At 41.1% G+C, this 280,980-nt stretch overlaps 4 protein-coding genes across 13 annotated transcripts; 3 read left to right on the top strand and 1 right to left on the bottom strand.

Moving 5' to 3' along the window:
• The first annotated feature begins 5,315 nt into the window (after nucleotides 1–5,315).
• Nucleotides 5,316–41,544, top strand: LCA5 (lebercilin LCA5). Of its 5 annotated transcripts, none has more exons than XM_060236377.1 (9): nucleotides 5,316–5,475; nucleotides 12,859–13,029; nucleotides 14,852–15,209; nucleotides 17,629–18,158; nucleotides 21,920–22,057; nucleotides 27,723–27,816; nucleotides 29,260–29,417; nucleotides 35,285–35,420; nucleotides 37,938–41,544. In XM_060236377.1, the coding sequence occupies exons 3-9, from the start codon at nucleotides 15,011–15,013 to the stop codon at nucleotides 38,735–38,737; spliced, it is 2,055 nt and encodes a 684-aa protein (XP_060092360.1). In that variant the 5' UTR covers nucleotides 5,316–5,475; nucleotides 12,859–13,029; nucleotides 14,852–15,010; the 3' UTR covers nucleotides 38,738–41,544. The 5 variants fall into 5 exon arrangements, with proteins under 5 accessions (XP_060092360.1, XP_060092343.1, XP_060092376.1 ...); XM_060236360.1 differs by having other exon boundaries at nucleotides 29,260–29,426; XM_060236393.1 differs by having other exon boundaries at nucleotides 5,325–5,475; nucleotides 12,859–13,054.
• A 24,948-nt stretch (nucleotides 41,545–66,492) lies between these two features.
• Nucleotides 66,493–115,425, top strand: HMGN3 (high mobility group nucleosomal binding domain 3). 5 transcript variants are annotated; one of them, XR_009555294.1, is made up of 7 exons: nucleotides 66,498–66,770; nucleotides 101,691–101,741; nucleotides 107,476–107,505; nucleotides 108,658–108,705; nucleotides 113,141–113,254; nucleotides 113,373–113,556; nucleotides 113,792–115,425. XR_009555294.1 is itself a non-coding variant. In XM_060236342.1 (7 exons), exons 1-7 carry the CDS (start codon nucleotides 66,756–66,758, stop codon nucleotides 113,803–113,805), a joined length of 372 nt encoding a protein of 123 aa, XP_060092325.1. In that variant the 5' UTR covers nucleotides 66,498–66,755; the 3' UTR covers nucleotides 113,806–115,425. The 5 variants fall into 5 exon arrangements, 4 of the variants coding, with proteins under 4 accessions (XP_060092317.1, XP_060092325.1, XP_060092306.1 ...); XM_060236342.1 differs by having other exon boundaries at nucleotides 113,373–113,472; XM_060236334.1 differs by lacking the exon at nucleotides 113,792–115,425 and having other exon boundaries at nucleotides 66,493–66,770; nucleotides 101,691–101,727; nucleotides 107,477–107,505; nucleotides 113,373–113,785.
• Nucleotides 115,426–129,005: 13,580 nt separating this feature from the next.
• On the top strand, nucleotides 129,006–238,976 carry PHIP (pleckstrin homology domain interacting protein). 2 transcript variants are annotated; one of them, XM_060236313.1, is made up of 40 exons: nucleotides 129,006–129,357; nucleotides 129,449–129,507; nucleotides 129,629–129,658; nucleotides 129,841–129,900; nucleotides 159,311–159,461; nucleotides 159,543–159,641; nucleotides 162,176–162,336; nucleotides 172,869–173,090; nucleotides 174,212–174,312; nucleotides 175,005–175,075; nucleotides 177,163–177,263; nucleotides 177,350–177,390; nucleotides 178,838–178,936; nucleotides 186,710–186,863; nucleotides 187,232–187,366; nucleotides 192,426–192,554; nucleotides 194,871–195,096; nucleotides 195,908–196,033; nucleotides 197,620–197,803; nucleotides 198,413–198,536; nucleotides 200,493–200,633; nucleotides 201,537–201,613; nucleotides 205,249–205,480; nucleotides 209,086–209,205; nucleotides 210,577–210,684; nucleotides 211,821–211,945; nucleotides 214,025–214,107; nucleotides 222,151–222,262; nucleotides 223,871–223,932; nucleotides 225,976–226,131; nucleotides 226,534–226,654; nucleotides 227,772–227,897; nucleotides 229,947–230,019; nucleotides 230,666–230,716; nucleotides 230,928–231,077; nucleotides 232,209–232,361; nucleotides 233,232–233,395; nucleotides 234,197–234,462; nucleotides 235,142–235,303; nucleotides 236,906–238,976. In XM_060236313.1, the coding sequence occupies exons 1-40, from the start codon at nucleotides 129,303–129,305 to the stop codon at nucleotides 237,550–237,552; spliced, it is 5,457 nt and encodes a 1,818-aa protein (XP_060092296.1). In that variant the 5' UTR covers nucleotides 129,006–129,302; the 3' UTR covers nucleotides 237,553–238,976. The 2 variants fall into 2 exon arrangements, with proteins under 2 accessions (XP_060092296.1, XP_060092289.1); XM_060236306.1 differs by having other exon boundaries at nucleotides 129,007–129,357; nucleotides 223,871–223,983.
• Nucleotides 238,977–256,041: 17,065 nt separating this feature from the next.
• Nucleotides 256,042–268,508, bottom strand: IRAK1BP1 (interleukin 1 receptor associated kinase 1 binding protein 1). Its single transcript, XM_060236296.1, has 4 exons — nucleotides 268,124–268,508; nucleotides 262,638–262,703; nucleotides 261,386–261,516; nucleotides 256,042–256,869 (listed from the first exon to the last, which is right to left on the bottom strand). The coding sequence occupies exons 1-4, from the start codon at nucleotides 268,418–268,420 to the stop codon at nucleotides 256,587–256,589; spliced, it is 777 nt and encodes a 258-aa protein (XP_060092279.1). The 5' UTR covers nucleotides 268,421–268,508; the 3' UTR covers nucleotides 256,042–256,586.
• Between the last annotated feature and the right edge of the window lie 12,472 nt (nucleotides 268,509–280,980).

Below are 280,980 nucleotides of genomic sequence, written 5' to 3'. Positions count from 1 at the left end.
TCGCCATACAGAGCAATCTTGGGAAGGCGGTGGTTTTCCATCCTAGAAATATGCCCTGCCCAGCGCAGCTGCGTCTTCAACAGCAGTGCCTCGATGCTTGTAACCTCCGCCCTCTTGAGGACTTAAGTGTTGGTCACAAAGTCACTCCAGTGGATGTTGAGGATGGTGCGAAGGCAGCGCTGATGAAAGCGCTCAAGGAGTCGCAGGTGATGATGGTATAAAACCCACGATTCGGAGCCGTCGATGAGGGTTGTCATCACAACCGCTTTGTAAACATTGATCTTTGTGCCTTTTTTCAGATGCTTGTTGCTCCACACTCTTTTGTGCAGTCGGCCAAATGCACGGTTTGCCTTTGCCAGCCTGTTGTCAATCTTCTTGTCGATCTTGGCATCTGAGGAGATGATGCACCCCAGGTAGCTGAACTGCTGGACTGTCTTCAGAACTGATTCACCCACAGTGATGCAGGGAGGGTGATAATCTTCCTGGGGTGCAGGCTGGTGGAGAACTTCTGTCTTCTTCAGACTAACTTCTAGGCCAAATAGCTTGGCAGCCCCTGCAAAGCAGGACGTCATATGCTGCAGAGCTGATACCGAGTGGGAGACGAGTGCAGCATCATCAGCAAACAGTAGCTCGCGGATAAGTTTTTCCATTGTCTTGGAGTGAGCCTTTAGTCGCCTCAGGTTGAACAGGCTGCCATCGGTGCGATAGCGGATGTAGACACCATCGTCATCATCTAGATCTACTGCGGCTCTTTGAAGCATCATGCTAAAGAAGATCGTAAAGAGAGTTGGCGCGAGAACGCAGCCTTGCTTTACACCTGTGCCTATTGGGAAGGGCTCCGAGAGGTCGTTGCAGTGTCTGATTTGGCCTCGCTGGTCTTCATGTAGCTGGATGATCATGCTGAGGAACCTTGGGGGACATCCTAAATGTTCCAAGATTTGCCACAGGCCTTTCCTGCTAACGGTATCGAAAGCTTTGGTAAGGTCAACAAAAGTCACATATAGACCCTTGTTCTGTTCCCTGCATTTCTCTTGGAGCTGCCTGAGAACAAATACCATGTCGGTGGTGCTCCTGTTAGCTCTGAAGCCGCACTGGCTCTCTGGGAGGAGTTCTTCTGCAATGGTGGGCACCAGTCTGTTCAGGAGTATTCTGGCAAGGATTTTGCCTGCGATGGAGAGCAGGGTTATCCCCCGGTAGTTGGAGCAGTCTGACTTTTCCCCTTTGTTCTTGTGTAGAGTGATGATGATTGCATCGCGAAAGTCCTGTGGTAGTTTGCCTTGTTCCCAGCAGGTGACAAGTACTTTGTGAAGTGTGCTATGTAGTACTGTGCCCCCATGCTTCCAGATCTCTGGTGGGATTCCATCAACTCCCGCTGCCTTGCCACTTTTCAGTTGCTTGATGGCTTTAACAGTCTCTTCTAGGGTGGGGATCTCATCCAACTCTGTTTTCACTGGTTGAAGTGGGGTGAGGTGGATTGCTGAATCTTGAACTACGCGGTTGGCACTGAAGAGAACCTGAAAATACTCCGACCACCGGTTTAGTATGGATGCCTTGTCTGTGAGGAGCACTTGGCTGTCTGCACTACGCAAGGGACTCTGAGCCTGATATGATGGGCCATATACTGCCTTCAGGGCTTCATAGAACCCTCTTAAATCACCAGTGTCTGCACACAGCTGGGTTCTCTCTGCAAGCTTGGTCCACCACTCGTTCTGAATGTCTCGAAGCTTGCGCTGGAGGTTGCTACATGCAGCGCGAAAGGTTGCTTTTTTACCGGGACAGGAGGGCTGAGCAAGATGTGCTTGGTAGGCAGATCTCTTTTTCGCTAGTAATTCTTGGATCTCTTGATTGTTCTCGTCAAACCAGTCCTTGTTCTTCCTTGTGGAGAACCCGAGGACTTCTTCAGAGATCAACAGGATGGTAGTTTTTAGGTGTTCCCAGAGTGCTTCTGGAGAAGGGTCTGTGGGGAACTGGGGTCCTCAATTCTTGACTGGAGTTTTGCCTGGAAGGCAGCTTTAACTTCGGCTGACTGAAGGCTGCCAACCTGAAGCTTCCTCCGAGGGATACCTTCTCTCCTGGGTGTGGGTTTAAATTGAAGACGGAGATTGCAGCATACAAGACGATGATCCGTATGACATTCCACACTGGGCATTACTTGGGTGTGTAAGACATCTCGAAGGTCTCTCTGGCGCACCAGAATGTAGTCGATAAGGTGCCAGTGCTTGGACCGTGGGTGCATCCAGGTTGTCTTCAGGCTGTTCTTCTGCTGAAAGATAGTGTTGGTGATGATGAGCTGGTGCTCCGTGCAGAATTCTAGCAGGAGGCGCCCGTTATCATTGCAGTTGCCAATGCCGTGTTTGCCAAGTACTCCTTTCCAGGCTTCCGAGTCTTTACCTACTCTGGCATTGAAGTCGCCAAGGATGATCACCTTGTCCTCTGTAGGGGTCTTCCGTACGAGGTTGCGTAGATCAGCATAGAACTTGTTCTTTTCTGCAGGATCTGCTTGAAGGGTTGGGGCATACACACTGAAGAGTGTTGCATGCTGCTTGTTTTGAAGTGGGAGGCGCATGGACATGATGCGATCTGAGTGACCTGTTGGCAGGTTTTCGAGTTTGGAGGCAATGGAGTTCCTGACCATGAAGCCAACGCCAGAAAGGCGGCTCTCAGCCTTTGACTTACCCGACCAGTAGAGGGTATAGCCAGCACCATGTTCTTGAAGACTACCTTCCTCAGGGAAACGGACCTCACTGAGAGCTGCTATGTCAATATTCAACCTGAGAAGTTCGTGGGCAACTAGAGCAGAGCATCGTTCAGGGCGACCACTGTCTACTGTGTCAAGCATGGTTCTGATGTTCCAACACGCAAGCTTTAGTCTTTGCACACTTTGTGAGGCAGGTGCATGCCTTTTCTTTGTTGTTATTTTTTGACCGCAAGTAAGGATGCCCATTGACCGCGGCTAGCCAACTGGGGTGGGGGAGACGAGCTTTGTTTAGGCCACCTTTTCTAGGCCCCTCTCCGTGTGGAGCAAGCAGTGCTGTCCCTAGATAAGGCTGCTTGGTCGTTCAGGGTGCTGCCGAAAAATGCTTTTGTCTCCGGGTCAGCATCAGGCGACCAATACCCTGAACCGCCTACATGCAGGATCGGGACTATGGCTTCCAGTGGCATCTTCCACCTGCCGTTTCGCCCCTTGCCCATCACTGCAGGACTTGGTGTGTTGTTGGTTGTGGATGTGGATATGCCCTTCAGGCCTGCGCAGAGGACTTTTTAGGTGAAGCACAGTGTGCGCGGTACTGGCTCCACCCTTTCACCTTGGGGTCATCTGCCATGGCCCAGTAAGCTTGGACGCCGGCAGCGAGTCCTCCAGGTGGTAGGTGTTACATTAACGAGCTCTATCTGCCCGGGTTTGATGTTAGAGTTTTCCTTCTCTTGGCTGGCGAGGTTGGTGAGCCCAGCCTGCCCATCCGGTTATACCGCCGGACATTCGGTCGCACCATGACGTGGCAAACTCTGTGAGAAATGGGGGGACCAGTGGGAAGGTGTTGCCACGGATGCAGTAATGCAGGAGAGGCCATTGCAGTGACTATCTGCCAGGCATAGCCGGACAGTGACCACGCGGCGTTCACTACACCGGGAAAGGAGAGGCTATGTATTGCGCATACACTTTCCCTGGGGGGGGGCAGGATACCCAAGAGGGAGCCCACCCCTCCCCCCCTCTATTGTACACTTTGGGAATTAATCTTCATTGAAATATGGTAAATTTTGTATATGAAGAAACACAGATCTGATTATTTAACCTTATCAGTCACCTTGGTTAAAATATTGTTAATAAATAAATGGTATTTGGAGATGTACTGTTGTCTGTACACGAAGCTTCACTAATATGACTATATATTTATCTAACCTTTAAAAATTCATCAGCACTGGAAGCCAAAATCACATCTCATTTAGAACAAAAGCCCTAGTGGATCAGACCAAAGGTCTATCTATCTAATCTGATATCCTGTTTCCCACAGTAACCAACGTCTTCAAGAAGCACTCAAGTAGGGAATGGACTCAGGAATGTTCCTGTTGTTGTACCCCAGCATCCAGAATCCATAGATATACTACCTCTGAACATGGAAGTTTCATTTTGATGAATGTATGTGATACCTTTTAAAGCCAGCTAAGTTAGTGGCCATTACTACAGTCTAGCAACACCTTAAAGACCAACAAAATCTGTGGCAGGATATGAGCTTCCATGAGTCACTGCTCACTTCTGATATCCAAAGATATCTGGTATCTGAAGAAGTGAGCAGTGACTTACAAAAGCTCATACCCTACCACAGTGTTAGTCATTAAGGTGCTTACTCTTACTCTTTTCTACTGCTACAGATAGACTAAGGGAGGAGGGAGAGGACAGTGGAGGGAGGAAGGGACGGTGGCTGAGTGGTAGAGCATTTGCTTGGGAAGCAGAAGGTCCCAGGTTCAAATCCCGGCATCTCCAAAAAAGGGTCCAGGCAAATAGGTGTGAAAAACCTCCCCTTGAGACCCTGGAGAGCCGCTGCCACTCTGAGAAGGCAATACTGACTTTGATGGACCAAGGGTCTGATTCAGTATAAGGCAGCTTCATATGTTCAACACAGCTACCCATCTTGATCTTACTACGTTCTGTTGGCAGAACAGAACGTTATACAAAGTTATACATTGCATGAAGATATATTTCGTGTCTCTGAATATTTGCTCTAATGCTTTGAAGGGAGAAGCAGACAGGCGTTTCTTCACAACATGTATAATTGCCCCCCCTCCCCCCTAGTCATCTTTCCCCTTACTTCCAGAAGCTCAAAATTCTAACCTCTCCATGCAATGAATATCCTTTTGAAATTGGGCGGCTTTGAGTGCAACAACCAACAAGACGTGGTAATCTTTAAAGTGCCGCCAGGTTCCTGTTTATACTATATAAAGATCTGGCGTTCGGGAAATCTTAACAGCATGCAGAGCTCCCAGGTGGGCACTTTGGACGGTGAATGCAAGAGAAAAAAAGCTAGCTGCCCTAAAACACCTTTGTTGACCCGACAACAACAACCCAACTTCTCCAACAAACACCAATACAAATGGAACCTCCACTCATTCTCTCAGCACTTCAACACTCAGCAGCCAATGGCCATCCCTCCCTAAGCATCTCCTGTCCAATGAGAAGAGTCTCTCAGCCCCGTAGCTTCCCTCCCCCCCTTACCCGCCTTTTCCGGCCAAATCGAGGCGACGATTGGGCCCTTGGGCGAGGATTTTGGCAAGGCAGGCAGCCAATAGGAGAGATAGCTAGATTCTCCCTTACCCTCCCTCCTTTCTTTTCTCCTCCCTCTTCCCAAGCTCCGCCCCGTCCTTCTCTTCCCGTTACCGTGGAACCTGCCGTAAATATCCCGGGACGCCGTGGCGGCTCCTTTAAGCGAAGTCCCGGCAACCGTTCGGTTGGGGAGGAAACCGGAGAGCCTGAGGAGGCAGGTAGGGGGAGATCAACATGGAGGGGGCGCCTGCGAGATGGAAGAGAGGTCGGTCGTGCTGCCCTTTCCTCTGTCCTGTTTTCTTTTCCCCCTGGTCAGAAGCAAGCGGTGCAAATGGCCTTTGTTTTGTTTTTCGAGCCTCCCCCCCTTCCCTTCACGTTGTTCATGTTTACTTTCCCCCCTTCCTCCTACCTCACAGGGTTATTGTGAAAACGAACGGGAGGGGAAAGAGCAGGATAACCTGTAGCTATCTTGCTCTTCCTCTAAGGATCCCAGAGAGCTAGAAAAGCTTCCCTGTGCCTTCCCGTAAGATAAACTACGCTGCGAGGTAGGGTGTTCCGAATGAGAGACTGTTACTCGATTAGCATTGTGGCAGTTGAACTTTGATTACCCATGCCTAGAGGTTATCCGTCTGCCATCCCTTCACTCATTTGTGCGGTGCACACAAAGCTTGTGCCACCACCAGTCAGTCTTTCGAGATTTTGCTGTTTTTCACTTAGGCTGCTATGGAGTGTGGATGAGCCCTCTGGGGAGTTACTATGACAACAGAACATCTTATGGAGACACCAGTTCCTCTAGCCTTGTTTGATACTCTTAATTTCCGCCTTGTTCTGCAAAGCTGGGCGGGGGGGGGATTTTATTCTTTGGGGGAAGTTGGATTAAAGGGTTAAATGTTTATTTTGCTATTTTTATTTTACTACCGCTTTGTTATGTGTACATCGTGGTCAGGTTGTATGAATTAGACAACAGAGTCAACTTGGCAGTTGTAGGTTTTTGCTGGCACAGTTACTGCAATATTATATGTGTACTGCATTCTGATATTAGCACAGTTTAAGGCCATTGAAAGCACAAGTTGCTTAGGTTTTAACCCTGAGAATAAGCCTTGTTGAATAGACCTGCATAGTAGGATTCTGAGCAGAACTGTTTAGGATTGCTCTTAATATTGTAGGAGTGTATATTGATGTTGCAGTTTCAGAGTTTCTTGGGTGGTGTATGGAACCTGACTAATGAAAATGGTTTGTCTCCTTTACTGGCACAGATATGTTTTCTCCAGATAATTTTCTTTTATGTAGTGGTGGTGATACAATCTTTACATGAAAGCAGAAAGGACAGATGGCTTTGATATGAGAGAAGTGCCTGCACATATACTTTAAAAAGGAGAATGATCTGGGTTCATTCAGAACCTGTTAGCATAACAGCTTCCCTATTTTGGGGAAAGTATTCTGTTTGCATTTTTCCTGAACATGTCATTAGGTAAACTTCCCTGCTTAAAATCTAGTTATTCCTAGAATCTGAAATTAAAAAGAAACTTTTCATACAATGAAAATCTTTTTTCCCCGAAGAAGTTCTTTGAGTTTAAAACTTTATTTATATTTACCCATAATTCAAAGTAGAAACCCAATGTCACTTTTTAATTTATACACAGCAAGTAGCTCAGATGTCACAAAATAGTGTCTTACAAACTTTCTGTATCATCAGATCCAAGTAGGCAGCCGTGTTGGTCTGAAGTAGTAGAATAAAATAGGAGTTGATTGCACCTTTAAGACCAACTTAGTTTTATTCAGAACGTAAGCTTTTGTGTGCATGCACACTTCATGATGAAGTTTGCTTAGCACACTAAAGCTTACGTTATGAATAAAACTAAGTTGGTCTTAAAAGTGCAATCGATTTCTGTGTAGTTGTCAAGCTGCTGAACCAGTTGAAGTTCACAGAAGTGAACACAGTTTTTACTGGAGCTGCAGCTTGAAAATCACAATTATATCTGTTCCCCAGTTCTCGACATAATTATCAGGTAGGGGTGTAGACTTTCTATTGCGGGGGGGAGCCTGGGGCTGGCCAGAAATTTAGCAGGAACCCCCCTAACAATGCCCCTGGGCTGGACCAAACTTAGGAAAAGGTGGGAGATAGCCAGTGGTTATAGTGGTATCTCAGCAGTCTCCTTTTGTGTTCTGTTTTTGAAATTCATTTTTAGAATGGATAGTCACTTTAACATCTGCAAACATGCATATCATGTGCATAGGATAAACAAATGGTCACAAATTTGACAGTAAAATGCAACACAGAAAAGCCTTTAGGGGAACTTTTAAAAAAGTTTCCCTGGATGTTCATTTACAGGTGTCTTGTTTCTGCCTTATTCAGAAGGGTGACAGTGTACTGAAATTTACAAAATTATGGCATCACAGATCCCTTCCTTTGGTAAATGCATGGCTGGAGTCTCTGAGCTAGGGTAGAACAGAAAACAGTTGCTGTGCATTCAAAGCAACTGTGCAATAAAGCAGCTACTCTGAGTTCCCCATTCAGTGTCCTGGAAGGTTCAAGTGTTTTTCTACAGGCTTCTCAGTCTTGTGGTTCTTGATATCAGATTTGTGTCCATTGTTTCTCGGGATCTGAAAGACTTTTTCTGCCATCTATGTCTGAAAGAGTACTTCCACATATGCAAGAACAGAAGAACACTTGAACCTTCCAGGACACTCAATGGGGGACCTCATAGTAGCTGCTTTATTGCAAAGGAACAGAAACAGATGGGAATAGGAGATTGCTGAATTGCAAGTTATTACAACACTCAGAACAATGGAACCCCCAGGATTTAACAGAGATATTGCCTTATTCTCTCACTACACATGCTAAGTCACTCAGTTCTCACTTATACCCAGAAATCAAACTATGTTGTTCTAAATGGTGCCACTGGACTCAAACTTAGTTCTCACATCCATTGTTAATTGCTTTATTATTTGTATACCAATATACTGTAATTTTCACGTCTTCCCTAATGTGTGATTCCAGTCTTAGCTGTATATATTGCTCAGTTACTTAGACATTTTAACTCCAATTAGCTCCTTCTGACTAACCCCCCTTACCTATATGTAATATTTGAAGAAATCTGTTTCAATTAATCTTAGGGAGTGAACATACTAAGTCTCTTAGTTCTTGCTTATACCCATAATGGAACTTTACTTGACTTGTGGGTACCACTGAACTCAAACCTTGTTTCACACCTGCTTGTTAACACTTGTATTTTCTTGCTAATTTACTGCCATTCACAGATCTCTCACATATGCTGTCTCAGCTATAATCACATAGTACTTATGCATCTTGACTCTAAATTTTGTTTCAACAGAATAAAACTTTGTTGGTCTTAAGGGTGCCACTGGACTCAAACTTTATTGTTTCAGAACAACACAGCTACCCACCTGGATCAAAATAAAACAGTGTCATGCACACAAAAGCTTATACCTAGAATTAAACTTGGTTGGTCTTAAGGGTGCCACTGGATTCCAACTTTGTTCTGCTGCTTCGGACCAACATGGTTACCCCACCTGAATCCATTAGCTCAGGGGTGGCCAACAGTAGCTCTCCAGATGTTTTTTGTCTACAACTCCCATCAGCCCCAGCCAGCATGGCCAGCTGATGGGAGTTGTAGGCAAAGAACATTTGGAGAGCTACCGTTGGCCACCCCTGCATTAGCTAGTTGGTTTGAACCTGTACCACACCATTTTAGGTAACAGCAAACTGAAAAGCATGAACATGTACAGAGTGCACATTTCTTGGCAATGTGGAATGCACACAGGACAAAAGGAAATTTTAAAAGGCCTCTGATCTTCATGTCCCCTCCACCCAGTCTTACTTTCCTCAAATGTAAATTGGAGCCAAGCAAGTCTGTTGAGCCCAACAAAGGCCTTGCAGTCTTACTGTTGCCACACTGGAAATGGATGCTGCCAGCCAGGGTTAAGGACTATACTTTATTTTTCCAACAGACACCAAAAATATTTAAGTAATGATCCCAAAACCTTAGTAATTAATCTAGAGAGTCCAAAGATACAACCAAAAACCTTTGCAGATCGCAGTTACCTTTTAAAATATCAAACATCCTTCAGCCCTCTAGGCAGGCAGGATGGATGGACAAAGCCACCTTTCCTAGATTTCACGTGAGAGATCTGTCCTCCCTGATGGACCCAGTAGTAAGAGAGCTTCTCTTCCTATTGCCCAGAAACATTATCAAAGCTCTTTCCCCACCCCCTTGAGCTAGGTGACTGCTCAGGTCAAAACAACTTTTCCTGTCTCCAGAGATAGTTTTCCTATTTGATATCTTCACATATATGTTTCCTACTTGGAGAAGGGAGGAGAGAGAAGGGGGCTGTTTATCTATCTATTGTCTGCTCTACTAGCTCAATAAGCATTTGCAAGAAGGTAAGCTTGGAAGATCATTACACCACTGACTCCCTTCTGTCTAGTCCAGAGGAAAAACACACACACAGGCCTGGGGCTAGGGGTGTGCATGCCCCTAGGCAGCCCCCCAACCTCCACCCCCCCTTGGGGTTTTTTGCACGCATAGCAAGCACGCCCCCAATGACATCATAATGATGTCCCTCTCCTCCCCTCCCTGCAGCCGCCTGCCTGCCCATTGGTTGGTCGCCCGCCCACCGGTCACCGCCATTTACTTCCCCTCGCCCTCTGCCATCCCCTGCCTGCTGCCACCGTCGTCCCCGCCCACCCCCTGTGTCGGCTGCTGGCTCAGCAAAGTCCAGGGGAGGTGTGTGGCAGTGACATCATTATTAAATCACTGCCACGTGCCTCCCCGGACTTTGCCAAGTTGACAGCCGGCGTGGAGGGTGGGCAGGGACGGTGGTGAAGTGAGGGGAAGTAAATGGTGGCGGGCAGGTGGGTGGCTGCAGGGAGGGGAGGGGAGGGCAGCGACCAGGGAGGCAAACAGAAGTGGCCGGGGCAGGAAATGGCGGCGGCTGTGGAGGCAAATGGTGGCAGTGGCAAATGGCGGTGGCCGGGGCAGGAAATGGGCGGGGAGGCAAATGGCAGCGGCTGGCTGCAGGGAGAGGGGGTGCCTCATGCACCCCTAGGCCAAGTGGCGCCTGAGGTGGTGACCTACTTGGCCTATTCCCACGTGCCGGCCCTCCAACACACAGGGAGGTTTTCCTGCCTCACAATGTCCCAGGAGAAAAATGCATTTATTCACAGGATCCACTACCCCATTCATGCCTTTGAAGATCATTATCTCTCCTTCTTGAAAATCTAAAATGGATTGGAAAACATTTTTATACACTCAAAGGAGTTTGTCACTATGCCTGGCACTGGTTGCCTGGGGGAGGGCTGAGCCCCCAAGTCATGTTTTGGTTGCCCGCAGGGGGCTCAGCCCCCCCAAAAAACCCAGAGTGGGCTTGAGCCCCTGAGCTCCCCCCATAGTTTATGCCTATGTTATCAGGAAGTGATTTATCCCACCTCCCTTTTTCTCCTTTTAATTTTTTATATATGCTAAAGATAAATGCAGCTACAATGACAAGTAAAAAAATACAAATATTAATGTGCCATTCAATGCTGGAGAACCTCACTGTGCCTACTACACAAAACGCAAACTGATGAAGATGTCTCTTTTAATCGGAACCTAATTTCAAATCAAGTCCCTTATATAATCCAAGAAGGTTTCTTGGTAACTTTGATAGTTACTTCTTGTTGTTTGCAATCTCTTATATAATAATTTCAGTTAATTTTGAAATTCTGAAGATATTGGATTTATATCCCACCCTCCACTTCGAAGAGTCTCAGAGCGACTCACAGTCTCCTTTACCTTCCTCCCCCACAACAGACACCCTGTGAGGTGGGTGGGGCTGGAGAGGGCTCTCACAGCAGCTGCCCTTTCAAGGACAACCTCTGCCAGAGCTATGGCTGACCCAAGGTCATCCTAGCAGGTGCAAGTGGAGGAGTGGGGAATCAAACCCAGTTCTCCCAGATAAGAGTCCGCACACTTAACCACTACACCAAACTGGCTCTCCAGTTTTGGTAGATTGCCAAATCACAGTAACCTCTATTTTAAAAGGTGGACTTTCAGCTTTCCACCAGTTTTGGCAACAATAATTCTTTTGCATTTGACACTGTGTTATAGTGTCTGGGGATAACATAATAATTAGCAGGCCCCAATACAATGACTTTAGGATCTATGGTAATGTAGCACCTACCATTAGTTTCTTTATGCTGTGATTTCCCCCCAGAAATTTTGAACCACAGATCCCTTCTACCATGTGTGTAAGAAGTTTGCTGATCACTTAAAAGCATTACTCTCATCAATTTTATCTACTGGTTTTTTAAACATCATCAATATAAAAAAAATATTGTGATCACAGATTTATACAAATTGCATTAGCTGATCTTGAATTTTAAATTTTTTCCCCCTCAGAATCATTATCCAGCACTTTTCTTCATCTAAATTAAAAATTAGCTTGAGTGGTATAATGTATTTCCAACAGAGATTGTATCATTTTGATAAGACCTCTTCCATCTTTTGATTTAAAAGTTAACTCTTCAGATTTTCTCTGTGTGATTCTCAGACTTTGTTCCCTTATGTTTGAATTCCTGTATTCCCATGTCTTAAAATAGTGAAACTATACTGGAGTGCTATTCTGCATTTTGTTTTGTATTTGTTCTATAGAGGTGGATCTTGCTTCCAAGCTGATATGGTCAATATTAGACTAAAAGTGGAATCTCATCCAAAGTTACACCAGTTTAAGTTAATTTATTTCAGAGGATTTATACTGCAGCAACCCTATATAGAATTGCTCAATTAAGGCTAAGACCCTAAACATACTTTCTAGGAAGTAAGCCCTATGAAAAATTGTGGAAATTGTTTATAATAATTGTTTATAAGACTACAGTGCGTTACTGAGATCCTGAGGTGCAACTCCCAGAGAGCATGACTTTGCTTACTTCATGTTCTCTAAAAGCTGTGAACATGCATTGGAAAATGAAACCCATGAGGAAAGTGGATATACTGCTTCCAAAAAATCTGAAAAGAACTTCAATATTGAACAGTGTTATCAAAATTGCAAAGGAAATGTAGATAACCTTGAGGATTTAACTTACGTGTGTTGAAATTAAAGTGACTTCAAGATTAAATGGAAGTGTTCCATGATAGTTAAAGGCAATGAACCAAGGAGTTCCTTAATTATAAAAGCCCTCATACTTGCTGAAGTAACTCAAATTTCAAAGCAATTCATTAGCCTCTAAAATGAATGCCACTTCTTTAGTCTGATGAAATTACTTTACAAATTGGCAGGGTACCAAGAGGATGAAACTTGGAAGAGAAGTACTTGATGTTATGTGTGGAAATAAGGTTCCTAATTTATAAAATCTATTTTTAAAAAGTGCTGGCATTAAAAGGAAAATATTAAAAGGCATTAAAAGGAAAATGTTCCAGGAAATATTTGAACATTTGCACAAGCAGATCCTTTGCAATGCTATAGTAATGTAACAACTGTTTTTGTGATACAATAGTGTTCAACAACTCATTTCCAGGACTCTTTTTGATCCCATATTGTACTGTGCTTTTCTTGTGCTTAAAAAGTATATTGCTCTAATTGGAGTTTCTTTTTCTCTTTAGAATAAACATACTCACAAGGACACTTTAGTTTGTACAGAATCCAGTCAAGACACCAAGACTAATAATCAAGCTACATATTCTGGAGTAGTTGTGGATAATTCAGTGGAATTTTGGCAAAACTGTTTGAGATTAAATGTGTTCTGTTTTGTAGCCAGAACAGAGATTACAAAGGTAACTTCTGCTACAGTTGCATATGGTAAGGCCAGGTTGACAGCTGACATAAGAATTAATTAATTTGTAAAAGTTAATATGGTTGAGAAATTATACTCTGAAAATCAGACTGGTTTTGAAAGTTGTTCTTTTGTGATACTTGGTAGAGGCAGTTAGGCAGATGATTGACATCCAAGAGAGACATTCTGTGTTTTTTAAAATATAGCCAAAACAATTAACTTTCTTTAAGACAGCATTATAAATTCTGATTTCAGCACTGGTCTGTGGTGTATAAAAAGTTGACTTAGTGAAAAATAGATACTGTACATGCTCTGACAAACAAAAAATGTAAGCATTTTTTGGGACAGATTGTCAATATGTGATAATCACGTCAGGTTCAGAGAGTTCTTCATGCAATGGATTTGTCAGGGGAGTGTCCACTAATTTAGATGACTTTTTAGGAATATTAGACAGATTTAGGGAGGATAGGTTCAGCAACAGATATGCAGGCCTGGACAAATTTAGGAAGCAGACATTTTTCAGCCTTCAGGGTTTCATAATGACCATATTGTTCTAATTATTGCTACCATAAAGCCCAATCCTGACCTCTTCACACTTTCTTTGACAACAGTGCTGTAATAAATAACATAAACCCCAGTTTCACATAATTCCATTATTGCTTTAAAAAGCTCAATTTAACGGAGTAATCTTTCAGCCAGCAGAAAAAGCAACTGCTTAGGAAACAGATTCAGCCACCACTGTTGAAGGCTGTGAAAACAGCTTACAAACAAGCAATGACAAGAACCTCCTGCATATGCAGTTTTTATGTCATGCAAGAAACATATTATGATGGGAAATGATTGATAAGCTTTGTACTTCTGCTTAGGATTACCCAGAGACTCTCAAATAAAATGTTGCTGAAAATACTAGGTACAACAGTGAAATTTCTAGGCACTATGGTAACTTGCATCTGGGATATGTTATGCCATTAGTCATAACAACTGAATGTAACTCAGTATCGAGAGCAGGTGGGAGATTCCCTTGCCTCCATGTATTGCTTGTGAGCTTTCCACATTTCATCCATTGGTAGAAAGAGCATGCTGGATAATTGCTATAATGTTTGGATGTTTAAAAATCAAAATTTATGTGATTGTAAATTAGGATTTGGGTATACTAGTTTATATTTTCTTCAGATATAATTTATCTGATTTATTAATGCTTTAAATACTGTATGTTTAGAGTATTTATTTTGGTTCAAATTGTTTTATATACTTTCCTAACTACTTATTATTGTTGCCATTGAGTGGGACCTATTACTGTGTTATGAAATGTCCCTAAAGCACAAAAATTTCACAGTAAATTTTAATTAACAAAACATAATCTAAGAACTGAATCTCTGCTTACTCGTCTAATGATAAGTCTCATAGGGTAGCTATGATGGTCTGTAGCAGAAGAAGTTAGATTTATGTTTAGTAGTTCTTTAGAGACCAACAAGATTTGGGGGTGGGGTATTACCGGTATTTATAATTTAAATTTATAGACAACCCTCCCCGAGTACACAAGACTCAGGGCAGTGACAACAGCAATAAAAACATAAAACTTTTGAGAGTCAAAGCTCCTTCATATGACAAAGGGAGCTTTGACTCTCTAAAGCTGATGCTCCCAAAATCTTGTTGGTCTCTAAGGTGCTCCTGGTCTGGAATCCAAATCATAAGTCTGACACTCAGAGTCTTAGTTTACATTACACAGAGAAATTCTGAGTTACCTTATGCTTTTAGAATACTTTTATTGACTATGAAATCCGGAGCTGTCCTATGATCATGTCTTTCCCTTCTGAATCCAGAGAATTATGGATTCTGAATGACAGCTACTGATTGCCAAAGAAAAAGCAATCATTACATGTGGATAATGAAGAACTGGCAAGAAGCCAGCCGTGCCTCTGAATTCTCCTCTTGCAAAATGAAAATCCTTGAAGCAAAGTCTTCAATTCAGTGATTTAAAAATGGAGGAAAGAGGAAGGAGTCCGGATTCTGAAAAAAACCAAAAATCAGACAGTGATAAAAGCTATTCCTACTATTCTGATGATGATGATAATTCTTCTTGTGCCTCTGACTGCTCTGCAACAGTAAGCACTCAGTCTACAAACACTGAAGAAAAAAGTCATAAAGCACAGAATCTGAAGACTCTTGGACATTATCAAGGTAAGCAGCTGATACTTTCTAATTTATATTTAAACTTTCACAGAGTAGAAATGTAGCAGTTGCCTTTGAAACAAGATTTAAACATAATTTATTTAGGGACAAAAGTACATTTTCCTATGGCTTTTGTTTTCCTTATATGTACTCTTGCACCCTAAACAGTTGTGTGTATTTAATATGTAGAGTGTAATCTGTCAGTGTGTAGAGTGTAGAGAGTGTAATGTGCAGAGTGTAAAGCAGTTGTTCTATCTCAGTAATTCTGTCCCTATTATTTATGCATTGCAAATTTTAAAACCCTGAAATTTCTTCAGGCTTAGATTGCAATTACTTTTGATAGGGATAGCGCTGTTAGTAGTTCAAGCAACAAAGATTCCAAAGCATCTTCAGGAACTCTTGTTCTTTGCTTCCTATCTATATCAGTTCTATTCATGCTTTTGCTTTTTAATCTGTTCTCTCACTCTCTCATGCAGTCTCTATCTCTGTGGCTACTAAGGTTGTAACATTTTATGCTTTCCTAGCCCATATCCAAATAATTTAGGAGAGACTGGAAGAAATGTAAAGCTAATAAGTTTGATGCATGATGATTGCCTTCAGAACACTGAAATGCTACAGTGAAATTCAAAATCTTCTGAATGCCATTATTTAGAACCAAGATGGAGGATCAGTCTGTCAATGGTTACTAGCTCAGGGGAATCTCCACATTTAGAAGCATAACCTCTGAATCCCAGAGCCAGGAGGCAACATCAGGGGAAGTCCTTGATCTCTGTTCCGTTATTGGCATTCCAGAGTAGTTGGTTGGCTATTGTGTGAAACAGGATGCTGGACTAGATGGACCATTGTTCTGATCCAGCAGGACTCTTCTTATGTTCTTAAAAATGTAATTATTTATTAATGTTAAGATGATGATGGTTTATTAAAAGTAGTATAGAATATAGCAAACTTATTTCTGCACCTGATAATGTCTGTGGCATACAATCAATTTTGAGTTTTTCTTTGTATGCTGAATTACCTCTATATATAGAGATGGCTTCTGTGATAATGAAAGAGAAAGAACTGTGAATAATTTTGATAAAAGATTCTTACTGAGAACAGTGAACTGTGAAACACAGCACATATGAGAATGTAGGAATCTTGTTATCATCCTTTTCAGTTTCTCCTCCTCTCTTTGCATATTGATGCTACAGGGCAGTCTACCAAAAAAAACCCTTTTAATCATACTTGTCACCTCTTTCCTGGCTAGTACAACATTGTGTTAGGCTTCTTGCAAATATTTAATACTTACCAATGTACTATATTGTTGCAGAAATTTGTTAACTAATTTTGTAACTAAATAAAACAGTAATTTTACAAAATGTAAAATGAACAAGTGTGGTCTAATTTCAAGTTTTCTTGTTCAGAGGTCTTACTGTAGGACAAGAAATAAGGCCCAGCCCAACTGACTGGCTAGTACAGAAGAGCAGCAGCAGCATCAGTGTTTCCCTTCCTGTGTAGTTCACAGTTGTCTGCTTGACTCTGCTTAATAGAAGCTGCTTTGATGGCTGATAATAAAGTGATCTGGGGTCAAACAGCTTTCAAATAGACCTTTTGAATTAGGAAACTACCATATTACTCAAAGGAAACTGACCTTTAAAACTTGTTTGGCTCTGCAGAAAAGGGAGGGCATCTTACATTGGGGTCATTCTTTTCTTTCATCTTGGAGCCTTCTTGCACCAGTCAGAAGGTGCTAAGGAAGAGAAAGGAGACCCCCCACACACACACACACACATCACACCTGTTGTCTTCCCAAGCTGCTTGCGGGCTGAGTCCGGCCTCTGCCTTTATGCTTTCTGGCTGGCTGCAAAAAGCATGGAAGCAGAGAGAGGAGCCCTCCCCCAATTGGTTTGCAGGGCTTCTTGCAGTCCAGCAAGCCAGAGGGCAGCAGCACACTCCTCTTGCTGCTGCTGCACCTTATGACTCATGTCAAAAGAAGTTGGAGAGTAGTTACCTTAAATTCAAGGTTATTTGTTTTTATTAGGTCTTCTGTTGTTTAGTAGGATTTCATCTTACATTTTGGCATCATCCTTTTGGGTAAATAAGGCTTTCCTCTGTCTGAAAAAAGAACTGTGTACTTAATGCATGATACTTTTAAAAAGATGTTAGAAGGAGTAGAAACCTTCTCTTCCACAAAGAGTCCTATGCAGGGGTGAAATTCTAGCAGGAGCTCCATTGCATATTGCACCCTGATGTAGCCAATCCTCCAAGAGCTCACAAAGCTCTTTTTTGTAAGCTCTTGGAGGATTGGCTATATCAGGGGTGTGTGGCCTAATATGCAAAGGAGCTCCTGCTAGAATTCCATCCCTGGGCCTGTGCAAATGAGATATTTAATACCCATGTTCTGATTTTCGTAATAACACTTTGTTTACTATGCTTTACTTTGCTCTAGCCTCTAAACATGCTGCCTCTAAATACGCACCAAGCAAAAAAGGAATGCGCTGGGGCTTTCGCTCCCAGAGCCTTAATAGAGAATCTCCCATCAAAGATATTGGTCTTGTTACAAAAAGAGTGCTTTCTGCCAGACTCCTGAAAATCAATGAGCTTCGTAATGAACTGACTGAACTACATGTAAAACTCGATGAATTGCAAAAAGAGAACAGGGCACTAAAGCAGCTCCAGTACAGACATGAGAAAGCCCTCCACAAGTTTGAAGACACAGAAAATGAAATTTCGCAGCTTTTGGCAAGGCATAATGATGAGATCCGAGTACTAAGGGAGCGCTTAAGAAAATCACAAGAAAAGGAACAGACAGCTGAGAGGAAGTTGAAGGCTTCAGAAGAGGATCTATACAAAGCCAAAAGTGCCTTGCAGAAACTGAGAAGACTTGCAGAACACAGGCACCTCCCTGAGCGTGATGAGTTGGCAAAGAAGTTAGCTTCAGTAGAGAGCAAGCTGGATGATAGTGAGAAAAGAATTAAGGTGTGGTATTAAAATCATTTGTAATGCAAAATGTATTGAGTCTCTCATTGTGTAGTACCACCTGTATTCATAGAGTTACTGACAAATCTTACAGGAAAGAAGAAAACCAAATATAGATAGAATAATGAATTCTTCAAATTATAAGCCTTTAAAGGAAAGCAATAAGTTTACAGGTTAGATGCCTTTAAATTCTTTACCATCATGGTACATTTTTATGCTTTTTAGGTAGGGTTACTAGCTCTGGGTTGGAAAATACGAAGACATTTTGGGGGTAGAACCTGAGGAGGGTGGGGTTTGGGGGGAGGAGGGATTTCACTGTGCTATAATGTCAGAGCGTCAACCTTCCAAAATGGCCATTTGCTCCAGGGAAACTGACTTCTCTTACTGGAGATCAGTAATGATTCACAGAGATAGTCAGCCACCACCTGGATGTTGGCAACCCTACTTTTAGATGTTACGTATACTTTTTACCCTGCCCCATGCCATTTTTTTCAAGCAATTTCAATCTTGATTAATGAATTAAATAAATTACTATTTTCTCATACTGTATTTTTAACACAGTAAATGTTTTCATGGTTCCATAGAAGTTACATATATAATTATTCTCCACAGCCAGGATCCAACAAAATTCTTTAGTTATTCTTGAGACTTTTATTTTCCATACAACAGCCATATCACAACCTGTTTTTGAAACCTCTTAATCATTGAAGGGTGTGGCTGTATAGTGTCAGAGCTGTTCAGGAATTAAGTCCAACCCCCCTGTGGGCACACAGAAATAACAACAGCAGTTTTTTGGATCATGGCAATATGATTTTAATACTGCATTCAGAATCCCTAATGTGCGTGTGGAACTGGGTGGCTTTCTGTTGAAGGCAGTGCCCCAAGTACTTTGCTGTTTACATGGTATTATGTGCTCCCATTAGAAGGGAAATGGATCAGGCATTAATGGTGCCCATAGTTAAATTCCTGTTAATTTTAGCATCAGTTTATATAAATATTTACTTTAATGTATGTTTGTTTTTTCTTTCTATTCTTGAAAATATGCAAGGCCATAAGCAATTGTTGGAAAATAACACTATAGAACGTTAAATCTGCAACATATAATTCACAGGTCAAAGCATGCCATATGCATTGGCAAAGATAGCAAAAGAGTAATAGACACCAACCAGCATTAAACAGATTTCAGCAACAAAGCAATTTGTCAGTACCCAGAGACCTCCACAAAAACATATCTTAAATTTAGGGTCCCCAACTAACAGACCTTTTGAGCACATATGGAATTTTGAGAAAGGGTTATGAGCAACACAACAAATTGTTACCATTGGAGGATGTTTGCTGAGGTGGGAAAGATGCTGTTTGATGAGTTGAGTTTTTGGAATTTTGAAAAGAGGCAGTGAGCAACACACCAAATAGTTGCTGCGGAGGGGGGGATTTGTTGTTTGCTTTGGGGAAAGATGCTGTTTGAGTTGAGTTTCAAAAAATGGGGAAGGGTTTGCTCCTTGCATGGCCCCAGGGAATGGTTGCCAAAACTGGAAACATAAGCAAGTCTGTGTGCATGACCAAACCAAGAGAGCACAGCTATGATAGGCCTGCCTAGGATGAGCTCAGTGCTTTGCTAGTAAGAACAGGTGGCATGAAGTGACTCAAGGCTCCTTTTTTCCTGTTCCATTTGAGATCCTGTGAATTTTATCTCTAACTTGAGAAGCAAGCAGATACCAGGAAACATATCAGCCACCCTGTTGGAAATTGCTGTTTTTAAATTGCCATTTATGGCAGAAGGCTGAAAGAGACAGGTCTTAATACAGTTCCAGGAACAGGGAGTTCCCATAAACTGTGAAGCAGTTGAAAAAGCTCTGTTGTGATTGCACACCAGCCAAGTAGAAATAGTCATTACTAGGAAATGGTGGTGGCAAGTGCTGTCAAGTTGCTGCTGATTTATGGCAACCCATAGGGTTTTCAAGGCAACAGAGGTGGTTTGCCATTGCCTACATCTGCACAGCAACCCTAGCCTTCCTTGATAGCCTCCTATTCAAGTACTAACCAGGGCCAATCCTGCTTGGCTTTCAAAATCTGAGAAGAGTCCTTATAATAATAGATAAGAATCTCAAAATCTCGGACCATTGACCATAAGCAGCACTTGAGGGCCAGTTCCAGGAGTCCTTCTCTGCCCTGTTGCTCTGCTATTGAGTTCCTTGTAACTAAAAGAACAGTTATCTGTCTTCAATATTTCCCTACTTATGTCACCAGCTAGACAGCTATGTATTTTAAAAGTTTAGAAAAGAAATAGTGTACAAAACAAGGAAGCTATTCCAGACACCAGTGTAAAGATCCAAGCTCCTCTCTATAGTGTTTTGAGGACAACTGATCTCAAGAACCAGGAACCTCAGACCACACACAACTAAGGTACTTACATTTCCCCCCATCTCTTTCTTGTCTGTCATTTTAAGGAAAAAGGTAAGAAAATAAAGGGGTTGGGCAAGTAGGAAATGGAAGCCTACATATCAAATACATAATTACTTTTAGCTACCTTTCTTTCATAGTAGTATTCTTTGGGGATGCATTATCCCGCTTATGTAGAGAAAAAGTGTTAACAGGAAAAAAGTTTAAAGAAGGACCCATGCAAAAGCTTTCTGTTGTCTCCAAATAAATACCAGTGCTTGTGTTAATTTGTGTTAGTTTGGCTACTTCTGTGCACTGTATTAAAAAGTGTTTTCAAGCTCTCTGGGCTGCCCAGTGAATCTGTGCATGATCTGAAAATGTAATGTTTGTGAAATACTATAGTGCAGCAAGTTTAAATGGATTCTTGTGAAAATCAGTTCCATTTATTGGGTTGTATACCCATTCTTTTCTGCCAGTAGAAGAACATTCTACTGCATAGGGAAGCCTTTTCACTGATTTTTTCGCTTCCCATTGCAGACCTATACACTGCTGTCCTAGGAATTTGCTAAACCCTGGGGGAGGGACAGTGGGTTGCAATAAGGGGAAGGCTGTAGAAAAATTATATTTTGTCAGAGCAGTGGAGCTTGTTATTCACTGGATTTAACAGGTTGCATCTATACAGTATTATGTGTTCTCTAGTCCGGCAGCAGTGGGTTTTTTTAAAGACAGATGGCATGCAGGTGTGGTTAGAGTGGGATAAAACATGCTATAAACATTGGGGTAGACTTTTATACACAAGCATCTTAAACCATGAATACTTCTTAAGAGATTTATGTAGAAATATTTTTTTTCATTTAAGCAACATTTTACAATGATACCTGACAGTCTCCTGTATGTGAAGGAGTGTTAAGTTGCTGTATTTAAATATTACTCAAATGATTGGTCAGTTACTTGATTAGACAGACTTGACCATATATCAATAATCTAGGCAAACAGTGAAAGAGTTTACTGTTAGACTTCCTCATTACTTATGCAGACATAATAGCTTGAAAGGAAATAGTGTGATCAAAAGTATATATTCCTATAGAATTGTTCTGTTTCTGTTCATGGATCTCCAGCTGTGCATTTTCCATATTAACCAAGGAAAATCTAAATTGACTTGTATTCTAATGCCTTAAGGAGGCAGAGGATATCATTGCTGAAATATTATTCATAGTAGATACTTTTATATTTTAAGATTGTAAGACTGAAAGGCATTTTAAAATAGAACAAATATTTCACATTTTAAAAAACCTTTTATACGTAAGGATTCTGTAATTTGGTCCAGTTCATAAATATGTAGTGTTTTTTAAAACTGATGCTTCCAATATATTGCATTTTAGGACTTGGAAAAAAACCTTGACCTTAGTAGTAGTAGTTTCCAGAGGCAGCTGCATTCTGAGAAAAAGAAACTATATGAGGCACAAGAAGAAAACAAAGTTTTGCAAGAGGAAATTCAACAACTAAAGCAAAAACTAAAGGTAAAAACTGCAATTTTAAAAAATACAGAGCAGCTTTGTAACATTTCTTTCAAAGGCAATAAATTTAACATTTTAAGTTAGCAATTAGAAGAGCCCAGCTGGATCAACCAATACTCCATCCTGTCCAGCATCTTGTCTCACACAGTGGCCACCAGTTACTGTGAACGGCCAGCAACAGAGCATAGAGGTTTCACCTGATGTGCCTTCTGGCACTGGTAATCAGAGATTTTACTGCCTCTGAATTTGGAGGTTATGTTAGCCACCATGGCCAGAAGCCACTGATAGATCTATCCTCCATAAATCTATTTTATACACTTTTAAACTTGTTTATGTCTGTGGCCATCACTGCATCCTCTGGCAGTGAATTCCACATTTTAACTGTTTTTTTTAATTTGGGGTTTTTTTTAATTCTTTTTTGTGTGTATGTTTATTTGCATCTGGAAGTCATCTCAACTTCTGGTGACTGACCCCTACTTAGGGCCTGGAGGATATTCAGTGAATAAGCCTGCCCCCACCTCCTAGCTGTGTATTTCGAGGACAGTCTCCCATCCAAGTACTAACCACATTTGACCCCAGAGCTTCTGAGATCTGACGAGATTGTGCTTAACTGGGCGATCAAGATCAGGGCAACGTTTTAATTGCTTGTTGAGTAAAGAGGTATTTCCTTTTGTCCATCATGAATTTTCTGGTCGTCAAGTTCATTGAATGCCTTTGAGTTCTATTATTTTGGGAGAGGTTGGAAAAGTTCTCTGTGTACTCTATATATCCTGTGCATAATTTTATAAGCCTCTATCATGTCTCCCCCCACCCCTTAGTTCTAAACTTAGTCATACCAGACTCTGTCAGCCTTTCCTAAGGAAAAAAAATCTGCAATCCCTTAATCATCTTGGTTGCCTTTTTTTTGTACTTTTTGCAGCTCTACAATGTCTCTTTTGAGGGATGGTGACCAGAACCGCACACAGTATTCTAGATGGGACCACACCATAGATCTATACAGGAGCATGATAGTATTGGTTATTTTATATTCAGCCTTTTCCTAATAATCTTCACCATAGTTTGCCTTTTTCAGTGCTGTGGCATATTGGATTGATGTTTTCATTGAGCTATCTACCATGACCCCAAGGTCTCCCCCCGCCCCTAGTCTCAGAAAATTCAGAACCTATTAGTATATAGTTGAAGCTGGGTTTTTTTGTTTTGTGTGCATCACCTTGCACTTAACTACATTGAGTTTGATTTGCAACATTGTTGCCCAGCTCACCACAGCCATCCTTGGTATTTACAATCCTAAATAATTTGCTATCTTTCACATACTTGGCCACAGCACAGCTCACCCCGTTCCAGAACATTTATGAACAAATTAAATAGCACTGGTTCCAGAACTGATCCTTGTGGTACCTCCTTTGTGAGAACTTACAATTTATTTTTACTCTCTGCTTCCTGTTGTTTAATTCATTTTTAATCCTTAAGAGAGCCTGTCCTCTTATCCCATGACTTCTAAGTTTACTCAAAAGTTTTTTGCGAGTTATCTCATGAAAAGCCTCTGAAAGTCCAAATGTATAATAGACTAGGTCACTGTTCTCTACACATTCGTACAGTTCCTCAGAGAACTCCAAAAGGATGATGAAGCAGTGCTGGTTTTACCTCAGGGGACTTTGCCTCTGTGTGCCCAATAATTCTATATTTGATTAGTTTCTACTGGCCTGCCTGAGACAGACAGTAGGTTAACCGGCCTATAGACTCCTTTTTAAAAATCAATGTAACATTTTCTACTCTCCAGTCTTCTAGTACAATGGTTGATTTCAGTGACAAATTACATATACAGATTAGTATATCAATAATCTCACATCCGAGTTCCCTAAGAATTTTTTGGTTTGTGCCATCAGTATCTGGAGTCTTACTGGTTTTTAATTTCCCCAGTTTCTCTTGTCACCTCAATTTGACTCAGTTTTAAAGACTTCCTGAAAACAGAGGCTGAGGCCTGAGCACACGCCACACACTTTCGATAGTGAACACAGATACAAAAAATTCATTTAACTTCTCTGCTGTCTTCCCATATTCCTTTAGCAGTCATTTTATTATTATAAGTAATTGCTCATCAGCAACAATATTCCTTTTAAATATTTTATATAGTAGTAATGCAAGATCTAATGGCTGGTATGTTAACATTTCCTTCAAGGTTGCAGCATATTTTTTCCCTGGCTGCTGCAATCCGTTAGCAATGATCTGTCCAGAACAGAGTGCTGGAGCAAGATGTTTGGGAAGGAGACAATGCAAGGGCTGTCTTGGGCCATACCAACATGATATATCTTATCATGAGACTACTTCCTGAGGACTGGAAGGTAGCTAATGCCATCCCCATCTTTAAAAAGGGTTCCAGAGGAGATCTGGGAAATTACAGGCCAGTCAGTCTGACTTCAATACCAGGAAAGTTGGTGGGAACCATTATTAAAGAGAGAATTAATAGGCACATTGATGAACAAAAATTATTGAGGAAGACTCAGCATGGGTTCTGTAAGGGAACTTCTTGTCTCACTAACCTGTTAAGAGTTTTTTGAGGAGGTGAACAAACATGTGGAAAGGGGGACCCAATAGATGTTGTTTGCCTTGACTTCCAGAAAGTTCCTCATCAAAGGCTGCTAATTAAGCTCAGGAGTCATGGGGTAAAAGGACAAGTCCTCTTGCGGATCAAAAACTGACTAATGAATAGGAAACAGAGTGAGTATAAATGGGCAGTTTTCTCAGTGGAGGATGGTAAGCAGTGGGGTGCTGCAGGGCTCAGTACTGGGTGCGATGCTTTTTAACTTATTCATTAGTGATTTGGAGTTGGGAGTAAGCAGTGAAGTGGCTAAGTTGACTCTGAATTGTTCAGGGTGGTGAGAAACAGAGGATTTTGAGGCACCCCAAAGGGATCTGTTGAGACTGGGTGAGTAGGCATCAACATGGCAAATGAGGTTCAGCGTGGCAAAGTGCAAGGTAATGCACATTGGGGCCAAAAATCCTAACTATAAATACAAGTTGATGGGGTGTGAACTGGCAGAGATTGACCAAGAGAGAGATCTTGGGGTTGTGGTAGATATCTCAATGAAAATGTCGGGACAGTGTGCAACTGCAATAAAAAAAGGCCAACACTATGCTGGAAATTATTAGGAAGAGAATTGAAAACAAATCAGCCGGTATCATAATGCCCCTGTATAAATCGATGGTATGACCTCATTTGGAGTACTGTGTACAATCCTGGTCACTGTACCTCAAAAAAGACAGCATTGGAAAAAGTGCTGAAAAGGGCAACTAGAATGATTAAAGTGGTGGTGTCAAACATACAGGCCCCGGGCTGGATCAGGCTACAGAGGGCTCCAATCAGGCCCTCCAGCAACTGGCTGTCATCTGTTTTATTTTCCCTTGCCTGCTTTTCTCGGTCGCCATTTTGTGTTTCTCCCTGGATAAGCTAGAGCAGCAAAGCAGCCTTTCTCTCTCCCCCTTCGCTTTTCCCAGAGGGAGGAGGAGGGAGGAGCAGCCTCAGCCAATGAGGGAGCTTGGCTCTATAGCTCTGCTGGTTGATTAAGTTTGCCAGGCTCAATTAATCATTCTGCAGAGTTACTGAGATAAGCCTCTCTTCCTGCCCTGGGGAATGGCTGAGACTCCTCCCCCTCCTCCTGCCCTGGGGAAGGAAAGAAAGAGTCGGAATTTCCTTTGCCCAGTCCCCACCATCAGGAGAGCTACAAAGAATGCTTTTAAGACTAGCAACGTTTTAGTGAAGGTATGAACTTTTTGCCTTGCTACAGAGAGAGAGAGAGTTTTGTTGGACTTGTAACTGGGTTCCCCTCCTCTTTTTCACTGTACTCATGCCCTCCAGTCTTTCTGTGATCTATTTAGAATAGAAATATCAGCATTAGACTGAGAGTGTGTTCCACCCCAGGTTTACCCAGCAAATTTTCCTAATTTTTTTTCTTTCACATTTTCCTTTGATTGAGGATCTTGAATTTAGACTTCCCAGATAGTAGGCTGGCACTGACCACTGTACATTGCTGTCTCTTTGTTCTTGTAGTTGTTTTTTGGGGGGAAGTTGTATTTTTTTTTTTAGTTGTAGTCATTTTTCTGGGGAAAATTATAATTTTGTAGACAAGCACATAGCCCTCAGTCTGTGCCATGGTGCCTTCACATGTTCTTGACTAGTATGTGAAACAACTTCTGTACAAACGCTCATAATGCCCAGCTACTTCATGTTACTCTGGGTCTTAGGCTTAAAGCATTGACCATGAGATGTCTGTAATGTATGTCAGTGAATCAAAAGTAGGTTTGCAACTTACAGATATGCACACCTGAACAGCACATATTCAAGACTGGTGCAGCACAGACATTGTCTGCAGTTTTTGATGCAATAATTCATAGCAAGAGGTGACATTTATCAGAGACTGTAAAACAAAATATTGCAAGTGGGCTAATATTTTAAGCATGTTTTATTTTAAGCAAAAAAAATATTTAATTGTGTGTCTGTGCCCTTTATAAAGTTTATATGTCTGCTACCTAGCATTACATTTTATGATACACATGACTCAGCCCGACAAGGTCTCATTTATGTCAAATCTGGCCCTCATAACAAATGAGTTCGACACCCCGGATTAAACGGTTGGAACACTTTCCCTATGAAGAAAGGTTAAAATGCTTGGGGCTCTTTAGCCTGGAGAAATGTCAACTGAGGGGTGACAAGAGGTTTACAAGATTATGCATGGGATAGAGAAGGTAGAGAAAGAAGTACTTTTCTTCCTTTCTCACAATACAAGAACTCATGGACTCTCAATGAAATTCCTGAGCAGTCGGGTTAGAACTGATAAAAGGAAATACTTCTTCACCCAAAGGGTGATTAACACATGGAATTCACTGCCACAGGAGATGGAGGCGGCTACAAGCATAGCCAGCTTCAAGAGGGGATTGGATAAACATATGGACCAGAGGTCCATCCGTGGCTATTAGCCACGAGGTATTGTTGGAACAGAGAGTTCCACTGCCCCACTGATAGGCCAGTGCTGCTCTGTATTCTTAGTGCTTGGAAGGGACAACAGTGGGAGGGCTTCTAGTGTCCTGGCCCCACTGATAGACCTCCTGATGGCACCTGAGTTTTTGGGCCACTTTGTGACAGAGTGTTGGACTGGATGGGCCATTGACCTGACCCAACATGGTTTGTCTTACGTTCTTATGTTCTTACAAAGTCCTGCCAGGCCTGGTGATGAGATTGCAACTTCTTTCTCTCAGAAAATGGAGGAAAGCCACAAGCTGTTTCCACCATCACATCTTCCTCACCTGTATTGTAACTGACAAAGATATTTGAGGATGATTCAGCCTCCATAGGGTGTAGAAAGCTGGCCTCATGGATAAGCAAAGATTAATAATCAGTACACCCAGTTCTTTCCAAGTACTGTTTTCTGAATATAAGTGGTATTTAAAACTAAAAATTGTTCATTTTATATACAAGAACAATCATTTTGCACACCCAGTTGCTTCTATTTTTTAATCAAGGAGGCAGTTCTGAAAAGCAGGTAACATGCATACTTCCTTAAACTCTGTCCCTTAGAATTTCATGGAATAAATTAATAGCACTGGATTTTCAGTAAAAGAATCAAGTAGTCTTTTGAGAACTTCCTTCTCACTACCTCTGTTTTATTTTTAGGAGAAGGAAAGAGAACTAGATGCAAAAAACATATACGCTAGAATGCTAAAACCTTCACCCAGAAAAGGCATCAGTATTACACCAAGGAAAAACGGTAATTATTTTCTGAAAATTCCTTGTGTTTACTTGTATTTTGATCAGACCTTTTCATCATTTAGTTGTGGGTTTTTTTAAAATTACACTGATAAGTGTTCTATTTTGAATATCTGGCTATCCTAAAATATCATCTAACGTTACAATTAATAAATATGGAACAGCTTTCAATGAATAGTCAGTTTGCTATCCCAACATGAGCAATGGAAGTTCATTTGGTGAAAGCACAATTCATCTACATAAATTTGATAGGAGCAGCATCATTTGGTAAATTTAGATATGAGGGGGGACCATTCACCAAAGTGCCAAAACATTGTTTTGAATTGAACATAATGTTCTTTATATAGTGCCAAATGCTATTTTAAATAAAATTAAATCTAAAGGCCACAAAATGTTTCAGGCATGGTGGCAAGAAGAGGAATTAGATCTCCCATCACTAGCAGTATCATAAGCCATGATCTTCAGGGCTTCAATATTCATGCAAACAATATTCTACAAGTAGTTGTAATAAAAATGCTTGTGCTGTCTGCTGGAGGAAATGCAGTTCTTCCTCAAAATTATCTACTTGTGGAATATTCAACAGATGACATGCCATGTCTGTGTTAATAGATGAAAAGCATGTACATGTTTATTGCTGGGGGGGGGGTGAAACAGATCTAATATACTTCCTACTTATGTAGAACTGACTACAGGATAAGCACTAATAGGTAATGGTAGCCACATTGTAATTATTGATGTTAAAATTATGCCTCTTTGTATTCTATTTGTATGCAATACTATCCAGCTGTCATTCACTTACCCAAAGTGCTTTGGATCGTTGGAAAGATTGAATCATAAGCTTGATTTTTATGTTTCAAGTAAGAGATTATATAGCAAATGAATACTTCACAGTTCTTATTTGCTTCAGCTCCACGTAGTGAAATATAGGCAGGCAGGTACCAGCTGGGGGGCAGGAAGGTACTGGCTGGATATTAGGAAATTAGGATATTAAGGAAAACTTTTTTATACTAAGAGTTGTACAATAGTGGAATCAGCTACCTAGGGATGTGGTGAGCTCCCCCTCACTGGCAGTCTTTAAACAGCAGCTGGATGGACACTTATCAGGGATGCTCTAGGCTGATCCTGCATTAAGCTTGGGGTGGAACTAGATGGCCTGAATGGCCCTTTCCAACTCTGTGATTCTATATCAGTCAGTGCAATGTTAAGCTTTTTTAATGTTTAATACTTGCTGTTCTCAATGGACAATGGTAAAAAAAACTTTCCTGAAGTTCTGTAACTTTTGTAGGTCAGAATTTTATTTTATAGTTCCTAACACATGGATCCTGTGTTTAGTGTATGTTTAATTTAGTTAGATGAATAATGGAATAACTGGGTTCTTTTTATAAGGATGTTTTAAACATCTGTTTAAGAATATGACTGCTCACATTGAGTGCTTTTATTACAGCTGTGAGTAGGGACACTAAAAAAGAAGAACAGACAACAAAAGGAGTACAGACTTCTGGATATTTCTCCCCTGTAGAATTTCCTCCTCCACCAGATTTTATTTCTGATCCTGTTTCAGAGGAAAAGACAGAAGATGTACATGAAGTACATATAAAAACAGTGAGTTTGGTATGCATTTTAGAAATCAGTTGTTCTCAAAATAATGAGTAAGTTTGTGATACAGAGTTGGATGCAGTGACCCAGCAACAGAAGGTTCACAGTTATGGATCTTTCCCACATTCCTCTTTGTCAGCAGTTCTTTCCATCCCTGGGAAATTTTAATCCCAGGGTTGCAGGACCTGCATAGATGTGAATCACAACATAGCCACATGAACTGAGAAGCTGCAATGGGGAGGGGGTAGATTTGCTGGTTCCTGACTGGAGATTTGGAGGTGGAGCCTGAGGACGGTGGGGTTTGGGAAGGGGAAGGACTTCAATGGGCTATAATGCCATAGAGTCCACCTTCCAAAATGGCCATTTTATTCAGGTGAACTGATCTCTGTTGCCTGAAAACTGGAAACCCTAGAAGAGGGGGACAGGACAAAATTGCTCTTGTTACCTCATCTGATAGCACAGCTCGGCTTACAGAAGAGGGACCAGAAAATTATTCCATCCTCTTCCCGCTCCCCACTGCAGTCTCCTAATAATTCAGTTACTCTGAGAATAAACTGGAGTCAAAAATATCTGTTACATAATTAAATAAATACCATTTATTTAACTAAATATGTGCAGGAAAGATCCACAGTTTTTGTGTCCACAGACTGTTGGATCTGTCTCATAGGCAATGTGTGCAGAATGCATAGTGACAGCTTAGAAGTATGCCTTTTGATGGTTTTTCCTTTCGCTAATAATAAGCCTTGGATTTTTATTACATGTGAGGGCCTGCAACAAAGTTCTGAAGTATATTCCCCAGTATATTCCTGAAGTATATTCTGTTCCAAGATGGTTGGACTTGAACAAGAAACCTTATGCCACTGCTCTCCTCAGATATCATAGAAAGAGAGAGACATTACAAAAGGTTGGAGAGCAGGGAAAAAATACTTTTTTCTTTCTCATCCTTTCAAATCCTTCTGCTATGTACTACAGAGTGTTGAAGGGCTTAGCAGCCTGGGTTGGGGGGGGGCATAAGCCCCCAACATGATAATTTTATTTATTGTTACACTGTGGGATAAAGGAAAGTTAACATTCTAATTTTGTCTTCCTGAAACTTCCTCCACTTCTTTTTAGTGTTTCTTTAACCCTGAATTTGAGTAATACCATGCAAATGAAATTGCCGTTGGTATATTGCTTTTTTGGCCCCGGCCTGTTTGGTGTAGTGGTTAAGTGTGCAGACTCTTATCAGGGAGAACCGGGTTTGATTCCGCACTCCTCCACTTGCACCTGCTGGAATGGCCTTGGGTTAGCCATAGCTCTTGCAGAGGTTGTCCTTGAAAGGGCAGCTGCTGTGAGAGCCCTCCTAGCCCCACCCACCTCATAGGGTATTGTGGGGGGAGAAGATATAGGAGATTGCAAGCCGCTCTGAGTCTCTGATTCAGGGAGAAGGGCGGGGTATAAATCTGTAGTTCTTCTTCTTCTGAGCTTCTATTAGGAAACAGGGCCCTGTGGGACCTGCTGCAGTTCCACAGGGCCTGTAAAATGGAGCTTTTCCGCCAGGCCTTTAGTTGAGGCAGCAGGTGTCTCTCCTCCCCCTCTATCCCTGCAACCTTGAAAAGGCAGTTTCCGTGAGAGCCCTCTCAGCCCCACCTACCTCACAGGGTGTCTGTTGTGGGGGGAGACGATATAGGAGATTGCAAGCCGCTCTGAGTCTCTGATTCAGCGAGAAGGGCGGGGTATAAATCTGCAGTCTTCTTCTTAGGAATCTGACTGACCAAGTTGACCAAATTTGTTCATAACTGTTGAGGCACTGACTTGTTATCTGAGTATTTCAGATTTGCTGGGCTTTTGTGGCCCTTTTGACATGGCAGATTAGTTTGGCTGAGTGGAAGAGCTTTTCCATTGATCCAAACTATATTTGCAAAGGACCACTTAATTTACAAGGTAAACAGATTCCATCATAACTTAAAATATTGTGGAATAAAAGACCATTACACACACACACACAAAACACATTCCTTCTCTTCCTAAGCTGTTGTGCAAATGGCAGCTTGTTTGCTCCCATTGGTCTTATGGCAACTGGGCAAACTGGAGGCTTATGCCAGCACTCCACTGTCATGATTCTTGGGTTCGTTAACAACATAAAAGGCAAAATATGTGCCATATTTCTGAGTATTTGAAGGATGAGTTAAGGAGAGAGGTCAAGGAGACATGTTACACAAAGACAGACTAGATGTAAGGAAGAAACCTTTTATCTGCCTTGCTCCTATGCTAAAAGAGCTGCTGGTTTTTTATCCTGCTTAAGAAACAGCTCCAGTTTGACTCACACAAATGGCAAAAGGATTTGCTAGCAAAGTGATTAAGCTCTTCTCCAGCTCTGGATAGAGTGAATTCAGAAACCAAGGTTATGAAGCAGAATAATACATGTAGCTGGTCTGACTAATTAACTGATTGAGTTGGTGAAAATGATGTCAAACACTCATAGCGATGTGAAGGCCTGTGGAGGATATGAAAAAAAAATTGGGGAGGGGGACATTCCCCACCCCCATTTTTTCCAAGGTCTTTTTTTAAAAAGTTTTTTTCTGACAGAAAAAAAGGAAGTTTTGGGAAGTACTGAAAAATGATGAAATATTTGAAAAAATGAAATAGCCATGAAATAGTTTGTCATTTAGAATGAGTGAACTGCTTTTAAAGACAAGGTGAAGTAGAAACACAGCCCAAAGGCATCCACGAACAACCAACCAACTATGGAAAACTTTATGGCAATGACATATTTGAATACAAAAATTACTTATAATAAATACAAAAATACAAATAAACACACGTTTTTCCCAAAGACTCAGTCTTATCTTTCAAATGAAAAGTTCCTTATTCAAGTAGATGTCCGGGGAAAAATTCTTGAAAAGCCGTGAGTAGGAAGTCCAAGAAGATAGTGATTCTTTCAGTCAAGAAGGCATATATGGAACAATATACATTGTTATTCCGCTAAGGCGACACAGCGCAACTTCGTAATTCTTGAAGACGAAAAGACATACAAGCGAAAAGCGTCCTTCCGCTATTTCGCAAAAGCAGCAGAGCACAATTGAGCGACAGGAAAGCACATATAGCCCTGTTTCACCAGAGGCTTTGACAAGCTTCGCTAATCCTGAAACATTCATACAAAACAAAAGCTGAACTTGTTTTCTGCAGATTGAAGAGTCTTTGGGGGAAACGTGTGTTTATTTGTATTTTTGTATTTATTATAAGTAATTTTTGTATTCAAATATGTTATTGCTATCAATTTTTCCATAGTTGGTTGGTTGTTCGTGGATGCCTTTGGGCTGTGTTTCTACTTCACTTTTCCACGTTGCTCCTTGGGTTACTTTAAAGACAAGCTGGGCATGCACATATACAGCTCTTAAATGCAAGATGCATTTCTGTACCTAGAAAGACAGCTGATCATGAGGCCGCATGCAGGGCTTTTGTGGCCCTTTTGATCTGCTTTTTGTCTTTTCATCTCTCCTTCAAATCATTATGATTCATACACCTATGACTGTATGTCCACTAGCTTATTGTTTTTCTTTGCTGGAAGAGCAGGATCAGAAGGAAGGTGGAACAGAAACTGCACCAAATGCTCAGAGGAAAACTCTAAAAGTTTCACTGAGAACTGAGCTCTCGCTAACCAGTAAGCTACAGAAGGATGAAGACAACATCTAGCTAGAAATACATCCAGCTGTGCAGATATTATTATTGATCCTTTGTATGACCTTTTTCTGACTAAACAATATATTTTATGTTATTAACACAAATCTTGTATTATTTAATGCCTTTTTTTCCTACTTTTCAGATACAAAAATTAAGGTATATGGGCAAAGGTAGCATAGGATTCATCAACTTGCAGTTTTCTCTTAGGCACTTGCAGAGCTTTTTTGTAGCAAAAGATCAGCATGAACTCATTTGCATATTAGGCCACACCCCCTAGGGTTGTCAAGTCTTCCACGGCCTCTATGGTACCATACAGTTTCCCTCCCAAATTGTTAGAGCGTCCAGGAAAACCATAGAGTTTCCCCTGAAGTAGCTGCAAGATGTTGCTACCATGATGACATCACTTGCGAGTGACATCATCACACTGGTGACATTGGGAGGGGATCCCTCCCTGGCCCAATGCAAGTTGGCAAGTTGGGGACCTCCCGAGCGGGAGAACCCCTGCCCAGCCTGGGAGCTTGGCAGCCATAACACCCCCCTGATGCCAAGCCAGCTGGAACTGCGTTCCTGTGTGTTCTTGCTCAAAAAAAAGCCCTGGACATTGGCTATATTTGCAGTTTTGCTTGTAGAAAACTAAATTCCATAAATATTTCAAATATTTTGATATTCAAATATTGCAATTTTATATGCTGTTAGAAATGATGCATTTTCTGTTGTTAAAGATGTAAAATTAATTTAGATTCAGACAGCAAATATTTCCTATATTTCAGTTTTACCCCCAAATTTTTTTTCCCTGGAAATAATGGGGTTTTTTCCTGTCATGGCTTCAAAATTTCTGGAAATTTTACATCTCTAAGCTTGCATTAATAATTCCCAACACTAGACTACCCACATTAAAATAAAAATATTCCAAGCACCCACAGGCACTGTGCAACTGTAGAGTCAAGAATGGAAGACAAGAATCCAGAGATCAGCCAGCAAGATAAGGGACAGACTATAGCTTATCTGTCCAAGCAGATCAGGCAAGGGGAGTTTACCAAGGCAAAGGTCTGAGCATCCAGGCAGTAATCATCCAGAAAGGAAGATAAGCAGAATGACTGCCTCACAGCTACACAAACAAAAGTGGTTAGGAGCCTATCAAAGCATGTTTGGAGCTAGGATCTGGCCTCAGTTATCTAGTGGTTTTTAAGTAAAGGACAAAAGATTATTTTCCTTCCAGAGTGAAGTAGTGTGGAAAGCACAGGTGAACTAACAGGTATGTCCCCAGATTAGCCAGAGGATAAAGAGAGGTCTTGAATCATAGAAATATTTCCAGTTAAGGAATAGATTCAGGTGTGTGTCTGTTCAGAAGCAAGTCGCATCTGTTTTTAGAACTGTAGACTTAGATACCTCACTGAACTGGGATTTTGAGTGGGAAATTCAACAGTCCAAATTAGATCAATCTGAACAAAGAAACTTTTAGTAGAAAAGGCCAATGTGAGCTTAATTCTTTCTAAGCCAGAGTGCTAATATAACAGGATTCTTTTGTGGATGATTGATTGCTGAGTGATCTTGAGTAATGATCTGATTGCCAGGTACTGAATAAACACAGTTTTTCTCTGGAAATTTGATGGTCCTTGGTAGGTGGTCCTCAGTATATTAAATAGATTAAGATGTAGTTCCATCCTTTCTGCTAGCTCTTTAGAGTGCTGATAACTAGAAACTTTGGTGCTTGACTTCATGTGCCTTGGTTTTTTGTGTGGCATTCTAGGATGGTACTAAACAAACTTAAACTTAAATCTTTTCAGTATGGGACTGCTTGGGGAAGCAGCCAGGCTTGCAACTTGGAAAGGTCCTGGTCCCCCATGGGAACCTCTGACTGTATTGGAATATTGTTCAAGCTAGAATCTCTCAATTCTGTCTCCAAAAATGACCTCAGGAGCAGTAAGCTGACTTGGTGCTGGATGAAAACCCACAAATTAGTGGATTCGTTCTCAGGAAATGTAGTATTATAAATATTTAGAAGGAGCAGATTTCCCTTAATTGTCACGTTAGTAAGTTCTGTGTTATATTGTTGAAGATTTGACTGTGTAGACCTATACCAAATAATCAGGTGCTGCAAATTAATGTATTTTCATTGATACTGCATAATGTGTAGAAAATTTAGTTTTATCCAAAATGATTTTTTTAAAAAAAACAAACAACCCAATTCTATATTATACCTCTTTAAGGAAGAGACTATTAAAAATGACTGGAAGGAACAAGCAGAACAGATCAGGCAGGAACAGATCAAAGAAAAAGAAGAGAGGCTGAAGAGAGATCAAGAATTGCAGGCATTAGAAGAAACAGCCAAGAAGTTCAGAGATGGTAAGAAAAGGCACTTCATTGTGCAATGAAATCATATTGCTTTACAGTTCACAAGCAACCAGAATGTCACATATGAAATATTTCACAATATTAAAATCGGATTTTTTCCTTCAAGAATATCAAAATGTAAAAATTATTCTCAGAATCATTATCAGCTGTCCTACTAGTGGGACGCTTGTTTCTTCTTGGGTTCTACTGTGCAGCTCTGATTTTGTTAAAGTAATATAAAAGTTAAGAAACTTGAGTAACAATTCTCTTTTGTGATAATCTAAACCTATTTAGCCTTTATTGTTCTTATAAAGTAATATAGTTATATACATTTTTAACTAAACAAAAGATAGTCTGGGGTGTAAGAAACACTGTTTTTGCGCATTCTGCATATCGTCAGGAGCTAATATGAATTTGCACTAATACTGCATTCCCTGGGTTTCTAGATTGCTTTTTTCTCTGCAGTGCTGTGTTTAGTTAAGCAGGTTTAAAACTTTTTGAAGTCACAGAACTATGTGTGCCACCAGATCTTTGTATTTGGCTATGGTGGTTGCAGACTGGTTTTTTTGTATTTCTTGCTATCATTTGGTGTATTGTGACAAGTGTGAATTTACCAGCCTTAGGATTGCGACCTTCATATAGACTGCAAGTCTAGTAGTTTAACAACATGGCTAGCAAGATATAAATCTATAAGATAAAAACCTTTTTACTCAATCTGTATATTTTGTTCTATCAGACACACCACAGGGTTTCTACAGTTGGCAGGATTTTTGCATACAGAATGTGGCTTTCTTACCTTTTCTCTGCAGCCCAAACTGCTATTCCCTGTCTCCCAGTAGCAGCATTTCAGGGACATTTTGGACAGCAGGAGGAGAGTAAAGACAAATCACTCCATTCGTGACATCACTTCAGTGAATTCAGTCCAACAAATTTGTTTATGTAAAACTCAATTTCACTTTTAATATATGCAATAAGCAGTGCTTTCACCTAGTTGAATTGTGGAATTGAATTATACTTTTTTGCATGTGTGTAATGATTTAAAGTTTTAAGTGTGTGTTTCTTTAAATGTTTAGTAACTTGCAGAAGAACAAGGGGGGTGAAAGAGGGTGATGAGTGAATGAGGTGATTGCTTGGTGACTTGAGAGTGCATGAGCAGAGCTAAGAATTGTGGGTGTGGAGAAAGAGAGAAGGCAAAAGTCAGTCAGCTAGCAGTTAACAGTCAGTTGTAGTCAGTCAGCAGTCATAAGAACATAAGAGAAGCCATGTTGGATCAGGCCAACGGCCCATCCAGTCCAACACTCTGTGTCACACAGTGGCAAAATTTTTTTTATATATACACACACACTGTGGCTAATAGCCACTGATGGACCTGTGCTCCATATTTTTATCTAAACCCCTCTTGAAGGTGGCTATACTTGTGGCCGCCACCACCTCCTGTGGCAGTGAATTCCACATGTTAATCACCCTTTGGGGGTGATTAAAGTACTTCCTTTTATCCATTTTAACCTGTCTGCTCAGCAATTTCATCGAATGCCCACGAGTTCTTGTATAGGGAGAAAGGGAGAAAAGTACTTCTTTCTCTACTTTCTCCATCCCATGCATTAACTTGTAAACCTCTATCATGTCACCCCGCAGTCGACGTTTCTCCAGTCTACAGAGTCTGAGAAGCAGTCCTCTGATATGTGTTGTGAAAGGCATTAAGAATCTAGGAAAGAAAATAGTAATACTTAATAGAGGATATAGTAGGGAGTCACTAGAGAGAGTAAAATCCTAATATCGTCAAGAGTGCGTGAGAGAGAAGCTGACAGAATCCTGAGTTAAGAAGAGAAAGATTAAAGACTGATCAAAGTACATTCTGAAGAGAAAGATGGATTTGAGAGTAAGGATTGTTTGTGAAATGAAAGAGTGTGATACCTCAGTCAGAAGTTATTAACATAAATTGTTGCAGTCACTGAAGAGTTAAGGACGAAACATCTTGAAACCAATACACTTCTTGCACAAATAAAGTTTTATTTTGTTTATTATTAACCTGGAGTCTTATGCTATTAAAATATATGAGTCCCATCCTCAGGACCACGTAGTCCAATGAAGGAACCTTAGAGCTTGGGCACAATACTGTGGAAAAGGTTAATGAGATTTGAATTAAATTCCTGATGACGGTGTTATGTACCCAGAGAGAGAAATAAAAAGACAGTTAATGACACATCATTATCTAGCCATACAAATTAAAACAGAAGTTGTGACAATGAGCTTGTTCATTTGCCTGTACCTAATTATTATATACACCCAGCCACGTTAATACATTGATGATTTTTATATTTTAACTTGTGCAAATTTTGTACAGGAATATGCGCATAAGTAGATAATTTTCAAAATTATGTATATGTGTATGCATGCTGATGACAGCTACCAAAATTGACTTAAAGGCACACAAAATTTTGTAACAAAATTTATTGAGTAGTTTAGAAAAAAAATGCAAAGTAGTAAACTTGTACTACTAAGTGTATTTATTTTTTATTGGTCACTTAGAATGGAAAAGAGAAGAATCTGAGAGAAAGAAGACAGAAAATAATCTTTTGTTGGAGAGAGAAAACAAAGCAGAGATGGAAAGAGAAATACATATTCTGGAAAATGAGATGCAAAATATTGAAAGTGTAGAAGAAAGGAGGCAGAAGGAAATGCTGTTGATGAAAATGTATAAAATTGACAGAGAGACCCAAATCAATACGAAGTTCGCTTCCCAAACATCCACCTCAGATACTACAATTACTACTTATTCCTTGGAGAAAAGCAACAGACCATTCCAGTTCTCAGAGACAGCAGAGAAAATAGCCAATGGTTTTCCAGAATATGATCAGCATAATGGGGTTACAAAAGGAGAAACCTACAAGCAGCAAAATGCAGAGGCTACATGTTCAAGTGATGAACTGACATTTGGAAGTTATGTACCTTCGTTTGCAAAAGGGTCAAGAAGGCCAAGCTGGCTTAATCAAAAAGGTGATGTCTTAGAGGAAACCACTAAGGGAAATGTACTTCTAAATATTAAGAGAGACAGAAAGACCAATTTAATGGAGCAGCTGTTTGGAAGCAATGCCAATACTTCATCCAAGACAAATGACCTGGATATTATTGATCAAGACAGTAATACAGACAGTTTTCCTCAGGATAAAAGTATCACAGACAAAGTAAAAGATGACGGTGATATATTCTTTAGTGAAGGAAAAAGCTTTAATCCCAAAAGGCACCGATTGCAGCAAACGGCAAGTAGGCCGGCAGTTAAGGCTCTTAATTACTTAGAAGATGAAATTGAGGAAGTGCTACTGCAGTGATTAATACTACCTATATTTATTATGCTATTTATAGTTTTTAACTTTTTCAAATATTGTAAACCTGAAGTGGCTGACAAATATGTGTGCTGGGGAATTAGAGTATAACTTTTGATGACCAATCAGGAATACAGCTTTTTGTACAGTGTTCTAGATTATTTGAGAGAGGTGACAGCTGTGTAACACATATGGCAATAATATTTTCATAGGAGTTTCTTAGAATAGTCTCATCCACCTAGTAATATGGTCATTTCCTCAGGTTTTCATTCTGCAAACAAAAGTAATCTGTTCCTCTAAATGACTTCTTTCTATCTTTTGCCAGTCATTTTTAAAAATGTTCACAGCTCTCTGGTATAATGCCAGCAGAGGACTTAAGGTGCTCCAGTATAGGCATCAAAATACAGCTTTCTGCATTTGGCCAGAAGAGGAAGTAACCAAGAGCCATTTGTTGTTTAATATAGAGTATCCTTCCTCCACCACTTGTCTTTCTATCGTTTTCCTGAGGAAATGGTAAAAGATATACAACAACCTTTAAAAACATTCAGGGTGATCCAGTTCCTCCCCTGTGCCAACCCAAAAGGAGGGCTTCATTGCAGAGAATCCCCTTTTAAATGTGCACAGCTGTATGTGCAAACTATGAATCCATGTTCCAGGTTTTATGTTGCCAACTGGCCAATATACCAGAGATTGAATACAAACATTTGCTTTCAAGTAATTGTTCTTCTGTCAGTTCATTATCTAATGCAAAGGGTTTTTTTTTAAACTTCAACAATGAGAACAGTACAACTGAAGAGGTTACATGTTTTATGGGAATCTGTGGGCCACCTATCAACATTATGTGAATCCGTTTGTGCACAGTAAGCCCTAAATATTTGAAAAAAACTTATTACTGAAGCTGCTTTTACTAGAAATGGGTCTGAATTTCTTATGTAAAATAGAATGTAGGAATTGAAGTCTAAATAATGAATTATTAAGATCACACAGTGTATTTTAATATGCACATAAGAAAACTTGTTTAATCGTATGATAAAAAGAACCCTATTCATTTGAAAGTTAATCTAGCATTTGTTTAATTTTCCTCTAGCTACAACTGATTTATACCAAACAATTTCCAAAGTTGCATTTTGCGATTCTATTCTATAATAAATTATTTGTTGATTTCAGCCAATGGGCACAATCCACCCAGCAAAATAAAGGCTTTGTGCAACATAACCTTGGTACTTGTACAGATGTTTCTTTTAGGTTGTACCAAATATCTGTTGCTTAAAGCTATCGGTAAAACTATTTCAGATATCCATTATGGCAAATATTAGAGTAATTAATTTTAATACTAAAATTCTGACAATTGTATTCACTTTTAAAATGTAATTATTTAAGGTAAGAGATTACAGCAATATAAGATTTCTAAACTTCCAGTAATACCTGGTAAAAAGTGTGCATTTGATTTTATCAAATTAACATCCATTCATGCATACTCTTTATTGGCATGCATCTTGAAATATGAACAAAAAAATCCCTTGCCTAACAGCATTCTAGATGTCTGCTTAAAGAAGTCACTGCCCTTCTATTTTCTTTACCAACTTCACAACACTCCCTCACTTTGTCCAGTTTATTGAAGCCAGTTCTCATGAATCATTGCTATGCCAAACACAGAAAGCTGCAGGATAAAAAGTGATACATGCACCCAGGGTGCACATGTGGAACTCATCACCCTCATGCTTTTAACTGATATGCTATCATCAAATGCTTCAGAATGCAGGAGCACTGCTGCTGGCACCAGCTTTGGATACATCAGCTGTTGGTAGCACCTATTAGTGCTGAAATAGAGGATGGTGAAGAAAAATAAAATTAGGTGCATCTACTCCTTTCTGTCTTGTTATCCACCCTAACAGATGGTGGTGTTGTAACAGTGCTGATCATTTGTTAGGCTAGCCATGAAGTCCTGAAATAATTTCTCATAAACTGTTGAATATCTCTTTCTCAAAGGAGGTCAAAAGTTAGGGGAAGGAAAAAGTTCTAAGTTACTGCAGAGTCAAGCCAAGCATGGCTCCCTATTAGGGAAACAGGTAATCTTTCCGTATGAATCTAGGTTACCACGCTGCACAAATAATTGCTATTTTTCATTTTTGCCCATCACATGCATGTTTAGGTTTCATCTATACTAGCATGTTTTGGTCTGGAGAGCTCCAAAGGCCCTTCACTTTTGCCAATTCTTCCAGTTGCTTGTTTGGGCTAGAGAATACTTGAAACTTCTTTGGGAGGTTCTTGATAAATAGCAGAATGTAATATAGGGTTGATTCCAGATGCCATAATTGCTAGGAAAACAAACATAGATGTACACACACTCCCTGTCACTCTCATATATGGAATTTGATTTACAATTATTTTTCTAGCTTCCAGAAAAAAATAGGGATAGCATCAATTTGGTGTGAGTATATTTTGACCATTATTTGCAAAAGATCTATGATTTCTCTGTTAAATACCTTACGTGAAGGGTCTAAAGGTTGGCAAGTGATCTGTAGTCATGGCTTGAAGCATGTGAGCATTGAAAGCCAGTGTGTTTCTAGCATAAAAGCAAAGAGTTAACATTTTTTACAATAATAAAACAATGAATCTTTATGATTGAGTAAACAATGTGTGTTAAAATGATAGTTTTAGGGCTGTTGCTATAGAAGTATTATCATCTAGTGATCCAAAATATATTTATTATGTAATGTTAATTTTTTTTATAAATTTATATTTTGTGTAAAATATAAAACATTTGATTTTTAACAATGATTTTTATTAAAAGATTTGTGATGGGTTTGTGCTTTCTTGACTCAAACTTGTGTTTTGTATTACATACACTTCTTTCTCACCTTTGTCTAAAGGCTGTGAACAGCTCAGAAACAATTAGTGTTACTGAACATATCCAAATGTCTGAGTGAGTTAAATCTACTTCGGCCCAAAATTTCACTAAGGCAGCCTGAAGTAAAAGAACACGTGCCCATCTCTCACTTCTAGCAGATGCAACCTTACATGTGGTTGGGTTCCTGATCTGGGCCGAGCAGCAAGCAATTTGATAGAGTGCCAAGGATCCTAATACATATTCGGAAGAAGTGCTGAGACCCTGAATATGGTGAAAGCAGAGTTCATTGAAAAGTATCGTTAACTGGGATGTCTGAGCATCCTGTTCAGCTTGTGGTCTGCTTACTGGTTATGAAGAGAGAGCCAGTTTTTCAGTGAAACCTTCAGCTGTTCATTAAGAAGCTCAAGCCCAATTGTAAAGTTAGTTTTCATGTATTAAGGCAGCACAGTGCCCACAATTGGCAGTGTTTTACAAAATGAACATTCTGATACAGAACAATGGAAGTTCTGGTGTTTTTACATCTATTTTATTGATGTTATTTTGTACATTCACATTTTTGTACAGCCTACAGGCTTATTAGAGTCATACTTATGTCATTTTACAGGGTTGGGAGTAGCATTTGCTCAGTTGTTGCACAAATGCAGAAATCCTGTTGTAAAGAAGTAAAATGATTACCACAACAAGGAAATGAAATGTCATTGCTGCAAAGCAGTTCAACAGCCATTTGAGTGGATGATGGACAGGCAAACATCAGATGTTCAGCTCATAGGTGATCGCAGCAGTGAAACTTGGGGGCATTCACCTATTGAATGTGTTAGCTATAAAGTTCGCAATGCCCCTAATGATTAGCACACTTGAGTTGAAATATGAAGTATACGGTAAAGCTAAATATCAGATACAAATATAAGATGGCAAATAAGAGGCCAAAATGAGCTAGAGATCAAGCAGCTGTCTATCCAAGCAGGTTCTGGCACTAATCTGAATTCTAGTAGGGGGTCCCCCAAGTGCTTATCAGCCAATAAACCCAAAGGAATGGTAAGATCCATGTAACATCACTAAAAATGGGAGGTTTGAAGCAATTCAGAATAGTATAATATCTGAGTCTGGTGGTGAACCTATGGCACAGGTGCCAGAGGCGGCACTCAGCACTCTCTTTGGGCATGCGCGCTCCCTCCCCCCCCCCACCCATGCACGAGGCTCGGCTCCCCCCGTGGCCCATCTTTTACAACTGATCTCCAAGTGACGGAGGTCAGTTCGCCTGGAGAAAATATCTGCTTTGGAAGGTGGAGCCTGTGGCAATATACCATTCTGAGCATGGGTGCAAAACAGGGTTGCCAACCCCCAGGTGGTGGCTGGAAACCACCTGGGATTATAATGAATCTCCAGGCGATAAGAGATCAGTTTTCCTGAAGAAGATGGCTGCTTTGGAAGATGGGCTCTATGGAGTCATATTTCATTGAAGCTCCTCCTCTCCCCAAACTCAGGCTCCTTCCCCCAAATCTCCAGGTATTTCCCAACCCAAACCTGGAAACCCTAACTGGGCCTCCTTCAGAGAGACAACAGGGCACTCCAACCTTTTTGAGCTTTTGGGCACCTTTGGAATTCTGACGTGGGGGGTGTGCAACCACAATGCAGCCTCCAAGCACAACACACAGAGGAAAATTCCTTGCAGGTGTTCCTGCAGTTTTAGGGAGGGGGTTAGATGGGACCCACTAGGGCACGGGTGGTCAAACTTGCTTAACATAAGAGCCGCATAGAATACATGTCAGATGTATGAGAGCCACCAGACACGAACATCAGATATCTGAGAGAAGGAAGGAAGGAAAATAGCTGGTGGGAGGGATCAGGAAGAGAGAGATGGAAAGAAAGCAACTTGAACTTTAAATGCAGGTTTATTACAGGAAATGTTGGATCCCACTAATCTGGCAGAAACAGCGGCCGGGATCACCTCTGATTTAGGAGTGGAAAGGGAGGAACTGCAGGCTTTCTTGCTTTCAAATACAGTGCTTCTGATAGTATCTGAGCAGAGCTCTTTCAAGCTACAGGGACCATAATATAATGTACCACACGGAGAAACGGGCGCAGGGCAACATGCTTTATTCAGGGTACATTACAAGATGGAGAGTGCGAACACGCGGGCCGGGCCCCGCATATATACAGCGCCGGAACTATTCCTCCTACTGGCCAGTCCAATGCTGGCCAGCCATTTTCCCGCCATAGATGGTGATTGGCGGATGCTCAGCACCCTGCGTGGAGTCGCCGGGGTGTCCCCCGTCGCCTCTGCGGCTCGCGCGGACTAACGCTTCTACGTTGTTGCGTTAATTATTGATAAGCTGTTTTTGAACTGTTGCACTGCTGCTCTGGTTTTCCAGAGCATCCCTGAGAAATGTTTGTGCAGCTGCTGCTTAAAGACTGCCAGTGAGGGGGTCGATTGCACTGTTGAACAATTCTTACTGTTAAAAAGTTTTTTCTATGCCAGTCCTCTCCTCTGCTGCCAGCAGGAACAGCTCTCTGCCCTCCTCTAAGTGGCAGCCTTCTAATACTTCAAAAGAGCAATCATGTCTCCCCCCTTAACCTCCTCTTCTCCAGGCTGAATATCCCCAAGTCTCTTAGCCTTTCCTCATTGGGCTTGCTCTCCATGGAAGTAATCTACAGTGAGCACTGTGGCACCTACTCTCTACACATGCACAGGATTGCAGTTTTAGTTTAAAGAAAGATGATGATATTGGATCTATATCCCACCCTTCGCTCTAAATCTCAGGGTCTCAGAGCAGCTCACAATCTCCTTTATCTTCCTCCCCCACAACAGACATGCTGTGAGGTAGGTGGGGCTGAGAGAAGCTCTCCTAGAAGCTGCCCTTTCAAGGCCAACTCTCCAAGAGCTATGGCTGACCAAAGGCCATTCAAGCAGCTGAAAGTGGAGGAGTGGGGAATCAAACCTGGTTCTCCTAGATAAGAGTCCACGCAGTTTGCATCTCTCAAGAAGTGGATATATTTGAAGTTTTGCTTGTAGAAAACTAGTGTCTTAAAATTCCATAATAAGTCAAATAATATAATTGTGCATGGTAACCTAATTATAAACGATGCTGTGGAGAAACACCATTTTAGGCTGGTCTTTTTCTGAGTCTATTAAACTCTGGAAGCAGGCTTTGGGGCCTAGTCTCTCCTCCTCCTCCCCCCTCCCCTCCTGTCTGGAAACAGCAATTCTGAGGAGGCCTCCTAGAGAGACAGGAAGTCTTTCAGGCTGGTCTCCCAGAAGGCTGCAGGAGGGTAAACCAGTTCCTGGGCGGGAACTGCAATTTATATTGAAGATTTTAGGTGAAAAGTCTTCAGTTTGGTTTTGAGTTCAGTCAGTTAAGTTGAGTTGGTGAGTCTGTCCGTTCAGAAAAGTATGGTCTGGACAAGTATTAGAATAGGGAAAGAAGGAGTGTTTTTTCCCTACTATGATTTGTTGCATCTGTTCACTTTTTTAAAAAATACCTAAAAATAGTTATATAATGTAAATAAATATTTGTTATAATCTTGAGTCCCTCTGTGCCACATAGCTTCCCCAACAGCCTTAGACCACACAACTGTAAGAGGGGAATCCAGCGAAGGGGGAAGGCATGCAGTTGGCAAGGGTGCCAATCCTCCAGGGATCTCCCAAAGAATGACTTGGGTCTCTGTGATAACTAGGTGCTGGGCTGGCAGAGGACCTTGAGGCCAGGCTTCAGAACTGGAAAGGGGGATTGGAAGTCCTGTTCCTCTCAGTCAGGAACCCCTAAATTGAGCAAGTGGTGGCAGCGCGCATAAGTGGCAGGAAAAAGTTTAGCTCCCTCCAGGAGTTGGCAATCCAAAAGGGAATTGACGGGACTGGGTCTGAAGGCCAAATTGGGCAGGTTCCGTAACAGATGCATTAAATGTTAAAGTAGTACAGTAAGTTCAAGTTTTATAGAAATATGAGCATTGCATATATTTCAATTTTCTTCAAAATGTCTATTTAGAAAAACCACCAAAAAACATCTGTGGTTTCCCCCAATAATTTCAAATTTTCTTGTAATGTATCTTTATTCCTTGATTACTTTGATTCTACTAACAGGATCCTGTTCCACCAAAGCAGCATGTGTCCTGTATTCCTTTGCTCCATTCGGGAAAGTAAAATAAATGCTGTCATAATATGTGAATTCCTGATATATGGCATGGTGCTCCAATACCTATCGAATGTCCCTTGCTTTTTAAGTAGATTTATATCATATTTCTTAAAGAACACCTATTACTAGAAAAAAATGACTTTGTTACAGCAGTGTGCATCATTCCTGAGACAAAGCTCCCAAGAGGTGCGTAAAGCATACATTTCATGTTGGCTAAACCAAATGTAATAATTGTTCAATTCAAGTTATTACTTAATTCACACACTAGGGATATTTTAATGTTTTATGTAGCTTATTTTTGTATATTATTCAAGTTCTTTGCAAATAGTCTAAAGGCACCTGTTGACAGCTATGTATGATACAGCTAAGTCACACTGGTTCTGACCAGTGAGAAGATAAATGGGACAATCTCCTTCCTTAAACTGCCCTAACTACTTTTAGCGGTAGACAGGTACTGTCTAAGCTGATGAAACTTTAACAAGCCCTCTGCCTTCAGTGAGTATGCAGTGCACATTTCAGATTCTGCAATTACTAAGCAGTGGTGAAAAATTACCGGGTATCTAACAATGATGACTCCTAACACCACTGGCTATGAACTATTAGTCATTTGACTTCAAGATCAAATGTTCATCATTAAAAATCTCTGATGAAGGCTGTCTGTTATACATTTCTCCTGTATTTTTCCTATGGGATCTCTCAGAGTTTCATTTTGCATCCATTCTTTATTAATAGGTAACTGAGGCTTGTGTCTGAGAAGCTGCAAAGATACTGGATGAAGAACTTTTTTGTGCACATGAAGCATCCAGGTCAAGCATCCAGTCTTGATGCTTCTTTAGCTAGGGCTCAGAAAACAGAATGAGCAAGCTAAGATGGAATTATCCCAATTTGTCTTGTACAATAGAAATTAAAGTTTACAGATGCACATGAAAGTAGTTGCAGCCTTGTTTTTTGCAACATAAGAGCCCAGGAGATATAAATAAACCAGTCTGCCAAATACTGTTCCCACAGAATCCTCTGCGCCTTGCCAGAGGCTGAGCACATTTCAGAGAGCTCTGAGAGAGAGCAGAGAAGCTCTGAGAGAGAGAAGAAAATAAGTGCTATGAGGGTGAGGTTTGGCTTCCTAAGCAGCTGGGGAAGTCGCTGAGAATTTCTGAGTTTGTGTGACTGCTGAAAATTTTGAGTTTGTGGTTACTGGGGAACTGCTGTTTGTTTGGTTTGAGTGGGCTAAAGGTGATTGAAGGTGATTGTTGCTGATTGATTAGGAGTGGCTGTGGTCCCCACCCTCTTTGCATTATTAAGCTGCGCCTTGCCAGAGGCGTGAGCCTTTGGCGCGAGCCGGAGAGCGAGAGCTAAAGGGCTCTTGGCCTGGGAGCTGTGTAAGGACCAGGAATCCAGATCCCCATTTTCCTTGTGTTCCCAGTAAGGTAAGTTGACCCTCCAGAAGGGGAGCCACATAAACAAACAGGATTTAAAAGGGGACTGTATATTTTTTAAAAAGCTATCATGAAGGTAGATTTTTAAAAAAGCTATCATGCCAGCAGGGGGGTGGGGGCTTTCCAGTGTTTTGCACTGAGTGTCACATGTATGACTATCTGCCCACAGGACAGAAGTCTTGGGTGTGTTCTCGATGCAAGGAGATCCTGGTCCTCAGGGAACAAGTTCGTACCCTTGAGGCCGAGGTGACTGACCTGGAGAAACAGAGACAGTCAGGCACTCGGAGAAGACTCTCGGGGATGTATTAGATGAGCCCCACTCTGAACATGGCAGCCCCATTGCTGCCAGGGAGCATGAGGGTCGAAAGGGAACAGGGCACCGTGCTGAGGATAAGAGGAATTCACCCTCAGAAGGGACCTCTTCTTCAGTTGGTGAGCGGGTATCCTTTCGCACCAAGGAACCATCCCTGGGCAGGGAGAGGGGGGGGGGTCTTGGTGGTGATTTGATCCTTGGCAAGTAGACAGCTGGGCGGCAAAACCGCGTACTGACTGTATGGTGACTTGCCAGCCTGGTGTGAAGGTAGCGGACATTAAGCGTGTAGTAGATAGGCTGATAGACAGTGCTGGGGAGGAGGCAGTGGTCGTGGTGCATGTTGGCACCAACGATGTGGGGAAATGCAGTCGTGAGGTCCTGGAGGAAAAATTTAGGCTGCTAGGTGGGAGACTTAAGGCCAGGACCTCCAAGGTAGCCTTCTCAGAAGTGCTACCTGTTCCACCAGGGCTGGAGAGAGAGGCACAAATCAGAAGTCTCAATGTGTGGATGAGACGATGGTGTAGGGAGGAAGGGTTTAAGTTTGTTAGGCACTGGGATGCTTTCTGGAACATGCAGGAGCTGTACAAAAGCGACGGTCTCTACATATCCCCAGATGGAACCAGGCTGCTGGTGCTTAAAATTAAAAAGGTGGCAGAGCAGTTTTTAAACTAAATCTTGGGGGAAAGCCGACAGGAGATGAAATGTCTGGTTCGGGAGGACTCATCTCAAAGAGATGAAGGGTTAGCTGTTACTTTTCTACCGGGTAATGGATCACAGTTGTCCACTGAGATGGTGACAAACAGTATGGACTGTCTGCCAAAGTCTCAAGGCAGCAGGAGGAAGGTTGTGGGCCTAGCTTGCCTGGGAAATTATAGATGTTTGTATACAAATGCTAGAAGTGTTCAAAGTAAAATTGATAAGTTGGAATGTTTAGTGTTGGGAGAAAACATAGACATTGTGGGAATTTCAGAAACTTGGTGGAATGAGAAGAATCAGTGGGACATGGTGATTCCTGGATATGTTATATCGGAAGGATAGGGAGGGAAGGGTTGGAGGTGGGGTGGCTCTGTATGTCACAGAGGGTATACAGTCCAGTAAGACTGAGGTCTGAGAAAGATTCCCTTCTAGAAATGCTTTGGGTCAAAATAGAGGGCCCAAAAGGAAATTTATGGGAGTTTGTTATCGCCCACCAAATCAAAAGATAGAGGACGATTATAATATGATGGATTAAAGATAGCGGCTAAATGTAAAAACTATGTCAAAATAGGTGATATTAACTACCCACAGATTGATTGGGTCAATATGTGTTCAGGTCGAGAGAAAGAGATTGAGTTTCTAGATGCTCTCAATTACTGTGCTATGGAGCAGATGATCTCAGAACCTACCAGGGGTGGGGCGATCCTGGATTTGGCCCTAAGAAATGCCCAAATCTTAGTGAGAGATGTAAAAGTGATTGCACCGCTTGGGAGCAGTGACCATAACGTTATTGATTTCACCATTTGTATAAATAGAGAACTGACCCAAAAGACTAGCACAACTACGTTTAACTTTAAAAGGGGTAAATTTTCTGAGATGAGGAGGCATGTGAAGAGGAAACTGAAAGGAAAGGTAAATACAGTCAAAACCCTTGGGGAAGCTTGGAGGCTATTTAAAACTACAATCATAGAAGCTCAGATAAAATATATACCACAAGTTAGGAAAGGCACAAACAGGTATAAGAAGAGGCCTGCATGGTTAACAAACAAACTAATGGAAGCTGTAAAAGGTAAGAAGGACTCCTTTAAGCGGTGGAAAGCTAGTCCAAGTGAGATTAATAAAACGGAACACAGGCTGTGGCAAATCAAGACTGTGATCAGGCAGGCAAAAAGGGACTATGAGGAGCATATTGCAAAAGACATAAAGACGAACAATAAACATTTCTTCAAGTATATTAGAAGCAGGAAACCAGCCAGAGAGGCAGTGGGGCCCTTGGATGACCAAGGGGTAAAAGGCTTACTGAAGGAGGATAGGAAAATGGCTGAGAAGCTGAATGTATTTTTTTGCCTCCATCTTCACTGTGGAAGATGAGAAGTGTTTGCCTGTTCCAGAACCACTTATTTTGGAAGGGTTGTTGAAAGACCTGAGTCAGATTGAGGTTACTAGAGAGGAGGTCCTACAACTGATAGACGAATTAAAATCTAATAAGTCACCAGGTCCGGATGGCATACATCCAAGAGTTCTGAAAGAATTCAAAGTTGAACTTGTGGATCTCCTGACAAAAATCTGTAATCTTTCATTGAAATCTGCCTCCGTTCCTGAGGACTGGAAGGTAGCAAATGTCACCCCCATCTTTAAAAAGTGTTCCAGAGGAGATCCGGGAAATTACAGGCCAGTCAGTCTGACTTCAATACCGGGAAAGTGGGTAGAAACCATTATCAAGGACAGAATGAGTATGCATATTGATGAACACGAGTTATTGAGGAAGACTCAGCATGGGTTCTGTAAGGGAGGATCTTGCCTCACTAACCTGTTACATTTCTTTGAGGGGGTGAACAAACATGTGGACAAAGGAGACCCGATAGATATTGTTTACTTTGACTTCCAGAAAGCTTTTGATAAAAGTTCCTTATCAAAGGCTGCTTAGTAAGCTCGAGTGTCATGGAGTAAAAGGACAGGTCCTCTTGTGGATCAAAAACTGGCTAATTAATAGGAAGCAGAGAGTGAGTATAAATCAGCAGTCTTCGCAGTGGAGGACGGTAAGCAGTGGAGTGCCGCAGGGCTCATTAGTGGGTCTCATGCTCTTTAACTTGTTCATAAATGATTTGGAGTTGGGAGTAAGCAGTGAAATGGCCAAGTTTGCAGAACTAAATTGTTCAGGGTGGTAAGAACCAGAGAGGATTGTGAGGAACTCCAAAGGGATCTGTTGAGGCTGGGTGAGTGGGCGTAAACATGGCAGTTAAGGTTCAATGTGGCCAAGTGCAAAGTAATGCACATTGGGGCCAAGAATCCCAGCTGCAAATACAAGTTGAAGGGGTGTAAACTGGCAGAGACTGACCAAGGGAGAGATCTTGGGGTTGTGGTAGATAACTCACTGAAAATGTCAAGACAGTGTGCGATTGCAATAAAAAAGGCCAACGCCATGCTGGGAATTATTAGGAAGGGAACTGAAGACAAATTAGCCAGTATCATAATGCCCCTGAATAAATCGATGGTGCGGTCTCATTTGGAATACTGTGTGCAATTCTGGTCACCGCGCCTCAAAAAGGATATTATAGCATTGGAAAAGGTGCAGAAAAGGGAAACTAGAATGATTAAAGGTTTGGAACACTTTCCCTATGAAGAAAGGTTAAAACGCTTGGGGCTCTTTAGCTTGGAGAAACATCAACTGCAGTGTGACATAGAAGTTTACAAGATTACGCATGGGATGGAGAAAGTAGAGAAAGAAGTACTTTTCTCCCTTTCTCACAATACAAGAACTCGTGGGCATTCAATTAAATTGCTGAGCAGTCAGGTTAAAACGGATAGAAGGAAGTACTTCTTCACCCAAAGGGTGATTAACATGTGGAATTCACTGCTGCAGGAGGTGGTGGTGGCTACATGCATAGCCAGCTTCAAGAGGGGGTTAGATAAAAATATGGAGCAGAGGTCCATCAGTGGCTATTAGCTACAGTGTTTATATATATATATATATATATTTGGCCACTGTGTGACACAGAGTGTTGGACTGGATGGGCCATTGGCCTGATCCAACATGGCTTCTCTTATGTTCTTATGCATGTTGATGAAAATGGTCATGGAGTTGTTTTGCATTTTTTTTCATCATGTAAATACATGGTTTCATTAGAGGACTATTTTATATATTTATTCAACTTTTTTGTAGAACTCAGAGTCACCATTTTATGCAATCCTTTCTTGTGTCCAATGATACTGTAGTTTCCATTTCTCCTCCTGATAATTATCTTATTTTTGGTGAGAAAAAATAGGTTGTTGAAGGATTAATATATCCCCTTAAAAGGAACAAATTGCCAATGGCTGTATGAACTCCTATTTTTTTCTCCCACAAAAACAGCACATCTTAGTAACTATCTAATTAGCTAAACGTTGGCAAGAATATTTCATTATTCCAACTGTATTTGATGTGGAATAATGGCCATTATTGTGTCTCTTTCAGTACTAGTTTATGAGCATTTTAATCCTAGACAAATAATAGGAACACTGGTTTAATGCCCTGTAGATCAAAGAAAATTCCTTTAGAGGGCACCATTTGCTTCCATGACATCCTGATCCACCTGTATGTCTAGATGCTTACAGTTAATTTAATTTTTAAAACATAACCTTTCTTTAAACTAGGTATGCATTTCAGAATATCATGTTTAATGAACATACAGAATACGAAGTGGCTGGTCAACCAAATGGCTATAGCGCTAGTACAGTGCTCTACCAGACTACCCTCCTTAAGGCAGCTCTCTCTGAAGTAGGTAAATTGCACGTATTTTATGTGTCCCACAATATAAAAAGCTGTATGTCCCAACAGCTCTAAAAGGCCCATTGATATTTTTTTCCTTGTGTGCTTTGTTTGCCAACAAACCCTTTAAATGTGGTAATAGAACCTAAATTTGGGCCCCATCTGCACATATTTTAAAGGGAACTAAAGTCTATAATACATTTGTGTGTACAAGCATCACCCTGAATGAAACAAGGGGAGGGGGGGAGTTCTTCAGTAAACCATGTCAAACAAGAATTCAGCTAAGTGCAAGCGAGCTGCAGTGAGCTAGTAGAGGAATGGTGAACAGAACTGGCAGGAAGAAGATAAGCCAAAGTATTGTGCAAAAATACAGCATCTAGTGACTAGTTAACACATCTTTTTGAATGATGGTAAGTTTTGACAAAGAGCCCCATGGTGCAGAGTGGTAAAGCTGCAGTACTGTAGTCTGAACTCTCTGCTCACGACCTGAGTTCGATTCCGGCGGAAGCTGGGTTCAGGTAGCCATCTCAGGTTGACTCAGCCTTCCATCCTTCTGAGGTCGGTAAAATGAGTACCCAGCTTGCTGGGGAGAAAGTGTAGATGACTGGGGAAGGCAATGGCAAACCACCCCATAAAAAAGTCTGCCGTGAAAACGTTGTGAAAGCAAGGTCACCCCAGAGTCGGAAACGACTGGTGCTTGCACAGGGGACTACCTTTACCTTTTTAACTTTTGACAGGCGCTTAATGAGCCATACCATAAAATGGAGTAACATCCTGCTTGCCTTAGAGTTTCTAAGTAGTTGATCTTGATTTTGTACAGTAGGTAGGAATGGCCCATTGTTGCTGTCCTTTGCTTTGTTTTTACATTCTGTCAGACTGATGCACACTAAAAGCACAAAATGTTGTATTTCAAAACGTACGCTGGTATGGGTTGTACCTGATTAGTTATACCTCCCTCAGCAGATAGCCATATCACAAAACTTTGGAGTTTTTAAAATTTCTCATGAAATTGGTCTATGTGGCCAAAGGTTGGATTATTACTGAGTTTTCTCATTTGTCTTAACAGTCAGCTTATGGATCAGTTCACAGCAAACAGTTATTGTGGTTCATGAGGTTCAGCACCTCAGATGGTGCTGCCAGTTTGTGATAGCAGATTGTGACATGCAACTTCTTTGTCTTTAAAAGACACTTAAAATCTGCCTAGACATGGAGTGATTAATACAACCTAATCAAAATACACAGTTTTCAAACATCAAAAATTAATTTGCAGTCAAGTAGGGCAAAAAATCTAATCAATGATGGAGACTGTGCTATGGCCTCCATATGTTCTCTCTAGCTAGCACTTTGATGCTTAGTGTTTACTTGCTAATGAATGTTCTTAAAAACCTGTTATTTTTCTTGTGTTTAAGAATAAACATATAGTATATATTTAATTGCACCACACACACATCCTTTCTCATGCAAAATTAGTTCAATTTTATTTATTTTTAGTTTTTAAAATACATTTTTATACAGGTATAAACAGCTCTAAAGTTCCACAAAAATTGTGATTTGAGGACTGACCTGCAGTACAGTAAAGCAATGGACGGGGATTTCCTCTGGAGTTCCAGCAGACCCAAGTGCCGGTCTGAAAGAGGGAGGGTAGCCATACCAAAAGGAGGCACATAGAAGAGCTAAGAGCTGCATGGACCAGGTTTGGCATAAGACTGCTCCTGTTTGTTTTCACAGGCGTGGCACAGTGACCTGGTCCAAGCAGAAGAATGGAATAATGGGTACATGAAGGGGGAAGTAGAGAGATATGAGGGAGCTCATATATAAAGTTTTATCACCAACAAGTTTGGAGGTGATTTTTTTTATAGGTTCAGGAGAATATGATAATTTCAGCTCCTTCTTTGTGTGAGTTTATATATGAAGCAATTGACAAAAGCATTAATATTGGCACTAAAGTTCTTAGATTGTACAGAATTACAAAAAAATCATTCTTTTACATAGAGGATCTGTGGCCCTTATAAGTTACCCCAGATCTGCCACCTGAAGCAGCCACTGCTTAGGTCATCAGTTAAAATCTTCCTCCAGGCCTTTATGCAACTTAGTAGATCCTTAGTGGTGCAACCTAAAAGCAGTATGCATTGCATTAATTGACTGTTTCCAACAATCTCTTCATTTTGAGAAATATACCAGTCACTTCCAAGAGGAAAACATTGTCTCTTTCCAAAAAGACATTGGCAGAAGAATACTTACAGAGAATGGGTCGAATGGGGAAGGATTTGGCGCAAGAATTTTAACTAGGCAAAAATGTCAAGCCTCACTGGAGAAACTGAGAAGTTGTCTTCATCGCCCATTCAGTAGTCCTGCTTGCATGCCAAGAGTTTCATCACGTTTCTGCAATCATCAGCTCTTTGCCATGTTGAAGAAAAGGGGGGAACTAAATTGGAGTGTTTCTGTGGCATGTAGGCACGTTGCCAAGTTGCTAATGGAGGCTCATTCCAAGGAGAATGGTCAGTCTTTCATTGTACGGTTTTCCAGTCTTCTACCTACACAAAGGATGCAGCTCATCTAGTTCCATTCCATTGTTGGGTGCTGTAAGAATGGAAAGTGGTTAGCTGCTTTTGTTGCATGACAAGACCCTTTTGAAGTCTTTTTTTTTGGTTACTCACCTGAAATTTGAGCTTAATGCTGCTTTCTGCTTTTGAATATTTATCAGTTTATTGCTCCAAACACTCATCTAGCATAGGCCTCTTAAATTCTAACTGAAACAAGACAAAACACATTATGAATAACGGTAAGCATGTTTCTTATATTGGAAATTACAGGGGGGACACAAATGTGATTGGAGTGTGATCTAGCTTTTGTCCTCAGCAAAAAAAAAAAAATTGTGGGACATACCAAATTCCTATAAAGCAGGGGAGATTAGGGACAGCCAAAAGAGGCAGGCAGGCAGTTCCCATTCACACATCCCCATTTGAAATCACTTTCTCCTCAACCGTTTTTCTCCCCACAGGGCCTGGTTCTGACCTTGGAGCCTGACCAGAAACAAGAACAGCTGGACAGAAATGGATGGGAAAGGAAATGTCACGGGCTGGTTCTACAACTTCTTCCTTCCTTCCCTAACATACCTTATATTTCCATCTCAGTTTAATAGAATGGAATGAAACTTTCTATCTGCACTCCCAAGTAGTCCAGCCCAGTCTATCATCTCTGTCTTGCAGCTTGTGCAGGCCAGGCCCCAAACTGTCAAACAGATTTGTATGCCCAACAAAGAAAGTGATCCAAGCTACAGACTAAAGGTCAGGGAACTCCAAGGCAGCATGTTGTTCAAGAATGGAGCATGTAGAAGGCAGTCTACAGAACATTTATCTTCATTTCCATTTGGTACTACAGTTGCTGCTAGAAGCTATATCTAGAAACACAACTATATTAACAAGCACATCTGGGGAAAATGTAAGGATTTCAAACACAAATGGGTCTCCTTTGCAAATCCCTTTTGTTTGTGACATCTTGAACTGATGCTTTTTTTTTTTTTTTTTAGAATAAAATCCTACCTTTGAAACCAAAGAGCTATTATCAGGGAAAATATGCAGAAATTTTGACATTTTGTTTAATGACTTATGACAGCCATATCTGAAAGAGCTAGTACTGCAAGCAATGTGATAGAATAAGATTAACAAAGCATTTAATGGAGCTTTTACCAGCTGGAAATGCAAGTCAATAGAGTTTTGAGAGCATAATGATGATTCATCCTATATTCGATGCAGCTTTTAAAAACCATTGTTTCTTCTTTTGCATGCTGTCTAAACATTCTTTCTGCTTTTCAATTCAAACTCCATGTCCTAATATACCTGCATTTCCCATTGCACCTCCTAATAGTTTAAAACAATGCCATAATGACTTCTGTGTGACATTATATTGCCTTCAATATGCTTGTGGGTGTGACAAAGAATGAGGTACTATTTTGCAGGTATTGTTGTTTCAGTCTGAAGAATCACACCAAGCACCAGTAGAGACAAAACTTCACTGTTAATGAAACTATGTTAATCTTCCTACAAACAGACTTGATGAATGATAATTTTTATGGAAAATATACAAGCTACTTTAATAGTGTGAAGAGCAAAATAAAGCTCTTTAATAGCTGTAAAGAGTAAAAGAGAGTGAGAGAATAGAAACTATGGTTTTAAGGAAATCCTGTGAACAGCTTATCAAGTTTTTGGATACATGAATTTGCCTTCCCCAGTACTTTCTATAACTAATGCATAGCATACAAAATGGTGTTGGCACAGTTGTCATGGCTAGCTGGCACAATAACAAAGAGCAAGACTTCATAGTAATATACCCAGTAAGGACTTCTTTCACATTGCACATCTAGGAGCATCCTGCTTATCTTTTTTACAGGAATGAATGCTTATGAGGATAGAAACTAATCAAGCCATGTTACTCTTTTATTGGTTTCCCATGCAAATGCTATCCAGACCAAATGTTCTTTCAATTTGTTAATTTCACTATTTTGCCATTGGATTCTAACTTTGTACCACTTTGCATTCTTATAGCCCACGAGCTATACGTAGCTCTGCTCACTATATCCCATTCCATTGTCTGATAAAGTATGCATGCATACAAAAGCTTACAGTCTGAATAAAACTTTGTTGGTCTTAAAGGTGCTACTGGACTCCTACTTTGTTCCAAATAGACACTGTTTACTAATACAGTTCAATTGCAAAATTAATAGTATTTGGATATAATGAGGAAAGGATGTTAATTCTCTTTATTCTGGCACAGCATGTATCCATCCTTCAATAAGAAAATACAGTTACAGGATGGGAAATAGGCTTACCAGGTACTAGGCTTTTCAAGTGGAGTCAACTGCAGTCAAAATTCTTCGGCTGAGCTGTATCCAACTTACATCCCACTAACATGGAAATGCCTTATACCATCAGGCCTTTTTTCCCTATCCTGATCATTGTTGTCTATTCTGACTAGAAGAGAAGGCTTACTACTGGTCCTTTTAACTGGAGAAGTCAGGATCTGAACCTGGGACCTTCTGCATACAAAGCAAGTGCTCTGCTGCTGAACAACATCTCCTCCCCTGCTGTGTAATCACCCTCACCTCACCATTCATTCCAAAAACCACCTTCAAATTCCTACAGCTGCTTGTTTGGAAATCTGTTCCTTGGGTTTTTTTACAGGCAGTACTGTCAAAAGGCTTCCCTTAGTCATCAACACGTGGCTTTTAATCTCTTGAACAACCAACCAAAACCCTACTTCCATCTATGTTGGAATCATTCATCAACTAATGATGAGAACTAGAATGGACTGGTCAATGGGAAATTTCCATAAGAGTTTTCAAGAATGAGAATACCCACATAAATTAAATATATATGAGTCATGGCTACTGTGCTCAACAAAACAAAGTTGCATGATTTTCTTCAGCCTAGCAAACTTAACTTTCCCTATTTTCTATGGCAGAGGTGGTGGAGGATCAACAATAAATAACAAATGCAGCTGAAGCTGATAGTTAATCCCAGTGCATTTTTTTAAAAATCAGGCCTTCTGCAATTGCTGGAAAATACCTGGTGATTCTGGGGGTGGGGCCTGAGGTTTGGGGAGGGGAAAGACTTCAGTGGGGTATGATGCCATAAATCCACCTTCCAAAGGGTCTATTTCCTCCAGGTGAACTGATCTCTGTTGCCTGGAGATAAGTTGTAATAAGTTGATGAGATCTCCAGCCACCACCTGGATGCTGGGAATCCTAATTTCTGATAAAATGTAAATGTTTTAGAAGCTAATTTGCCTTGCAACAGTTACTTTTCTATATTCTAAATTTCTATATTGACTGAAAATAAGATACTAAATTTGGTCTTTCCAGAAAATAGTTTTGATTCAAAGTTCACTTTCTGTCAAGGGTACTTAAGCTTCATGGGTGGAAGTGATATTTGCAAATTTCCATATTGCCGGACAGTGTTCATGGGTTGATGAGGTGAAAGCAGTGGGCACCCTGTGTATTAGTGACCATATAATTTTGGGATTGACAGTCTCAGGGACTTATAGGGTTGCCAGGCCCAACTCAGAAAATATCTAGGTGTTTTTTGGGTGGAGCCTGGAGACTTTAGGATGGAGCCAGAAGACTTTCCCTAAAATAAATAATACAGCAGTGCAGTTCATCGGAATGTCTTAATTTCCTCATTCCCCAGCAGGAGCTGCTCCTTTAAATGAAAAGAACACAAAATGAAAAACCCCACTAAATGAAAGTGAACACACACTCAAAGCAAATTTTGACAGACATAAAGTTATGCTTGGTAGAATCCCATGGCCAGAAATACTTAAGGAGAAGGGAGTTCAGGAGGGGTGGGAGTTTCTTAAAAGTGAAATATTGAAGGCACAATCACAAATGATTTCTATGAGATGGAAAAATGGGAGGAGCCTAAAAAAGCCAAGGTAGCTCTATAAACAGCTTTCTAAGAACTTGAGAAATAAAAAAGACTCATTTAGGAAATGGAAGGAGGTTCTTATAAGCAAGAGTGAATATAAAAAAATAACCAATGTCTGTAGAGAGAGAGAGTTATGAGAGTAGTATGATCTTAGCCTAAGAGATGCTACAAACAACATGTTAAAAGTAAGAAAAAGAGCAAGGAAATGGTAGGCTCATTGTGAGTACAGGAAAGTGAAATTGTAACAGGTAATGAAGAGAGGGCAGAACTGCTCAATTCCTACTTTTCCCCAGTTTTCTCTTGAAAGGGAAATGGTGCTCATCATGGCAAAAACAGAACACATGCCAAGGGAAGGGAGTAGCAGCCTAGGACCAGCATGGGATAGTACATAATCACTTAGCTTCTTTGAATGAAACTAAGTCCTCAGGCCCAGATGAACTGCATCCAAGGGTACTAAAAGAACCCACTGAATTTCTGAGCCATTATCTTTGAGAACAGAGGTGCCAAAAGACTGGAGGTGGGCAAATGTTGTCCCCATCTTCAAGCGGGAAATGGAAGATCCAGATAACTTCTGACCCATCAGCTAGATGTCTATAGCTGGCAGTTTTAGAACAAACCAGAGCCAGCATGGGTTTCTCAAGAACAAGTCATGTCAGACTAACCTTGTTGCTTTTTTTTCCAGAAAGTTACTACCTTGCTGGATCAGGGGAATGCTGTAGACATAGTTTATCTTGATTTCAGTAAGGCTTTTGATAAGGTTCCACATAATATTCTTGTTGACAAATTGGTAAAATGTGATTTGGATCCTATTCCTATTGTTAATGATTCCTCGTCCTCTTAAAGAGGAGTGACAAGTGGAATGCCTCAAGGATCTGTCCTGGGGTCTGTTTTGTTTGACATCTTTATAAATGATTTGGATGAAGGAATAGTAAAAAAAAAAAGGTATAGTCCCCTGTGCAAGCACCTATCATTTCCGACTCTGGGGTGACATCGCATCACAACGTTTTCACAGCAGACTTTTTTACGGGGTGGTTTGCCTTCCCCAGTCATCTACACCTTACCCCCAGCAAGCTGGGTCCTCATTTTACCAACCTCAGAAGGATGGATGGCTGAGTCAACCTACCTGAACCCAGCTTCTGCCAGGATCGAACTCTGGTCTTACTGCAGTACTGCAGCTTACCACTCTGTGCCACGGGGCTCCTTTGAAGGAATAGACGGAATGCTCATTAAGTTTGCAGATGATACTAAATCGGGAGGGGTATCAAATACAGTAAAAGATAGAGTCAGGATACTAGACAATGTTGACAGGCTTGAAAACTGGGCTAAAACAAATAAAATGAATTTTAATAGGGATAAATGTAATGTTCTGCATTTAAGTAGGAAAAATCAAATGCATAATTACATAATGGGGGAGACTTGTCTTGGCAGTAGTATGTGCAAAAAGGATCAAGGGATCTTAGTGGACTATACACTGAACTTGAGTCAACAGTGTGATGCGGTAGCTAAAAAGGCCAATGCAATTTTGGGCTGTATCAAGAGAAGTATAGTGTCCAGGTCACGCAAAGTGATGGTATTGCTTTACTCCACTCTGGTTAGACCTTACCTAGAGTATTGTGTTCAGTTTGGGGCACTACAATTTAAGAAGGATATAGACAAGCTGGGATGCATCCAGAGGAGGGCAATGAAGATGGTGAGGGGTCTGGAGACCAAGTCCTATGAGGAAAGGTTAAAGGAGCTGGGTGTGTTTAGTCTGGAGAGGAGATGACTGAGATATGATCACCATCTTCAAGTACTTGAAGAACTGTTATGTAGAGGATGGTGCAGAATTGTTTTCTGTTGCCCCAGAAAGTCAGACCAGAACCAACAGGTTGAAATTAAATCAAGAGTTTCCAGCTAAACATTAGGAAGAATTTCCTGACAGCTAGTGCGGTTCCTCAGTTGAACAGGCTTCCTTGGGAGGTGGGCTGGGCTCTCCTTCTTTGGAAGTTTTTAAACAGAGTCTAGATGGCCATTTGACAGCAATGTTGGTTCTTTGAACTTAGGTAGATCATGGGAAGGAGGGCAGGAAAGGTTGCATCAGTGCTTAGTTCTCCTGGCCCATTCTTACAAGCCCAGGGAAATTATGATCATCACTTTGGGATCAGGAAGCAATGTTTCTCCAGGCCAGTTTGGCCATGAATCCTGGAGGTTTTCGATGTCTTCTGGGCATGGAACAGGGGTCATTGGGGTGTGTGGGGAGAGGTACATGTGAATTTCCTGCATTGTGCAGGGGGTTGGACTAGATGACCCTGGAGATCCCTTCCAACTCTATGGGTAGAGCTACAGTGAGTGGGAAAGGTGGGGAAGCTATCTTCCACCCATGGATTGCTGGATCTAACTCGATATATAGTAGCTTTTTAGCATAGTTTTTCCTTAAGAAAAAAAAAAGACCCCATTCTTTCTATACATTTAAAATGAATTTGTTTAAATTGTACATACTGGTTATATTGAAAAGGCATATTCCAGGCAATATGATTTTCAGAATCTGACAGCAAGTTTATCAGAAGTAAACATCAGGTTTTTTCAAATTAAACCCATATTGTGTCTATGATAACAGAAGTGATGGATATGAATATCTGCTAGTTTATTTTCAGGTTGTTGCAGAAGAATTTAAATATATGTACACTTCCCAGTTTTGTTCCTAAACTTCAGAATACTGTGAGGAAAATGAGTCACAAAAATCAGTAATACAGGGGGGAAAGTGCTGGCAACAAAGCACTGTGTTCTTGGAAGCTCTATATACAGTATGACTATTAGGAATTAACAGTAATTTTATCCTGGTCAGATATAGAAAAATTCTGCCTTATAGGAAAGAGGGCCTCAACATGTGTGCAGGGCCAGCACCAGAATTTTGGCATCCCCCCTGTCCCCCTTCCTCCCCGCCATGGGCCCCAGTCCACTTGCTGCTGCTGCCCTCTGGGCTCATCCTCTGGCAGGGTCAGCCTGCCCATCTCCGCCATGGTACTTTGGCCCAGCTGGGCAGGCAGGCAAGCTCTCTCTCCCCCAATGCACCTCTCTCTCTCCCAGTGGAGGGTGGCGGCCAGCCCCATGGGAGTGAGAAGGAGGGAAGCTGTCTGGGGCTTGGAGGTGTGCGTCCCTCAGGCCATACACCCACACTTCTGGAGGAGCAGCTGATGCCTCCTCTCCCCTTGCTTGCTTGCTCACTCTCTCTCTCTCCAGGCCATGATCCAGGAGTGTGGAGCTTCCTTTCGCCCACTTGGCCACCCGCTGGAAGCAGCACCACCTGAGCTGGCAGCAGCAGCTACAGCCAAAAGCATGTGCAGTTCCAGTTCTTTATGTATCCACAGTCCTTTCCTGTGGCAGGTCGGAGGAGGCAGATCCTGAGAGCAGCAGCGGCAGAGACTTGACAGCACACCCTTCCCTCTTCTGCACTGCTGCGGTCTGGCTGAGAAGTGGCGGTGGCTGGGAGACAGGAGGCACGGAGGAAGAGGTGGCGGCGAGGGAAGCTGGGCTGGGCACAATGCAGTGTGTGGGCTGCCTCTGGAAAGAACAGATAGAGAGGAGTGAGAGAGGCAGGCAGACAAGGTGGAGGAGGGTGGTGGCAGGGGCCCTGAGATGGAACACTAGGTGGCTGCCTACCTGGCCTACTAGGTCATGCTGGCCTTGCACATGTGCTTTCTTTAAATTCATATGGCACAATTGTTCTTTCTCTTCCAGTGTGGGAAAGCACATTTGGAGCATTCCTCACTAGCAGTTTTTGTAAGATGTGCTTTGGGTTTCACACAATGCGCATTATATGTGCATGATTATATGTTGATGTTGTTCAAAAAAGGATCATGGGTAAAAGATGCAGAGATCAACTATAATCATCACTAGGGTAATTTTATTACTGGATTCTAAAGACGGTTGTGAGAAGCTGATTCACTGAAAAAAGGAAGTGCTCTAGAAGATGCTAGGAATCATCTTATGGTGTCCATTTTGTTGTGCTGATCAGTACCTGTTCTCAAAATCCCAAAAGAGGCTACAGGTTCACAATGATTAAAACCTCTCCATTACACACTTGTGTAGGTATGTAGTAGCTTGAAACTTGTTCTCCTGCTTCCTGACATGGTATGTCTAAGTATCAGATTGTGAGGTACAGTCTTATGGTGTCTTTTTGAAAATCTATTTACACATAAACAAGTTGAGAAGGGATATATAGGAAACAGTAGTCTACATAAGTTATACAAGGTCCTTCCATATTATCCTTTTTTCTATCACTTATTTCTGAGAATCCAGATTAGTTATTCTAAACCACTGCATTCCTACTGGGGAGAGGGAAATATGATATCCATGTGTATGCATGTGTTTAAAAAACTGTTGATATTCAGTAATTTTTGGAACTTCCATTGCAAACATAGTGGCCTGAACTGGCAAAGTGCCCTGGCTAGGTATTGCTTGTGGTCTACCTCACAATGCCTATCCCTTCCACTATAATCCAGATAGTTTTTAGGCTGGCTGACTAATGATTGTGCTTGTTCCTCTTTTACTTTATTACATCCTTTCACTGTTTTAAATATTTAATTTGTTTTTAAAACATTGTGACCCATCTTGGGGAGCACTGAATTTATCAATGATAAAATATTATGATTTGATTACTGAACAAATGTGGTAAAAGAAGTGTTACATTGATACAGGATATTTGGTCAAGTATTAGAAATTGCCTATTTACTGCAATATAAAGTGATTGTTAGAAAGCACTCGAAGTAATTCTTAATGGTAATAAAATTTGCTATTTAGAAGTATAGATCTAAAATGGGGGTCCCATGTATGGTATTTTATTTCCCCCTCCCCCATTATTCTTTCCCTTACCTGAAGGTCTCCTAAAACAACCTCGCCGACTTCCCTCCCTAAGAGTCAAGATTTTCCCTCCATTTTTCTCTCCCTTTTTGACTGAGTAGTGGGGATTTTTGTTTTGCAGAAAAATCTGTATGGTTTTTATTGAGAATCAGATATATTAATGATGATGATGATGTTTCTGACTGCAACTAGAAAAGACTTGGGTTTGGGATGCAAATAGCCTTGGTTGCCCTGACATATTTTCACCGGGCAACTGATGGGGAAGTGGTAGTTAGGTAATAGTTTTATTGTATGTGGCCATTATAAAATTACAGTATAAAAAGAGCATGTTATGGGTGGGTACGGAATATGTGTGCTTGTTGATTTTCCTGGATTTCTCTCATTGTCTATGGAATTGGCATTCAATATCATTGACCATGGCATCCATTTGGAGAGACTGGTTGAGCTGGGACTATGGAGGACTGTGTTTCCCCTCTTGCTAAACTAGCTATTCCCAGAAGGCTTGAGAATTGCTGCTTGGCCCCATGACATTTATGCTATGAGGTCCTACAGGGTTTTATCTTGTCCCCAGTATACACAACACTGCTGGGAGAGATCATCAGGAGATCTGGAGTAAGTTGATATCAATATGCGGATGATACCCAGCTTTACTTCTTAACAACTGAATCAGATGAGCCAACTGAAATACCTGGACATACCTGGAGATGGTAATGGGATGGATAAGAGCCAATAAATTGAAGCTCACTCCAAACAAGACTGAGGTACTGCTGGTCAATGACAAAGCTTCTCATGGACTGAGGACTCAGCATGTCCTGGAAGGGATTGCACTTTCCCTGAAAGAACAGGTTTGGAACTTGGAGTACTGCTGGATTCTGATCTACAGTTGGAGGGCCATATCTCCTCTATGATATGTAGTTCCTTTTATTAGCTGATATGCTAGCTATGGCCATACCTCTGAAACTGTGATCTGGCCACAATGATCCATGCTCTGATTATATCCAGGTTAGATTATGTAAACATATGAAGCTGCCTTGTACAGAATCAGACCCTTGGTCTATCATGGTCAGTATTGTCTATTCAGACTAACAGTGGCTCTTCGAGATCTCAAGCTGAGGTCTTTCACATCACCTTCTACCTGATCCTTTTAACTGGAGAAGCCAGGGATTGAACCTGGGACCTTCTGTATGCCAAGCAGATGCTCTACCACTGAGTCACAACCCCTCCACACTGTAATGTGTCCAGAGTTTTGAACGGTTCAGACACTTTAGCTTGTTCAAAGTAGTCTTACAATAAACATAACACACGATACAATACTTTAAATAGAAAACAGAAACCAATAAAACTCCACATCTCCCAAAAAAACTGTCACTAATAGACAGTGAGTGATACAAAGAGATAGCTAGACAGATCTTACTAGGTGGGTCCCATGGTGAAGAAAGCCCTGCTCCACTAGCCCTGTGCAGATGTCCTGTTTGCATGTTGGCTCACTGTGCGTGGGGACAGAGAGTAGGCATGAGTGCTCTGGCCCCACCTCTGCCTCCACACAATTGTTGAGTACATGAGGCAAACATGTGGAGGGAAAGCTGATGTGTGCACCCCCTTCTCATGATCAGTGATTCTGGTTTTGGAATGTTCTGGCAATCACATGAGGGGCAGTGCACTCATATCCACTCTCTCTTCCCACATAGTACATTGAGTGAACATGAGGATGGGACATTCACACAGGGCTACACCCTATCATGTTTATCATAAGCCTTGTTTACTAGTGAATCCACATATAACCCACATATACTTGGTTTTTCTTCATACCTGCATTGAGTAATTCTCATGTTACATTCAGTGCATGCATAGCTGAATGTGTAATTTAAACCCAATGGTCCTTGATTTCATATATAAAGGCAATGCTCCTTGGTTCATTCTTACAAACAGGTATGCATGTACATGCAGGTTGCATGTGTGTTCATTGTAACATGCTGTCTGGCTATTGTATATATAGGGAGAAACATAAGGGAAGAGATGTTGCCTTGGGTATGGATGGCACTGCAAATTACTTATTAAGCAATGGAAGTCCAAAATATACATTCAGCCCAATGGATTACACAGTTCTACTAGTTCAATTGTCACAATGTGAAGACAGAAGGCTGGGATATTAGTTAAACAATTATTTTGCTTTTCTTTAGTGCATCAATCCATTAACTTTTGCAATATCTCAGTGAAGATATTTAATGAAGATAGCTGTTTCTTCTGGAACAGAGAACACAGGATAATCTCGGTAATTAGAAACTCCTCTTAAATGTGTTGTCTGAAGTTTACAATACTGGCATTGTGGTACACACATGCAGTATAGGCAAACAACCACTACCACCCAAAACAGTATGGCGTTAACAAAATATAATCCATGATGAATAAACCAAAGCTACAGATTCATCATGCAACACAGTCTAGAGGTCACACCTTATGGTACAGCATACAAAAGACTACATAACTTAATAATACTTCCATGTAACATATTATCTATGATATATAAATGGGATACACATGTCTTATTAAATCATGCTGTCTTTCATATGCTGCACTATACAAAAGTACTATATGGCATATATACACACCTAATAACAATTTTAATTTCTATCCCACTCCGTTTCCCACAAGTAGGACTCAGGGTGGCATACAATATGTATATGCAGAACATTAAAATACATACAATGAATATACAACAATACACAATAAAATACAGTACAATTAAACTCCAGTACTGTCCAATTCGATCACTATTAGATGGCGTTATACATCAATCCCCCAGATAGCTGAGCGGTTGGCATATAATCCATGTTCCACTCATGGTAAGGATCTTAACCAGAAGAGAATGGAAAATAAAGGAGGGGGGAAGAAACCTGGGATATACATATAATGCCTATAACAGCCGTCGAGGCGGGCTACAGTCTACCAAGGTTTAAGCATTAAAATGCGTCAGTAATAAACGGCTCCAATTGTTGCGGCAATTAGTAGTCTTTCCTTGGGGGGGGGGGGGAAACCTGTCGTGCAAAGGGGCGGAGGGGGGAATCCTTTCCTCATTCACCCTCGGTCGCTTGGAGGCGCGAATGCCAGCAAAGCCTCCACACTTTCCCGGACGGTTCGGTTCTCCCGCCTTCCCCCGTTCCCGATGGGCAGCATCCGAGAGCCGCAGGCCGGCCCCCGGCGGGAGCCCAAGCCTGCCCTGCATCTGAACCGCAAGGACTTCCCCTCGTTAGTCTGCTCCCCGGCGAGGGAGGGAGGGAGGGAGGGAGGCGGGGACTACCGAATTGGGGAGCCAATCGCAAGGCAGAGCCGCCGCCCCCCTCCCTTCGCCTTCGCTCCGTAGCCGAGGTGGGCGATCGCGAGTGGCAGCAGCGGGTCGGGGGCCGCCGCTTTCTCGGGTGTCGCCTGCTGGGGGTCAAGCAAGCGCCAGGCGGCTCGTCGCGAGCAACGCGGAGATCTCGCCGCCGTCGGAGAGCTCTGCGCTTGTGCGGCGGCGGCGGCGACGACGGCAGCAGCGGCGGCGACAGCTCAGTGTCCTTTTCGCTCTGCTTCGGCTGCCTACGAAAGGGACGTCATGCCGAAGAGAAAGGTAAGAAGAGAGCATATCGCAAGCATTGTTACTTCCCGCGCCGGCTAAGCAGATTGCAGGGCCGGAAGGGAAGGATGGAGGGGAATTTGCGACCCTCCGATTGCTTGGAGGCGAGGGGAGGCCGCGGATCCTTCACGACTTCAAGGATTTATTTTTTTCCCCGCTGCCTGTTGCAAAGGTGACAGTGACTTGCTCGATACATTCGTGCTGACGTCCGTCTGTATGTCAACATCATGTCGGTACAAGCACATAGACTAGGCATGTCAGAAACAGAGCGACATCGGCTCGTCGGGGTCCTCCACCGCAGGCCAGGCTGAGCTGTCCCCTTGAATATGAGCGGAATGCCACAACTCTGCGTGGGTCTCCCTCCCCGCAGGCTGCGGCTGCAGCTTTGCTCTCCTCCTTCTGCTCCCGGGGAAGAGTTCTCTGCTTGCAAACTCCCAGCCCTTCGCTCGGCAAACTGTGTGTGTCCGCCTGGAAAATGCTCCCCTCCAGCCCGTTCCCCCTTGAGGGGCTGTGTCTCTGGTTTGCCTGCCTCTTGTCTCTCCAGCAGCCTTGAGAATAATGGTGGCTCCAAGGTAACATGGGCAGGCGGGGGGCGGGGGAAGAGAGAAGAGAAAGCAAGAAGCGAAAAGCCATGTTTAAACCAAACTACACCCTTCTCCTTGGCTCCGGTGACGGACCCGTATGTACTAACTCCAGTGTCAATCAGGACAGGGGGCCGAATAGACGGGGCCTTGGGCTACGCAGGGGCGAGGGATCTGCTTACATCTTCTGTGGCAACAACAACAGAGTTTCTAAAGAGCACCAAGGGAGACAACAGGGAGTAGCGTTTCTCACCCTTGAGATGGAGGGAGGGGAGCGAGAGTGTCGCCGCTGCACGCTCTCTAAGCATGGCTTGCCTCTGAGACTTTTCTTAACGTGCCTGAATTTTCCGCCTTTGTACTTTCCAGTTGCCTTAGTGCTTCCATCGTCTACTTGTCCTTATTCTCAGATTTCAGCTCTTTTTTGCATGCTGGTGTTTGTTTGCTTTTTTTATCATCCAGTGACATGTGCCTCCCTCCCCCTTCAAGGTGTTTTGTGTGGAGACCGCTTAACTAGAACTTGCACCTGAAATTTTCCACATACTCAGTTGGAAATAATCCTTGAGGTTTGCATCTGAGTAAATGTATGAAAGGCTGGAGACCAAAATGGTGCCTTCAGTAATATAAGAAGCAGGGGATAGATAGTGAAAAGTATGCAAGTCCATTTCAAGAATTGGATCAATGAGTTTTTGCAAATCTGAAAGAACACTTTTAAATAAAACTATATAATAATTGAGTCTGGTTCCCATACCATTTTTTGTTGCTTCTGGAGACACAGTAAAGACCAGATTAATTTCTGGCCTTTTACATGTGCTTTACTCTTCCAACTGTACCTAAACAGAATAATACCCTTCTAAGTACATTGGGGTTGATGGGTTTAGAAGGGGATAATTTATAAATTTCCAACATAATAATTATTTCACTTCTGTGGTATTTTGGCCCTAATGTCTAATCAGTTATGATACTGGTAGCATTAGTAACTTCTACATGATTTTAGTTTTACCTTTTGGTTCAATGTTGTAACAGATATTTCACAGTTGTTGAAATAATAGAAAGGTGTCTATATCATTTTTTTTTAAACCCGACACATAGAACTACCTCATGTTTTAGTTTTAAAACAGTGTTCTTATTTCCATGTTACATGCTAAGTTAGAGAAGTTCCTAACCTTCAGTGCTTCTGGAGACACAGTAGGAAGGTTAGGAAGGTTCAGTGATCTAGTACTTCTAATCTTCTTGCATTCTATGAATATTGTATGTTAATTTCAACATGCCCACCAATTTCATGGAGTAGCAAGAGGAACTATCTTCTACTTATCTACAGAACTTGTGTAAAATTGTTCTACAATCTTATTCCATTTTTCCTCATAACAGCCTTGTAAAGTTGGCCACTGAATAATAATATTATTTTATAGCTAGTGATGTAGGGGTTAGTAGTTTGCCCTCTGAAATCTGCCTGTACTATACATTAGAAAAAGGAAGTGGTAAATGGAGGTCTTTAAAGGTTGCAGTAAACAGTTATACTGTAGGACTGTGGGTTCATCCCACAGTGCTGTCATAACAACAGAATAGCCATTTGGTTAGACCAAATATCATGGGTCTTGCTTATGGAATCTAAATCCTATGGGTGTTCCATGTGAACACCCATTTGAATCATGATAGCTGTGCCTTAAGATGAATGCATGGAAAAGCAGCCCTCACAGTACCTGTGTAAAGGAAATCAGAGATGTTATAATTTGGGCTGGGTTTATTTATTTATTTAGGTATCACTGTCTGAAACTACACAGTGCAAGGTGGGGAATATGTTCTATTTCTGAAAGCTCTTCAAAACAGAAAGTCCCCTGAATTTAGAAAATTAATATATTATAGATTTATGCTAAATCTTCCTCTCTGATGATGCACTAATCTACTGCATCATTCTCTGTAATGTATAGAATCACTCTGAAAGCTGAGTTGAGATTTTGGGTTTCTTTACTCCAGCACCGCAAGCTCACAGGCTGCAGAAAGCTAGCAGCAGCCCATCACTGGAATAACTGAAAGCCACGTAAAACTTAAGAATAATTTATTTAACAATTTAAGGCAAATATTCTGAAGAAAAATAATTACTTGTTATAGTCACAAACTTGATAGACCTGTACTATTGGTAGGGAAGTGAAATAGGGTCACCCACAGGCAAGGTAAGGGGTTCTGAATCCTTGAGGAGTTTCCCAAGTACCTTTTGCAAGTGGCATGATGAGGACTGGGCATGACCATTGGCTCTCACGAGCCACAAAATATTGAGGTCAGTTAAGCATCAGTTGAGGGGCAGGGGTAGTAGCAGCTGGGTGAGGGGTGGGGAATTGACTGCTGGCACCCCTGCAGTACTAGACTGCTTATAACTTGAGTTGTTATTTAATATTAGGTAGGTCAGTCATGGTTTGCTGCACCAGGGTTTTGCACTGTGCCTAGATATGTGGAGTTGAAGTCATTTTTAGCTAAAACACTATGGGTATAACTGAGCAAATCTTTAAATTCCAAATGTATAACTCTGTTTAGGTTTGCACTGCCTACTTTGACTGTCATGGTATTCCTGGGAAGCCACTGATCCATGGATGCACAATTTTGGGGATCATAGCAAACTGAAGTGGGAGATAGGAATTTGTTATGCATACTGCACAGTTCCATTTGCCCTGCACAGAATCCAAGCCCTCCTGAACTACCATTGCTGTTGAAATGAATGGGCATAAGTGTTTGATTTTACCTGAATTATCCAATATTTGTTGTTTTAAATTACTTTTGCACCTCCCCCCCCCCCTTCCTGGCTTTCTCAGATTCTTGACTTGAATACTTGAAAGTGTATTGGTTTACTATATGAGGTAGCCAAAGTGCAGTGTATTTCAGATTTTAAATTTTTTTACCTTGAATTAGTGAATTGGTCATGGAATTAAGAAGGGGAATGATTGGAATGTATTTAGATATAATTTACATGCCAATCCTACAGCCATTTATTTATGTGTTTTATTATATTATTTCTTGTGGCTCAAGGCATATTACATGAGTTAGTAAACACAACACAAACCTTTATAAACTTACAACAAAGCCTCCTCTTCATGAAAATGCCCTCCAGTTCAGTTTTACACATTCTCCAAAATAACTGTAGGGTGGGACCTTCCTGACCTCATCAGTGTAATTATGTCTCTGATTCCTATTTTCTTCCCATTTCCCTTCCTATATTGATTTCTCTTATCATGTGGTAAAGTTGATTTTTTTCTGATTTAATATGGCAGTTAAACTGTTGTATAGCTGTTGTATAAGTTAGGTTTCAAAGCCCCCCCCTCTCCCCCTCCCCCCCATATTTAGCCTTGGGCCTAACCTATTTCACAGGTTGCTGTTAGGAGGAAATGGGGAGGGGAGAACCATGTACTCTCTCTTGGGGTCCTTGAAATAAGGGTATAAGGAAAAGATGATAAAGATATTCTATTAAATATGTTGCTGACTGATAGCAGAGCTTCCATGCACCCAAATTTGACTTTAGGGTTTCAGGCCCAAACACCTTCCTCTGCAGTGATAGCATTCTGTATCCTTGTAGGTGCATAATTTCATACGTATATTCTGGTTTGAATCTGGAATACATTATGAAATGCTTTATGGTCTTCCTCATGTACTTAGGTCTTTGAGGTGAGCTCAGCTTCAAGCTATTCATCTTTTATGAGGTTAAACAAGGAGGGTACAGTAATGAGTTGAGTTGGGTATTTTTAGTTAGAGCACTAATCTGATTGACAACTTCTCCTTATCTAGACTCAGCTGATCTCATGGCTGGATTAATGCAATGTGCTGTATATGGGGCTGCCCTTGAAGACAACTTAGAAACTACAACCGATCCAGAATATGCAGCCTGACTGCTGTTGGAACTAGCTGTTAGGAATATGTGGTACCCATTTTGAAACAGCTTCATTGGCTGCCAGTCTGTTTCAGAATTCAATTCAAAGTGCTGTTTATGACTTTTGAATCTCTTCACACCCTAGGACACACTAACTTGAAGGACCTTCTCCTTCCATGTGTCTTTGTGTACTAACTATAGTAATCAGGAAGCCATCTGTTGGCTGGCCCACTGCTTAGGGGAGGCTGTTTGGCCCAGGTCTTTTCCATCATGGCTCTAGCTCTGGGATATGCTCCTTGGAGATTTTCAGGAGGCAATGGAAAGCCTGGCTGTTTGCCAGGGCTTTTGAGAGAGTATCAAAATAACCCCTGGAGAAAATGATTGCTTTGGAACATGGACTCTATGACATTGTACTTCACTGAGAACCCTGTCCTCCCCAGACTCCACCCTGAAATCTCCAGGAGTTGCCTAACCTGGAGCTCGCAACCCTACCCCCAACCCTTTACTAAGGATGCCAGATCCTTTGTAGTTCGCAGTGGGGGACTTTCGGGGGGTATTACAGGTGGGGGCGGGGACAGGGACAGCACCAATTTGATGACATCGTGCAGAAGTGACATCATCATGTTGGGGACAGGCACCTGTGCTCCAAGCTGCGAATTTGCTGCAAGCACATGCTGCCCCCCCTCGCTTCTTTCCCAATCAAGGGATCCTCCAAGCCTGCGAATTCATGGCTTGGAGTGCGCACACACACACACACGCACCCTGTTCTTCTCAAAAAAATTTAAAGCAGGGGTGTTATGTGGGATGGATCTGACAGGGATGTTATGAGAGATGGATCTGACATAAATGAGGCTTTGTCAGGCTGGGCCATGTGTGTCATAAAATTTAATGCCAGGTAGTGGAGATATAAATTTTATAAAGGACACAGATAAGCACACAGAGGCGGTGCATGGGAGTAGGTGGGGTAGGTGACCACCTGGGGTGCCATACCACTTTGGGATTGCTGCCAGGGGCACCCCCTCTCTTCCTGATCACTTCTGGGACATCGCAGAGCCCCCAAACCCCACTCAGGCTTCCCGTGATCTGGGAGGCCTGAGTGGGGCCAGGGCCAGCACTTGCGTAGAGCACTCCTTGCAAGGAGCGCACTACACAAGCGTCATAGGACTCCCTTGGCCCTGCTCAGGCTTCCCAGATCCCAGGAAGCCTGAGTGGGGCCATGGCCGGTGCTTACATAGTGTGCTCCTTATGAGAAGTGCTACAGAAGCTTTGTAGCACTAACCCCACTCAGGCTTCCTCAGGCCTGGGAAGCCTAAGCAGGGTTGGTGGGGCACTGCGGTGGCGGGCATGCTTGGAGCCAGGCTCCAAGCGTTCCCATTGCTGTGCTGCCCCCCCCGCCCCCAACTGGAAGTCTGGGGGTGGCAAAAGCCGCAGCACCAGCCTTGCAAACACAAAGATTTTTTTTTAAACTTAAAATAAAATATGCTTAACAGATTAGCACTTTTGCAATATTTTGTTTATTTAACGGTTTCTGATAACTCACCTCTTGCTCTGAATTATTACATCAAAATCTGGAGACAATGTCTGTGCTGTAGTCATCTTGAGAGTGTGCTATTCAGGTGCTGTTCAGGTAAGTTGCAAACCTACTTTTGATTTATTGACATTCATTACAGAAATCCCATGGTCAATGCTTTTAGCCTAAGAATCAGGGAAAAGCATGAAATGACTGGACATTGTGAGCTTTTGTACATAAGATGCTGCATGTGCTGGTCAGCCCATGGAAAAAATAGAGGCTTTGCTCTGTAGCTCCTGTGCAACTGAGCAAGCCTGGCAAGCAAGCTGTGATGCAGAAGGAAGCGAGAGAGAGAGAGAGAGAGAAGTTGACAGTGAGTTGCTTGTGGGCCTGATAGGAGCCCTCCAGGAGCTTGATCTGGCCCTTGGGCCACACATGGGATCCTTTAAATGCTTTTGCGAAGAAGCTGGTGGCATCTGCCCCCTCCCGCTCTCATACAAGCCTTAAAGGGCTCTCCAGTTGATTGGTGGGCCATGTGCTCCCTGTTGATCAGCCGAAGGACGCTTTAAATCCTTCAAGAGGGGAGGGAGAGGAGTGGCTGCCAGTGGATTGGAGCCCCCAAAACCAAGGGAACCTCTGCTAAGACCTGAGGGAGGGCTGGCTGGTGGATTGGAGCCCCCAAAACCTTGGGGATGGCAACCCTACCCTCTTCCAGTGGCCTGGAGAGACCTGGTAATCCAAAATTGCAGGCATCTTTTAAAGGGGGGGGGGTTAGCTGGGGTTTGTTTAAATGTTTTTGTAAGCAGCTTTGAATTAAGATGAGACAGGGTATATCAGGGTGGATTTGATTTAAATCAAATTGACTTGTATTTAAATCAAATTGACTAGTTAGTAAGACTTGATTTAAATCATAGTTTTCGGCATAAAGACTGATTTTTGCTGGTATAACCTTAATATTCACAATTAGATGAAGATTTCATTTTTAGATTAACAACGGTTCATATTAGTTTTACAGTTATATAAAGTATTGATTTTTAATACTATTAGAAAAACATTATAGATAGGTAATTATGAAATTATTATGGGGTGAATTATCTCCAGTTTAATAGATTAATCATTCATATTTGGACAATTTTTCTGCTGTACTTTATTGGAAGGAGAAAAATAATCATTAGCTTAATAATAATTTAAATCATTTTATTCAACTAAAACAATAACTTTATAGCATATGTTTGCTTAAACATCCATGTTTGTTAACTGATGTGGTTAAACAATATATTGTTTAACCACATCAATTGTGGCTCCTATCAGGCCCACAAGCAACTCACTGTCATCTTCTCTCTCTCGCTTCCTTCTGCATCACAGCTTGCTTGCCAGGCTTGCTCAGTTGCACAGGAGCTACAGAGCAAAGCCTCTATTTTTTCCATTGGCTGACCAATGTTTAAGTTTATATATATATATAATATATATATATATTAAAAAACCGAAACTGTTAGCCCAGCCTGCACATGAAAAACTTAAATACTGTCCTCTTCATCTTCTTCTCTGTTCATAATCTGGAAAAGAAAAACAAGCTTTCCTACTTTGTCGGGTCCCAAATGATTTCTCAATTTAGAATGAATGAGTCCAAAGGAAAAGAATATTCTTTCTATGCCTGCAGAAGAAGCTACTGCTGCTAAAAGTGAAATCATTATTTGAATAGTCTCTAAATCCAAGTGCTTAAGTGACTTCCACCAGTTCATTGGTGAGTTTCTTTTGAACAACTGCAGCAAACATATATGTTGTGAATGGTTCCCCTTTAGCTCTGAATTTTATTAAAGTTGGCATTACAGATGGATGATTGCTGGATATTCATGTCATAGCTAACTCCTTTTCCTCAGCACTTAAGTTTTGACCCTGGTACCGGATATTGACAATATTTGCCAGAAAATGAGCTGGAGACAGTGCTTGTCCCATTCTTTTTTTTTTAAGGCTTGTAATTTAATTCTGCCAATGTGTAGTTCTGTTTTTAAGTGCTCAGTTCCTTCCAAATTTTAACAGCATTAGCAATAAAACAGCTATTTTTCTGTGTTTTGTTTAAAGCTTCAGAAATGGGTTTCAGGATGCTCAGCATATGTTCAACATTTCTTTTAAGCCCAATGTTGAGGATTTGGGCCATGACAGTGCCATCTATTTTATCTCGATTTTGTTCACAAATTGTCATCAGAATAGGCCAGTTCTTGATATACTGCTCAAAACAGTCCACCACAGAGTTCCATCTAACATCTTGTGGGAGCGTTAGCTTGGTTCCACCCATTCTTTTCAGAGCTGCTGCAGCAAAATGATTGTTATGGAAGTATTCAGCAATATCAGCAACATTAGGCTTTTTTTCTGGAACACTGAAGTCTTTGGCTAGGAGGTGCAGCAAATGAGCACTGCAGCCATATGTTATTAGCTTTGTATTCCCCTCCTGCTCTTCTAAATTTCTTCTCATCTTGGATACATTTGCAGCATCTGTGACCAAACTGCGTACTAGATGTTTGAATTTTTGTTCACATGTTATTGTAGCTTTTGCTGCCACTTCTTGTAAGTATTTTGCTGTGTGTGCATTTCCTGATGTATCAATTGTTTGTGCAAGGAAGACTTTCCCTTCTTCTGTTGTTATGCAAGCACATACAACTGGATCATTGTGGACATTACTCCACCCATCAAGACGTAAGTTAACAATTTTACCCTCCAGAGCTGCTGCACATTGCTCCATTTCTCTATCATACACTTTATCCAGAAGTTTCCCTGCAACATCCACTCTGCTAGATGGACTGTATCCTGGTCTCAGTGACTGAACCATATTAATGAAGTGTGAGTTCTCAGTCAGACGGAAAGAAGAGTTTGTTGCATAAACAAACTGGGCAATTTTTTCATCAATTAACTCTTTTTCAAAACTGCTGGTTTTTATCAAAAACTTATCTATGGTGGTTCCAGGAGGGAAGGGTTTTTTCTTTTTTGTAGGTGATATACTGTGGGTGTCTGATGATGACATATATGGTGCAACTGAAACACTATCCTGGATAGATAACTCTGAAACTGTAGAACAGGAGGATGGTGATCTTGAAGGTGGATAGTTTCCAGAATCCTTAGTGTTGATGATGAATTCCCTTAAACAAAAAAAAATCATTGCTGTTATTTTATTATTTATACAATTTCTGCTTATTGTATTCATTGCCATGCAGCACTTCCCAAAAAGGAATATTTGCTTTTCTTCATAACTGTATCAAAATGACAGTAACATGCAGTAATAAGACATATAATTTTGGTCAAACATGACAATTCAAGGCACTTTTTAAGAAATATGATTAAATAAAAATATTTACCAACCTGAAGATCCTGCCTGTTCAAACATGTTTCTGTTGTCGTCATCATAGCACTTTTCAAGATGTTGCCTCATTCGGGCCACCAGGCGTTGCATTTCTTTGTTGCAGTGTTTGCATTTTGCACGCATGGCTGCCTTACCAATAGGTAGAGGAACTTTATTAAAATATTCCCAAACTGGGTCTCTTTTACGGCCTGCTGCCATTATTGGTTTTCTCCTCCAGGGAAGGAATAATGTGATATACCTCGGGTTATACACACAAAAGATCCAAAGTCTTGTGGAGTATTCTGCTCAAAAAGTTTCACTTTCATTTTTACTGCTTGCCCCTCCCTCCTCACACTTAAATTTCTTCTTGTGCAGATCTATTCCACTCCAAGCAATCTTTTTCTATTCATTGAACTTTTTGAAATTTAGCATTTAAGGGGTTGATTCTGTGTACATAGGTATGTAGAACAATGAGATTAAGGTCTTTTTCATTTTATAACATTTTTGCTGTGTAGAAGAGGCATGTGATCTCTGCAGACACAAATTACAGTTTTGAGAACTGCAAAACCAAGCATCTGTGTTCTGTGATATAGGGCTTTTTCACACAGTCTATGTATTCCGGTATGGAAGCTGGTCAGTTACTGAACAGTAACGGGTTTCTGCTGGCATTTCAGACAGACCTGATTCAGTAACTGGCTGCTACCGGAATACTCTCACCTTTTCACACACTCCCGCGGCTGTCCCGGTAGTGAGGCGTGCCTGAGTCGTTACAAACAAAGAGCAGCTTCTTCCACTTTTCAACCCCTCCTTCCGGGTTGAAATCGCTATGGGGTGCTGTGTGAAATGTCCAGTATCTAACCCGGGAGCAGTTTTCGCGCCCTTTTTCGCCTGCCGGCGCGCGCGATCTCTGGCTTTTTTTTTTTTTGGAACGTCGGGCTAAGATCGCTATAGCGCTATAGCGACGTATCACAACAGCATCACCATAGGGATGCCTGGGCTCCATTAAGATGCCAGATATCGCCACCGCTGAAACCTGGTAACTTATCACAATAGAGCCTAGCCATCTCTATGGTGTTGCTGTTATGATACGTCGCTATAGCGCTATAGCGATCTTAGCCCGACGTTCCAAAAAAAACCAAATAAGCTGGAGATCGCGCGCGCCGGCAGGCAAAAACGACTGGCGCTGGTGGAAGCGAGATAAGAGCGGAACAGTGTGAAATGGCTCGCTTCAATCACGGAACCCTACCGGGAAAAAAAACATGTGTCTGAAAACTCCTGTCCCTGTCTCGGATTACTGCAAGCGGCACAATACCGACTCCCTTCCGGTTTCCACTGGTAAGTGTGAAAAGGGCCAATATCTTGTAGACAGAGAAACTGCCCAGTAATCTTACAGAAACCTCTGGAAGAACATGACATTGTGAATGGATTAATAGAATTTATTACCAAAAAATTTAAACATTGCATGACTATACAGCCTTATGCTTCAGAATTAAAAACTAATCCTTATTTCATGATGGAATAACCTTTGGATGATAATATATCTTCCTCAAAAAGCATTTTATTTAAAAAAGCCAATTTAAATTTTAAAAATCTGATTTAAGTTAAAAAAATATGATTTAAATTTTAAAAAATCTTTGATTTTTATCCACCCTGGGGTATGTTAATGAATAGCAAAATGAGCTATAAACAAACAAACAAATAGCAAAATAGCATAATAAGCAGCACTTTAAATTGAACTCTGAAACAGATTGGCATCCAATGAAGCTGTTTCAAAATGGGCACCATGGCTGAGAACAGATGGGCATTCTGGGGCAGCTTGGAAGCATCCCAAATTGGAATGGCTCAAAAAGAGCTGTCCCAGAGCCTCTACCCCCTCATCTGCATGCCGCCCGCATCCCATCCGAGAGGTGGCTGGGCACCTCTGCACGGGAAGGCGACCCAGAAGCCAGATTCCATTTTTTTCCCCTTGGGGGGCAAGTGCTGATGCGCACGAGTGCTCCAGCGCTTTGAATGGTTTCTTTTTAAAAAACAACCCAGGAACAGCTTGGGGCGGCTTGTCAGTTCCACACCGCCAAATCACCTCACTTGTGCCCTTCCCTGTCCAGATGGCAGGGAGATGACTGATGGCCGGCTCAAAAATTTGTTACCACATTGGAAGTGGTAGCTTTTTGAGTCGGTCTCGGGCACCTGGAGGATAGGGTGAGGATGGGAGAAGGACAGCCGGCAGATGTTGCCATCTGAACAGATTTTTGGGGCCGACTTCAGAGGCGTCCCTGAGTCAGCCCAAAGTGCCGGTCTGTAATCAGCAGACAGCAGGGCAGCTGCAGGTTCTGGATCAGTTATAGTTTCCAGGTTGTCTTCAAGGGCAGTCCTTTCTCCTGTCATGGTTAATTTGTTTAATTAATAATATTTTAAAGAGCCTTATTGTTGCTGTTGCTTGTTCAGAAATTTGTGAAAAATGTTACTCAGTGTTTATGAGATAGTTTTATCTTTCTAAATAATAGTACAATGTTAAGCAATTGAGCTGGGGTAAACCAGTGGCTGAGAGAATGGGCTGTGATCTGGAAGGTTCCACTTCAGATCTCATCTATGCCATGAACTTGCCAGGTGTCCTCAGGCAAGCCACACACTCTTTGCTGCTGTCTCCTTACATTGTGGGAATAATATTCATTATTTTACAAAATTTTTACCCCACCTTTCTGCTCTCATTGGGGCCAGCAGAGTGGCTAACATATTAAAAACACATAGAATAAAATGGCATCTTAAATACAAGCAAAAAAATAAAATTAGAGTTAAAATGCATACAAAACCATAAAAACAACAATTAAATGTTTGGGCAGGAAGGAGGAATCACAGAGGGAATGCCAAATGAAAAAGTCTTCACAATGTGGCTGAAGCTGGCAAACGAAGGGGACAGATGAGTCTCCTTGGGGAGAGAGTTTCAGAGATGGTGCCATCTCCTGCAAAGTGTGTAATCTCGGAAGGTGGGGACACCTGAAACACAGCCTTGTAAGATGAGTTCTCTATTAGGTAGATTCATAACAAAGTAGGCAGTTCTTCAAGTATGTTAGTCCAAACTATACAAGGCTTTAAAAGTCAACACCAGCACCTTGAATTGTATCTGGAAACAGATTGGGACCCAGCGTAGATCGGCCAAGATTGAAGTGATATGGTGCCTATAACCCATTGCAGTCAACTTTCTGGTTGCAGCATTCTACAGCAACTGAAGTTTCTGAGCATGTTTTAAGGGCAGCTCCACAAAGAGCACATTGCAGTAATTTAATTGAAATGTAACCAGGGCATGCATCACAATGACCAGACATTTTCTGTCCCAAAAACACTGAAATTGGTTAACTGGTTGAACCTGATGAAAGGCAGTCCTAGCCACATCTTCCACTTGGTTATCCAGCAGCATGCTGGGCCCAGAAGAGTAGGACCTCTTTCTTCAAGGGGAGTACAACCCTGTTCAGAATGGGTGATGCTTTAAATCACAGGTCAGACCTTCTGTTCACCAGTTGCTTTTCCATCTTCTGGGGATTTAGCTTCAGTTTATTTGCCTGCATTGCTCCGAAACTGCCTCCAGGCACCAGTTCATGGTTTCTTGGTGTCGCTGGCACCAGTTCATGGTTTCTTGGTGTCGCTGGGATCAGCTGGAGCTGCAAGATAGAGCTGAATGTCAGCTACATGTTGGGGACAACCCAGCTCAGATCTTACACATCTGTAGATGTTAAAATGCAGAGGGAGCAAATGTAGCCTAGCAGGATCCCAAAGGCCAAGGGGCTGAGCGCCAGTCCCCAGCACCACCTTCTGAAACCTGCCCTCCAGATAGGACCCAACCAGCTGCAAAACAGTGCCTCCCCATTCCAACCTAGATAGGCAGTCTAGAAAGATACCATGAGTATGGTAAGACAAGTTGTTGAGTGGCCCAGGAGAATCAACAAAATCACACTCCCTCTGCCCATCTCCAGTGCCTACCAGGGCAACCAGGGGAGTTTCAGTCCTATAACCAGGCCTAAAATCAGATTGGAAAGAATATAAACAATAATACTAAAGTAATAATACTGTCTTACCTTACAGGATTGTTGTCAGAATTATAATATAATAATAATAATAAATTTTATTTGTACCCCGCCCTCCCCCGCCGAAGCAGGCTCAGGGCGGCTAACAATACGGTGACCAATGGTGCACCAACAATAAAACAGTTACACTAGAAACATTAAATTAACATTAAACTAACCTTAAAAGCCTGAATTAAAACAATTAACTAAAACATTTTATGACGCTATCCTTAACACTCTTCTAGTTGATGCTGATGGCGGATTTTCAGTTATTCATAAGCTAATTTAAAAAGGGTGGTCTTGCAGGCCCTGCGGAACTGATCAAGGTTCCGCAGGGCCCGCACCTCCTCTGGGAGTTGGTTCCAGAGATGTGGGGCTGCGGCCGAAAAGGCCCGAGAGTGAGTATTCTGTAGTTTAATTTGTCTTGGCCCAGGGGTAGTCAGTCTGTTCTTTCCTACTGACCTCAGTGCTCTCTGGGGTTCATACGGGGAGAGACGGTCCCTCAGGTAGGTTGGTCCTCGGCCATATAGGGCTTTAAAGGTGATAACCAGCACTTTGTACTGGACCCAGTATACAATCGGTAACCAGTGCAGTTCGCGTAGCCCCGGCCGTACATGTTCCCATCTTGGGAGACCAAGTAACAGCCTGGCCGCCGCGTTCTGCACTAGCTGTAACTTCCGGGTCCGGCACAGAGGCAGCCCCATGTAGAGGGCGTTACAGTAGTCCAATCGTGAGGTGACCGTCGCATGGATCCTGACGTTCTAGCATCCGCAGAGGCATCCTCAGAGAGGCATTACTGCAAGATAGTTTTGAGAAATGTTCTACATTCTTGTAAGCCAGTTCTTCAACTAGGAAATGGGCTTACAAAAATGAAATATTTATCAGAAAACTTTAAAATCCACCAATTATGGATGTCACGGGCTGGGGCCAGGTCAGGCAAAGTCCAGGGGCAGTCCAAGGTCTGTAGCTGGTGAGCAAAGAGGGTCCAAGGCACCAAAACCGAATCACAGTCCAGGTATCGCAGGTCAGAGGTTCAGAAGCCAAAGTCAGGGGGTCCAGAAGTCAAAGCCAAAGTCAGGGGGTCCAGAAGCCAAAGTCAATTGCCGAAGCGGATGCTAGAACGTCAGGTAAGTGACTAGTTGCTTCCACAAAGCCGCCTCCCAAAGCCCACAGCTATATAGCCCTCTGCTGTCTGTTGCCCATTTGGGCTAATTGCTGGCTCAGAGAGGCAGCCAGGATCCTGCTGAGACTCAAGCATCCTCACGCCTAGAAGGGCCAGAATCCTTTCAAAACTCAAGGCTCAGGGAGCGTCTTGCTCGTGAGCGTGCCGCCCTCCTCCGATCCCTGAGGTCCTGACGAAGGCGGTCACGCACACGAGCCACCCGAGAGGGCGAGGCAGGGGGGCTTGGATCTTCTCCAGCAGGAGGCAGGGGCACTGGTGCAGGTGACAGGGGCACAGTTTCTTCTGCAGGCTCAGCTTCTTCTGCAGGGTCCCCAGCACCCATGACACTATCCCCCCCCTCAGGGCCCCCCTCCGTCGAGGGGCCTGGGAGGTCGGGATGGTCGTTGTGGAACCGTTGCACCAAGTCCGGGGCATGAAGATTGTCCACGGGCTTCCAAGACCGGTCTTCCGGGCCGTATCCCTCCCAGTCCACAAGGTACTGGAGGCCTCCACGATGGTACTGGGAGTCCAGGATCTGGCGCACCTCATATTCTTCTTCATCATCCACCAGCACCGGTGGTGGGGAAGGAGGCCGAGCTGGGTCAGGGGGTGCAGCCGGAACAAGGAGGGAGCGATGAAACACAGGGTGAATGTGGAGGTGGGGTGGCAACTGGAGCCTGAAGGCGACAGGGTTTATTGGTTCCATGACGGGGTAGGGTCCAATAAACCATACATCCAGCTTGTGAGACCGACCAGGCCGGCGCAGGTAGCGAGTCGAGAGCCACACATGATCCCCCGGCTGCACTGGAGGGCCTTCTTGCCTCTTCCGGTCCGCAGCCAGTTTATATGCCTCCTTGGCCCGCTGTAGCTGCTCTCGGAGCAAGTCTTGGCTGGCGCGGAGTTCTTGCAGGTAGGCATCGACGGCGGGGACATTCGTGGGTGGCAGGATCGCCGGGAAGAACCGAGGGTGGTACCCGTAGGTTGCAGCAAACGGGGTCATTTGGGTGGATGAACGGACAGCGTTGTTGTATGCAAACTCCGCTAGGGGCAACAGAGCGGTCCAGTCATCCTGCTGGTAACAGGTGTAACAGCGGAGATACTGCTCTAGCGTGGCATTGGTGCGCTCTGTCTGACCATCTGTCTGTGGGTGGTAGGCTGAGGACAGGTGCACTCGAGTACCCAGGCTGGAATAGAGGGCTTGCCAGAATCAAGAGGAGAACTGGGGGCCCCGATTTGAGATCAGGTGGGCTGGGAGTCTGTCTGACGAAAGATGTGTTGCAGGTAGAGCTGGGCCGTCTCCTGAGCTGTGGGAAGTTTCGGGCACGGAATGAAGTGGGCCATCTTGGTAAATAGGTCGACGACCACCAAGATACAAGTCTGACCCTTGGATCGTGGAAGTTCCGTGATGAAGTCCATCGAGATGGTATCCCAGGGTCCTGAGGGTGTGGGCAAGGGCTGTAACAACCCTGAGGGTTTGGCTGGGATGTCTTTGGCCCGTCGGCAGACGTCACAGGAGCTGACGTAACGGGCAACATCGGAGCAAACTCGTGGCCACCAGAATTCCCGTGTCAGCAAGTGGGTGGTCTTATGCTGTCCAAAATGCCCGGCAACTGGATCGGGGCGGCTCGGCGGTACTGATGCTGCTCGACCTGTCGGCGGCGTTCGACATGGTCGACCATCAGCTGCTGACCCGCCGCCTTGCCGACGCAGGAATCCGGGGGCTAGCCTTACAGTGGCTCTCCTCCTTCCTTGAAAATCGGGGACAAAGGGTGGCAATTGGGGGGAAGCTGTCTCAGAGACACTCACTCCATTGTGGGGTGCCTCGGGGCAGTTCTCTCCCCGATATTGTTTAATATCTTTATGCGCCCCCTTGCCCAGATTGCACGGAGGTATGGGCTTGGTTGTCATCAGTATGCTGATGATACCCAGCTCTATCTATTGATGGAAGGCCGGACTGGCGATGTCCCGATAAATTTGGACCAGGTGTTGCAAGCCGTGGCTGGCTGGCTCAGGCTGAGTGGGCTGAAGTTGAACCCAACGAAGACTGAGGTCCTTTGCGTGGGCCGGGATGGACCAGGAGGGGAGATCATCCTGCCGGCTTTTGATGGTGCGCCACTGATACGAGTGCGCAGGGTCAAAAGCTTGGGAGTGCTACTGGAATCCTCGCTATCAATGGAGGCCCAGATAGCTGCCACTGCGAGATCCGCCTTCTTCCATCTCAAGAGGGCGAGGCAGTTGGCTTCCTTCTTTGAACGCGACGACCTAGCAACTGTGATCCACGCAACGGTCACCTCGAGACTGGACTACTGCAATGCCCTCTACATGGGGCTGCCCTTATGTCGAACACGGAGACTTCAGGTCATGCAGAATGCGGCGGCCAGGCTGTTAGTGGGACTACCTAGATGGGAACACGTGCGGCCTGTGCTGCAGGATCTGCATTGGCTGCCGGTCGTCTACCGTGTTCGCTATAAGGTGCTGGTTATTACCTTTAAAGCCCTATATGGTCGAGGACCTGCCTACCTCAGGGACCGCCTCTCCCTATATATTCCCCAGAGAACACTAAGATCTAGCTCCCAAAACCTCTTACAAATCCCTGGGCCAAGAGAGGCTAGAATGAAGACAACTTGGGAGCAAGCCTTTTCAGCAATGGCCCCTCGTTGGTGGAACCAACTCCCAGAGATGGTGCGAGCCCTGCGGGACTTGAATCAGTTCCGCAGGGCTTGCAAAACCCTTCTCTTCCAGCTCGCATTTAAATCAGGACCGGACCAAATTGATTAAACTGTTGTAACCTTAACCATCTTATGCACAACTGAAACTGACTGTTTGACAGTATGTATAACTGTGATTGACAGTAGATATAGCACCTGTTTTATTTTTTTAAACTAATTTATGTAATTGAAACGTTCTTAAATAATTGTTTATTTGTTTTAACTAAATCATGGCACACCATGTCTGTGAGCCGCCCTGAGCCCACCTTTGGCGGGGGAGGGCGGGATATAAGAATAAAAACTAACTAACTAACTCAGGCGTAGCACTTCTGCCCGCAAGGGCCCGGGCGGCACATAGAGGCGTTCACGGTGTAGCAAGAGGCCGCCTCAAGTCGTGAACTCGCCTGTTGAGTCATCTTGGAGTGCCTGGAGGTGTTGCTGGACCCAGGGATCATTGGCCTGGCTAGCCCGAATGTCCTCCACGAGTGCTGGTGAAGTTGAGGTGGCTGCAAACACTGAGGGCGGCAGGATGGGAGCAGCGGGCGCGGTCTCAGTTGAAGCAGGGGCATATTCCGGTTTCCGGGAGAGCGCGTCTGCTTTCCGTTTCTGGGTATGGGGGATGTAGGAGACCCGGAAGTCGAAGCGGGAGAAGAATAGGGACCACCGGATCTGGCGCTGGTTGAGACGGCGGGTGGTCTGGAGGTGCTCCAAGTTCCGGTGGTCGGTGAACACTTGAACAGGGTGGCGAGCCTCTTCGAGGTAATGTCTCCAAACCTCAAAAGCCGCCTTGATCGCGAGCAACTCCCTCTCCCAGATGGTATAGTTCCTCTCTGCAGCAGTGAGCTGGCGTGAGTAATAGCCACAGGGCTGGAGTGGCTGGGACGGCTCCTCGCGCTGGGACAGCACTGCTCCCAGGGCCACGTTGGAGGCATCAGCTTCCACCGTAAAGGGAAGCTGGGGGTCGGGGTATCTCAGGAATGGCCCGGTGGCAAAGCGGGTCTTCAGGGTGGAGAAGGCGTTATTGGCCTCTGGGGACCAGCGGAAGGGTTCTTTGAGGCGGAGTAGTTGAGTCAGGGGTGTGGTCAGGGATGCATAGGCCGGGATGAATTGCTGATAGTAGTTGGCAAAACCAAGGAACCGCTGCAGGTCTTTGCGATTCTGAGGAGCCTGCCAGGTCAGGACTGCTTCCACTTTTTTCGGGTCCATGAGGATTCCCACAATGTGACCAAGGAACTCGACGAAGCGCAGGTCAAAGTCGCACTTCTCCAACTTAGCGTAGAGGCCATGGGCTTGTAGGCGCTGCAGGACCTGGCGGACGTGCTCGGTGTGCTGGGCAGGATTGCGGGAATAAATTAGGATATCATCCAGGTATATGATCGCGAAGCGGTCGAGCAGGTCCCGGAATATGTCATTCATGAACCTCTGGAAGACAGCGGGGGCGTTGGTCAATCCGAAGGGCATCACCAGGTGCTCGTACTGCCCGTATTGGGTGCCAAACGCAGTCTTCCATTCGTCTCCGTGCCGTATGCGCACCAAATTCTGCGCTCCACGGAGGTCCAGCTTGGTGTAGATTTGGGCCCACTTTAAGCGATCCAAGAGTTCAGGGATCAGTGGTAGAGGGTACCGGTCGCAGATGGTGATCTTGTTCAGGGCCCGGTAGTCATTGCACAGCAGGAGCTCCCCACTTTTCCTCTTCATGAAGAGGACTGGAGCAGACAGGGGAGAGGTTGAGGGTCGGATGAATCCGCGTTTCAGGTTCTTGTCCAGGAAGTCTCGCAGAGCTGCCAACTCAGGCTCCGACATTGGGTACAGACGCCCCACTGGGAGTGGTGCCCCAGGTACCAAATCAATGGCACAGTCATAGGGCCAGTGAGGGGGAAGCTGATCCGCTCCTGTCTCTTCAAAGACATCGGCGAAATCCGCATACTTCTGAGGGTGCTGAGGACCACCACTCGGGATGCCGGCTGCTAGAGTGGTGGAGGAGTCAGATGGGGGCATGGGTCTCGGAAGCGTAGTTCCTGCTGGGCCCAGTCCACGATGGGGTTGTGCAGCTTCAGCCAGGAAAGGCCTAGAATTAGCGAAAAGCGAGGCATGCGGGCGACATCAAACTGCAGCTGTTCTTGGTGCTGCTGGACGTGGAAGGTGATGGGACAGGTCTCCTGGGTGACGGGGCCAGAACGGAGGAGGCGCCCGTCGATAGCCTCCACCAGCGTCGGAATCTCTTTTGTCTGCACTGGGATCTGGTGCTGCTTTACAAAGGCGGCATTTACAAAACAGTGGGCCGCTCCCGAGTCCAGCATGGCATACACGAACAGCCAGCGTCCATCGGGCAGACGGAGTTTGACTGGTAGCAGGAACGGGCCCGGGGTATCAGCCTGCTGTTCGGAGGACCCAGCTAGTCGCCCCAGGCTGGAGGGTCCACTTACGCCTGGGGCTGCCCTTTTGGCGGCGGTGGCAATGAAGGTCTGGGTATCTGATGCTTAGCAGGGCAGCCAGAGGCATAGTGGCCTGCCGTGCCGCAGTAGAGGCACAGATTCTGCGTGCGGCGTCTGGCCTTATCTTCCGGAGTCAGGTGGGGTCGAGCAGCTCCAAGCTGCATAGGCTGACCCTCGTCTCTGGTACTAGCTGGGGATGGGAGAGAAGCCAAGTGGCAAGGCGCAGGGAGCTAGCGCCTTCTGGTCTTGGCTTGGCGGCGACTTTCCAGGCGGCCATCGATGCGGAGGCAGAGGGTGATAAGTTCTTGGAGCGTGGGTGGCTGCTCCACCCTGGCCAGTTCATCCAGGACTTCCTCTGCCAACCCCTCGGTAAACTGGTCCATCTGGGCAGCCTCATTCCACGCCAAGTCTTGGGCCAGGAGCTTGAATTCGGTGGCATACTGAGCCACCGAGGATTTGCCTTGTTTCAGGGCCCTGATTTTCCGGTTGGCTGTGGCTGCTTAGACTGGGTTTGAGAAGGCAGCAGACAGGTGGGCCTCAAACCCCTGGTAATCAATCAGTAGGGGAGAGGACGCAACCAGCAAGGGTGTGGACCATTTGGCCACCTGCCCCTTTAACAGACTGATGATGAAACATACCTTTGTTTTGTCATTGGGGAAGTCCCGTGCTCTTAGTTCGAAGTACAGCCGACACTGCGCTAGGAAAGCAGGAAATTCTTCCACAGCACCCCCAAATCTGTCAGGTGGAGGAACTGGGCACTTGGCTGGAGCACTGGCCGCAGGTTGTTGCTGCAAGTGCACTACTGCCTGTGTCAGCTGCTGTACCTGGGCTTGGAGCGCAGCCAGTAGTCCTGTGGTTCCACTTGCTTCAGCCTCCATCCGGTGGAATTGGTGTTTGTGTGGGTGGAAGCAATCTGTCACGGGCTGGGGCCAGGTCAGGCAAACTCCAGGGGCAGTCCAAGGTCTGTAGCTGGTGAGCAAAGAGGGTCCAAGGCGCCAAAACCGAATCACAATCCAGGTATCGCCGGTCAGAGGTTCAGAAGCCGAAGTCAGGGGGTCCAGAAATCAAAGCCAAAGTCAGGGGGCCCAGAAGCCAAAGTCAAAAGCCGAAGTGGATGCTAGAACGTCAGGTAAGTGACTAGTTGCTTCCGCAAAGCCTCCTCCCAAAGCCCACAGCTATATAGCCCTCTGCTGTCTGTTGCCCATTTGGGCTAATTGCTGGCTCAGAGAGGCAGCCAGGATCCTGCTGAGACTCAAGCATCCTCACTCCTAGAAGGGCCAGAATCCTTTCAGGGCTCAGGGAGCGTCTTGCTCGTGAGCGTGCCGCCCTCCTCCGATCCCTGAGGTCCTGACGAAGGCAGTCACGCATATGAGCCACCTGAGAGGGCGAGGCAGGGGGGCTTGGATCTTCTCCAGCAGGAGGCAGGGGCACTGGTGCAGGTGACAGGAGCACAGTTTCTTCTGCAGGCTCAGCTTCTTCTGCAGGGTCCCCACCACCCATGACAATGGAAGAGCATCAGCTGTATCATTAAACTGGAACAAGGTGAAAGAACTGCTCTAGATCACGGGAATCTGATTATATAACTGGAGATTTTAGTCCGTGGGGCCAGTGTCTATAGCAAAGCCTACACAAAGATATCTCTGTTTATGAGAGGAAACATCCAGTGGGCATTTCCAAATGTCTATTTTGCTGCTAGTTTTTTATAGTGAAAAAAGAGTGCCTCTGATGTGTATTCTAATAATAATAATAATAAAATTTTATTTATACCCCGCCCTCCCCACCGAGGCAGGCTCAGGGCAGCTTACAGAGTGTGGCAAAAGCCATGTTAAACAATAAAACAATTATACATTTCAGTACCATTTAAAATTACCATTAAATTTACATAATATAAAAATCTAAAATCTATCTAAAATAATCTTATCTTATTGCTAACTCGATTGTTGATGTTAGTGATGGCATGGTGTTCATTTCAGGTTTCATCTTGGAAGGCTAGCCGGAAGAGGGCGGTTTTGCGTAATATTTACAAGCAAGGGTTGCCAGATCTGTGTTGGAAAATACCTGGAGACTTTAGGGATGGAGCCAGGATATGGTGGGGTTTGGGGAGGGGAGGGTCCTCAGCATGGTACAGTGCCATAGACTCCACTCTTCAAAGCAGCCATTTTCTCTAGGGGAGCTGATCTCTGTCAGCTGGAGATCAGTTGTAAAAGTGGGAGATCTCCAGGCCCCACCTGGAGACTGACAACCCTATCAGCAGGATAACCAGTTCAGAAGTTCAGGTGGGCACTGAACCATTTCTAGAGTACATGTGGGAAACTGGTGCTGGAGTCCAAACAAGCACTTTATAGGATACACTATGATGTGGAGATAGCAGCATCCTATGCACTACTGAATCACATGCTTTAATGATTGAATCGGCTCAGATACAGTATATCTATATATTGCTGCAGTGATAGGTCAAGCAGGTTCTTTGAATTCCCAGCTTTCATTTTTTTTAATAATAATAATAATAAATTTATTTTTATATCCCGCCCTCCCCCGCCAAAGGCAGGCTCAGGGCGGCTAACACGACATGGTATGCACCATGATTACAGTAAAATACAATCATTACAACAAAACAATTAAACAATTAAATAGATAAAATTACATTCATAAATTAAGTTAAAATTAGAAAGATAGTTAAACCGTTATAAATTATAGATTTCGGTGCTACAGTTCAAACTACATATAGGATGGCTAGGTGTCGTTTCCCGGGTTTCATCTTAATGCGAGCTGAAAGAGGACAGTTCTGCAAGCCCTGCGAAACTGATTTAGGTCTCGCAGGGCTCGCACCTCTTCTGGTAGTTGATTCCACCGTTGGGGAGCCATTGTTGAGAAGGCTTGCTCCCTCGACAATGGCTCCCCAATGGTGGAATCAACTACCAGAAGAGGTGCGAGCCCTTGCTTTTAAAAAGCAAGTCTCTACTCCATGCCCTCTGCAATGGATGCAAGTAGAAACTTATTTTTTTTTATGAAAGCCAAGAATGCAGAGAACCTGCTTGACCTATCATTACGGCAGTATATCAATAATGTTGACATTTTTGTGCCATTTTAAAAAATGCAGCCATGATACAAAATGCATGATACAAATATATCAATATCAGCATGCACAAAAAAGAGGGGTGCTGTGACGCCACTGATGATGACAGCACCCTCCCTTGAAAATCCTGATTATTTAAGGCAGTGAAGAAGAAAATAAACTGACCTTGCAACTGTGAAAATGCAGAGGGGAGGGTAGATGTGCAGAAGAATCAAGGCCAAACCAAGGAGATCAGGCGTGACTTGAGTGTGTAGAAATAGAAAAGCTCTGTGTATGAGCCAAACAGCATGTTATGGGTGGGTATGGAACTATCCGTGGCTACCAACTCCATTTAAGACAAAAAATTTAGCGGTTTAAAAATTGCCATGAGGGCCATACAATCTTGATCCCCCTCTCATGTCTTCTCAATTGCCAAAATAGTCAAAATAGTGCTGAGCTAGGTGGCTTGGTATGAGGAAGATTTATATGCATGTTCATCATCCTAGGCCTTGAAATATTTTCAAGCGATTCTAAAGCACAAAATACATGCTAAAGCACAACATTCTTTATTTCGCTTGTGAATGTTCTCTATGTGCATAAATTGCTGACCTCCTGTTCAGAAAGCATGGAAGCAGGTGCATAATGCCTTTTGATTTCTACTTCCATGTCTTGTGCCAAATAAGTTGCTTTTTAAGTGCACAGGTGTCATTCACATTTTGGCATTATGTATTGTTTTGCATTTAGGTTCAGTACAGTTAATTGTGCACTGTGCTCCACGTTGTCTTTATTTAGACGTATGATTTACCTGAATACAATTATCAGTAAGTGTAGGATTGCAGCCTGCATATACAGTTAAAATGCCTGGAGATCACAAAAAGGTAACAGGACAGGAATTCACAGGTTCGTGTTAGCTAGGAGAGGGAAAGGTAGAACTGCTGAAGGGAAGGGAAGGGCCAAAATCAAACCAGCAGTGGGTCAGGTGGATAATCTGTCACATAAATCCTTTAGGTTACAGCTGGAGAACCATGTGGACATTGTTATAGGCAGGCACTGCATACTGTTGAATCCTGCTGCTGCATGATATCATATTCTGGACATGTTTTTGTCTTGCCCTTTATCCAGAGAGCTTGGGATAATACATATGGATCTACCTTGCACTACTTTATCCTCACAGCAGCCCTATCCTATCCATGAAGCAGGACATAATGAGGAGTGACCAGTCTAAAGTAATCCAGAGAAGTTTATGGTAGACTAGAAAACTGAACTAAGACCCCCCCAGTTCCTGCTACACCTCATTGGCTGTATACCATGACAGTAAAGGTTAGACTTCTGCTGGAAGTCCTTCCTGCGGGTGTTGTGGTGCAAGAAGTAAGGAATTGGTTATTTGTTTGCTTTTTAAAAGTTCTGCCTACCTTCCCAGGAGCTCAGGGTGGCTTCCAAACAAAAGAATGGCTTAACAGTCATAGAAGTGTTTTCCAACCCCTAGCTAAGGAGCTTTACCTGCTGGGTTGCGAGTTCCTGTTGAATAAAAAAAAATTTGCTGCTTTTTTTTGGACAGCCCCGCTGCTAGTATGTGTGCATAGAAGGCACAAAATGCCAAGGTGAAGTCCTCAGTGGAAAGGATTTCTTTTTAGCACCATTGGGTTTCTCTTTTTCCTGTCATATGACCAGTGTCATGTGGGTTCCCGTTTCATGTTTGCAGTTCAGCAGGTTCCAGTTAAATAGGTTAGGATATTCAGAGGATTATATGAGGGAGTTGCCACCATGCTTCCTGATTCTAAAGTATACGGTTTCCAAGGCAATGTTATACACTGTTGCAGGGAGTTACTGCCTGAGTTGCTGCTTGTAACCAAATTCTTCAGCATTATTCTTATTAGCCAGCTATTCTTAACCAAAGACTTCAGGAGTATTCTCTATCAGCTAGCCCTCAGGGTGTACCTTCAGCTGGCTCCAAACGTGACAGGATTTTTTAACCTCATTGCCATGTTTAACAAAGGTCAATCATGCCCAGCTTCAAATTCTCCAATTGTTTGGCCTAGTCAAAAGGGACTACAATAGAACGTAATCTGGAATGCTCTTCCAGATGAGATCTGGGCCCTGTGGAACCTGATGTAGTTCCTCAGGGCCTATAAAACAGAAATGTTCTACCAGGCATATGGTTGAGGCAGCGGCTTCCATCTAATCTGGCCTCCTCCCATCACTTCATCCCACCATTCATCACGTTATGTTCCAGTCTTTTACACACACAGCTTGTGCAACCTCACCTGGATAAATTGTATCAGTGCCTACATCGCCATCTGTTTTTATGCGAAATTGTTTTAATAGTAATTATGATACTGTTTTTAACTTGTTGTTACCCACCATGAGTCTTCAGGTGCAGAGGAGGTTGGATTAGACATCTAATGAAATAAATAAATAAATACATACATACATACATCTCCAACATCATCTTTCATAAACTTAGTCTTCCCAGCTGTCTGCATTCACTCTATGCCAGCGGTCATATTAATAGGCTGTTATACCTGAAAGCCTAGATCCTGTGTTTCTGGCTTAGAACTGGAGGCTCTTCCCTGTAATATTCTGTTCTGTCTCCTTTACTCAGAGCCCAGTTTTAAGTTCTTCGCAGCCAATTTAATCAGTCTCAATTTGTGTCTAGTGGTGGAGAAAATTATTTATTTTCTGCACATCACTTGCTGGGTATCATTTTATGCTGTGGTCACCATGAAAATTTGGGCTAGAGCTCTATTTAAGGCCTAAGCTATTGTAGTACATCTCACAGTGTTATGTCTTTGGCTAGAGTTTTCGATAATGTTTTAATCTCCTTTTAATTGTTTTAAAATGTAATCACTGTTAATTCCTGTATTCTTTGTTTCTCCAATGCATATGTTTCCCTCTGGATTGTAATGACCTTTTTTAAAAAAGGTAAAGGTAGTCCTCGGTGCAATCACCAGTCATTTCTGACTCTGGGGTGACGTCGCATCATGACGTTTTCACAGCAGACTTTTTACGGGGTGGTTTGCCATTGTCTTCCCCAGTCATCTACACTTTCCCCCCCAGCAAGCTGGGTACTCATTTTACTGACCTTGGAAGGATGGAAGGCTGAGTCAACCTTCAGCTGGCTACCTGAACCCAGCTTCTGCTGGGATCAAACTCAGGTCATTGGACTGCAGTACTGCTGCTTTACCACTCTGTGCCACGGGGCTGCTAATGGCCTTTAGCCATACGCAATAAACCTCCCTCAAATGAAAGTGATAGAAGTTAGCAATCGTAGGGATGGTTCCACACTTGTCAAATGTGAATCAGTTACTATTGTTGGGTCCAGATGTGGTCATCAACAATTCATTTTTCTTTTGTTCTTTCCTTATTATACTTCCAGTTTTTCCAGGAGCAGATTTGTTTGGGCTTTTTAAAGCTATTTCTTCAGAATAGAAGCACAGTCTTGGTGGTTCATGTATGATCTTTGCACTGCTATTATGTTATCCGCACATATTTTCATCTTACCTGTAAGCTTTGAGGTACAGTGTGCTGTAATTGGAGTGCATCATTGGGGGGGGGGGGGCGGAGGGTTGCACAACAAAACACAGACTGTTTGCTCCATAACTGGATTCAGGGTTAGTGGATTTGCTGCTTAATAATAGTGCAGTGAGTGAGTAATAGTGATATGGTGCCATAGTGTCAATTGGCTTATTTAAAAAAATTGAATGAAACCTCCGCTGTGTTATTGAACAATGGAGGGGGCAGAGTCATGACCAGAATATTACTACCTCTCTGCAGTACTGCAATCCTAAGCTCTGCTCACGACCTGAATTCGATCCCTGGCGGAAGCTGGGTTTTCAGGTATCCAGCTCGAGGTTGACTCAGCCTTCCATCCTTCCGAGGTCGGTAAAATGTGGACCCAGCTTGCTGGGGGGAAAGTGTAGATGATTGGGGAAGGCAATGGCAAAGCACCCTGTAAAAAGTCTGCCGTGAAAATGTTGTGAAAGCAATGTCACCTCAGAGTCGGAAACGACTGGTGCTTCCACAGCAGACCTTTCCGTTTCCTTTCCTGGGTGGATGGGACAGTCCAGGAAGTGACTGGTTTTGTGCAGTATCCATCATCATGGGATCCTTCACCATAATTCTGCATGCATTTAAATACAGGAAATGAGCGACTGAGCAACCGCTACAAGGTTGTTAGCAGAGAAAGTGACAGCCATAGTTTTGTTGGTTTAGAAATAATTGCAATTTATGGTTTGTTATGAAAGCAAACATTCATTCTTCACATGCTGCATCTGACAGGAGGAGGGAGAGAAGGAACACACATGCATGAAACTCATTCACTTAGCAGAAAGCCATGTTTTGCTATAACATCTGAATTAAGCTGTTATCTGTATCATACTGTATGGACAGGGAGAGCAGATTTTATGTTTCTGGAAGCTACTTAATTTTTTAGAGTCTTGGGGATCTACCAGTTACAAAATGGCAGCTTGGTAGGTGAAGCCATTCACAAAATAGCAGATAGTACAAAAATTGCAGTGTTTCAGAACAGGTCTGCACTGCTTGGGTGGGGAAACTTTGCCGTTTTCCAAAGTGGCCCCCTCCCTAAATTGCAAGTTGCCCTGTGGGGATAAAATACAGAGTTACCTCTGTTTTCCCTGAAAGAAGCAAACAGCAGCTTTGCTGTCCAGCACAAGGGTGTACAAGTGCACGTGCATGGAGGAGGAGAAGTGAGCAGAAGAAGTTACTGGTACTGTCATTTCCCCATGCAGAGCAAAGGTGTATGTGTCTATGTGCTTCCTTCTTTGCACAAAAGAGGGAGGAGAGAAGCCTCTGTAGTAGTTTAAAGGGAAGAGGAAGAAAGTGATCACAGAAGCACTGGGGTTTGTTGTTGTTCAGTCACACAGTCAAGTCCGACTCTTTGTGACCCCATGGACCAAGTCACACCAGGCCCTCCTGTCTTCCACCATCCTCCGAAGACCATTCAAATTCATGTTAGTTACATCGGTAACGCTGTCTAGCCATCTCATCTTTTGCTGTACCCTTCTTCTTTTGCCTTCTGTCTTTCCCAGTGAGTGCTCCCTTCTCATTTGGTGGCCAAAGTATTTGAGCTTCAGCATCTGACCTTCCAGGGAACAGTCAGGGTTGATTTCCCTTAGGACTGGCTGATTTGATCTTCTTGCAGTCCAAAGGATTTTTGAAAACTGGGGTAGTAGGTACTTTTAACTGCTCGGAGAGTAACTTGGTTACGCCTGAGTGACACTCACCCCTTCCCCTACTGTAGGAGAACCCCAAGCAAAGAGGTTCTTCTCCCACTTTCTTCTGTAAAGGTGTAGCTCATAAAAGAGCTCCATTAGCAACCATGTCTAGTTCCTGCTAGACATTTTGGCTCTCCATGCATGGTCAATTATACTCCTCTCCTTTGTCTCTTCTGGTAATACATGTGGAACCTGAAATATAAGATTATGATGGTAGTATTATGACTGGCTTAGCATGTCCAGCAAAATGTTTCCTATCATAATTAAAATGGCCAGAAGAGAGGCAATATGGTTTTGCAGGTGATTGTGAATGGCATAGTACAATTGTATGTAACAGTCCAGGTTTAGTTCCTGATTTTTTTAAAAAATTTAGTCTTGGAAATAAATTTAGAAATTTAACATCCTGAACTGCTTTCAAAATTAACTACTTGTCAAGGTTACAGTGTTTGGCTAGATGGCCCATTAGCCAGCTCTAGTATAAGGTAATTTCTCATTGGCCTGTCTTGTGATATGCAAGTGATATATGGCTTGGGATGCATATCAGTGACATTTAGATTTGCCTAGCTTGAAAATATCCAGCACCTATATAAGACACACATTTCTTAAAATAGCCAGAAAAGCAATTAAATATTGGGCAAATGATTTGGTTAACTATTTCTCTGAAAAAAGACAAGATTTCCACCATGACTCAGTCACAGTCTTACTCTTATTTCCCTTTTCAAATGGTGTAATCAGGCAGCTTCAACATATATCTACAAGTGCTAATCCACATTCAGAGGGAATTCTTTCTGTGATGTGTTGTTCCTTATACCTACAGATCTTTTAAAAAACAAACAAAAAATGACAGTACTTCTTATATGTCCCTATCACCCTATCATTGGAAGCCTTTACCAGAATTTCATCTTTCCCTTAATCTAAGATAAAATAAATGTTTAGTGCAGTGATACCGCCACTTAACTTTTAAAGATGTGAATCATTAGAACAATAAAAGTTAATTAGACAAAAAAAATTAACATCATCTTATTTAAAGAAAAATTTACAAAGACTGAATACATCTAATACTTAATGCCTAACAGCTTTTTTGTTGTTCAGTCACACAGTCGAGTCCGACTCTTTGCGACCCCATGGACCAAGTCATGCCAGGCCCTCTTGGCGTCCACCATCCTCCGAAGTCTATTCAAATGCATATTAGTTAGATCAGTAACACTGTCCAGCCATCTCATCTTAGCATGTATATATCAAGGATCCACTAGTGCTTGTTGGAGACATTCCTTCAGTGGCAGGTTTAATATATACAGTTTTAATTAGTTCCATTATCCAACCTTTCTGACAACAAATTCTGGATATTATTTATGAGTGTATGGGATATAGTTTACTGCAGGAACCCAATAGGTACATTGCTCATTTATTTAAAATGATGATGTGTCTTAGGCATTGATAGAGTAGTAATAGTTTATTAATAGCACCACAACAATGTATTACTTCCCATTGGAAATAAGAAGCACCACCCATAAACGACTGGATTTTATGAATCTGGAAAATAGTATTAATATCTAAATTAATGTACCAATATAGAAGTTGTGAGAATGTTAGTGTAAAATCAGATAAATTCATTGACAAATGGTCAATGTTTGTAATAACACGGAATGATACAATTAGAGGTGAGATTGAACCATATATATTCTTCAGTGTTCTGTGGTAACGTGAAATATTTACTTTTGTAAATTTTTTAAAAAAAATAAAACTAAAAACATAGAAGCTCATTAGACAAAATTGATTTGGAAAGGTGATAAGCTAGGAGCAATTTTATCTTTCATTCTACATCTTTAAAAACAAAAGAAGAAAAGGAAACCTACACATATGTACCACATACATAGTGGAAGCAAAAGTCTAAAATGTTGCATGTTTCTAGGTATAAAGAGAGCCAGCATGGGAACGGTCAAACTAAGTATGCATCTTTAAAAATCATTTTTCACATCTATAGCTTCTGAGTTGTAGCTGAGCCATTGGCCTGGTTGGGGAATATTTTCCCCCTTCAGTCAGCAGTAATGGTAATTGAAGCAGTTAATAAGGCAGAGCTTATCAATACATTTTGTCTCGTCACCAGCTCATAGCAACACTGCATTTAAATTCAGGAGATTCTGCAAAAGAATAATTTACAATTAGATAAGAATGTCTTAGAGAATCCAATTTCACCCTTCACCTCCTTCCACACAAGCACCCCTCCTCTCCACCCCCCCCAAAAAAATCCAAAACAAAACCTTTTGGCATTTCTGCCAAATGTTTCCCACAGTACAAGACTTAATGCCATTAAAGTCTTCTTTGCTGTTGTTAAGGGCTTTCTTTGAACAACCTAAAAAGAGAGAATACAACGCATTTTGTATCTTAACAGCTCTAAAAACTTCAGCAGATTTTAAAAAGTTAACCTTTAACATTTTGAGTATGAAATACACATTGAGAGATTAATTTCTCTGGTGTTTCTCTAAAGATGAATCAATGTATTGATGCAGTAATGTTTAAACAAATGCTTTAAAATAATCCAGATTCTATATGGCAGACTCATTTCTAAACAAAACAAAACCTTATCTCCTATTTTTGAAAGGAGCATTCTTATCCCCAGTCATTCTTATGTAATTCCCATTTTGTTTAACCTGTGAGACACCACACTAGTAAATATATTTACTTAGAAGCCAGCTTTATAGTGCAATCCTAAACATATTCCTCAATACCATGGCTTTTTTTGAGCAGGAACGCAGTTCTGGCTGGTTTGGCATCAGGGGGTGTGGCTTAACATGCAAATGAGTTCCTGCTGGGCCTTTTCTACAAAAAGTCCTGTGTGGAACAATGATGATGTCAGGGTATGTGGCCTAATATGCAAATGAGTTCCTTCTGGGCTTTTTCTACAAAGAAAGTCCTTCTCAGTACATATGCCTCAATAGCAAGTGAGTATGATTTAATGGAACCATGACCTGAATAACCCAGGCTGGCCTGATCTTGTTAGATCTCGGATGCTAAGCAGGGTCAGCCCTGGCTAGTATTTGGATGGAAGATCACCAAGGAATACCAGAGCCATGACAGGGAGGCAGGCAATAGCAAACCACCAACATGTCTTGCCTTGAAATCACACCAGAAGTCAGCTGTGGGTTCAAATTCGACTGACCTATGAAGTTTACTGGGTGATCTTGGGCCAGTTTGCCTCTCGGAGTAATATTCTTGTAAAGATAAAACAGGAATAACTCCACAAGTGCTGCCCTAAGCTCCACGAAGGAAGTGTAATATGCTGGCTAATGGTTAACTTTGTCATGGGTGCTGGGGGCCCTGCAGAAGAAGCCGAGCCTGCAGAAGAAACTGTGCCCCTGCCACCTGCACCAGTGCCCCTGCCTCCTGCTGGAGAAGATCCAAGCCCCCCTGCCTCGCCCTCTCGGGTGGCTCGTGTGCGTGACCGCCTTCGTCAGGACCTCAGGGATCGGAGGAGGGCGGCACGCTCACGAGCAAGACGCTCCCTGAGCCCTGAGTTTTGAAAGGATTCTGGCCCTTCTAGGAGTGAGGGTGCTTGAGTCTCAGCAGGATCCTGGCTGCCCTCTGAGTCAGCAATTAGCCCAAATGGGCAACAGACAGCAGAGGGCTATATAGCTGTGGGCTTTGAGAGAAGGCTTTGTGGAAGCAACTAGTCACTTACCTGACGTTCTAGCATCCACTTCGGCTTTTGACTTCGGCTTCTGAACCTCTGACCTACGATACCTGGACTGTGATTCGGGTTTTGGTGCTTTGGACCCTCCTTGCTACCCAGCTACAGACCTTGGACTACCCCTGGACTTTGCCTGGCCTGGCCCCAGCCCGTGACAAACTTGGATCTCAAGGAATTTGGCTACTTGCAAAATGTTAAAAACAAACAGTATGACTGTATGGTACCATATGAATAGCTCAGTGACCCCCTAGAAAAATCAGTAGCGAACGTTGCTTTGTTGACGAGCTGATCACATGGGTGGGTGGGATCAAATGCTGCTGCTTCTTTGTTGCAGCCTAAAGCACTTCTGTTCACTTGGAAGAGGAACCCCACAATTTCTACAGATTTTCCACTGCAACACCGTGTTCTTGCTACCTTCTATCCAGGGGAGGTTAGGGAACAACTTTTTGCAACTCCAGGTCATCTTAAGGACCTGTGAAGCCAAGCAAGTAAATAGTTTCCAAGTAATATTTGGGTAGTGTGAGAAGCCTTGGTGGTGTTTTCATCTGCAGACCAGTGTGGCTCTGTGGTCCCACCCAGTTCCTGAAGCTTTTTGATGCATTGCAGGGGGCTCCACTTGTTAGTCTTAAGATGGCATCCAAACAGGATCACTTTTTGTGTGAGAGGCATATACCCATATCAACACCATTTTCCTTCAGCCAACCCTTCATGGTGACCATTTTCCATGCACCACAATTACCAATTTAAAAAAAGAATTTATAAAACCCTCTGGTTATGTAGCAAGGAAAAAATGCAGGGAAGATGGTAGCTGAGGAAAGTACACCAAAGACCCCTGTGGGGAAGGTTTGTTGCCAATGTGAATGCTCCTCCGTTCGCACTGGTGATGAAAGCAATACAGAGAATCATTGCTATGTGGAAGCAACCAAAGTTTCTGTCACAGGACAAAGAAGCAAAATGTGTCTTGCTAGCTTCATTTTACAATTTGACTGCTTTTTAGCATTTGTATTGCTGTAGCACACCTCTGTTTTTATAAGGAAAAAAAGAGTTTAGGGCTTGGGATGCAGGTATATGAAGGATGTGATACAATTATCAAAGTGAGCAACATAGAAGACAGTTATCTCCATTGTCTTGGCTATATAAATCTAGGAAGATTTTTTTATGGATTGAAGCTGTAGTGCTATGCATATTTACTGGAACAGTCCCCACTGAATTCGAGGAGACTTGCTTCCATGTAATCAGTGCACATAGGATCAGAATATCAATCATTTTAGTTCATGACATCACTTGTAAAATATATCATCTTCATTCATGATTGTAGACTTGCTTGTGCTGTGTAATTAAGCAGTAAGAAATCAGGTATAGTTTGTGAACAGGACTTCAGTCATCTGAAAATGGGGCACAGACAAACTGTTCAATCTCCTTTGCCACTGGACAAGTGTATCCTCAAGCAGACCTGCAAAACAGAAATATGGGAGGAAGCCACTGACATCCCTGAACCAGAATGGGCATTCCTAATACACACAATTGTCAGGAAAGGAAAAACACTTTCCCCAAACCTATCTCAGCATGCATTTTGCATACATGTTGGTTGGGCAGAAAGTGGAAGCTGCATTGAAATCTCCCTCCACTAGTGGCAAGGGTGCACTTCCTTTTGCTTTCTGTTTATGTGTCTACCGCTGTTGAAATTCTCTCTCTCTCTCTCTCACACACACACACACAAAGTGGGAGAATTATGGTAGCATCACTAGTGTGCTGATGGAGGGCACTGTCTCCTTGTGGGTTCTCTGACCTGTCAGCTGAAGCTTGCTTTAGTTCCACTTGGGTCTGTTTCTTATCTTTTGCATGAATCTTTCTGTCCTCAAACCTGAGATGAGACTGGGCATTGCTAATGGTACTCCCCCTACTGCTCTTTCTTTCCATCAGTTTTGAGAAGACTCTTTACAAGATCTATCCTTCCTAAACCAAGAAAGGTCTTTTCTGTAAGGGCAGCTCTAGAGAATGGAGCAATAACCTTCCTTTGCTTAACCTATAGCTATCTATATAGCTATAGGTTAAGCATTTGGATTTTCTCTCATCTCACCAAAAATATTATTTGCTTCATTGTTAATTTCTTCAATGCTATTTTGTCCTTGCAAAATAAAGTGGAATGCTGTACACATGCAAATCAGTAGTTTGGGTTACTTGTGCTGATTTATGGCACTTTTTCTTCTGATGCCATTTTAAAAGTGTATTTGTATTATATTTTCTGTTGTGACTAAAGCATTCTGAAGTCTTCAGCATATTGGTTTCAACTAGTATCAGATTCAAAAATCACTTTCTAGGATTGCAGTTTGTAACACAAACATGATTGGATGTACGACAAAATTTGAGTAAAGTGGCATCTTAAGACCAACAATATTTAATTCTAGGCACAAGCTTTCATGTGCATGCATACTTCTTTAGGTACATTGAAACAGACTTCCTCAAGCCTTAAGTATAGGTTGGGGAGGTTAGTTGCAAGGAAAGGAACATAAGTAACTGAGTGATAAGTATCACTAAGATTGGATTAAAGCAGTTGGGAAGACCTGTGAATAGCGGCAAATTAGCATACAAATAAAAGAGTTAACAAACAGATGTGAGAACTGTTTTGAGTCCAGTGGCACCTTTAAAGCCAACAAAGTTTAATTCTGAGTGACTTGTTAACTCTTTTGTTTGTACATTCATTTACCGGGAACTATATATTTAATCAGTTCCTTTCTGTCTATTTTCTCATCTGTTGGGAGACATTTAAGTATTAGTTTGCTTCTGTTACTCCACCCCAGCCTAGCCAACATCACTGTATTACTGGGCTATCAGTAAAGGCTCTCAAAGGCATTTCATCATTTACATTTGTTGTTAAAATAAAATAGAGGGTTTTTTTCTTGGGGGGGAGGGGAGGTTAGATTAATGAAAATTAAAAATGTAAGTTAATTTTTTTAAAAACTGGTAGGGTCAAATCAGTCTTGTAAACTACAGTTTAATTCTGGTCAACAGAGAGTAATGTGCTATTATAATGTTTTGCAAAATAATCAAGGTTACATTTAGATTTTCTCACCAGAAGTGATCCACAAAGGTTCATTTACTGCTTGAAAAGTCAATATGCATCATAAAAATGACATCAGAGAATACTTTTGAAAGCATTAGTGGTACAAGGAATTATAGAGGGATACCATAATATGTGAGGTTTAGTTTTTGTTTTCCAATTTTAGTTTTCCAGTACCTGCTGTAACTAAATACAATATAATGTGACTAATTTGCTTGTATCATTTCCTTTCTAGTCTCCAGAGGGTGCTGAAGGCAAGGATGCTGCCAAGCTAACAAAACAAGAGGCAAGTGTGACTCCTTCCTCCCCACTAATTCTTTCTTTTATTGATCACTTCATAATAGTAATAATATAGAACTGCATAAACTGGGTTAGTTGGACGGCAGCCAAAGCCCAGATCAGCCATGTATAGCAGCAGCAAACTGGCGTGTGTGTGGGGTCATTGACCTAGTAGTTTTTGCATAGTCTGTCAAAGATGAAATCCAGATTGTGCAATACCATAGCTTGTATTCTGGATAAAAAGTTCAGCTGTCCAGTTCTTTATTTGTAATGTGTGGCATTTATATCACGTCTTCCATCTTGGAGTTCAAGGTGGCATACATGGGGTTTGGCAGGAGGTCTTCCATCCAGGCACTGATCAGATCCAGACTTGCTCAGCTTTACCAGGATCTTCAGATCAGGCCTATGTTTTTTCCTTTCTGCAGTGAAGATGAAAGCAGGTAGGTGGAACTCATGGATACGCATGACAATTATATGTCAATTCATGCAGATTATTCTTGTTATGTTTTTGTCCGGCCATTATGGAACTCATAGTCACTTAGATGGTGTTCCCTGGATGTTCACAGACCTGTATAATTTCAGCAAGACCTTAAGCTTCCCATGTGCTTTCAAACTATACGTCTACAGTATATAAATTTATATATTGCATTATATACATTCAACAGATTTCCTCTGAGGGGTCACTATTTCAGTCAGCACAATTTCAGTTTATCTTTGCAACAGTAAAAGGTAGAAACTGAGTTGTAAGAAGAGACGTGCTAAGATTCTTCAATTTGGCAACAGAGGGGAGCTGATGTTGTATAAGAGAGTGTGAACTGGAAGGTTTCCCCAGTTCAAATGTTACCTGAGCCAGCAATATGTTAGTAAGTACTTGATAAAGTTTAAACAATTACTCTCTTAGCAACAGGCCTGTAGCCACACGGAGGCCTGTGGGGGCACTGCCCCCTGACTTCCAGCCAGTGCCCCCCGACTCCCAAGGGGCTCTCCAAGGTGCAGCCTGCTTTTTTTCTTTTTCTTTTTGCCATGGCTGAGCCAGCAAAGCGTCATCAGTGGCAGCCAGTACAGGGAGCAGGGCACAGGGCACTACAGCAGCAAAAGCAGCAGGCAGAGAAGAAGAAGGTGAAGGAGTGGGAGGTGGAGGAAACCATGTGGAATGGGCCAGGGTGGGAGGGGGACAGATGGAGCTGCTGGCTGATGAAGCTGCTTATGGGGGATAGGGAGTTGGAAGGAAAAATCCCTGCTTGTGTACAAGGTGCAGTCCCTTCTTGAGCCCAAGGTTTTAGGGTTTTCTGCCTTGACTTGGCCACTTTCAGAACCTCCAGCTTTTATCCCTGCCCCAAAAAGCTTCTGAGAAGTGGCTAGCCCCACAGTGGATGGGAAAGTGTGCCCCCTGACTTTTTAAAAAGTCCCCCGACTACAGCCCTGCTTAGCAACATCCACTGGCCACACAAAAATAATAATGTTTTGCATTAGTATAGTGATTTAAAATGTCCAGAAAGCCTTATATATTCTATTTCAGCAAATCTTACATAAAGAATCTAAAATTAACCTTATACTGAAGGATCAGGAGAGAAAGCTAAGAGACAGTGGTTTACTTTAAGGCTGTCTAGTACATTTATGGAAGAGGGAAGATATAACAGGGATTTCCACGTTCATAGCTCAAGTCTTTTAGCAGCTTCACAGTAATACTGGCCCACCTTACACATTTCTGTAACAAGTGCAATGTTCGGCATGTTGAACACTAAACCAAATCCCTCTGTAAATACTAAGGGCTTGACCAAACTGCTGTCTTGTTTCTCCCCCACCTCCAATGAAGGCACAGGCATTTGGTGTACTGTGTTGTACTGATAGGTTTCCCATTCCTTGTGACCAGTGTTCCCTCTGAGTTGAGTTAGTGTGAGCTAGCTCACAGTTTTTAGTCTCCAGCTTGCACATTTTTGTCTTATCTCAGGAAAATGGTCCCAGAGCAAACTAATTTATATGGTAGCTCACAATTTTAATGCCAGTAGTTCATGAAGTAGAATTTTTGCTTACGAGACACCACAGCTTAGAGGGAGCAGTGCTTGTGACCAACCTGGTATGCTGCTTCCACACATTCCCATATGACCATAATAGGAGATGAGGGAGAAGAAGCAGAGCTTGAGGGTGTTGTACTCATAGCAGTCTGGATAAAGCCATGATGATGATAGTTTTTATAATATTGACTTTTGCATTCTTGCGGCTTTAGCTAAACACAATGGTAGTCAATGTAAGATGTTGTGATTTCTTTCTCAAATCTGATGCCCTCTTGCAAATCCAAAGTTATATGCAAATACATTCTGAGAGTTGCACTATTCTTATCTCTGAAGGCATGTTGACTGTGCAAGTGAACTCATTTCTTTCTGGCACAATGTCAGTTCATTTCAAGGGACTGCTACTGAATGCTGGCATCTTTCCTTAGAATTGTCACACTGGGTGGGATTCTCAAGGGCTGCCTGTGCTTTCCCCAGGAATGCCTTGAGGGCTGCCTGTTCTACCCCTTCGGTTAGCAAATACTGTTAGATTTCACATTCTTTTGGTTTATTGTTTTTTTAAAAATATTTTTGCTCTTGTGGGATGGCTGATGCATTTCTACAAATCAAAGTGGAAAACAGCTGCATCATCAAATTTAACTTTTACCTTGCTACTGGATTTTAAAAATGTTTAATTAATAAATGGCCATTGAGGATAATTTTGAGCAAATTATTATTTGAGCAAATTAATTATTATTATTCTATAATATATTTTAAAGCTGTTTCATCTTGGCAAAATGGAGTAACCTGATTGGTTGGGACTGTGGTGCATCAACCTTTGGCCCGTCAAACCATCAAATGCTCTTGCGCTGCACTGGTTGATTCTTCTGTCCCCCAACCACTGCTGGCCCCAGGAAAGATGAGTATTGGCCCTTTGGGGAAACTGCTAGGCAGTGGCTGCTACAAGGCAACTAACTTTGTTTCTCTCAGTAAAGGGCAACCAAGCTTAGTAGAAGGCGGAGGGGGAGGCCCTGTTTTGGCCTTTGAGGGATAACTCATTGGCTGACTCTGTTCCTCTCTCCCGCCTGAGTGGCTGTTGCTAGCCAGTCAAGCTGCTTCTGTCAGTCAGAGGCAACTAACTTTGTTTCTGGCAGTTTATGGCTTTCCCAGCTCTCCTATTAGCTAAGTCACCTGTCGCTCCGCTTTGCAGAGAAAGCCTTCCCTCATTTGGCTGACAGAGGAGTAGGGAAAGAGCCATAGAGAAAGCCTTCTCATGATTGGCTGAGGGAGGAGGAGGGAAGGCTTTCTCTCAATGGCTGAGGGCACCCTTGGTTGGCTGAGAATTCCTCCCTATCCTCTGGAAGGGAAACAGAAAGGGGGGGGGGGTAAATGGTGTCCTGTAGCACCAGGCCAGATACACAGAGAGAGATAGGCAGGGAAAGTGAGAGACACAGAGAGATTGAAGTTCTGTGGTTAAGACCAACAGTGTTATCAGAGAGGGAATGTTGGTCTGAAAGGTATCACTAAAAGCCTTTGAGGGAGAACTCATTGGGGCCAGTCCTAACTAGGAATGACAATTCCAGGTAAGTGGGAAATTCCTGCACATTTTGTGGTGGAGTTGGAGGAGGGCATAGGGCTTCAGAGCAGGGTCTGCCAGACCCAGTTTCTCGCTGTAGAAGCTGACTGGGTGATTTTGGACCAGTCACAGACTTTCAGCCTAATCTTTCTCACAGGGTTGTTGTTCAGATTAAAAGGGAGAGAGGAGAATGAAGTGAGCTGCTTTGGTCCCCACCACTGTGGAGGAAGACTGTCCTTTTCCTAAGTAGAGGTTGTAGGAAGCAGGGGTGGGGGCACTTGCTCAGAGCCCGTTGTATTTTTCTCTTCAATGGGCCTTATTCCTAGTTATTTAATAATGACAGAAATAGCAGTAGTCCTCAGTGTACATTGTATTTTGTTACTGCAGACTTTTTCAAGGCAGAAACAATATATTAGGACAGTGAAGGCAGGGTGTGTATAAGGCCTAATATAGTTCTGTGCTTTTAAAGAAAATCTCTCTCCCTTTACTTGTATTAAGAGCATTTTATAGAGTTGCTTTCAGTATTAAATTAGATCTTAGTACATGCAACATTTTCATTAGAATTTACTTATGATTTTCTCTATTTGTAAAGAGTTCTCTATTTGAAAGATCAATTTTATTTATAAAACCAAATACCTAGGATAATTAACTAAGAATCAGACAATGTTCTCCCGAGGGCATATTTGTACTTAAGGATTTTAATTGTGGGGAAACTAGAAAGGTAAAAAATTATGAGGCACATGAAGATTGTTTGAAGCTTAGAGGGTTCTTTTAAAAAAAGACCCACTCAATATGGATATTGGTCCCAACAGTCTGGGGACAGATCACCCATGTGACTAACTCTTATAGCCCAGGAAATTACTTGCCCCTCCTCCAACTCATCACCTGGCCTGGCCACCCATGGAAATAGGATTACCCTCCAGATGGAAGAAACAATCTCCCAGATGTCCAATCTGGCAGGTGACCCTTCATTTTTGACTTATGGTAACCCAATGAATTAATGTCCCCTCATTAACAGCCCTGCTCAGTTCTTGCAAACTGAGGGCCATGCTTGCTTCATGTTGGGTCTTCCTCTTTTGCTGCCTTCAACTTTTTCTTCAGTGTCATGTCCATAATATCTTCACATAATGTGACCAAAGTACAATGGCCTCACTTTAGCTTCTAGGGAGAGTTCAGGCTTCTAGGGCTCAGGTTGCCAGCTGTGTTGGGAAATACCTGGAGATTTTTGGGATGAAGCGTGAGGAGGGAGGGGCCATTTTTTTCCAGGTGAACTGATCTCTATTGCCTGGGGATTCTAGTTCTGGTCCCAGGAGATTGCCAGCCCACCATATGGAGGTTGGCAACCGAATTTTAGGGAGAGTTCAAGCAAAATGTTAGTGGATATAAAAAGGCTAAGGTATGTTGTGGGGGGTATGCACACACAAACACATGCATATATACTCTGTCATCCTTCCTCATTTTTCCAGCATTGAGGTTGCAGATTTCTGTTAAGTTTTACGACAGTTCTCCAAATTTTCTACTGTTCAGCAGCAGTGACCACTTTTCAGGCTCTCATGGCCTGTGTCCCCACAATATTTCTGTTTCTAATGGTACAATAAATTAAACATTATGAACTTTGATGTTTTCTGGCATGAGTGTTGGATAGTGATCAAGATTCTTTATATTCTGTTTCAAGGAAATCCAGTTTCTGCCCCAACCAACTGTAAATGTTTATGCATTAGCAGTTTGATTGAATGATACAAGAACAGTCCAGATGTACTTAAGATAATGTGCAGTATTTCGATTTTCACAAAGTATATATTTTTTTCTTGTTTGCAAACCTCAAATAACATGCAGGGAATGTTAGCAGGCTTGTAAAATATTCATTTGGGATTTTTTTTGTTTGGTGTTAACTTTTATTAATATAGAATTTAGGGTGTGTGAAATCATATCTACTGTGCTTGACAGAACTGAAAAGTGTTACAGGAATCCAAAATGTAATGAATGAATGAACTTTCTCCTTGGACAAGTGCATTCTGTCCTAAAAGATGCAAAGACCTTTGTGTTTCATAACACAATACTTCTGTTGTCTTACAGGTACATTTTATTTTGTTGGGAAATGAGTGACAGATTTTTACCTTGTTTGGATGTGAACTGCTGCAAATCTACAAAGATATTTTCTTTCCCTTTTTTAGCCAACAAGGCGATCTGCAAGATTGTCAGCTGTAAGTATTTATAAGAGTTTGTATAAACATGAAGGCAAAGTCTATTTCATTCAAAATAATACAAATTGGCACTAGTCATGCCATATGGTGATCGGTAAGGCTGTATTATCTTGATTCATTTTTTTAATTCTTTAAAAGTACTCTGTAATGTGTAACAGCTCCCTGTTAAAAAGTCTAGGGACAGCACTGAAAGATATACATTGCCCCCCTAAGCAGAGTATGATCTTCTAAATCCATTAAGGCTTACAAGGGTGTAAGTCTGCTTAAAATTGCAACTATGAGTTTCTCTTTGGTGACAAAAAGAATGCTGGAATGAGCATTATTTTTTTACATATAAATATAGAAGCACATCATAGTGAAAGCAAGTAATGCTCCTGTAACAGAGAATAAAACCACTGATTCTGCCTCAGAGTCCCGGAAAAGAACTCTTTATCAACTCCAAGGCAGCATCCCAGTTTTAGCCAACTCCAGCTAAACTCAGCTCTCTGTGTGCTTTCTCCCCTCTGTTCAAATTGGACAACTGGCTTTGAATAATGTGCCTACCTACCCTCTAGCTGGTATCATCTTCAAAAGGTGATACCAGGATATCAGAAAAACATTTCTGGTCCCTAAAGAATGGTCAGGTTGTTTTTTTGCCAGAGATCCTGCCCACACACTGTTGTCCATTTCACTGTGACCAAGATATCCAAATGCACAAGAAAATAATTATTCACACTTTTGAATGTCATCAACATTGGTAGCAGAAGGGCATGTACTACTTTCTGTTACAAAGTCAGTGTAGTGTTTGGGTTGATAAGTTTTCCAAAAGGTTTTTGGTAATACCTATTTTGGTCAGCAGTTTCTTCATTTCCTTTTCAGGGAACGTACTCACTGTATGGTATCTATGAATGTATATTTGCATCAGATCAATGCTACAATTTCAAGAGGTGATTAGGAAGGGTTTCTTGTAGTACAAGAGATACCATGAATGACAGACAGACAAATGACTTTTCAGCATTTCTGGCATAGATTAAGAGGGACTTAAATTAAGAGGTGGAAGGATATCTACAGAAGATATTTCTGGGTGCTTTGATATCACATGCTGAGAAATCTGAAAAGGAGGAAGATGACTCGTAACTGCTAACTATGGAACTGTCTGAAACTATTTCCTAGAAACCAGCTCCGCCAAAACCAGAGCCTAAGCCAAGGAAAGCCACTAAGGTAAGAAGATGTTTCTTTCTAATGCAAGTTTTTTTAAACCATTCACATAAGCCCTGTTAGCCTGCTGACTGTATCTTATATTAATTTAATAAATATTCATAATACTTATTTTTAAGATTGTTCATATGAAATAGAAGCGGTTACTTGCTAAAATAAAATAAAGTTCTAGTTAACAGAAGAAAAAGAAACAACTGAATGTCAGTAAATGCCATTATGTTACTGTGGAAATTTTTAAACAGTAACTGTAATACTGGGTTGCATTTTGAGATTATTACAACCTAATTATGTTATTAACACAAACCAGGGATAACCTCCACACCCAGAAATGAAAAGACATTGAGTTGAATCTAGCACAGCTTTTCCACAGATTGCAAAGACTTTTGCAATTGAATGTGATTTTTGCAGGTTTCTTCTCCCAATGCCCCCTGAAATCCTGTTCCTGGGTGTCTCCTCTCTATAGGAACAGAATTTCAAGGGTCATTTTGGGCTGCTGCGGGAGCAGGAACTTGTGTTCTGGGGTGTGGGTAAGGCCATACACAGCTATGGTCTTTTCTTATTAGCCTCAGGAGGCCCCCAAAACACTAATGTTGAGACTGCAGGACTTGTGTATACAAAATCCATGTTGGAATGAAGGAAGGAGGGAAATTAGACTGAGGCTGCTCCTGTATTTCTTGCAGCAGCTTAAGCATCACTGAATGAAGGAATGAGCTATTTTGCTTGGTTCCTTTCTTCACTGTAGCTGTTTCTTGAGTCAGCACTTTGAGGGCTCAGGAATGCTGGAGAAAGTTGTGAACTTTTCAGTGTGAACCTCCTTATGTACATACACCACAGAATCCTATCTGCGGTAGCTAATTATAGGAATAAGAGAGAGAAGACAAGTTCTTTTGCTTTACAAAGTCTTCCGTGGATTATTTTTTGGTCACATCTCCAATTCTTATGTGTGTGAACACGTCCATATAGCAAATTAACCATTGTGGTTATTTCATATAATCAGTATATTAACCATCTCTTTGTTATCAGTGTAATGGTAACAAATTTTGAATTTCATTAGGATGCAGAAATAAAGCAGAATCTCTAAAGAGCGGTGGCTGAGATTCAGAAGGGCTTGGACACACTCAGTGGGATTTTTGAGGTTTTTTAAAAACAAAAATAAAAACCCAGTAACCCGCATCGTACAACTGCTTTTCTGAGTCCTCATAATTTCACAATAGGTTTTATCTGAAGCATGGTGGCTGCTATCAAGGAACACAAGCTCATATGCTTCTTGAATGCCTAGAACTAATTGAACTATTCTTTGAATCCTGAGCAGTGATTTTTCTGACATATCCTCTATCACAGGGGTCCCCAACCCCCGAGCCAGTACCGGTCCGTGGCCTGTTAGCAACCAGGTCGCAGAGTGAGGCAGAGACCTTTGCCTACTCCTCATTTAAGACCCCATTAGGGAGGGGACAGGCACAGGGTATGGGTGTGGGGGCAGCCTGGGGCACCAAAAACCCCAGCACCCCCACCAGTCCATGGAAAAATTGTCTTCCACAAAACCGGTCCCTGATGCCAAAAAGGTTGGGGGGGGGGCACTGCTCTATCAGAGTTAGTCCTGATAAGCGGAAGCTCTATACTACTACAGTAATGTTCTACAGATATTATCTGGAACTGTAGCACTAGTAGGCCAGTATGGAAGATGAAAGACACATCTGAGGCCTGGTTGAAAAATGCTTCACAGAACTGGAAGCAGCACATACAGCATCTACTGTTATTATAAGCTGTGACAAATAGCTTATTCTGAGAGTATAGTGATGAAAGCATCAAAAGGGAGAGATATAAAAAGAAATAAAAGCATATTTTACAAAGTTTTATTTTTAAGGGTTGTGCTTTAAAATTACTATAATTTGTATAGTTCTCAATATCTTTTCAGTCTTTTGAAACTCAGCCCCACACCATGTTCCCCTCCCTCCCAAACCAGCAACAAATACCTTTCCATAGGAGATTTGTTCATGCATGTCCATCAATAACTCAACAGTAGGATTAGAGTGCAGCTGAACAGGGCATCTGCAGTGTCTGACTGTACCATCCACAGGGAATTTCAAATCCAGTTCTAAGCCAATAAGGAGGATGGCTCTTCTTGCATTTGGAGTCTTCCCCTTCTTGGAACTTCACGTTCTTCAGTATGAGAACATAAATTTGTTGGTTTACACAATCAATAGGATTGGTCCAAGTTAGATGCAGGTACATGCAAGATAGCATTTCACTGGATAATTAGGAATTTCTGGATTGCCTGTTTCTTCCTGGGATGTGTGACTACGTGTATAATACCATGTAATTATCAGAAGAAAATTTGAGAGTGACAGATTATAACTGGTATGGAATAAAACTATTGGGATTCCCAAACTTTGTAAATGGCTGTTAAAAGTGAAGATTAAAGATTCAAATGAATCGGCACTATTCTTATGTACACATATCACACAAAAAAGGTGGAATTTTGAAGACAGAGAAAAAATCCCCTGAATTTTCCATTTTTGTTTTTGGGTACAGCCTTCCACTTAAGAGAAGGAGTGATTTCTTAAAAGCTCATTCCTTGGCTCATGGGGGCCTGATTTGGATGTGCCATCTGCTTTATCTGAATAGACAGCTTGGTCATGCCTCATGAGTGGCAGACAATATGACCATCAAATACTTCTTGAAAATCATGTACTAGCTCCCTATTGATGGCCTGTCAATCACCCCTCTTGTTTCGTTTACTGTTGGAAAAATGTATTTAATTGTTGAAAATTACTCTTAATATTTACTGGATCCCTCTCAGAGCAAGATGTGCCCCCTCACTGCCCCAGAAAAACTTTCCCAGCAGCCCTTAACTCTTGCATCTTTCCCACTCTATTGAAAGAGGCACCCTGATTTTTACCATTGGACTCTGGGCATTTCCCTAGCAAAACGACCTCCAAAACAAGACTGACTTTTCTGTAATAAAGTAACATTAAATTTATTCAGTAACTCAGCTGTCTAGTAAAAATGATGATCAGATTTCTATAGTAAAATTTAAATATACATAGCACTTCATAGACACCATTTTAGTAATTCTTATAATAGCCTTCTAAAGTAAGTTGGAAATTTAATCCCTATGTTGTAGAACCACAGCATCTGATGATGTCATAGGGTGGGGCCTCATGGGGCCCACAGAGCTTCAATGAAAGAGCAATTTAGCCCATGTCATTATTTGAGTTCTTCAAAAATCTCATCATTGAGTAAAACATCTTAAAAAGCATTTTACTCATTCCAAAAGGCAACATTTCATGGGAGTTTTTAAAAATATTATCTACATTTTCAAATTTCCACTTGAAAAATGAAGTCTTTTTTTTGGGGGGGGGGGCAGAAACAATCCTGATTTTGTCTTGGGATTTCACAGACCTTCACATCTATAATCACACACCATTCTTAATTGCATAAAAGAGTCATAATTTGGCTGCTCTCCCTTTCTCATTATAAACATACATAGATGGTCCCTCTTTACAGTTTTATTATCATTTATTACGGAGGTCAGAGTTTGAATGTATGTTCTATAATGTAGAGTGTTGAAACATTTTATTTAAATTCCTAGAGATAATAGATACTAGCCATCTCTCTCACTGGACCTTCCAATCAAAAGGTTTAAAGAGATAGCATGTTTCCCTCTTGGGAAAGTCCAAGGTTGTTACATGGAGGCAGGCAATGGCAAACCATCTACTGAAGTCTCTTTCCTTGAAAATCCTGCAGGGTCACCATAACTCAGCTGTGACTTGATGGCATTTTCTAGCACTAGTCATCTCCTCCATCTGTATTATACCATGATTTTCAAAGTGGTTCACAAAGTGGATGGTGAACCACAAGCATCGAATTCCTTATGCTGCTCTTTTTAATTTTTCATAGCAGCTTACTCAAAAATGAGGCATGATATTTCCATCCTGTGCAGAAAATACATATACAAATGATGAGGAAACACCCTGACTGAACATCACATGGATTGAGTAAGACTTCCACATGAGTGACAAGAAAGAAGGCAAGAGTGAGCCTGGCTCCTTTCCCCCCACCCATTCTAGATCTTGTGTAAAGTGGGGAGAATCATGGTCTCCTGATGCAAGAACAGCATACATATCCCTCCCCTTTGTACAAAAGATGGAATGGAAACAATGAAGGAGAAAGCATAGGTCTATACGGAATAGGCCAGTGACCTCTAATATTGTAGTTTTACTGGTAGAAACAATATTTTTTACAAATTGGCAAGAGGTGTCAACATTTGTAGAAGATTCTGTTTGACACATCTAGTGGCCTACATTTTTCCTGACTGAATTTAGATTGTTCATTTTTACTAGTCTGTTGCATATAACATAGGCGTTTGGAGAGGCATCATTACTAGCATTCTCTGTATTATAATACATATGTGTCTCTGTCTTTCATCTGTTATCAGAAGGAACCTGGAACAAAGACTAGCAAAGGTGCTAAGGGGAAGAAGGAAGAAAAGCAGGAAGCTGCAAAGGAAGGTACTACACCATCTGAAAATGGTGAAAATAAAGCTGAAGAGGTACTTTACACGCAAAGCTCCTGCTGATTCAGTCAGTGTGTTTTTGTAATTCAATTTTTACAGCCATTGAAAGCATGTTCATAATATTTCTTTTTATTGCCCCGTGATGTTATTACAGATTCGCATCCCTCGCTCCACTGTTAGTGTTTCAACATCCAGAGGTGCCCCACCCAGCACACTGTCAGTAAAAGGGCAGATTGAAACAGTGAAAGTTAAGGGTACGATAGAGCATTCTGCATGTGTGCAGTGAATAGAAAGATAGTAGTGTGGTGCTTTTCATTATGAACAATGGAAGCTGGCAGGTAAGGCTTCTATGGCTTTTGCAAATTAGGAAACAAAACATTTGAGAGTGTTTATAGCTGTATAAATATAGCATTTAAGTAGCCTGAAATTGGGGACATGCAAACATTGCAGCAAAAAAAGAAAGACTGCTTGTGACAGGATATTTTCTCTTCATTCTGAGCTTTGTTAAGGAAAAGAAAGATAGGCATGCTGTGTTAGGCCACCATAACACTTTGTCCCTTTACCTTTTCTCAGGCACAGAGAACTGAACCTGTAGAAGACAAGTGCGTGTGAACAGACATGAACATTTGAGGATGATTTTATGCACCTCTTGGACAACTTTTAAAAGATATTTTTATTAAGTATTTTATAAATGCTAATTTCTTAGGACTTATGATAAGTTGACAAACTGTATATGAACATTTTCCCTCCCATATGCGTGCTTTTAGAAATCCCCAATGTTGCCAAGATTTTTAAAAGTATCAACTTAACATTGGAAAAAAGTGTTTATAAGATTGGACAGCCATTCTATATACTTGCTTTTCGGAAACGTATGTCTTGTGCATATGGTGACGTTTTTACCGTGGGTGTTTGGATTTTTCTTGCTGTTTTTCTAGAGCAATAATCTGTGGTGCTTTTGTACTTAAGGTTGATGCAATTTTAATGAAACATGTATAGATATGGCCACCTGATGATCATGTTGAGTTATTTGTCATTGGTTTATAACAAAAAGTCTCCTTGCCAGCAAATATTGTTTCCCAATATTTTCTCTAAATCTGAGAAATGCCTTATAAATACTTCGCTCTTGTTAGGAAGATACTAAGCACACTTATTTAATAGCTATTTCAATGATTTCAGGATCAATGTTAAAGGTTGTGGAAGGTCAGACTTATATTGCAAACTAAATAAACTTACTTGGTAATAAGATCGGTTTTGTAGGATTGATGTACAGAGGACATAAATGCAGATATTCCAACTAAGTGGGATGTAGGTAAATGCATACATAAGTGCTCATTGTGCAGCACTTATGATGCATTCACACCAGTTTTCTACATGTGCACTTGTGATGCATCAAACCAGACACAATCAACCAACATATACTGTGGCTTGTCAGGTACTGCAAAAGTCCTAAAGCCTCAGAACCAATCAGACTGAGGCAGTCAAGCAAAAATAGGAAGTTTCATGAGGCCCTGCTAGACTACGTATTACCGATGGGCTGCACTGACTCTCTGTGAAGGTCTGGAATAGAAGAACAAAAGGCCCATGCTATACCAAGTGACTTTTTCTGCATTCTTTTTCACGATATCAACTTATATTGACTTTATAGTACTGTAAAAGCACAATGCAAATTGATTTATATCTTGATTGAGAGATACAGAGGAACAGCTTTGATTTCATTCCTCTGTATTTTACCCCCCCCCCCCTTTTGTTTCACCAGAGGTGATTTGTGTGTAAACATTTAAGACTACAGAATCAGTCCTCTTGTCAGCTCAATTCTTAATCTAAATTGGTGATTTCTGTTTTATTGAATGATTGGTGATTAATGTATCAAAGCTACAGCTGAAACAACACTGTGTGTGGTACCTGGTAGAGATAATGTAGATGAAATATATTTTGAAAAGTCTGTGGTTGTGCTGATGGTGTTCAATTAGATGGATAATTTTAATACCTATGTTAACACTGCTTCAGCCCATTATAAGCACCTAGTGATTTCCAATCTGTTTTCTCATTTTTGCCTGGGACTTACATATTTCTGTTGGGGGGAGGAAGCAAAGATAAAGGAACATATTTCTTGTCCTTTGGTAACATTTTTATTGCTATGCTGGTGGCCCTTATGTTTGGGGATATATGCATGTTTCAGTCAATAAATGGAAGTAATTATCACCTAACCTAGTGTCCTTATTTGGTATCTGGCAAGAATTATACCACCCACAGTAGCCTCTTTCCATTTCCATAACTTATCTAGGCAACTCTGTTTTCAAATGTATATTACAAAGGTGAATGAAAATGATAAAAATGCAAGAAGAGTGTATATACTATTGATATGTAAGATAAGATACCATGAACATTTCAGACAAGTTTTTATGCAAATATATTACAGCTTTGTTCACCTCATCTGATCACAAAATGCTGGTGCACATAATTGTTATAGGGTGTGGAGTTTTTTTGTATTTTTTTTTAAAAAGTACACACAGTTGCTCTGTGATTTGCTTCCTACAGTAAAGCTCTATTAGTTATTTAGCTTCTATTGCCAGAGTCAGAATCTCCAACACACATACACGCTAATGAATTTCTTTGCAACATCTCTTTGATGTGAGGTGTTATTATCCTCTTACCTTTTTTGTTGTTCAGTCGCATAGGAGTCCGACTCTTTGCGACCCAATGGACAAAGTCATGCCAGGCCCTCCTGTCTTCCACCATCCTCCGAAGTCTGCTCAAATTTGTGTTTGTTACATCAGTAACACTGTTCAGCCATCTCATCTTTTGCCATCCCCTTCTTCTTTTGCCTTCTGTCTTTCCTAGCATCAGGGTCTTCTCCAGGGATTGCTCTCTTCTCATTTGGTGGCCAGAGTATTTGAGCTTCAGCAACTGAATGTCCAGTGAACAGTCTGGGTTGATTTCCTTTAAGACAGAGTGATTTGATCTTCTTGCAGTCCAAGAGACTCTCAAGAGTCTTCTCCAGCACCACATCTCAAAAGCATCTATTCTTCTGCACTTGGCCTTCCTTATGGTCCAGCTCTCATAGCCATACATTACTATCCTCTATTTTACAGATAGGTAATTAAGACACGAGAGATTTATTGTCCAATCCCTAAAGCTGTTCTACTAACAGAAAATAGAGTGAGCAGAGCTTATATTGACCAGCAGCTTGGGAGAGAAGACTGTTCAAGCTGGGCAAGTTAGGAATTGAACAGAGGGCTCCTGAAACCTAACAGTTTAATCTTGACATGTCTCTTCATTTGTAGAATTCTCAAAGAACCTAATTTCCTTATAATTTTACAATCATGAAGATTCCATTGTTTACCAAACTCTCATTTATGTAAGTTGTAGAGCACACAGGATATTTTTAAAAGCTAAACTATTGTATGACAGAAATGTTAAACATATTGCATAGCATCATACTTTTAAAACATCCGAATGCTGGCGACTTTTCCATTATATGTTTTAGCTCTTAGTCTTTAAGCAAAACCTGGAATTCTGTTGTATTTCTCAAGCTTGTCTATTCCAGGGGTAGAATGCTTCCATTATGAAACATTAACCTGCCACCTGAAGAATCCTTTGCAAATGAATTTTTAAAAGTAAGGTGTAAAGCTTATTTAATGTAATATACAAAGTACTTGGGGTTATGAAGAACAGGGGAAGATAGATCACAAAGTGTGTGTGAGAGAAACAGGCCAATCTATAAAAGAACTCCATTAAATTAACTCAGAGGAAGGTATTTGGAGAGGAAATTCAGAGAAAACTGTTAGCTGTAAAGGAAAAAAACTGAAGTGTATAAACAAAAACAAGCTCAATTCAAAAGAGATTTAATACCACAGGCAAAAAATAGACAAAGACTACAATGAACAGAAATAATACAGATTATTTCTCATTTTTATTAAGGACTTTTACCGTAAGAGAGACATTTATGCTGAAACATGGAGGAATATACAAGACAAGTGCATGGAAAAAAAGCAAAAAGAATAAAAAGTACAGGTAATTTTGAAGGAAGGAACAGAGAGGGCTATAAAGGGCCAAGGAGTGAAAGGAGGGGTATTCTAGCAAGCTACATGAATATGAAACCACACAGTAGTTTGTATTCTTCAAGTATAGACATGTTTCTTGCAGTAACTGGAAATTTCTTTTTCCATGAGTCAAGTGTGGTGTTGCATTTGGAGCAGGGGTGCACAATGCAAACTCATAGGCGGACCTGAAGGGGTTCTTGAGTGGCTCCTGGCTCTATTATGGCCCACTTTTGAATAGAATACAGCTTTTCACCTGTTCTCTGAGGAAATTTCTGAATTGCATTTTAGAGAAGTACAAAGGGATACAACTGAGAAATTTCCCATGTGTGTGATGTGTCAGAATACCCTGCCTCCAGTACTTGTTATGAATATGGGATATTTGGGAGGGGGGGGCATCACTTCTTGATATTTTGTGATGTCTTCCCTGGAAACTAATCAGCACCTCTCAGTAAGATCATTATAATGAATTTCCTGGGAGTGAAACAGCTCCCAGCTGGCATTCTCATCCCGCCCCCCCCATTCAACCACAACTCTGTTATGGGAAATTTGGGGTGAAGAGCAGAATGCTGATTCCCACTTTTCATCTGGAAATTGCCACTCTGAGGAGTTATGGGGGGTAGGGCAGGAATCAGAGTGTTGATCGGCTTCTGTGTAGAAATAGAGTTCTATTAGGAGATAATGTTTACGGTCCTAATTTTGATTGTAACATTCGCTTGGTTCCATTTTCAGACTTTCTGATATTCAGAGTGCCATGTGCTAAATACCTGTGTACATTTCATTTGAGTAGCTGGAAGTATCTGAAAACATTTAGGAACAAACTTCTGGTCTTCTTTTTCCTAGGAAGAGTTATACTTACTTATTTGATTTTTCTAGCAAGCAGTGTTATAGATAATGTATGTCCTAAATTTTAGCACTGAGTGACCCTGAGGCCCCCTAACTCCTGGGGTTACAGAAGTCCCCCATTGTGACATATAGGTATTTACATGTTCTGTTTTGATTTCCCTCTGTAATTTGGCTGCCTTGATATATCTGAAACAAACTTGGAACCCTAGCTCATTGAGAATTACCTCAGCAATTCTGATACCATATGAGTCAATCAGTCATTGAGGCCGTATCTATATTGAAATGTTATTTATCTATTGATCTTTTCTTATGTAGCATAAAGCCCTTTGCTGCAAAGGGGGTTGACTTAATTATAGAGAATATATATATAGGTATATATAAAGAATTATATATATAAAGAATTATTGCATGTTTGTATATTTTTTCATTGTGTAACAAGTAACTTTTGTTCACAATCAATCTTCATACACTGTTAAGCATTGCTTATTAGTAAACATTGAGTTTTGTCAATATATTAACTTTTGATTTGACAAGCGAGGAAGAAAAATTACATAGAAAATGGACAACCCCCACCCCCAGTGTTGTTTCAGGAGCAACAAAGAAAGCAGCTCCTGCTTGTTCCTTCTCTGTTCCCCAGATCCCAAGCTGCCAGTGTTAAGGGAACAGGAATGCACCAGACCTGCACCCCATCAGCTGCTTGTCTAATAAGGCAGCAGGTGCTGTTTATCTCTACTTTGCTGCTTGAAATAAGTCTCTAGCCAGACACATTAACGTTTTTCACTCTGGGAACCACAAGGGAACGGAAATTTTGAGTGCTACTGCTGCCTCATCGATGGTATAGCTTACTTTTAATTAATCAAAAATACAGACAGGCACATGAAACAAAAATTATTTCTGTTCCCTCCTCCTCAGTAGCAACTACCTTGCCTATCTTTCCCACTAGGGAATTGCTTAGGTGTACCTAAATGCTGCTTCTTCGGTTACATCCAACCAAGCAGTTTTTTGGAGCAGTCTTCTACAAACATCATTGAAGGAACTCATGCTTTTTATACAATGATCAGCCAATGATCACGCTCCATTTCCTGTTTATCCCACACAATCCCATGTTTTAGAAGAGTAGGTTTTTATACCCCACTTTTCTCTACCCTAAATAATTTCAAAGTAGCTTACAACTGTCTTCCCTTCCTCTCCCAATAGCTGGCACCTTGTGAGGTAACTGGGGCTAAGATTACTGAGAGAACTGTGAGTGGCCCAAGGCTGCCCAGCAGACTTTATGTGGAAGAATGAGGAATCAAACCCAGTTTTCCAGATTAGAGTCCACAGCTCCTAGCCACTACACCATGCTGACTCCTCTTAAGAGCTACAATAATAGATCGACTGAACAACAGTGTAACATTCTTTCTTCTCGTTTATTATTGTAGCGTTTTCATTCTATTTTTAGATCCTTTTGAAGAATTAACACAGGCCATTATGGTTGATCATCTACCAATACACTATATTACTGTTGGTGATTTTTACGTGATTCTAAAGCCCATCTGTTTCATGAACCCACTGAAAGAAGAAAGTGGAAACAAATGAATTCAGGCCTTACAAGTGTATGTACACTTACTCCGCTAATCATGCTTGCTACAGGTCACAAGTATTTCACTGGCATTTTCTGCAGTAAACAAAGTGTGAATAATAGATACATGCTCTTTCAAAATCAGGCACACAGTGGGCAGTGAGTATTCCATCATGGGTGTTTTAAGAATGCACATTTGTCATTCACACTTTATCTGTTTGCAGCAGAAACTAAATGTGGAGCTGTTCTACCTTTGAACAAGGCCATATAATAATGTTAGTATATAATTTAGTCATTCTGCAGTTAACACAAGCCTGTTTGCCACTGCTATTTTTGTATAGCTATCAAGAATTAAATCCTGAATCATCCATTGCACTTAAATATATTTCTGCAGTGGTATTTCTTGTTCAAACATTAAGCTTGAAACATTAAGAAACATCATGCACAGTGTGACTGATCTGGGACACAGAAGTCTTCTAAGATGCTATTAGTTACATCCTCTGTTGTATTGTGTAGCATATTTTACAAGTGACTGAAATACATTCCATTATGAACTGGGGTTAATATATTTTAATACTTCCTGAAACTAAGAGTTTAATTTCTAGTTCTTACATTAAACATTTTAGTATTACCTACATTTTTTTAAATAACATTTTATTTTATTATTACCTACATTTTTAATTTTTAAAAAATAACTTCTGATTGCAGTAATTACTGTGACTTCAGAAAACGTTGCTTAAAATGTTATTGGATTGCCTAAGCATGTTTCCGCCTCACACATGGAAATACATATTTAATGAAAAACTGCTACCCATAACGGCACACTGTTGGGTGGAAAAATTTCTGCCCATGGAATGCAATTTTTAACCACTATCATCCCCAAGCATGAGAAACTCCCTAAATTTGAGGGGCATTTGTGCTTGCAGTGAAAGAGGCAGAAAAGAGAGTAATACTCCATGGCAGAAGTCAATCTACCCACAGAAATACCCAGCTAGATTTAAACCTTTAGGTTACTTACTGGTATGTTTTATTTTTGACCTACTCAAAAAAGTCTGTAAAGACTGACTTGTCATCATTTGTAGATGGCCAGTGTTTGTATGTACTGGAACTTCACCCTCCTTTTCTGATGTGAGATTCTGAATTCTAATATTGAAAAAGAGCTCTACCCAGCAGGGTATGGGGCTCTTAGATTCTTTACAGATACTTGAAAAGGGCAGAGATCTGGAATGTCTAGTAGAACTGCCGCTCATCCCTTTTATTAGGAATCATACAATCATCACCCTTTGCTTCCTTGCTATAAGTTGAAAAGGGAAAAGTTAAATTCTGTTTTCCTACTTCAATTACGTGCTACAAGAGTTGTTCAAGTATCTTAAAGATCAGCTGATCCATATTACATAATCCTGAATATAACTCCCAGAACTGTTCAACAGGATGACTTTATTTGAGCTGAAAAGAGAGCTCTTTGAACATAGCTTCATTAAATACATAGATATGTAGATCTGATGTGTTAAAAACAAATTACTGCATTAGCTTATATTCAGCTTTTCTGGGCCACTGAGCTAGGGAGAACTTCAGTCACTGTGGTGTAGGACAGCAGTGACAGTACAGTAGAGATTCTAAAAAGTAGCACAGTACGTGGGGGCACGGAGGAATTTAAAGATTGGGATACCACGATCAGAATCAGAACAGTGCTATGCAGGGTTATAAAAGGCACCAAAATGGATGCAAATAGGGGAGCTACAGCAATTTATAGTAAGAAGTATCTGATAAATGAAGATGACCATGCTGCTGGTCATCTCATCTATCTTGCATAGTTTTACAGAACTATAGACAATACTAACCAGGGATTAAAAACAAAAATTCTCAACATTTTAACTATTTTATTCCTCCCTTCATTTTTTATTCTTGCAGCTATTCTTTAAGCATGTATCACCATTTTATGTTATTTTTGCTCTTTTACTCTCTGCTATTAAGGCAGTGAATCTGCTATTTAAGTTGCTTTGAACTATGTTTTTTTTGGGGAGTGTACATGCCTTTCTTTTAACGCTGTATTGTATAATTTCAGGGAGGAAAGTCTTCAGTAAGTTCTTTTACAGACTTGCTATAAATGAAAGTTTCTAAAAAATAATAATTGAGCAAAGTTCTTGGTTCTCTATGTTTTCCAGCTTTGTCCAAGTTGAAATTTGTACTCAAGAGTTTGGCAGTGCCCTTCTATTTTGCTCCCCCCACCAAAAAAAGCTGATAGTTTGTATAACTTGGGACACAGTGTTGGAGGACAGAGAAGCCCTTGGCTGTTGAAGATGGGAGCAGGGAGAGAACAAACGGAGTACTAACTGCATTTCCTGCATATTTACAGTTTAACAAAGGAAATGCATGGCACTAGATCAAACTTCTGTTTTCTATTTTTGTGTATGATTACTTAATTTATATTCTGTATTACTAATAACTTTGTTATTTGACTGCCATATGGCAGAAAGCTGTAATAGCATGAGCTTTTACTCTATGTTATTACTTCTCTAATACTGCAACTTTCTGCAATCAAAGAAGTATAGCTTTGATTATATTTTTTATCTTCCTGTAATTAATGTAAAAACTGTTGGCATCTTTCTGAACACTGGGAATCAATAGACAACTCTTTCATCTGGTCTTACTGCCAACCAGTTATTCGGCAGGGCCATCAACAGGATGCAGAGTTCAAGGCCTTCGCTCAATGCTTTCTCTTAGCCCTGGTGTTCAGAGGAGGCTTCCTTTAGCCACCAAGGCTAGTAGCCACAGACAGGCCTCCCTTTTAAAGTGATGGCTTGTGTCCATCACTATACTCTCTAGGAATGAGAGCAGCAGCATGCTACATGCATGAGAGATAAGCAAACCTACTATATCCTTATAACTAATAGCAAGCCTCAGTGTAGTCCAAAAATATTGAGGCCAGCCAAGCTACTATTTTAAGTTCTTTTAGGGGAGGGGCAGGGTACAAAAATCCTAAAACATGCATAGATACAAATAAATCCTTAGACAAAATATTAAAACGAAACAAAGACAGCAAAAACCCTATGCAGTAAGTAAATTGTAACTCTCCCTGTCCCATCCTACATTTATTCAAAAGTAAAATACAAATTCCGAGATTTCTTGGTTCTGAACCCAGTGAACTTAATTCTGAATGAGCATACATTGGATCAGGCTACTAATTTTATTTTTACACTTTTGAAACTATACAGTATTACTGTGCAGCTTTAAAAACAACAGACATAACAGCAGAGGTGGAGAAAATTGCCCAGAACACTGGGATATATTTTGCTTCAACGCTTAAATAGTGTGTCTACCAATGAACATTTCCAATACAGATTCAGGTCCATTCAAAGCTTCATACCACCTTACACATTAAGCACCACCAAATTATTTGAAAACGTGAGGAAGCTGAAGCCATCCTAGAACAGATATAAAAGTATATACATATTGCTAGCATTCACGTGTCACATTGTAAATGTGTGAATACCATCAGGAACATTTATTTTTTTAAACTGCATTTTTCCTTTATGAGATAATGATGACAGCTGCTTTAAATTATTTTATCTTCAAATATCTATGTTATCTACCATCGCTTGCTAGAGTACAGATAAATGGTACAGTAAGAAAACTGAGGGCACAGATTTTAGGGTGATTACAGACGGCCAGCTCGGGGCGGCATGCAGCCACCCCATAGAGAGCTGGCAGGGAAATGGGTAGACCGGAAGGCAGGGGTTCTCACTGGTGTCCTTCTTTAGAATGAAAGAGTTATACACTAGAGGATGAAGGCGGCTAGTACGCATCTGGGCTTTCCTTAGTCATTGTGTTGTTCCATTCCCCTTTTGGGATTTCTTTCTTCACAGGAGGTGTAAAAAGTGATATTCTGTTTGGGTTCACCTACTGATGCAGCCATTTGGGGTTTGGTTCTGCTTCCTGTGACAGCCATTTTGGGGTGATACCACCTCCTCTCAAAATTTCAAGCATGTCTACAGCCTCAAAAATGTTGAGATCCCTGGCATAACTACAATCAAGCTGCTAACTCAAAGAATGCAGAATCCATTTGCATACAATTTTGAAATTCCACAAATATATTTTAAAAATGAAAATATATTTATGGCTTTTAAAGAATGTTATATGTAATTGGATTCAGTATTGTGTAAACAGAAAATGATATCAAGCTACAGTAACATACCTACAAAGTTTTATTTTTAATCATTCTATTTATAGTCTATTTTTCTCAGTGAAATTCACAGCGGATTACAGAGCGAAAGTCAAATTGGCTGTCTGAAACCTTGAACAATAGTCCACTGAGCAATACAACTAATCAATGGAATCTGAAGTATAATTCTAGTCCTATTACAAATGGACTTACGTAAAAGTTTTTCTCTCAATTAAAATAGGCTTTTGTAGCTTCACATAAACCTTTGTTAGTGTGCTCCTATTCATGTTAATAGTTTGTCCTCTTAAAAAAAACTTCTGTAAAGTTCACAGGAACATATATTGATGATACCTTGGCCTACCAAATAGACCACTGCTTCATCTAGCCTGGTGCCAAATAGAGATCTCCCTCAATGCAGTCATTTCAAAACTATTAGACTTCAGATTCCAGAGACTGAACTAGGGACTGCCACTGTACTCTTGTCACTATGGATATTTTTCAGAAAGTGTAGGCGTTGGGAGTCCAGATGAGAAGTTACTTTATAAGCCTGTATAAAAAGTCTGTAAATGGAATCTTTTGGAAAAGACAACACATAGTCTGAATAGTAATGGATACATTTAAATCATGCCAATGCATTTCAATAATGTTGAAAGAATAAGGAATAAATGATATTTTTTATTTCAAGAAAGCAATATCATGGTATACTATGCAATTGCATCATTACACTGCTGTACTAATGTGGCCGCTTATTTGACTGAAATCACAAATGAGTACTATGTATCCCATCTTCTCTATACAACAAATTTCAGGACTGAAATTTCACCAATCAGTTGTGTGGAATCTGGGTTTGTCCTCTATTTTTCCTTCTCCATTAACAACAAAAGTTTCTGTCTTAGAGGCTGGGCGTTAAAGTTCTCACAAGACAACAGGAACTATGAACAGACCTTGCAGTTCTTCACTCCCATTCCTCTTTCTTCATCTCCAACTCGAATTTTGCCTAAGGTACCAAAAAGCCAAGGCTGCAAAAACAGTCTTTATTGTTTTGGGGGACATTTTCTCTATTGTTGCAGAAACTTTCAGCTTGGCTCATGATTTCTCTCAGTCATGTACTTGTGAACTAAACCTACATTCTCTAAGAAAGAGCTATAAACTGCTCAATCTCCTTTTAGAATCAGCTAAAAAGTACTGGAATCAAGTACCAGGAACTCTTGTACATTACATAAAAGGCCTAGTTAACCTACCTTACTTTTTATTTACAACTTCTTAGCTGAGAAACTCAAGCTGTATGACTGATACACTTCCTTTCCCAGTTGCATCTGTAGTGCAGGGCAAATTTGAAAAGGAATATTATGAAGCACAAAGAGCAACATGTTCCACAGGTATTGAGCAATGTACTTTGCTGTCAATAGACTGTATCATCCCTTATTGTCCCCATACCAATATTAGGTAATTAGCCTATGAATCATGAAGTAACATTAGGACTGAAGTTACATGCAGAGTTGCCTAGATATTTAAGGAAAACAATAGAGATTTGCCTACAGATTAATCTAGCATCTTAGGTGCATAATTAGCACTTACAAATAACTTACAGATGTACGTTCATAACATCACTACTTTGGAACAGCCTAAGCATTGAAAACATAATATGAGAATTTATTCAGTTCAAGTTTATGCCAGGAAATGACCTCTGTTTTGGTTTCCAAGTACCCTTTTAAAGAAACAAACTTTTTACAAGACAACTCTCAACTACAGTCAGCTGTTTTTCAATGTCCAGTTATGGAATCTGCCTACATTTTTTTTTTAAAACCCACCTTTTCAACTGTTTCACATTTTTGATTGGTTAATAAGAAAATCTAAGGGAATAGTTTCATAAAGTCCATATTTGTAGTCTAGTTGCCTTGGCTTCATTTGTAAGACACAATATTTGTGTATCACACTTTTTGTTGAACATTGCTACTTATGCTGAAATATCAAAGTTAAGAAGTATAAAACAGACAAAGCAAGACACAAGCTCTCCTAGTTTCTCTTTCTCCCCACTCCATCTGTATAGTAAGGACTTCTAGCAGTACTGCTCATTGCACTATTTCTATCAACACTGTCTGTAGTAGCAAAAACATTTATGTAAATATTATATTTTGGTAATAATCCTTTAACTTAATGTTAACTATGATATTTAACATTTAGGAGCATTACTCTTTCCAAAGGACAAATCTTTCTTAGCATTTTAATTGTAGGCCTATTTACCAATGTATCTCAGCATGAAAATTAACACCTTCCTTGGGGTGATGCCAGCAATGTTTTCACAGGGACTTTCCCCTTCTGATTTAAGAGAATCAGCCATAAAATGGACATGTGTAGTTCTATTTTCAAGATACCTTCAATATTTATAGTTTTTGTGAAAGCTCAATTTGTAGTATATTTTGTATTTTACTTATAGTAAAAAAGATTTCTCCCTTCAAAAGGAGGAAACTGAACTGTGTAGATCAATGTTTTTTCTCATTTCTCTATAAATGAGGGGAGGAAACACACCTTTCTAAGTTTCCTAAACTCTAGATTCTTTTCACAGCAATTTAAACAACCTATTATAGAAATCCAAACCAATACTACATACTAACAGTAAATACAATAGAATTTATGAAATTAAGGCCAATATAGCTTTACTATTGTACTGTAGACCACTGGTACCCGTTTTAAACAGCCATTTTAATCTGCAAAGGGGAAATCTTATTTGCGTAAAGCATGCTTCATTGTAAAAGGAGGGGTTCACAAAGAACTATTACATCTTTGTGGCACAGTGGAACTAAAATATTTCTCTTTAGAAATAATTCCAGTGTGACACAAACACAGAATATAAAGATCTTGCAAAACACACTACTTGAGGCACTGAATGTTCAGAAACTGATTTTTCTGAAAAAAGGAACTCAACATATCTTATAAGGTTTAAATACCACATGCAGCTAAAATATACTAATGGAATATTGTTACTACTGTAATTAAAACAGTTTCTAAATGTAACATTAGATAAATCCGTCTTCTCTAAAAGGTGTGACTCGCATACAAAACGAATCTAATGACCTTACTGAAGAAGAATAATGTTAAAATGAAAGAACTACAACCTCTGTTTGCATATTTGCTGGATAATATTTTTTCAACCACCACAACATGACTGCATAATTTATAAACAAAAGAAACAAAGTGGAAACCATTTTAGCAATCTTTTTAAAATAAGCTCAGTCTTTTCAGTTACTAATAGTAAAACAAACATCCAATACAATTCACAAACAATTTTAAAACTGGATCAACTTTCCAGCTTTAGTAATGTTATTCATATTCTACATGCTTATTTCAAAAAATGCCCAAGAGTAAAGAAAGGGAATGCTTTTTTGGGGGGGGGGAGGGGGATCAATTAAAGCTCTCCTGCCGTATATCATTTTAAGAGGGCTCAAAAGTATAACTCAGGAAAAAAACCCAGTAAAAATGAAAATACAACAGTGATTGCAAGCCACAAAACCCAGTAAAACTAATCACAAAATCCACAATTTATGTAGGTTTAAATGAATCTCATATTGTTAATCCGAATGTTGTCAAATGTGGGCTGTCTAGATAACTTTCTTAAAATAGAAAAGGCTGTTGTTAAGTAAGAAGAGTGCTAAATTGGCTACATTTTATAGATTTCTGCTGATATAGATTTCAGGTTTCTTTCCTATTTTGAAGAATACACTGAAGCTGAAAGCAATAGTTTCTACTACTGTTAACTTGAGTTTTCTATATAAATGAGCATATGTGAAGCCACTGCTGATTTCTTGTGGGCCCAGACCTCAATAACTTGACCTACAACTTCATACTTGGAAGCATCATCACTGAAATGCTATAAGGCTAGCTTAAGCTAGAAGCCATGACTTTTGATGGGGGGGATTAAGTCTACTTTCAGCTTCCATTAAAGTGTGTTATCTTGCTTGATCTGTTTTTAACTGATTTTACATCAGTTCCTTCAATAAAACATGTCATTATTTTTGTCAGTATGGCAATGTTTTTTTCCCCAGGACTTCCAGTCCTCAAGCATGGGTATATTTCAGTGCTATCTTTTACCATTTAAAACAAACAACATTTATATGATTTTCTGCACAAACCCCTTTAAAGACACCTTTTCTATGATCAGATATGCAATTGTTCTGCAGGCAACTGAGCCTCCATTTAATTACCTAAAGGCAGCAAAAAATAGAAAATGTAAATGCAACCATTAATCGTTCTTTCCCAATGATAACCTTCTATGTCTTATCGATCCCACTGTAAAGTGTCCAAGTCAGCCATCTATTTCAGTCCTTTTTGCTTGTCTTCACGTGCATAATATTCTTTTCTCTCCAGGTTTTAAATCTACTACCAGTAGTCCGAACAAACATCGACGCTGAAATTGAAGTTATTAAGCACAAAGCACGGTTAATCATACCATGCAAGTCATTTACCACACCAGTGGGGAGATAGACAGTAACAAAGGAAAACGCTAATAGACCTGGTGCTGGAAACAGCTTTTCAAAACAAAAAGGGCATTTTTATTTCTCATTCACACAACATTTTCCACGCATCATGAGTAACATTCAGCTAAATAAAACAAAACAACACAGGACATTGTAACTTACAAGCAGATGGAAATCTGTAGCATTTAAAGGCGACAAGTAGGGACATGAGAGAGCCTGGCCAAGGCACGAGAGCCCTCTGCTCGACCCTTTCCCTCCCCCTTCCCCCAAGGCTCTGATACGGAGAACCAGCAGGGGCCACTCGTGTCCGCCTCACCCAGTGGGGCCTACGGTCCCTGGGGGCATTTTTGCCTCATTTGGTTCCTACTTCGGCTACATTGAAACTGAGCAACTTCCAGCGCCACCACCGTCAAAGGCCTCCCTTCTCTTCGTGCTGTTTCCCCTCCCCCCCCGTGCGTCGTATCCCTCCGCCTAGGCCTGCCAGCCCTTCACAGAGAAAGCGCCTTTCAGCTCCACAGCCCGCCCACCAATCCACCCCGCCTCTGCTGCGCCGACATCTTCTTTGCTCGGCTTTCCAGTACATCACTAGCCGCCTTCTTTTTCTTCTTTCTTCCCACCCCAGTGTGACTGGGGGGAATCTCTCGGGAGGGGGGGGGAGCTAAGGGGGAAAGCGCCTCCTGTGTGTGGGGGGTGGTGGTGGACATGGGGGTCGGAGGATAGGAGAAAGGAAGCGAGGGGGTGTGCGCGCCCGGAGGGAGGGGGCCGGGACTCTTTGTCACGGCGGAGGGATCGCGTTCTCTTACGCTGAGGCTGGCTGGCTGGCGGTGGCAGCGGCGGGTTTTGCTGCGAGTTGTTGTTTCCTCCTCCTGCCCGGGGCTTGAATGGTGGAGCTCAGACTCTCGCTGCTGCTGAACAAACAGTGACAGCTACTGGGCGAGCGCGCTCTTCAGCCACCGACGGGGGAGCTCGGCCGCAAGCAAGCCGGGCTCCTCCGCTCACCATGTCCGGGGACGGCGGTGGCAGCGGCAGCAGGCACACGGCTGAGCTGCGAGCGGGTAAGTGGGTGCCGGTTTGCGGCCGCTTCCTCTTCCGAGGCCGCCTCGCCTCGCCTCTCCCTTCACACCGCGTCTGTCTTTTTCCCCGCAGAGCTCTATTTCCTTATCGCCCGCTTTCTCCAGAACGGCCCCTGCCAGCAAGCGGCTCAGGTAAAGCGACTGGCGCCGGGGCTGGGCCTGCGGGCTGGGGGGCGCCTCTTTCGGTTCGGCGGCGCCTTGCTCTCACCGCCTTTCCCCTTCTCTCCCTCCTTTTATTTCCTTGTTGCTGCAGGTCTTGATCCGAGAAGTAGCCGAGAAGGAGGTAAGTGGCGCAGGGCGTCCTCACCCCGCGCCTCGTCCACCCGTCCGCCTTGCCTGCCTCCGCGCAGTTGCAGCGGCCTCGCCTCCTCCCCCATGGCGGGCGGGCCGGCCGCCCGCGCTCCTGGGGAGTCTTCTGGGAGGGGGTTACCCTTAGTGACCGCGGGAAATCTCTTTCTTTCCCAGCTGCTGCCCAAGCGCACCGACTGGACGGGGAAGGAGCACCCCAGGAGCTACGAGAGCCTAGTAAGAGAAGCGGCCGGTCGGCGTGGTAGCGATGTGATCTACTAGTGAAAGTTTGAGAGCAGCCCTTTAAAAAATTGAATTTCCCGCATTTTTTTTTAACAACTAAAAAAAAAAATATAAGACCTGTTTTCAAACTCCCGATTTCTGCTACTGGGCGCTTGAGGTGTGTTTAGTTAGGAAATCAGGTGTTTTCTCGGAAGTCGCCTATGTGGGGTCTTGGAGTTAGGGTAAATAATAATAATCCTACTAATGCGAGAGCCCTAGAGTCACTGTGCTAGAAATAAAGGTACGTCATGGATGTTGTGCAGGGAGAGCAGAAGGCTGGGAGGGGAGGAGCGAGCAGAGAGCTTGCAAGAGCCAGCCAGGCCTGTAGGAGATGGGGGCGCTCTGTTCCACGCAGTCCTGCTTTGAGCGCACACACAATAGGACCCAGCAGCTATTGAGCAACTGTAAGCAACCTGAATGCTCAAATCTGCAGATTTCTTACGTCTGTTTTTTAAAAATTAGAGCAGAGATAGATAAAAGCTATTTTTAGTCTGCTGGAGTAACTACTGTGTACCAGTGTTTGCGTCTTTGTGTTAGTGTTGTAGAAAAATGCTAACTTAAATTGAAGTCTGTCTGACACCAGTAACTTTATTGAATACTTTGTTGTTTTGTCACACAAATATCCTACATTCATGTATCATTTTAGCAACAGAATGTTTTCCTCTGTCCTGAACGTTTTTGCTTGTCAGTTTTGAAAGATGCAGTTTATTTACTTACATCCTGTTTTTGATTTAAAAGAGTTTTTCCCCATACTTCTGATATTTGCAGTATTTTCATTAATTAAAAAGTGAGATACAGTTGGCGACTGCAGCTCTAAAAGGGTTATTTTTAGAGTGTTGTATAGAAATGAGAACTGATCTAGCTGTGGTTCCTGCCTGGAAAGAGAAAATTCCAGGGAAAGGACTCCTGCGGAGGACATTGGAAGCCACCTCTGAAGTTAGTGATTATGCTGTTTTGGACAGGTGCAGACTATGAATGATCTAATGTATGGATGGAGCAGAACTAACTACCTTTAGTGGTTGATAGCAAGTCAGGAAGGCCACAGCAGAGGGTCATACTTAAGATAACAGCAAATAGGCTTCTCTGTAAGCAGGGTTGTAGGGCTCATGGAAGCTTTAATGTATTTTCATAGCTAATTAGTTTTCTTGTGTCACAGTTCAGGAATTGTTAGTCTAAGTACTTGTGTACAACAGATTAGTAGGGTGAAATTGATCACTGAAGACTAAAAGGCCTATTCTTTCTGCTCTGTATTTTAGGTAGCAGTAAAAACATTTCAATCTTTAGATCTCTTCTTATGTTAAAGTATTTTAACTCAAATGTGCATGCTGTATACTGTTAGTGCATTATCCAGATAATATTCTAGGAGGGATATATCTGTGTGCTGGTGTTTGTGCTGTTCTTGCTTGACTTGGTGACAAAACCTTAAAACAGTAGAATCTTTATGACCTATATTTTATATACAATCGTAGCTTACAAAAAAGACATCCTTTTTGCCTAACCTGGAATGTTCACTTGTTGATTTCCCATCCAAGTTGCACCTTTTTGTGTAATATTATTAGTGCTATACTAGACAGGGCATGCCTTGAGATGTCATGTTAAGATAATTATTTAAGTTTCTCGCTGGAAGAACTGAAGACAGTTGTAGCAGGCATATAGACTTTCACTTGAGAGTGTATGCCTTTACTGAGCACTACTTTTTAAATACATTACAAGATTTCACTGATTGTGAACTTTTTATAGATTAAAACACTGAAAAATGAACTTCCTGTTGATAGTCGCATTTGACTATTACAAAATAATGCAAGTGCTCCCCAGTCCTTGCTAATGGTGTTTACATGTATTTTGGTGTAGATAAGGGGGGTGGGGAGTCAATTGCTATAGGAATTAGGACCTCAGAAATGAAAACAGAGCTCATAGCCATGTTAGGTGATCTACATGTGCATAGATAAACTTCCTGGTTTTGCTACCTGGTGAGGATGGAAGAACAGGGGGAGGAGCTGTTAGGGACTTGGTGGGCAAGGTACATATTAAATGAGCTACACTTACCAGCACAATTTGAAAGCCAGATTGTCTTCTGAAAGTGGTTATGATAGGTATATATGGAACATCCATGAATCAGTATTGAAAGTTACTACTATGGTAATATTAGTATGACTTTAATGAAAATCAGTGATATTAGTCATGACTTCACTGTGAGCAAATTAAATATTAAATTTTGTTATTGTAGGTTAACTTGGCTTGGATAGTGCTGCTGACTTCAGTCTATTTACAAAGCTCATTGAATGACAGTGGTGTGAGATCAGTTTCTCTTATGTGATAGATGATGGCCTGAAGCATCAAAAATGTGGAATCAGTTGCTTATAAGCACTGTTGACAGCTGCTGTTTTAACTACTGAAAGCTACTTGCTCTTGGAGCAGCCCACCCATCTTTCTGTATAGTTACTAATTTGTTATGCATCTTGAGTAGAAGTGTAACCTTGTAGCAGTACCCTACTAGCAAATTAAGCCTATTTTCAGGAATGGCGGGGTAGAAACTTAATCAAACAAATAAAAGAACATAAAATGCAGATCTGTGACATACCCACTACTGAGTCTATAACTCTCCAACTCCTCCACCAGTCATTTTGTATTGAAATGGTAACTATAAGAAAACCACAGAGAAATGCAGGAAGCACTGAATTCCTAAGGAGAGTTACACCCTTTTAAGTCCAACAAAGTCAATTGGCTTAAAAGGGCGTAACTGTGTTCAGGACTGCATTATTGGTGCACACCTGTGTTGTCTTTAAGAACTAGTACATTCTCAATCATGGGAACGGGTCAGCAACTCTTTTGTGATAAGCCATGAAACATGGTAGAAAGTGGGACTGTAATTTACTTTCCCTGTCAGTGCAGTTATTTATTCATTGAATTAAACTAATACACAGTAGCAGTTATCAGATGTATTACTGTAGTATCTTTTAACCTCCAGGAGACTGGGACTGTAACATGTGCTTCCTTTGGGGGCAAATGTATGGGTTCCTGATCCTGAACTGTGTCATTTTGCCTGTTTGGAGGGGAACATAGATTAGTAGGTAGAACCTAGAATCAGAGAGACATAAAGCTTGAGTTTATACCTTCATGGTTAAAAAACAGGGTCAGGTTCTTTAGATGCTGTAGAACAGTACTATTTATTTATTCAATTATAGTCCCATCTTTTTCTCCTTTGGGGGATCCAGAGCAGCTTAAATCATTCCTTTCCCTGTTGTATCTTCATAACAACCATATGAGTAGGTTAGGCTGAGCTGTTACTGACCCAGGGTTACTTAATGAGTTTCTATGGCAGAATGGGTCTCCCAGATCTTAGTCACAAACTAACCACCAAGTTGGATCTTAGTAGCTGTCACAGTATGAGTATAGTTTAGCTATTTAAGCCCTTGTCTGCTTGATTCCTTGACCAATATTCCATAGTTTCCCATGCTTGTTAATAATGTGTAAAACATGTAAGGCTCTCTGGTATTTGTCTCTTGTTATGGCGCAGTGGACTGCTGTTGTGGATTCCTACCTGCTCAGTGTAGAGTATTACCATGTGGTTTATTGGACACATTATGTGTTATATTGCATAATGAAGACGGTTGAAATGTTCCTGTTCATTCCTTCTTAGGCCTTCTAGTTGGTGATATGTAGAGTTCATCTGCAGTTAATCTTTGGAATGTTTGTATTATCGGTGTTTTCTGTAGGGCTTTCTGCAATTACAGTCTTTTCATACCCTTGTTCTTCCTTTATTTTCCATTGTGTTATTCCCTTCTCAAGTGGCTTGCCCATTCCAGCAGTGATGCAGTTGCATAATCGTTGCATATTGTGTCCGTTCTCAGAACTTGGATTATGTGGATATGTGTAATGTTTGTGTTCAAATATGTATTTATGCATATTTCATACATATTCAGTACTATTTGTAATTTTTTGTTCCCATGAGTCTTCTTTTCCTTAAAAAAATATCTGGGACACAATAGTGGAAAGTGGGCAAAAACAATCCATCCTGTGACATGAACACTTTTGACTGGAGCTATGTATTTATTAGTGAATTTCAGTCAGTAAATGCAAAACATCCATAGTTGTTGTAATTCATCTTGAGTCTCAGTGAAAAAGACAGGCTATAAATGAATACATAAATAAAATTGGGAAGTTCTGTGGTGTTTCAAGTAACTGGTTTGTACTGTTAAACTTGCATATTGGTGTTCTGTTGCTGTCTAAAAATACTTAGAAATCATACATTGTGGTTCCAGAAACAAAAAAAAGATACATTTAGCTGTCTGGTAAAGTAGTTGTATAGGTACTTGTATTGATTCAATGGAATAAGAACATAAATTAAGATTTTAGTGATGTGTTATTAAATTACTATCGTTACGTGATAGTGAAAATCTGCATTATAAGTGAGAAGTTAATGGTAGTCTTCTGAATAGTTTACATAATTTTGATAGTGAGATCCAGATTATGCTTTGCACTGGTTTAATTAAATATTTGTGAAATAAATTTCATGGAGTAAATTAATGCCTGGAGATGCTTTAAGAAATTGCAGCATATTCATTAAAGAACTGTTTGATTAGTTAAGTTGAATGTTCAAATTTAAGATGGAAGGCTACTGTGCCAAATGTTTCTAAACCTCAGTATTTTTACAATATAGATGTGCAGAAAAAGCTTTTAATTTTGGTATCATTTTTAAGTATTATGGACACTTTTGAACTTATTGCTTCATGATTCTCATGTTAAAATTCTGTAATCAGCAGAAATTATCTATGCCACCTAGTTGAGTCAGTGAAACAATGTCAAATTTTCATTTGTTTTATAACATCCAGTGGGTCAGCAGGGTGGGTAAAAATCAATGATTTTTTAAAAAGGAAAAATCATTTTTAAAATTTAAATCGATTTTTTCATGTAAATTGTATTTTCTTTGAGAAAATGTTTTTTTGAGGAAAAATTTATCTAAAGATAGTTTTCTGTTTAAGATGCATTGTAGCCCAACAGATTTTCATAATGCAACAAGGATTAATTATTAGCTATGTAGGATGAGACTGTATTGATGCAATGTTTTAACATTTTTTGCAAATGAATTCCATTAAATCTTTTATTGGGGCCCCAATGCCATGCTCTTCTAGAGGTTTCTTAAGGGATAAGAACGTTTGTGGCAGGGCATATTATTATTATTATATATTATAATGATAATAAACCCTGCCTCAAATTTTGTTAGTTTTTAAGGTGCTACTGGACTTGTTCTTTTCTACTGCTATGGACAGACTAATGTGGCTATCCATCTTGATTAGAGGTTTGTGTAAGATTATTTTGGGTAATTTTTCTGTCTAGATGATACCATCACAGATCTTGGTTTTGCTGTTCTCAAAACAGTGAATTTGTATCTGCAGAGACACAGTTCTTTTTCATAACAGCAAAAATGTTTTTAAAAAATACAGAATTGAGAAAGAGACTTCAATCCTGTTGTTCCTCTGCAAATCTGTGCACATAGGATCAGTCCCATACTACTACTTAGTGCTAAGTTTCAAGAAGTTCAGTGAATAGAACTGTTAAACTGGAGATATTTATAATCAGGTAACAATAGACAATAGATAATTAACACAGTTAAAACAGTAAAAGCAATAAAATAATAGTTAACATTGCAGTGATTTTGTAACTATTTCAAATGTTAAATAAACAACCATTAATTTTCTGATATTAATGTAAAACTAACGTGAAAAGTTGTTATTCTGAAAATGAAATTGTAATCACCATTGTAAATATTAAAAGTAACAAAACCCAGCAAGAATGAGCTTTTATGTAAAAAAACCTGTGATCTAAATTGAGTCTTGCTGATTTAAATCAAATCCATCCCAGTGGTCGTGGAAAACAAGAGACTTTTTAAAATAAGATTTCAATAGAGTTTCTTTGAGTGTAGGAACAAGCTTAAAAATGTAGGAGTCAAACTCATTTTTCAGCTGTATTTTAATGACCATATTTTCTAATTATTGCTACCACCAAACTGAATCCTAACCTTTTTATAGTTTCTTGAAATGTTATTACTTATGACAAAAGTGTCGTATATAACAAATATGGGGGTAGCCAGTGGGTGGAGACTTTTCTGTTTTCATATTCCCTTGCTTAACTTAATTAAATATTGTAATATAAACTCCATTTAATTGACTATTATGTATTCTCATAAATTTCTATGTATGGATAGGATAGTAAGTAATGAAGATGGTACAAAATTGAGGAAGAAGTGGTATATGATCCTTGAGGTGTAACTACACATTGTCCCCTTAGAATAACACTGGTTTAGAACCAAAGTACACATGGTGATCTGTATAAAACCTCCCAGTGTTTTTACTTAAAAAGCAGTTGTAGAATGCTATGTATCAGGCTGTAGCAGTGTGAGTGATGATGGTTAGGAATATTTATTTATATTCTCCTTGGATATGTATATCTTTGCTCATACTGGGCAAAATACAAATACAAAAAGTGTATCAGAAGTGAAAAATTTGCAGAAAAAGTATCTGAGCTGGAGCACCTTCCTTAGAAGGAAAGATGATAGAGATTATGAAAAAGTGTACACTAAACAAGGAAACTGGAAATAGAGATTAGGAAAAAGTGTACACTAAACAAGTAAACTGGAAATATAATGTGGATGTGGGGGTGAGAAGAACATTAATTTCTAAATTGGGTGAAGAGGATGTATTCCAAGGAACGTCTTTCTCTCAAAAGTGAGGCTGGTGATAACAAAAGGCTGGGATTTCTCAGTGGTGGCACGCATCTCCTATTCTAATAATAAAGTTGGCCAAATCTTTGGATGCTTAAATCTGGTGACTGGAGCTGTGAATTGGCAAGACAGGTCTTTCTGCAACCTGAAAAGGCCCCCAGGTTTCCAGAAACATGTGAAAACTTTTTTAAAAAAAACATTGGGGCAGTTTTTTAAAAAACGCAAAAATGATAAATAAGCACCTCTAGCTTTAAGCAAAATTTCCTCAGTGACTGTTGCTAGGCAACCATAGGTCCCAAGGCTGGGTTTCTGTGAGTAAATGGCAAGGGGAGGGGGCAGGGTCCTTTCCTTGCCTATTTTGGCCTTTGAGGGAGGGCACCTTGGGGACAGACTTAGGTTTTCCAACTTGGTTGGGAACGTCCCTCAGATTTTGTGGTAGTCTAAGGAGAGCTTCTGTTAGGGAAGGGAGAGGCTTCAGCTGGATATAATGCTATAGAGTCCACCTCCAAAGTAGTAGTTTTCTCCAAGGGGGGCAGATCTCTGTTGTCTGGAGTTCAGTTTTATTATGGGAGATTTCCAGGTCCCACCTGGACGTTGACAACCTTAGGCCTGACAGCAGTCTCTGTGACTTAATACCACCTAATTTGCATGACTCAGCTGGGTCTGGCTGCTTGCTGCTGTTCAACAGCATCCACCTTGTGGAGGCCAGCATAGAGATTAGAGCTCTGAAGTAGGTCTGTAAGATCCAGGTTTGAACTCTGCATCTTGTTGTGGAAGCTCAGTGGGTGATTTTGGACAAGTCCTGTATATTCAACCTAACCTACCTGCCAGGGCTGTTGTATAGATGAAAAGAAAGAGGAAAATAACATAAACTGCTTTGGAGAGTTGTGCGGTATAATTAAAGTAAATAAATAATAAATGCAGCTGAAGATGGGGGACAGATAATGGTGAATGGCTGAAAAGGAGAAAATGAGTCAGGGAAAAGGGAGAAGTGGGCAGGAGATGGGGTTGCCATCTGTAGGTTAGGAAATTCCTAGAGATTTTGGGTTGTGCCTGGGGAAGGTGGGGGTTGAGGGGGGGGAGGGACCTCAGAAGGGTATGATGCCATAGACTCCATCCTCCAAAGCAGCCATTTCCTTCAGGCGAAAAAGCTTCCTGGGGGCTGGAGACCACCTAGAGGTACAGCTACTCTCCAGATGACAGAGATAATTCCACTGGAGTAAATGGCTTCTTTGGAGGGTGGACTCTAGGGCATTATACCTTTCTGAGGTCCCTTTCCTCCCTAAACCCTGCCCTCCCAAGTCTCCATCTCCAGATCTCCAGGAATTTTCCAACTTGGAGCTGGCAACTCTAAAGGAGAACTGATTTCAGTAATTGGGAGATCTGTTGTGATTCCAGGAGATTGCCAGGCCCCACCTGGTGGTTGGCAACGCTAGAAGGAAAGAAGGAAGTAGGAAAAGCGGAGCAGATATGGGAGTTTTCAGGAAACAGGGAGAGATGAGATAATTCCCACAAGTCCTTGCAGGTCCCCCCTAGTTACCAATTTCCCTTGCTTTCCCAGATTTTAATCATTTTGCTACAAGCTTTATTTCATTTTTTAAAAGTTTCTTTTCTTTTATGGCTTTTTAGTCATTCATTGTTGTATTTCTATAGGGTTTTTTTTTTTAAATGATGGGGTCTGCCTTGAGGGTCGAAATAGATGAGAAAGATTAAATACAAGAATTTGAAGAAAGTGTTGTTTAGGCCACTCTTGGATACAGAATACCAGACAGTGGTCTGGTTTGGGAAAGAGATGTTTGTACAGTTCATTTGAAAGGATGAAGAAGATGGGAGGTTCCAGCAAGAGTTTACAAACTTTCATAGTTTTAGTAATTGGAATGAGAAGCTTTGTTAGGGCTTGGCAGCTAACCAATTCTTGATGGTTAGGTAAGGAGAGTTCAAGAGTTCCATTATGTGCTGTAGAGCTGGTGTGCTAGTGTAATACTTAGAGCTTCAAAATTCCCAAAGCTAGCTCTAAGTCTTCAAGAGCTGAAGTTCTGCATCTTATAGAACAGCTTGACTTTGGTCCTTTGGTTGCTTTTTGTATGGTGACTCACATAGAAGGAGAGATAGCCTGAACTGTGGCTAACTGATGTAGTTAAGGTCTATTAATGCTTTTTAAGGCAAGGTGTTTCATATCAAAAAGTATAGCATGAAAAAGTCTTGACATTTCCAGTTTTTCCAATGGATTGGGTAACTTGGGAGAGTATTAAAAAACAACAACAAAACCACCCTACTCCTACAAAATGGTTTGTTTTTGAGTGAGAAAAACCTTTTTTTACTAAGCATTTTGCTTATATTAAATAAACAACATGAGCAAGTCTGAGGACTTTGTAGGGTGCTGAAAAAAACTTACACAGTAGACATGTGCAATATAGTAAAGATTTTCTATGTTTAAATGTAAATAATTTTGGCAACAATTAGTATGCTAAAATGTGTTTATAAAAGAGTTCAGAATTTTCACCCTTCTGAGGTTTAGTTTAATATCCAAATAGCATGGCATACAGCATTGAGCTGTGAAAGTTTTGCGTTTATGATGTAAATATCTTCATCTCAGCTTCAGACCCTGCCTGCAGAGGTGAGGTGGGTGTCAGACAGAGATGGGACTTTTTCAGCGATGGCATGTCTTCTGTGGGGTGCCATCTCCCTTGATACTCAGTAGGTGCCTGGCCAAAACATTTTAGGGGCAGGGCCAAAACATTTTTAACCCAGGCTTATAACTAAGGAGTTTGAACTTTTAAAATTATTTTACAGTCGGTGCTATTATCCTGGATACTGTTTATAACAATCATTTTAGGTTGCTATAAATACTTCATGTGAGGTGTTTAGTAGCATGTTAATGTACATTATTTATGATTTTATCATGTTTTATTTTGTGACCAAGTCTCTGGAAAGGTGACATATAACTTTTCTAAAGAAATATGTATTGTCTTAAATTTAAAGTTTGAAGGACAAACCAGTCAAAATTACATCAGCCACTGCTAAAATAATGTGACCTCTAATTTAGGTAAGATTGAAGATAGTGAGTGATCAAGAATAATTCTTTAAGGTTTAATAATTGTTTATATTTTAAGACAGCATAGTCTGATTAATCAAGCAGTATTCTGGTGGGATTGGAGATTGCTGCTGGTGAGTAGAAAATATCAGTTGGTTACTAGCGCCACAATTTATGGATTTCTATTAACGTAATATTTGTCTCTGGTGAAATAGGTGGTTGATTACAATTAAATAGGTCACCAGTCCACAATCTTACCAGGCGAAGAGTAGTTTTCTAAGGAATATAATAATTGCCTCTAGAACAGTCACCCCCAGTTTGGGGCCTGCAGGCACTGTGGCATTGGCTGGTGTTTTTCATAGTGCCTTGTTTTCTTCCCCATAGAACTAATGCTGGCTTTCTTCCACCTTATTAGAACAGGAGGTGCTTCAAAAGAGCCATCACCTTTGTGTCTGTTAGGAGCACCCATTCAGAAACAGCTGTCTATCATTGGAGGAGGCCTGGCTTGGAATCTCCCAGTATTTTGTGATTTAGCTTCTGCCCCTGTGCCATCTGTTTTGTGATTGCACCCACTGAGTGTTTTCAAAATTCCAAAGATGCCCACAGGCTCAACAAGTTTAGAGACTCCTGCTTTATAAGATAATAGCAGTGCTGAACTCCCTCCTCCCCATTGTTATAAGTGGTTACTGTTTTGATAACTAGGCAATTGACGTGGGGGTTAAATGTGCAAGACATCCACTCTCAAGACATGTAGTAGAAGAACATGAGTAGAAAGGAGGAGGTAGTACCAAAAGCATAAAGCCATTTGCATTGTTACTACAAGGAATCCAAAGACAATAATTGCGTAAATAAAATATTACCTCTGAAAAATCCCAAAACATAGTATAAACCAAGGGTTCATTATGACGGCCAGATTTGACATAAACGACAACTTGTTGGGCTGGGCCATGTGTGTCATAAAATGTAATTCCAGGTAGCACAGATATAAACTTTATAAAGGGCACAGACAAACACAATTAAAGATTTTTTTACTTAAAATAAAACATGCTTAAAGATTAGCACGCTTGCAATATTTTGTTTGTTAACAGTCTCTGATAACTCACCTTGCTCTGAATTATTGCATCAAAAACTGGAGACAGTATCTGAGCTACAGCAATCTTGAGTATGCTGTTCAGGTGTTGTTCAGGTATACATCTGTAAGTTGCAAACCTACTTTTGATTTATTGACATTCATTACAGAAATCTCATGGTCAAGGCTTTGATCCTAAGACCCAGAGGAAAACATGATATTGCTGGGCATTGTGAGCCCATACGTTTCTTCATGTGCTGGCACTATGGCACAGACTGAGGGCTATGTGTTTATCTACAGAACTGTAGTCTTCCCTAGAAAAATAACTGCAACTCCTATGAGGCAGTGCAAGAACAGAGAGACAGCCATGTATAGTGGTCAGAACTAACCTACTATCTGGAAAGTCTAAGTTCAAAATCCTCAATCAATCTAAGGAAAATATGAAAGAAAAATCAAAGGAAATGTTCTGGGTAAACTTGGTCTGGACACACACTCTCAGTCTAACCTTGGCTTGATATTACTTTTCTAAACAGTTTGTATGCTTTCCTATTGAGAAAGATTGGATCACGAGAGCATGAATAAAGGGGGATGCAAACTCAGTTACACCCATAACAAACCCAACAAAACACACACTCTCTCTCTGTCTCCCTGTAGCAAGGCAAAAACTCATATCTTGACTGAAATGTTGCTGGTCTTAAAGCTGCTTTCTTTGTATCGCTCCAGTGTGATCAAGGGAACTGGGCTAAGGAAGCTCTGGGTTTTTTCCTCCTTCCCCAGGAGACTAGGAGGGGGAGGAGCCTCAGCAACTAGAAAGAAGAGAAGCTTAGTTCAGTAGCTCTTCAGTGTGATTGATTGAACCTGGCAAACAATCACACAGCCAAGCTCCTCCATTGGCTGAGACTCCTCCCTTTTCCTTTGGGGTGGGGAGGAAAGAAAGACTAAGAGGCTGCTTTGCTCGACTGCCTCCTCACAGGAGAGAAAGAAAAAATGGCAACTGAAAGAAGCAGGCAAGGGAAAAGGAAGCAGACAATGGCTACTTGCTGGTGGGCCTGATTGGATTAGGCCTATGGGTTGCACGTTTGACACCCCTGGCATAAACAGTGAAGGAGTCCCAAAATGTCGATGTATAAACAGTATGAGCAGTTAGACAATATCAACAATGACGTGATCCAAAACAATCAGATGTATAAACAGTATAAGCAGTGATGTTTCTGGGACTGATCCCATTTCAATATCTTCTTCGGAATTACTTTGTTATCTCTAGTATGCAGCCTTGGTAACCTGTAAGAAACAGAAAATCAGCAGCTACAACTAAAGTGCTGTATACATGTTTCCACATTCCACCAAAAGAATTATGAAACTTACTGCTTGTATCAACCATTATAAAAATAGTAACTATACATAAAACACAAACCTGTAACAGTTGACGTAAAATACAATGTAGTTAGTGGGATTGCATCTACAAAAAGTGAAACAAATATGAAAAAAATTAGAGAAATTCAAACTTGCACATGCAGTCTTGATAACAATAAATATGCAGGCTGCACAAAGATATAAGTTTTCTTCCTGTGTTACTTGCTGCATGAGAGCCATCTGCTAAATAGTTGTAATGTGTACATTCTTAGAGAAGGGTATTTTTTAATTAAAATATTTACATGCCTGCCTTTTACTTAACATAGTCAGGATCCCATGTGGGTAACAATATCAGTACAAATTATAGATCGGGGTGTCAAACTCATTTGTTATGAAGCCATGGTCTGACATAAATGAGACCTTGTCAGGCTGGGCCATGCGTCATAAAATGTACATATAAAATAAAAAGGTATATATAAAATAAAAGGTAGCAGAGAGATAAATTTTATAAAGGGCACAAACACAGTTAAAGATTAAAAAACTAAAATAAAACATGCTTAAAGTATTAGCACTTTAGCAACATTGTGTCAGTATCAAAGGAAGTCTCTTCCCGCCTCAGCCAATGGAGAAAATAGAGGCTTAGCTCTTGTGTGATAGAGAAATCTGGTAAAGCAACAGAAAAAAGCAAGAGAGAGGGAGAAGGAAATGGACTCGTTTGCAGGCCTGATAGGAGCCTTCTGGGGCCTGATGTTTGACAACCCTTTATAGATAATAATTCCCCTATGGTGGTGGCCAAATGGAACTCTTCCCATTGGTTCTCCATATGCTCCATAAACTATTGGTCCATCATGGCTGAGTCAGGTTTTTGGCCTCCCACTGGCTGACTCCCCTGTCCCCCACCTACTGCAGGCCCAGGGGCACTGAACAAACCACCAAAACAGTCTTACCTCAGATACAGACACATCTCCAATACTTTTCTGTGTCCTTTCCATCATCTGGCCTCAGAAAGGGCTGCCGCTCTAATACTGCCTCATGGAGTTTTTCCTCAGAGGCCATGGTGCCTGCCTTTTTCCTGTCACTCCCTCCCCCCCTCCCCTCAGCCTTGTCCCCAGACAGACAAGGATTGACCCATTGGGGAAGCTGCTAGCCAGAGGCTGTTGCTGGGCAATAAAGGAAGAGGCCTCAGCTGAATAGAATGCCATAGAGTCCAGCTTCCAAAGTAGTTATTGTCTCTGGAGTTCAGTTGTGATCCTAGGAGATCTTCAACCTGGAGGTTGGCTGCCCTAAGTCTGGCAGAAGACTAGGTGTCTTGATGCCACCTGACTAGCATGACTTAACTAGGCTTGGCTGCTTGCTCTTGTTCAACAGCAGCCCCCTCCCCATGACTTAGCAGGTGCCAACTCCAGTTTGACAAAATCTTGGAGATTTGAGGGTGGAGCCTGGAGAGAGTGGGTTTGATGAGGGGTGAGACTTCAGGCAGGTACAATGCCATAGACTCCACTCTCCAAACCAGCCATTTCCCCCTGGAGAACCACTGTTGCCAATCACTAGGTGAGTGCTGGAGATCACTCAGAATTACAGCTGCTCTCTAGATGGCAGAGATCAGCTCTCCTTGAGGTGTGTGTGGGGGGGAAGTGAATGCATTCACTTGGGTGGGTGAGAAGACAGCGAGGGGGGGCACTCACCCAGATCCTCTTTCTAGAGCCTGCTGTATTTTTCTCCACAGCAGGCCTTACTCCTAGTCAACAATGCATAATGATTGTTACAATTCTGTTTTTTAAAAAAACCTCTACAAAAATACATCTATATGTATTATAGATGTATTATAGAACAAGTGGCCAGAACTCAGTCATTAAAAAAACTTCAGACTGCTCATAAGGTCTTTCTAAATCTGTTTTACAGTCAAGCTGGAAAGACAAAAATACAGGTTCCTGCCTTTTGTCTTCTGGGTAGTTGTTCCACAGCTTTGAGCAGCAACCAAAACAACCTGGGCCAGGCAGTAACCGATTGATCTTTAGCCTGGTGAAGAGCAACTAAGTTGTGAGAAGCATAGTTGCTAAATAAGTACATATAGGGAGAGATGGTCCTTCATGTATGTGCACCTTGAATTGGACTTGGAAATGAATCAGTAGCAACTGAAGGTACTTGAGAACAAGTGTAATATGGTCCTACCAGCTGATCCATGTTAACAAGGCACTTAGTACCAAGCTCTGAATGGAGTGCTTCACTGAGAGTTCACTCTGCATTCATTTCAGAAGTCTTTACCAGCTGGTATCATGTCCATAGTATCTTCATTCAGTTTCTTTTTATTGTCCTTCAGCCATTTGATCACTGCATTCAGGAACTTGCCCATTACAGAGATGGCATCTACTGAGGATTTAAGGTAATTTATAGGTGGGTGTCATCAGTGTATTGACAGCCCACTCCAAAGCTGTGGACAGTCTCATTTAGGAATCAACAAATATTTAACAGTACTTTATTTTGTAGATCCCACAGATCTGACTCTGCACTCCCTACTTCCATGCTATGAGAACAATCTAATAAAAAGGACCTAAATAATTTCAGTGACCCTGACCTGAATGGCCCAATTTGTCTTAACTTGGAAGCTAAGCAAGTTTGGCTCTTGTTAATATTCGGATGAGAGGCCAAGGGATGTCCAGGGTCTTGACACAGAGGCAGATCATAGCAAACCAGCTCTGAACATATCTTATCTTGAAACCCCTATGGGGTTGCCATAAGTCAGCTGCAATTTGTCAGCACTTTTCACCATCATCTAATCATTTCATTACTGCTCTGCCCAGCCCTCTCTTTTCCAGGTCTCTCAGCAGTATGGTACAGTTACAGGCAGCTGAAAGACCTAATAATAATAGGGATGCATTTCCCTTGCCCATCTGTAGATCATTCACTAATGTCAGTAAAGCAGTTCTTGTTCCAGCTGGACCTGAAGCCTGATAGAAGTGATTCCAGGGCAGATGGGTCTGTCCAGGTAACCCTGGAGGAGTTGTGCTACTACTTGTTTGATAATGATTCCCCAAAAAGTGCGTTGGGAATGGCCTTCAGTTTGTCAGTAGTGTCTTCCCAATGGACTCATTGCTGCTGTTTGAGTGTCTTGTCAACTAAATTTTTTCAGGAGTTTCCCACAACTTCCTTTTGTATCTCTTGCGGCCCTGGGTTTCTCCACCCAGTGTTTGTCAAACCTCTTCTTTGCTGATGTTTCCCTCTGGCATGCATCTGGGGGATATTTTTTCCTTTCTGTAAGTCTGGTCCGCTTCAAAAAGTGTTGCCCACCTCATCACCAATGCTCCCTCTAAGCTGTGGGGTTTTGTGAGCAAAAGTTCTACTTCATGAGCTACTGGCATTAAAGTTAGGAGCTATTGCTTAAAGTAGTTTGCTCTGAATCCATTTTTCCTGAGCTAAGACAAAAATGTTTGAGCCAGAGGCTAAAAAAGTGTGAGCTAGCTCACAGTAACTCAGCTTAGAGGAAACACTGCTCATCCCTATCTTGTGTGGATGCCGAGGCCAGTGGACTTTAAAAATATATATATACTAAAGTGCTAGTGATAGATCACTATAGCAGCATAACCGGACATGGCCATTTAAATGGATTCTTTAGGGTGCCCCAATTTTTTCTTTTGTGTGAAGGGAGTTATATGGCTCTTGCAGTGTAGAGGCCTGAGAACTCACAAGTGACAGTAGTAGGGAAGAAGCAGACTGTTTGCTAGAGCAGTGGGGGTGGATCTGGGAAAAGCTCCAATTTCCCCATAGAAAGGGAAAATGCGCATCTGGGAGAATGAGTGGGTTTGTACATCTGCCCAGTGAGCTCTCATAAAGGCTTTTCCCATTAGAAAGAGCTTTTCAGGCATTGGTTTGTGGATAATGGCTCGATCACCCTCTTTCCCAGGTGCAGAAAGGTAGCTCCATGCCTTCCCTGAGTGGGACTGCTTGGGAGGAGTGTGAAGCATGATAGCCCAATGTGATAAAGATTTTCCCTACCACGTCACACACAGTGGTATGGAGACCCCCTCATATCAAAGATCCCTACCCAATTACTGCAGGCTGAAGAGAGTATGTGCCAGGATTCAGACAAGAGGAAATTTGTGGATTTATGCAGGTTTACTGCAGGGTAAGCCACTAGGTTTAGCAGGACTTACTTCTGAGTGATACAGAGGCTTGTGGTCAGAGGGGAAAATTGCATAGATGTCAAACTGCACAATAGCTGCCTTTGCCAAATCAGATGTGGGCTGGGCAAATCATGTGTTTACTGAAATTGGGCAAGTTGCAGGATGGTCACTGCTACCGGTCCAGGTTTTCTAATGGAAATTTTAGGGAGTTCTGGGGTGGGGGGGATTATTTGGATATTTTTTTAAAATTTATGAAATGTTTTAAGAGAAGGTTACTCAAATTACATAGTATGAAAGGTCTGAGGAAATTTTAGAGAATGCTGGAAAAACTCCTTATGATTCTGTTTCAGTTCTGTTTCTTTAAAATTTTGTAGACTTCCTTGTAAAAAATTAAGGCATTTATAATCAGTTTGTAAACTGTCAGCCAAAGTTTGAAGATTATGTTATGGGCAGTCAGATTATGTCCTTTTAATCTAGTCAGTGGAAAGAAGAAGCTGCTGGTGCTAGACACAGACTTGGTTCTAAGGAGTCCTGTTAATCCTCATCAGCAATGTAGAGAATTTTCTGTTCCCTGTTGTTCAAATGTGAGGGAATTCCTATCTCAACTGAACAGGGATAAAAAGCTGTTTATAAGTGCCAAGATGTATTGTTAGCAGCAGTTAAAATTTGTTGTTTCTAGCTGCAACTGTTTTATTGCTATGTGATGGCTCAGTTCTTCTACAACACATTTCAGTGATGTGAGGAAATTAACAAGTTCTAGAATACTCTTTTTAAAAACCCAGTTATCTTGTTTGATAATGGTTGCCAGATGTGCTAACAATGCTGTGCAAGGTTGGATCTTGACAACTCTGAGGTGTCTATCGTGTGAATTAGATTCAGATGGGTAGCTGTGTTGGTCTGAAGCAGCAGAAAAATGCCACTGGATTCAAACTTTGTTTTATTTTGTGAATTGTGTTTCTCCATTGCACAACATTCTTTGGTGCTTTGTCGGAGACTGAAAACAATATACTGTTATAAAAGATATTTCCTTGGTGTTACATGTAGAGATATTAGCACAAATGTATAATGTCAATATGACAAGAGGCTGAGTTAATTTTTTAGCAAGAATCATAACTAATAAGAGTGAATTCTTAATTTACATAGTTATAGGTTGTCCATTGAGAAAGAGACTTATGTTTATCTCATTTTACAGTTCTTCTTTCTCACTGAGACTCAAGGCAGATTACATGATTAAAAACAATGCAGTAACATAGTAATACGGTGCATTAAAACATGAACAATGACAATGATAGATGTGTGGAAACCTTCTTGACTTTGTCAGACCTGCCATTCCACTAGGAGAGAACTCATAATGGAGAAAGCTTGGGAATGGGCAATCATCTGTCCTGTTTTAAAATTTGTGTGTGCGCGCATACTTGGAAGTCATGGCAACCTCTGGTGACTGACCTCTACTGGGGGCCTGAAGGATATTCAGTGAGGTGCTAATAAAGCCTGCCTTCAACCTGGCTCTTGGTATTCCAAGGAGGACTTCCATCCAAGTACTTGCCAGAGTTGGCCCTCCTTAGCTTCTGAGATCTGATGAGATGTGTCTTGCCTGGACGGTCCAGGTCAGGGCAGCAGTTGTCTGTCTTATTCCTTTGTAGGGTGGCACCTTCAAAAGACTTTGCTAGATAAGTGGAGTGGTTGTAGATCATATCTGGAACACTTCAGTATGCAAAACAAGTTTATAGACTTTTCAATTTATTTATTTTTTTGCAAGTTACAGCTGTGATCCAAATGAAATAATGCATGAGGTAGTATTTTTTTTCCTCCTGGTCTGGCCAATGTGGATTTGTATTTTGAGCCTCTGTTGCCACAACAGGAGTGAATGCTGTAGGGGTAAACATTATGAGGAACTGAAGCTGCCAAGATCTTCTGCTTTTATTTGAAATGGACTTGATCAATTCACCTTCTTAGAAATCCTAAGCTTAAGAACCAGATCTATATGTATGTTCAGTTTTCAGAAAACTAGGATACAAATATGAGTGCCAGTAACTGTTCCTTTTTATTAGTTTCTATTACACACCATGCTAATGTAGAGCTATATTTGTGTTGTCAAAAGTATTGAATGGTCATGAACTGGAAGTACGTATTCGAGTAAAGTTGTTTTTAGATATGCAAAGTGTTGGTAAAGGCTAGAGTCTTGATGACAACTGATTTGTGGGGTGGAGATTAGTGTGACTAACCAGCATGCTGTTCAGAACTGGAATAAGTGGCAGTGATCTAAATGAGAAGTATGTTGATGTGGTTATACAACTCTTTCATTTATGTGTTATATCCAAATACCATCTTTTCTAAGAAGTTCCTCATGGTACAGTATTTAAAAACACTTTTTAATTACTACCGGGGTTAAATCTCTTTTAAGATTTGCTGTGAAGTCCTTGTTGGTTGATCTGTTACACAGTTAAACATCACTTAAAACCTGTTAGGAAACACACCTTCTATATCCTTCTTAATGGCAAAATACAAATTATTTTTACCACCTACAAATATTAATATGCTGAAAACAACATTGGTAGTGTGATATTAAGTGAAATCTTAATCTCTTGAAAGAACACGACAGACTTAAAACCTAGTCCATCATTCTGTTGCAGCACTTTGGAAATGCACAAATTGGCACGAAGACACAAATATGTCTTTGTCCCTTCACATTTTGTGGTGGAAAATCCCATGAGTTATATATAGTTGAAACAGTTCTTCCTTTTTTTTGTCCTTAATATACTGCTAGTCAGTCTTTGGGTGGCACAGATTTCTAGGCTGTGTTCAGACATTATAGTAAACCGTGACTTGATTAAGTTATAGTTTAATGTGATGTTGGGCAAACTGCATTCGGTGGCTTGTTGGACTGCTGGGATAGTGCTGGTTGTCTTAAGTGCTTTTTTTTTTGTACTAACAATGATTTACAATGATGGCCTGAATTCAGAAATTCCTGTTCAATAGCACCTCACCTTTTGGTTGTGGAAAATGCAATCAAATCACAGTTGAATTATGGTGAACTCAAAGAGTTTTCAAGGCAAGAGATGCTCACAGGTGTTTTGCCATTGTTTGCCTCCCTGTCATTACTGTGGTATTCCTTGGAAGTTGCCCTTCCAAACGCAAGCCAGGGCTGATGGTGCTTATCTTACGAGGTCAGGCTAGCCTGGGCTGTTCAGGTCAAGGATCCCCACCTGTTAGCCTGCTGCATATAGAGGAAGCACAGAATCCTTGCTTATTCTTCTGCATTCAGCAAAGTATGGTGTTTTCTCAAGATACTTTCTCCTTTCTTCTGACTTTTCTCCACGACCCCTGTTAGTGATGACTTATCAAGCAGGAGTGTATTTTATGTACTCCCACCAGAAACATGGCTAGAGGAGAGGTAATGTAAAAGATCTGTTCTCCCCCCCCACACACACACACAAAGAAACAATTGAAAAGTTTTAAGATTTCATTGAAGCAGGTAGATTGGGCCAAGAATATGGAGATCTAGGCTACATTATTAATTTCAGCCAACCAAAAGCAAATGGTCTGGGTATGTAATTAAGCTTTTCCAGCAGCCTGGCAATTCAAGGGAGTTAAATTGGGCAAGGGAGTTTAAAGTAGTACTTTGGGATTATGCTTGCAGGCAAGAAATGAGCTATGTAGCATGTCTAGTAATAAACTAACCAGAATTTAAACAAACCATGGTTTATGAGATATATTGAGAGATATATTTTGGGCAGATACATTTGTTTGCCTTATTTAGAATTTAGGTATTTCTGTGGTTTTAAAAACTTTTGCCTCAAAGGTAGGCGGAATCATAACAGAAAAACTGAATGAGAAGAAAATTAAAACCTGTTTTAATTTTTTTAGAAGCCTAAAATGTTGAGGATAAAATGTAGTGTGAATAAACTGATGGATCTTAAATTGCTTCAGCTACATTAATAACACACTCCATATTTTATGCAGAATGTTACCAAGATACAAGTGTATTTCAGCATTTATTTTGATTATTCAGAGTAAAAAACATGAAGAATCATTTTAATATTAGTTGTCACCTTCTGTATTTAAAGGCATTGCTTCATGTTCATTCAAATAACAGGTTGGGTCCTGTTGGCTTTTCAACAGCAGTGGGAGGAGGAGACAATCTCACATGATTCCCCTGCTTATTATAATCCCATCCCATCTGGTTTTGGATTTTGGATTTTCTGGAGTCCAAAGTGGTTCCTCTTTCCATGTAGAAAGTTCCTGTGATCCAACACAATGCTTGACATTATGGGGTAAATGCAGCCATAGATGCAACCATGCCGTTTCACTTTAAAAAAAAAAATTGCTATATGTACTTGGGCAATGGACAGCAACAATGTCCAAAACTACTAAGGGGGAAGAACACTCTAGAAACTTAAAGAGACATGGAAATATTTTGGGCAACTGTTAAGTTGTGAGGAAGGAAGACTATTACCGATTACATAACAAATTGTTGCTGTTAGATGCCAATGTACTTCCATAATAACATTTTATGTGACATATAGAATAGTAATCAACTTTACTTGAAGAATACAGTGTTTTCCTGCACAATGTATTGTGGGTTGATGCACAGAAAATGACAACTTTCCCACAGTGGAAGTGCAATCTGGAAGAACAATGGAGATACACATAAACATTAGAAATGATTTTGATGTTTAACAAATTAATTACCTCGGAATTACTCATAAAATTATAGTCACAAGCAATGTTTCCTCTAAGCTGCAGAGTCTTGTGAGCAAAAATTCTACTTTGTGAGCTACTGGCATTTAAATTGTGAGCTACTGCATAGTGTGCTATGGGGTCATCTTTTCTGAGCTAAGACAAAAATGTGTGAGCTGGAGGCTAAAAATCTGTGAGCTAGCTCACACTAACTCAACTTGGAGGGAACACTGGTCACAAGAGATGTGTCATGAATTTCAGCAATAGTACATTAATAGAATTAATGGAATTATGTTGCCAAGACCCCAGATTTTTCCAATACAGTGTGCTTCTGGTGGGATAGGTTAAGACGTAATAATACAGAAAATGCTTTCTGTAGAGAATTGCACATGGAAGCCTAGAGGTTATTTTCTTAAGTTGCGACTTAACCCTCAAATAATCTTATGCATATTGCCATTGGAGTTATGCAATTCCATGGTAGAAAAAGTCCCAAAGAAACATAAGTATTTACGATTGTTTGTTTGAACATCCTGAGTCTGAAAACACAATTTCACATGCGGAAGAATTTTTAATTTGCATGTGTATGTCTTTTCCCTTTTGCTTATTAAGTATTGCACTAATTCCTTATAAAGCTATGTATTTTATTTTCATTTTGAAAAAAATAAAACATGTTTTGAACTTAGGATGTTAAAAAAAACAAACTAACAGAAACTGTCCTAAATTTTAAACAAAACCATGTAATCCTAGTGACTCCTGAAATTTGCTTATGGGGTTATTTTTCTACCCTAAGAACATAGCCGTATCCACCTGTGGTGAAAGAAATACAAGCGCTTTGATTGTGCCAGCGTACTGACAGCCATAGTACTTCACTACGCTACAAACATGTTATGGTGTATTTCTTTTTCAACCTAGTAAATTATTCGATTTCTGGTTTTCTTTTCCTACCAGAGGTGCTATTTCATTTACACACATAAAGCTAAGTAGTAAGTGATAACAGACACTTTGTGCTACTCTCAAGACACACTACTATAGGGAAAAAAGGCTTTAGAGCTGTTTTTATCAGCAGTCTCCCCCCTTCCCCTCCCCCCTGTCAAGTCGGCAGATTCAATAACGAGTCGATGTAGATACAAAGAAACTAGTTTATTGATACTGGTTACTTGCGGCCTTGGCCAGAGCTTGAGAAGACTGGAGACCATATATTAGATACATTGCATATAAAGAGCACTTCAAAGGGATTCCTGCAGGCCGGGGAATCTTGCAAGGGGAATATTCACACATAGATGTTACCAATACATTCTCATGTTGATTAGAGGCCCGCGGCCTTGGTACTCTCAGGCTTCCTGTCTCCCCCGAGCCTGAGCTGAGAAGGTTCAGAGAAGACTTTTCACACATCACCATTTCAAAGCAGGGACATTCTCTACGAGAAGGAGGGGGGAACAGGAGAGAGTTAGCTAGCAGCATCTAGTTCCACTTTGGTTCTACCCAGCATGCTCTTTGAATGAGCCAGAGTTAAAGCCAGACTTGACATACTGCCCCCTCTAAGCCGCTTCTACCGCCCTGTTGGAACATTTTTGATGGAACTTCTTGATCAGATCGGGGGCCAATATATCCTTTTCTGCCACCCATTCATTTTCGCTGGAGGGGAAGTGTTTCCACTTTATCAAATAATACAAGACCCCCCTTTTGACACTAGAGTCCAGGATTTCTTGGACTTCGTGGTGGTTCTGGTTCGTAATCAAGACAGGCTGTGGGGCGGGTGCTCGAGGGTGCCAGACCGAAGCCCCGGGGTCTCGATGGAGTAAGCTGCAATGAAATACAGGATGCACTTTACTAAACATTTTTGGCAGCTTTAGCTCCACCGTTACTTGATTTATCACCCTTGAGATTCTGAACGGCCCCAGGAACTTGTATGCTAGTTTCTTAGAGGGTTGGCTAAGTGGCAGGTTCTTAGTAGATACAAATACCGAGTCCCCCACTTCGAAGTCCCAGGCTGGGACATGTGACTTGTCATATTGTTTTTTGTAGGTTTCTTTAGCCGCTTCTAAGTTCTCTTGGATTGCTTTCTATCTCTCGCTCAGCCCTCGCCACCATTGTTCAAATGGTGTCAATTCCGGGGAGGGATCCCCCCCGGGCAAAAGTGGCATGGGTTTTCCCTCGTATCCGTGGATGGTGGCGAAAGGGGAAGCCTTGGTGGAATTATGCAGGCTATTATTGTACCCATATTCAGCAAAGGGGAGTAGATCCACCCAGTCAGACTGCCTGTGGTTAATGAAACAGCATAGGGACGGTGGCTCAGTGGTAGAGCATCTGCCTGGTAAGCAGAAGGTCCCAGGTTCAATCCCCGACATCTCCAAAAAGGGTCCAGGCAAATAGGTATGAAAAACCTCAGCTTGACACCCTGGAGAGCCGCTGCCAGTCTGAAAAGACAATACTGACTTTGATGGACCAAGGGTCTGATTCAGTATAAGGCCGCTTCATATGTTCATATATGTTCAAGTATTGTTCCAGAAGCCCGTTTACGCATTCCGTCCGTCCGTCTAGGGGTGGTAGGTGGAACTCAACCCTTGCTCCATCACGGCTAGTTTACAAAACTCCTGCCAGAAGTTGGCAACGAACTGTGGGCCGCGGTCGCTAATGACCTTGTCGGGAAACGAGTGAAGTCGGACTACGTGATTGAAAAAAAGTAGGGCCAATTTCTTTGCAGTGGGCAATTGGGCAAGGGGGATGAAGTGGGCTTGTTTGGAAAACGTGTCCACTACTACTAATATCACCGTTTTCCCATGAGAGGGTGGTAGCTCCACAATAAAATCCATTGACATTACTGACCAGGGGCGCTTGGCCGTCTCCAGGGGTTTCAATAGTCCCGGAGCTTTACCACCCCTTCTTTTGGCCATGATACAGATGGGGCAGGAGACTACAAATTCTGATACGTCCTTTTTGAGGGATGGCCACCAAAATTGTCTGTTAATTAAGTGGAGCGTCTTAACGTAGCCGAAGTGCCCCGCCAGTTTGTTAGAGTGGCAAAACTGTAGCACTTCCGCTTTCAAACTCCTTGGGACGTAGAGTTTTTTCCCTTTATACCACAGCCTGTCCTCCCTTTTCTGAATGTCTCCGGGGCGGTCATCCCCCTCCTCAGTTTCCATGGCCAGTTTCCCCTTACCTAATTCACCCAAGCACCTCTTTTTCTGCGACCGTGTAGTTACTACAGCCGCTACCTGTGAGGGTGGGTCCAAGGAGTCTACCACTTCCTTCCGCTGGCTCTCGTGTTGCGGGAGGCGGGACAGAGCGTCCGCTAAGAAGTTTTTCGCCCCCGGAATGTGCCTCAAAGTAAAGTCGAATTTGGAGAAAAATCCTGCCCACCTGATTTGCTTTTCACTCAGCTTCCTCTTGTCCGTAAGGGCTTCGAGGTTTTTGTGGTCGGTCCAGATCTCAAACGGCACCTTTGCTCCCTCCAGCCAGGACCACCATGTTTTCAAAGCGAAAGTTATAGCAAAAGCTTCCTTGTCCCGCACTGACCAGTTCCTTTGCTCGCCTGAGAACTTTCTGGAGATATAGGCGCAAGGTTTTAGCCGCCCTTCCCCGTCGCTTTGCATGAGTATGGCTCCGACGGCCACATCGGAAGCGTCACATTGCACAATGAAGGGGCGCTGTTTATCGGGGTGGCTCAGGACCGGCTCACTTGTGAACAGGTGTTTTAGTTGGTCAAAGGCTGCTTGGCACTTTGGGCTCCAATTCAGGCGGGCTCCCGGGAGCTTCACCTCTGGCCCTTTCCCCTTGGTTTTTAGCAGCTCGGTTAGGGGGAGGGCGATCTGGGCGAAGCCCTCTATGAAGGTCCTATAGAAATTTGTGAACCTGAGGAAGGATTGGAGCTGTCTATGTGTCCTCGGGGGAGCCCAATCTAGCACCGCCTGCCCTTTGGCCGGGTCCATCGCCAGCCCCTCCGCCGACACCCTGAACCCCAAGTAATCCAGTTCTGTCGTATGGAATTCACATTTAGACAATTTGGCATACAGTTGGTGGCTCATCAGTGTGCTTAGCACCTCTCTCACTAATTTCATGTGAGATTGCTCATCCTGCGAATAAAGAATGATGTCATCCAGGTACACCACCACCCCCTTAAACAAGAATTTTCTGAGTACATCGTTTATAAAGTTCATGAACCCCTCCGGGGCCCCCTGTAGTCCGAAGGGCATGACCATGTATTCAAATTGTCCCATAGGCGTGTTAAACGTGGTCTTCCACTCGTCCCCCTCCTTGATGCGGACTCGGAAGTATGCGTCTCTCAAGTCCAGTTTGGTAAAAATCTTGCCCTCAGTCACTGTGCTCAACAAATCCCGGATTAGGGGAATGGGGTAGGCGTTGCTTGTTGAAATCGCATTAATCCCGCGAAAGTCGGTGCAAAGCCTAAGCGAGCCATCCTTCTTCCTAAACAATACCAGGGCCGCGTGGGGGGCAGTCGCCGGTTGGATAAAGCCTCTCTCCAAATTCAGGTCTAGGAACTTGCGGAGCTCCTTCTCCGCCCAGCCCATGGGGTATAATTTGGCTCTGGGTAGAGTTTCCCCTGGGATTAGCTCTATGGCACAGTCGGTGTTCCGGTGGGGGGGTAGCTGGTTCACCCCCTGTTCGCTAAACACCCCCATCAGATCCTGATATGCTCTCGGGACTGTGTGGGTCTCCTCCACCGACATGCAGGCCCTATCTTTGGCCACGGGAGCCTTCGGCCCCCAAGCCGGGTCCCAAAGGTGCGTCTTGCATAGGGGGTCTATGAACCGGATTGTCTGCGCTCCCCACCTTATTCGGGGTTAATGCTTTTCTAGCCAACCCACCCCGAGCACTACAGGGTTGGAGCAAAAGGGGGTGATGACGAAGGACTCCAAGTCCCAGTGCTCCTCAATCCCCATGGGCAGGACCTGAGTTTCTAATTTGCACGGCTCCCCCCGCATCACTGACCCATCCATCTGCTCGAACTGCATCGGGCAGGGCAGCGGAGAGCTTTCAAGTCTCAAAGCTTCTACTAAGTTGGGGGTGATCAGCTCCTGGTTGCACCCTGAGTCTATTAGGGCCTGAACTTGCATGAACCTTTTTAATTTGGTGTTTGGTAGTTTCACCACTACAAAGTACAACCGTCCCGTAAAGCTCACCCTCAGCGGTGCCGGCTCCTCCTCGACCTGCTGGTTGGCACCCTTCAGAGCAGGTCGTTCTCGTTTCCCGCCGGCTCGGACGCACAAGCCAGGTCGCTCAGCTCTGCTGACAACAGCACGTCTTCCTCCGGTTCCTCCAGCATGGCGAGGCTGCTCTTCATCACTTCCTTAGGGCAGCCGGGCGTCTTCTTTCGGGGTGCTCACCTTTGGTTCCCTGGTGAGGGTTTTGGTGGTGGGGGCTGGGCAGTGGGAAGCGAAGTGGCTCGGGTCCCTGCATCGGAAACACTTGCGGGGCCCCGCCGGCGCTCCCCGTCCCATGATCTTCTTGGGCTTAGCCTTGGTGGCGGGCGGGATTTTCCGCCCCTTCCCGGACTGGTGCTGACGTTGCATCGCCACCCGCTTCATGTTGGTTTCGACCTCCCCCGCCAGTTGTATCCACCCCACCAGGGTGGTGGGTCTGGCCTGGGTAAGGGCCCGATCCAGGATGCCGGCGTTCAGCCCTCGGGTGAAGTGCTCGATCTTCATCAGCTCACTCCATCCCCGTACCTTGGCCGCATTGGTCCGGAACTCCGCCGCATACTCCCGAATGGATCTGGAGCCCTGTTGCATGTCCCTTAGGGCGGCCAGGGCCTGCGTCTCCTGGAGGGGGGTCCTTGTACTGGGCCAGTAGAGCCTGGAGAAAAGTTTGCACATAGTCCAGCTCCGGGCTCATGGCCTCGTACAGGCTTACATACCACCTCTTCGCGGCTCCTTTCAATTTCGACCCCAGGTAGTCGACTCTGCTGAACTCGCCGGGAAGGTGTTCCCCCAGTAGTACATGTAGCTCCGGGTCCCTGTCGAAGGTGGCATCCAACTCCCTGCCCCGACCCCCATCCCTTGGGGCAGGAGCCGCTGGCGCACCTGGCCGTGGTGCTTGCCCCGCCGCCGGGGCTCGCGGCAGAGCCGCCGGTGGCCGTGCCTGTGGAGGTTGGGAGGGCCTCCGTGGCCCGGTTAGGCCCATGGCGCGGGAGATTTGGGCGGTCATAGCCTGCATCTCGTCTTTCAGGCCCTTGATCTCTCCATCCACCTCCTTTCGGATCATGGCCCGGAACATGCGGGCGTCTTCCTCAGGCATGTCTTTTGGCAGCGGCTCCTCTCCCTCTTTTTCTTCACTCTCGGGATTTTCTCCCTGCCCTTGGGTATTGAGGGCAGCCTCTGCTTCGGCCGACTCCAGGTAACCCAGGTTGGCGGGTTCCGCCTCAGCCAACCGCACCCTTCTCATGTGGTGGGTCAGGATCGCATCCCTCCGAGCAGGCGCCTCGTCCATGATGGTGGTTGAGGTCCACGGCCGATACTGCTGGGGGGTGATCACGAGCTGAAAGGTGGGAGGGGAAACCGCGGCTCGCCTGGCGTTTGTTACGTGCCAAGGTGCCGCCGGCTCTTTCTCCAAGTAGGAAAGTTCTCCGTCTCCTGGAATCTCTTCAGCCATCAGGTTACAAAGTTGCCAGGACGGATGAGTTCCAAAGGGAGTCTTTTCAAAATGTCAAGTCGGCAGATTCAATAACGAGTCGATGTAGATACAAAGAAACTAGTTTATTGATACTGGTTACTTGCGGCCTTGGCCAGAGCTTGAAAAGACTGGAGACCATATATTAGATACATTGCATGTAAGGAGCACTTCAAAGGGATTCCTACGGGCCGGGGAATCTTGCAAGGGGAACATTCACACATAGATGTTACCAATACATTCTCATGTTGATTAGAGGCCCGCGGGCTTGGTACTCTCAGGCTTCCTGTCTCCCCCGAGCCTGAGCTGAGAAGGTTCAGAGAAGACTTTTCACACATCACCATTTCAAAGCAGGGACATTCTCTACGAGAGGGAGGGGGGAACAGGAGAGAGTTAGCTAGCAGCATCTAGTTCCACTTTGGTTCTACCCCGCATGCTCTTTGAATGAGCCAGAGTTAAAGCCAGACTTGACACCCCCCAAAAAAACCCTGGGGTGCCACTGCCATATCTACCTCTTAAATTGTTAGGGAGTTCATTATCTCTTGTCCAGTTTCCAAAATCTGTGTTAATACATCAAGCATATGGGTACAAAACCAACCAAACAAAACAGTTTCTTCTGTAAACAGAGAATGTTAACAGTTGTTATTCCAATTTAAAAAAGGTTCAAAATTATTATATTTATCATTCAAATAAAAAACCCAGAATACATTAATTATTAATTTATTGTGCTTTTGAAGGGACTAATAATCTGTTAGTTTAGAGACAGATATGTATCAAACAATAGTTTTAATCATAGATTTATCTTATGACTGTAGAAATGTAAACAATTTTCATATGTATTTAAACAACCCACATATTTTTTATACATACTGCTCAAAGGAATTAAGTTGTTTGCTGAATTCTAGGAAACTGATTCCTGGACTGTTAAACATGGTGGCAGGGTGTCTCTAATGATACATAAAGTGTCTGTACTTTGTAAGAGCCAGAACTGTAGATTAGGAAATTTCTAGCTCAAAACTTGCCTTCGTCATAAACTCATCAGATGGTTTTGGGGAAGTAGTTATTTAAAAAAAAAAAAAAAGTAGTTTTCTCTCAGGTCAGCCTCATTTGCAGTACTCGACCTACCTTACAATTAGTTGCAAGGATTAATGTGGTAGTATATGTGAAATGATAACTTTAAGTTTAGTGATAGTATTAAAATCATGAACTTCGAATGTGTTGGTTATAACTGTAACCCAGCCCCCAAAGATATGTCCCCCATCCACAACAACTGAAACTGTAGAAAAAGTTTTATGGTCACATGTTAGTCTACTGTTGCTTCAAAATGCAGAATTGAATTGGAGGCTTCCACAAATGGGGAGAGTTTACAGTAGCAGTTTATTTGGGGCCTTTCCTTAGAGTCCTTCTGTGCCTTGCAAGTAAGGCTCAAGGGAACCCTTCAAAGCAATATAGTCTGGGATGGTGGTGCTGTACCAGATTTAATTGCCCTTCACTTTCACGCAAACATTTGTCTGCTCCTTGAGCTTGCTGCAGAAGTGCAAAGGTAAAAGGTATGATTTCACCCTTGCTGCAGCCTATGCAGTGCATAGTATAACTTCACAGCAGCCATTGCAAGATTCAGATTTACTGTGGAAAGGACTATCACTTCTTCAAATATGCGCTATTTGTGGAAGCCTTCGATCCAGCCCATAGTTTTTCCTCCATTATCAACCAATTAATAGGAAAATGCTGAAGATTAACTTTTGGTTTCTTTATAATAGGTAAAATACTATAGACATTTGGCACCTGATCACTTACTCCAAATATGCCATCGACTAGGACCACTTCTAGAGCAGGAAATTCCTCAGAGTGTTCCAGGAGTGCAAACGTTATTGGGAGCTGGAAGACAGTCTTTGCTTCGCACAAATAAAAGTATGAGTCATTTTCATTAAAACTATGCACTTATTTTGTTGTGTTATATTTTATACTTATGCTTATTTTATACCACAACAGGCTGCAAGCATGTTGTCTGGAAGGGTTCCGCTCTTGCGGCATTGCACTGTGGAAGACCTCCAGAGTCTCCAGTAAACTATGGCAGCCCACCTAGTATAGGTAAGAGAGTTTTATTGCTTTAACAACATAAAATTCAGCTTTTATCATTTACTTTTATCATTTATCATATCCAGTTGTAATATTTGACATATTTATGGAATTTAAATGTTATAAATGCCTTCGTTTCTTTGAGTAAAATTAGGTTTGACTGCCTAGCGTTTCTGCTCCCACCACAGTCTCCAGGACCTGACAGTAAACATGCTTGGTAGGCACATAATATTTTGGTGGTATGGAGGAAGATGCCAGAATCTGATACTGCAAACAACTTGGGCTATACGTTTTTGGGAGAAATAGTGGTGTACTCAGTCCCTGTGAATATTGGTGGCAAAACTTCATTTTGTTATAAATTTGGAAAGCTGGTGGAGTGGAGTGGTTAGTAGGGATGGGCATGGTCCAGAAAAATGGTGATCCCTGGACATCTGAAGTCTGTAGGGTTTTTGGATCCCCAGACCATGAACCTCCACATATAATGGACTGGACTGTGATGCCACATGTCTTATGAAGCCACTTAAAGGGAATGTGGGTGGGTAAAGTTGCCGCTTTGCCTTCACTTTGTGTGGTGTGCAGCTTTGCAAAAGCCATTTAATGGGAATGCATTCTACTTAAATTGTTTTTGCAGGCCTTGCTAACATGGACCTTAGGTACCTCCATGAAGGCTGTTTGCGGGGGGGTCCATGTTTGCAGGATGTCACGGACTGGGCTCATAGACCATGAACTGGGCTCTGGTCCATCGAAAAATGAGATATGTGGTCCATTTCGGGCCCATCCCTACTGGTCCGCATTATAGATTAGGACTGAGGAGACCAAAATCTTTACTTTTTATGACATTTACTGGGTGACCTGAGGCCAGACAATCTCTCAGCCTAAACTACCTTAAAGGATTGTTGTGAAGATGAAATATATATATGTACATATGTTCAATGCCTTGAGCACCTTTGAGGAAGAACATATAATGTACTAAATAAATCAATACATCACCTTTTATAAGATGGCAGTATTTCCCATTTCCCTAAATTATAAAATAGTTTGATCATTAACATTTAAAGCAAGAAAAGTTAAAGGGTACATCATGGTAGCAACCAGACATACAGTTTTCCACAAAGTAGTTGCTAATGGTGAGCATGTTTTTTCATTTTGGCAAGTCCTAACATAAAAAATTTGAGTAGCATTGCTTTCTTCATATTTTGAAAAGAAATTTCCTTCCTTCACATGCTGTGCAGTTTTTATGGTTATTGTAAAATGTGTATTTGCTGTCAAAAATAAACTTTTGAAAGGGGAAACAGACCAAAATTATTTTAAAAATTTAAAAAGCATGTCATGTTTTTAATTTTGGTAAGTGAAGATAGTGAGCACTGAAGGTGATGTGTTTAATTCTTTAAGCTTAAAGAATTGTTTTCCTTCTATTAATACAGTCACATAAGGTCTGATCAGTCTAGGAATTAAATTACTGTTACAGGTAGTATTGTAGTGGGATCGGATTTTACAGCTGGGTAATAGAATACTGTAGCTGACTGCTAAGACCAACCACAATTTGTGGATACCTGATAATCCAGCCTGGCTTCTGATGGTTTAGGTGCAGAAAGAGGAATTACGCTTGATAATTAAAGCAAGTGGGTTCATACAAGGCAGCCTGTTCTTTATGCTGTACCTTGAAATCAATCTATTTAGATCTCCTTAAACTGAATTTGAAATACTGAATTTCCAGTAACCAGTGGTAGTAGTTTAGCATTGGAGCACTATGTCTTCTGCTCCAGTGAATGATAGAGTTGTTGCATTCTCAGTCATGGCACCAGCATTATGGAAATCCCTCTGTGGGGATTCTTTCCTCTTGCAGCACTTCACCTAAACTGGTGAAATTTTTTTGTTAATAATAATAATAATAATAAATTTATTTTTATATCCCGCCCTCCCCCGTCAAAGGCAGGCTCAGGGCGGCTAACACGACATGGTATATACCATGATTACAGTAAAATACAATATTATTACAAACAATTAGTTAAAACAAATAAATTACATTCATAAGTTAAGTTAAAAAAATTTGGTGTTCCCTCAATGGATCCCTCTTTCATTCTTCATATTTTAGTTGTTGTCTCGGTTGTATATATGCATTTTAGTTTTGGTTTTATGATGTATTTTGTAATGCTTATTAGCCACCTTTGTGGCCCTGATTGGGCAGAAGGATGTAAATTTTGTAAATAAGTAGGTAACCTTTTGCCTCAGATGAAGAACCTTAGCCAGATAAGTGGAGCCCCTTTTCCTTAAGATGATAACTAGTACTTGTCTATTTCCCAGCATAGCGTTGTATACTGAAGGTCTTTGTGTTCTCTCTAGATGTACTTTTAGTGCTCTTTTCCTATGAGCTAGGAGTCTCTAGAACACTCTTTAGTTGATCTTAAAGACAGCTAGTAGTGGGGGTCTTTGCATGCAGGTGTGAGACTCTTATTACAGCTGCTTATTAATTACAATTTCTTATTTACCTGGGCATGCTTGTGAGTTTGGTGAACGAAGTATAAACACTTTTTTTTGTTTTGTAGCTGAAACTCTCTTTTCAAGAAAGCTAAATGGAAAATACAGACTTGAACACCTGATTCCAACTGCTGTTTATCAACACATGAAGATGCACAAGCGAATCCTTGGACATTTGTCTTCAGTATATTGTGTAACATTTGATCGAACAGGCAGACGGATATTTACTGTAAGTGAAATTCATATTTTTGTGTTCTCATAGTTTGCTGACTACTGTGGCTAAGAGCAGATAAAACTCTTTAGATTGCTATTATGTTGTCCTCATAAATGATCTTTACCTCAGTATCAGAGCAGCGTTAAAAATTATTTAGAGTTCTCATGAAATGTTGTCCTGTATTGAAGGATCTCTCATTGCATTGTCAGTCACTTGCATTTCTCCTAACTTATGATCATCCCCTCCGGTACCTTATGGAAATCATCAGCCTCAGTCCTAGCCAAGAGTGCAGCCTAAATTCTCAGACTCTTCTATATGACAGGTTACTTTAAAAATACCATAATTTTCATAAGGTCTCTACTTTGTACAGCCATTAAAAAGATGATATATGGAAGACCCTTCCTCATTTTGCTAATTTTCCTCCAGTTATTTCTACCTATTAGTATCACAGTCTGAGGTTTGTTAAGGAAGACATTTTAGAATTGTCTTCTCTGCCAGATGTCCTTCTTACTCCTGAATCTGGGATGAACACAATTACTCCTCTCTGTAAAAGGAGTTTTATTATAGTTACAGGGATGCTGTCATGGGCAACACAGCAACTCTACCACATGTTCAGGGATTTCTGAGTCTGGGTTGTGTAAGTTGAGTAAGAAGGAGTAAGACTACTTTGATAGCTCTGGTTTTAACAAAATAAAATCTATCCCTTAGAATATTTTCAAAATTTATTTAATGAGTTTGAATCTTGCTAAATGAATTTAAACATTAAGTTATTCTTACTGTGTGTAGGCAGAGATAAGTGTTTGGTTCCTTAGAATTAAGCTTCTGAAAGCAGTGCTGAGGTTGACTGTGGGTTGGCTAAACTAGAAGAAACTGAACCTAGTCTGGTAATCGTTCTTGATTAAGTCAAGACTATAAAATCAAACTATAAATAATTTGGTTATTTAATAATATTATCTGTAGTTTGATTTTAAACTTAATTTAATTTATAATTTGTATACACACATATCACTACTTCCTTAGATAATTACAAAATACCAAGTTTCTTCTTAAAGCATCTTGAAAAGTAAGCATACGCTTGAGATTAAGTTAGACTTTGTTTCTTCCCTCCCTTCCCTTCTGCCAAAGCATTTTGGAGTTGACAACAGAGAGCTATTGGTGCTTTTCATAGTCTCTCACAGCTTCATCAGGGCCATATTCTGCATCTTGACAGGACTCCCTTAAGTACTGCTGGGTGATTTGTGGGGGGTCTCGTTAACTTACTTTCACCTCTAAGAAATTGTCTCTTTCCATATTTTGCCCCCTTTTCTAAAAGAGTATTCAAAATTAAATACAGTACTTTGTGATTTGATGAGAGAGGAGTGATGTGAAGTACTATGTTCTGCATTTCCTTCAGTATAGTATCCCACAAAGTATGAAGTCTGCCATCGGGTGTTAATTTGCTGCCATCATTGATCCAGCCATGTGATGATCAAGGAAGTCGTTTAAACTCCTTATTTGAAGGGATACTTCATTATCCAATATGATGCCTTAACACCTCTTACAAGCCCTTATATGGGCCTCCCTTTGAATAATCAAGTATTCCCTTGTAGGAGCTGTCCTACAAAGGAAGGGAAGATGGTTTATCCAATGGTAATGTGACTTTAAACTTTGCCCTGACTTTGCTTAAGTTCAAGACAGTGGTATGGGATGAATGTCAGAGTACTAGACAGCCTTGCATTGAGGGAATCAAAATTTCATGAAGCTCTGGGTTCCTTCTTGTTTCATTGTAAACTGGAATCCCTTGGGAGCCAAAGTTTCCAAGGTTACTTCCACTCAGGGGGTCAAGAGCTTTACTAGTTCTGCCTCTTAGACATTTGGCAGCAGAGCTCCTAAGAAGACTGCACATTCTTCTAGGAGCTCTAGGACCATGACTGTCTTCTGAGGTAATTTTTCTGCGGCACCTATTAATAGTGACTAGTTGAGCCGCAGAATCCTTTGCATAAAAGTTTTTTGTGTTAATATCTTCAATGGTTTTGGAACTGAATTGGGTTTTTATGGGTTTCAGTTTGTTTAAGTCTTGCTTTTGGGGTGCTTCTCTGCTGATACCAATAGAAGTTTTAACATTTCCCTGGTAAATCTCTTTTCTCAGATTGAGAAGAAGATTATTTCATCCTACTCATTCTGATTTCGTGTGGTTTGTCATCTTTGTGTGGCATTCTGTATTGTTTTGTTTATTTTGTAGGTACAGTTTTCACATTCCTGTTTCCAGTGTCTTGAAAAAGAACATTCTGCCCAGAAAGGAGTTTGTCTAAGCAAAAACTCCTTTGCTGCACTCTGAAAAAATACATATAATTTTTTAAAGTTAATGCCACTTCTTACAAGGGATGCATTCAAGGTTTTATTTTGCAGGAAAATAGGAAAGTGTAAGACCATATAGAAGAGAATCATGTACAATGACTGACTAAGGTTTATGCTGCTGCCTTCTTCATGGTATCCAGTGGTCTCTGAGTACATCCACTTGCACATAGTACGTACACCCACTTCTCCACTTGCACCTGCTGGAATGGCCTTGGATTAGCCATAGCTATCTCAGAGCTATGAAGAGACAGCTGCTGTGAGAGCCCTCTCAGCCCCACCCACCTCACAGGGTGTCTGTTGTGGGGGGGAGAAGATAAAGGAGATTGTAAGCTGCTCTGAGTCTCTGATTCAGAGAGAAGGGCGAGGTATAAATCTGCAATTCTTCTTTATTTGGTTACTCTTAATCATTCTGTGAGACATTGTAATGGCAGTTAAGCTATGGTAGCATATCAGTATTCTTCCTTTTGGTAGTGCTTTTGCCATCATGCTCTAGAATTTTTTTTAAAACCTTGCTGTATTAAATATTTTTTTATTTAAACAGAAGAAATGTTTATCATTTGGTTCCATACCCAAAATCTTTACAGTTGCTACTACAAAATAATTTGCTGTATAATCAGACTCTGCAGGCAATGAGAAGTGTGTGGAGCCGAAATATTTTGGGCCAGCATTGTAAGGTGTGCTCAGTTGCTTAATGTTCAGTCACTTTTGGAAACCAAGAGGAAAAGTAATTTGTCCAGGCACAGGAGTGCTGTCTGTTCTAAGTAAGGGAAGGAAATGTTAATTGGGACTGATCAGAGGATAAAGTGAAGTAATTCCCATGAACTCCATAGGAGAAGGGCAGTATACAAATGTGATATGGAAATGATTAACTGAGTGATATGGGTTTGCCACGCCAAGTGTTACTTTCTGCAGCATTGGCAGTAACTGCCTCAAAGTCCATGTTGTCTTGTACCTTTTCTCCCTTCTCCATCTTCTGCCTGTTCCAGGCTTTTCTAGTTACCTGCTTGAGGGCATCATGTATTCCTGCACCTGATTTTAACTTTTCATAACATATCTAAGTAGATTAGTTAACACAAATGCTGTGGCAAGTAGTATGGACTTATGTTTATGTACTGTTACTAAAAGCCCAAAATGATCAGTCAGTCACTAACATACTTCAACCTTTGCATCAAGAAAAATAGAGTTTGAATTATGTAATGTGCAAATTCAGCAGTTTTTCATGTTACCTTGCTTTCAAGTAATTTTGTTTCCATGCTTATACTCTTGGGAAGTAGAATTGGATGTGTGATAGTGCATTTTATACCTGGAACATGAAGGCAGGGCACATGGTTGTTCCTGCTGCCTTGGATTAAGGTGACACCCCTCCCTTCCCTTATTTGCAGAACATTGGCACAAAGTGTAAAATATTGAGTACTCTACAACTCAGAGTCTACTGCTGTACACTTATTTGTATTTTTATTTTACCCTTTGAGCAATTCTGAGGATTGTTTAAGCAGTGAGGATGACCAGAATAAAACTGAAATCCTTTGGATTGGGGCCAGATTGTTAAAGTGGAGACTATATAGAAGTTCATAATAATAATCTGGCTGTTATGCAATGAGAGGCACTTTTCCAGAGATTAGATATAGCTCTTATATTAGACAGATTGTTTAGAAGTTTAATATGCATTTTTTGAAATAAGAGAGAGTTGTTAATATACAAAGGAGGTAATTATTTTGAAAGAATGAGGTCATGTTAGGCTGAAAGTATAGTAATTGCTAAATTTGATCAATGATTTTAGATTATACATTGTCTTGCATCTAAATGACCACAGAACATATATATAGCTTTGGGCTCTTCCCCTTCCCCTGAATCTGTGCTCCTTAAATTGCTTCTACATTTCAGGAGCGTTTTGTTGGATTCCTGGTCCTTGGGGGTACTTTGCTTCTGTTAGCTTGTAGCTAAAGATGCTTGTAGCTAAAGATGCATATTTTCTCCCATCAGAAGAGGAATGTAACTTTGTACAGCATGTATCTCCTTGTTCTGTGGGCAGTGCATAAGTAATTTTTTGCAAAGGCTTCTGCTATTCTGAGTAGCTGCTCAGCCCCTCTCCCCAGTCCATACGTTGCCCATTCCATGGATGGATAAGCTCTTGTTTAGAAATAAACAATAGAAAATGCCAAAACACTTAAGAAACCAGCATCAGTTTCTTCTGCCTCTTGCTTGCCAACAGCAGGGGTGGAGAATAAGCCTTGCATGGAACACGCCAGGGCAGCAACTAGAGACAATCCGCTGTAACAGGACAGCACAGCTGCTTTGACTTCCAAAACCTGAGACAGAAGTGCACTAGTGGCATATAGGCCTCTTGACAGAGACATATGAGCTGGCTCCTCTCACCCTGTCAACTCTGTAAAGCCAGGAGTCTCGGCAAGTACAAGTGCCGTAACTATGCCCCTCCTGGCTGTGGGAAGGGAAGCCCCAAGAAGGCACTGGGAGTCTTTATTTACCTATCGAGGATGGCACTTTCCCCCTCTCCCCATTATCATTGTGATGGGGCTGCACTCCATCTGGACTTCCATTTCTACATTTTTTTTAAAAAAAAGTGAAGGACATTAAACTGGATTGGAGGGAAGGTGTGATAAAAGGAGACATTGTAAAAGAGGAAAAAGGATTACTCTTCCCCTTTCATCAAGCATTATCCCTCCCTACTCAGGAGAAAATGAAAAAAGTGGTCCAGCAGATGCCATTGCAGCTCTTCTTCCATGACCAACAGACCATGAGGCCAGCAAATATCCCCTCCTTCAGTCTCCAGATGTAGACGCTCTGTCTGTTTAAGTTGCTGCACTCAACTCTGCTTTAGCCTCTATGGCTTCACAAAAGGAAGAAGGGGAGTGATCAGGGGACGAAACAGTCTTTTCTGCACCACCTGTGGCAAGGCTATTCCAGTGGGAGAGTTTTCCATGCCTTCTGTGGAAGGTTATGTCCATTCTGAGATTCACAGGACAAACTGTCCTTGAGGATTCTCAGGAAACCTGAAACAGGACATGCTAGGGGATTTTTTTTTTTGCTAACAAGCCCCCAACTTCCACCTTTGTTCCTTTTCCAGATTCCTTTGAAGAGGCGCTTAGATTGGGTATTCCTAGGCAAATGGAGAGTAAAGTAAATCTCAGTTGCGTAAAGAGTGTACACCTTTCCTCTAGTATGAAAGCCTTGAAGTTACCTCTAGTAAGTGAAATGACGTTAGTGAAATATCTAGTACCTCTAGTGGATGCCCAGTTGCCAGTCTTGTTTCAGAGGCAGGTCACCCCAAGGATGGGGAGAGCACTTTCAGATACCAAAGTGATAGGAAGAATTAAGTTCTTCCTCAAGAGAGTCTCCTCAGAGTAAGTGCAGCCTCTTCTTCTCCAGAGCGTCCATCCTCCGGACAGAGGAACTCTTACATGATCCAGCCCCTGACCAGTTAGGCTGAAACTTGAGCCTCTGAGATCTGTGTACTTGCCAGTCTGAAAACTGTGCAATTTCTACTCACTACTTAGTCTTCAGCGTCATCATTCAGCATAACCTGTGACTGAAACACTGGAAGGTGAGTCACTTCTACAAGAGCAGCCTCTCTGTTGTCCCATACCAAAGAGAGAAATTCTCTGGGGACTCAGTGCTGGATGAAGTCGTGGCATAGACAAAGGGAAATAAAAAAGCAGTGCTGTCTTCTAGAAAAGATGACAACAGATCCAGCAGGTCAAGCCAAGATTCTTTCGATACTTCCTCAGGTTCCTTTCAGCACCAGGATTGCAGAAATTCTAGATTCCACAAGCTGACCTGTAATCAATCCCGATTCACCTCCAAGCCAATCTCCATATATTGAGGCCCCTTGCCCAACCACACTCTGAGGAGAGAAATTCTTCAATTCTTATGCCATAGCAAGAGGGTGACAAGTCTTTCACCTCCACTTGACTTCATCCTGCACAGAACAAATGGTATGTCTTAGACCTTCACTTCCCCCTCAAGGAACAGATTTTTGCTTTCCCTGAGATCCAACAAGTCACAATGACATCTCCTTATGCTTCAAGCCATCAGTTACCTGCTAGAGATTCAAGCCATAGAATTGTTACCAGAGAAGGAAATTTTTTCGAGACCCTGCTTTGTCTTGTCATGCCCAAGAAAAATAGTGATTGTGAGACAGTTCTGGACCTAATGTATCATGACCGGCTCACAAGAGAGAAAGAGGAGATATTTTACATGGAAATCCTCCAATCCATAGTGGAGACTGTCCAGGTGTGGGGACTTTTTAGTCTCCATGTATCTCCAGGAGTAGGTACACGCTCTCATATGCCCCCGCTCCAAACATTGCCTTTGCTTTGCCTACAGTCACCAACATTTTCAATTCAGGGTACTCTCATTTGATTTATCCTCTTGTTTTAGTTGACTCTGGCCAGGCCTGATACAGTTAAAGCCATGTGCCAGATAACTAGCTCCATCTCTGGTGTATAAAAGCATCCTCCGTGATCTTTTTTTGTCAAGTCCAGCTGCTGTTACCCCATATTCTAGTCGTGACATGTTTCCAAGCTGATAGCTATAGTAGTGACCTATCTCAGGACACCAGGTGCTCAAATTTGGTCACCAATCAGATCACAGGGCCTCCGGGACATACAAACAACTCTACAGGCTCTCTGCTCATATGATTTCCTGAGGAACCACCAGAAGAGCACCCTCATGCATTCACAGACCATCGTCCATATAGGGACATTGATTGACATGGCTCAGTCCACTCTCTCTTTCCAGAAGAATGTCTCTTCAGCCTCAGGGCAGCATTCCTTCCCTTCCTGTATGCAACAGCAATACTACTGATGGCCCTGAAATGTGTGCTGGGTCTCATGATATCCTGTTACGAAACTGTACCATCGGCCTGATTCCACTCTCATCTCCTTTAGTGGCTCCTACTGTCCCATTAAAAGCACTTATTGCAGCGTTGTTCTGGAGACATCACTGTTCTGCTAACTGTATGCTGCTCCTTCTGATAGTCTCTTTGGGACACCCATCTGAGGGGAGGCCCACCCAAAGTGGAAATCACCAAAGATGCAAGTCTCCTTGACTGGGGGTCATGTTAATAGCACTTAGTCACCCAGTGGAAGCAGAGTGACATAGAGAAAAGGCAAAACATCAGTTGGTTGGAGTTCAGAGTGATATTGCTCATGCTGTTCCCATTCTAGCAGGTGGTAGAACACTGTCATGTCTGCACTGACAAAATGACCTCAAAGATTCATGTCAGCCACCAGGGAGGTATGAAATCTCACTACCTCCGGAAGGAAGCGAACAATTCTTTGCTTCCAGTAGGCAGAATCCCATTTTGCCTCTCTTCTACTTCAACATGCCTTGGTGGGCATGTTGCCCACCACTTGGTGGGAAGGGCGGGATATAAATCATAAATAAACTAAACTAAAAAAACTAAAAAACATGTTCAGGGTATCTACAGCTTGAAGGCAGACTGGCACAGGTGGCTAGATCTGGATCCAGAGTCTTCCACGTGGTGGCCAGGCTGATGGCCCTCCCCTGCATGAACTCCTTCATGCCTCAAGCTAGCAACAAGATTTCTGTCCAGATTGCCATTGGAAGAAGTGGAGGGAGGAGATGTATTTACAGCCCCCTAGCCTTCTGTACCTGTCCCCTGACACTGTTCAGAGTCAGGGCACTCAACAAAGTATGAAGAGAAGCAGCAGAGATTGTGTTCATTACTCTGCATTGCCCAAGGTGATCCTGGTTCTCCAATTTGGTACTGATGGCACAACAACTGCCGTGCATCATTCTGGTGGCCCCAGACATTCTCCTCTTCCATCCCAAGTAAGGTCGACTCCACCTCTCTACATGGAAATCTTGGTAGTCTTAGTGTCTAGGAGACCCCCTCTACCCACAGAATCTGCAAAGGCTTTTCACAGGTGGTACCACATAAAACTGGTGCACCTTCAGACAATCAGAGGTCCTTTGCTTTCTCTGGGATAGTTTGTATTGAGACTGCAGACCCAGCATTCTATGGTACCAGGTAGCAACTCTCTCATTGGTTCTCCATCCCTTTGCAGGAAAGCCTTTTTTCCAGACACAACCATATAAAGCAGCACTATCCAATCCTCCCATTTAGCATAGTTTTTTCTTTAACAATGTAGTTTGAACATAGCAAGGCATGAAAAGGGGGGGAGGTATCAAGAGCCTTCTCAGTATAGTGGGAGCCTTTGCAAAAAAAAATTGCACATGTCCTGTCCATAAGGCACAGAGGAGACACGATCCATCCAATCCACTTATCAGAAGAAGCCCTCTGTAAGTCCAGTCTTTTCTTCCTTAACTGCATGGCTGAAGGAAAAGGGCTTTGTTGGTGACAGAACAGGTAATTTTGAACTTGCTTCTATATAGTTCCCTCTTCTATAAATGGTAATTTTGAACTTGCTTCTATATAGTCCCCTCTTCTTTATATGGTTGTGTCTGAAAAAAACCAAGACCTTCTTAATCTGTCATCAGGCTTAATACCTATCTGTGGGACTGCTTTGCCCCACATGTTCCCCAGAGAGCACTGCGATCAAGTTCTCAAAATCTTTTGGCTGTCCCTGGGCTAAAGGAGGCTAGGCTCAACTCCACCAGAGCAAGAGCCTTCTCGGTTGCGGCCCCAATACTTTGGAACACCCTTTGGAGAGCCAGTTTGGTGTAGTGGTTAAGTGTGCGGACTCTTACCTGGGAGAGCCAGGTTTGATTCCCCACTCCTCCACTTGCACCTGCTAGCATGGCCTTGGGTCAGCCTTATCTCTGGTAGGAGGTGTCCTTGAAAGGGCAGCTGCTGTGAGAGCCCTCTCCAGCCCCACCCAGCTCACAGGGTGTCTGTTGTGGGGGGGAGGAAGGTAAAGGACATTGTGAGCCGCTCTGAGACTCTTTGGAGTGGAGAGCGGGATATAAATCCAATATCTTCTTCATCTTCTTCCAGAAGCCATCAGGGCCTGCAGGATTTATCGCAGTTCTGCAGGGCCTGCAAGACTGAACTGTTTCGGATGGCATATAACATCTAATGGGAGAGGGCTGCCACCACATCTGGATCCATAGCGGTTTTTTTACTAACTGCCCAGGATCTGTGCGCGTGAGAAAGAAAATATTATATGATCTGCCTGAAGTAGCACCATTGTTATTTATCTGATTGTTTTATTGTTTTAATATTGTTTTTGTCTACTGTCTATTTTATGCTGTTAGCCACCTTGAGTCTGTATGGAACGGGCGGGATATAAATATAACGTAAATAAATAAATATTGTAATACTGAAATTTCAGTGAGAGTGATAATTAAAAGTCGCCTAATAACTAAAAAGACTTGGTGTTCTACTTTCAGCAGACTACCAGTGCTCACAGAGAATGATAATCTGTAAATGATAGTACTGTGAATGATAAAAATTGCTTTCTTAAAATAATGTAGACAACACAGTAAAAAGTTTCAGTGGACAAATGCAGGTGCTGGAATTAGTTTCCATAGGCATAAGTAATTGCCTCCAAAGAACTTTAGAGAAAAAAGGAACAAGGTGCAAGGTTGAGAGTTTTTTTCTTCTAGATCCCTCATCTATTTTTGGGATCTAGAAGATCTAATAAAACGCAACCTGGCACCTTGTTCCTTTTTTCTCCTACCCACTGATGTGATGTTATTTTCTTCCTGTTCCAAAGACCTTAGCTATCATTTAATTACTGTATTACTGTAACTGTTATTGTAATTATTATTGTAGTTGTTATCTGAATATTAATTTTTTAAATTAATGTGTGTATTGTAAGCCACTTAAAAATTACTTCTGTAGTTGAAGTTAAAGAACTACCTTTGTGGAAATAGCCATGTATTAAGGTTCATACTTTTGGGCTTGTCTAAAAACCAAGACCTAAGAATTAGCCATTGTGGCATAGGTGCAAGAGAGCTCACGCAAAATGAAGCTTTCCTTCCTTCTCTTTACCAGTGCAGCCTTTTTCCAACTGCAGTCCCTGTTGTTGCCCATGAAAAGAAGGGGTTTTTCCGGCATGGTGTAATGTGATGGTGAGGAGCTGCAGTTGTGGGGGAGGCAGTGAGTCAGTGTATATTATGTCTGTGTAAGCAGAAGTGTTTTCTGATCACATAGGGTTGTCTTTAGATTCATACTGATGTATCTTTCTGAGGGTATTGTAGGCTAGCTAGCCTGTGTGCTGTGGGATTGTAATTAGAAAATGTGATGGTTTATCTATTTTTAGGGTTCCGATGATTGTCTTGTAAAAATTTGGGCAACAGATGATGGAAGATTGCTTGCTACTTTAAGAGGACATGCAGCTGAAATATCTGATATGGCTGTTAATTATGAGAACACCATGATTGCTGCAGGGAGTTGTGACAAAATGATCAGAGTGTGGTGTCTCCGAACATGTGCCCCTTTGGCTGTGTTGCAAGGCCACAGTGCATCCATAACATCACTGCAAGTAAGTGGTTAGCCTGGTGAGGGTATAGCAGAAGATTATGGAAAACAAATTAATATGGATATTTTGAAAAATAGAAAAGCAGATCCCTGCATTAGAAGGTTTGTGTTTTTACATTCTGTAGGGTTTGCAATGTAACCCTAGGTGCCAGTTATTTATGTGGATTATTTTGCATCTTGGGTTTGAGGTAATAAAGGGTTTAACCTAAATAGAAAGAAAAAAAAGGATGGCTAATTATAGCTGTGTGGGCATAGGGAAGTTTGTTTGTGTATATATATGCAAGACGAAAATTGATCCAAGAGGGAAACATAGAATTGTGCTGCCACTGTAGAGCTACATGCAAGAAAAGCCAAAGGCTGGCACAATCACCATAACTAATTAATTCTCAAATCCCTAAAATTATTCAATGCACTTTATAATATTAATTATTCATAATATACAATACTAATATTTCCCATATACAAACTGAGTAACACATCAAAATATATGCTGTGCATTACTGAAAATCCTCATATGTAATAAAGTACAAATCCAAAGCCTCTTAAAGGCACATTTTCAAGCCAAGGTATAAGGTCATATTTTATTCTTCATATCTGGAAAACATCCGTGTGCAAAGTTCATTATCTTCTATAGTCCTCCTTGACTTCCTGAAGGAACCAGGCAAAATACTTCTCAGTCACCGTCAATGAACTTGCTGACTTACAGTTTGTTTCCCAAATGCTTTGTCTAAGATGGGACACTGTCTTAAAATCACAAGATTACCTTTAATAACATTAGAAATTACATATAATGCATGACCTCTATAATTGACATTCCCAATTGATGTCTGTTTCTTACAACAGCCAAGGTTTCTGGTACTCATACATCGACTGCATACATTCAGATCTAAGAATATTTCCTGTTGCAGTAATGGTACCCTGCCAGTTCTAGCCTGAAAGCACTAATTACTTATACCTGTCTTTAGTGTTAAAGAACTACTACAGACAATTGCAAAAAGCAGACTGTTGAAGCCTAAACTGGTGGTATATTATGATCAAAATTTCCATGCACACAGAATAATATGGACCACTTCCCTTGCTTGGTAAAATTCAAAGAAATGTAAAATAGCTTTCTTTGTTTTGCAGTTTTCCCCACTGTGCAGTGGATCAAAGCGATACCTGTCTTCAACTGGGGCGGATGGCACAATATGTTTTTGGCTATGGGATGCTGGCACCCTTAAAATAAAGTTAGTTTCTTTCTTGCATGTTCCTAAGTATACACTATGAAAAAATCAAAGGCATTTAAAAAAACCTTGCAACACTTTGAGATCCTTTTTCTGTTACTAGATCTGGCTTCTAATTCACACTTTGTAAATAGTAGAATAAAATGGCAACAGATCAGGCAGCACTTGGAAAATCTGTGACTCCCTAATGTTGGAGAGGGTTAATGGGTTTTATCATGGCTAAAATAACACCAAATCATTGAATCGCAGTCTACTTTAAAATAGGTGAATTGGATATATTCAGGATGGACAAAATCAGTAATGTTTAAAAATTTCATTTCTAGAATTTCAGCTCTTTCCGATGTTGTTAAATTAGTGTGTTTGAATATATTTTCTCAACAAATTAGGTTGACTGAAATTAGTGACACCTTTCTCCCTTCTGTTTGCTTATAAAGAGACCTTCTCTTTATACCAGAGAGCTTTGGATCCAGTCTGCTTCATTAGAGAACACTGACTATAGTTGCAGAAATAGTTGTACTTGTTCATTTTTTCTTCCCAAACATAAAAGAAACTCAAGCTCCCTTTCCATTCCTAAATGCTGTATATGTGTGAGTAGAATAAATTGTTTCTTTATGTCTCATCTTTTTATTACTGAGCTGTCAACTAGTTTGATTGTTTTTGATGCATCTGAATTTTTTCTGTCTTTAACCTTGTAGTCCAAGGCCAACAAAGTTTACTGAGCGTCCAAGACCTGGAGTCCAGATGATATGCTCTTCTTTTAGTGCTGGTAAAGTTCCCCTCCCATGACCTCTTTGAACATTAGTAACTGTTGGAGTTTATAACAGCTTTAATGGAAAAATGAAATTATTTTAATGACTGCTGTTTTAAGAACTGAGGTAGTTATTGTTAAATTTTACGTATTAGTTGTGTGGTTTAATTGTTTTGGACTTTTCCTAAACATTTTAATACGAAAGCAATGTACCGTATAATAGGATTCAGCATCTGCCCACCCCAAATTGTAAGAATTTGCCTTATACATTACTCTGATTGGAAGTTCTAAATCAGGGATTGCTAATGTTTCCTTCAATAAGGTAAAGGTAGTCCCCTGTGTAAGCACCAGTCATTTCCGACTCTGGGATGATGTCATCATGACTTTTTCACAGCAGACTTTTTTAATGGGGTGGTTTGCCATTGCCTTCCCCGGTCATCTACACTTTACTCCCAGCAAGGTGAGTACTCATTTTACCAACATCAGAAGGATGGAAGGCTGAGTCAACCTTGAGCTGGCTACCTGACCCAGCTTCCGCCAGAATTGAACTCAATTTGTGAGCAGAGCTTGGACTGCAGTACTGCAGCTTACCACTCTGCGCCACAGGATTCTTTCAGTAAGGACTACTTCTGAGTAAGAATAAATCTCAGCTACTTCTTGGGGGGGGGGAGTTTGAAATAATCAGATCTACCACCTACAATCATCTGTGTGCCTGCAAACACATTATATATATTCACTATGAGTATAAAAAATCCCTCCCCCCAGTTTTGTTCTATCCTAGAAACAGAACTTGAGCTAGAAAAGAGTTCATTATATGAAGCTATCAACTAATCAGCTCAGAAAATCCCATGAAATACTTTTAAAAAAATCTGCTAGGTTCTTCCAGGGTAAAACAAATTAACATGTTACAGCACTTTCCTAAGAGGAAGTGAGTACTGTGAGGTGCTATGTAAAACCAATGCTAGAGCTCAAATAAATATCATTGCAAAGATAGTTTTAAGGCAGAGAAACACATTTCTGATAGCAGTGATCTTCTGAAAATGCAAAAACAATTATTACCCTTGTAAAAATGGAAACCCACTGGCTCCCAAGAAAATGAGAGGGGGAATCTGCTAGGACCAAGCAAATTTTATTGGGATCAAGCAAATTGACACAAACACTGCAGCCTTTCAGGCTCACTGAGCTGTTAATCAGGCTTGTTGTTATAAAGTGTTAAAAAGATAGAAGGGTAGAAGGAGGAAATTCTCAGGCCATGATCTTCAGGTCTGATATTATAGGCATCCTCTGTGAGATGGCAGAAGCTTTTTCACTTCATTGCCAAGATGTAGTGTAATTCCTAACTGTCCTTTATACATTGCAGTTTAGTGGAAACTCCCTCCTCCCCCGTTTCATATGTTCAGGTAGCATAACTGACATAACTCCCATAACTGGAGCCAGATGAACTCCTTTCTCACTTGAGGAAACACTCTCTATTCACATTCTTTTTCACTGTCACATCGGCAACTCAAAATGAAATCAGAGCTAAGGGCATCAACTCAGAAATCTGTCAGGTCATTTGCTTTAGACTTCTTCAGTCTTTTGCCTCTTGTGATCCTTTTCTGGGTCTTCTTGGGGCTGAATTAATTACTCTTCAGCAGTTGGTGAGCTGCTGATAGCTTGTGATCTATGAGTTGGAGACCCATATTCTAGACACAGAAGATTTATAGTGGAAAACCTCAAGTTTCACAATAAGCATCTTAATTAACAGTCAGTGCATAATGCAGTATACCTGTATCCTCTGGTTGTTTCTGAATTCTTAATTCTAATTCTGAATTTTGCATTTTGAAATATACAGAATCATGTGCTGATTAGGAGTTACCTTAAAATTCTCTTGTGCTTTGAGGAGAAATATGCATTTAGATAGTTGATGAGTGATTAAAAGGCAGCTACTGTTTTTGGTATTGGCATTATATAGTCATGGTATGTCACAACAGTATATTGGGGAAGATATAACAGTATATTAGGGAATAAAAATAAAAAAATATTGGAAATTGAAGTGTAAGATCATTGGATTACTAAACTGAGTAGTATTATGATAACACTTGCTTTGTTCTTGCTTTTCATAGGTGGAATGTTTCTGGCCACTGGAAGTACAGATCACATCATTAGGGTTTATTACTTTGGATCAGGTCAGCCAGAGAAGATATCAGAGTTGGAGTTTCATACTGTAAATACCTCTCAGAATTGCTTAGCTCTTTGTTTGAAATGCACTGAGATTTGGTAGTCATGTTAATTTTTTTATTGTTTATGCAGGACAAAGTGGACAGCATTCAGTTTTCTAACACTAGTAATAGGTAAGGAAGTAAACTGTTTTTGTGTATAATTTCAATGGATTCCCCCCCCTCCCTGCTATATTTGCAAAAGATGATGACCCCCATTTTGTGACTCAAATAAAGCCTGAATATAAGTGGAAAGGGAGTGTGCTTTGAAAATGAGTTTGATTTCATGGGTTTCAATAATATTCAATACAAAATTCTAGCAGTTCTGGCTTATCAAACAATGTGCATGACAGAAATTAAGTCATGGTACGCACCCTTGCTGTTAGTTGCTGCTGATCCAGAAATGGAAAAGTATTGTGTGATTAATGGCTATTGGCAATTATGCCTGTTATAGTGAACATTTTCATTAGCCCACACTGCTGCCTTATCATTACTTTATCCACCTGAAGTATGTGTATTGTCGTGCATGACTTACATAAGTGGGATTTTCAAGATATGCCTGCACAATAGCTGTTGCTAGTACTGACTTTCAGTCCCCATGAATTTGAGCTGAGAAATGTACTCATGCTGCACTTTGACTCAGATCCCTAAGAAAATTTCTTGTTGTGTGGCGGGGAAGTTTTTCACAGATTCCTTCCTCTTACTGCAGACATTTTACTCTCCCTCTCATTCTTTTCCTGGGATTGCCTGTTCCCCCAGGAACATTGTTTTGGTCTACAGCACATGGGGAGAAGTGAGAGAGAAGCACATTTCAACTGATATAAATACTTCCATCAGCAGGACTTCCAGTAAATCCAGGCCTTTGTGTGCTAATAGTTAAATATGTGTACAAAATCTCATATGGTACATTACACTGTACAAAAAAAATTATGAGCACTTCATTGATTTTGTTGTATGTCACTAATTAAATGGTCTTAACTCTAGCTTAAAGGACTATATAAATTGTATAACTTATCCTAATCAAAATATTATTTCTCTTTCTGCTTCCCATCTTCCCTATTTGGAAGAGCCTGACTTTTTGCTTCTTGATCCTATCACATTCCCTGTTTCTTTATGGTCCCTTTCTTCTAGCAACCCCCCCCCCCCCAATCCTCCATCGATGTCCCTTGTCTGTACTCTTTCACTTACAGTCTTGGAGAAAGGATATATTACAATACTGATAACTGTTGCTTCTCAGAATTCCAGGAGCTGCTAAGGCACTACTATGACCACTAGCTTTCCTTAACAGTTTTGTGGATAGGGTCTTCATTACTAGTGAATGAATGGAAATATTTTGTAAGAGGAGCTCTATAAGGATTATAAGTGAATACAGGAAGCTGGATAACTGCACTTAACTCTATTTCCATAGCTATTTGTGCATGTTGTGAAGTCCATCTAAAACTGATAGCTCAGAGTTTGTATAAATTGTATAAGAATTGAACACTACAAAAAGACTGCAACCTTCCTGTATTCAGACATGCACACATAAAAACAAATCTTTTCTGAGAGACATGGGAGTGAATATTCTTTCATTCTCTGTTAGGTTCGTTAGTGGAAGTCGTGATGGCACAGCACGCATTTGGATGTTCAAGAGAAGGGAGTGGAAGAGCATTCTGTTAGATATGGCTACTCGTCCTGCAGGGTAAGTAATTTTTTTGTAATTTGCCTTACCTTCTGTTGAAGTTTGAAATTTTATCTGTAAACCTCAACTTATTATGCTTGCTCCACTTGAAAGACAAAAGGGAGCTGCTTCTTAATTACCTATTAGTGGTGTTTAGAGACCATGTGTCTCACAGTGGAGACTAAATTTCATTTATTTATGAACTCCCTCTTTAGAAGAAGAAGATGATGATGATATTGGATTTATATCCCACCCTATACTTTGAGTGGTCACAATCTCCTTTAGCTCCCCCCCCCACAACAGACACCCTGAGAGGTAGGTGGGCTGAGAGAGCTCTTACAGCAGTTGCCCTTTCAAGGACAACTCCTACAAGAGTTGGGTCCTATGGCTGACCCAAGGCCATTCCAGCAGCTGCAAGTGGTGGAGTGGGGAATCAAACCCGGTTCTCTCAGATAAGAGTCCACTTAAGCACTACACCAAACTGGCTCTCAGCTGAGCATATGAATGCTGGTACAATTGTAATGCTGGTGACCTCTTAACTGTGGTTTTGAGATCAGGAAGAGGCTTGTGGGATACAGAAAAATCTATAGAGTCCTGTAGAATGAAGTGTTATCTTTCCCAATCACTTCTAGGACAGAGGATTTCTAGGGGCCTTTGCAAGCCTCTACTGGGTGAAAGAGCTCTTTTGGTTTTTTGTGTAGGCTCCCACCAGGGTTGCCAGCAGGTGTAGAGGAAAATGTCCTAACTCTTTAATTGTGGCTTAATATGTGGAAATGAGTAGTTGAAAGATCTTCTTCGTGGTCTCTGTGCATTCACACATATGGGTATTCCTCCGGAATGGCCCTGACCTCGGAGAGTTCAAAGCAATCTTGATCGTAGATCTGGCGCGCCTCCCCCTCGTCCCGGGGCGGAGCCACCGTTTGCGCATGCGCGGACGAGGAGGGAGGCGTCTAGCCACTCAGTTTCTTCCTTACCGCTGACCCGATCGCACCTACCTCGTTGATCTCCAACTTCCTCATTGCAATCTACCAGCGAACCTACTTCTTTCTTCAAATCTTCCAACTTCAGTCTTTCATCTTCACCGGGTATCGTATAAAAAAAAAAAAAAAAAGAAAAAAACCTTCCTCACTATCTTTCGGACTTTCTCCCTCCCCCCCCCTCCCCGCGAGCGGATGGAAGGAAGGGACAAGGTCACTTTCAAACGCTGCACGCGCTGCTCTGCCAAGATCCCATCGTCTGACGGGCACTCCCTCTGCCTTTTCTGCCTTGGGGAGACCCACCACACGGATTCCTGCGCCCACTGTAGCCAGTTCGGCAAACAGGCCCGCAAGAATCGCGCCGCGAGACTCCGGAGCCATCTAATGGAAGCCTCCCTCCGACCGCATGGCGCGCAACACCAGCATCCGCCATCTTCCCCACTCCACGTGGGAACGGCGCAGCCGGCAGCTTCCGTGGCTCAAGGTCCCTGTAAGCCTAAGTCCGGTAAACACACCACAAAGTCGGACGGCACCAAAAAGCGTCACCGCTCCGAGTCCGCCCACGTGGATACGACGAGCACCGCCAGCATAAAGAAAACCAAGTCTGTACATCGACCCTCCGACCAATCTGGGCAACTCACAAGCTCGAACCCGACCACGAGCTCGACCGCAGTAAGATCGACATCGAACCCGACCACGAGCTCCGCCTCGGCTCCCAAGACACCAACAGTGAAATTGAGACCGACACCGAACATCACACCATTGGAGATTGTGCGCATCTCCTCCAAGTCGCCGTCAGTCACGAACTAAGAGGGCCTTGGCATTGTGGCATTGGAGCATCACCCAGGGCATCTTCCTCACGGCCGTTCACCTACCAGGGAACGAGAATACCCAGGCAGATGCCCTGAGCCGCCACTCGACCAACAACCACGAGTGGTCTATCAGCACTCAATACATCCGACAAGTCTTCAGAACCTTCGGAACCCCGAGCATAGATGTATTTGCTTCACCATCAAATGCCCAGTGCACCCACTTCTACATGAGAGGTCCACCATCCCAGCTCTCCAGAGGGGATGCATTCCTCCAAACCTGGAAGGGAAAACTACATTACCTGTTTCCCCCCATCCCACTCATCACAAGGGTCCTGCAGAAAATCCAAACAGACCGCACGAACTGCATCCTCATAACCCCATGGTGGCCACGCCAACCCTGGTTCACCACCCTCCTGTCCCTGTCCAACAGGACATTCCTAATCCTCCCACAAGCACAGGACCTTCTCTCCCAGCAGGACGGAAAGGTCCTACACCACAACCCGGCATCCCTCAAATTGACGGCCTGGAGAATCAGTTTTTAGAATTTCCCCCGGACGTCCGCCAAGTCCTAGTGAACTCTAGAAAACCATCCACTAGGAAAGCCTATCTACTAAAATGGAAGCGCTTCACTCACTACGCCTCTCAACATAACTTTGACCCTAACTGCGCTACCATCTCTCAGGTACTAACCTACACCTTAGCACTTTCAAGGACAGGCCTCTCATACTCCTCCCTGAAAGTACACCTCGCAGCTATCTCTGCCTTCCACCCCCACATCGGGGGAACAACTGTCTTCTCTCATCATGCCACGAAGGCATTCCTCAAGGGCATCATTCGTCTACACCCTCCAGTCAGACAACTCCTCCCAACCTGGAGCCTCTCTCTAGTGCTCAGCCAGCTCATGAAACCACCCTTTGAGCCCATGGCATCTATTCCACTGCACCTGCTATCGTGGAAAACAGCACTACTCACGGCTCTCACCACAGGCAAGAGGGCTAGCGACATCTGTGCCCTGAGGGCGGACCCACCTTACACAATCTTTCACAGTAACAGGGTGGTCCTTCGCCCCGACCCGACCTTCCTACCAAAGGTCGTTTCTCCATTCCACCTAGGGAAACAGTCAATCATACCAGCCTTTTTCCAGCACCCCTCGGACGCAGGCCAGAGAGCTCTCCACAACTTGGACGCGCGCAGAGCACTAGCTTTCTACATAGACAGAACTCGAGAATTCCGTAAGGATCCGAGACTCTTTGTTACCTACGCCACCCATAATAAGGGCAGCAAAATATCTACTCAGAGGCTCTCTAAGTGGCTCGTTGCCACCATAGAACTCTGCTACCAACTGGCGAAACAACCAGTCCCGCAACACATACGAGCTCATTCTACCAGAGCCGTCGCCACCTCGTCAGCCTTCACGAAGGGCATCCCTATAGAGGACATCTGCGATGCCGCGGTCTGGTCCTCCACGTCTACCTTCGCCTCGCACTACGCTCTTGACGTTCGTGCCCGGCGTGATGCCTCCTTCGGACAGGCTGTACTTCGCTCCATCTTCGACTGACCACCGTAAGTACCACTCTCATTACATTCTGGTCTAACCTTGCATACTTTTTACAGATCCAGCACCCGCCTCCGAAGGGATAGCTCGCTAATCACCCATATGTGTGAATGCACAGAGACCACGAAGAAGATGGACAGGTTTCTTACCTGTAACTGGTGATCTTCGAGTGGTCATCTGTGCAATCACACAGACCCACCCAGCCTTCCCCGCTGCTGGACACTTACCTAGCACGTCTTCCACCTGTCCGGTGGCGGGAAGAAACTGAGTGGCTAGACGCCTCCCTCCTCGTCCGCGCATGCGCAAACGGTGGCTCCGCCCCGGGACGAGGGGGAGGCGCGCCAGATCTACGATCAAGATTGCTTTGAACTCTCCGAGGTCAGGGCCATTCCGGAGGAATACCCATATGTGTGATTGCACAGATGACCACTCGAAGATCACCAGTTACAGGTAAGAAACCTGTCCTTTTTTGTGACATGGTAGTAAATAATTTCACCTGGCTATTAACGTTCCATTAAGCCTTTATTATTCATTAAGTGAAATATCTCTTTGTTATGGAAAACAGGAATAAATAGAATAACTTTGTAAAGGACAATATGGCATTGACCAATTTTTTGAGGTCAAACTGCAGTGCCTAATCCTTGAATAATGAATAAGACCCACATATGTCACGGGATAGGCCGGCTTCCCTGTCCCTGATTGTGGATAGGAGCTCCTTCTATTTCCACTCCTTCAAGGTCTGAAAGTTCAGCCAGACAAGATATAGTTCAAATGACTGTGAACAACAATGACTTGGCTACTGGCAGAACCCAAATAGCAATCCTTGTGACATGCTGGTAGCAGTTAATTTAGGATCTCTAGCTCTGGGATGAGAATTTTTCAGGGTATTTAAGGAGAGGAAGTAGTTATCAGCTGTTGTTGCCTCTGTGCCCCTGCTATGTAGGCTGCTGCAGGCTGAATAATAGTTCTCTAACAACAAGACTCTTAAGGTAAAGGAGGCAAAACAAGCCCTGCCCTCAGAAGATCAGAATAGCAATCTGTGGAATGAAAATGAGTTTCCTCTCCCAGGGGATTCGTTCTTAACTGTGGGTTTCCCTGAAGACTTACGACTTCTAAGGACTATTTAACATAGAATATTTTATGAGGCGTTGTCAGAGGTCATGGAAGTGCTGATAGTGGTGCCTGTGGTCGTTTGGATGTCTGCCATAGAACTATAAGTTATGCTGAGGATGGTGAGGAACATCTGACTAGACTTGGGTAAAAGAAAAATGAGACACTGCCATGTAAACTGCAGATGCAGCTAATTCTGTCTACCTAAGAGCTTTGGTCTAGAGGTCTTTTAGTAAAAATCTTAAGAGTTCAACCATGCCGGCAAGCAAACTGAAGTTGTTACCTTATGCCATTCATAGCAAAGGCAGTGGCTGTTGCTGTGGTGAGGTGCAACTTAGCAGCAGTGTATGAAGATTAATTTCACTTGGATACTAATTACAATTCTCAGATGTGACTTTCTTCTTACAATTCCACTTGAAGTAGAAAATGCTGCCCTCTGCTAGAGATTTGTCTAACAGATGCCAACCTAATGGTTAGAGAGAAATACTGCTAGGTCTTGATGAATCAGGATGGTCCAACACGAGCCCTACATTACTGCTTTCTTAGAACTGGAGTGCAGAGACTCTTCTGGCTTTCATTCAAACCAGCAAAGAATTGCCACAAACATCAGTCCCTCTGTCCTATAGATCCTGTGAATTCGTAGCATTTTTGTTTTTAACTTGTTTCATTACTATTTTAAATTGTTAAATTGTTTGCTGCATCATAAGACTGATGACTGAGGGCAGTACATGCACTGTTAAATTACTGATATATTTCTTTGAAAGACAGCCGTCCTATTGAATGTTAAACGTAACCCCCCCAGGGTTATACACCAAAGCAGAATGCTCCACATTTAAGATCATCCTCCCCTTTTTAAAAAAGCAGGATTGGCCTTTTAAAAGCTAAAATAAGACTCCCAAGACTAGGCAGCTACTAAAGTGGCTCTTTTTTTAAAAAGAGAAGCCAAACCTTGCCAGAAGACCAGGGAAAGGAGCAAAAGATTTATATGGATTAGGATTGTAAATCAGTAGAAAACCAACACAAGGGATTACACTCTGTAGCAGTGAAGCCCACTCACCCTTCATTGTTCCTGCCACTGTTCTCTAGGGAAGAAACTGCAGCCCTGAACTCAGTCAAAGAGTCTCCTCCTCTTGTTCCTTGTGACTCATAGCAGCCTAAAAGGCAGAGCTTGTCTGCCACTGCATCACTTTCACAAATGCTGTCTCCTGGATAGTAAGTCCAGCAAGTGCCTTCTCCCTGTGCACAGTGAGAGAATCACTCTAACAGAAGTCCCATGCTGCATCAGTTTGGCAGAGTTCTCTATCTAAATGGAAGATAATCCCACCTTCTTTAAGAAATTCACAGAAGTATTGTCTTCCTTTTGATTATGTATGGTAATCTCCAGTATCTTCTGAATAATACACATCAGGAAACATGCAGAAATGGTTAATTGCACTTTTTGGCTGGGACCTGGAGTATATATCTGTGGAGGATCCATAGGGTTCAGTATACTGCTGTCTCCACCAATAGTACCTGGAAGCTGAATTGTGCAGTCTGAAGGGACTTGAATGCACAGTTACTGAGATTATTCTGGCTTCTTGTGAAACCTCAGCCATTTGAATTTATAAGACATCCTGGAAAGTTTTTGTAAAATGATATAGAAAGAAAAAATTTGATTCAACTAAGGTTCATGTCTGTCACTTGCTAGGTTTTAGCAGATGAGTCTCAATGGCTACTTCCTGCTATTCTAAAAAGGCAGTCAATACTGATTTATGTGGTCTTTGTATTAGCCTGGTTCTGTATTTTCTTGAGACATCTACATGTTAAACAGTTCCTGCAAAGGCCAGTCTTGGTAGCCATCTTTCAGGGCATATATTCTTCCATGGGTTTGTTTTATAATCATAAAAAGTGCCTTTTGAGTCAATATGCAATGTTCCAGTTCACCATCTGATGCTAAAGGCACATGGTACGGCCATCAGTGCTGCAAAGCGATTATCTCAACTTGATACGTTGAGGAAGGAAGTATCTTGTGTGCGGACTCTTATTCTTATGATTTTCTGTTTCATAGATCTCATTAACTTCTTCCTTTCTTTTCTTCCAGTCTTTCTCACCTCAAATAAAAGGAATATCACATTTATTTATTTTATTACATTTGTATCCTGCCCTCCCCTCAGGGTGGGATACTGTAAGCTCAGGGCAGCCAACAACAATAAAAACAACATAATGCTAAAATAAAATCACAATAAAATCATTAAACATGTTATATAATTTTGTACAATTTAAAGCAATCCTTTCAGTTTCATTCCCCAGAGTCCAAGATGGCGTGGTTAGTTCTTATTGAGGACTACATGAGAAAATGATGTTAGGTGTTGTTTAGCACTCTACATTTATAATGGGATGGATTCAAATACCAATGCTGTGGGATGGTGGAATAGTGGTCGCCTCCCCATTAGATGTTAAATGCCGGCCTAAACAAGATTTTGTAGGGCATAGAAGTTCTGTTTATGAGTAGTGGAAGATGCTAGGGTTCAGATTTTTATTTTATTGTATTCAGTGAAAATGTTGCCTAGGTGAATTTGAGTTGACAAATTCAGAATTGTATCATAACAGCATATCAGAAATTGGGCTTAACACCCCCAAACTGAATTTTACAGTCACAGTGACAGGAGTTGCCACCTCAGCACAGGTATTAAATGCTACTTTTCCACGATGAATGTAGAGCAGCTACATGGAGCTCTACCTTTATCAAGCACCTCTGCATTGAAACTGCATTGTTTGGACAAAAGATCTTGGTAATACCGGTACAATTAATATTATTTTTGTAAAACATTGTCTCATGGCTAAGAAATACTACACTTGGTGTGCCTACTGTAAGGTTGATATCCTGGCTAATCCTGTTTAAGGTTAGTACAAGATAAAATTGAAGATACCTATAATTATAATTAGAACCTGAGGTGTCTACTTTTTCTAACATTCACTTTCTTGTGCTTAAAGCCATTATAGGATCCAGTGTTGTAAGTTTGCCATTTATTTATTGTTGCATCCGTGGCCTCTGAAACTGAAAAAGCTGTCTTCCTTTGGGAGATTCCACAGGGGCCTTTGGAAGTAGATGAAGGGAATTTGTAAAAGCTGATGCTCTCTCCATGATTGTGTTGAATTCTCTAAAGCTTTTCTGAACAGGTCTGTCAGTTGAAGAGGTGTGTGTGTTATCATTGCTCCATACTGTGTTAATTGTTCATTTTATCAAATACATATTTGGAATTCTGACCATTTTAACCAAGGATGTTTAAAATGATCTTTTGTCATTAAAAGAAGGGGTTCAGTGTTTCAGTTATTTAAATATTTTGTTCTTTAATTATAGCCAAGCCCTACAAGGTGTAGAAGACAAAATCACAAAACTGAAAGTTACTATGGTGGCCTGGGACCGTCACGACAACTCTGTTATCACAGCAGTTAATAACATGACTTTGAAAGTTTGGAATTCTTTCACTGGTCAACTTATTCACGTCCTTATGGTAAGGAAAAAGTGGTAATCCTTTTTTTCAGTTTGTCACAATGATTATAGCATTGTTGTGTCTTTGTATACTGACACAGTTTTCTGATAGGCTAAATGAGCATTGTGTGTGAGTGTGAGTGAAAGTAATAAGTTCCAGATAGTTTAAAATATTGAAAGGTAGATGCTTCACAAAGGAAGATGTCTGAGAGAACCAGTTATTTTTTGTTAGGGTGGCAGAGTTTAGTAATTAACAAAATATTATATTTTTTTTCTTCAGGATGCATGAATTTTTTTTTTGCTAAATTGTTTTTTTTTAAATAGTCTTTACATACATGTTATATTAACTAAGTGGTTTCTGTTTGTTACCCTGTTTTTTTTTTAATGTAGGGACATGAGGATGAAGTGTTTGTACTTGAGAGTCACCCTTTTGATGCTAGAGTTCTGTTCTCAGCTGGCCATGATGGAAATGTCATAGTGTGGGATTTGGCAAGGGGAGTAAAAATCCGGTCTTATTTCAACATGGTATGTGTTTTAAGACGTTATAGAAGCTTTCTACCTTTGGTAATCAGATATAACTGGACAGAGTTGTGTAAAATATAAATGTAAATGCGTATGTGTAGTATATGTATGCAAGCACTAGTATGTGCTTATACAGTCTCTAGCTTTGCTAACATTTGTCTTGTATAGGTGATCTTAAAATCTAATTTCAAGTTATTCCAGCAATCTGAAAGCATTATTTTTCTTGGAATTAAAGTCTTCTTGCAGAAAACGTGTTATAGTACTTAGACCAAGAACAGTGTGATACAGGTGTGTCTCCCAGCTTACAGGGAAGAGCCCCCCAGTTATGTATAGATGATCAGTTATAGAATTAAACTATGCCCTGAATATCTAAATTACTTCATGGGTATACAAGAGTATGATTTGCAACATATTAACTATAAACCTAGATTTCTAATATGAGGTGCTTACTTGCACAGTTCCATAGAACAGAACCTTAAATACATCAGTTAATTATCTGAGCATAAATGAAGCAGAAAATTAAGAAACATAACTTGAAAAAATTGCACATGAGAAACAAGCGTTCCAGGTGGGGTACCATTTGTTCTCTGAGTGAGTTTAGAAGCATATCTGGTTTCATTTTCACCAGATAGTAGGTTGCTAGTATAGTAACACTCTAACAGGCTGGATGTAAGTGGGTGGTAAGAGAAGTTGTTAAATCTCCAGAGTTGGAAATCAGCTTCAAGTATATATTGAAATATATTCCTTCTGTGCCAGTCTGGTTAAATAAGTTAACAAATGTTTCTAGCCTATTAAGAAGTGTTGACTAGCTCATCTGCCTGCATACTTCAGTGTAAAATATCTGTGACACATTAACAGTTTTTAAAGAGGTAATAACTTTGTCATTGCTTGAAAGCAGTTCTTAGTCATCATTGGCTAAATGGCTGTTTTACTGTCTTTCTTTATACAGGAATTAGGGCTACTTGGCTTGTAATATGCAGAACATGGTGATTGCCAGTGCTTTTTTAATAGAAAAAGTCCAGCAGGTGCTCATTTGCATATCAGGCCACACCCCCTGGCCTGGGAGCACGTGGCTGCTGCATGGCGGGTTGGACCAGCTGGAGCCCTGGCCGGCTCAGGTGGAGCTCCGCTCCTGTGGGCTCTGGCAGAAAATAAGGCCTGGTGATAGCATCACTGTCATCTTTCAGACAGTTGTGTGCAAATTGCCATCCAAAAGTTTAAAATATTGTGTGCAAATTGCCATCCAAAAGGACTGCAAAATGAGTTGCAGATAGCTGATTCTTTGGTCAAGGTTCTAAAGCACGTTCTGTTGATACTAATGCTGTTCATTTTTAAAATCTGAAGACATCCAGCTTTATATGAGAGTATTCAGTTCTCTTTGCTTAGACTGTTTGGATAATGTCTCACTGTCTACTAATTCAGAGCAAATGGGTTTTTGTAAAGTGTGAATCAAGCAGAGGTTAAAGTTTGTAAAACTATTCCTGTCCTGTGCTCCTTCGATAAATGTCTTGCATTCTTCAGTCATTGCCACTGACTACAAAAGGAATAGATGAAGGTAAATGGCAAATCCCCCCAAATAACCTTTTGTGGTATTCTCTTTATTATATTGTATGTGTAGTAGTCAGGTATACAAGCATATGTGAATCTAATCTTAAAAGTCACATGCTCTATAGCTTTCACTTTACACTACTGTACTTCTACCGTAATTTAACTTTTCAGGATCCTTCATATTTCTCTAATTTTAATCCTGCAGTCCTATGCCCACTAGTTAGTTCCACTGAACTTGGTAATTGTGCATAGGGTCACCATAGATGTCATCTTACAGTGCAATCCAAAAGAGAGTTACACCAGTCTAAGCCTATTCATTTTAATGGGCTTAGACTGGAGTAAGTTGCTTTAGGATTGTACTGTTAAAGAACTACTGGTGCTCAGGGGACATGTCTAAATAAAAGAATTCTTTCAAGTAGAAATTTTAGGATGCTTGTTTTGGAAATTTTGCAGACCACTTGTAAACCACTTGTTACCAGACAGAGGGAGAATACATTAAATTCATAATGGGTTTTTATTCGCTTTAAAACACTGCAACTTTGAAATCACTATAAGCAAGCAGAATGCTTGCAATGAAAACTTCATCATAATACAAAGGGTTCCACTTCTTATAGAGACTTGCTTTTTCCATAAATGCGTATGATTGGAGAGTTAGATGTGCACTTTTTAATTACACAGTAATGAAGAATTCTCTCAGTAGAGCTAAGAAAAAGTTACCAGATCTACATATGGCTTTTTGAGTATACTGGCTGGTATACTGTTGAGTCGAAGAGGCGGTATATATATTTCCTAAATAAATAATAAAAGCTAAGAATAACAAAGAGGTGACACATTATCAGTCTTGGTTTCTTCAAGTGCCTTTAATATTTGCTGCTTATATTTGCATGATCAGAATATTATTTCTCTTGATTAATAATGTATACACGTACAAAAAAGATTGGCTGAGCTAGACAGCAGTAATAAAGACACTTGTTCACATTTCTACTCTGTTAACATTTTAAGTAGTGTGTGTGTGTGTGTGTGAATCTAAAAATGTTACATGAGAGGATCTAAGCCCTTCCTTGTCGTATCTCACCATGAGCCATCATCCAAAATTCATGTCCACCTCTCCTAAGCCTGTAGCAGCAGTGAGCTGGTTTGGGGGAAAAAGGGCTTTGTCTGATGTAACATGGAGAGGTAATGGGAGGAGAAGAAAAGGGTGTTCAGTTTATCATTCATGTCCATTTGAAACTAGACCATCCCATCTCCTTTAGACAGGTGAAGGCAGACATGTGAGTAAACAAAGCGTTTCCGCCTGTCATATTTAGTTTTCCTTTAACTGGCATTTAAACTAGAGGAATACACAGGACTTAACCTCCCCTCCCCTTAATATGAGAGTCAGAATAATTACATCATAGTATTCAAATTCAAATATTTTGTGACTTGATAGAAACAAATATTTTCAGCTACCTTGTTGTATCTTCTGACTGGAAACACAAAGACAGCTGATTCTAACAATCTAGCATGTAGTAGAATATTACGGCCTGAAAGACACGGTACCATAAAATGAGGTTGCCTATCCACCTGCAATTTCTGCAGAAACAGTTTGTTTCTGATTTAATACCCCGTTCTCGGGATGGGCAAACCCTAAACAACAAAAATCTGTGTTAGGCCACAATAATTTGTATCAGTTCCTGTATTTCCTTTGCAGGAAGTAGTGCTGATATATTAACATGTTTTATAATTCTAAACTTTATGTTGTGATCCGCCCTGATTTCGTCATGGGAAAGGGTGGAATATAAACCTACTAAATAAATAAAACTGATTATTATCGTTAAAACTCAGTTGGAACTCTGCCCTAAAAGGCTTCCATGCATGTTTTTGGGGTTCTGATGGTATTGCATTTCCAATTGCAACCATTCATATCAGATTATGTTGAGGAACTCTTCTCCACCCCTTGCTTGCACGAATATGTTTGATGAAGCATGGACTGTGATTGAAAGCAGCCCTGGGGCACACATAGAAGTTCTAGATTGTGGCCTTTAGGTGTTCATTGTATAGAAATTTGGATGCATGCTATTTGGGCAGGAGGCATTGACAGAGTCAGTCTGAAGCAGCAGAACAAAGTTGGAACCTAAGACCAACAAAGTTTTATTCTGGGTATAAGCTTTCATGTGTATGCACACTTCTTCAGATCCATTGAATCATAAGTCACCAACTGTTATAGGTAGAGGGTAAGGAGGGTGTTCACAGGAAGGGCCCATTAGAGTCAAGGCACATAAGTAGCTGAGCAGTAAATATACCTAAGACTGCATGAAGGTGATTGATAAGACATGTGAATAGCAGCATATTAGGATACAGCATGATGAAGGTCTTCAGTCAGAATCAGCTAGTTTTTAGTAGGATCATGGCTTTATAGTTCAGTGCAAGGTTGGTGCTCTTTCAAAAACTAACTTTACTTGGTAAGAATCTGAGTAATCTTTGATCATTCTTGACAGTTATGATTATTATAGATTTAAGCTGCTTTAGAATGCACTAGTCAATAACTCTTATTCTTCCATTAATGTTTAACTTGAACATAGGTTCCATTGAAATCAGTGGAATGTATTATCATTGAATTGGGATATGTTCAAACACACCTAATGTTGGAAACCCTAATCATTGGGTATGATCTAGAACTTGACCAGCGAACTTTTCTACCTCATTTTTCAGTCTGAAATAGGACTTTTTATTCCCTGTTTCCATGGGCATTGTTAGTTGGTTGATTGTGGAAGTATTCTTCCTCATCCCTGTTAGTAATTCTACATTGTAGCCATATAGTTAGGAGCAAAGGATTTTCCCTGAAGTGATACTGGAATTATTTTGCAACTGGGAATATTGGTAGAGTACTGAGGACATAAAGTTCAGAGTGGTGATTGGTCACCTGTGCTTGATTGACAGGTTACAGGGAATAACAAAAACCCATTTGTTCTGGATTAATGGAAGTGGAAAACAGAAAATGAGTATCAGGTAAAATTCTTTTTAAAATATTTGCAGTTCTATAGCTGAGTTGCAATCAATCAAAAACAGTGTCTGAATTCAACTAAATGAATAGTTTGGCTGACCATATAGTTCATACCATTACTTTAATAGTTACATTAATAACCTGTTTACTTAGCTTGTTAATGTTACTATTGAAGCAAGTGCTACTGTGTTTGATACCAGCTTGGTATCTGGCGATAGGCTTAGTATTGTGCTTTAACACATGAATTGAAAATGATGTATCTCTCCCCTTAATTTTAACCAAATAAATACCTTGTTAATAGATTTGGATTACTTTGTTTTTTTTCTTAAAATGCCAAGGTATAGGAAATGTATTTACATATAGCATGTACAGACTTTGCTAGCCAGTAAGCATAAATTTAAAAAATGACACACTGAAAATTATTTCCCTCTAACAGTATACTTTTTTAATAGGTTGTCATGGTTGTGTGTTTGAAAATATACAACTGTATCTGCCTGTTTTCTAGTAATCTTATGTGCTGGTGTGTTTCAGATTGAGGGGCAAGGTCATGGAGCAGTCTTTGACTGCAAGTGCTCACCTGATGGCCAGCATTTTGCATGTACAGACTCTCACGGTCATCTTCTCATCTTTGGCTTTGGATCCAGTAGCAAATATGACAAGGTATTTATTATACATAACTAAACAAATTTAGAGTAGCTTTCTATTAACTTCAGTACTAGAACAATCAGTTAGTTACCTTTAATCATCTAGTCTTCCAACTTCAGACTCAAATCTGCCTCCTGATACATGCTATATTTACATTCTGTGTTCAGTCAGTTTTTCCTGTTCACATATAAACAGCACAGCTCATCACTTTCAGGTCATGGATGCTTTCTGAAATTGTCTATATCATACTTTACACTATTTAAGAGAGAAGTGCTGCTAAACACAACTCTAATATGTACCCTTAAACCATCTGGGAAATAATACAATAATACTATTGTACCGTTAATTTAACATTCTGATAATAATTTTGTCTGGGACTTAGTGCCACAGTTTGAATTCTGATTTTAAGGGCACTTTCCCTTCCTCCCTAGAGCCAGCATATCTCCTCTCAGTTTGCGATTACATATGTTCCACCTGGTCTGCTGCTAGGCTTTAGGCCAGGATCCCTCCTTTTAATAGGAAAAATATGAGAGGTCTGCTCTGTACCAGCTTGACTGAGCAAGCATCATTAAGGTTCAGTTGGTGCTAAGGGTCGCTGGAACCAACCCTACATTTCCTCTTTGTTGTATCTCTTTCCCATCAAGATACAAAACTAGACTGTATTTGAAGGTATTCAATGCTTCATCCCCAGAGGCTGGTTATCTAGTGCTCTCATTTTGAGCTCTATTCCTCCGTAGAGTTTTCCATTACAGCATATTTTTACCCCAGGTTAATTCCCCCCCCCTCCCCACTCCATTTTGGTTGCTGTTGACCTCCCTTTCTGTCATTATGAGCCCTTCTGTGTGTAGTCTAGTGTTTGGATTTGGCATACTAAGTGCTGGAAAATTCATATGTAGAATGTTGTATTTGTAACTTGGAACTAATTATATTAGAAATTGTATTTATTTGTTCATATAAATGATATAATATGTCATAATTATAAGGTTCTAAATGATATTGAGCATCAAACTGCATATCTAATGAGTATGCTAAATACTCCCTAATAATGCTGTTAGTAGAAGTGCAATGCTGTATAAATGCTTATCTTACGACAGACTGTGTTCTGGTGTTAGTGAAAAGAATCCTGAAGACCTTCATCATTTGAAGCTTATCATATCCAGGAGTTCTTAAGTTTCCCCCTCCCCCAAGTGCAGACGATTTAAGTGGATTTGAATACTCAGTACTGTGTAGTTGTGGATGACAACAAGCTGGCAGTTGTTAGTAATGTAACTATGTTAAATTATTATCATGATAATTTACAGCACTTGATCATTTACTATGTGAACTGCAGTTAGGACTGTCTGTTTGGCAAGATATGAAAACAGTGTGTTTGCAGTGTATTCCCACAGTAAAGAGAGACATATGATGAGAATTGTCTCATATGTGGATGTTCTTGCCAGTTTACTTTTTTATTGTTTTGTATAAATGAAGGCTAGCTAATACCTGATTTATAGAACTATCAGGCTTGCAGGTGCTGAGTATCAGGTGCCAGAAGTCAGACAAGGCAGGGTCTTCAGTCCAGGGTAAGGGGTCCAGAAATCAGGCAAGGCAGAGTTGGTAGCTTAGCATCCATTGAACTTTTTGCATCCACGCCTAACAGCCTCTCTTGGCTGGTTTTTATAGCCACATGCCTAAGATGCTCAGAAGCAATCCTGCAACTACTCATCTTTGTTATCAGCAAGCAGCTGGCATCGGGCCAAGAAGTGTGCACTTTGTCATCTTCTCTGCAACTCTGTTCTCAGCCTCTATCTGTGGCACTCTAAGGCTCAGGGTGATATTGGTGGGCTGGGAATGGCCATCTGAGGTTTATCTTCTGAAAGGGCTGGAGGGTGTCAGTAGCTCTGCATCAGCTGTTGGCTGTGAATACTAACAATCCTGCATTTCATTTTCCCACTGGACATCTTTTGTTAATTCAAGGCTGGTAACACGGGACTAATCTTCTCCTGAGGACTTGTTGCTGTTGCTGAGCCCTGGCTTACCCCCGACAGACAGCTTGTCACACAAGCAATAATTGACTCAAGTTACTTGCCTGCTTTAAATAAAACAGCTGGATCCAATTCATGTTCTCATTCAGTCAGTTATTGAATGAGATTAAGCCATGGAGCAATGATTATTCTTAAATAGTTTAGAATTTAACATGTTATCTTAGATTATCGTTATAATTGGAAACATTATGCTCTTTTGTGGTGTCTGATTCAATTTTTTTGAAACTGTATTTCACTGCAGATTTGACTTTTGAAGAAATGTGTATTGATTAGCCTTGTGTTTAATTTAAAATGACTTTATTTACAGATAGCAGATCAGATGTTCTTTCACACCGATTATCGGCCACTCATCCGTGATGCTAACAACTTTGTGTTGGATGAACAGACCCAACAGGCACCACATCTCATGCCCCCCCCATTTTTGGTTGATGTTGATGGTAATCCTCATCCATCCAGATATCAAAGATTAGTTCCAGGACGTGAGAACTGTAGAGAGGAACAGCTTATTCCTCAGATGGGAGTTACTTCCTCAGGTATGCATAATTTCAGCTATATGTGACTTCAAGGTGTCTTGTTGGATTTATTCGTGTTTGCCATTAGTCATAACATATGAAATGATGCCTTTCTTGTTGTAGGCTTTGCTTTATAGGTTTGGGATTCTGGGAAAATTCTCACCACCCTCATCAAAGAAATACAGTCAGGAAATGTAGAACAGTATAACATAACCTCATGCTTCCTTTATTCTTTCCTACCCCACCTCATGTTTCAACTAGTCTCTCCTTTTTTATTTAAAACAAACCAGCATTCTAGTAGAACAAAGTTTGAGTCCAGTAGCACCAACCTGCATCTGTCTTCAGGTATTCAAGTATGACATAATGTTCAACTCTCCTTAAGTGAGGCCTACTTGTGGATCCAATCCACAAGTTGGACCAGTGGGTATTAGATTTTACCACCTCAGGTTTTATTGTGTCTTCCAGTGTGTTTCCTCTTATTATTAGCCACTGAGCACAGTTTTACATTTACAGGCTCTAGAACGTTTTGGGAAAGACATTATGGCTTGCAACAGTCAATTAAATTTATAATGCTTGGACGGACAAGTATGGATTAATGAAGGAAAGTAACTTCTGAAGGTTCTATGGGTGTGTTTGCTTGCAAATAATGGTGGTCTTTGTTCCATGGCTTTTACATTTTTTTCTTTTTTGTTTTCCTTGCTAATATTAATGTTAAGTATTCACTGAAATTGTTGAGACAAAATATTTGTGCTTGATAAGTATGAATGCAGCATTAGACTGAGTATCTGCTGGCCCTTCACAAGCACTTAATTCAGAATTTTGCATTTCATAGGGCTGAATCAGGTTTTGAGTCAGCAAGTTAGCCCTTTGGACAGCATGATACAGAGACTCCAACAAGAACAAGATCAGAGACGTTCTGGAGAGGCTGGAACTAGCAGTAGTAACAGAGTTGGCAGGGGTAAAAAAAACCTTTCTGTTTTATGTAGCTAAATAAACATTTGACCTACTTAATGCTCTCTTTAGTCTTTTTTTTCCTAAATAAAATGATTGAAATTGTTTGTTATTGTGAGAGTGGGAAGAAATGGGTACATTCTGCCCCTCCAGAATATATGCCCCAAGTTCTTTGGCACTAGGAATAAGGTCTGTTGTGGTAATAAATACAACAGGCTCTAGAGGTTTTGGGCGAGTGCTCTGGCTTTGGACCAAAACAGCAGGGAAACAACCTTAACAGGGTATGATGAAACAGAGTCCACCTTACAAAGCGGCCATTTTTTACAGGGGAAGTGATTTCTGCCATCTGGAGAACAGTTTTAATTCTGAGTGATCTCCAACTCTCACCTGGAGATTGGCAACATTGGCTGCCAGGAGGAACTGGCTGGTTTGGAGGGTGGAGTTTATGGCATTGCACCTGTCTGAAGTCCCAGCCCTCCTCAAACCCCACCGTCTCCAGCCCCCAGTCTCCAGGAATTTCCCAACTTAGAGTTGACAACCCTTTCTCCTTCGTAGCCAACCATCAGCTTACCCTTTTCTGCCCCTTTGACTTCAGCTTTTCATCTCCTCCCCTCTCTCTGCAATCTCTACTTAGGAAAAGTACAGTCTTTCCCCACAGTGGGGACTCAGTGGCATTATATTCAGGTGATGCCTTTCCCTCCCCAAACTCTGGCTTCCTTAGACTCCACCACAAATTCTCCAGGAATTTCCCACCAACCTGGAGCTGGCAACCCTAAGCAGTTCTTCCTCAAAGGCCAAAATAAGCCTAGAAAGGGCCTCCTCCTCCTGCCTTTTACTGATAGAACCAAACTTGGAATACTATGGTTGCCTAGCAACAGCCACTGAGGGAAAATGGAGGACCTGGTGGGATGGACCAGTAGGATGCAAAGGCAGCTTCCTCAGTGGCCCAATCCGCATTTGACCTGGGGTTGGAAAGTGGAGTTCTTCTCCATGGAGACTGAGCAACATGCAGCTCAGCCAGTGGGAGAGTAGGATAATGATTGAAAAGTAAAACTGAGTTTCTCCAGTGGTCCAGGCAGTTACCTCTTGGAAGGCTCCTTCTCCTCTTCAAACAGGGTTGCTTTTATGGGAAGGGAGGAAGGGTGTTAACACGCTTGTACTGGTTGAACCTAACCCTTAGATACCAACAAGATTTTCAGGCTTTCAAGAGTCAAAGCTCCATTTGTCAGACTCTTTTTGATGCACCTTATTTTGTTCTATTCTGTTGTTCTTGGTTTGCTAATTTTATTGTACTGTTTTTAAATTTAAATTGTAGGTTTTTTATTGTTCAGTTTATGTTGTGATTCACCCTGAGCCTGTTATGGGAAAGGATGAAATATAAGCCTACTAAATAAATAAATTAATTAATCCCAATCAGAAAGTAGGAGATGTGCAGTCTTAGTTGAAAAATGTATTCTCTGAGTATTATAAAAGTTGCATAAAATTGTAACAATTAAGTGCTCTCATTTATAGCTGTGGCAGATTTTGCCCTGTTTTCTCATTACAGTTTGCAGCATTTTGATTGAAGATGATTGGCTGGTTTTTGTTTCATAGGTTCTGTAAATGCTACCTCAGAGGTTCATTCACCACCAAATGTGGGATTAAGGCGCAGTGGACAGATTGAGGGTGTCCGCCAGATGCATAGTAATGCTCCAAGAAGTGAAATGGCTACTGAACGAGATCTGGTAGCATGGAGTCGAAGAGTTGTAGTGCCAGAACTGTCACCAGGAGTAGCCAGGTAAATTCAAGCTTCTTGGTATAAAATTGATAAACTCACATTGCTGAACATGGGACTATTGGATATGAGGCTACTTATTGAAGTGTGCATTTTTTGGGCAACTTTACCAGGTTGTAGTTCTCAAATGTACATTGTGGGGTTGTTTGCATTTGTGGGTAAGAGCAAATACATGAATTTGTCATCTTGGGCCTTTCACTTTTCTAGGTTAAAAAGTATTATACTATATTATTATACTCAGAGGGCAATGTGGTAGCTGCTGATTTTTTGTTGATATTCTGAAGTCATATTCTTAAACAATTACTATATTCTAAAATATATACCAGGGGTGGTCAACAGTAGCTCTCCAGATGTTTTTTGCCTACAACTCCCATCAGACCCAGCCAGCATGGCCAATGGCTGGGGTTGATGGGAGTTGAAGGGAAAAAACATCTGGAGAGCTACCGTTGGCCACCCCTGATATATACCTACCTTATCCAAAGTTCAAATCAACTTACAGTCAAGGTCATGTGGCAGTATAATCCCTCCTTGTAGGAATCATTATGAAGTTTTTAATTCACTCAGAAGTATGCTTTAAAATTGCATTAACATCTCTCATTTCCTTTCCTACAGTAGGCAGGAGGAATGGCGAACAGCAAAAGGGGAAGAAGAAATAAAGATGTACAGGTCAGAAGAAAAAAGGAAACACGTTACGAGTCATGTTCCTAGAGAGAACAAAATACCTTCTTTGCCTAAGGTAAATAGTGTCATGAAGAGTATGATCTTAAGTATTTGCAAGGAGACGTTGTTGTTACCAATAAAAATAACTGCTAAGTAAATTTGGATAATACTAGGTTATGTAAAAGGTGATGTAGAACAGGGCTTAAATCATAGCAAGGCAAGTTTCATGGAAGCTGATGAGAGATGGGTAGTTGGGAACTATAGCTGCATGTCAGCGCAGACAGTACAGTAATACTACTTAATGTATTTATTTATCTCTTAAGATATATTAAACCATATCTCTTAAGAATGGCTAATAAATCTTTTTTCTATTTTCTCAAATTTATAATATTGGAAATAGATAAAATGCTTTTTTATAGTCCTGATAGAAAGTTTGTGCGTCCAAAACGTTAAATCTGTATGCATATGCATATTTATACACGCACATGTGCACTCAAGCATATCATCTTCACTTTGGTGCCTCTTTAATAATAATTTTTCTATTTAGGCTGTTTTATCAGTAGAAAATAGTTCCTTGCTGGTTTGAAGACTTTTTCCATGGTTAACGTTTGTACTTTGTGGGAGAGGGGACTAATTCTTATATTATTTCTGTGTAATATTGTGATTACAGAGTGATCTTCCAACTAGTTTTAAATATGTAGTTAGGTATATTGTCATTGTTGTGAATAAAATAACCAAGTAAAAATTTTCCATGTTCTAAAACTTACATACAAAATGTCTCAGTTGCAAAGTGAAGGTTTTGCAGGCTATTAGAGAAAGTTCTTAGATCTGTTTAGTCTCTATTGCAGAGGGGTCAAACATGTGGTCTGGGGACCAAATCAAGCCCCCAAGCAACTGGCTGTCATCTGCTTCTCTCTTACTTCCTTCTGCATCACAACTTGTTTTCCTAGGCTTGCTCAATTGCACAGGAGCTACAGAGCAAAGCCTCTATTTTCTCCATTTGCTGAGGCCGCTCCCCTAGGGAGGGAGGGATAGCTTGCTTTGCCAGGCTCTCTCAATCACATAGCAGAGCTACTGAGCCAAGCCTATCTTCCTTCTATTGGCTGAGGCTCCACCCCCTGGGGAAGGAAAGAAAGAGCCAGAGCTTCCTTTGCCCAGCTCCCTGAATCCCATGGGAGAGCTACAAAGACAGCACCTTTAAGACTGAGTGCTATAATGTTTTAATAATGTTTTATTTTAAGTTTTCTAAAAAAACTTTGTGTTGGTGTGCTTTAAAAAGGTTGTATCTCTGCTACCTAGCATTACATTTTATGACACATGGCCTGGCCCTACAAGGTCTCATGTCAGATTCTGCCTTCATAACAAATGAGTTGGACATCCCTGCTCTATTGTTTTGTTAACCCGTATTGCTTCCCTTCTAGTACTCAGAGTGGGCATAGACAGGATCTTCAGGAGGTCAGGAGGATCTTCAGGAGGTTTATTTAGATAACCCACATTTCTTCCCAGTTAGTACACAAAGTAACATTTTTATCTTTGCAACAAAAGCCCTGTGAAGTAGTTTAGGCCAAGAGTCACATCTGAAGGACACCCAGTGAGCTTCTGTGACAGAAGGGGATTTGAACTTGGTGTGTCAGATCTTAGCCTGGCATCGAACCTCTTTACCGCATTCTCAGTTTCATACTTGTATTTGTGTCATGATCTATAGTGGTAGATGTTCAGTAAAGCACAATCATTTGAATACATAATTATATTGCAGACTGCATAGCTTAAATTATGTTTGTACAATTCAGTATTTTAAATTTATAGTGAATTTGTGTTAGGGGGATCTAGTGAATACTAATAAATGGGTGTTCAGACAACAGGATTGTTTTATTGCTGTGTTTTTCCCAGGCATGTACACTTGGTAGAGGAGAAAACATTGCAGTTGCTTCATCCTGTTTTTCTGTATTATGAAACATACAACATACCTGTTAACCAAAACTGAATTACGTTTGTGATTTCTCATAACAGCCATCTCTTTGTGTCTTTGTAGAATCATTCCAGTGATCATGTATTAGATGTTGCCGATTCGAAAAAGCAGCAAGCCAATCAGCATAACTACCGGACTAGATATGCATTGGAAGAAACTTCCAGGCCAAATGAAGATCTGGAAAATGGAAGTAGTTCCTCAGATGTAAGATGCTAATTTATAGAGCTTTATGTTGTGGGTGTTAGGTTGTACATATTAAAACTGATATTTCTTATTAATTACTAGTTAATGTTTTCGTGCAAAAAGCATATAAAAATTACTGTATATACAAAAGAGTATGGTAATACCTAAGGACAATTGAAATTTTTAAAACTTTGGGTTGAATCAAGAATGTACGTTTCATAACTTAACGGGGTGGAGGTAAGAGGAATTGTTGTCTTATCTAGAGTTTGTGATTGCGTGCCAAATGATTATCACAAAGCATATTTGTCATTTTGAGAATGTAGTACAATATTTCTTGGTTCAGAACAGTTTACTTGCACCTGGAGGGCTGCAGCACCAGTAGGATTGCCCTTTTCAAATGCCATGATAGTATGTGGAAAGTAACCCCGGGGGTGGGCATCCTGTAAGGATTTTCACTGGAAATCTGTTTAACTTGATGTCTGTGTAGGAAGGAATGCTTGACCATTTATCTTGCTTGCTTTAAGAGGGGTGCGTGTTTTGCTTTTACTGTGAATTAGGGATAAAAGAATAAAGCCTGTATGTTTATTAGAACACCCACATTCCAATAATTTATCCTTGGCTAAAGGGCCAATGAAGAATTTTCAGTGCATAATTTTCTTTAAATTGGTGTTTTGTAATATGAGTAAGAACTGTATGAAACAAACTGTTAATAGTGTTAGAATAAATACTTTTGTAATAAAATGCATGCTGTTTTTTTAAGTACCTTCATTTAGAGACAGGTAGATGAATTATTAGACTGACAAAGAGAAAGAAGAACATGATGTAAAATCAAGTCCTACTATGTTATTAATAATTAAGAAAATATTACTCATAATAAGAACAAAAATATAATATTAACCTCAGACAACTGTTGTTGCTTTTTAGGAAGGAGAAGTAGCTGTTGCCAGTGGTGGAACATCTGAAGATGAGGGAAAAGCTTGGCACAGTGATGGTAGTTCTAGGTAAGGGAAGAAATATAAAGATATATTGATCACTCTGATACATAAAAACCTATACACAAATCAGTGAGCAAGAAAGGTATGTTCTGTTGCCTACAATGGACTTGAACCTCCAGCTGCCTTACCAGCATATATGAAGCCCATGACGATTCCCCGATACTGAGATATTTTTCTGGCTGCTAGAATAAATGCAGTATTAACCCCAGAAATGAAAGATCATTTTTTAGGAATTCCCTATTCTGAACACTGGTGTTTCTGCAATACTGGGAAGATAGGTACCCTGGCTCATCTAGTTACCGAAAGTCCCAATTTCAGTGAGGAGAGACAGGAATGGATTACCTTGATACTTGAGAAAAATGAGCTCCCAAGTATTAATCAGAGCCTTTCCTTTCTTCTATAAGATAAGGACCCATATATCACCAGGTCACTGACATCCTCGTACCTTTTAGCAACCCAGTTTAAAATTTAAAACTTCTGTGACTGGAGTAAGAGTCCCCTCTCCTTCTGTGGGATTAGGTTGAAGGCTGTAGCTGGAAGGAAAGAAAATAAAATGTAAGAATATGTGAGATTAAGAGACCCCTGTGGAATAGAGTGGCGAAACCAACCATGAATGCATAAATGCTTCTTGGTAGCCATATGTAATTCCAAATCTGGGTCCCAAAGTGCAGATCGAAAAACCTCCACAACAGGATCAGGTATGGTTGCAGGTAGTGTGAGGACCTCCCCAGGTTTTCAGAAACATCCATAGTAAGTTGAAAGTGATGCTGTATGGAAGGGCTGGTGACACCCATGCTTCAGGATCTTAGAGGTTAGATTACTGTAACATATGATGTACATCGGTAGTGCTTTGTTTGAAGACAGTTTGGAACTGTTGGAAGATAGTACGAAATGTAGCAGCATGTTTGTTATTTGGGCCAGCCTACAACAAAGAGGTTTTGAACAACAAGAAGAGTTTGTTTTATATCCTGCTCTTCACTACATGAAGGAGTCTAGGAGTGGCTTACAATCACCTTCCCTTCTTTTCCCCACAGCAGACACCCTGTGAGTTAGGTGGAGCTGAGAGAGTTCTGAGAGAACTGACCCAAGGTCAACCTGCTGGCTATATGCAGAGGAGTGGGGATTCACACTAATCCGTGCATCATGTGATTCCTTTAAATTCCTTCTCCATGCCACAGCATGACCTCACACCACAGCGAGTCAACTCCAAAGGCAAAATGTCTTTGGAGTACAGTCCTAAGGCATTTAAGTGGGTAAATGAAGTCATTTAAACTTTGCTGAGAGATCTCTCTGTTATACCCTCAGCTCCATTATAGCCTACGGGGACCATTCCACTTAGTATAATAGAGAATTGTTGCAAGGGGTGTCTGGGACTCTGGGGGGGGGGGGGCTGTTTTTTTTTTTAGATAGATGCACCAGATTTGTAGGATAGCTGTTGGGGCCTCTCCTCAACGGGTCAAGGAAATCCAATTCTGTGGGCCCCCAAAGAAGGAGCGCCCATCCATTGTTTTCAGAGGAGGAAAAAAAGGCATGTAAGGGGACAGAGTCCCTTTAAATGCTCGAGTTCACTCACTGACTTGTGTTGCTGCCTCTGTGCAGCTTGACTTCTCCAAGCTGTGCCCGAATAAAAGCCAAGTAATTTGGGAGGAGGGGGAACTCCCTGTTCAATTATTCAATCAGATTAGAAATCTGAATGCACATCCCAAGCCACTACTGAAAAGGTAGGTGTCTGTCTGAGGCACAAGAGAATTGTCCCTGAAGAGAAAGTTGCCTCATTCTCCAAAGGCTTGCATTAGAAGGAAAGGAAAGGTCCCCTGTGCAAGCACCAGTCGTTTCTGACTCTGGGGTGATGTTGCTTTCACAACGTTTTCACGGCAGACTTTTTTACGGGGTGGTTTGCCATTGCCTTCCCGTCTTTTACACTTTCCCCCCAGCAAGCTGGTACTCATTTTACCAACCTCGGAAGGATGGAAGGCTGAGTCAACCTTGGACCGACTACCTGAATCCAGCTTCCACCGGAATCAAACTCAGGTCGTGAGCAGAGAGTTCAGACCACAGTACTGCAGTACTGCTGCTTTACCACTCTGCGCCATGGGGCTGCTTTACATTAGAAAGGGCCCTGTAAATTACAAACAACATTCAAAAAGTAAAAGAAAAGACACAGTACAAGTTCTAAAAACCATTCATGATCTCTTGGCCCTTTCTATGGTGCTACTCTCATTCCTCTTGCAGTGACTGCTACTATTACTCTGGTGAGTTTTGGGGGTTTGGCCACCACAAATACAAAGTGAAAGACAGGGAGGAAGTCCTACACCATTGTATCCTTCTTGGCACCTTCGTTTTTCCACATAGCTCCTGATGTTTGTGTAACCAGATACCCACTGTGAAATTGCATTTCCCAAGCCTTGTGGTGACTTTAAAACAGCACCAGGGAAAAGACAACTGAACCCCCTCCCTCCTGTTTTTCAGCTGCAACCTTTGTGGGAGGGAATAAAATAGGTTCAAGGAAGTCTTAAAATCCAATAAAATCAGAACCAAAATGCTCAACTGTGTATTGACAGTATGTAGTCAGGCCACTCTAGGTCACATTCTGTTCATATTTAAAAAAAAAAAAAACAGTTGGAAGGATTACATTAGCAGCAGCCATTTAAATTTTCAAATTCATGCTAGCTTGTTCAGCATCAGTTTTTCTGTAATGTATGAAGAAACCACATGAAAATTCTCCTTCTCCAATACATCTCCAGTCCCTTGAAAGTTCTATTTAAATTCGATCTTACCAAGCATTAATAAACAGTGTATCATGTACAGACACAGCACAAATTATTGCTTTAACAAATATCATAGTGTTGCCTTGTTTTAAAATGCAAAGCTAATTACAACTACGACAATATTTTTCAACATACAAATAATTCATTATATATTAAAGCTGGGCTCCATAGAGGCCATCCCATGTATGCAAACTGTTTCTGTAAATACACTAGGTGTGTGTATAAATAACCCATTACTGAGAATGTTACTTCGATTTAAAGTAACATTATGTTAGGATTGAAAGGGTGTATTTAAGTGAGCCCAAAGCCTTTCACATATTTAGGAAGATTTTATACTTTTTCAGCATCATATCCCAGCTTTCAAAATGTTTCACTTATTCCAAAAGTAAGTGAGTACTTCATACAAGATAAATCCACAGCCTGGTCAGATTTATTGTATAGTTCTTTGGATCCTGGCAACAGTTCTCTTATATTCTTAAAATTATACTTCATCTGCGGTATGTTTAATCTGATCAGTAGTCCCCCATAGCATTCTAAATAGACCAAAATAGTTACTCATTTGCACTTTTGTTGAAACAAATCAAATAATAAATAAGGGTTTATTTCATTTGGGATTTAGGGGGGGAATTTATTAGAACATCTAATGAAAATTTTATCATTAGTACATTTTGTTGTGAAAGTATATTTGTATGACTTTATATTAAATGGTACTTTTGTTTATGCAATAGCACTTACATTTTATGTACTCTAGTTCCAATAAAACCAGGGGAGATAACTTAAATTTTCTTAATCAGGATTTTTCATCTAGACTAGAAAGTTATTTACTTGGATGGATATTAAAAATGGCATTGAATTTATTGTTTATTCTTCTAGTGACTATTCTAGTGATTATTCTGACTGGACAGCAGATGCTGGAATTAATCTGCAACCACCAAAGAAAATTCCTAAAATTAAAACTAAGAAAGTAGAGAGCAGTTCAGAAGATGAGGAGGGGCCTGAAAAACAAAGGCAAAAACAAATCAGAAAGGAAAGGAAAAAAGGTATCGAAGATAAGGATGGTCCAACATCACCAAAGAAAAGGAAACCCAAAGAAAGAAAACAAAAGGTTGTATAATAATTAGCAACTTGAAAAAATGTGATTAGGCTGTTTTAATTTCTTTCCATTGCAAATCTGAACTATGTTTTCAAGCATTTGAAAGTTAATTTATTTATCCAAAATATTTGCATGTTGAAGGAATTTTTAGAAAGATTATCTTGTTCAAAACTTTCATTAAGTTTGTCACATGCCAAATGTATAAATAGTGTTTTGTTTCACACATTTCTACTCCATCAGCTTGACTTGGGGACTTGCAGTGCTGTCCTATGCCGAGATGCTTCATTTCAAACCCATTGATTTCACTGGATTTAGGCTGGAGTAACTCAGCATGGGATTGCACTGCGCATCCATTAAAGTGCATTATACCTCCTAAAGTGCAACTCTTGTTGTCAATAAGTGCAAATGACCCCTCTGAAATAGCTTTAAGTGTTCTATTTTAAGGAGCTCAGCTATTTTTGAAAAGCTGAAGAAAAACACCAAAAATTGATAGTGCCAAAATACAGTGTAAACAATAATTCCTTAAGAGTTTAAAGACCATGTAAACAACAGATTTGCATTAGTTACCAAGTTCAAGTGAATGGGAACCAGAAGCACTGTGGGTTGAAACCAGAAATATTACAAATGAAGATTGTGCAAAAGCTATTCCTTTAGCCAAAAGAAACAAAAAGCTTTGATGGGTGGTTGATGAAGCCCTTAAAATTGATTAAGATAGACAAGAAGCAAAAGTAAAAAGTGACAGAAATAGAATCAGTAGTCTGAATACAGTGTTGGTGCATAGAAACAAAGAGAACTATTACAATAAGCAATGTAAAGAGAAGAGAACAACAACAAAAGGAAGAACAAGAGATCTGTTCCATAAGATCCAAGAAATCAAAGGAAATTTAAGTCACAGTTTGGCATGTTGAAAGGTGAATATGAAAGCACATTAATGGAACATGACAAAATAAAGAAAAGATGGAAACAATACACCAATGACCTACACCAGGGGTGGCCAAACTTGCTTAATGTAAGATCCGTGTAGAAAAGTCAGATGTTTGAGAGCTGCTAGGAGGGAAAGGGAGTAGTGGAAGGTAAGCAACTTTAAATTCATTCTCCAAGCTGCTGGCTGGCTTGGCTTGGAGAAGTGATTTGTAGAGACAGGCTTTCTCCAAGCTTGCTGACTGGGCAGCGGGGACTTTGAGAGCCACATAACATGTGTGAAAGAGCCACATGTGGCTCCTGAGCCACAGTTTGGCCATCCCTAACCTATACCATAACCTATATAGAAGAGATGAAAAGATGACAGATTCCTTCAAAGAAGAATCTTTTAATGGAGGTCCCACAATTTTATAGAAAGGAAAGCAGCCTTGAGAGCAAGCAGTTGGAGTAGATAAAATAGAGCTGTTTCAAGCCATGGAAATGGAATCCATCAAAACCTTAACAAGAATATGCCAGTAACTGTAGAAAACAAGACAATGGCCCACAAATTGGAAGCTCCGTTTATATTCCAACCTGAAAAAAGGAGATGTAAAAGGTTGCAGCAACTTTTGACATATTACTTTAATGTCCCTCCCAAGTGAAGTAATGCTCAAAATCTTACAACAAAGACTGTTGCCATATAAGGAAAGAGAAATGTCAGATGTTCAAGTTGAATTCAGAAAAAGAAGAGGCACTAGAGAACATATTGCAAATTTATGTTGGATGCTTGAACATTCAAGAGAATTTCACAGGAAAATCAATTTGTGTTGCATAGATTACAATAAATTTGACTGTGGATCATGAATAGTTGGGTCGGTTTTAAAAGAAATGGGTGTGCCACATCTTATTGTTGTACTTTGGATGAAAGCTACTGTTAGGATAGAATATAGAAAAACAAAATGGTTTTCAATTGACAAAGGTGTCAGACAAGGATGTATTTTATCTCCTTATCTCTTCAGTCTGCATGCAGTACATGTCGCAAGGGAAAATTAGATTTAGATGGAGTGAAAATTGTTGGAAAGAAGATTGTTGTTAATATGCATATGATGCGATGCCACATTACTGGCAGAAAATAGTGAAGACTTGAAATGACTGCTGCTGATGTTTAAAGCAGAAAGTGCCAAAGCAGGATTATAGCTGAACATCAAGAAGACAAAAGGAATGACTGCTGTGGAATTACACAACTTTAAAGTTAACAATGAAGAAATTGAAAGTGTTGAAGATTCTGTTTCCTAGCTCCATTAACCAAAAGGGAAACTGCACACAAGAAATCAGAAGTCGGGGAAGAGTCACGGTGAAGGAGCTAGAAAAGATCCTTTTGTGTAAGGATGTGTTGTGGGGGACCAAGATCAAGATAATTCCTTCCATAGTATTCCCCGTTACTATGTATAGGTGTGTGAAAGTTGGACAGTGAAGAAAGCTGACATGAAGAAAATGGATTCATTTGAAATGCTGTATTGGAGAAGAATTGTATGGATATCATAGACATTCAAAAAGACTACTGTGGGTTCTTGATGAAATATTTGATATTTCTGAGCCCCGTAAATTCAAGATCATCAAAGATGTGTACATATGCATGTTTTTAAATTAAAAATCAGTGACTTGATTTCTTAGAACCAGAAAATAAGTTATGACCTCTACTTAACATAAAGCCGTGGTTTAAAGAATGATCAAAGGTGCAAACAATGCTATGAAATTACAGCTGTTTATTAGGTAGGAATAAAGATAGAGGGTTAGTGTATAACAGCCTTTCATATATAAATAAACTATCCTTTCCCTTGTATTCTGATACACTCTAGTATGATAAACTAGTATGGGCAAGAAAGGTAGGGCCCATAGGTTATCTGTTAGTGCATCCTATGTGTCTGTGAAACCAAATAAAAGAGTGGATTAACCCTTCAGGTCAAACTGCTTTCATTTTTCAAGTTGCATTGCATTCCACAAAAGACCTGTGTGGGGGTATACAATATGGGTCTTTGTGCAAGGTACATATGTGAGCGCACACATTGTTTGCATTATAGTGATGATGATGAGGTGTCACACCTGTTCATATGTTGTAAAGTTCCTAGTATTCCATAAGAAACAGTGTCATTTATTTATTTGCTGTCTTTCTATACTGCCTTTGAAGCTGTCTTTAACCCTTTAATTAAAAAAAAAATTCTGTTTCTACCCAGTTCCAAAGTGGATTTCTAATAGCTACTGTGAGGCCAAATTGAGATTTAGGTATACATTTTAATTCACAGACACTGTATTGTGGGAAGAACCACTGATAGGTATGCTTTTTGGAAGACTCAGTTTCCTAGAGCTTACAACCCTTTCCTTCAGAAATCAAAAAGACGATAGGTTGCATTGAATGAATAATGAAGCAGGATATCAAGCACTCTTTTTTCATGTGAGGAAAAGGATAGAGTGGACTTTCAGTAGTCATTTACTCCATAGGGAGTCATACTTCATCATGACTGGAGTGCTAGGATTCTATGTTGAGTTGCTGACCTTTAAAAATGTAAATTTACATTGCAGGTTTGCTGCCATTCCAAGAAATTTTTCCTTCTGTATTTTTTAATGTCTAATATGAATGATTGTATTATGAATTTTTCTACAAATCTCTGGATTTACTGAATTAGAGATTAATTCACACTTATTCTGGATTTCTTTAGAGGTTGGCCGTAGGTGCGCTAACCGAAAATGGATTGACATTGGAAGAATGGCTGCCTTCAGTATGGATTACAGATCTTGTTCCTCGCCGATGTCCATTTGTACCTCAAATGGGAGATGAGGTATTTTGTCTTTGTGCTGTCTCTCAAGCCTGGTTCTGTTTTATTAAGTCATCAGGGTAGTCTTTTTTTAACCAAACATTTTAGACTTTTTAAAAAATGATCTGAGCTGCTTTCTTTAATTGAATATACCAAGTCTTTGATCCTATGTAGGTACTGAAATTATTTTGTATAAAATTGATATTTAAATAGGAGTTGAAGGAATATATGTTGGAATCTGTGAGACACTGATAGATGATGATATATTAAAGGAATTTAAAAATATATAGGCCCTGTTCAGACACACAGTATAATCAGATGTTGCTGCTATTTCCTTCCGGATTTAAAGTGGCTGATCAGACAGCAACATCTGCCTTCCGGTGTTAACTCGTGGTAGCCCGCCCCCCCCCCCATCCTCCTCGGAACTGGGTTATTTTGTTACCTGCTCCTTTGCGGTGTTTTTTGAGTTCTCCGGTTTCATCTCGTAGTTTTCTCCATCTGGATAGTTCTGCTGCAATATTAACCAACTTCCAGATGTCTGAAGCCTGTCCCAGAGCAAAAGGAGCCTCAGACATCTGGTTTACGGTCACCATTTTTTTTACTACTTAGCGATACGCACATAACTGTGTAACCACATCATGTTTTAACCTATGCGCATAATGTGCACATGTGCATAATAGTGGAGAATAGTGGACGGCAGAAGACTGTCTCACTGCGGAGTGATTCGAATTGCAGTATGGCAGTCCAATCGATAATATCCGGAACAAAGATATTCAGAACTGGGTCAGTTTAACACGGACTCAACACGTTGTATGAACAGGGCCATAGAATGAATATATAAAAAAGAATTTTCCATGAAGGGAAGAAAACCCATATAGGAATTAGTTTAGATATGTCTGTACTGGTGTGTACTATTAAGTTTTCCAAAAACGGTGACTTGTGAAACATCACAGTGAAGAAGAATTGTAGATTTATACCCCACCCTTTTCTCTGAATCAGAGACTCAGAGCAGCTTACAGTCTCCTATATCTTCTCCCCCATGAAGAAGTGGGACAGTTAGAATTTGTCTTTTTTGTCTGCTGTCTTCTCTTGCCAGGACTCTAGGTCCAACACTTGCTAAGACTTGTGTGTAGGCTTGCATGTGAACAATAACACAATTGTAGCTTAATCTCTCTCTATTTTAGAGAGCTGTTGTATGAATGAATAAATTTTGATTTGTCATAGACATGCTTGAATATGTCAGTTTTATGTGGTTCATCTGGTGTGAGTGTTTAACCTGGTATTATTGTAAAAAACAATTTATTAGTTTGAGGAGTTGCACAGTTTAAATGTGCATGCCGTGTTCATTTTTACAGACATTATAATATAGTCACAAGTTTTGTGCTGTGTTCTTAGGTATACTATTTCCGACAAGGGCATGAAGCGTATGTTTTAATGGCAAAGAAGAACAAAATATACAGCATTAATCCGAAAAAACAGCCATGGCATAAGATGGAGCTAAGGGTATGTTTTTCTCACCCTCTCCATTTATCTTTATGTATTTAAAACAAATTAAATCTGCTGGTGATCTCTGCAGGGCTTCGCCATATGCCCTCTAATTTTATATGCAAATTCCACCGGTTGCCACTTCAAAGAGGAATTTAAACTAAGATTTAAAACTGATGAGCAAATCCTGCTGAAGAACCATGTTGGCAAACATTCTTGATCTATTTTGTAAGCATAGTGGATAAGAAAAGTAGAGGAAGGAAGGTTCTTAACCATAGTCAATTGATTTCAAGTATTCTATCTGTTACGAATTTGTATAACTGTTATACAAAAGGGGAAGGGGTAGAAAGAAGTAGAAGAGATTGGATTTATATCCCGCCCTTCACCCCAGAGTCTCACAGCAGCTTACAATCTCCTTTCCTTTCCTCACCACAATTTGTGACTACCCCAAGGTCACACCAGCAGTTGTATGTGGAGGAGTAGGGAATCAAACCTGGTTCTCCCAGATTAGTCTGCGATCTTAACCACTACATCAAACCAAGACTTGCAATTTAAAGTAATATCTTGTAATAGTCACCCAATTCTATCCCTACAAAACAAAATATCCAGATTCTTAATGGAACCTAAAAAACTGCATGCCCAATGGGCTAATGTTTTTCATGCAGCAGCAAGCCAGTATAACAAATTCCTTTTGCTTTAAAAATATTTTCCTTTGAACAAAACATGTGACTTCCCTTACCATTTCCCATCAAAAACACATTTGGCATGTGTAAATTAACACTGTGGAACACAGCCAGTGTTTCTGAACTGGGAACAGTTTTAATAGAACTGTGATTATGATGGCTGGCTAATCTTTCCAAAGGGAGAAAGCTACATTGTGACTAAAATGTGGCTGGGAAAGTAGTCTTCTTTCTTATGCTTTTGTATAAGAGAGGTACGCTAAATGTAAGGGTATGAGATGAAGCAGAGTATACAGTGTCTTGCTTCCTCTCATTGCTTTTACATTTATTGAAATGATGCCCTTGCCTACCTGTAGTTATTCAAAACAAGGTACAGTACTGAAGAATTGGAAAGCAATAACCACTATTATGTCTATTTTACTATTTAGCTTTATTTCTAGTACACTAAATTGAAGGATATTTTGTTTTCATCAGGAGCAAGAGCTGATGAAAATAGTTGGAATAAAGTATGAAGTTGGGCTGCCCACACTTTGCTGTCTTAAGCTTGCTTTTCTTGACCCAGATACTGGTAAACTGACTGGAGGCTCTTTTACAATGAAGTAAGGAAAATCATTGCTCACATATTGCTTGCATATATTTAAACTAAAAGGTGCTGATAAAATGAAATTGACTTTAAAGTTTAGTAAGTAGATTTTGCACGTTCAGTTTTTAAATTCTGGGGGGGAAATTCTTTTGTATCAGTTGAACCTAAAACCGAGAGAGAGGTAGTGGAATGCAATACAAAGATGCTTTAAATGGGTTGTAACAAAACTTGATAAGTGATGGGTTAGATCCTAGGTTGTGCTCATGCAGCTGTGCTTGTCAAAGGGAACTTCCCCTCCATCCTGCTCCAGTCTGTTTCGGGCACTATTTTAAGGGGAAACTAGGTTAACAGCAGATCTGTAAATCCAAGTAATGATCAAGCAGCTGAAAACCAATGGCCTGGAAAACGTAGTTTAGTGTGTGTGTGTGGGGGGGAGGGTTGCATACAAATATATGCATATGCACAATTCTTCCCATACCCACCCCTTCTTCTCTACATCCCTCTTCACCAAGCTTCACCCAGTATGCTTCTAGGAATGGAGCTGTGGGGGAGGAGCAATGGATTGGCAAAGAGTAAAAGGATAGGTCACAAGCCAAATGCAGCACAAACTTGGCCTGGGTTAGAGCTCTTGAAATGATGTTTGGGGAAGGTGCCTTCCCCAACAGTTACTGGGCTTTTGTCCTGTTTGGCAGTTTGGACCATTTAAACCGAACAGTGGAGCAGCACAGGTCCACCTGTCCTGCAGTTAGGTTTAAATGGCTGCCAGTTGATTTAGCTTCCCCCCCACTTTCTAGTGTGTAGGAAGTGGGGGGAAGCTAAATCAAAGTGGGGGGTGAAATGAACCAGTGAAATTGCTGTAAGCCATTTTGTCAGGAGGAAATAAAATGGACTGGTGAAATGGCTACCACCCTTGCTGTTAGGCTTCCAAGTGGGTGGAAGCAAAATGGATCAGTGAAATGGCTCACAACCATTTCAGCCTAACAGCTGATGGAGGCACTTGTCCATGAGCCATTTCACTAGTCAGTTTAATAGAGAATTGTTGCAAGGGGTGTCTGGGACTCTGGGGGGGGGCTGTTTTTTTGAGATAGATGCACCAGATTTGTAGGATAGCTGCTCGTGCCTCTCAACTGGTCAAGAGAATCCAATTCTGTTGGTCCCCAAAGGAGCCCCCATCCATTGTTTTCAGTGGAGGAAAAAAGGCATGTAAAGGGACACAGTCCCTTTAAATGCTCGAGTTCACTCAATGAGTTGTGTTGCTGCCTCTGTGCAACTTGACTTCTCCAAGCTGTGCCCCAATAAAAGCCAAATAATTTGGGGGGGGGGCCGTTGGAGGGGGAACTCCCTGTTCAATTATTCAATCAGATTAGAAATCTGAATGCACATCCCAAACCACTACTGAAAAGTTAGGTGTCTGTCTGAGGCACAAGAGGATTGTCCCTGAAGAGAAAATTGCCTCATTCTCCAAAGGCTTTCATTAGAAGGAAAGGAAAGGTCCCCTGTGCAAGCACCAGTTGTTTTCACAACGTTTTCACGGCAGACTTTTTTACGGGGTGATCAGTGAAATGGCTCACAACCATTTCAGCCTAACAGCTGATGGAGGCACCTGCCCATGAGCCATTTCACTAGTCAGTTTTACTCCCCCCCCCCACCTGCCCCCCACTTGGAAGCAGGTAGAAGGCAGCACTGGTTAGTTTCACTTCCCCCTACTTCCAGGTGTGTGTGTGGGTGAAGCAAAACTGACTAAATGGCTAGTGGCCATTTAACCATTCCTGAGCAATCCATCCTGTTTCTTCCCACTGTGACCTAACTGTTCAGGGCAGTTTAGGCTTGGTTCAGGGGCTGTCCTAAACTGGAATGTTTAGGTTTGTGCCCTTGTCTAGTTGAATGTCTCTTCCAAGATCATACTCTTTCCTTTGGTGCTTTTCAGTTGTTTGTTGTTGACATAGATTCCCAGGACTGACTTTGCCCATTCTGTTTGTCTGAAACAAAAATTATGTTCTGCTGATGCTTTAAATTCTTAGATGAACCTGTGTTGTCAAAAGATATTTTGTTATAAAATAGTTCACTTCTCATCATCATCATTTGTTATGCCTAGGTATCATGATATGCCAGATGTTATAGATTTTCTAGTCTTAAGGCAGCAGTTTGATGATGCAAAGCACAGACGGTGGAACATAGGTAGGTGCCTTAAGATGCAAACAAAGCTGAGAAAGCACTTTTTACAAAGCATAATTGATGAATCTTCTGTCAAAATACACTGATAACTACTGTTTTTTATGACTTTAAAAGGTGATTTAACATATTCATAGAATTAAGGTTTTTCACTGACTATTAAATAGGACAGCTAAGTGGAATTTCCTGTTTCAAAGGACATTATGCCTCTGTAGACCAGTTCCTGAGAAAGCGACTGTGTAAAGCAGGGTTTTAATGCGTATAAAATACAGGAGAACCCTTCTATGCTTTCCTGAGCTCTTTGAAGAAAGTTTAGGATAAAAATATACTAGATAGGTCAAAATCAGCAAATACAGCTGACCACTGTTCAAACATGTTGCAGGGCTAGATGGCCCAATATTGTTAGTCTGGTCTAGCAAGGCTTTATTATGCTTTGGTAAGTCAACATGCTGGTAATCACTGAGATAAAATTCCCTTTGTTTTAGTGGTACCAGGTTATAAGTAGAAAAGATTTATGTATGCTCTTTCACATTGTTTCATGTAAAAACAACTTGCAAGTATGAATACTTTGGGGTATATTTGAAATACTGCAAGGAGAGCTCCATTGTTCCTTTTGACACTGCCTCCAGGGGTCACAAGACCCACACAAACTGGTATTTGGTGCATTGTGTGGGTCTGCAGTAGGAGGGAGGAAAATCAGTAATTTAAAATTAGTTTCCTAATTTGTGTAGTCATGGCTAGCTGATCAATCTGTTCGTTTGGAGCTTCATGTGGTATCTAGGTATATGACACTTCACAAAGTACGTGGCCTAGGTCGTCTTTGTCAGTTAGCGTACACAAGCAAGCCTTTCAGTTTGTTTCTGTAGTTGTAAGGACAGTTCTTAACTTGTGCCAGCTGAGCATTAAAGTTTCTAAAAAGTATTCTGCTGCTCTTTCTTTAGCAAGTAAGACAATTCTCTTTGAACTGAGAAGACCGGGCTTTAATTTGTTCTTCTATTTCTGCATTTATTCAGTTCAATGTTATCTTTGTTGACATTTCTGAAAATATTCTTAAGCGAGGTATACAGAGGCTGAGCTAGTTAGATCAAAGCAAAGAGAATGGTTCCTTTGGAAGCTAACTGCATCTGAGCTGTTAGACCAAAACCAAAGCTCCCTCACTAGCTTTCAGTGCAATCTTAAAACATATGCCCTTTTATGCTCACTGACTTCATAGATTTAGAAAGGTGTAACTCTGTTTAGGATTGCTGGATCCACATAGAAATCTTGATTTTATAGAAAGTTGGCAAGCGTGGATAACATCATGGAGGCATAACATTTTAAAGATAAAATTGATTATGGTTAGCCTTTTAGTTTCTTTAGTTGTAAAAAATATGAAACTGTTTTTGTAAATGCTGTTTAAAATGCAGGTTATATATTTAAATTAATGTTGGAACCTTTCAAAAATCTTTTTGGTTTCAGACTTCTGGGGTTGGAAAATGGTGGGCTGAGTTGCTTTCCCTAACAGGGGCAGGCTGGCACTTCTGTTCAGGGTAGTAAAAGGCAAATTAATGCCTTCTGCCTACATTTCTTAGCTAGAGAATTGTCCAAGATATGCACAGATACTTTGAGGAGACTTACCTTGGCTGAAAGGGAGTCCCCGGGGGGGGGGGGCTCCTTTGAGGCTTTGAGGGATCTCCAGAGAGAAGTTGCATATTCATCGTCTGCAGAAGTTTCCAGAGTCATCAATTTGGCATAAGCTCGACAGGATCCAAACCTTCTTTTACAATTTTAAACATCTAATCTACAAAGGACTGGTGTTGATTTGGATAAACTAAGGAAAAAAGGTACTGATTGCTATCTCTTCATTCTGGGACTAATTAAAGTTAAACAAAACAAAAGTAAATGGTGGGAGTTGGAAATACTGAAAGCCTGAAAGGAGAAGATAAGGGGCTAAATTTGAACTTTGTAAACTTAAAATACAGTGTTAAAAGAAGAAAGGAATTTATTGTTTTGTCTATCTGTGGTTGAGGAGGCAGCCCCATTGTTACAGATCTGCAGTGTTCACAGTCAACACAGGAAATACATCAGATATCGTGAGATTTCTCTACCAGTCAAACGAGATTTGAAGGCAAGAAAAACGGGAAGTATTGGAGGAAGAAGAAGGAAGTCAACGAAGTAAACAGCCTACTCTAGGATTATAATACCAGAGAGAAACATCGGTGGCCATTGTTGTTGGGAGGACTCAGTTTTAGCATCGTTTTTAAAGTGACTGGGACTTTAAAAATTGGTGGAGTTAACAGATTTGGCAATTAAAAAATTACTACTGTTGGATAGTAGATAAGAAGACTTGAACTGGTAAAAGGGAAAAAAGAATTTTTTTTTAAAGTGAAACAAAAGTTGCAACCGCCATTTTGGGAGAAATAAAAGCTTTAAACATTAATATCTGAGCCTGGGAGGCTCAGAGGACAGCGAAATTGGGTTCATTGGAAAAGGCAAGCTTCACTTTATCAAACCTGATGGTTCAAATTTAATTTGGTGAGATCAAAATTTTTGATCTTTTTTTACACGTCAGACCCGAAACAAACTTGTGCTAGGTCTGCTTCAATAGAGAAAATGCAAGCCCAATTAGATGCAATGGAAGCTAGGATAATGAAGGGGGTGAAAGAAATGATAACTGCCTCTATAAAAGAAATAAGAAAGGATATTGAGGACTCAAAAAAAAAGAATTAAAAGAAATAGAGAATCTCAGAATTCTGTGGTAATAAAGAAAGTACAAGAAGTGGAAGAGAGAGTGAAAACACACGACTCCACCTTGTTAAAATTACAAGAAAAAGTGACAATTCATGACTGCAAACTGATGGAAACTCAGATCCGTCTGAGAGGTGTACCTGAAGATGAAGAATCAGACCTGAAAAAATACATAATAAAAATAATTGCAGAATTTTTGGAGGAAGATCCTGAAGGGAATAGAAATATGTATGACTATATGTATAGAGTAAATTCACTCTGCAAAAAAGAACAATTGCCAAGAGATGTGGTCGTAAGATTTATGCAAAAGAAATGGTGGGAAAGATCATGAATAAAAACTTTGAAAAGTCATTGATAGTGGGAGGCAGTAGAGTAAGAATTATGAAAGAACTGCCAAGACAAGTGCTAACTGATAGAAAGGCATATAAAAAAATTGACAGAAAAATTACGTGACAATGGAATGAGGTACAGATGGATAATACCTAAAGGTTTGAGCTTTGAACTTCAATGGAAAAGGATTACAATCACAAATACACAGGAACTGCGTAGATTTTATGAAGAGAATAAAGAATTTGCACCATAATGGATTACAAATTGATATTTTGGAATGTAAATGGACTAAATTCACCACAGAAAAAAAGGCAATGTTTCATTGGATAAAAAAAAAAATTGTAATATAGTATGCTTACAAGAAGTGCATATAGACAAAAGGATTATAAATTTCTGTGGAATAAACAATTGGTACTAGAATTTTTTACATTGGCTGAACAGAAGAAGAGAGGAGTAGTCTTTTATATTAAACAAGAATTAGACCTGAAATTGGTATTTAACGATAAAGATGGAAGGTATATAGCGGTAGAAATTACTTTGAATGCCAAAAAAAGTTGTTGTTGGGATTTTATGCTCCAAATGGTGCTAAAGACATTTTCTTTAAAAATATTACACATCTTGATAAAGTGACCTATGAGCAAATTTTATTGATGGGGGACTTTAACGGAACAATTCAGAACACAATAGATAGATCGGGGAAGAAAAAAAATGATAAAGAAGGGAAATTGCCAAAGTCTTTTTCTGAATTGGTTAAACAGGAGAGTTTGAAAGATATATAGACGAAGTTTAATCCTGAAGTATGGGACTATACCTTCTTTTCAGCTAGACATAGCTCTTTCTCTAGAATTGACATGTTGTGGGGTAAGATTTGGGACTTATAACAAAGAAAATAGAGATATTACCTAAAATAGGAGCTGATCATAACCCAGTAATGTGGATTACAAAACTGTCGAAAAAGTCAAGAAGAGGGAGGTTAAATGATTTACTACAAAATAAAGAAATAGTGACATTTCTAGAAAATGAAACCAAAGCGTATTTCCAAGTAAATGACAGAGAAGATACAGAATTTTAGACGGTATGGGATGCCTACAAGGCAGTAATGAGAGGATTACTAATAACATTGAATAATAAAGACAAGAGAGCAAAAGATAAACAGATGTTGAACATTTAAAATGAAATTAAGAAAAAAGTGAATTAAGGAAAAGGCCATGGAAACAGAAAATTATAAGGGAGATTACAATGATTATAAGATATACACAAGAATCTTAGCAGAACGGCTTAAACAATATCTAATAAACTTTATAAAGGAAGTTGCATTATTCTTTGCGGACGCAGAGAAAGCTTTTGATAATTTTAATTGGGACTTTATATTTGCAGTAATGGAGAAAATAAAGTTGGGGAAAAACTTTATAAGAATAATAAAAGCAATTTATACTGAACAACGTGCAAGGTTATGTATAAATGCAGATCTTACAGAAGAAATGACAATCAGCAAAGGTACAAGGCAAGGTTGTCCGCTTTCACCATTGTTGTTTATAATGACTCTTGAAATCTTATTGCTGCAAATACAAGATGATGAAGAAATTGAAGTTATGAGAATTAAAGGATTTTCCTATAAATATAGAGCATTTGCCGATGATCAAATGTTTATAAATGAAAATCCTATGCAAGTAACACCTTTGTTGTTAGCCAAAATACAAGATTTTGGAGAATTGGCGGGACTTTATGTTAATAAAGAAAAGTAAAAAATTTTGTGTAAAAATATGCAAGTTAAGTAAACAAAAGGAATTGCAGAGATTAACGGGATGTGAAGTTACCCCTAAAGTAAAATATTTGGGCGTGGAAATAACAAGAAAATTGATCTGTTTAAAAACAATTATGAAAAGTTATGGCGTAAAATGGACGAAGCTATGATAAAATGGAACAAGGTTAATTTGTCATTGCTTGGTAGAATAACTGCAATTAAGATGAACATTTTGCCGAGAATAATGTATTTGTTTCAAACTATTCCGATTGTGAAAGACAGTAAACAATTTAATAAATGGCAAAGAAATATTTCAGAATTTGTATGGGTTGGGAAAAAACCAAGGATTAAAATGAAAGTTTTAACAGATGCTAAAGAAAGAAGAGGATTTCAACTACCAGATTTAAGATTATATCATGAAGCAGTTTGTCTAGTGTGGATAAAAGATTGGGTGACGCTGTTGAATAAAAAACTTTTAACATTGGAAGGTCATGGAAATAAATTCGGCTGGCACGCTTATATGTACTATGGAAAGAAAAAGTTGGATTTTTTTTCTCACCATTATATAAGGAATAACCTAAATATTTGGATGAAGTACAAGAAATATGGCGATGAAAGAAAACCACTATGGATAGTGCCGGCAGAAGTAATAAGAATAACAGCTGCGACAGGAGAGGATAAAGGGATGTCATATAATCAATTACTAAAAATACAAAGTGGTAAAATAGAATTGAAAACTGCTGAAGAGTTGACTAATAAATATGATTGGTTTCAAATGCAACAAATAAAGTTTGATGTTAAGCGATGTTAAAACTGAAGGATTAAGATGAGAACAAACAGAAATGGAAAAAGTTCTGCTTGGAGATAATGAAAAATTAATTTCGAAAATCTATAAGTTACTTTTAAAATGGTCTACGGAAGATGAAGTAGTGAAATCTCAAATGATTAAGTGGGCAATTAATATAAATAAAGAAATATAGATGGACACAGGGGAATATTTGTGGAAGAACTCTATGAAACTCTCAACATGTCAGAGTATTATAGAAAATTGTTTTAAGATGATGTACAGATGGTATATGACTCCTAAAAAGTTGGTAAAGATGAACAATAAGATGCCATATAGATGTTGGAAATGTAAAGAACATGAAGGTTCGTTCTACCATATTTGGTGGACTTGTGAAAGAATGAAAAAGTATTGGGAGATGATTCAACAAGAGATTTCTAAGATCTTGGGATACGAATTTAACAAAGTTGCAGAGACTTTTCAGTTGGGATTACAAATGGAAAAATTTCCAAAAGAAGGTAGAGCTTTAATCTGGTACTTGCTCTCAGCTGCTAGGACATTGTATGTGCAGTTGTGGAAGCAAGAAAAAATACCAGAGAAATGGGATTGGATTGTAAAAGTTACGACATGGAGTGAAATGGACAAGTTAACAAGAACCTTAAGAGACTATGATTTAGAAGTATTTAAGATGGAGTGGAAAAAGTTCAGAAGATACGTAGAAAAAGAGTGGGGGGGAAAGGACATTGGACAATTTTTAATGACTATAAGAGGGAGGAGGATATTAATTTTGGTTCTTATTAATTAAGGGTACCTTTAATATTAAGATTTTAAGTATATAACACCAGCGGGGGTCAAGTAACAGGGGGAGGGGTGGGTAGAAAGTAATATATAGGATAGGTAAAAAAAGTTATTATTAATGATGTAAGAAATTGAAATTTATTACCATTGTTGCTAATAAAATTGTTTGTAACAGAAACATTTTCTTGGTTTCTTTTTATTAAGTATATTGATTTTATATATCTAAGTATAAACAAAATTTGAGCAAGTCTCTAGGATGCTGAAATATGTCCAGAGCTGGAAATTTCAGGGTTGCCACTTCCTGGAAAGTCAGGAAAATTGGTCAGGGAAAGTCAGGGAAATTGTGATTAAAATATATTCAAGCAGTGAATTTTTTACCTGCTGCTGCAAGAGCATGATCTGTTCTTGTGGCAACTGGAATAGAGAAGCAGGAGAATACAAGTAAAACTTAATGATGCCCTTCCCCAGCTCTGTCTTTTTCTCAGCTCCACCCTCAGCAACCAGCCTAATGTGGTTGTTGAGCTCTGTCCCTCCATGATTTCCAAGGTCTGCCTGTAGCACATGCACATGCTTGTTTAAACGTTCAGCTGTATACAAACTTAAACATCTGTTTTCATCCCTACCTGCTAGTACTGCATTTAACTTACATATAAACATAAGCATGTTTTTGGTGTATGGTTGTGTATGGAATGAATGTTTTGTCTCCTGCTAAACCCAGTACAGAGTTGCAAATGAGTTTTGCTGCTGTTGGATTTCACAGACAACTAGCACTTTCTACTCTGCACCATGCAAAGTAAATTTTGCAAATGTGATTGCTTGTTGTTGCTGGAGTTTACAGAGTACCAGCTTTCTCACCTTCTTTCCTGACTTCTCCCATGCATAAAGGTTGTAGATGAGGGTTGTCTGCTTCTCTAGATTGCAGAAACTCCATCTCCTTTCTTGTTGCTCATCTGCTTATTACACTGTCTGGAACCAGAAAGTGAAAGTGGAACTTTCCAAAGCTGGGAATGCTACTTGTTAGCATTCAGAGTTTACTTGAATTGAAGTTTGTATCTTGGTGTAATTTTTGGTGCAATTGCAAATGTTGCTGCAGTTACTGTTGAAAGAAGCTGATATTAAATCTGTTACTTTGACAAATATTTTTGCATTTGAGACTTGTGTAGTTGTAGAGTGGAACATATCATTAAGCCTTGCATTAATCCAACACGACCTATTCATTTTTTAACTTGTGTTTATATTTGAATGGTGGTCAGGGAAATTGACAAATGTTGGTCAGAGAAATGAAAAATAAATTTTTAGTGGCAACCCTGAATTTATAAATGGCATTTGATAAGGTGCATTTGGCCTCTATCCCATCTTGACTGGGGTACAAAATAGACTGTTTCTGGCATGATAATCACTTTCCCCAGCATTAAATAAGGTGATAACCCACAATGGTCATAAGGCCTTTGCTGGCATCTTATGTTGGGATAAGTTGTTTAGCCTGATGGGACAGATTGCTCTTCATCCAGCTTCTTCAGTTGTATTTATCATTTGTGAGTTTTGTATTTTTTGGCTGATGTGTTGCTTGGCAAAAGTGATATCTTGCAAAACCGACAACACATGATAAAAATTAGGGTAAGATACCTCTTTTGGATTAAACATAGTTCTTTATTTTTTTATCTAGGTGATCGATTTAGGTCAGTAATTGATGATGCCTGGTGGTTTGGAACAATAGAAAGCCAAGAGCCTCTTCAACCTGATTATCCTGATAGCTTATTTCAGTGCTACAATGTCTGGTTAGTAACTTAGTACAAAGAATTTTATTTTACTCTTGTTGTATATCTTTATTTAATGTATTTATACCCCACTTTTCAGCAACATTGGTTTCCAAAAGCAGTTTACAATTAAAATCCGTCACTTATGTGGTACAAGCATATTATCTTAAGTGTGAGTGGTTGAGGAGCAGAGTATTATTGGTTGCTTACTCATCTAGCTTCACGCTTCTCTCCACCTCCATACTTCATTGCTGGTCTATTCATTTAATACATTTTAAATCAAAAATAGTTTCTGAAATTCCAGGTTCTGTATTTTTACCCCACAATTAAAGAAACTGCATCAAATACTGGAACATCTGTTGGGGTCGCTGAACACTAGCAGAATGTAGAACTTTCATTTCCTGTAGGTGATAACAGGTTAGAGCAGGGGTGTCATATATATATATATATAGTAAACTTAAAACGTGCTTAAAACATTAGCACTCATTGGTCTTAAAGGTGCTTTCTTTGTGTTTCTCCCATGGGATCCAAGGAACTGGGCAGAGGAAACTCTGGCTCTTTCCTTCTTTCCCCAGGGACTGTTGCGGGGGCAGGGGGAGCCTCAGTCAATTGAAGGAAGAGAGGTTTGGCTCAGTAGCTCTGCTGTGCAATTGAGCAAGCCTTGCAAAGCAAGCTATTATGCCGAAGGAAGCAAGAGAGAGGCAGAAGGAAGCCGATGACAGCCAGTTGCTCGGGGGCCTGATTTGGCCCCCAAACTGCATGTTTGACACCCCTGGGTTAGAGGAATGGTATAACATCTGGAACATTCTTTGAGCTATTTGTAGGCGGATCCCATGGTATCCCTGTCTAAAGGTCGCCTTCCTGAACATACTTATAGCTACACAGTGTCCATCTTCAGAAGAGTTTTTGACCATTAAGACCTAGAGGTCAAGAAGCACTGTACTGTGACAGAATTACAAAAAACAGACTTAAACAGATCTGTAATCAAACTTCTCCTTTTTATATTTTTTTCAAAAACAAATTATATTTAACATTTCAGATCTCCGTCACCAAATATCCTCACTTTAAGTCCACCCAGTTCTAAAGTCAGTCCAGTTTTAAAGTCCAGGTCAAGAGTCTTAGAATCCAATAGAAAGCAATCCATAGAGATTTCCTCAAAGTCCAGTTCTTTTCTGAGTACAAAAACAGTCATTCAAACCCCACTGAAGTCACAATATAGTGACATATTCCTTCTTGAAAAAAATATATCAGGGTTATTCCTAAAGGAAATTATCCAAGCAACCATTTGTCAATGTGATTGCCAGCTTTAACATGTGTCACCAAGCCAGAACATGTTAGTAAATGATGTGCAGAAGGTGGTGAAGTTGGGATATGAACATATCCTTCTTTGAAGAAATGGTTTGGTGAAATGCATTAAAGCTGAGAAAAAGGCATAACAGGAGGTTGGTGTCTGTAGAACGCGTTAAATGGATAAACCATTTCCCCCCCCTCCACCCCATGACTCCAGGGTCAAAAATACCCTGATTCCTTGGGAGGGTTAAATATCTGAGGGGGACATTGCTGATCAGTTAGAGTACTCATATAAGAAATGCTAATAATAGGAAATTTGACTGTATTTTTTTCTTGAAGTTGGGACAATGGAGACACTGAGAAAATGAGTCCTTGGGATATGGAGCCTATACCAGACAATGGTATGTGTCTACTTTCCCCTAGATGTACAGAAAGGAGACAGAACTTACTGTGTACGTATGTGATAAAGTGTAAAGGTGTTTATGTTCTAAAAGGAGGGGGAAAATGAAGCACAATTCTTCTTTACAGTGTTCAAAATGTGGTAGAAAATGAGATGGTTAGTTCCAAGGTATTGTCAACAGAGCTTTGCTCATGGAATGGAACTTTTCTGTCCTCCCCAATTCCCCATCCTTGTATCCAGCTGGTCTCCCAATATGTTTTTTCTTGAGTACAGGGAAACCTAAGAGGCGATAGGAAAGGAGTGTCTGTAGAAATCATTGGTCTTTCTGCTGGCAAGTGCGTTGCAACAGTGGGAAATGATGCTGGAATTCAATTTGTGGGTTTTATTTCGTGAATAAAATTATGCATTTTGTTTGGGTTTCTTTTCAGAAGTTCACTAAACATTTTGGGGTTCACTTTTCCATAGGTATGTTAAAATACTTGGATGAAATATAGTTTGCAAGGATTCCCAAATTTTTTGTTGCTTGAAATACAACTGAATGGGCATAGCTGAACTTGACAAACCATTTAGGATGGTGCAAATATCTCTGTAATTTTCAGTCCTGGTGCTCCCAGAGTAACCATCTTGTATGTTGGATGATAGTGGTGACTGTTTGCGCTGATCTGGATAAACCCAAAAAACATGAGGAGCCATTTTTATAAACAGTTTACTGCATGGAATACTTTTTAAAAAGCTTTTACCAAAAGTCAGAATGAGAACTAGCAAGATGTAATGGCTGGAATAGCAGACCAGGATCTGGTAGTTATGTTTGAACACCCTCTCTGCTACAGAAGCTTGCTGGGTGACCTTGGGCAAGTCACACTTTCAGACTAACCTGCCTCACAGTACAGTTGTTGTGAGAATAACATGGAGGAGGGTAGAACAGTATTGTGAACCACTTTGGGTCCCAGCTGGAGAGAGAAGGTTGGGGGTGAATCTCTAACTAAAAGTGTGGAGATTAACAGAATAACAAATTAATATCTGTAGGTTAAACTTCCGAAGAGTAGCTTACATAAGATGAATCCTGCCCTAATACTAGTAAAAATTCTTTCTCAAGTAAAATTACCTTACCCGGAGATTTTTATCTTGCCCTTCTCAGTATTAGGCTTCAAATATAGGTATTTAAAAGGTCATTTTAGAGTGGATAGCAGCATTTTAGCCTTTCATTGGAATTCTCAACACCTAATGCATCCCAGGCTATAATTAGTGACAATAATTATTGTGTTTATGTAGAATTATGATAGATTTAATTAAAAAACAAAAACTCCTAGCTAACTGTACTTTCAATAAATATAAGAGAAATAAATAGAAGACTGTGTTATAAACCAGAATATGGTCTATCTACTCTGGCAGTCACTTTTTGAGGATACAGGCAGTTGCTTTTTTAGTATTGCCACCTGAAAACCCTTTGCAGTGGGGATAGAACAAAGTTAGAATCCAATGGTACCTTTAAGACCAGCATTTTTTTAAAATTCTGGGTGTAAGCTTACATGTACATGCAAAACACTTCATCAGACTTTGAAATGGGATATAACATTCTTATTCACTACCCACTGCCTCTATCAGGCTAAACAACTTATTCACTGTTTCCAATTTCACTGTCTGAATAAGTGTTTGTGCACATGAAAGCTTACACCTTGAATTAAAGAAATGTTGGTCTTAAGGTGCCATTGGATTCTAACTTTGGTCTGTTGCTTCAGACCAACACGGATCTATCTTCTTTGAAGTGGAGATGTTAGAAATTGAAACTTTAGAATGGTAGACAGCACATATAAATCTTCCAACCTTTCTGGATGGAAATGATGAATTTTCAAGTTTATGGAAGATGATATGAGATGCAGTTTTTAGTGCAAAATATATTCCATTTGTTCTTCAGAATATAGTACTGATTACAATGGATTGGTTGCCCTTCACACTATTGCTTTGTTTTCTTTATAGGTACACAATATCTGCAGTTGTAATAATAACGATATTGGCTGTTAATATGTGTAATGTTTTATTTCAGCTGTGTTTCCGGAAGAGCTTGGAACTAGTGTTCCTTTAACGAGTGCAGAAAGTAGAACATTGATTTACAAACCTCTGGATGGAGAATGGGGCTCCAGGACACGAGATGATGAATGTGAGAGGATAATATCAGGAATAAACCAGTTGATGACTCTAGGTAATATTTGTTTTGAGACGATAACATCTTAATGTGACATGAGTGTCTGTTTAATATCTTAAAGTTCTTGTGGACTTTTAAATTTTGCTGTGTGAGTTTTTTTTTTCTTAAAGTGATTCTTGAAATACAAGTTCTTGTTATTTCAATTCACATGTGGCACATCTCCACGAAAGAAACATTTTAGAGAAAGCAACATTTATATTTCAGTCATTAAATAAAATGGGCAAGTACCTAATCAGTAGTGGGTTACATATGCCCTATCTACTTGGCTCTTATTATTGAAATGCATGCCAAATTAAGGATATATCTAGTGTATCTTACAATATTCTACATAAAATATATACTCTTATGCTTTCTGCCTCCAGTATTGTAGTAACAGGTTTTTCCCCCTATCGTGTTTAGATATTGCATCTCCTTTTGTGGCACCTGTGGATTTTCAGGCGTATCCAATGTACTGCACTGTTGTTGCATACCCTACTGATCTCAGTACAATTAAACAGAGACTGGAAAATAGGTTTTACAGGTTTGTTCTGAGTTCTCTTTTTGACTCCAGGCATTTTTTCATGTAAAGAAAACTTTTTGGACTGCTTTTAGCAGTCTTGAATAATGCATGCAGTTGGGTTATATACATCCCAGCTAAATGTATGTGATATGGTGGGATAGTTTGGGTTTTTTCTTTGCCATCAAGTCGCAGCTGTCTTATGCTGACCCCATAAGGTTTTCAAGGTAAGAGATGTTCAACCCTAGAATTCCATGGTGGTTTCCCATCCAAATACTAACTAAGGCTAATCCTGCTTATCTTCTGAGATCTGGCAAAATTGGACTAGCCTTGGCTATCCAGGTCAGTACTTCCCCTGTTTTAGTGTTAATCTTAACTTAATGACTCTGACTTTGGAAGAGATCTTCTAAAAAGTTTTCTAATTGCTCTGAGGACTTCTTAGTTTCCTGATTTCTTTTACAAACATTCTTTGCAAGGCCCCTTTACAATTTTATCCCTTTGAGTCCTGTAGCTATTTGTCCAGCATCCTTTGGTGCATAAATACCCAGAGTTCATGTAGGTTTCTTATCTTCCATTCTCTTGTGTCCTTGTTTTGCATTAGTGGTGGTGCAAGTGAACCTATTGCGTTGATTTCTGATTTTGAATACCTTAGTTTAAGACAGGGTTAATCTATCTAGAACTGTTCATACAACTATCGCCTTAAGCAGAAATTAAAATAAATTTTAAAAAATTAAAATAGAAAATATTATTCCCCTGGTATTTAATTATTGCTCACCAGGGTTAATGAGAGCACAGTCCCAGTACTTGATTTCTGTACAAAGGCATGGCAAGGCAAAGCCCTTAAGGTTTTGTTTACTTACATTTTATTTTATGTTTTATTGACATTTTGTATGGTATTGTTCATTTAGAAATGTGTCTACCTGCCTTGTTATGGGAATGGGGATACTGACAGTAGGCCCTGGTGGGGGAACGAAGGAAGGCAAGGGATTCCGAATATCCTTGAGCCATATTTAGTGTTACCAGTTTCTGCCAGTCTTTGGTCTTTCAGGGAAACTTTTATTATATAGGTATGGATTAAATGTTTGAACTAAAAATTGAATGGTATCATTGCAATATTTTTATTCATTTTTCCATTTCAAAGGCGACTTTCTTCACTTATGTGGGAAGTTCGGTATATAGAGTACAATACACGTACATTCAATGAACCTGGAAGTCCCATTGTCAAATCTGCCAAGTTTGTTACAGATCTCCTGTTGCACTTCATAAAGTAAGTTAACCCCAAAAGGAAAATTGTTTTACATGGTATTGCCTATTAGTAATGTATAGATGTATAGGATATATGCTTACAGAGGAAGAAAACATACAGTTTTATAATAGAATTGATTTTTTCATTAATTTCCTTCCAGAGTGCTGCTTTTATAAATTCTGTGGTAGACTTACAAAGTTTTACTTCCATTATCAAGATGTAAGGAATGGGAAATAATTTCTCTGGTACTGACATTGTACATGTTTATTGAGCAAAGTTAACACTATCTTTTATTTTTGACATTATAGTATATTACATTATTTTTTCACTAGGTCATAGAATACTGATTTATTTCTTATGGTTGAGGATAAAACATAGCTTCAGGTACAACAGGGGTGTAGAAGTCAGTTTTTCTAAAATTGCATTGCATGAAACACTCCCACTGTCAAGATAAACCCGAAGATTTTCTGGCAACAGTGTGTTAAAATATGCTCTGGCTTATCTAGAAAACACCTTGAGGTAAACTCTGACTTCCAGTACAGTCTTTTCCCTTAGTTTAAAATTGATAACTTTTGACATAACAAAATTGCAGGTACTTGGCACTTTAATTAATTGCTCTATTGGTTATTATTGTTTTATGTGAGCTTTGAAAGAAACACCTGCAGTTAGATTATGTCTTATTTATTTTTTATTTATTTTAATTTATTTATATCCCACCCTCCCCACTAAAGGCAGGCTCAGGGCTGCTCACAGGTTAGGGTCAAAAAATGACCAAACAAGATAAAAACATCAATAATACATAAAACATAAAAACAATATTAAAATATCAGTTTAAAAACAATATAACAGTAGATGCTAGTACAATAATAAATGATGTAATTAAATTTTGATGGTAGCAGTATAACTGGATAGTCAATCTTAGATGATCCAAGGGACCCCAAATCACCATAGCGTGGTAGGAAGTCCAGAATGATGTTAAATTCCGGTTTATGGGCCTAATCCGTTGCTGTAAGTTGTCCTTATGGAAAAGCAAGATGGAAGAGTGCCATTTTACAGGCCCTGCGGAGCTGTGGAAGCTCTCGCAGGGCCTTAACGTCCTCCGGCAATTCATTCCACCAGCTAGGTGCAGCCGTGGAAAAGGCTCTGGCTCTAGTTGACTGAAGCCTAACTTCCCTGATTCTGGGGACTGTCAACAGGTTTTGGGTCCCAGCACGAAGTGCTCACCGGGGCATATACGGGGAAAGGCGGTCCCTAAGGTATGCAGGACCCTGGCCATATAGGGCTTTAAAGGTTAAAACCAGCACCTTGAAGCGAATCCAGTACCTTATTGGTAGCCAGTGCAGCACTTTCAGCACAGGCTGAATGTATTCCTGTAAAGGAACTCCCATTAACAGCCTGGCGGTGGCGTTCTGCACTAGCTGAAGACGCCAGATTAGGGACAAGGGCAACCCCATGTAGAGGGCATTACAGTAATCCAGCTTCGAGATGACCGTTGCATGGATCTCTGTTGCCAAGTTGTTGCGTTCGAGAAAGGGGACCAACTGCCTCACCATACTTAGATGGCAGAAAGCTTACTTAGCAGTGGCAGCTACTTGGGATCCATTGTTAGAGAGGGATCCAAGAGCACCCCTAGGCTTTTAACTTTGGGCACCAGCATGGGCTGTGCTCCATCAAGGGTCGGTAAACGAACCTCTGGTCCTGGACTGCGACGGCTTAGTTACAGGGCCTCCGTCTTCATCAAATTTAATTTCAGTCTACTCAGCTTGAGCCACCCTGCCACAGCTTGTAACACTGTGGACAGCTCATCTGGGGTGGAGCCGGACTTGCCAGAACAATGTGCTGTGTGACACAGGGTGCTGTATCAAAAAGAGGTCAAATAGCTTCCCTTGAGTGAAATTCAGATTCTGGAGCTTTAATCCAGCCCAGTATTTACTTGAAAACTTTTATTCTGACAGGGCTGTGCTCTAAATATGGAAATGTTTACTTTTTTTCTTATGTATGTACATAGATATTTTGTACGAATGTGGATACAAGTAAACCATTAACAGGCAGGTTTTTTGTATTGAACAGAGATCAGGCTTGCTATGATATAATTCCACTGTATAACACCATGAAGAAAAAGGTCTTATCTGACTCAGAGGAGGTAAGCAACAAATTTGTCATATAAAAGTCTGGAAAAATATGGCTTGCTTTATGTATTATCGGTTGGATCTCGCCATGGTGGCAAAAGATGGAGGGATTCCCTTCAATCATAAAAAAGCTATAATTATAGGTCATGAAAAATCTGCATGAATAGGAGCCAGGTTAGATGCAATGCAGGGAGGAGAAGAATTGAATACAGTTGAGCGGGAAAATCGGCTGAATCAAACTCTATTTAACAACCCCACTTTTCAGCTAAGACTTGGCTTCCAGAACAGCTCATATCAATTTTATGTCCAATACAAATGGCAGTTATAATGCAGTGCAAAATGCTATGAGGGGAAGAAGTGACTTTTGGCTAGAATTAGCTCCAGAAATTGTGGAATTATCCTTTCCTCTGCCCGATGCCTCAGCAGAGTGAGAGAACTGCGTAGACTTGCGACACTGAGTTCTCCATGTTTTTAAAGACAAAGGATGATTTTCAGTTCCTACTCTGTTGTTCTACTGTATAGCAGTGGGGATGGATTCAGCAATAGTATTCTTGCAAAAAAAAATTATACTTGAATATTGCAACTAAATTGTCATAGTTATTTTTTTTTTCAAATGAGTAATATTTTTACATCCTGTGATGAATATTTTATTGCTTAAAGGAAGAAGAGAAAGATATTAACATGCCTGGAACCTCCACAAGAAAGAGGAAGGTAGTCTGTTTTATATTAGTGATCTGCTGTAGATAGTTATAATGATGTAACAATTTGTTCAGAGTGATTTAGTTGATGACATATATTTACATGCTGATATTATTTAATATTTAATACCAGTTATCACCCATTAGTTTCCTTTCTAAATATTTGTAAAAATATCTATTTATTAAATTTATTAAATGAGTTAATTTTAAACTTCTCATTTTAGGATCATCAGCCAAAGCGGAGACTACGTAACAGGGCTCAATCATATGATATCCAGGCTTGGAAGAGACAGTGCCAGGAGTTGTTGAATCTTATTTTTCAGTGTGAGGATTCTGAACCTTTCCGCCAACCGGTAGATCTTCTTGAGTATCCAGTAAGTACTTAAAAATTATAATTGCACCAAACATATGGAATTGAGGGGATAGGATGAATATGACACTGTATTTACATATTCTTAACTTTAAAAGAATTGGCTCCGGTGAACTGCTGTGTCTCCATGTATAAATCTTGCTTGCCATCCGTTGTATCTTCTTGCACATCTTTCTTGAGACATGAAGGACCCCATGGAATGGCACGAGATGTGGATTGGGCAAAGGCCTGAAAGCAGGTTTTCATAATCATGACTCTTGTTGTTACCCAGCACTGGCATTCAAAGGGTTACTACCTCTGATCATGGAGATTCCATGTAATCCTTTTGAATTATAGCCAGGTCATGAGGTACCACAGAACACTTCCACAGTACTGCAAGACTTTAGTCTCATTCCCATTCCACTGCAGTTGAAATGCCCCCTGAAAAATTCTGCTCCAGAAATAGTATTTTTGGGGGAGGTGAGGTTGGGCTGCAGCTGGAGGGGAGAAGATAACGTCACTTGCTGCTGACAGAACTCATGTTCATAGAAAGACTGTATGGAAACGAAGTGATTGATGGACTGAATCCTACATCCTGTGTTAGTGAATTCAGTACGTTAATTACTCTTGAGTAGTGATTTCTTTTATCTATCTTCAGTCTGCTACCTATCAGCTTCATTGGTTGTCCAAGATTTCTAGTATTAAGAAAAATGAGGAAAAAGTTCTCCCCATCCTCGCTGGTCATCTTGTCTCTGAATTGCAAGTGGCAAGATCTTACAAGTGGTACATCTTAGATGTACATAGATGCATTATGATACTGGCCTTTTTGTTTTATGTCCTTTTCCTAATAATCCCTAGGATTACATTTGCTTTTTCCCATCACTGCTGCACATGCACTGAGTTGGCATCTTCACTGAAATATCCATGATTAGCTAAAGGCCAGTTTCCTTGTCAGTCACTATGAATTCAGACCCCAGTGATATATATTTAAAAGCTGGGAATTTATTAGAATCTTGACCCACTGACATACAAAGCCACTCAGCCTCCAATATATTCTTATCTATCCTGTCTGTAGCTTATATTGTTATTTTAAATTATTAGTAATGTATTATCAGATTAATAAACAGAATTTAACAATGTTTGTATTGTTTTCAAGGATTACAGAGACATAATTGACACTCCAATGGATTTTGCTACTGTTCGAGAAACACTAGAAGTGGGGAATTATGAGTCACCAATGGAGTTGTGTAAAGATGTGAGACTAATCTTCAGCAACTCCAAAGTTTATACACCATGCAAAAGATCAAGGGTATGATGTTACAGTTGATTCCTTAAAAATGTAATGTTATGATATCCGCTACACTCGTTCTTGGAAAAGTTACACAAGTGAGGCTTGCAATACAGCTGTAATGATTAATTTTGAAACACTTTTAAAGATCTAATAATTGTCTTTACTTGGAGAATACCTTCTCTGGTGAAGTGAAAGACTATAGACAGGTTATGTTTCATCTGATTTAACGCAGCTGCAGTGTTGGCTTTCAAGGGTTGGATCCAGCCTTCCACAAATACAGCAAACTTGCTGAAGGTATAACTGCTACCTTAGTGCAGCCAGGGGAAAGTGGAAATCTTATTACATTTGGGTAAGCGTTAGATCCAGCCCATAGTGCATGTTTAAAGTACTGTATCTGAAAATCGCTCAGGTGCATTGCCTGTTAACAGACTCCCAACTAGGACTCTTATGCATGCGCGCGCACACACTCTCTCTCTCCCTCCTCTGTGCGCAGACATGCAAGCAGTGTGATTGGTACACTGTGGGAATAGGAGTCTGTGCACGTCATTTTAAAAAAAAATATGCTCAGAGTTACTCATGTTCCACCCAGCGCTAAAAAGCATGGGGAGAAGTGGGGCAAAATATGGACAAGATTGGTGCAGAGAGTGTCCATTTTACAGTGTCCCGTTGTATTGCGTGAACACTGATGTGATTAAATAAAATAATAAAATAAAATGATACCCACCTTGTATCTTCTGTACATAGGCAGTGTAGCCGTGGTACTAGTGGATGTAGCTCTGGGCAGTGATTTATGTTGCTTAGTACAGTAAACTGGGGGCAAAAATTTTGAAGCAAACTTTGTTCAGAATTTACTTTCATTTATTAACAGAGTTCTAATTTTTAAAATAGATTTACAGCATGAGCCTACGTCTGTCTGCCTTCTTTGAGGAACATATAAGTTCAATTTTATCAGATTACAAATCTGCTTTGCGCTTTCATAAAAGAAACACAATTAAAAAGAGGAGGAAGAAAAGAAGTAGAAGCAGTTCTCTTTCTAGTAGTGCTGCATCAAGGTATGATGCTTTATTTAATGCAACTGAATGAAATATAAGAATTGTTTCCATTAAATTTTGTAAAGTGATCTTTTATGTTTCCTAAAACCATTTATCACCTGTACATAGATTGTTGGGACTGTATCCTTTGATTGACTAGGTAAGTCATGTAAGAAAACTAGGTATATGGAGAAGCAAAGTCAAGAAAAGAGAGAAAGGAGAACATCCCTCTTCAACTTAGTTGTGTGCACAGCCTGAGCAGCTTCTGATGTTGGGCAAACACACAAACTTCATGAACTTTCATGACTGTTTGTGGAACTAAACGAAAGTGGCATTTTTGCATAAGCAAGGAACTTCACCTTGTAACTTCATTGGGGCATAGCTCTGCGTGAGTATTCTGTGTGTAGGGGGGACTGATCCCAGTACAATAGAGAAGCAAAAGCTGTCACATGTGCATGTTCAAAGATCTTTTGTGTGTAAGGAGTAGTTGAATTGGTCTACTAAGTTATTTCCAAGTCTACACATACCCAGTTTGTGTAAGCAGAATACTCTCCATAACTCTTCATTTCTTATTAATCTTTCCAAACTATTTTTTCAGACCTTCTAAACGTGGTGTTTCAGCAATATAAAAATCTAGTTCATCCAGCAACGTGACCAAATCCTGTCAATCCTTTTGTCATTTGTTCTTCCCTTTCATGCTTTCTGAAATAACTCTAGGATGGAGAGGAAAGAGAGACAGTCCATATTCTTATTTAGGTTGTGTTGCTTTAGTTTTATCCTGTATAATAGCACCATTTAATAGTCATATCATTCTGCTTGCAGTCCTGATAGAAAGCGACGGCTATTAAAACCACAGGTGAAAGCTGAATCCCCAGCTGTGCCTACAACTTCTGCGCCTATACGTTCAGCATCCTTGAGAAATGTTGCAGCTCAGATGAATGGAAAAGCAGCTGAATCTGCCACTCTGGTCCGAACTAGGAGCACTAGAGCAGTAACAGAAATGGCTGTAAATGAACAGCCATCTACTTCTTCAGGAGGGAAGCCTTTAACTGTGAAAACTAGTGCTACTATTGCATCAGGGAAATCAGGTGGGTCAACACTGACAATCATTACAGTTTCTAAATCTATAATATCATGATTCTTATTGCACTCACAGTTGATTCTATTAATCAGGTTTTCCACTGGCAAAAAAAGGTAGGAATGGTTTCCTTTTAACCTCCATATAGCTATAATGGGCAGTGTTCCATCTAAGCTGAGTTAGTGTGAGTTAGTACACCGTTTTTTAGCCTTCCAGCTCACACATTTTTGTCTTAGCTCAAGAAAGATGGCCCCATAGCAAACTAATTTTTGCAATAGCTCACCGCTTTAATACCAGTAGCTCACAACGTGGAATTTTTGCTTACAAGACTACACAGCTTAGAGGGAGTATAGATACTGGGAATCATGGGACCTGCATGGATAAGAGCCATATGGAAGGGAAGCTATGGCAAGAAAGGAGATTGAATGAAAAATGCTGCCTTTATCACACTCAGCTGTATTTGACTTTGTCCTTAGTATTTGGATAGAGAAGAGAAGCCTCATGATATGGATTGCGGAGCTCTAAGAAAACATGGAGAAATAAATCAATGGTTGAAATCTAAAATGGGGTTTCATTCTTTTAAAAAAATTAAGTGATTTTAGGCATGAATTTAATTGATGAGTTGATAAATGTTCTGCTAAAATATCTTGATGAAAACCACTCATGATATTACAATTTTGTCTTCTCAGTTCTAGAGAATTCCACCAAACATTCCAAGAACCAGAATTCTTTATTAAACTCTGATCAAACCAACTACACTCACAACACTAGGAATAATACTACAAAAGAAAATGTGGAGAAAGACAAGCCAGTTAAACGAAAACCAAAGTTATCTGCTCTCAGCCCACAGGGTAAGGGCCTGTTTATTTTTAATATTAGTAGTTATATCATTATATGATGCGTAAAATCACTGAAGCTGCAAGCTTGGGTTCACAGAAAGTTGTATCTATCGTGTATTTTATGTTGTTAGCTGCCTTGAGTCTGCATAGAATAGGCGGGATGTAAATATAACTTAAATAAAAAATAAATAAATAAAGCATTAGTGGATTATTTGGAAACTGTTCATGAAGTGAGATTTGCCACTTGAAAATGTGAAGCTGCCTTGTACTGAGTGAGACCATTATTCTGTCAAGGCCACCATTGTCTGCTCTGACTGGCAGCAGTTCTCCAGAGTTTTGCGTAGAGGTCTTTCCCATCATCTACTACCTGATCCTTTTAACTGGAGATTGAGTTTGAGACCTTGATGCCTGATTTGGCTCTGCTGTAGTGTTGCTGGTCCCTCTCTTTAAGATTTCCCTCCCCCTGCCATTCTTTATTGTTCATTTCTGTTAAGGAAGAAAGTGCAGTGAATCCACAATAGTATCTTAGGTTCTACAAGTTAGGGATAAGGCCTCTTCTCTTGCATGATGGTAAGCATTCCTGTGCTTACTTAGGAATCTCATCAGTGCTGCTTCTTCCTGAGCCTCTGGTGTACTGTGTGCTGCAATTTTTCTGTATGTCAGTGTTACCTTCCTTTGTAATCCTAGTCTTCTCACATCATCTTTTGACATAGGAAGCAGGTAACATCTCACATTGCAGTGTAGCATAACCCAGTTTAAGAGTTCAGGAATTTCGTAGGGTTTTTCAAAAGTTCATGGGGGAAAACAAAACATATAAAAAGTTTCTCAGATTGTGATATCTATTGCAATCCTTCCCTTTTTAATACAGACAAAAACATTCAGGATCTGTCTTTCAGTTCTCCATATTGTCACTTCTGTCAGAATTTGTGGCCCAAGTTTTTATTTTCAGATTGAAAATGTCCTATCGGTGTACTTTGGATTTGATTCCCAATTCTAACATTCTGAATACTCTGGAAACGCTTTTAACTGTATTGTGCTACAGATAATGTCCCATATTTTGAAGGAGACTATTCCATGTCTATTGATATGCATGTCTTATAGTATATGAGGACCAAATTCTGTAAGTCATGTGAAAATACACAAACAATTTGGGTGAATGTGTCAGTCAGTAAAGTTGCAAGCATCTCTATGTTGATCATACATAGAGAATTCCCTGAAGATGCTAGCCAGCTACAGTAGTTTAACAATCAGCTAATCTGCTGCCTGATTGATACAGGTGAACTGTTAGACTATAAAGAATGTGTGAAGTCCTTGATGTAGGAGATGTGGGAAGGGCTTGGATTTGAGTGCTAGAGGCTTTGCCATCCTTCTGGCTTACTGGCCCAACCCTGAAGTTTCTGCATTAAGAGAGTGCTTTCCCTCTTTGTTATCCTTAAGCTTTCCATGTGTGATGCTTATTTGAGTTACTCAGAAGGTAACTGTAGAAAGCATTTGCTCACTACATCTGCTTTAAAAAAATTAAATATAATATAATCCTGTATTAGTATTTTGCTGCTCATGCAGAGAAAAAAGGCCAATGCTATTCACTTACATGTTGCTCTTTCTTCATATTAGATTGTAAGAATAATGTCATGGCTTTGGCATCAGGAAACATCCAAGTAAATGGACATGGGGGACAGTCTTCAAAGCCTGTGTTTAAGAGAGGTCCTGGACGGAAACCCAAGATTGAAGCAAACAACAGTACCTGTGAAGTGGTACATAAGAAAAGAGGACGGAAACCAAAAAATCTGTTACTTGCGCAGCAAAAAAATTTGGGCCAGAGTACAATTCAGCCTACAAAAGACTTGCCAGTAGAGGAAGCATCTGTTTCCACTGCATGCAATTCTCTCTCTGAAAATAATGTGAAGGAAGACTTATTACAAAAAAAAGGCCGTGGAGGCAGAAAGCCTAAACGGAAGCCAGAGGCACAGCCAGTAGGGTCAGAGCTTCCCTTACCTGCAGATCCTAAAATTCAGACAAGAAGCAAGAGGAAAAAAACTGATGAGCCTATTGAAGAAGAGTCTGAAGAACTTAAAGATTCTGAACCCCATATGAGAACTAGAAACCAGGGTAGGAGGACAGCCTTTTACAATGAGGATGACTCAGAGGAGGAGCAGAGACAGCTGCTGTTTGAGGACACTTCTTTGACTTTTGGGACATCTAGCAGAGGCAGAGTCCGAAAATTGACTGAAAAAGCAAAGGCTAATTTGATTGGCTGGTAATTTCAGCATTTAAGAATGCAGATAAACCGGTACAATTGAGGAATTAGCAGAACTAAGGGTATCTGCTTTCTGCTGCTCTTTACAGACACTAATATGTCTTGAGCTGAAAAAGTATAGCAAAAACAAACTGAACATTTCTTTGAAAGAAGTATGTATTTTAAACTTTTGCTATTTATTGCCCTCCAAGTAGGTTATGCATTTCAATTCCCTTTGTTCAATTGATATCGACAGTTGTATAAATAAAATTCTTGATTTGCAGAAATGTTACTGTAATTTTCAACAGAACATTATCTCTATTTGATTAAAAAGGTAAATAGAATTTTTAATGTTGCAGACTGAGAACAGAACTCCTATTTTTGAATGAGCAAGGTACAATACATTTGTAAAAAGTGTAGTATTTGTGTTTTACAGGATATTAGCAAAGAGTGGCAGTAAATGCCGTTGAGGAAAAATACAAAATTACCAGACTTTGCTGTTAAGATGATGATTAATTTCAATAGCGATTGGGCACACAGCTTTGTACAAACAAACCTAGTGCAGGTTGTTAGTTTATCTAGGTTCTGCCAAACAGAGAGAGAAACAATATATATAGATATATATATCCACATTGGAAAACGTTTGACTAATATGTCTAATTTTTCAGACCTTCATTCTTGTATCAATCAAATCTCTGTTTATTGTGCCAAAGACTGAAGAACAGGTGCAGTGGAAAGTTTTGAGTGTCAGCTTTTTATTATGATTTAAGATTCCATGTTCTAAGTATCCATTGTTCTGCAAAACTCTCTCTACTAGTACTTTGTAGTAGAAAACAATTAATGCACTGGTAGGATCCTTTGACAGTTGCTTCGAGAAAATGTATAATTGGGTTAAAGGATTCAAAGAAGCTGCAGGAAATGTGGGATTCTGATGTTTATTTTATGATTCATAATTGATTGTTTTTACATACTGTGTTAAACTTACTAAAAATTACTTTCGAAAGACGTGTATGTGTATGTATATATTGAATATGTACACAAGCACATAAACATATAATATTTCCCAGGTATAATTTTTCAGGACTTTTTAGATAGTACATAAAATTTAAAAATTTTTAAATGTCATATTTTAGTTTTAAGGAAAAAAATTTAGTTATTTTCAATTATTAAAGGCCAAATCACATTTTATGCAATCATGTTTTATACAGTGTTCTCATTGCACATTGGGTTTTTTTTCTCTGCACTTTTTACAGTATACTTATCAAGCTAACAGGTCAATATATACAACCTAAAGGAAAATCCCACTTAATGATTGTGCCTTGTATTCTGTTATTACATGCGTCTTTAGTGAACTTAAGTTGTCTGTTGTAAATGACTATATGACTTGGGGGAATGTATTGCTGTATGTACTGCTATGGAAAAGAAACAGCTATTTATTCGTTTATGGTACATTTACTTATTTTATACCTTAAAAACAAACTTTAATAATACAATTTTATCGTTTAAAAGTATAGTCCACTTTAAAAGGAAAAAATGCATTACAAAACAGTAGCATGGTACAAAAATGTAACCACTTTTTCATATAATACACTGTTTTGGGAAAACAAGGTAATGTGTGACAGAGCAGCGGTCTTCTTATTCTTTTACAAGCACTCTGATCTTGATGTAGAGATATAAGTGGTAGCAGTAGGTTTACTTTCTGCCAGGTGACCTGTCCCCAAAAAATTATTGGCAGTTTCATCTATGATGCTGCTGTTGGGTGGGTTGGTGAATTTAATACAGCTTCCCATAGTTCTACTAGTGGCGGGGAAGGGAGGGTGAATTCAGTTTTTGACTCATCTAATGAGATTGAATCTATCATTGAGGCTGCGCTCAACATCTTTTAGGGGCCATGTGTAGAATACTGTTTTCATTCTTAAGAACTGCAGGTAAAATCCACCTTAAGAAGCCGATCTGTTCAGCACAGCACATGGGCAGAAGTGCTTTCATTGTGAACCTCAGCTAATTTAAAAAACAAAATCCATTCATGTTAGTTCCTAAAATGCATATTTGATTTTAGTACAGATTACTTAAAAGTATTTAGACTATCTATAATTTCTGCCACTGTTTCTGTCTTAGATTGCTGATCTTCATTAGACCATTTGAGAGCATGGAAGATTTTATTTTGGATAGCAGTTTAACTGCTCTCATTTGCTTAAGATTTAAAAAATTATTATGGTTTAGCATTTTTAAAAAAAGTTAAATTATTTAATACAGTTTAATTTGTCAGTCTATCCCAAATGGTTCTGTTCTCAAGATTCTACTGACACCACCTCCCCTGGCCAGTAGAGCCATTCTTATTAGCATTTTCAAGAAAAGTGAAGTGGCATAAAACTGTTGTTGCTTCTTTTTTAACCACCATGTATTCTTACTAGTAATATTGTGGGCATTAAACACGGTGCACATTAAGACAAGCTACAATTAAAGTGTAGACTTAAATTGATCGGTTTTAGTAACAGTTGATGAAGGCAGTCAGTTTCAATTTCCTGATGTAATCTGCATTGTAATATAAAAGAAAATGCAAAGCAAACATGAAACTCCATTGATACATCTATTCCATTTATATCTATGTCCCATTTGGCATGTTTATGTGTATACTTACATGAGTAAGTACTTTTGTATGTTGGAGAATGGAATACTGTAGATAACCATCAGTGTCTGAAAATTGGACACTTCAGGTCCACAAGAATCCAAGGTCTTATTTGTGTTATACTAATGTATTCCCCTTTCACAAATTATACTACTAAAAATTCATGTTAATCTTATTTTTCTAACATTATTATGGTTGTTCATTTGTCTAGAAAAAACAACTTATAAAAATGCAAATGTGCTATATTATCTAAATAAGTGCTTTAGGTTGCGTTTGTTTTACTTAAATTATTATCATTGGGCCTTTTACCATAAGAGAGAATGTTTGATTTAGCACATTTAAATCTGAGCAATAAATACTGGTTCAGTAATTTTAACTGTTATGTCTTACAGATAATACTGTTTAAAGATAAATGCAATATTTATTTTTATGGCACATTTTACATGTAAATACTATATAGGTTGCCATTTCCATTGATAATTAACGGCTATTCACCCAGTTTTTTACAGACTTGGCAGTAGTGAACAGGCATGTAAAAATGCAGTCTCCTGACATAGCTTCTGTTAGAGGGTGGTCCATTAGTTCCCTAATGTTGTTAATGAAATTACTTTGATATTAACCAGTGGTTACCACACTGTGGTGTCTGAAATAAGAGCATTCTTCCTTCTTTGGGACATCATTGTTTTTATTACATTTTTGGGTTTTTTTACTTCACTAATCAAGGCCACTCCCCTTCAATACCTGTGTGGTTAGTCACTGGTTACTATTAGCTGTTGTTTCCTATCAATTTAGCATGAATGACATCCATGAAATGTATTTAAGCCATCTTTGTCTTTGTGCTATGAATGGCAGTGCAACTTTACATCTTCCTACAGTAATTGTACTGCTATAATGTATTCTTGCACACAGTTATGAGTAGCATACTGCTGGTTTGTATATGTATGATTATTCACTTTTTGGCATTTAGCATTACTTTGGATTAATATTTCATAAAATACAGATTTAAAAGACCATGCAGCAAGTTGAATATACTAGCTTCTTAAAATAAATAGGTGCCTAGATGTATTTAAAGTACCTAGATCATATGCTGCATTACTATACAGATGTTTTCAAGGTACTAATTAGGTCTTTTGTTTCAGAAGCTTTAATACATCCGAAATGTTTTTTGTTTTTTAACCGTAAGACCCTAATTCAGAGCCATGTATTCCCAGAGTTCTTGCATGTCGAGATAAACGCAATTTCTCTTGATTCTAGCTTTTGGAAAGAATTATCTTGCAACAGTATGATCTGTAACTGAATGAAATTGAAAAATTTTGAGTTAAAACTATTTGGTTTAGAATTTCGTTCTGTTGCTTTTATTTTTGTAACAGCACCTAGAATATCATGCTTGGGGAAAATAGAGCAAATTGGGTCTAACCAATTTTGGCTTTTCATGATCGTGTGTCAGGCTTTTTAATTCATTACTTGACCAGTAGAAATTATATGTTTGAGAGTGATCCTGAGCGTTGGTTACACAGCTGCTATTCCTTATACAAGTCTATATTGATCATAAATGCATTGCTCTACCTGAATAGACTAAGTTATGTTACATTTATGGTGGATTGGATCCTAGAGCTCATGTTTGTTCATTATTTTGCCTTCTGCCCTGTAAGGTTTTCCTGCAGGCTCGCTGTGTTGTTTCCAAGAATCCTCCAGCCCTCAGGAAGTAGATTGTGAGGAGCACAGCACATTGGGAAGGGGACCTGAGAAAGGCACATTGTGATCATAGTGTATAGGCTCCAACACAATATCTGAAATCTGGTAGATGTGGGTAACTGCCATTTCCTTTTAATGGGACAAATGTGGAAATCAAGTCAATGACTGCTACGGAATTGTCATCGCTGATAGATTGCATCAAATGATAATAGAAGGCATATAAGCAATAGTATATTAAAATAATTATTTCTCCTGACTGGTGTTACTACTTCCAAACAACCCAAATCTGAGGATTGGCATGTGTGTGCATGCAGCTTGTGGCTGATGTTTGTAAATATTACTTTGTAACAATCATGACAATCTTCATAGAATCTTTTAAACCTCAGCTTTGAAACAAAAAATTCATTTTCTCTCTGTGTTCTACCTAATGAAGGTTTAGTGCATGATCCAGTTGGCATTAATCTTCTCTGTGCAGAGCAGAACTTGCAGAAGATTTTTTTGTTCCTTTCCTTTGAATGGAGAGTTGTATTCAAGGGACAGCAGCATGCACCTAACTGTGCAAACGAAGAGACTGACTGGATCTGGTTGTATATTTTATGATGTATCTCTAAATCTTGCACTTCTTGTATTTGGACCTAAATATTCATCTAATTAAAGGGCTGTTGAATTTCTTCTGTAAATAATGTACATAGATGTTTATACTTCAAAGAAATGGTGTACATTTCATATATACTGTCCAAGTCTGAAAATTATTTCTAATATAACAAATCTGGTCCTTTTTATGTTAATATTACATGATCTGTATTTTAATCAAGATTGCTTTTAATTACTATTGGGAAAATGGTGAAGCAAAAAAAATATTTCTGTAGTTCATGTTTTGTTTTGCAGTAATGCTCAGAAAGTTGTGAAATAGAAAATGATTTCAAGAAGGTTGCATTTGTTACAGATTTATTTTAAAGTTCCACAGAAGGAAACCAACATTTTAAAGACCATAATAAGTAGCAGCTTTGGTGCTGCAAATATAAAACCCCAATCTGCATTTCAGAAAAGTAAATAATTTAGTCTCTTTCCGTGTCAACTTAAATGTCAATCTCTTTTGGTTACAAGGTGAGCAAAATACTTAACAGCTGGGATTTCTTAAAGATTAACACAGGTGATCGCATCAGGAAACTCAGATATGGCCTAAGCAAAAGCCATTTTATGTCCCAATTATTTAGTTTGCTTAAAATTATTACATCTTGAACAAAATACCATCAGATTTGTACATATGCACAAAAGCTATTTAATGTGAAGTAGGCATCTGAAACACGTTTCTTTTGAATTAATGGCTAGGCTGTTGAGACACTTCAAAGTTACATTTTTGGACCATAACACTGCAAAAACTTGAAAAGTTCTTCAGTGAACTCTTTAAATCTTGTCACTTAAAATGTTGATGTATAGTATAGCTTGATTTAAGGCAATTGTCTGGAAGATTGAATTTTGAAACTGACACATTTTAAAACTGCTTATTTTGTACAGTATGATGTAAATCCCAAACCTGTCTATGTAACAACACTTTAGGTTTATCAAGGTTCATTTCTCTTAGAAAAATGCTTTTATCATGTTATGAAGTGTAGTCTCCCACATGGATGAAGAGTGCCCTTCCTTTTTGTACATATTGATTGAAATTTTATTGTTATGTGAAACACCTATGTTGGTTTTGATGAATTATACTTGGAATCCTTTTATACAAACTAGAATGTATGTGTAAGAATTACTGTCACTGCAATGTAGTAACTACAAACTTATTTTTAAATAAATAGAAAACTCGTTTTTCTAAGTTTCTCTAAAGTCTGTTTTCTTGCCTGGCGAATGCTTAATAAAGTACACAGATGTTTCATACTTATATAGATGGGTAGAGGAGCATAGCTTCGATCCAGCTGACTAGAAGTCATTATCTGCTGTTCCCTGACCTCTTGCTCTTAAATTAATTCTAATTCATTATTCCAAAGCAAACTAGACTTGAAATATGCTTCCTAAGGGTAATCAAAAAGAAAAGAAAACCTGGGGGAGCTTCTTCATTAATGGGTTTTTTTGCCTTGGCTGAAGTAGCTAGCACCTCCTCTGCTCCCTTTGCGCCATGGAGATACAAACGCTACTGACTCTCCTAATGACTACATTTCTACTAGAAGTGTTGGGGAATCAACATCAAGAATTAAGACATGATGGATATGATAACCCCCTTCAATGTATGGATGAATTGGAGACTCAATATAAGCAGACAGCTCTAAAAGCAGAAGAAGCCATAAAGATCGTTGCCTCCCTGGAAAAAAAAACGCTCTGAACCTCCTCTCAAGACGGTTGGTGTATGGAAAGAATTATGATATTGGAGTCTCATGTAAGAGATAAAAACTTGAAATTCTGTGGTTTTTCACCAAATGCTGAAGGAACAACTGATCTCTATTTTTATGGCGTCTTGGTTGGCCACTTCATTAAAACTAGAGGGAGTGATGCTTCTTATTCTGAGAGCTTATCGCGGTAAAATAAACATTTCTGAGGTTGCCTTTTCCAGCAGATATAGTAGTGGAGTTTGCTGATTATCAGACGGTGGAAAAAAGCACATCAGAATGGCTTGGATTTTCAAGGAATCAAAATACTTGTATTCCCAGAGCTCCCTTCAGAAATGCTCAAGATTCAAAGAGACGTAAAACCCAAATTGCAGGCTGCTGGTATAAAATAGGAAGACTCAATCACTGCTGACTCCAGTCAAAAATAATAAACTTCATGTTTCTGAAGAAGCAGAGGATGGTGAAATAGAATAAAATGTACTGGTAATTTTGAATATGTTTTATTGTAAATAGTTGCATACTTATTAGTTTTGAAATATGTATAGCTTAAAGGGTTGGGAGCAGTGTTCCCTCTTAAGTGTGAGCTAGCATACAGATTTTTAGCCTCCAGTTCACACATTTTTGTCTTAGCTCAGGAAAACTGACCCCAGACCACAATAATTTATGCAGTTATGCAGCTTTAATTCCAGTAACTCTCAACTTTAATATTAGTAGCTCACAAAGTAGAATTTTTGTTCACAAGACTCTGCCGCTTAGAGGAAACATTGGTTGGGAGATATAGGCTGCAGACAGGTATGTCCTTCCATATTGTAGGTCCACGGGCAGGGTAGAATTTTCTTCCCTAGCCCACAGTTCCGGACTCTCCTAGACATATTCAGTTTTCTAAGTTGCTAATGTATATCCTATGTTTTAATCAATTTTATCAAAACAAGAAAATAGAAGACTTCAAGAATTTAAAAACTTGGGAAACTAAGTTGTTTGTTTTAAAGCATATTTATCATTTTGCGAAGGGGGGGAAAGAACAGATTAAATATAGGACCATATACAATATGTTGATTTTGAAGAATAGAACAGTTAACATTTAGTACACCTCGAAAGTAAAGAAACAAGTGGTGGCGCAGAGTAGTAAAGCTGCAGTACTGCAGTCGGAGCCCTCTGCTCACGACCTGAGTTCGATCCCAGTGGAAGCTGGTTCAGGTAGCCGGCTCGAGGTTGACTCAGCCTTCCATCCTTCTGAGGTCGGTAAAATGAGTACCCAGTTTGCTGGGGGGAAAGTAGATGACTGGGGAAGGCAATGGCAAACCACCCCGTAAAAAGTCTTGCCATGAAAACGCTGTGAAAGCAATGTCACCCCAGAGTCGAAAATGATTGGTGCTTGCACAGGGAACTACCTTTACATTTTTAGAGGACTTGCAATGGTTTACTTTAAATATTATTTGAAATTATATACATATAATGTAGGCAATTTCTTTTGGTTATATATGATAATTTAATCAATAAAACTGATTGTAAAAAAAAAAGGGTAGGATCCAGGGGTTACAGTTGTCTGCTTCCAGTAAAGATGTATAAATACCTTGCACTAGTGCATTATGTGAGGAAACTAAAAAAGATATTGTCACTTTGATTGTGTGCCCTGGTAACATTTAGATTACTGCAGTAAACTTTATAATGTTTCTGCAGAAGAGTGCTGAACTATTTTGTTCTGGGTCCAAGCTGTTGACTGGAGTCTGTCATAGGGATCATAGTAGTCTTGTTCCATCTATGTTGTCTTCTGTTGTTTCCAGGCCCAGTGCAGGGTGCTGTTATTGACCTTGAAACTTCAGTTTAGGTCCAGCATAAGAACAATCTGTTCCCATATGAACCTATCTGACCATTGTAATCAACTTCGGGAGCCCCCATCATCTGAGAAGAGATGGGTGGCAATCTGATAAAAGGCTACCTATAGCTGTGGCACCAAAGTTGTAGAATTTCCTCCCCAGGAAGATTTGTCTGCCCCACCCCCCTCAGTTGTTATCTTCTGGTTGACTTTCCATTATGGACTCCTTCCCAATTCTTTTTCATTGTTTCTATATAATTTTTTAAAATTAGGCCGTTATTGCGTTTTCTCCCCCCCCCCCCCCATCCTTCCTTGTCCGATGCATATGGAAGGGAAAACAACTTTTAAAAAGTGCCGGAGGTGCGGGACTAAAATCCCCATGAATGACGGACATTCCCACTGCCTGTTTTGTTTGGGAGAAGCCTATCGAGTCAAAACCTGCCTCAATTGCGCCAACTTCGGGAAACAAGCGTGAAAAAATAGAGCAGCAAGACTCCAGAGTTTTCGCTTGAGAAATCCTTCCGGGTGATGCCTGGATCGACTTCCCTGCTGCCTCCCCCAGTAAAAGCGGGAGATTTGGCTGCGTCGGCTGCTATTCAGTTGCTGAGAAAGCATAAGCCCGACAAGGGAGCTTCCTGCCATTCTGAGACCGGACATAAGTCCTCTAAAAAGTATTGACACCACTCCGAGTCTTCAGCTTTGGCTCCCAAAAAAGCACGAGAATCATCCACTTTGACAGCCCACCCGACTTCGGCATCCAAACCACTAACAACTGTCTTACCCCATCATCCAAATCGGCTCCGACGACCTCTACAACGAAGTCAACTCCTACAACTACCATCTTGAAGACTACCCCGATGGCGACCGTTACCCTATCGTCTATGGCCTCAACCCAGCCCTCGAACCCATCTCAAATATCGGCTTCGACTTTGTCAATACTGCTCTTCCTACCACCTGAGCTCTAGTCTCTGACCGACATCATCACCGACATGCCACAGGTCCTGTCCAATGCTCCATTGGATATCCCTATACCTTCCAGATCACCCTCGATTCACAGTACAGTTCCTCTGGACATCCTCGAACCTGAACCCCAGGTCCAACCTCACAATCTTATTCGTTCGAAGCCTTTCAAAGACATTGGGGTTTCTCCCCTGTATGGAGAATCTTCTACACAGGTCTCCTTGCAGCACTACAGACGGGAACATGATGTGTCCCGCTCCCTCTCCCCATTTGATAGAGAACGTTATCAAGACCACAGAGAGTACTATCACCACAGCCGACAGGGCGATTACTCCTCTGCATCTCAATCACCATCTCCTCAGTCACATAGGACTCTCAGACATTATTTGAATTGCCCTCAGACGATGGATACAGATGATCCCAGTACTGTGAACTCTATGATTGGATCCGTGACTTCAATGCAATGTACTACCGAATCCAAGACTTCGAACCCATGCCGCACTGAACCCGAGACTTCGAACCCATGCCTCCTTGAGTCTTAGAGCATCAGCAGGATCTATACCCACAGCGTCAGTCCACAGCTCCTACAGCTACAGCCGTGACTTCCACTACAGCTCCACTGCTTTCCAGATCCCCCCCTTCAGGTCTCATTGGCTCCAACTCGTCCACCACTAGAGGCAGAGGCAGACCTCTCCAGTCCTCGTACACCCCCTTGGAACCCAGATGGCTCCGATTCTGATGAGGACTCAGAGCAGCCTCTGTCACCGGGCTCTCCGGGTTCAGACACCACCAAACCGTGTCTCTCCTTCAGATGGGTCCAAGGCCTATCTCAACCTGGTCACAACCATGGCGGAGGCCCTTAATATCACGCTTCCATCTGACTCTCCGAAGATATCAGATATAGTCCATGACTTGGTACAGGCAGACTTCCCAGCAAGGTCGCTCCTCCTCATGCTTCCGGTGCACCTTGAGGATCTGCAAGAGGCTTGGGATAAGCCTGCCTCCAGTCCACCAACTTCAAAATGCTTTGACTCCCTTTACAGGATCTATGCTCCATAGTCAAAGTTCCTTGTGTCCCATCCAGCACTGAGTTCTATAATCATTCACTCGGCATCAAAGGCTAAATCTTCTAGACATCCAACCCCACCAGATCGCGAAGGCCTCAAGCTAGATACTGTGGTGCGCAAGATCTACTCTCTAGCCGCCATCAACTCCAAGATAAACAACTACCTGGTCTATTTCTCCACTTACACCTATAATTTAGCCAACCAGTTCACACTACTGATCCACGCCCTACCTGATGCCTCCCAGCGAGTGGCTTCAAACCTTGTAGCTGAGCTTTCAAGAGTCAGCAGCAAGCAGCAGATAAACTCCATCCAGCATGCTGTTCCAGAGTAATGGCCTCTTCCGTCGCCTTAAGATGCCACGCTTGGTTCTGGTCAACAAACTTGCAGCCTGACATCAAACAAAAAATTGAGGACCTCCCTTTTGATGGCCAGGGCCTGTTCCACACGTCTACGGATGAGGTGCTCACTTCCATGGACGACAGAAGCGGGCCAAGCGTTTGGGTGTCACTCAACCACTCGCATAAGCCAGCCGACTCAGAACCTGGAGACCCTCTTACCCAAAGCAACAGCGTTTTCCAAAGCAACAGAACTACTGGAAGAGAAGGGCCCCCCAGTCCAAGCAAGCTTTTCATCCGAAGTCTCGGACCCAACCATCAAAGAAGCCGACACTTTCCTCCAAGTAGTCTCTTTGACTCCCCCCCCCACCCCACCAAACACACATCTCAATTCACAAGACTGAACCTCTTTCTAAGAACATGGCAAAACATCACCATGGACGCTCACTATAATTCGAATCGGCTACGCCAGGGTTTTCCAAACTTTTCTTTCCCATGGCCCGGTTATTTTTACACTTCTCCTTCGTGGCCCACTAAAATTTGGGGGTGGAGCCAGGATACTTTTGGGGTGGAGCCGGGAGACAGGAATTATGTCATTTCCTGTGGTGTCAAGGACCAAGTGATGTCACTTCCAGGGCACTTCCCCAAACCTGCCTCTCTTTCGGAAGTAAATTCATTTTCAGAAAAATCTCTCTGAAACTCATGCTTAGCCAAAATGGGGGTGGAAAGTGGGTGGTCTTCTCTTTTCACCCCACCTGCATGCACCTATCTGTTTGTGTATTCTTCTCCAGCTTGCAAGCACTCCTAATGCCCATGTTCAATTGCCTTCACCACCTACACATCCCTTCCTCAACAGCACTGGGCGGTGTATGCAGTTGGGAGTGCTGTTGTCATTGCCATCAGGAATGCCATCACTGTGTACCACTCACACTGGGCCCTGGCAGCTGCTCTAAATATGCCGACACATTTAGTAGGCCCTTCCTTCAGCTGCTACTACTGGAACCCTGCCTCAAGCTACAACCAAGCTTGCTTAGTTTCAAGAAAATCTTTCGACATCTATTATTCATACTTTTCTTTGGTTGAAACACGGGGAAATTACTGTGAAAGGTAGCAGAGAATTGTACTGCAATTAATGAATTAATTTCAAGTTATATGAAGTTCATACAAGCTTTTCTGCAGTTATCCCAAAAAGGATATTTATGAGGTGCTTGCAGCTTTTTATTGGCTGTTTCCCATGCCTTTAAAAGCAACCTGTTGTGTACATACTTAGCCAGTGAACTACTTTCATCCTTTTTAATATGTACAGGAGGAGTTTAATTTTGGTATCAGACAGCTGTTAAAAGCAGGACCAGTAAAATGGTGCCAGGTTCATAGTACCATCTCTTCCAGTGCTGTTGAGATATACCGCAGTAATCTCCAATAATCTCTTTCTGCCCCACACCTCTTACTCTCACACAGAAATCTCATAGAAGGCCACCTGGCTACAACTGGGGATGCCAACTTTTCATTGGCAGAGCTCCTATGTCTGCAACAACATGATGAACAGAAAAGTTTCATCCAGTAAAAATGGAAGGAAAAAAGAGAAAAAATGAAATGGAAGAAAAAGAAAAGACATGGAAAAAACATAAACATAAGAGGAGACATGTTGGATCAGGCCAGTGGACTATCCAGTCCAAAATTCCGTCATACGATGCTCAAAAAGCACCAGAATGTCCACCAGTGGGGCCAGGGCACTAGAAGCCCTCCCACTGTTGCTTCCTCCCCTCTCAGCACCAAGAATACAGACAGAACATCACTTGCAGGAAAAGAAAGCAAGGGGGGGGGGCAAAGAAAAAAAAGGCCTTCCTCACCAGATGACCCCAGCCAGCAAAAATTCTGCCCAGAGGTTGTTTGGTAAAAAAAAAAAAAAAAAGCTACTGGAATGCCCACTCCCCACCCCTCCCAGTTGAAAAAAACACACACACCCTTCTTTGCTGCCCAGGCCTCCCGGAGAAATCTCTCCAAAAGAACATACTGCAAGGCACATGAAAGCTCATACCTTGAAGAACACTTCATGGGTCTAAAGAGCCAGTGGATGCTAGCTTTTCTTTCAAACACTGGGATCAGGGGAGAAGGAGGAAGAGGCAGCCCAACTCCTTTCTGCACAACACAGAGACGGGGCGGGGCTAGCTTTGGCTTTTCTTGTGATGCAGTAGTGAGGCTTCCATGGCCTGGTACCGGGTCACGACCCTGCAAATGGGAAACACTGGGCTACGCCATAGAGTTCACTTTGCCTCCCCCCCCCACCGCCACCACTTTGTCACCACTCCTCCATCTCCACAGCTTCATCAGGAGAGTCAAGATCTTCTCAAGGGTGCAATAGAGCCTGTTTCCCCTCACCATCAGGGGACAGGTTTCAACTCACGGTACTTCCTAGTTCCGAAAAGGGATGGAGACAAGCGCCCTATTCTGGACTTGAGAAGATTAAACAAATAATCTACAAAAAATTCAGAATGATCTCCATCCAGTCGATCCTCCCTTTAATCCCCCAGGGTACTTGGATGGCATCCCTGGATCTTCAGGACGCCTACTTCCACTTAACCATCAGGCCCCAGCATCGGCGTTTCCTGCGCTTCGCCATAGGACACCAGCATTTCCAATATCTGGCTCTTCCTTTCGGACTATCAACAGCTCCATGAATATTCTCGAAATGCATGGCAGTGGTGGCAGCGGCTCTTCGCCTCTGCAACACCTCTGTCTTCCCATACAGACGATTGGCTCATAACAGCCGCATCCCTTCACCAACTAGAAAAAGACCTCTGCACCCCCTAGGTCTCTCTGTGAACCTCGCCAAGTCACACCTCACCCCTATGCAGGACATTCAATTTATAGGTGATTGCCTGTGCACGAGCCCCCACTTGGTTTTCTTCCCTCAGGATCACACTTTGACTATCCAGTCCTTTGCGACCTCACTCTTACGCAATCCAACACAGTCTGTATTCATTTTTCAGCATCTCTTAGGCCTCATGGCTGTGACCACCTCCGTGCTTTGCTTTGCGAGGCTTCGAATGCGACCACTTCAACTTTCGTTCATACGTGCCTTTCATCCTCATGTACAACCACAATCCACCATGCTGACTGCGCCCCAAGGAGTCGTCCTATCCCTCCTGTGGTGGACCAACCTAACCAATCTGCTGCAGGGGACACCTTTTGTACTGCCATCTCCCTCAGCCGTGGTGACGATGTACGCCTCGATGTGGGGTTGGGGAGCCGACCTCAAGACAAGACCGTCAGAGGTCTCTGGACCCTGGTAGAAAGTTGTTTTCACATCAATTGCCTAGAACTTATTGCTGTCCACAAGTCTCTCTAGTCCTTCCTCCCTGTGTTAGCTGACAGGCATGTACAGATCACAATGGACAATATGGCCACGGTTTTCTATGTGAACAAACAAAGAGGGACCAGATCCGCCAGACTCTGCCATCTGGCCATGACTTTTTGGGAATGGTGCATCAAGAACAATATCCACTTGACGGCCATTCACCTCCCCGGGGTGGAGAAGACTCTGGCAGACTCTCTCAGCAGACTTCGCTTGGACGACCACGAATGGTCCCTCAATCCACTCTACCTCCAGCATATTTTCAATGTCTTCGAGGCGCCTCAAGTAGACGTCTTTGCTTCCTGGACCAATGCGAAGTGAGACCGCTTTTATTCCAGGGTCACCCATGATGTGTTTCTTCACACATGGGTGGGATTCCTCCATTACATCTCCCCCCCCCGCCAATCCCTCTAATATCTCGAACCATTCTCAAGCTCGTTCGAGACAGGACGGACTGCGTCATGATAACGCCCTGGTGGCCTCATCAACAATGGTTCACGAGCCTTCAGCTGTTGTATCACACTTACTGACGCTTACCTCTAGTGGCTGATCTCCTGATGCAACATCGGGCGCAGGTATAGCACCAGTCCTGAACTCCTACGACTCACAGCATGGAGGATTCACCGTTAAATCTGCCACCTGACGTTGAGCATGTCATCTTAAATGCAAGAAAACCCTCGACTAGATGTTCTTATTCTCTCAAATGGAAACGGTACTGTACTTATGCAAAGTCCCTCCGGCTTGACCCTAGGACTCCACTGCTCCCGATGATCCTACAGTACCCGCTATCCTTGCAGGCCACTGGCCTCACCTACTCTCCTCTAAAAGTCCATATGTCTGTTATTTCTGCCTTCCATGTGCCTGTCGAGGACCAGACTGTTTTCTCACACTGTTTATCGAAATCTTTCCTTAAGGGGATGCTTCATCTACAGCCCCCCAATAAAACCTCTCATACCAACCTGGAGTCTATCGCTGGTTCTTTCCCAACTTATGAGGCCACCTTTCGAGCCCTTAGCATCTGCAGCACTGCATCTTGTCTCCTGGAAGACCACTCTCCTCGTTGCACTCACGTTGGGCAAACGAGCCAGCGATCTCAATGCCTTCTGCTCCGATCCTCCTTACACAGTGTTCCACAACAAGGTGATCCTTTGGGTTGATCCGGCCTTTCTACCCAAGGTGGTGTCCACCTTCCACCTTTCAGGTTCCATCTCACTACCAACATTTTTTCCTGACCCCAAGGACTCCAGCCAAAGGGCACTGCGCACGCTGGACGTTAAGCGTGCCCTAGCATTCTATCTCTTCTGCACAGTCCTTCCATAAGGACCCTAACCTTTTTGTGGCCAGTGGCATAAGAGGTCTAAAACATTTACCCAGAGACTGTCCAAGTGGGTAGCTAATGCCATTTGTTTGTGTTACGAGACTGCCAAACAACCTTTACCTGAAGGTCTTAGAGGTCACTCGACCAGAGCTGTCTCGACCTTGTCAGCTTTCCTTGAGGGTGTCTCGCTGGAGGACATCTGCACTACTGCATCCTGGTCCTCCCCGGCCACATTCATCTCCCACTATGCCCTGGACATTCGTGCTAGGCAAGATGCCTCCTTTGGACATGCGGTCCTCAAATCCATCTTCCGCTGACATAACCTCAGATGAGTGCCTGCTAAAACTGTGAGTATGCAAATGTGCCAGCACCCACCACCTTTTTTCATTTTCAGCTTACTAATTACCCGTGTGTAGGACTACACAGAGACCACAATGAAGATAAACAGGTTGCTTAGCTGTAACTGATGATCTTCGAGTGGTCATCTGTGCAGTCACACCCACCCACCCTTCCCCTCTGCTGGCTATCCCTGGTCACGTACTATTTTATCTTGCTAGTAGCGGCTGGAAGAAACTGAGTGGGAGGGGCATCTTCTGGTTGCTCCAGGCATGCGCAGTCGATGCCTGCTCCCCAGAGCGAAATGGAAGTTGCACCAAAAAAGACACTCGAGCGAGCTATTGGAGTTTCCTAGGTATGGATCCGTTGCCGAGGGCAAGACCCATGTGTGTGACTGCACAGATGACCACTTGAAGATCAGTTACAGGTAAGCAACCTTTTTTTTTTTTCATAGATCACAACAAACTTTTTGACTGGTTCATGAAAATTTACAGTTGGTTTTTAAAGAAATGGGCATGCCACAACATCTGATTGTTTTGATATGCAACCTGTACTCTGGACAAATTACTACTGTTAGGACAGAATATGGAGAAACAGAATGGTTTCCAGTTGGTAAAGGTGTCAGACAAGGATGTATTTTATCTCCGTCTTTTTCAATCTATATGCAAAAGATATCATAAGGAAAGCTGGATTAGATTTATATGAAATGAGTAAAACATGAGGAACATTAATTTTATTTTTTATTTTTATCAACCCCAACCCAACACTCCCTTGACATCTGAGGCTTGGAGTGGCTTACATCAGGTACAGGCAAAGTTTATTGTCTATGGCCAAAGGCTGTTACAATTTGAACACATAAAGCAATCTCTCTCTCTCACTCACCCACACACCATAATTACAAATATCAATGTTAAAATGTTCTAACTAAAAGGTACTGATCAAAATAAAAGCATTATTTTCTCTAAATATAGTTCTAGCCTTGGCTGCTAAAGCAAAAAGTGAAACTTTGTAAGAGACAAATGGATCACCATCTGAAAGAAGAAAAGGCAGCCTCTTTGAATCTGAAGAAAAATTTAAACCCATTAGAAGCTCTGTAAGAAATTTGCTTCTAGGTTCTGCATAAAGATGACAGGATAATATATAGCATGACAGCTCTTCTGAAACTTGGACTCTACAAATGCGATGGCGAAGGGCCTGCTGTATTTCGGAGTAACGTCCAGCTAACAGAGCCATTGGCATGGTTTGAAACCCAACTGAGGTAAAGGCTATTTTGATGTTGTGAGAAGGGATATTAACCAAGTAGGAGGCTCTAATATGGTTCCTTCTGAACAATTTGAATTTTTGGGAGAACGGGAGATTTACTGCCTTTCTGTTGCAACATCACCCAGTCCTGGATGTTGGCTTACATTAGAGTAAAATACAATTCAATAGACAATCTTAAAAACAGCAGTAATAAATATATAACCCAATTAAACTCAACAGGTCTGCATATAGCAATTCAGCGGTAAAATGATCTGGACTGGTGGAAAGCATACAAAAATCACAAGCTATATGCAATGACTAATTAGAAGCCTGTTGGAAGAGCTTCATCTTGCAAGCCCTGCAGAAGCTAACAAAGTTTCATAGGACACCAGGACAGGGCCACCACAGAGGAGGCCCTTCTCTGGTAGAGGAAAGGTGAGCCACACAAAAGACTGCCTGATGAAGAGCACAGGGAATGTGAGGGATCACAGCATTAGAGGTGATCCTTTAGTTACAATGATCTTAGAATGTTTAGAACTTTAAAGATTAGAACCAGCACCTTTAATTTGATCTGGAAACCAAATGGCAATCAGTGCAGTTGCTTCAGTATTGTTTGTTGTGTAGACCACAGTGCAGTGGTAAAAAGCCTAGCAGCTGTATTCTAGATCATCTGAAGCTTCCAGAGTGTATTTAAGGACAGCTCTACCTGCAGCAAATTGCAGTAATCCAATAGAGGTGACTGTAGCACAAATTACTGTGGCCAGATTCAACTGAGACAGATGGGGATCAGCTGACACGTCTGGTAATGATAGAATGCAGACCTTGCCACTGTGGACATCTGTTTGTCCAGAGGAAGTGAGACATCAAGCCATATACCCAAGTTTTTCATGGAGCCCACCTGTGACAGATCCAATAAAGAGCTGGAAGCTGTAATCCCTGTATCAACCCAGCCCTCCTCAGCCATTATGACTTCCATCTTTGATGGGTTCACTGGGGGAAGGGGATAGAGCACCTGTGGGCATTTTGAGCTTCAAAAAAATGCTCTTTGCAGGAGGCCTGCATGTGAGCATGAGTATTCAATGAACTACAGTTACAGGTAAGTGCAACCCTGTTGTTCACTAAAATACTAAAGAAATGTGAGTCCTATTCTTGGTGGTGGAAAGTGCCATCAAATTGCAGCCAACTTATGATGACTCTAGGGTTTTCAAGGCAAGAGACATTCAGATATTTGCCATTGCCTGCCTCTGTGTCACGCTGCTGGACTTCCTTGGTGGTCTCCCATTCAAGTACTAACTAGGGCCAATCCTGCTTAGCTTCTGAGATCAGGCTAGCCTGGGCTGTACGAGTCAGTTGCTAGGACAAACCATTTGCCTTTCTCGGACAAGTCAATCTGGATAATTGTATAGCTTTCAAAACTGGAGAGCAAGACCAGAATAGAATTGCACTTTGAAGTTTTAATCAAGTATGTTTAACAGCTTTTTGAACATTTCACGTGCAAATATAATGGCTATGGTACAAAGTTCTGGAGAACAGATGGCTCTTTGTGTGAATTTCAACTGCTTTATTCATTTCCAGTTGTGAGAACAATCCACATGTGCAGAAGTAGTCCTGGCTGCCATACCACAAGGCAATTGCTGAGTTTACCATTTTGGTAGCTAAAAGCCAAATTCAGAAATAATGATGGGTAATGCACTAAAAAGAGGCAGGAAACCACTGGAAGGAACAGCTGCATACCTTTAGCATAATACAGAGATGGCTGAATTTATCCACCTACAATTCTGGGTTGTATTATTTACACACCATCAACTCCTCAGCTAGCACTTTATCCCCACAGTACATAATTGCAGCACAGTAAACAACTTGGTTTCTTACTACATTGGTCCCTTTAATTTTTTGACAGTAGAGATCAAGTTCAGCTTCCTACCAATTTTTTTCTTCTCCAAGGGAAAGAATCTTAAACCAGCCTCTTAGTAATGGAATCAGTTCATGTTTAAAAGGGCAGCATGTTTTCTCTTTTTTTCTCCCTTTATCTCAAAGACAGCAAACATCCTTGAGGAAACATTAATTATAGAATTCTGGAGTCTCTGCTGCAAACTCAGTGAGTCTGAGGGACAGGTGATGTGGTTTTCTAGGTGGCCTTCCCATTCCTTCATTTCGTCTTCCTTTATTAACAAGGGTTTTCCCAGTGACTGGCCAAACAGTTGACAGACTTCTTGGGCTTTTTGCTGTGCACTGCCAATTGCAGCAAGACATACCTGACGCCTGGAACGAAGGAAAACAAGATTCAACTAAGTAAATTATGCAAAGACATTTATACTAGTCAAAGCCTTAAAACATTGCAACAACTGTTAACTGTGTAGCACCCTTCAATATTATGCAGTTTAGAACAGGCATATCCATTATAACCAGGGGCCATTTTGTAGAAGAAAAGGTCCAGGAGCTCAGTAGCATATCTTATTTGCATATGCCTCAGGATCTGTGTGCAACGGGGAGACGACTTCCCACTGCATTCAGAGCCTGGCTGGAGGTCCAGGAGCACAGCTCCTGTGAGCTCCTGCTGAATTCAAGCCCTGATTATAACCATTCTTTGACAGTGATTGATTTAAGTTAAAAGGAAACTGGAATTGAAACTAACTTCTTTAGCATGGTTTTCTCCATTCCTCTTCTCTGATAAAGTTTAGTCTGTAAACATCTTAAAGAAAGGACTTGGGAACCCTTGCATCTATTATAAATCAGTCACTAATTCAGGGTACCTTCGCTTGGCCATTCAGAAGCAAAAAATCACCCCTACAGAAAAGTTACGTGGCCAATTATTTCTGAGTCTCTAACCACCCTTTCAGGGCAAAGTGACTGAGAAAACAGTAGCTGACCAACTACAGGATAACCCATCTGCTCTAGACTCTTTTCAGTCTCGCCTCAGGCCAGGCTATAGGATAGAGACAACTCTGCTGGCTTTAGCTGATGACCTCTATCTGAGTGTAGAAAAAGGCCATGCTTCCTTGTTGCACTTGTCCGCAGCCTTTGATATAGTAGATCATACCATCTTGCTGAGGGACTTGGAGATATGAGCAGGTTCTAATCTTCCTCACAGATAAGACTCAAAAGTTTGTTGGAGAGACCAGTTGTCATCAGCGTTGACCCTATCTACAGGATGCATTCATACCCACTATGCTTTTCAATCTTTATGTAAAGTCCTTACGACAAATCATTTGTAGCTTTAGGGCTGGATGTCATCAATATGCAGATGACACCCAGCTCTCTCTATATCTTTATCCAAAGCCTTTGGTGATATGGTAGTGGTCCCAAATAACCACTTGGATACTGTGGTAAATTGGCTAAGAGTGAATAAATTGAAACTAAACCCTGAAAAAAAAAGATGTAATGCCGGTTGGGAAGATAGAGATCTTGAAGGATATCAAGCTCTCCCCTTCTGATGCATTTCTGCTGACTCAGTTAAGAGCTTTGTAGTTATACTGGATGTACCTTTATTACTGGAGAAGTAAGTTAATGCATTTACTAAAATGGGTTTCTTCCAAATGAGCTTAGACCAAAAGATGGACCCTTAACCTTGATAGGGTTGACTTAGCCACCTGGATTCATGCCACAGTGACATCAAAACTACACTATTGCATTATACTCTACATTGGTCTTCCTTCAAAATCAATTTGGAAAGTCCAGTTGGTGCAGAATGCTGCAGTTTGGCTAATGTCAAAAGCAGGGTCTTATGCAGGTGCCACCTTGTAAATGAGTAAAATCAAGAAAACCTTCTGTACATGTGCCTTCTCCATTGAGGCCTCTCACCTTGTGGAATGGCCTGCCTGAGGTCAGGATGGCTCCCGCTCTTATGACATCCCGCAAACTATGCAAAACTGTATTAAAGAAAGCTTTTCTACATAGGCAATAGACTTGCACTATACTAAACGATTCACAGATTTATTTAGAAAAATTAGGCATTTGCCTAGGGTGCCAGGCTGGGGGGGGCCAAACTGGGCCCTTCCCCTCCCAGCACCAAAGGCAAATGCCTGCCGCCGCCCCACCTTCCACTGCAATGCCCACACCACACCACCACCCACACCCTTACAATGAGGCAGGCTGCAGGCCATGGGCAAAGCCAGAGGAGGGTAGGGAGACAACTAAATGAACATGTTACAGGCAAGTGCAACAGTTTTCATCATTGTCATTATGTGCAGTCCCACATGGGAGACTAGCAAACTGACTTGGGGTAATTTACTGGAAGATCCAATGTAGAACTTCCAGAAGGGAGGTGGGGTGATGCCGGCTGGTGTGCAGCCTCTCTGCGACTCAGAACTGAAGCAAAGCATAAGCCCCTCCCTGAAGCACATGACTGTTAGGTGGGAAAATGGCATCATCAACTCCAACTGGGAGGAGCTCCTCCTGCTCTGTTACTAAATTAGCTAGAAATCTTCTGGTGGCTGGCCTGAGTGTGTGCAGTCCCATGTGAGACTGAAGAGAACAGTGACAATGCCTTATGACTTGCTTCAGTTCTGTTTTTAGACTTCTGGTTGGTTCTACAACCCTACTTCTTCTACAACCCTTACATTGTTACATTTTTAACTGAATGCCTTGTGTCCAAGTGAGAAAAGCCAACTATAAAAACTTCCCTTCACTTTTGAATTTGAGTGTACACAGAGCAGAGTATCAAATAAAGCTCAACTGTGACAAGGGAATCCTTTACAACACCTTCAGTATGGGGACTGTGTAATACAAACACATTGAACTGAACATAAAAATATATTGGAAACTATTGAAGATCTTGCAAAACTAACCATTGGTAATTCATGTCAGTTAATTTGACTGCCATGTTTTACTCTCTCTATTCAGTGGGACACCCAATGCCATTTCTGTATTAAAACCGGTGTAGAAGCCAGATTGAATTAGGATTAGAAAAATCAAATTTCTTGTCAGAAAAAGGAAGACTAACCAGCCAATAATTAGAAAAACTGTTAAGATTTAGGAAGGCCTTTAAAAGCAAGGGTACCTCATAACTGCAGTTGGAACAGCCATCTCTCACACAGCCATGTCCTGCCCACCTTAGACTTAATCAGCTGTACCCTCTTGGCCTGATATTTGCCAAGATGGGCAAGAGCTAAGCATGCAGTCTCCAAGCACCCAGTTCATGTCTTCAGGCTACAATGAATAATGTTTATTCATGTTAGTAAAACCAGGCAGAGCTCTATGGAGCATCCGTATGTGTACTGAATTAAAAGAGGAGTCTATTTCACAATGGATATCAGCAAGTTTACTCACAGTCTTTCAGTCACAGTAGGCTGCTGAAGACTGATTATCCTGGGTGTCCGTAATGCAGACAGTCTATTAATACTTGCAAAAATCTGCTGGATGACACTTTGCAGATACAACAGTGGAGGAAAGGAAAATCTTTTTTGCTGCTATCACTATCGTTCAGAAGGCCTTCAAGTGAGCTCTGGTCAGCATATCTGGCCTGTAGCTAGGGAGACTCCAGGCCCTCCAATCAAACCCCATTCTACCTTTATGGCCCCTCTAATCAGCTGTCCAGATGCCCATCGTCACCTTGCCTCAAGGAAAAGGCAGCCAGAGATTGTTGGTTCAGGGTTTAAGAGCTAGTGAAGGGAACGTAATGCACTTTTCAGCTCTCAAATGTGTTTTCTATGGTGATTCCTCAAAGGAAAAAAAAAAAGGGGGGGGGGAGTCCTCAAGATCTGCCCTGTGTAAATTGCAACCCAGTCTTTCTCATTATTTTCTGAGGTTGCAAAAGATGTGCAGGAGAGATATAAAGCTAAGCCTCCCCTCCATCGGTTGAGGACTCCTCCCTCCTCCTGCTTTGGGTAGGGAGGGAGAAGGAAAGTGCGTGCAAGAAAGTAGGAGTCTTGAAAACAGTAAGTAAACTTCTGATTTCGGGGGTGGAAAGGAGGAAGAGATACTACTTATTTAGTTGCTGCATACCCCTTTGAATTCTGACTCTTGTCTCAGCTGCAGAGTTTATTTTGTTGCTGACTGCCCTTGCTTGGTGTGATTTATTGCAGTCAGCTGCTTGATCTCTTTTTCTTCACCTTTTCTCTGCGACACAAATACACCTCCCCTTCCCCCCACCCCCCTTTTTTAGATGAAGCTGAGTGGAAATGGTCTGAGCAGGCTTCACTTTACACTTGCCCAAGAGAGGAGCTTTTCTCCCTCATTCAAGTCTGTTCTTTTCTGTTTCGTTGCTTTATTTCTGCTTTGTTTTACTTTTAATTTGTTCTCAATGTGTTTTAAGATTGAGACTGACAGGGGAGTGGAACATTTATTCATTTACTAATGAAAGTGTTGATTTTAACTTTAATTTTAAGTCCAAGGCATTCTGTAAGTCTTACTTCTGTGTAAGCATTCTACCCTGCTCATAGCTTCTACATTTGCAAATTTTTAACACATTAATGTTGATGTTACTGTTCAGTAAAAGGCAGCCAAATTAAACCTGTCTTGCTATGTCAGACCTAAAAAGCTGGTTAAAAGAAATGTTGTTCTGAAGCAACAGAACTAAGTTGTACACTTAAGCATAATGATTAGGGCCTCCACAAAAAGTGTCCCACAAAATGAAAATCCTGGCTTTGGGCCCCACCAAATGAAAAATCCTGGCTACGGGCTTGCAGCACATGATCAGACATATCAAAATTTCCTTCCATTTGCATTCTAGCTAATGTCATGCTGGCTTCTTTACCTGAAGTTCCCTCAGTACACAACATAATTACTGCTTTTGGTATTTACTAAGCACTACACTGGGTGGAGTTAGAATATAACTTACCGAAGATTATCTATGGTCTCCACTGTATGGTAAAAGTGAGGTGGGCTGATGATGACAGAACTATCTAGCTTCTCAACAAGAAAGTTACAAACATCTTGCATCTTTTCAAAATTGCTGAATGTAATGCAGACCTGTAGGTGAAGAATTTGAAAGCAGTTAAAATCAGTTCCTCAGATATAACTTGACCAAAATTGAATGTATAAAATACTTTACATTTTGTATAAAGAACTGTACAAACTACAACATTAACATTACAGGACAATTAAACAAGTGATAACCCTTCTAACAATAGTAAAAAGTATTTTGAGGTATAGAACAGGTATTGCTTTATTGCGCAGTGAAACTTATTAAGGAAAGAATTTACAGAATGACATTGTTAAAGACTTGCACTGTTCATTCCCTGAAATGTTGACAAGCTCTTAGTTCAGTCTCACATATCGTTTCTCCTAAAACTTTGTTATTTTAGGATAGTTTAGACACTAATCCCAATCATGTGTGTATGATGGTAAGTCTACTATGAAAATAATTTTAGTAGTCATGATTAGAAACTTGAAGTGAGTTTTAGGAACTTAAAGTAAGTTTTACACACAATTAAGTCTCATTCTAAGGGTTCTAACACTATCCTTTAATCATCTGATTCCCATTTCCAAGTGCATCAGCTGATGAAGAATTACTTGCAGACAGAAAATAATCCTTGCTGTGTTTTTTGTTCCAGGTAATATCTTGTCTGCCTGGTGCTGAAAGGTATCATGATGGAGGTATGACTCTGCTGCCTTGCACAGATTAACTCCTTTTAAGCATTACTAATAAGGGAGGGCAATATCAGTATATCACATTACAGTCTGAGGGTGTCAGCAGATTCTGGCAGTGTTGCTATAATTTTGATACCAGGCATCCATAGGTACCAACTACACCATCTTGAAACTACATAAGGATAAATAATCAGGACTATAGAACTCTTGTGTTATTTTACTAAGGTGCAAACAAAGGCATATAGAACAGCGCCCCAAGATATTCAGTAGATAAACAAAAGACACTGTCTTTTTACCAGTACTTTGGACTAGCTCTGCTTCACAGCAATAACTCAGACAACAAGGGGTTTACTTGTTCATTTGCAATATTTGGAATTAAAACCCATTTGAATATCTGAAAACTTAAAAACACATTGAGTGCTTTTTTTGTCACAGCATCTGTGCTTAGCAGAATGTGGTATTAACAGATACACTACCACTGCTTGTGCTTCAATATTTACCTCTGCTTCCATCTTATAAGCATTATCTGTTCTACTGAAGTTCTTTGTTATAGTCACATTTTCCTCCTAGAATAAAAGATAACAATTTAAAATACACTACTCAAGAAAATAATACTCTGAGGTGATGTTATGCATATATTTACCCTGTATTTAACTAAATAAAGGTTCAAGGTTAAATTAACTAACTGTAGCAAAAATGAACAAATCATTTTTCTTCCAGGATAAAATGCTATTCCTGTTTTGTGTTAATACAAGTAAAATTTTCTCATGGAATTATTAACTAGACTTTTCCACTGACTTCATTAATCTTTTCTATCATATATTATTTGTAAACACTTTGTCATAAAATGCCTTGACATACTAGACTATCTGTAGCAATCTGAAACATATTGATCCCTCAGCTGGAAGTCCTAAGGATCAAACAAATGGATTGGATTATTACACATTGCTGTCAAAGAACAATACAAATTTGTATACACATAATTTAAGGAACACTGGAAAAGTTATTTTATGAGAACAGTTGGGAGGAGTAATAACGATGGTATCATGAGTTGCTGAAGTATTATCAAGCAGAATGGTTGATTTTTGTTTTTAAATTTTAAAACACTCAACTCAAAATGTTACAGGACAATCAAACAGGTGACAACCCCTTCTAACAACTGCAGCCCTCTTGTGGTTCTTGCTATTACTACACCTTGGAAACAGCAACATTATTTGGATAAAGTCAGGGCTTTTTTGAGCAGGAACGCAGTTCCAGCTGGCTTGGTGTCAGGCCTAATATGCAAATGAGTTCCTGCTGTGTGAAACAATGGTGACAGCAGGGTGTGTGGCCTAATATGCAAATGAGTTTCTGCTGGGCTTTTTTTGGTACTATAGCAATTTGAATACAATGAATATTATAGAACAGAAATCAAGTTTTGGCATAAATTCAAATAGAGCCTAATGGCAAACATGTTTTAATAGTGCAATAATAAATGATAAGCCTTTAGATTACTAGGAAAACATTATAAAATCTGAGAACCAGTATGATATAGTGGTAAGGTAAGAGTCTCAGAAGATTCAAACCCCCACTCTGCCATGGAAGCTCACTGGGTGACCTTCAGTCATTCAAAAACTCTCAGCATAGCACACCTCACAAGGTTGTTTAAGGCAGAATGATGGAAGAGAGAATGACATTGAAAGCTGCCTTGGGCCCCCACACTAGGGAGAAAAATGGAGTACAAATATAAAATAAATTTGACAGTTTTGTTTTCCTGATTATTCTGTCCAGAAGAATATGGATAGCAATGTTACAAAGCATAACTATATTTCTTCTAAAAATCAAATGCACAGATCAGCTTCATGCAGTAATCATAGTAAACTTAAGCTTAGCTTTTTGTTTTAACCACAGGCTGAAATATTGGTACTTAACAGTGCATAAAAGGGAGTACAGGACAGCTTCTCTCCCCATTTGCTCTGCCAGCAGGATGATGCCAATTGGCAAATTAATAACACAGCAAAACAGACAGGACTGGAACTGAGATGTTCCTCCCCCTTGCTGGCTGTCATAGAGTTGCCTAATTAGCTCAGTTCTTCCTGTAGAGCAAACAGGAAGAATAACTGTCCTAGTTTCCATTATTCACTATGAGAACTGACTTGTCAGTTATACCTCAGCTATACAAGCTTATTAGAAGTTCTATAAAAGAGTTATTTTTAAATGAAAAGTAATCTGTCCTAACATGTCTTTGAATGTCTGTGTATTTTATACACTCACACTTTATAATTAGAAGGGAGCCCAGGGCTTTTTTTGTATCAGGAACTCCTTTGCATATTAGGCCACACACCCCTGATGTAGCCAATCCTCCAAGAGCTTACAGTAGGCCCTGTACTAAGAGCCCTGGAAGCTCTTGAAGGATTGGCTACCTCAGGGGTGTGTGGCCTAATATGCAAAGGAGTTCCTGCTATAAAAAAAGCCCTCGAAGGGACACATGCTGCATAAAATGTGTAAATAAATTAGGGGACTGAGACTGACTGCACCGACAATGCAGCCATGGCCACCTGTTACCTCACCCTGTTGTGACTTGACAGTCAAGTACATAAAACAGAAAGTGTTCTGGGAAAAGTAGGTATCTTTCCCCACCCATAAACATACATTAACTGGATTTTTAATGGTATCAATCAACTACCAAGATTGTCAGGATAGCTGCAGGCCAAAGCATGCTATGCCTGACAGTAAGGATGCTCTTGAACAGCTAATATCTCCTAGCTACCACAAAAGTGTGGACACAGCTTTAAAGCACTGTATGTACTTACAGTTCCAATTTCTGAGTGCTGTATTAAACCAAGTCTGTGTATATTGTAAATGTGCTGGCCAGAGCTTATGAAATTGATTAGTCGCGTACAGAAGAGGAGACAAATACACATCCAATGCTTCTGAAATAATTTCATAATTATTTCAAGCATCACAGCCTTTCCATGTACTATTAGTGCTTACGTCTCTAATTTAGTTGTTGCATTGGCTTACTCTGCAGTAGACAACATTACTTAAAAGCCAAACGTGTTTTTCCTAGGCTGTCTTTAGCCAAAATAACAAATAATTGTTCTGCAGTACATTATTAACAATTACACTGTTGGCATCTTAGTAGAGTTCATAAACATCCATTTACATCAGAAGTATCGATTTGTTACTAGGACCAGATCTGACATAAATGTCATTTTGTTGGGCCAGGTCATATGTGCCATAATATGTAACACGAAGTACCAGAGATATAAACTTTATAAAGATGATTTCAGATGCCGAATGGCAATAGCAGGCTTGACTGGATTAGTGTGATATGTAGAGGGGTAGTAGAGGCAGAGATATCAGCATTGGCAATAAGACAGGAAACCTAGGTCTCAATCCAAGTGGATGCAAAGAATAAATGGAAATGTCTAAAGAAATTAGCAGTGGCTCACAAAAGCTCGTATCCTACCACAAACTTTGTTAGTCTTTACTATGCTACTGGACTCTTACGCTTTCTACTGCTATTAGAAACCACAACATTCAAAAACTAGTGGGGGAACATTTTAACTTTCCAGGACGTAGTTGCTAACCTAAGAGTAGCAGTTCTCTTACAAAGGAATTTCAAAGGGAGATTAGAAAGAAAAATTGCTGAATTGCAACTGATAATGAAGCTCAAGACAGGGCATCCTCCTGAATTGAACTGAGCTCTACGTTTCTTCTCTTGTTACCAATACCTGCTATTGTCATTTGGCATCTGAATTCACTTCTCTCTCCAAGGCATAAGGAAAGATAGACTCACATTCTAGATGTGAGCAGTGACTCATGAAAGCTCATGCCCTGCCACAAATTTTGTTAGTTGCTAAAATGCCACTGGACTCTTACTCATTTCCACTAATATTGGAAGGTGTGCTGTTAGGTTCTCCCCTCCCCCCCACATTAGAATTGGAAGCGGGGATCTGTCTCTCTCCATCCTTTGCTCCGTTTCACTAATAAAGATTGCAAGCTGTGATGTTAGGCTTCTCTCCCCCCCCCCCCACCCGCATCTGTTAGAACTGGAGGGGGGGGGATTATCTCTCTCGCACATGCTCTCTCTGGCTCTTTCCCTCCCTCTGAAGAAGTATGTTTCACATGGAAGCATATACCTAGAATAAATGCTTAAAGCTGCCATGGGACTTGTCTTTTTATCTCTGGCTCCTTCCTTTCCTCACTTCCTCCCCAAAGAAGGGGGAGGAAGGAAAGAGCACTCAGTCAATTGAGGGAAGGGAGGCTTGGCTTTCTTTCTCTCCTCTGCAAAGCAGGAGCGAGGGTATGTGTGCTTGCACAGAAGATAGTTGATCAACAATAGTAAACACAACTTTATTTTCATCATCAATCCTCTGTGCAGGCACACATACTCTCCCTGCTGCCCCACTGCATGTTCTGATTTTGGTGGTGCTAGAAGTACTGAGGGTAGGAGGGCACTGCTGCAAGGAAGCACATGATCTTTGGACAGCAACAAGCTCCTGACTCTGGCACACAGCACCTCCTGGAAGCTTTTATGTATAAAGACCTATCTGATGGCCCGCCTGCTCATGCACAGTCCCCATGCGGGACTACACAGAAGATCAATGATGAACAGCTGTTGTAGAAAGAGTAGCAGGACATGGCAGATGGTTAGTGAAAGAGGTATGCAAAGACAGCACAGCACAGGTAGAATCATAGAGTTGGAAGGGACCACCAGGGTCATCTAGTCCAACCCCCTGCACAATGCAGGAAACTCACAAATACCTCCCCCTAAATTCACAGGATCTTCATTGCTGTCAGATGGCCATCTAGCCTGTTTAAAAACCTCCAAGGAAGGAGAGCCCACCACCTCCCGAGGTTTTTAAAACAACGTTAGTATTTGATCATTACACATTAAAGATTTCATTTGAATCAGGACTCAGTTTTCTTAGGTTCTTAAGTTCTCCTTCACAACTGATCTTATTTATATATTTGCACATTGCACATCTTATTACCCACATTTTCCCACATTCATGTCTCTTATCCCTATAGTTTTTCATTTGAGACTATAAACTCCAGTTAGTATTGCCAACTGCCTGGAAGGGGGAAAAGATACGAGTCCTCTTTAAAAAAGGTTTAGTGGGCAGCTATTCAAGAGAGGTTATTTACCTCTGTGCCATGAAAAGCTTCAGCCTATTTACACACATTAAGCCCCTGTTAAAAGGCCAGGACATTGTTCTTGAGGTTTGCTGGCAACCCTTGCCTCTGCCAGGCAGCAAACCCAACACATTAAGTCATCAAGTACACATTTTACAAGTAACTACCAGTTTAATTATTCAGTTCCATAATGCCAAGGCAATCCTTCCTAGAACATGCTTGGTGTTAACAGTTCCAGAAGGGCAGCCCTATTTGTCTGTCACTACAGAAATAGCACTGTAGCTTCTAAGCCTTTATTCCAACATAAAAGTTCATGTTAATAACTTGACAACGCTTAACACACACAAAATGTCATGAACTATACCACTCTGTAATTTACATGAGCCAGATCCTCAGTTGGTGGGCATATATAACATACCTTTATGGAATTTTTAGTTCATAACATCTCACACCAAGTGCAGCACACTAGCCATACAAATTGTTATTCAAGTTTTTGTGAACCTGTCAGCTACATGTGGACAATTCTTACTGGGCAGCTGATATATATGGGACAGTAAAGGGGGAAAACTTGTAATCTATGATGCATGTTTCTGGTGAAGTGGGCTCTACTAGTTCTTTTATGCCAGAATAACACTTATACCATAATATATATATACACACGCACAAAGATGTTAACAGAGGAAAAAGCAGCACTACTAAACTATCCCAGAAAGCGCATTCTGCCTCTAGAGAGTGAGGCGGGGTGGGGGCGTCATCTCGTCACAGGAATGACTCAGAACCAGACGACAGAACTCGTTTCTCCGCATTTTCAAACAGGAAAGCCGTTGAGGCAGCGCTCAGTCCGGATTCTCTCTGGCACACCCACCGAGATGCCGCCGCGCTGTCGGGCGGTCTGGGCGATGTAGTCCAGGCGCCGAGTGACGCTGCTCCGCGCCGCAGAGGCCTCGGCTTTCTTGCTTCTCAAACGGATCGTGACCTTTGCCCGATCCGGGCCTGCGCTGAGCTCCGCCGTCCCGCTCACGTGGACCTCCCTGCCAGGCGGCTGTAAAAATGCGGGAGTCCCTTTTGCCACTCCAGGCGAATCGTTTTCCGTAGCATTTGTCCCGACGGGTGGAGGGACCAGCTCTGCAAACACTCGAGCCGGGGACAGGGATAACGGCATCTTGACAAAAAAGGGAAGAAGGGCATACAGTTAGGGCGTCATGGTAACCAATGTCGCGCCGTCCGTCAGTCCGCAGGCTGATGGGTAATGTAGTCGCGCTCGCAGTTGTGGGAGAATCACGTGAGGTGACCGGAACACGAACTCTCTCCCGCGCTCTAGGCTTAGGCATCGGCAGAAGCTTCCCACGCATTGTGCCAGTGGTTCTTAACACCCCATCCATCCCTTTCCATTAGTTTGTGGTCTCCTGGGGAGGAGGTGGATTTTACGACTGTGCTGCCCAACACTGATTTATTTCTAGCCACTAACATTCTGAGGCCGAGCCTGTGCTTACTTAGGTCATTTTCAGATTTTGGCAAGGAAAGAAGGGGGTGCACATAACCACGCAAGCTGCAAGAAAAGTTCTAGAAGTGGTTTGTAGTTAGTTATGGAGCCTCATGCAGTGCCAGATTAAACCCTTTGGAGGCCCCCTTGCAAGTTTTCTCCGAGTTTGCCCACCCCACAGCACCTGCTGTAGCCTGCAGGCACCTTCTTAAAAGCCCCTTTTACTAAGCTATAGGCAGGCCCTAGTGCTGTGGTTTCCAGCGCCCCAGGCCGAAATCTTCCACCCACCCCCTCTTTTTAATTCTTTGTGTGCAGCACATGCTCCCCCCGCCCTGCATTTTCGGCCGGGCACCCCCCCCCCCAGCCATGCCGAGGCTTGGAAAGCCTTGGCAAGGGTGGGAAGACAGCGAGCGCACTCAGAGGCACTGGCTCAGCATGTTCGCTGCCATGCCGCCTCCCCCAACATTGTCGATGCTGGGGTGTGTGTGGCAGGGGTGGGGAGCTTTGGTGAGGGGGGCAGGGGCGAGTGCACTAAGCAAGCTGCCATGCCACCTCCCCCGACACGGGTGTGTGTGGCAGCAGTGCGGGTGGGGGGCAGGGAGCTTCGGTGAGGGCGGGGAGCGAGTGCACTCAGAGTAAGCGCACTCTGAGCGTGTTTGCTGCCATGCTGCTTCCCCCGACGTTGCTGATGCTGGGGCGTGGCAGCAGCGGGGTTGGGGGAGCAGAGTCAGGGAGCTTCGGTGGGGGCAGGGGGTGGGGAGCGAACGCACTCAGAGCTGGTAGCTCTGAGCACGCCGGCTTTCTTCCCAACCTTGCGGAGGCTTTGTAAGCCTCCGCAAGGTTGGGAAGTTAGTGGCACTGGATGCATTGGGAGAGGGGGTGTGGAGCCCTAGGCGGCCACCTAGTTGGCCTCCGCCCATGCAGCGACCCTGGCTATGGGGGAGAGGCAGAGAAAAGCAAACTTGGCAAGAATTCCAGCAGCAGCCACACCAGACACGTCTGGCAAAGAGCAGCCAAGTTGCTGGCTGCTTGTGCAGGCTGGGAGGGCTGCAAGCAGGAGGAAAATCATTGGGTCGGGGGGGAGAAACCAGCCCGGGGCCCCTAAAGGTTTTGGGGGCCCATAGGCCAGTGCTTACTTGACCTAATTGTTAATCTGGTCTCATGGCAGCAGAACCAAGGTCTGCTATATATCTCTTCCCATGGAGCCTGGAGTGGCAACAAAGGTGGGGGGGGGGGAGGTTTGCAAGTTTCCTTCTGAGCCACTCTCACTAGCTCCAAGACAGGCCGGTTGAAGGCCTGCATGACAGTGCCATAGGTGTAATTAGGGTGGCCATAATATCTGCAGGCCAGCCAGGGACACCTTGAGGGGGGAATGATGTGTGCGTGCGCCGCCGGAAACAGGAAGTGACATCACTTCCTGTGACATCATTTCCCCAAAATGACATCATTTCCCCCAAATGCCACTGCCGGAAACAGGAAGTGACTTCACAGCACTTCCTGTGACGTCCCCAAAAATCCCCCAAATATCACCGCCGGAAACACCAAGATTATTTATAGAGAGGGAAAGGGGGAAATAAAGTTAAATAAAACTCTTTTTTTACTTTTTTCAAAGTGAGAAGACTAGAGAGAACGGGTTCCACGCTGAGAAGCCAGTCAGATTCCAGTGAGATTCCAGGGGAAGTTCTCCAAGAGAGTTATGCCTACACTATTAGTACAGTGTAGTGAAGCAGAATTACAGAAATCCTGACTGTCATTTGGAATAAAAAGAGAGCTGTTCCTCAAGGACAGAGTCAACCATGCTTTGCTGTTATGTATGAATGCAGCTAAGGGACCATTTGCAAAGGTGGTATTGATGTAAAAATTCCCCCATCTACTGACTATTCCATAAGATGTCCCTTAATCTTTAAACCTATATTAGAAGCATCTCTGCTTTAGATGGTGGGAAAGTGGTACACTGTAGGAGGGCACTAGAGCAGAGACACTGTACACATCTTGTAGAGAAAGAAGTACTTTTCTTCCTTTCTCAATGGACACTCAATTAAATTGCTGAGCAACGGATAAACAGAAGTTCTTCTTCACTCAAAAGGTGATTAACACATGGAATTCACTGCCACAGGAGGTGGTAACAGCAACAAGCACAGACAGCTTCAAGAGGGGATTGGATAAACATATGGCGCAGAGGTCCATCAGTGGCTATTAGCCACAAGGTATAGATGGAACTCTCTGTTTGGGGCAAGTGATGCTCTGTATTTTTGGTGCTTGGTGGGGGGCAACAGTGGGAGGGCTTCTAGTGTCCTGGCCCCACTACTGGACCTCCTGATAGCCCCTAGTTTTTGGGCCACTGTGTTTTTGCGCCACCTTCATCACTTTCGGGGTGTGGATCCCCCAGTGGGGTGGGCTCCCGACTCCCTCCGCCGGCTGTTTCTGATAGCCCTGTGCCCCCTCTTTCATTTGATATGTGTCCTGTGCGGGTGCCACCCTCCCACCGGGAGATGCCGCAAAATGAGCCCCCTTGAGGCTTATGGCGGCAGGGCTCGGGGGAAGCGAACTAGACTGCTGTTCTTTTGAGGGGTTATAGAGTGTTTCGAGCCCGTCCCTGTGGCATCGGTCCCATCGTTGTGGGACCCAGGGGGCCGGCGCGGTGGCCCCCTGAAGCAGCCTGTCGGTCACTTCCGGGTTCCTGTCCTGCATCTTGACCTGTGTTATTAGTGACAGGCTGCCTAAAGTAACCCCTTTCTCTCCAAACCCTGTAGTTTAAACCCCCTTAAAAGCCCCAGTGAATAAAATGGCCTTGCAGTTCTTCCTGAGCCAGTTTGGTGTAGTGGTTAAGTGTGCGGACTCTTATCTGGGAGAACCGGGTTTGATTCCCCACTCCTCCACTTGCACCTGCTAGCATGGCCTTGGGTCAGCCATAGCTCTGGCAGAGGTTGTCCTTGAAAGGGCAGCTGCTGTGAGAGCCCTCTCCAGCCCCACCCACCTCACAGGGTGACTGTTGTGGGGGAGGAAGGTAAAGGAGATTGTGAACCGCTCTGAGTCTCTGATTCAGGGAGAAGGGCGGGATATAAATCTGCAATTCTTCTTCTTCTTCCTGACATTTATAACTTTAATCCTCCATTTAAACTATTGGAATCCATTTACGAGTGGAGAATTATCTTTTCCTTTCTCTGACATTCTTTTAATTTGTAGTTTAAGTATGCATTTATATTTCAAAGTGTCTAGTAAAATCAGATTTTTCTGTTGATGGCAAATTTAAGTTCTTCCAGCAAGTAACATAACCAACAATCACTTGCATGCTGCAGTCAAAATGATTATGCAGTGTGTGGTGCTTTTTTGATAGGGTTGTTATTTAGAATGATCACTGAAGTGTGCATAAGGAGAAAGTTGCTGTAGCACACTTCAGGAAATCAATAGGAATGTTAGTCATCTTGTCTGCATGGAGCTTTGGTGTTAAGATGTCTGGAAATGCTTAAAAGCAGCACATTAGGGAAAACTGAGCCAGCATTTGATTGCTTGGAGATAACAACAAAATAAAAATGGTAGAGTGTGCACTGAATGAGAAGGGTTGTTGATTTTATTTTATGGAGGAGAGAGTCCTGCTGGTCCTTCACCTTCAGTAACCCACCACAGCTGTTTATAAGACTGAAAGGTTTGATTGTAACCACCTTTGTCAAAAGAAATTCTTACTGAAATTTAAGTTCTAAACATACTTAAAAGAAATCAAAGACTTATTACAGGGGGGTGGGACATACCCTTGTAAATCTGTGATTCTTATTGCAAGCCTTACACCAGGGTGGAGAATGAGGTTTTGAGTTTCTTTTCTAAAAAGGTATTTTATTCTGCAACCTGATATTCTCCCAAGAGCTCATTGCAAATAACATTGAAGTGTCACACATTCTTCATTGTGCTATCTTAACTTGCAATTATCGAAATAGATTTTGTACTAAGAAAGCTAGTAGGTCAATTGTATGCATTAGGGTGGGGTCTTGGTAACTATGGATAATAATATTTAGATAGGTGCAGCCTATTATGTCTTAGTGCTACAGAGCTGAGAAAAGGTGCAGCTGTGTTCTAGGCATTTGTCAAAATATAGGATCTCTGGCTTTGCTTGTATCTGATAATCTTCTGCACTGCTGAAGTCTCCTAACGTAGGCTGATGTGCAGTGGCAAAAAAATCACACTAGGTGGCAGTAAAAGATTGCAATATACCCAGTCCATTAGCGTGATCCAGTGCGGGAATCAGTGCAGTGGGAAACAAAGATTACATAATTTCTGACAAAGAGGAATTGTTCAACTGCATCTGTGTGTTGTTTGTATTTTGTTTTTCATCGGAATAAAATGTTCTGCACAAAGAAAGATCATAAGCATTACTTAGGTTCCTGTGTATAAGGGTCAGGACTGTGTAATCACAAGGCTAAATTGTGGTCATCTGTTCTAAATGTACTATTCCAAGACAGAATATTTAATATCTACAAGTAGTGTGGTATAATAGTCAACAGGCTCAATGATGAACCAAACAAGTCTTCAAATGTCACATTTGCCATGTACTCAGTACAGTTTTCTGAGCAAAGGGGGTAATTATATGAGCTATCTTTTTGGGGTGACCTTTGAACACTCTAAAGCAAGTGTTTGCATCCTTTTCATAATTGAAGGGTCAAAATTCAGAACAAGAGGTCAACAAAGAGCCATTATAAGAAAGGATATTTGCATAACTGAAAATATACAACTTGCCCTTTACATGTCGACTAATAATCTGTAAAAATTTTGTAGATAAGGCATTGAGTGATGCAAGTCTTTGATTAGGCGGTAGATACCTTTTATCCCTCCATTATACCTTCAAGAATTCATTTTCTTTTTAAACAAACCATATCTGGCTCTAGAGACACAGGTTGCAGACCCCTGCCCTGAAGTGCTGTATGAATGTTAAATATTAATAAAGCGCTCCTTCAGATGCATGCCCATCCTTGCAATAAAAGTTTCCAAGAATGTCATTCTCTCCTTTGTCAGAGAGGCAGTGTTGCTTCTGTCTACTAAAACCCACTCCACCATCAGTTCTGGAGAAAAGAGTCCTGTCCTTTTAACAAAGGATTAATGTATGGAGATAGGCAGCTGTGAGGGTTGCCAATGTAGGGTTAGGGAGTTTCTGGAGATTTGGGGGTGGAGCCTAGGGACAGAAGGGTTTGGGAAGTGAAAAGACCTCAACAGGGTATACTGCCATAGAGTCTACCCTCCAATGCAGTCATTGCTTCAAGGTGACTGATTACTGTAGTCTGAAAATCAGTTGTAATCCTGGGAGATTACTAGGCCCTACCTGGAAGTTGGCCAGCCTAGCGTCTGTTTTCCATGGTATGCAAGTAAATAACAGGAGGCAGGTGAGCAGGTGCCTGGAGGCAGTTTTGGAATGGATGAGCGCTAACGTTGAAATGTAATCCTGACAAAATGGGTGTTACTGGTGGGGGGAGGGTCTGGCATAGGAATAGGCATATCTCTTGTTCCGTATGAGATTGCACTTTCCCCTAAAGAAGCAGATTGTATTTTAGGGGTGCTGCTGGACCTGGGCCTCCTGTTGGATAAACAGGTGACAATGCTGGCTTTGACCGGGGGGTTAGCTATGGCCCTTTCTGGACAAAAGATTTTGCTACTGTGGTGCATGCTCTGGTAACATCTAGGTTAGATTATTTACTGCAAGCTATTCTACATGAGGATGCCCTTGAAACTGTCCAGAAGCTACAGTTGTTACAGAGTGTTGTGGCCAGAGAGTTGATTGGAGTAGGTTGTATGGATCATATCACTCGAATCTGTTTCACCTACAGTGGCTTCCAATTTGCTTTCAGATTCGATTCATGGTGCTGGTATTGACCTTTAAAGCCTTGTATGGACTGGAACTAGCATACCTTAAGGACTGCCTTTTCCCATATGAACCTACCTGCTCAGTCTAGTCATTCTCGGAGACCCTGCTTTGGTCGCTCCTGCTACCTGGGGCTTGATATGTGGTAACCCAAGAAAAGGCCTTCTCTGTTGTGGCAGCAAAACTCTGGAACTCCTTCCTCAGGGAGATTCATCTGTCTTTCTCTCTCCATGTCTTTTGCCTTTTTGACCTTTTTGTTTCATCTGTCATATACCCCCCAATAACAGGGTTTTTTGCCCCCCCTCTTGTGTTATGTATTTTCAAATTTTATATTTTTACGTGTTTGTGTTTTAACTGAATTTTTAAATTTTAACTGAATTTTAATTGTTTGTGTTATAGTTTTTATGTTCCGTGCCTTATGGACCTTGATAGGGTGGAAAGTTGGCATAAAAATGTTTTAAGTAAACAATAATAAATACATAATTTTAATATGAACAAAAGTCCAATGGCCCTTTGAGGATTAACAAACTTTATTCCAACATAAGCTTTGTGACTCACAGCTCACTTTGTCACAAAAGCAGGAATAAATCATGTTAAGTTTTCAAGGTGCCAGTGGAGTTTTCTTTAATTTTGCTGCCACAGAATAACATGACTTACCCTTTGGAATTAATTGAAATTTGAGCTCTCTTCAAGAAAATGGATACACTGAATTTATACTTGGATTTGATCTTACCAGCTGTTTTGCTTGTATAAGAGGGAGGGATAGACTCTTAATCTTTTAAAATATTATACTAGGAACTGTGGGACCTATGAGAACAAACAGGCACACAAGTCAGGGCTGCTGTGTGGAGACAATCAGGTAAGATCACCCTTCTTCTGTCTTGTGCCAGCAGAAAAGCTGGTAAGATCCCATCTGGTATTTTCTTGCTTTTGCATGTATAACTGAGCCCTCACATCAAACATCATGCAAAGCACTCATATCAATCCATTGCTTTTCAACAGGCTTACTTTACACATCTAACTGCAAAACTATCCTTAAGGTATTTTACACAGTTACTCCTTGTCACCTTCAACTTTGTGTTTGATTTTTCTGTCCTCCTTTGGGATAATTTTTGTATGTTGGAAGTGGACACAAAGTAAAATACGAAATAACTAGGGGATAAGAAACACAGGGAAGGACAAACCAGCAAGGAGACGGGCCTTCAGCTAGTAACAGAAATGTTTATGTTTTGGCTTTAAAAAAACCCAACAATTGACAGTTTGCAAAAGGGACATGTTTATCTTCACCTGAAATGTATGTAAATCAGGATAAAATCTGGTTACTAGTTAATGCATTGGCTGGCTTTGAGATTTATCGTGAATGTCTGATTTTCCCATCAGTTTTTGCTGGCCCCCTACAATATCCACTGAGTTCCTGATGTCTGCTGTATGTGATGGGATTGTACATAATTCCAGTCCAGTCACTGGTCAGTGGTTAAAAAGGATTTTTGGGACATTGTGTTGCCCCATTTCAACCCAGAAGAGCAATAGCAAAGCAGTTTATTAAAAAATATATGATCGAGCTGGTCAGGGGGCAGAAGAGGGCAATAAATTATCAGGGAATACCTCATTACTGAAGGCTAGTCATGTATCTTTGAGTTTAGAAAAAAACCATGAGAAAGTGCAATACAATATTCTGCATTCATTTCTATAACTTTCCCCTGCCCTCTTTTACAAGTGCAGTTTCTGGGGGCTGCTCGTTTGAAGGGAAGAACAGTGCAAAGGGAGAAAGTCTCTGTAACTCTTATCTCCCTGTTCGAAATGCCAGCACCAGCCTCCTGTCATTACAGTGTCAAAAACACAAGGATAGAGAACCAGTGGCTTTTAGGTGGCTGCTCCTCTCCTCCCCAGTGAGCACCTGCAGAAAAAGTGACTACAATGAAGAATCATTGCCACTGAACAGTGACTGTTTTAAGAATGTTTGCAGAATCTCAGCCATAACATTAATTTGTGTGAGAATCATAACTGCGCAAAAAGGATAAGTTAAGCATTAAATGCTTCTGCAAAAAGCTTTCTGCTTGGATAGAAAGGCATTTGTTCACACAAGTATAATTCAGCATTACAGAAGCAGAGCAACCTGATTGGGTTAGATAGGTACACTTCAAACCCTGATATGAGACCAGCAAGGCACCAAGTGACTTATTTATTTACAAGGCTTTTATTGTAGCCTTTTTGCGTACTTAAGATGCTGGAAACCACTTCAGGCTGATTGGATTGGGACAGGGCAGGCCAGGCAATCAAACAGGAAAAGTATATTTTGTTTAATGGAAAATAGCAGTCTAATTGATTTCCAAGAGTTTTTCTCATGCTGTTTGTTAACAAGGCAAAACCTGCTGCAGTGCTCTCTGTATGAAAAGTGTTGAGCCTGCAGTAAGTGGCCTTCCTAATGATTTCTTTCAGTCTCTGGACAGATGTCAATTCCCAGGGAGAAGTCTTCCCAAAAGGTGAAAAATCACAAGTGAATATGCTTGGGCTCCATATGAACTACAGGGGTTACTAATATCCATGGCAGGAGGTGTGTCCATATACCTACAAATGCCAGGAGTCCTGTTTGAAGAACACACAAAAAGGTCTATGTTGCAGGCCCAAACCACTGTGATTAGCTTCTGAAATATACCCCCTCCCCCGCTGGAAGCTTGAATGGTCAGGGATATAGTCTGTACATGGTCTCCTTAGAATTACCTCTCACTCATCTGTACATGGCCTCCTTAGAATTACCTCTTATGCTATGCATAAGCACTAAGAAAGAAAGCTAGGGTTGAGCACTCTGAGAACAAAGGAAATGAAAGCTAAGAAAGAAACAGTTTGATAAAGTGAGGAATGTATAGAAATGGTTTCAGTTTAAATGAGAGGCCAACCCTGCCCCTTCAAGTACTTTTGATACATGCAGAGAAATCAGGGGAAGAGTGAAGAAACTTCTGCTTTGTACAGAATCCCTGAGAAGGTGAGAGGAAGCATATGGGGGAACTCCTCTGGCCTTACAGTTGCCAGTGTAACCAGTGGGGAGTGAGAATTGGGTGGGGAGACATTGTCACGTGCAACATCTCCAGTGTGATGATGTCCTGTGGTGCAGAGTTGTAAAGCTGCAATACTATAGTCCAAGCTCTGCTCATGACCTGAGTTCAATCCCAGCGGAAGCTGGGTTCAAGTAGCCAGCTCATGGTTGACTCAGCCTTCCATCCTTCCAAGGTCAGTAAAATGAGTACCCAGCTTTCTGGGGGTAAAGTGTAAATGACTGGGGAAGGCAATGGCAAATCTCCCCATAAAAAAGTCTGCCATGCAAATGTTGTGAAAGCAATGTCACCCCAGAGTTGGAAATGACTGGTGCTTGCACAGGGTATTACCTTTATCCGCCTACTATCTGGGAAATCTACGTTCAGATATTCCTCATCTAAACAGTTCACATTGCTTTCCTACTGAGAAAGACTGGATCATGAGGGTATGAATACAGTGAAAAAAAGGAGGGGAATCCAGTTGCACCCAGGAGAGCCCTGGCATAATGAGAGAAATCTCTCTCTCTCTTGTAAAAAAACCAACCTCATACCTTGAATAAAACTTTGTTGATCTTAAAGGTGCTCTGTATCTCTCCCATGCAATTGAGGGAACTCGGCAAAGTAAACTCTCTTCCTCCCTCCCTCCTCCTCTCTTCCTCCCTAGGGGATGAAGGGGGGAGGGGCCTCAGCCAATGGAGGGAAGATACTTGGCTTAGTAGCTCAGCTGAGCAATTGAGAGAGCCTGACAAAGTCAGTTCTTGCTCTTTCCCTCTCTCTCCCTCTCTCCCTCTCCAAGAGAGGAGGAGGGGGGGAGGAACCTCAAACAATGGAAGGGAGGCTTTACTCTGGAGCTCCTGTGCAATTGAGAGAGCCTGAAAAAGCAAGCTGTGACACAGAAGAAAGCAGAAGAGAGGAAGAAGGAAGCCAACTGCTCATGGGACAGATACGAGCCCTGTGGAGACCAGATCCATCCCATGGGCCATATTCCTGGTCTAGATAATGGATAGTATGTTTCTTAGTTTATATAAACAATACAAACATTGAGAAAGGTAAGGTAAGATAGAAATACCACAGTGTTTCCTTTATACATAAACAGTCATATTTTGGTAGACAAAGGCATAAAAATAAGAGAAACTATCATTTATAATCATCAATATTGTTTATAAATTGTAACTAAAACATTTTTCTATCTAGAAAGTTGTTGAACAGATCTTACTTTTACTAATTTCTCACTAGTGTTGCTCTGCCCCCATTTTGACATGCAGCTCATTCCAGTTCCCCTTTGTGATACTGTCATTTAAGGATTAACAAACTGCAAGGGGAACTGGAGGAAGCCACGTGTCAAAATGCGCCCATGGAGCAACTGTTGGGAAATTGATCAATTGTGCCAAGTAAAACAGAAGCCTGGAGTTGGAACAACGCTAGTGAGAAATCGGTCTTTGTTATGTACAAATTACTTATGTACATAACAATTATATTTTCATTTCTAATGTTGCTGACCTTGGGTCATTGTAAGCATAAACATTATAAACATATGTTGCTTAGTTCTTCTGGTGTGGGTAATAAGGTGGTCAGGTTCCCCCACTTCAAGCAGGAAACAAAGATGTGGAGGTGTTAAATACTAGAAAGGCTTCAGGAAGGAAGGAACTGGTATTCTCCAGGAAAAGCTACCTTGATCTGGCCTGACTAGGTCAGTGGGAGGGGGAAGGGAGAAAATAAAACTCCTGGAAGCAAAGAGGGAGGTTTCTTTGGTGCTGAGTCCATAAGAGCAAACAGAACTTTTAACTGAGGTCTGGAGGACATGACCATTACCATGGGCTGTCCTGAAGGGTTGAAGAGAGCTGCAAGGTAACTGAACTCTATAACATCACAAACTAAGGTGTTAACCAAATTGCCCTCAAAAGAGATTGGAGAATTAATCTGATGGGCAAAGATGGCCAACTTAAGCGGGGTCAGAAACCTGTGTATACAGGAGGTGGACTCCCAAGAATTTCTCTTTTAAATAATGAGGAGAGTTTGGGTAAAACTATAGTTGGTTTTATTAGAAAATTATTTAAACATACAAGAAAATAAAATCACTCATCAATCACACAGTTCCTAAGAAAAATAGAGATGAAAATTACATAAAGAAACATATAAGGAAAAGACATACAGGGCTTATACCTTACTTATCTGGAAGACTGCAAAAGGAATGGCCAATAGTGAAAACAATAAGGGGAGGGGGAGCCAGAGATGACCAGCATCACTAACCATAACAGGGCCCAATTTAGGTAATTGGAGATGACTTAGTCAGCAAAGTGGGGATGCTGTAAGAGACACACCTGAGTGGTCAAGCACAGGGCTTTTTATAACCCAAATCAATATTCTCAGGTCATATCAGGTGATGCAAAATTACATAGTGGTCAGATGACCCATTACACTATTCCATGAGGTCCCTGACATCACAGAGAGGGAGGTTCCCAGTCATGTTTGGAAAAGGAATTAGGAGTGTTGATGAACTTAACTTACTTAAACAAAACCTGATGGGATAATAGTGGGCCAGATCACAACCTATGGTGATACCAGAGCTGAACACAATGGGGACGGTCTCTGTGGCCGGAGTTGTGTTGTGCACAGAACAGGACAGGACAACACAGGCATATGGCTTCTAGGAAGGCAGTCAGTTGGCAAGCGGCTGTTTCCTCTGTGGAGCACAGTGCAGTAAACAGTCCCCATGGTGTTCAGGTACTGGACAGCGGGAGACACAGAGGCAAGGCCTTGGAATGGAATCTGGGAGTCTTGACCCTCCCATTGGGCAATTCCTTAACAAAATGATATGTGGTGGCAGTGGTTAACCAAGAGAGAAAGAAAGGCCTTTCCAGGTGTTTGGAAAACCTTGGATGGCAGGGTGGAACAGGGCCTGTAGGCCAGAGCAGGCCCATCCCACCACACAGTTGTTCTATCCTTCACTGGTCTTCAGACACTCCCAAATATCAATAATAGCTTTTTGGATGTGACAGCAAGCCACAGAAGATAGGGAGTAGGAAAGAGTCATTCTGCAAGCTGAAGTCTTTGAATCTAACCTCCAACATTTTGAGAAAGGCTCCAGCATTTTCTCAAAGGGGAAGGGCCGTGGTTCAGTGGTGGAGCAGCTGTTGCATTAGGAAAGATCTAGGTTCAAATAGTACATGATGTGAAAGACTTCTACCTGAGACCCTAGAGAAAAAGTTTTTGTGAGCCACAATAATAATAATAATAATAATAATAATAATAATAATAATAATAATAATAATAATAATAATAATAATAATAATAAAAAAATTTGTTTGTATCCCGCCCTCCCTGCCAAAGCAGGCCCAGGGCGGCTGACAGGACATGGTCTA

The sequence above is a fragment of the Heteronotia binoei genome, chromosome 1, assembly GCF_032191835.1.
Source record: "Heteronotia binoei isolate CCM8104 ecotype False Entrance Well chromosome 1, APGP_CSIRO_Hbin_v1, whole genome shotgun sequence".
Taxonomy (NCBI): Eukaryota; Metazoa; Chordata; class Lepidosauria; order Squamata; family Gekkonidae; genus Heteronotia; species Heteronotia binoei.
The sequence above is the reverse complement of the archived record's forward strand: the minus strand, read 5'-3'. Positions and strand labels throughout refer to the sequence as shown.

Excerpts from the sequence above, each read along its gene's own strand:
- LCA5 (XM_060236360.1), top strand. The coding sequence starts at position 15,011 with ATGGAGGAAAGAGGAAGGAGTCCGGATTCTGAAAAAAACCAAAAATCA. Across the intron at positions 22,058-27,722 it reads AACTAAAGCAAAAACTAAAG|GAGAAGGAAAGAGAACTAGA; the intron begins GTAAAAACTGCA and ends TTTTATTTTTAG. Across the intron at positions 27,817-29,259 it reads TATTACACCAAGGAAAAACG|CTGTGAGTAGGGACACTAAA; the intron begins GTAATTATTTTC and ends CTTTTATTACAG.
- HMGN3 (XM_060236323.1), top strand. Across the intron at positions 108,706-113,140 it reads AGCCAAGGAAAGCCACTAAG|AAGGAACCTGGAACAAAGAC; the intron begins GTAAGAAGATGT and ends ATCTGTTATCAG. Across the intron at positions 113,255-113,372 it reads GTGAAAATAAAGCTGAAGAG|ATTCGCATCCCTCGCTCCAC; the intron begins GTACTTTACACG and ends ATGTTATTACAG.
- PHIP (XM_060236306.1), top strand. The coding sequence starts at position 129,303 with ATGTCCGGGGACGGCGGTGGCAGCGGCAGCAGGCACACGGCTGAGCTG. Across the intron at positions 197,804-198,412 it reads CTGTCACCAGGAGTAGCCAG|TAGGCAGGAGGAATGGCGAA; the intron begins GTAAATTCAAGC and ends CCTTTCCTACAG. Across the intron at positions 226,655-227,771 it reads CTGGAAAATAGGTTTTACAG|GCGACTTTCTTCACTTATGT; the intron begins GTTTGTTCTGAG and ends TCCATTTCAAAG.
- IRAK1BP1 (XM_060236296.1), bottom strand. The coding sequence starts at position 268,420 with ATGCCGTTATCCCTGTCCCCGGCTCGAGTGTTTGCAGAGCTGGTCCCT. Across the intron at positions 261,517-262,637 it reads CTTATAAGATGGAAGCAGAG|GTCTGCATTACATTCAGCAA; the intron begins GTAAATATTGAA and ends CTTCACCTACAG. Across the intron at positions 256,870-261,385 it reads GAGACCATAGATAATCTTCG|GCGTCAGGTATGTCTTGCTG; the intron begins GTAAGTTATATT and ends CCTTCGTTCCAG.